This window comes from Hippocampus bargibanti, linkage group LG08 (assembly GCF_051943395.1).
Source record: "Hippocampus bargibanti isolate YZ-2025 linkage group LG08, ASM5194339v1, whole genome shotgun sequence".
Classification (NCBI taxonomy): Eukaryota; Metazoa; Chordata; class Actinopteri; order Syngnathiformes; family Syngnathidae; genus Hippocampus; species Hippocampus bargibanti.
Window position 1 is genome coordinate 8,805,301 of NC_142741.1, and position 288,358 is coordinate 9,093,658.

Genomic DNA, 288,358 nt, shown 5'->3' on the forward strand with positions numbered 1-288,358 from the left:
CAGTCGTACAGGAGTGGTCCATCGATGAGAAGGTTTCTTCAGCCGTCATCTGTACAAAAGTGAAGGTTTCGGACGTTTCGCCTCCTATCCAAGAGGCTTCGTCAGCGAACTAAAGTCTGACTGGTCGTATCGGCCCCATTTATATATCCCTAATGTCCAGACATGGTGGCGCCGGACACAGCTATGATAGGTCCCTACTCTCAGGTTGGGAGGGGCGGGGGACCCCCCCTGAATGTAGGAACAATCAGTGGGGCCACAGGGAGGGGTCCCCCGCCCCTCCCAACCTGAGAGTAGGGACCTATCATAGCTGTGTCCGGCGCCACCATGTCTGGACATTAGGGATATATAAATGGGGCCGATACGACCAGTCAGACTTTAGTTCGCTGACAAAGCCTCTTGGATAGGAGGCGAAACATCCGAAACCTTCACTTTTGTACAGATGACGGCTGAAGAAACCTTCTCATTAATCTAAGCATGAAATAACATAATATGTTTACTAATGTGCATAAGCACTCTATCAAATCTGTTCCCGGGTTTCCATAAAATATACTTTTCAACTAAATAAGCCTTAAAACTACACACAACATACCTTATTCTATGTATAATTAATGTGCTATTGTATTGTAATGAAAGAAATACACTGCACTGTATAATAAAATCACTTTATTTACATTTGTGATGGTCATTGATGGCTTGATGGAATGGCGTTGGAGGTCCTACGTCAAAGGGAATTGCTGTTTGTAAAGAGAGTCACATTCCATAAGGACTGTAATTAAAGAAATAAACTGTGCTATGAAATAACTTCATTTTATTTAAATGGTCATTTATGGCTTGATGGAATGGTGTTGGATGTCGAAGGTCAGAGGGAATTGCTGTTTGGAAAGAGAGGCACATTACATGAGGACTGTAATTAGATAAACTGTGCTGTAAAATAAAGTTGTATTTACCTTTTTGATGGTCGTTGATGGCTTATGGAAGGAGTGTCACCTTCTATAAGGACTGTTGGTAACTTAACCTCTGGTGTGGCTTCTCTTCTTTGCTTCTTTGGAGACTCCTCATCATTTTTGCTGATTAAAAACCTCTTAATTGACACTTGTTGCTTTCTGACTTGTAAGGTCTTACGAAGCTGAGCCATCACATTATCGAGTCTTTTCTGGATGGAACTGTTCGGTAACAGCCTGCACATCATACCATTTTGCCAACATTGCCATGATGAGCTCACTTGATGCTGCAGCCATCTCCTGCTCCTCGCCCTCAGATGTTCTGGAACCATACTTTGCTGGCTTTAAAATCCTCACTAAGCGCCGAGGTTTTTCAACTTCTTGGATTGCCCGATACCGTCGCTTTGAGAGCACGGAAACATCTTTTGCAACAGATGCACCTTTGATGGCTTCTCTGTTCCAGAGAATGGTAGCATTGGTTGACTTAGCAGAGCCGTGCTTGGCCACTAATTCACATAAACGCACACCTTGTTCGTGTTTTTCAATTATCTCATTCTTCTCAGTGAAGATGATATTATTTTGTGTCTTCTTGGGCTGAACACGAGCCTGTGGTGGGTTTTTTTTTTTCGGTCCCATAATAGTAAAATTATCAGCAAAAAGCTCATCTAACAGTGTCTGTGCGCTGTACATGAACGGGCACATGTAGTTGATATATAGTTGTGATAGCCAATCAGATCACCAATTGGCACAGTAAGGCCAGCTAGAGGGCCTCGCGTTGAACATCACATGTTGAACATGACATGTACGCGTCCTGCCTCCTCAGCCGAGGCAGCGCTATGCAAATGAATCAAGCTACAACAGATCAGACCCGGAAACTTTGGCAGAAAAACCAAATATATCTACTCGCTTTTTTAACCCACAATGGCTGAAGGAGAGGACAACTCGCTGTCGCATGTAGGCCTATTCTCAAGAACAAATGAAAAAAAATTGTTTACTTTTATTTTCAACAAATAGTTCGTTTTGTGAACGTCTTGTTCTTTTTCTCATATTAAACTGACATTTTGTAATATAGCGTAAAATCTTGTTAAAGATTGCATATTCTTGGTGGACTTTGGTGAAATTTCCTTTTATTTTTAAGTGTTTGCAGTATCACGTATAGAGACAAGTTCTAATTGCTGATGCAGATTTATTGATGTGTAATTGCTCTGGAAAATAGCCTGTGTTGTAGACAATTAAGGTGATGCCACGCCAAGTACTGCGTGCGTGTGCTTTTGTAAATGATATCTCCAGTCGTTGTGTCATAAATTATGGTATTACGAGGGATATTTGTTCAAGTCGGACTAAGCAGGACTTCACTGAAGGCCTAGGTGTGAAATGCATAGACCACCACTTACCTTCTAACCTTACGTATTTGTATTGTGTCCCGTTATGCAACCATTCTTAATTCAGTCTGATGTCATATTTCACCCTTCCATCTCGTAGCTGATAGGCCCCTTTTGAAATTATGTCATTCCCGCCCTCTGTATAAATATAACATTTCGGGTGGGAGGAGAACAGAGGCTTCTCCCTCAATGGTCTTCCTACTTCGACCTCACTATGTCTCTGCTGTCCAAGATTAAAATAATCTTTTTGTTCATCACTTTGATTCCTGCTGATTTCACTACCATCTCCTAAAACCGTGAAGAGCCATGAACCAGAGAAAAAGATACATCAGCAATAGCGAAAAGAGAGCAAGAGGGGAATATAAAAGTTTTTGGCACAGTTTCAGGGCACATTATCCTTTCCTCCTTCCTGATCTTCACAATTTGTACGTCGTTGAAGAGAAAATTTGATGATCAATTTGACAGTGATCACGTCTTTTCAAGTTAAATCTACGCAGTGAAACCTAATTAAAACTCCAAAATTTCACTCTCTCTAAAGGTAAACATTGGACATTTTTGGACAGACATTTTTTGTGATGTTTGGTTTGCGTTGCACAACACAAAGTTTTCAGATAAATAATTATATTCAAGCTTGATAAGTTTTACATTGCCTCTCAGTTTTAGTCAGCGGTTGTACTGTTGCTCCCAGTATGAACTAGCTGTTTTTATGTGATGTGATCGAGTGTGATGCCATCCGAGTGTTGGATATTGCAGAGGTTGGTCATGAAACTTTCATCAGCTGCCCACTGGTGTGGAGTTGCTGAATGTCTGCACTAAATTGCGCCAGGGCCATAAATATTTCATCAATAGAAGACACCTCAGTAAAACTACTCCCCGGGGCTCTTTCCTTTGCATTCTGCCTGTTGGAGTAATTCGCCATACAAACATATCTAAACATCGCTCCATAATCTTTGTTTACATTTTGAACTTCCTCATACGTCATATCCTGCCTTCCTTTACATGATGTCACATTTTCATTACGTCACATCCTGTCGCGTCATATACTATTCGCCGCATAAATACCCCTGCAGCCCGTTTTTCCTCTCTCTCTCTTGCCATGCTCCCTCCTCGGCCGACACCGCGATGCCCCCGCGCTCTCACAAATTAAATCAACTTTCTGTCCAAGACCTGCTAATATTGGTCGAGACATGTCTGGTTAGCGCGACGCTGGCAGACGTAGAGTAAGACCAGTAGAATGCTAATGATAATATTCACAAGGGGTGGATTTTTGGGCTGGAAGTGAAATTGGGAAATTGAGAGATTTTTTAATTTCACTCCGGACGTTTGTTTTAAATAGCTGCAGCTGGAATGGTTGTCGACAAGAGACAAAAGCTCCTAGCTTTTGGTGGCGTCTGCTTGAGAGTTGCCCACAAGAGACGAGGGGGTCGTTCCCTCGGCGATGCCTGCTTGTTGACTGGGGATATTGTGGATTACTGTAATTTCAATTCATTCACCAACACTAGCACGTGGTCAACAATGCTAGCCGTTGCTACGGGGTTTCCCAGGGAGTTTCATTGTCCGGGGGCAGAGGGTGGTCGGCTGGAGGAAGGGGGAGCAGTCTTTGTGTGTGTTCTTGTCTTCCCTTTTCGTGTTTTGTCTTTCGTCTTTTTGGGCATGCATTGTGTGTTTTTATGTATTGTTGTGTATGTACGCGCGTTGTGTAAACTTCGCTAAGAAAAGAAAAAAAAGGAAGGGGTGGGTGGTCTGCCAGCAAAGATTGCGGACAGACCACCTCCCCATCCTTCTTTCTCTACCCGTAGGAGGGGCGTGGGTGGTCTGCCTGCAAGGAATACGGACAGACCACCTCCATCCTCCTTCTTTCTCTACCCGTAAGAGAGGGGTAGGGGGTGAATTCACAGCCACATTCTGAGATCTGCAAATTGATTCATTCGCGAATAAGTTAATAAACGAAAAAAAAAAATAATAATAAAGGGTTGCGTTAACATTCACAAACGTGTTGTGTAAAAAAGACATTCTTCCTGCCGAATGTGATTCTGCCGCGAGGCCTCTCTTCTCCACAGAACAGAGGCTGCCTTGTCATTACAAGAGGACTCAACCAGGTGCCATGGAGTCAGCTATCCTATCTCATCCATGACCTATCCAACCATGCAGGGAGGAGACTTCCACCTGCGCTCGACGTCCTGACATAACACTGTTTCTTTTTTTCCATAGCTTTTTGACGAATGCCGTCTACTTGAAATCAAAACTGAATTAAATAGGCAAGCAAATTAGACTGAGTGAGCAAATAAATAAGACAGCAGACACTAGAGAAGCCGAACTAGAGTGAATTTGTCAAATTATCAGTGTTGAAATTGTGCCACGTTGTTCTCAAGAGCGATTTGAACATTGGCCATTTGCGTTTTAGAGTTATTTATGACTGCTGGGATCTGTTTGGGGCCCGCTGTGTGTCAGAAACTGGGGGATGGTGTTTAAGCAGTGAGACCATTGCATTCCTCAGGATAACAATCATGTATGTTTTTGCTCAAGTTTTTTTCCTCTATCACGGTTCAATTGAGGAAATAAGGATGTTTATCTCAAATTGAACTGAAATCAGCAAGATAGATGTTGCTAGATTCGATGATAAATGATTATGGTTAATTCACTCTTTTGAAGCTACATGCCCTTTTCCATGAAAGACAAATCATTTTGAAATCCTGATTTGGGCAAATGCGAAATGAAATGGAAATTGTATGAAATGACAGAATCAAAGAGTGAATTTATAAAATTATAGGTTTAGTTTTGTCAAACAGAGCTGAACCTTGTTCTGTCCACAGCTTGTTCAAGCCATTTGAAAGAAGCCAGAGTTATTTACGATGCCTCTTATCAAGGGTTTTTGTCAGCAGAGTGCTTCAAAGAGGGGTTTAAAACACCCAGAGACAATTCTGGGGCCCCACTGTGCTGGCCTCTTGTAAACGACGGTTCAATTGGAAAAGGTAAATAAAATAGTCAGTAAATTGGGCTGAATAACAGGAACATTCATCTTGAATTGGATGGAATTGGCAAGGGAAATGTAACTACATTTGCTGGTGATTAAGTCCTTACAGAGATTCACCAGTTGATATTGTTGGACATTTCATAGAAGGAAAGTTTATAGATTTATTAAGATAATGATTGTGACGTGATCATTACACTGGTTTTGACCTGACAATTGTCATCCCCTGAAGTCAAAGAACAGATGATTTGACTCATAAAAAAATCGGGTGCACCTTTATTAGTTTCTGAGCAGAGAAATTAATTTCAAGAGGAAAAGATTGAGTTGCAAAATTTGATGACTGTACTTTTTTCATTATGCTCTTTGTGCAGATGATGTCGAACACAGCAATTCGCAAACAACTGAGATGGTGGTTGAGAAATTGTTCCATTTGCAGGATGAATTGATGAACTGTGGGATGCACAAGCCATTTGTATCCACCCATCCTGTGATTTTCTAGGAAGATGCTGCTGTAAAACAGTATCATCCAAACTGAATTTTGATTCTTGGTGTCTTTGGAAACAAAGTTTAACCTCTGCTTCAATTGTCATAGGAGATCCAACAAAGGAGAGGCCGCAACGGCTGGTGGGATGCACCTGCAGAACTAGAGTTGGCACACCCACCTGATGATTTGGGATCGATGACAAAGCCCATATTGAGAATAGTTTTGATTTCCAAAAGCATAATGTGTGGCATTTATTGTAATGCATAACAATTTTTATTGCACATATTTTTCATCCAACCATCTGGCGAGCAACGAATTGTTACAATTAGGCTTGATTGAATGAAAAGTATTCAACGTTGGAGATGCGATAAAGGAAATCCAACGTTTATTAAGACAGCATGCATATGCTGATTTATCTTCTGGCTGCCTTTGCGTACAACGATGACATTTGTCAGTTCAAACGTAATTTATAGTTACGACTAAAAGTGCAGGATAACCTGTCAAGATTGCGAATTATCATTATTAAAGTAATTGACTGCAGTGCACATTAAAGGAATCTGTCGCCGGTAAGAATGAAATTGGCAAATGAGTTGAGTGGGCACCGATGTCAGCCAGAGATTCAGGCGAAATCAGATATATTGTGTAGGGCTTCCGCGCTAACCAGCTTCTTTCAGAATTGGGCGAAGGAGATCCTTCAGAAGGGGAGGACTCCTGCGGAATCCGTGCCAGGGTGGCCGCAGATGAAGCTGGGTTGTGCGAATGGATGTCCTATGCAGGAGCAAAACTGACTGTCAACTGGTGCCCTCCAACTGAATGCCAAAAGGCGAGTATGATGACCATTTACACCAGGGGTGTCAAAGTCATTTTTTGCCGCGGGCCACATTGTAGTTATGATTTCCTCTCGAGGGCCGTTATGAATTTGGGGAACCCATTAGAATTTTTAAATCCCTTCAAATATTACATATAGAGCACGCAGCAAATTAATGAATAACTCGTTTTCAAATCTGAAGTCAAGAATAATGACTTTTATTGTGGTTGACATCCAAAAATATGAAATTTTGGCTCAGATTTTAGCAATCATCATGGAATTTAACAAGTTTGATTTGCTTTCGCGGGCCGAAAAAAATGATGTGGCGGGCCGGATTTGGCCCGCGGGCCTTGACTTTGACACCTGTGATTTACAGAGATCGCCATGATGTTGACGACCATGTCAACTTGTGCAAATTGTAGAAGGCTGTCCTTCACCCATACAATTTGGCGACATGCAAATGTCCACCAAAAACACATTTTTGCAGAGATGATTTGCTTGGGTGCCAGAAGAGGAGTAACAGCAGGAGAAGCTGTGCTCAATGTACAACATTTTTGTGGTACACGCTACATTAATTGGTTCTCATGCAGGTGTTGAGAGACATGCCATAATTTGGCCTCTAAAACTTTGGACCAATGATTGGACCAATGATTGACAAACAGTACCCTCCACAGAACTCCACGAGGGACACGGTCAAACGCTTTCTCCAAGTTTACAAAACACATGTAGAGTGGTTGGGCGAATTCCCATGCGCCCTCGAGGACCCTGCTAAGGGTGTAGAGCTGGTCCACTGTTCCGCGGCTGGGACGAAAACCACACTGTTCCTCCTCAATCTGAGGCTCGACTTTCCGACGGACCCGCCCCTCTAGGACCCCTGAATAGACCTTTCCAGGGAGGCTGAGGAGTGTGATCCCTCTGTAGTTGGAACACACCCTCCGGTCCCCCTTTTTAAAAAGGGGGACCACCACCCCGGTCTGCCAATCCAGAGGCACTCTCCGCGATGACCACGCAATGTTGCAGAGGCGTGTCAGCCAGGACAGCCCCACAACATCCAGAGCCTTTAGGAACTCCGGTCAGATCTCATCCACCCCCGGGGCCTTGCCACCGAGGAGCTTTTTAACCACCTCGGTGACTTCAGTCACAAGGATCGGAGGGCCCACCTCGGAGTCCCCAGACACTGCTTCCTCCAAGGAAGGCGTGTTGGTGGAGTTGAGGAGGTCTTCGAAGTACTCTGCCCACCGGTTGACGACGTCCCGAGTCTTTCCGAGCTTTCCCCTCCTGAGACGCCGGATGGTGGACCAGAATTTCCTCGAAGCGGTCCGGAAGTCGGCTTCCATGGCCTCACCGAACTCTTCCCATGCCCGTGTTTTTGCCTCGGCGACCACCGAGGCTGCATTCCGCTTGGCTAGTCGATACGTGTCAGCTGTGTCAGGAGTCCCACAGGCTATATAAGCCCGGTAGGACTCCTTCTTCAGCTTTACGGCATCCCTTACTACTGGTGTCCACCAGCGAGTACGGGGATTGCCTCCACGACAGGCACCAACCACCTTACGGCCGCAACTCTGATTTGCCGCCTCAGCAAGGGAGGTACGGAACATGGTCCATTCGGACTCAATGTCCCCCACCTCCCCCGGGTCATGTGTATAGTTATGCCGGAGGTGGGAGTTGAAACTCCTTCTGACAGGGGATTCTGCCAGACGTTCCCAACAAACCCTCACAACACATTTGGGTCTTCCAGGTCCTTGAATCAATTGCTAACATTTATGCTTTCCTCTTTATAACTATTTGAATCATATTCATAACTGGATGAGTAACAAGAAAACATCTTCTCCGAATCTGAAGCCATTGTTTTGATTCTCGATCAAAGGCAAGACGTCTTGGCGTGATGTCACGAACAGGGGGGTGGGACCTTCTGAAACTGACCAGTTCCGGATTCATTTGAAGTCATTTTTACTGGTGTTTTTCATTTAACTAAAAATATCAGCCTGCCTGATTTGGGTATTTTAGATGCTAGAAAACGTTTTTCTGATGTCAGTGGGAAACAAAAACAAAAAATGGTACTGGTTGTCCTTTAAATGTAGTATGTATAAACCTCATAGCACAGTAAGAACACTACAACCCAATTTATTAACTGTCTTTCAAATGTGAAAAATATCCCTGATCAGTTAATAAATTTTCTCAAGGAATATGGCATTTACATACTATTTCGCAGATACTTGGAGGAGGAAATGGAAATAGATTAAAATAACATGCACTGTGATTTATCAAGATTGCGTCTGTTTTTAATAAGTTTCCATCGAAGGGGCAAAGTTAAAGAAATCAACATTTATTGAAAAATGGAATCACTTTCAAAATTCAAAACATATTATTACACAACGAAATATTCAAGCTCAATAATACCTACTTGTGTTAAATTCCGCCAAATCATAGATGGTTTGTCCTGACCGCGCGCTCAACAAACTCCTCACTGACGCCCTCGCCTACACGCACAAACAAAACACGTGTACCGTCGCCGAGCACACAAACATAGACTACCTGCAGTTGAAATTTGCATACCCGGCACTGCAGCCAATCAGAAGCCTGCTTCTTTCTTCCGGACTTTCGCAAGCGTTATAAAGTCGTGCAATTGCATGTCATTTTCCAAAACAGATGCACAGAACCTCAGACCAGAAGAAAGATTCAAAAGAAGCTAACAACATATGTGACGCTAAAAAACGTAAATTTACATTAAACCGTGACTGTAAAGTGTACGTGAGACTTATGAAAGGGCCGTTGTGGCTCGTAGGAAGCAATGCAAACGTTGCATTGTGCACCGCAATGACAATCGACTACTGCAGCAAAATCTACAGCCATGCACATTTACCGTAAATTAAGCAAGGTAGCATTTGTAGTAGGTGCATTCTTGATTTAAAAAAAACTTTGTTACAATGGTTTTTAATGTGATTAGTTGTCTCATTGTGCTTCAAGTTGTGAAAAATGGGACAGGCAACTTTTCAGTTACCTGCCCTGCAGTTCGCTAACTTTTTGTCATGAGTTTTAGACACTGTTTGTACTATAATTTGTGCAAATTCGGCAGGCCGGATTAAAAAGCCTAACGGGCCGTATGTGGCCCACGGGCCATAGTTTGCCCATTACTGGGTTATGGGGTCGGTTTCCGTATGCCCGGCTGCTGTACTGTAAGACCGGGGCAATTCCGGGGGAAATTCTTCAGAAGGGTTGAACTCCTGGAATTTTGCATGCGAGGACTGGTGAAAAATTGATTTATTACTTTTGAACCGGACGATTATGTGTTCTTTTTTTGTTTAATTGCAGCTGCAATAGATTGTGGAATTTCCGTAACATTAATGCATTCATCAGCACTAGCGCGTTATCAGCATTGCTAGCCATTGCTGCGGGGTTTCCGTGGGAGTTTCATTGTCCGAGTACAGTTCGTGGGCAGGGGGGTCGGCTGACGGGGGGGGGGGGGGGGCATTTTGGAGGAGCTGTGTGTCTTTTGTGTGTGTCCTTTTGTCATCCCTTTTTTTGTGTGTCATTGTGTGTGTATGTGCGCGTTGTTTGAGCGTATACGTTGACAGCTGGGTGCCCTGGGTGTGAGATCTGCTGTGGGAAAGGGAAGGGGGGGGCAGCCCAGTCCTCCTCCTTCCTTCTCTGCCCTAAAGGGGTGGGGGAGAATTCGCAGACGCATTCTACCGATCGGAAAATTGATTCGTTCGCCGAATAGGTAAATAAACGGAAATAAAAGGGATAAAGCGGTTGCGTTAACATTCACAAACATATTGTGCAAACAACATTGTTCCTGCCGCAGGTAATTCTGCCACCCAGTCCTCTCTTCTTTCACAGGACGAGAGGGTGCCTTGTCATTACAAGAGGACTCGACGAGGGTGCCATGAAGATGACTATCCTCTCTCATCGGGAAACCTGTCCAACCATGTCAGCTTGAAGTCTTCGTAAATTACATAACACTGTTTTCCCATAGCTCTTTGATGAATACCGTCCACCGTCCGTTCAAAACAAAAACTAAATTAAATAGGCAGGCAAATTAGACTGAGTGAACAAATAAATAAGCAAACAAACAAATGAATAAACAGAGGCCGAACTTGAGTGAATTTGAAAGCAAAAGTAAAGTATTTTTGTTGGATTGGATAAAGTGTTTTCACTAAGAGAATTGACCACCTTGAAGTCAGGATTCCAATATTTTTGTCTGCGATCGGGACAAGTAATTTTGCGATCTGACTTCGGGCGACTACAAAATTGAATGAAAATGTGCGCTTGTATATGCCCATGTTTAGACTTTAGTGACCTCCTTTTGATTTAAAGCATTGCGGAATAAGGATTAAGGTTTAGAAACTTTATCAAATTATAGGATTAGTTTTGTTAGATTGAGCTAAACTTTGTATATGGCCTGATTGAGCCATTTGAAAGAAGCCAGAGTTATTTACGATGCCTCTTATCAAGGTTTTGGTCAGCACAATACTTCAAAGAGGGGTTTAACATCCAGAGGCAGTTCTGGGGCCCCCACCACATTCCACTGTGTTGACCTCTCGTAAATGACAGTTCAATTGGAAAAAGTAAATAAAATAGTCAGTAGATTAGGCTAAATGACAGGAACATTTATCTCGAATTTGATGGAATTGAGAAGGTAAATGTTGCTTGATTCACTGGTGATTAATTACTTAAAAGAGATTCACCAGTTCATATCGTGGACTTTTTCATAAAAGAAGAGTTTTATTGATTTAGTTTTATAGATTTATTGAAATAATGATTGAGACATGATCATTACACTTCTTTTGACCTGACAATTGTCATCCCCCTGAAGTCAATGAACGGACGATTTGATTCACATATACGATATACATATTGAATTTGATGACGATAACAAATTGGATAAGGTTGATTTGCATAATATGATGACTACCGTATTTTCACGACCATAAGGCGCATATAAATGTCTCAGATTTATTTGAAAATGTGCGGTGCGCCCTGTAGTGCGGACGTATTAGAGGCCACCATGAGGCGGACGTGGTAGAGAACATCAGGGGGGATATGTGGGCGTGGTTTGTGTATACAAGAACAGGTATGTGCTTCATGCAGAACATTGATGTTTTAACAACTCAGAAAATGGCAAAGAGACATGGTTATGAAGCTCAGTTTAAACTGAAGGCTTTCCAAGGAGGTCCGTCTTGGTGCTGGCGTTTTATGAAACTGTGCCATTATTCCATCCGGGCCAGGACTACGGCAGCGCAGCAACGTCTGGCAAATTATTCTGAAAAACTGGCGAAAAGGCTTCGTTTCCTGTTCTGCTTGGCTGCCATGCTAACGGAGAGAAAGTCCCGCCGATGGTGATTTTTAAAAGAAAGGCTTTGCCTAAAGAGACATTTCCAGGCAGGCGTCATTATTAAGGCAAACGAAAAGGGCTGGATGTTACGCCACAGTTTGCCAATGGATTGTGGATGCTTGGGGTAACGTGTCTGCTGGATCGGTGGTTCGAGCTTTTGGAAAATTCGGCATAATTTCCGAGGAGCCGCACAGCACAGAAAGTGACTGACCGTGAGGAAAGCGAACCCGCCACATTGGTTTAGCGCAGCTGTTCGATTCTGAGACAGAGGATGAGGACTTTGATGGGTTTGATTACTGACTGTTACCGGTAATGTGCTTGTTTTTACCATGCCGACGCCTATTGAGTGATGATTACAAAATGTTCATACTTTGTAATTACTAATAAATAAAGCAACAAACTGAGTTTTGCTCCTGATCTGTTTTTATAAATACGCACACTTGTATGCCTGTGTGTTGTTGTGAGGGGGACGTACGTATGGCAGTAGAGGATATGTACCGGTATATAAAACTTGCGTCCTTTCATCCGGTGCGCCCAATGTGTATATTAAATACAGAAATGGCACACATAAATGAGACTGCGCCTTTTCACACGGTGCGCCCTTTGGTCGTGAAAATATGGTAACTTTTTTTTCATTATGCTTTTCTTGCAGGTCATGTGGACCGCAACAATTTCCAAACAGAGCTGGGATGGTCGTTGAGAAATTATTCAATTTGCAGGGCGAATTGATGAACTGTGAGATGCACAAGCAATTTGCATCCACCCATCTGTGATTTTCTAGGCGCAGACGCTGCGGAATCATAGTTGTAGCATGCTAACTGCATTTTGATTCTTAATGTCTTTGGAAACAAAATTTAATCTCTGTTTCAATTGTCATAGGAGATCCGACAAAGGAAAGCCGCGATTGCTGGTGTAATTCACTTGCACATCGAGAGTTTGGCACACGCAACTGATGATTTGGGATCGATGACAAAGCCCCTGTTGATAATGATTTTGATTTCCAAAAGTATGGTTTTTGGCATTCATTCAAATGCATGACAATTTTTATTTTGCACATATTTGTTCAGGGTGACTTTTTCTGACACATTATTTTGATGCTCGACATTAAGAATGTTAAAATGTTTCTCATCCAACCATCTAGTCAGCGACGGATTGTGACAATTAGGCTTGATCGAACGAAAAATATTCAACGTTGGTGATGCGATGGCGGAAATCCAACGTTTATTAAAACAGCCGCAAATGCTAAATTATCTTCTGGCTGCCTTTGCGTACGGTGATGACATTTGTCAGTTCAAAAGTAGTTTATAGTTACGACTAAAAAGGCAGGGTAACCTGTTGAGATTAATTTGATTACGAATTCCCATTATTATTATGAAATGAATGCAGTGCACATTAAAGTAATTGACTGCAGTGCACATTACAGGAATTTGTCGCCGCTCAGGTCAGTAAGTGTGGAATTGACAGATACAGCTATAGGTCGGCACCGGTGTCAGTCAGAGATTCAGGCGGAATCAGATATTATATTGTATAGGGTTTCCACGCTAACCAGCTTCTTTCAGAATTGGGAGAATGAGATTCTTCAGAAGGGAAGAACTCCTGGGGAATCTGTGCCAGGGTTTGCGCGGATGGATGTCCTGTGCAGAAGCGAGACTGACGGTCAACGGTGCCCTCCAAATGAATGACAAAAGGCGAGTATGATGACCATTTATACAGATTGCCCCAATGTTTGCTGAATCATGTCAACTCGTGCTAAAAAATGTAGAAGGCTGTCCACCACCCAAACAATGTGGCGACATGCAAATGTCTACGCCACACAAAATTTTCAAATATGATTTGCTTGGGTGCCAGCAGAGGAGTAAAAGCAGGAGAAGCTGTGCTTAACCTACAAAACCTTTGTGGTAAATGCCACAAAAATTGGTGCCCATGCAGATGTTGAGAGACATGCCGAAATTTGGCCTCCAAATTTAAGAGCACTGATTGGCAATTGGTGCTTTTGTAGGGGGTTAGAAACGACCTCTGTTATGGTATGTTAGTCGATTAGACTACCAAGTCAGGAGAGGGCGCTACGCGCCTGTGAATGGAACAGAGGAAGGCGATGTAGGCTCAGCTCACGCATGCGCAGTTGTCATAAATGCCGTTGTGTGAAGCTGATTAACACGGTTGTCTCGTGTCGTCTTTCCTCGTCGTTCACAGGTATTCAAAATAATAAGTGTTAGACATTCTCAAGATGTTAAAGTAATTGGGGACTTATTGGGCGATGCTAGATATGAAACCTTGTTTGTGGCTTTGATGAATATTTTGTGGCTTTGATGAATTTGGATTTTTGGATGTCAATTGTAGTTCCCAGTACAACACACACGAGCGGGCAGACGTGCATAAGCATGTACGAATGTGGAGGATATATACAATGTATAGATGTTGAATGTATAGATCTACACATAAATGTATTCTGATATTGAAATTGCTGAATTGATGTTTTGATGAGTGTCATAAATGCCGTTGTGTGAAGCTGATTAACACGGTTGTCTCGTGTCGTCTTTCCTCGTCGTTCACAGTGCTACCTGCCTGTGATGCATTTGAACCGACTCAGGTACCCCCTCGGCCTGAGGCCGGTTACACTTTGCAAATTGATACATCCGCAGAACGGGTCGTGTTTTCCACGCAAACACGTTCCCTGTTGGCGAATTGAGACTTTTCATGTCTCAACAGGGGGGAGTGACGACTGCAGTGCACAATGAAGGAATTTCTCGCCGTTCAGGTTGGTAAGAATGAAATTGACGGATAAGTTGTGTGGGTGCCGATGGCAGTCAGAGATTCAGGCGGAATCAGTTATTATATTGTATAGGGCTTCCACGCTAACCAGCTTCTTTCAGAATTGGGAGAAGGAGGTTCTTCAGAAGGGGAGAACTCCTGGGGAATCCGTGCCAGGGTGACCGGAGATGAAGCTGGGTTGCGCGGATGGATGTCCGATGCATAAGCGCAACTGACTGTCAACTGGTGCCCTCCAACTGAATGACAAAAGGCGAGTACGATGACAGTTTACGCAGATTGCCATCATGTTGCTGACCATGTCAATTTGTGCTAAAGAATTGTAGAAGGCTGTCCTCCACCCAAACAATGTGGCGACATGCAAACGTCTACCCCACAAATATTTGCTGATATGATTTGCTTGGGTGCCAGCAGAGGAGTAACAGCAGGAGAAGCTGTGCTCAACGTACGAAATTTTCATGGTACACGCCACAGGAATTGGTTCCCATGCGGGTGTTGAGAGACATGCAAAAATCTGGCCTCCAAAATTTTTGAACAATGATTGACAAATGGTTTTATATAAATTGCTAATCTGTGCTATGTCAAAGATGGATTGTGTTTTCCACGCAAACACTTTCCCATTTGGCAAATTGAGACTTTTCATGTCTCAACAGGGGGGAGTGGCGAAAGCTCAGATCATCATTGCCAACATTTTCACTTTTGGTGATGAGTGATGTTGGCTGCAACGTCATTCCCCAAGAAAGTTGTGCCCTCCAGAAATGCAGACTCACTAACCACTAAAATGTACTAACCAACTAACATCTAACAATGACTTACTGCCATTTCTGTGAGAGAATGCATTGCAGAGCCTAAACGATGAGACAGACTTTGATAGGGAAAGAAACGCCAAGAAAGTGTGATGAATGAAGAATGAAACCATCCTTTCGACATGTGACCTGGCACAAGTCTTTTTTTGTTCTCCATAGGACGGAGCTGCGGTCTGAAGGGAATGACATGGACCACACCAACGTGGGATGGACCGGTTGCGGAGCTGCTAGCCGTCATAGCAGCCACAAGCTTCGTCTGGATTCGCGAGGACACCATTCGTCAAGAAGATTCCCGATGCACGTCACTGGAGCCGCGTCTACAGATCACACCCTTTTTCCTAGTCACCAGCTCATCCGTATCACGCCCTGGGGCCTGCTTGCGACAAATGCTACAAACAATTTCATTCCTCCTCGTCGTCCTGGTGATCACCATCCAGGATGCCATGAAGATTTGACTGTTGTAGCGAATGACATGACTTTAATTTGAGATTGTTTCCATTGTGCTTGTTCTGTTTTGTGATCTTCTCTTATTTTTCTTTCTTATTTCTGTTCACCTCCACCGATGTTAGATATGTTCGTCAGTGGGGACACGTTGGGGTAATTCGCTATACGAACATCTTTAAACATCGCTTTCTAATCTTTGTTTACGTTTTGGACTTCCTGATACGTCATATCCTGCCTTCCTTTACATGATGTCGCACACCATCCTATCATCCTATCGCGGCACACCCTGCGCTCCATATAAATGCTCTCCCATTCCATCTATCGCTCTCTCTTCATGCTTCCTCCTTAGCCGGCACCGCGACGTCTCCGCTATCATCAAGATTAAACTAACTAAAGATTAAACTTCTGTCCCACACCTGGCTTTCCGCTGATTTAACCATCATCTGCCATCAACGCCCGTAGAAGCAATGAACCAGGGCCGAACGATCAAAATAAACCCATTAGTCAACTCTTGTCACCATCATAGAACTTTGGTTGCCAATTATCATTTTGAACAATGTATTCAGTGCTGTATTTTTCTTGAATAGTTGAAAGGCTGTCTCGGGCCGCCTGTGTCGAGGTTGAATGTTTAGCAATCAGAGGTGTGTTTTCCTCAACAATGAAAGGTAGAACGTTGGTGGTGAAAAAAAATAGATATTTACAATTGTGTATATAATTTAATTTTAATAATTTTTAATTATTTTATTTCTGTTTTTTTTCTCATTACTTTCCAGTTATCCAGTGTACTGCAGAGCGTTCATGCTCTAAGAGACCAGAAACTGATGCTGGTACATGGCACAGCCGATGGTAAGTGAAAATAAATTGTCCCAAACTAAATATCTTCTTCTTTTCCTTCCGGCTTTTCCCTTCAAGGGGTCGCCACAACGAATCAGTGTCCTCCATCTTCAGAGGTTTGATTCGCATGTTTGTTTTGGCCAAGCTTTTACATCGGATGCCCTTCCTGACACAACCCTCTGTATTTATCCGGGCTTGGAACCGGCACAGGAAGACACTGGCTTGTGTCCCCTTGTGGCTACAGAACAAGCAACTCTATGAACTTAATAAAGATGAAGATGCTCAGTAAAAGGCTCCCAAACACAAAATGGTCATTGGCACAGCAACATTAAAAAAAGCAAAACTATACTCACCATTTGTCCCAAAATGAATATACTGGATATTTTTTTTTTTTGCATCACCGCTCAGCAAGAAGCAAATATTCCTGAAAGGTATTGAGGCAAATGTTTCTTTTAATGAAAACAAGGAAAAGGGGAAGTGCAGTGTTTGAAATAGCGTCTGCCCGGTGGCCCGCGGCGTACAACTTTTATGTCGGGCGTACAACTTTCAAAACGTCTTGGCCCGGATGGCCGACAACTTCAAGAAAAAAAAAAGTGTTTTTTTTTTTTTTTTCAAATCAAACGCACCTGCACGAAACAGGCTTGTGATTGGCTGCCGGTGCCGAGTATGCAAATAAGAAAAAGGTTTTTGATTGGCTTCCGGTGCCGAGTATGCAAATGACAATTTGCATACTCTGCACCGGTATCCAATCAGAAGCCTGTTTCGTGCTACGGACTACACCAGGGGTGTCAAAGTCATTTTTTGCCACGGGCCACATTGTAGTTATGGTTTACTCTCGAGGGCCGTTATGAATTTGGGGAACCCATTAGAATGTTTAAATCCCTTCAAATATTACATATAGAGCACACAGCAAATTAATGAATAACTCGTTTTCAAATCTGAAGTCAAGAATAATGACTTTTATTGTGGTTGACATCCAAAAATATGAAATTTTGGCTCAGATTTTAGGAATCATCATGGAATTTAACAAGTTTGATTTGCTTTCGCGGGCCAAAAAAAATGCTGTGGCGGGCCGGATTTGGCCCGCGGGCCTTGACTTTGACACCTGTGGACTACACCGTAACTGAAAGGTGTATTTGAGAGTTTTGAAAGGCGCTTAAAAAGAGGAGTCCGTGTGGCTTTGAGCAGACAACGCAACGCAAACGTTGCATTGTGCACCATGATGACAAACAACAACTGTAGCAAAATCAGCAAGGGATATTTACCATAAATTAAGCAAGGGAGCATTTGTGGTAGGTACTTTCTTAATTAAAAAAATACTTTATACTTTGCAACAAAGTTTTTTTTTTTTTGCCGATTAGTCGTCTCATTGCGTTTCAAGTTGTGAAAAGTGGGGCAGGCAACTTTATGGCTGGGCAGGCAACTTTTCAGAGTTGTCTGCCCAGGTGTCTGCTAACATTTGTCATGAGTTTCAGACACTGGGAAGTGTGTTGCCTAAATTGATGCAGAAATTTTCTGATGAATGTGTTCTCTGATGTGCAATGAATCAAATTTGTTGATGCATTTAAATTCTACCATAATTCAAATTTGAGTAGAAACTGAGCTGACTCAGTTTCACTTTTTTTTTTCATTTTATTGCAGCTAACATCCACTTCCAACATACTGCCGAGCTGGTCAAGAACCTCGTGAAAATTGGGGCAAACTACTCCTTGCAGGTGACTGTCAAAAGTGGAAAATGGTTCTTCGCCATTCAAAATTTGTTCACAAAATAAAAAGCGGTCCTTCAAAATAATAGATTCAGACACATTGCCATGTCACAGATGTTACAGCTCAACCGGATATGCGAGACCAACTAATGTTGCATTCAAATAAAGGATATATCACAAGATAATTCAATTTACATGACAATATTTGCAATGATTGTTGTTGTCAATCCAGCAAATAAAGGGGAGTACAACTGTACATGGTGCTAGTTTTACATTAAAAAAAAGACATTAATAAAAAAAAAACAATGCGATACCCGTTCTACAAATGAATTCATGTACTGGATATGACGTAATGCAACGGCAAACTCAGGTTAATATAGGCATAAATCCAAAGAAACCAAAACAAGTCGAAAACATTTTGTGTCTGTAGTAGTTTTGCTCATGTTGGAGTTGATGTCTCACCATGAAAGATCCTTTTGAATGGGTCTGCTAATTTTTGCTTGTCAGATACCTGCACATACTGAATGATTTATTGACAGTTAGCCTTGGGGCCCATTTTATTTTCACAGTGGTACAATTCTGAGTAGTTACTGCTAACAGAAAAAATGTTGTCATGCTCACTCAGAGAAGGATTGTTCATTTTTGCTGTGAGGTTGTTTATTATTTCTAATGACAATTGATTAAGCGCTAACATGTTAACAGTTGTTTCACTCGCCTATGGGAAACAGCCCATTTAATATGACATTAAAAATAAGTGTTCGTGGCAGTGTGAGTAATTGTTTCAAATGTTTGGAAATTTTGGGTGCAATTTGGTGTTGTATGTTATTTGAAGATCCATTTTACTGTTTCCCTTTGTGAGCATGGTTTGATATCTGCCATGTGGCTCTGGTTTATGCTCCAGAGGGCTAACTGTATGCTGTGCAGTGCTCAGCAGATAGCCAGGTGAAAAAATGTGTTTGTTCACTACATCTCACAGCAGCTTTCTGAACAGCAGAATGTAAATATTATTATTGTGTACTTTAGTCAGCACACCAACTTCATTTTGTATTCTTCCCACCAGCTGTACCCAGACAAAGGCCATTTCCTGTCCCATCAAAGCAACCAGCACCTGTACGCCACTCTTACAAGCTTTTACAGGGAATGCCTGAAGGAGGAGTTACTCCCACTGACGGATGACGAAGATAGGGAGGAGTAGACTGGTGGCCTTTGTGCAGTAGGACCACATTTTAGATGGGCACGGACAGTTTTAGAGCTGATGTTTTGATGAGTAAATGGTCATAAATGCCGTTGTGTGAAGCTGATTGACACGGTTGTCTCGTGTCGTCTTTCCTCGTCGTTCACAGTGCTACCTGCCTGTGACGCGTTTGGACCGACTCAGGTATCCCCTAGGCCTGAGGCCGGTTACAATTGGGGGCTCGTCCGGGATTGTGGGCAGAGTGGGAGCTGCTACGAAGAGAACCTGTGCCTAAAGCTTCAGGGAAGACTGTAGTGCTGTCCGTTCTCCAGAGATTAGAGGCTTCAGGGGCTAACGATGGCTCCCACAACTCCACGACGGGTATTGATTTTCAAGATCCAAAAGAGACTATTAGCTTTGAATGTCAATCAGCTACTAACTGTTGCCAGCGCAGTGGATGAGAGTGATACTGAGGACCTTGCGGGCCTTAGTGAACCAGAACTGTTTGATGTGATTATTGACTACGTCAGAGGTGACAAATTAAGACACATAGAAGATGAAGGCATGTCTCAACTCCTTCACCTCGATAACATGATCAGCGAGCTCCTAGATGTCCCGGAGGAACCGACTGGGGAAGGAGCTGACCTGAGAGGAGGAGTTGAGGTCACACCTCTTCCACCGAGAGACATCCCCACACCGGTCAGGAACGTCACCACTCCATCGCCATTCAGGATCATCGCCAACAGTTCGGGTGGTGCTCCTCCTGAAGATGCCGGCTTATCCTCCGGTATGGGGGAGCAGGTGGTGAAGTACACAGATGTAGCTGCTCTGTTTCCACGGAGGGAGTTCAAAATTTATGGTGGTCAGATTTCTGACACCGGGTCTGAACTGTCATACCGTAGCCTGTGTAGACAAATGGATGAGGGACTACAAGAAGGGTTTAGCGAGTCTGAGGTTATCCGCACTGTGTCGAAGATAACTAAACCTGGAACATTCCGAGACATGCTAAGTGAAACAGAGGGTCTTACAATGTCACAGTTAAAAACAATTTTATGATCACATATCAGAGATAAGAGCAGCTCTGAGCTCTTCAACGAACTCAGTACTGCTCAGCAGCGAGACAGTGAGTCCCCACAGCAATTTTTATATAGACTGATGGGTTTGAAGCAAAGAATTATGTTTGAGTCACAACAACCAGGTGCAGATTTTGGTTACGATCAAAAACTTTTCCAAGGTACATTTCTGCACACACTCTATCAAGGGCTAAATGAGAAGAATTATCATGTCAGATGTGATCTCAAACCATTCCTTACCGATTTACAGGTTCGTGATGATGTCCTGTTAGAACAACTTACCAAGTCCACAAGTGAAGAGGCTGAGAGGGTGAAACGCCTCAGTACTGTGATTAAAAATCGATCTGTGAATGTCCATGCTGCTCAAACTAATCAAACTGACCAGATTAACCAGACCAAAGTTGACTCTGAATTACAGGCTAACCGTGCTGCCATTCTCGAGCTGACTGCACAAGTGACCGCACTGACCAAACACTTTGCCCAAGTTGTTAAACCTACAGAATCGGCGCCTCAGGTAGATCCAGGTCCGTCCCTGACTCGATCCTCGACGCGACCCCAGACACCAACGAATGAGACTAGGGGCAGGTGTCAGGCCTGTGTGCGGAAGAACATTAAGAGCTGCCCTCACTGTTTCAGTTGAGGTCATGAAGGACATAGAGCTGTGGGCTGTCTGCGAAGAAAGGCACTGGGAAACGGGGAAAGATCACTGGAGTGAGGCTTCCAGTGATCAATGCCAATGATAAGCCTCCAGTACAAATCATAAGTAACATCCATAAGTCTGATGACGCAGTGTCAGTCAACATCAAAAAAACATGTAGCACAACTAATTGGCAAGCGATGTATGGTCTCATGTGCACTCAATGGGGTCCCACTCCAAATGCTGCTTGACTCAGGGTCTCAAGTGACCGTGGTGAGTAGGGCGTGGGTAGAGGAAGCACTGCCCAACGTAACCATTCAGCTACTTTCATCCCTATTTCCGGACCAACCGTTTGAGGTATCTGCAGCGAATGGCACAGCGGTTCCCTTTGATGGATGGGTAAATGTGGGGTTGCAGATACGGAGTGGAAGCCATGGACATGCTGACATACAAGTGCCCATACTAATCAGTACGAGTTGTGTGAACTGTCCTCTCTTAGGAAGCAATGTGATTGCAGAAATGATCAAAGAGAATAATGAACAGGTGGACATTGGAGCCATACTGAAAGAAGCCATGAGTGTCAGTGAACGTACAGTAGAGACCTTGATTTCTGTGCTTCAGAAATTGGGCCCTGATCAGACATTCCTCCAGTACCCTGTGTGTGTTGGGAAGAAGGGACTCATTATTCCTGCGGGCAAGGTATGGGAGGTGAAGTGCAGAGTCAGAGCATGGGCCAAGGGGGGAACAATGCTATTTGAGCCCAGTATAGGGAACAGCTGCCCTGAGGGGCTAGAGCCGTTCTCCTCGTTAGTACATGTACCCAGTGGGCCGACAAAAATGGTAAAAATTCCCATTCAGAATGTTAGTAAATATGACATTCATCTTCCACAGAGAACTGTTCTCGGCTCAATTGAGGAAGTTACTGGGGTCGTGCCCTTTAAGGAGTGCTCCGACAATCCAAAGCCGCTAAACAGTCCCACCGTTCAAATCTGCTCAGCTCTGACCACAGACAAGTGGCATCCTCCGGTTGACTTGTCACATCGTAAAGAGGAAGAACAGGGGATTGCCAGAGACATGTTGCATGAAGAGTCAGATGTCTTTGCAAGAGGTGATGCTGATATAGGTTGAATTCCAAACCTGCAACTCAAGATCCAACTCACTGACAACACGCCGGTGCAAAAGCGTTACAATGCCATTCCAAAACCCCTTTATCAAGAGGTCAAAGACTATGTGCAAAACCTACTTCACCATGGTTGAATAAGAAAATCCACTTCGGCATACTCATCTCCTATCGTCTGTGTTAGAAAAAAAGATAAAAGCTTGCGCCTGTGCGTTGACTTTAGGGAGCTAAATCGCAAAACTGTCCCTGATCGTCATCCACTCCCACGCATTCAAGATCTGCTCGATAACCTGGGGGGCTACTCTTGGTTCTCAATACTTGACCAAGGCAGCGCTTACCACCAGGGATTTGTTGATGACAGTTCCAGGCATCTAACGGCTTTCAGCACCCCTTGGGGGCTGTACGAGTGGCTCCGCCTCCCATTTGGCCTAACTATTGCGCCAGCAGCCTTTCAAAGATGTATGGAGGACGTTCTTGATGGCCTGAGGGACGAATGCTGCTCTCCTTATCTGGATGATGTGCTCTGCTTTTCAAAATCATTTCATGAACACGTAGAGGACCTGAGGAAAGTGCTTAACCGGCTGCGGGAGCATGGCATAAAGCTACGTCCGAATAAATGTGAACTGTTCAGACGACAAGTGAGGTACTTGGGTCGTCTCGTGTCAAGTGATGGTGTCCGCATAGACCCTAAAGACCTGGAAGCCGTTTTGCAGTTAAAAGAGAGAGAACGACGCAATGTAGGGGAAGTAAGTGCTCTATTGGGGTTCTTGGGCTACTATAGATCCTTCGTACAGGACTTTGCCAGGATTGCACGGCCGCTGTTTAAACTGGTAGAGGGGGCCACTCAGCCTGACCAGAGGCCAGTTCACAACACCGCTGCACGCCAAAGGAAAGTCACCAAGTTAGGCCAGCTTCCCTCTGGTAACCCTGTTCAGTGGGGCCCCGAACACAGTGCTGTGGTCTCCCGCCTGATATATGTATTGACTGGTCCACCTATTTTAGCCTACCCAGACTTTAATCTGCCCTTTGTGTTAAATACGGACGCATCCAATGAAGGTCTGGGGGCTGTGCTTTATCAGCAGCAGGGAGATAAACTTCGCGTTGTTGCTTATGGATCCAGAACACTCTCACCTTCAGAGAAAAATTATCATCTCCATTCTGGGAAGCTTGAGTTTCTGGCGTTGAAGTGGGCAATCTTCGACAAATTTCGAGATTATCTCTACCAATGCACCCACATTCACTGTGTACACGGACAATAATTGGAATTGGCGGAATTGGCGGATTTCCACTTCACAATAAAGTACAGGCCAGGCAAGGCGAATGCTGATGCCGACACACTGTCGCGTTATCCAGTTAAGCTGGAGGGACACACAGAGGAGTACACTGAAACTTTGCCCCCAGACGTGGTTTCCACCATATGGCAGGGGGACAAGGCTGTGGCTGAGGAGGATGTGCCATGGATGGCGGCGTTGCAACTCACCTCTGATGGTGAGGATTTTCTTCCGGTGACAGTCCCCGTTATCACTCCAGATGATATAAGAGCTGCTCAGGAAGAGGATGCGTCAATCTCTGAGGTAATGGCACTGAAGAGGAGGGGATGGAACCCCAATGACAAAGATAAAAGACAAATCGGACCAGAGGCAAGGAGACTAGTACACGAATGGAATAGACTGAAACTGGACAAGGGGATTTTATACAGACAGGCGGGGAAATGGAAACAGCTCGTTCTCCCTAGTAAGCTGAAGTCGACGGTGCTTAAACACCTGCATGATGACATGGGTCATGTTGGAGCTGACAAGGTGATCAACCTTGCAAGGCAGAGGTTCTATTGGCCATTCATGCAGCACGAAATAGAAAACTACGTCATTCGCCAGTGTTCCTGCATTAAACAGAAACGCCCCACCATTCCGGAAAAAGCACCCATGGGCAACATCACTACTAGTGCCCCATTTGAGCTCATTTCTATTGATTATCTCCATCTGGAGCCAAGTAAAGGAGGCTATGAGTATATTATAGTCCTAGTAGACCACTTTACTTATTTTGCACAAGCCTACCCGACTAAGAGTAAGTCAGGCAAGGTTGCTGCTGAGAAAATCTTTAGTGATTTTATTCCACGGTTCGCTTATCCAGAGAGACTACACCATGATCAAGGTCGGGAGTTTGAAACCAGTCTATTCCAGCGGCTTCAACAGTTGTCTGGCATTGCGCATTCCCGAACCACCCCATACCATCCGCAGGGCAACCCTGTAGAACGTCTGAATAGAACATTGTTACAGATGCTACGCACTCTCCAAGAAGAAAGGAAAGCTGAGTGGAAAGACTATTTGCCTCATGTAGTTCATGCGTACAACTGTACAAGACATGAGTCCACTGGCTATTCACCGTTCTTCCTCCTCTATGGAAGGTCTCCCCGGTTGCCCATCGACTTAGTTTTTGGTCTGACAGCGGACGAAGAAGTAAAAAGCCGACAGGAATATGCACGTAAGTGGGCCTGTCGAATGCAAGATGCTTACAGAATTGCCTCCGAGAACAGTCAAAAGAGCTCTGAAAAAAGGAAGAAATACTATGACCGTGGTGTTAAAGGCATGGTACTCCGGCCAGGGGATCGTGTACTTGTCAGGAACCTATCTGAGAGGGGTGGACCTGGCAAGCTCCGGGCTTACTGGGAGGAAAAAGTCCACAGGGTCACTGAAAGAATGGGAGATGGACCAGTGTACAAGGTTCAGGCAGAAAACGGAGACAAAACTACCCGTGTGTTGCACCGTAATCTCCTAATGTCTGTCAATGATTTGCCAGTTGAACAGCCAAATAAACAGAAAAAAACAGCTAGACAGACAGGCAAATAAACAGAAAAAAACAGCTAGACAGACAGGCTTATAGCAGGGAAGCAGTTGGGCAGGAGTCTGGATATTCAGATGAAGAGGAGGGATGTTCATACAATCTCAGACGGTTACCTGTGTATACAAGGAAGACAGGCAGTCATCAGGTGTCTCAACCTGAACCGCACAATTTGCTGTGGCATCAGAATTCCACCCCCAGGCACAAACTATGGAACCAGAGGATGGGCAGCAGCTAGAGGAAGCGTTTCCATTGGTCGTACCAGCATCATTACCAAAACCAACACCAGCTGACAGCCTGCCTGCTGAGGGAAGCCCGGAACAACTTGTAATGGATGCTAATGAGGGTGATGCAGGAGCGCCGGCGGAGTTGGTGGAATCAGACACCGCATCACAAAGTGGAATGGAATCGCTGCCACGAAGGTCTACTCGTACTCGAAGACCCACAGAGATATTCACATATGAACACTTGGGTCATCCATCATACCAGGATTGGAGACATGGGGCAAATGTGTTGTATACTTGCATGCCTTACCCCACGACTCATTATCTAGTGCGACCTGAACACTATTGTTACTCTACCCCGACGGTATGGAATTGAATGTAGTTGCAGTAGAATGTGATTGACACCACCCTCCGGAGACCAGACAGATGACTGTGCTTCTACTGGTACTTGACTACTTGTTGGTATAGTCAAGATGTCGGGGGACATCTTTTAAAACAGGGGAAAGTGTAGGGGGTTAGAAACGACCTCTGTTATTGTATGTTAGTCGATTAGACTACCAAGTCAGGAGAGGGCGCTACGCGCCTGTGAATGGAACATAGGAAGGCGATGTAGGCTCAGCTCACGCATGCGCAGTTGTCATAAATGCCATTGTGTGAAGCTGATTAACACGGTTGTCTTGTGTCGTCTTTCCTCGTCGTTCACAGGTATTCAAAATAATAAGTGTTAGACATTCTCAAGATGTTAAAGTAATTGGGGACTTATTGGGCGATGCTAGATATGAAACCTTGTTTTGTGGCTTTGATGAATTTGGATTTTTGGATGTCAATTGTAGTTCCCAGTACAACACACACGAGCGGGCAGACGTGCATAACCATGTGCGAATGTGGAGGATATATACAATGTATAAATGTTGAATGTATAGATCTACACATGAATGTATTCAGATATTGAAATTGCTGAATTGATGTTTTGATGAGTAAATGGTCATAAATGCCGTTGTGTGAAGCTGATTAACACGGTTGTCTCGTGTCGTCTTTCTTCGTCGTTCACAGTGCTACCTGCCTGTGACGCGTTTGGACCGACTCAGGTATCCCCTAGGCCTGAGGCCGGTTACAAGTGCATATGTGTAATAGCAAGAACACTTCTGGCCACCAATGATGACAGTGACACTTTTTACAGCGGGGACTTGAGGTAGGAAATAGAATCTAAAATTAAAATTCCACTGCAAACATTGCAATACAATACAGTACAATCCTCATCACATGTAGGATACTGTACTTTCTCAAGCTTGTGGTCATTCACCTTTGTTACAGTTTTATGTATCTCTTTCATTCCCTTGACCCTGCTCTTTTTTGTGGTATCAATTGAAAGGACACCACTTACCTCTATTTTCATTTTTTTTGGATTGCAACATTCATTATAGTCTCTGGTGAAAAGTTGAAACATGATTGTATTTTTTTTTTGGGTGGGGGGTGGGTCACGGCCTGAAACATAGCTCCATCGATGTGTAAGAAACTATTGAGTAAGTCAATCCTTAAAACATGTACAATGGAAAGACAATGCACAGAATCATTTGAATTTTAATGGTTCTGTGCATTGTCTTTCACAATTTCACATCAAACACAACACAATTTCACAACAAACTATTTTATGAAGGGCGTTGAAGTTAGACAAACTTCAACGCTCTTCATAAAATTGTTTAATTGGTTCAGAGTGGTTTTCATGAAATCAAAAAAATAGTCAATCGCTTTGACTGTGACTCAACTGAGCAATGAATTTCTCAGCGGATAACAAGGAGAAACAAAGTATTGATGGTGTGATGTCACGAGAGGCTGTGTCCTGGAGGGCAAATACATCCCCCTAAGATGGCTCCACCCAGAGAGAGTCTTGGCCCCATCTGGTGGAAGGCAGCAATTAAAACCACACACCTGCAGCTGATCAGGGCGGGATTGGCAGGCAAGGCTCTTAAGGCAGAGAGCCTCTGAGTGTGGAGTGTGGGGAAAGACAAGCTCGATTGCTGTGCTCTGTGAAGAAGTTGATTGCTGCGTGGAACTCATTGCCAGTTGGGACCACACGACAGGACACTGGATTTGGACCTTGCTAAGGTGGCGAGGCTACATGAGGAGGAAGTCAAGAGGGGTGAGGCCTAGAGACTCAGGGAAAAGAACTCCGTCTTCAGTTTTACCTCAGAAGAGACTTTATTTTGATTTAAGTATTGGAAGAGACACTATTCAAACCTTTGTTGCTTGTGAATTCCCCCTGAAACCCTTGATTAAAACCTTTGTTTGTATCCAAACCTGTCGTCCATTGCACTTCTTGTCCTGTCCCGCTGAGAGCTAGCCTCTCATGATATCACATATGGTGGAGAATGTGGGCACTGGACAAGCGTTAGTAAGTGCATGGACATTGATGGTTTGTGTTATGTTTTTTTCTAAATTGAAAATATCCTCAATTACAAAAAAAATGGAAGACATTTTGAAAACCCTCCTTGCAAGTCAGGAAGCCCAATATCAGGCCAATTTGGCTCTCCTGGAGGAGCAAAAGAGAGCCAATGAACTGAAGGCAGAGGAATTGCTCTTGCAAAAACAAATGGCCGCCAAGAACATGCCCCGGGTGAAGGCGGGTGATTTTTTCGCCAAGATGGGGGTGACGGATGATATTGAGGCGTACCTACATACGTTTGAAGCAACAACCACTCGAGAAAAGTGGCCCAAGCAGCAGTGGGTGGGATTGCTTACTTCCTGGACTTGACCGCAGACAGAGCAGAAGACTACGACTATTTAAAAGCTGAAATTCTCAGCAGACATGGGTTCACCAAGTTCGGGATGGCACAGCGCTTCCACAACTGGACTTTCCAGCCAGACCAACCTCCACGGGCACAGATGCACGAATTGGCCCGCATCGCTCGGAAGTGGCTGGAACCGGAAAGGAGCACGGCAGCTAAGGTGGTCGAGGCCATTGTCGTGGATCGCTACTTACGAGCCCTGCCCTATGAGGCAAAAAGGATAATCAGTCGGCAGTCGCTGACTACTGCGTGTCAAACAGTGGCAGCGGTGGAGCAGTACCAGGCCACAGCGGAGATGCTGCGAACGACCAAGAGGGAAACCGGCAACACATCCCCACCCCGGACTGAAATGGCCCGCCCAAAGTTGCCTAAGCCGCCAACACAGCCAAGATTGATCCAGTTGGTGTCAGAGGTCCACCCAGACAGTGGCGGACGCCCAGTGGCACCGAAACCAGACGATGCTACAGATGCGGACAGACGGGACACATCTCATGGCAGTGTGGAAAACCAACGGAAGAGTCCAAGCCGTCCGTTGACTCTTCCAGTGCCCACCCTGCTCATTATGCCTCCCTCATGGGGGGGAGTGACAGCTCACTAACAAGGCCCCCCACCTGTCCGGTGACAGTGAATCAACAGGATGTTGAAGCCCTGCTGGACTCCGGAAGCCTGGTCACCTTGGTGCGCCAAACGCTGGTCGATCCAACCAGGTTGTCTCCAGAGAAAACCCTTCCAGTCTCCTGCGTCCACGGAGACACCAGAGAGTACCACACTACTGAACTCACCATGACCACAACCAAGGGAATCATCTGCACGGTAGCCGGTGTGGTTGACTCTCTCCCTGTCGCCCTCCTGATTGGACGCGACTGCCCGGCCTTTCACCCACTGTGGAGAGAAACACAGGAAAGACTGGCCCGACTACCTCGGAAGGGGAGAGGTAAGACAAGTGTAGTGAATACCCAAGCCGACCCCTCTGATTCACTCTCCCCAGCCTGTGCTCTCCTAGGGACAGCAGATGCACCACCGGAGACCATAGAAATAGATAGGTTTAGAAGTGCCCAAAGGATGCAATAGCATTGCGCCCGCGGTCACCGGGCCGTGACGCCACTGATGACGTCACGCGTTGTAGCCTCTGACACAGTTCCGTACCATATGAATAATTTTTGCTCGTTTTTCGTCGATTTTCTTCCGGTATTCGACAAAATTCTAATACTTTGTGGCTAAATATGTTTTAGAAGACAACTACTTCACTCTCACGTCGTCTTTCGGCGCGATGTGAAGTCGGACAAGTCCAAAAACTTCAACTTTCAAGATCAGATATGCTTTGGATTATAATTTTTTTTATAATCCAAAACATACAATTGCAATTAAATACACCACTATTGATGTATATTTATTCAGAGTCTAAAAATGTTATGAATAATAGAAATGACAGCTCTTTAAGATTGAAAATTCAAATACATAGTATAATTATCTTTTGAGTGTGATTGTAACTTCTTCAAACGTGAAAAAAAATAACATTTATAAAGAATGATCATACTTAATTGGTGATCGGAATTGGACTAAATCAGAAATTGTAGAGGATTAGGTAACACTGTGTAGAGTGTATATATGTGTGAAATCTACAACGGATCAAAAAGATCAAGAAATAATTATTAGTATGTTGTATGAGCAGAGTCGTTAACAATATTGCTAAATGATGTTTAGTGAGACACGTTTTTAGCCTTAACAATGAATTTAGCAATATATTAGCAATATTGCTACGTTAGCAATGTTTAGTGAAACGCACACCCCTGCAGTTCAAATTTAGTGTCGAATTAGTTACATGCTTGAGGAGGCAGAGCCAATTCAATTTCATACTAATGAAGAACAGCTAGAACGTACTTATACACGGTCGAAGATCGAAAACAGGTCGAAAATTAGTTGCTAAACCATCGCAAAACGAATTATTTTTTTTTCTTTTTATAGAAATTTCATTTTCACTCACTTGAAGAACGAAATTCCTTTGTTTTTCAGCTTGTAGTTGAAGCATCCGTAAGCGAAACATTGCGGCCCCCAACTTCCTTTTTACAGCATCCATACGTTAAATAGACCTAAATACGCTCAAAACTATCCTATTTCTATGCCAAACCAAGCCACGTTACTATGGACGCTACAACTCGTGCCGTCACTTCCGGGTTTGCAATCAACCTCGTCTCTACGCCACTTCTAAACCTATCTATTTCTATGCCGGAGACGGACTCTGGCCCAGAGACCGCCGAGGAAACTCCAGCCCCAGAAAATCTCCCGGCTTCCAGTAGTGATGAGAACCCAGGGGCCCAGAAGCTGCCTACTATAACAGGACGGTATGGTACAGCCCAGTTACAGGATCCTACCCTGGCCAACGCCATGAAGAATGTGCAGGTTTTAGAGGGTGTAGTACTGGGGCAAAGGACAAGCCCCACATACCCCCATTTTGCGGTTGATCGGGGGCTATTATACCAGGTGACGAAGCAAAATGATGAAGTACGTGAACAACTTCTTGTACCACAACCACACCGAGCTACAGTACTGGACTTGGCACACACACACCTGCTAGGGGGACACCTAGGGGTTTAAAAGACAAAAGAGAGAATCTTGCAACGGTTCTTCTGGCCAGGGGTGCACAAGGATGTGGAAAACTATTGGCGTTCTTGTCCCGAGTGCCAACAGGTGGCGCCCAAGCCAACATACAGAAACCCGCTAATTCCCTTACCCATAATTGAGACCCTTTTTCAGAGGCTTGGGCTGGACATAGTCGGACCCCTACCAAAAAGTGCGAGGGGACACCAGTATATTTTAGTAATGATGGATTATGCCACCCGGTTCCCAGAAGCTGTCCCCCTCAGAAAGGCTACCACAAAGCAGATCGCAAAGGAACTGTTTGCTCTCGCCAGCCGGGTAGGGATCCTAAAGGAGATACTGACCGACCAGGGAAGCCCCTTTATGTCCAAGGTCATGAAGGACCTGTGTGCCCTGCTCAAGGTCAAGCAACTGAGAACCTCCATCTACCACCCACAGACAGATGGATTGGTAGAACGATTCAACAAGACACTCAAGGCCATGATGAGGAAAGTTATCAAAGTAGATGGCCGAAACTGGGATCAACTGCTCCCGTACTTGCTGTTTGCCGTGAGGGAGGTACCACAGTCTTCTACCGGTTTCTCACCCTTTGAGTTGTTGTACTCTTACAGACCCCGGGGACTGCTGGATATCGCCAAAGAGGCTTGGGAAGAGCAGCCGTGCCGACAACGTACCCTCATCGAGCATGTGGGGGACACATGGAAGCGGCCCAATGACAGCAGCAAGCCTCCTACAATAGACCTGCCCAGCCTCGAGAGTTCAAGCCAGGGGACAGAGTGCTGGTCTTGGTGCCAACCGTGGAGTGCAAGTTCCTGGCATCCTGGCAGGGGCCCTTTGAGGTCATCGAACGCGTGGGGGAGGTAAACAACAAGGTGAGGCAACCTGGTAAGAGGAAACCTGAGCAGATTTATCACGTTAACCTCCTAAAGAATTGGCATGCCAGAGAGGCGCTGTTTAGTTGCCTACCCCCCAGCGAGGCGAAGGAACCGGCCAGAGAAGACGGAAATTTGTCCCCACACCAACGCCAGATGACCCTCGAATTAGTTGAGTGTAACCAAGACGTCTTCTCCTCCATACCTGGACACACAGACGTGGTGCAACACGAGATACGCACCATGCCTGGAAAAACAGTACACCAGCGTCCATACCGTGTGCCAGAGGCCCGTAAGACAGCTATACAGGAGGAGATCAGGAAGATGCTGGAACTTGGAGTAATCGAGGAGTCCCAAAGTGCGTGGGCGAGTCCGATCGTGTTGGTCCCCAAGCCAGACGGGTCAATACGATTCTGTAATGACTATCGGAAGTTGAATGAGGTGTCCGAATTTGATGCTTATCCAATGCCTCGTGTTAACGATCTCATTGACTCCCTGGGACAGGCACGCTTCATCACCACTCTCGACCTCACAAAGGGATATTGGCAGGTGCCCCTGACCCTGACATCAAAAGAGAAGACAGCCTTCGCCACACCTGAGGGACTCTACCAATACACCAGGCTCCCGTTTGGTCTCCATGGAGCACCCGCCACGTTTCAGCGCCTAATGGATCGGATTCTCACACCACACAAGAGGTACGCAGCAGCATACTTGGATGATGTGGTCATACAGAGTCCTGACTGGCAGAGTCACTTACCCCGAGTGCAAGCTGTGATTGACTCCCTCAGAAAAGCAGGTCTCACCGCAAACCCGAAAAAGTGCAGGTTGGCATTTGGTGAGACCAACTACCTGGGCTACACTATAGGACGGGGGCTGGTGAAGCCTCAAGAAGCAAAACTACGGGCTATACAAGATTGGCCCCAACCCCTTACCAAGAAGCAGGTGAGGTCGTTCTTAGGCATGGCTGGCTATAGACGCTTTATCGCTGACTTCGCTACTATAGCAGCCCCCATGACAGAATTTACGACCAAAAAACACTCCCGATTGGTGAAATGGAGCCCAGAGGCCGAAATGGCCTTCGCCAATCTAAAACAGGCACTGTGGTCCAGTCCGATCCTGGTGGCACCAGACTTCAGCAAGGACTTCATGGTGCAAGCGGATGCATCAGAAGTTGGTCTGGGGGCTGTACGCTCGCAAGTACATGGAGGAGAGGAACATCCCATCCTGTACCTTAGCAGGAAGCTGTTGCCCAGGGAAAAGAACTATTCCACAGTAGAGAAGGAGTGCCTTGCCATCACATGGGCGCTGGAGTCATTGCGCTTCTATCTCCTGGGAAGACGTTTCACAGTGGTCTCTGATCATGCTCCTCTCCAATGAATGGCCCGGAACAAGGAGACCAACAGCATTGGATTGGATATGCCTTTATTAGTCTCACAGTGGAGAAATTTACATTTCACAGCAGCAAAGTGATGAAAGGAATGGAAGTAGAAAAACGAAATACATGAGCTGCTGGAAAGGCAGCCACTCTCGCGGCGCCGTCTTGAAGTCAAAAGAACAAAAAAAAAACTAAATAACAAATAATATGACAGCATAGAGACAATATGACAAAACAAAGACACAGAGAGACATTCATTCTTCAGGACTTGCTGTACCCTCTTTGTGATGACATGAAGCAGTTCTAGATGAAAGAGGAGAGGATCAAAGCGTCTTTCCAACAGTGGATCAGGGACATCATGGTGGAATGTGCATGTCAACTACAAGCTAAATGTGTGTGTAACCAGGTGGTTCTTGAGTCTATAGGCCTTTAACTTCTCTGTTGTCCACAGGGCTGGCAAGCGCCAAGGCAATGCGGATGCCCTCTCCCGAAGGGAGGCCTTCCTGGCCTGTTTCGCATCCTTCACCCCGCCGAGGACGTCGGTCTCAAGGGGGGGGGGGGGATGATTTGGACCTTGCTAAGGTGGCCAGGCTACATGAGGAGGACGTCAAGAGGGGTAAGGCCTAGAGACTCAGGGAAAAGAACTCCGTCTTCAGTTTTACCTCAGAAGAGACTTTATTTTGATTTAAGTATTCGAAGAGACACTATTCAATATTCTTTGTTGCTTGTGAATTCCCCCTGAAACCCTTGATTAAAACCTTCGTTTGTATCCAAACCTGTCGTCCATTGCACTTCTTGTCCTGTCCCGCTGAGAGCTAGCCTCTCATGATATCACAATGCATAAAGAAATGCTCCTCAGCCACTCAGATCTTGAATAAGTGCTATTCCTACTGTAAGACTCCCCTTCGACTCATGACCGCCACCACCACAATCCTCGCCAAAAAAAAACACAAAAAAGGCAAAACATGCTGTCTCGATGTCACATATATTGTACAGGTTTTTGTGTAGACATGTACACTGCCTTGTGAGGTTCATCATACTGTCATATATTTTGCAAGCCGTGGTCGCTTTGCATTAGCAGTGTAATTATACATGGAGCTTAACTCGGGTTTTTGAGGAAATTGACGTAGTAGTTTAGGTTCTGAAAGCTAAAACTTTCAGTCTGCAGCACATCCTCCGTTAAGTTTCTACACAAAGATAAAAAATACCAGACCATGCAGTAATAACTCATTTCTGAATAGGATCTGCTATTGAATACAAATTCAAGCAATCACATCTCAAAAATTCTTTTTTCTGGATATTCTCCAAAGAGCTAATATTTGAAAGATTATCAAAATTGAAGTTATAAATTGACTTTTTTTCTTTTAGGAGTATGAGGTGTTTGCATGCCTCCTGAAAATGTGTCAGGTTTTGCCACATTTTGTACATTACAATTAGGCAAAGTGTGTACATAAATATACTTTTGAGATGTCTTGTAAAAAGTTGAGTCCAAAGGGAATTCATTGAGTTGACTTGAGTGTATCGTATGGTTCTGTTTCTAATTGATTTAGAATGGATTTTGTATTACCTGATCTTTATTTACCTTATTTTTAAAAGGGGTAAGGACCGGGATCATGTTCTTGGGGTTGATGTGACTGGCTTCTAGCAATGGGTATAAATAGATAACGAATAAAGAGAAACGAAATGAAGCCAAGGTCCTTGAGTCAACATTGTCCGTAATAAGAAGTTATCATGTTTAAAAGTGCCGTGCTTTGCTGGCCAACTAAGCAATAGACCCACAGTCAAAGCGCAGATGGCCACAGTAAATCTGAGTGAAACAGACACGGCAAGGTGAACCATCTACGAGGTCCGGCCTTGCACAGAATTTGGGGCTTGGGATACTCCTTTATCACCAAAGTTATTTACGGGTTGAACATCCTGCACATGCGCCAGGTTACTAACTTATCACTTCATGGAAAAGACAACCAATTAGAATATCTATGTTTTACTGCTTGCAGCTGTTGGTGCTCAGAACGCCCAAAGGCGTGGTATTATAATCAAGAAAATTATGTTTTACTAATGTATCATTTTAATTTGCATGTATTCTCAATAAATGGCTTGACAGAGGGGCGCAGAATTCAGACGTATCTCATTGAGGACTGCATCTCCTGCCACGGTCCACTGTCCACGGTGTCTAACTGTCATATCTCTGACACCATACCAGTGACGTGCGGTGAGGTTTAAGGCTGGTGACGTCTGGCTGGTGACGTCTGGCTGGTGACGCTGGCACTGACGTCATCACAGTCAGATTTACAAACATGAACTCTACAGAGTAGCTTATTCACCATTTGATTTGCAACAGTTAACGTGTGTTGTTTAAAATGTCATGTCAGCATTCTTTATATAAACTGTAGCATAGAATAAAATAATTTAAAAAAACATGATTATCGTGTTACCTTTACTTATGAATGAAGTCCATGCACCGACTCTTCTGAAGGCATCAATAACTTTAAGCTATTGATTCAACAGTTTTAAAGGACAACCGACGTCTCCGCATAAGTTGTGTCCATAATTTGTAAATGGCTTCAAATGACTTCTACTGAGCGTATTTTAATAATATTCCACCACATATAGCTATATTTTACGTTTTAAGACTCGCTCTGAATATTCAGGAAGTCTTGTTTTTGAGTTGGTGACGAGTCCGTACGTGACGTCACGAAAGGACCGCCGCCTGAACGAAAAAAGACACATTGTAGCAGTCCTTCCATCACATCAATGTATTTTGCTGTGCATGTTTGGTCTGAGAACCGTGTTGCACCCAAAAGCCGCCAGAAGAGGGCATCCAAGCTCCATACAAGGAATTTATCAGCCTGTGGAAGCGGAGGTGGCCACTGGAGGTCGCCATTTTGTGCCTCTTTTTTTTTGGGTGAGAGATTTTCCCCCAATGTTGCCTCAAAATGGCACATATAATTCTTTAATCGATTGCAAACATGTATGCTTTCCTCTTCAGAACTATTTGAATCATATTCATAACTAGATGTGTAACAAGAAAGCATATTCTCCGAATCTGAAGCCATTGTTTTGATTTGATGACGTCCTGGCGTGACGTCACGAACTGGGGCTGGGACTTTGGGAAAATGCCCAATTCGCGGCTCAATTTTTTTGCAGATTTTGGAGACTGTAAGTCATTTTTATTGGTGTTTTGCATTTGACTAAAAATATCATACTGCATGTTTTGGGGATTTTAGATGCTATAAAACGTTTTTCTGATGTTAGTTAAAAAAACAAAAAAAGTGACGTCGGTTGTCCTTTAAAAGTCTCTCAATTTCTTTCAATTTTTCAATTTAGATATGTAATCCTCCATTCTGAAAATAAGGCCAAGCAACACGAAAAAAGGACTGGACGGTTGCACTTAAACTTGCTGTTTACAGTAGCTTGCTCTCACTAATTCTATTATTCTGCAACCAAGGAGGCGCAAGAAGAATCTGTAATCACCAGCGCCCCCTGTCATGAGGCAGGAGAACTGTGTGCCTCAACTATGCACACAGTTTTGATAAAAATAAAATAAACACTGTAGTACAGTTTTTATGATGTAAAGTGACTCTACATTATATACACCAGTAAACTAGAAATTTAGTTCATAAACTAAAAGTGTTTGAACACTTTAATAGCGATATGCAGAGGGACAGCAATGCGGTCTTACTGCAGAGCAAGCCAGCACAGTTAACATAGTCATTGCGGGTGAGGTTAAATGGAAAATACAGTAAAGTCTCGTTATATCGATATCGGATATATCGATAGTCCCGGTTATATCGATACTATTTCTATGCACGCACTGACAAAATTACATGAAAACAGGGTCGGATATATCGATAGTCCCGGTTATATCGATATTTTTTCGGACTCCCTTGAATATCGATATAACGAGACTTTACTGTAACTTTAAAGTACAAATCACAAAATAAATATAACTGTTTAATTTATTTTTTCATTTGATATTTCCATGATGACAGGTAAGGCACGGCCTCACCTGCCACCCCTGACTGCAAGTCACTGGTCCATACAAAACAAATGGAATTTACTTTTTTCATTCATACATGTTACAAAATGCTTATTATTCAATGGGATTGTTGGGGGAGGGGAGTGGCTGGAGCCTATCCCGGTTGCAAGCGGGCGACACCCTGAAATGCTAACCAGCCAATTACAGGGCACACAGAAACAAACAACCATTTGCGCTCACCTTACACTAGACATGGGCAAAATACGGCCCGCGGGGCACATCAAAAGTTAGGCTTTTTAATCCGGCCCGCCGAACTTGTCCAAATTATAGTAAAAACCTCCTTTTTTTCCTCTCCTTTCCCTGCAATGCCCACATTTCCCCGATAGATTGCACACTCAAAACACATTGACCGTTGTTGGAGTGGCGCATATTTCTTTTTTTTCACTTCCTTTTTTCACTTCCTTTCACGTCACCATTAAGCCCTGAAAATGAGCGGAACAAAGAGAAGAAAAGTGGACAGCGAATGCCGAGTGTTTAATGGACAACAAAATACTCCCTCACTGAAGTCCGAACAACAGCCGTATGTCTGAATTGCCAAGAAGCTTTTGCGGTTTTAAAAGATTACAATATCAGCCGTCACTTTGCCACGAAGCATGCAAACTATGAATCAACAGAACTTTTTCACGACAAACTGCAATTCAAGAGTCAAGTACCAAGGCAAGTTATTTGCTGGCCTTCAAATTAGCAAAGGCTAGCCAGCTGTCCCTTGTCACAAGAACCCGAATCAGTACCGCAGGAGCTGCAATTGGAACTGCTCGATCTTCAGTCTGACTCCGTCTCAAAGGAGAATTTGAAGTCTGTTAAACTGAATGACTTTTACGCTTGACTTAACGAGACCACGTTTCCACACCTCCGGAGGAGGGCGCAGAAGATGCTGGTGTTGTTTGGCTTGACCTACGTTTGTGAGCAGACGTTTAGCGTCATGAAAATCAAGTCCATCACAGCTCAGAGTTAAGGGTCCAACACCTCAGATCTGTCCTGAGAATTGCCACAACAAAACTAACTCCAGACATTGATACACTGGTAAAAGGGAGACCAAGAACTCTGTTCAAACTGAAATGGTGAGTTTTTCTGCTGTGTTATGAAAAATGCGTATGGGAAGTTTGGTGTTGGGGTAAGTCGCTATACGAACATCTTTAAACATCTCTTTTGCATTGTTTGTTTACGCTTTGGACTTCCCGATACGTCATATCCTGCCTTCCTTTACATGATGTCACATCCTTTTACGTCACATCCTATTATGTCCGTCTGATAAATGCTCTCCCAGTGGTGTTTCGCGCTTCTTCCTCCTTCCTCTTTCTTATTTCCTTTCTGCCCCTCCTTGGCCGACACCCCACGATGCCCTGCTGTCTACAAGATTAAACTAATTTATTATGTTCGACACCTGGCTTCCTGCTGATTTAAGCATCCTCTGCAATCAACACCCTGAGAAGCCATGGACCAGGGACGGCCGCGTTTCTTCCAGAGGACAAAGCCCTTTTTCCTTTGAGTGTGTTCGAGTGTGCCGCCCCTCCCTTCTTGGTGCTAGTCGCTCAGGATTGCTTTCACGGGTGGGTGGCGCCGCTAGCATGCAGCTATGTTGAATGAATGGATTGATAAGTAATGCAGATTAAATTGGTCAAGCGGAGAGTTTTTATCCAAGCCTTACGTGGAGTTTCTGCGTGTGACTCGCTAATGCCTATACGGATTACGACGTCTGCTGCTGGGCGCAAAGCGAACTACTGGATAGTTAGTTATAAGACCTGGGATAACGCACAAGGGCCGTTGGAGACTTGTCTCCATCTGGACGATTTATGTGTTATTTTTTTGTTTAATTGCAGCTGCAATAGATGGTGGATTTTCCGTAACATTAATGCATTCATCAGCATTATCACCATTGCTAGCCGTGTTGTGCTACAGGGTTTCCAAGGGAGTTTCATCGTCCAGAGGACAGTTCGTAGGCAGGGGGGGTCGGCTGAGCGGGGACCATTTTGGAGGAGCCGTTTGTGTGTGTCCCTTTGTGTGCTTCTATGTGTGTGTATGTATATGTATGTCTATACGTCTGTGTAAGCACTCAGTCGTACAGGAGTTGTCCATCGATGACAAGGTTTCTTCAGCCGTCATCTGTACAAATTTGAAGGTTTCGGACGTTTCGCCTCCTGTCCAAGGGGCTTCATCAGCGAACTAAAGTCTGACTGGTCGTATCGGCCCTATTTATATATCCCTAATGTCCAGACATGGCTATGATAGGTCCCTACTCTCAGGTTGGGGGGGCAGAGGACCACTCCCTGTGGCCCCACTGATAGTTCCTACATTCCTGTCTAACGACTGGCCTATTTGCCCCACTCCCACCGGTATCACCTCATCAGCATTACGAATGTTGCCTAACCTGTTTTGCCTAAGCAGGCTATTGTATGAACGATCCAAATTGAACCTCACCCCACCAGACCAGTTTAATGAAGGATTTTGTTGTTTTATAAGAATCGCTTCTTTTACCCCCCTTTCAAACCATCTATGTTCTTTCGCTAAGATTTTAAACTCATTGTCGTCAAATGAGTGGTTGCTAGCTTTTAGGTGCAAATGTACTGCCGATTGAGGCCCACTTGTATTATCCCTGCGATGTTGATAGTCTTTTTTGGAGAATTTGTAGAGTCTCCCCAATGTACTGCTCTTTACAATTTTCATTCTTACAATGTATTGAATAAACTACATTACTTTGTTTTTTATTTGGTAGCCTATCTTTTGGATGCACTAATTTTTGCCTTAATGTGTTTATCAGTTTGAAATAAGTAGGAATTTTGTGTTGCCAAAGGACTCTTTGTAATTTTTCAGAAACTCATGAAATGTAAGGTACTGCTACTCCTCTCCTTTTTGTATCTTGAGAATTTTTGGTTTCATTCCCTATTCTTTCTTTCTGACATTTGTTGAATGACCACTGAGGGTGCCCACAGTTAGTGAGTGCTCTCCTGATATGTTTTGACTCCTTTTCTCTACCTTAAATGCTAGTTGGTATTAGTTTAACCCTATACTGGAGGGTACTGATAACTCCTAGTTTGTGTTGTAAAGGGTGGTTAGAGTCAAAAAGTAAGTATTGGTCAGTGTGCGTAGCCTTCCTAAAGACTTCTGTTTTTAGCGTTCTGTCCTCTTTTATAATTACTTTACAATTCAAGAAGGCTACTTGTTTCTCTTTAATGTCCTCACGAGTAAATTTAATGTTGATGTCTACAGAGTTGAGGTGATCTGTGAAGGATTGAATTTATTGTTTTTTAATTATTACAAAAGTATCATCCAGAGATCTAAACCAGGGCCTGTTTCTCCATCTCTTCCATGTACAGATTAGCCACTATGGGTGAAACTGGTGAGCCCATAGCACAACCATGAATTTCTTTATAAAATTTCTCCTGAAATTGAAAATACGCAGATTTCCAATAATTGGCAGATGTGATCCGCTTTAATCCGCTGTAATCCGTTTTCATACAAAAGCCTTCTTAGGGAAAACAGGTTAGGCAACATTCGTAATGCTGATGAGTTGATACCGATGGGAGTGGGGCAAATAGGCCAGTTGTTAGTCAGGAATGTAGGAACTATCAGTGGGGCCACAGGGAGCGGTCCTCTGCTCCCCCCAACATGAGTAGGGACCTATCATGGCTGTGTCCGGCGCCGCCATGTATGGACATTAGGGATATATTAATAGGGCCGATATGACCAGTCAGACTTTAGTTCCCTGACGAAGCCTCTTGGATAGGAGGCGAAACGTCTGAAACCTTCAAATTTGTACAGATGACGGCTGAAGAAACCTTCTCATCTATGTATGTCTATGTGTGGTGGCTGTGCTTTGTGTGTGTTGGGCTGAATGACTGGAACCAGCGGCTGTACCCTCACACGTCTGACAGTTCATGCAAACAACCAGATGGCTGGAAGGTAGGCGTTTTTTTTAAAAGACAAAAAGTCAGCCAGAGGTGTTGAACTCGGGAGGGTGGGGGAGATACTCGTGGGGTTAGCCCCTCTCCAGGGGCACCCCCACACCCCCCAGGCAGCACCCCTCTGGGGAGACACAGTCATTGGAACCTGACTTAGCAGATCAATTTGATTGTGGTAGTGCCGGTGTTAGCGCACATACCGGAAGCAAAACAAGACGGTTGCGTTAACATTCACAAGCATATTGTGCAAAAAAACATTGTTCTTGCCTGCATGTAATCTGCCGCGGAGTTCTCTTTTGTTCTTTCACCGGACAAGAGGATGTGCCCTGAGGAAAGAACCATTTGTATTGCAGGTGGACGTGTGGGAGCAGTCCAGATGACTATCCCGTCATATCGAAACACCTGCCTGACCAGGCCACATCCCGCGGTCAGGAGGCTTTCGTCTCCACTTGATGTAACATTATTTTTCCCATAGCTCTTTGCAAGTTAAAGTGATACATTAGTAAAACATAGTTTTCTTGATTGGCATACAGCACCTCTGGGCGTTCTGAGCAACAACAGATGTAAGCGATAAAACATTGTGTTTCCCATGAACTGAAAAGTTTCTATCCTGGCTAAAGACCTCTGTGTATGAAAAGGAGTTTGAAGTCCTAAATTACCCATCTGTTAAAATACTTCCCCAGGTCGTAAATGACTCCTGTGAGGCTGGCCGTTTACATTGCTGTGTCCATTGACCCGATTGACCCCAGGTTACCCGTGCCACGCTTGTCTATTGAGTCAGAAGTGTTGACGAAGGATACAACAGCATGAAACTTTTAAATATGATAATTTCTTATTCTCTGATTTCTATCTATAGACAGATGACTGAACGAACAAATAAATAAGACAACAAAGAAATGAATAAACAGAGGCCGAATTTGAGTGAATTTGAAGGCGCACAAGTAAAGTTTTTTTTTTGATTGGATAAAGTGTTTTTACTAAGAGAATTGAATACCTTGAAGTCAGGATTCCAATATTTTTGTCTGCGATCGGGACAAATAATTTTGTGATCCGACTTGAAGCGAAAACAAAATTGAATGAAAATGTGCGCTTGTGTGTGTCTGTGGGTGCTGATGTGGTGAGAGAGAATGTGTGAAATAACTTAGAGGAATGTATGTGTGTCCATGTTTAGACCTGAGCGACTTCTTTTTGATTTAAAGCATTGCTGAATAACGATTCAGATTCATAATTATAGTTGGAAGAGTTATGTCCGATAAAAGACATGAACAAATTTGCATGTGAAGTTCCCTAAGAACTAATATCCTCTTATTGATAAGACAATTAAGCAGATATATAGATAATAAAATGTTATAATTGATTTTGCTGGCGAGCTTAGAAAATAAGAATGAATATATATGCTATATATATGCTGTGAAATGTAAATTTCTCCACTGTGAGACTAATAAAGGCATATCAAATCCAATCCAATCCAATATATTTAAAACAGTTACCCGCAAGGTTACAATGGAATTATATGTAATAACAGCCGAGTGATTAGATAGAGATGTTTTTTGTGAATTTAGTCAAAGTCAAAGTCAGCTTTACTGTCAAATATGCTAATATGCATGACATACAGCAAATGATGATGAAATGAAATTAATATCCTTTTGGACCCAGCGTGCAAGGCATGCAGGCACTTATAACGTGGCTAAAAAGACACACAATTGACAACAGACAATACATGTAATTTCTGAATGTAAAGTGAGGTAATGTCGTCTGGAAAGTGAGGTAGTGATGTATATAAAGTGAAATAGTGACATATGTAAAGTGAGGAAGTGACGTATATAAAGTGACGTAATGCAGTAATGCAAAAACAAACAACAAGAAAGGGTTGAACTGAGGTATTGCAGAAAAAAATGAGAAAGAACAAAAAATAGAGTTCAGGATGATAGTACAGCATGTAGCGTGTACTCAGAGTTCGGTGAGTGTGGCAGTGGGACGGGGCAGGGCTGGGAGGGAGTTGAGTCTCCTGACTGCCTGGTGGCAGAAACTGTCCTTGAGCCTGCTGGTCTTGGCTCGGAGACTCCGCAGTCTCCTACCCAATGGCAGCAGGCTGAAGAGGCTGTGGGAGGGGTGTGTGGGATCGCCAGCGATCCTGATGGCTCTGCGGGTGAGGTGGGTGTTGTAAATGTCCTGAAGGGGGGGGGGAGAGACACCGATGATCTTCTCAGCTGTCCTCACGATGCGCTGCAGAGTCTTACGGCAGGACACGGTGCAGGCGCTGTACCACACGGTTATACAGCTGGTCAGCATGCTCTCGATGGTACCGCGGTAGAAGGAGGTCGTGATGGGGGTCGGGGTTCCAACTCTTTTGAGCTTGCGGAGGAAGTACAGTCGCTGATGTGATCTCTAGGCCAGTGATGCCGTGTTGTGGCTCCAGGACAGATCTTCGGAAATGTGCACTCCCAGGAGCTTGGTGGTGCTCACTCTCTCCACTGTAAAACCGTAGATGGTTAGTGGAACATGCTGGGGGTGCACAACAATCTCCTTTGTCTTTTTCACATTCAGACGGAGATTGTTGTCCTTGCACCACGTGGCCAGGCGGCTGACCTCGTCCCTGCTGGCTGTCTCCTCATTGTTGTTGATGAGGCCCACCACAGTTGTGTCATCCGCAAACTTTATGAAGAGGGTGGAGCTGTGTGATGATGGTGAGCAGTCATGTGTGAGCAGAGTGAAGAGGAGGGGGCTCAGCACACACCCCTGGGTGCCCCCTGTGTTCAGCGTAATCGTGCTGGAAGTGTTTCCAACTTTGACTGCCTGTGGTCTCCCCGTCAGAAAGTCCAGCAGCCAGTTGCACAGGGAGGTGCTGATCCCCAGTTTGTTCAGTTTGTCGGTGTGCTGTTGGGGGATGATTGTGTTGAATGCTGAGCTGAAGTCGATTAACAGCTTTCTGACGTAGGAATCTCTGGTCTCTAGGTGAGTGAGCGCTGTGTGGAGATCAGTGGAGATGGCATCATCGGTCGAGCGGTTGGGCTGATTTGCAAACTGGAAAGGGTCATGGTTGGGGGGAGGGCAGCCTTGATGTGGTTCATAACTAGCCGCTCGAAGCTCTTCATGAGGATGGGAGTGAGCGTGACCAGGCGGTAGTCATTGTGGCAGGTGGGGGACGACCTCTTAGGGACCGGGATGATGGTGGTGGCTTTGAGGCACGTGGGCACAACAGCCTGGCTAAGAGAGGTGTTGAAGATGTCTGTGAAGACATCTATGAGCTCCTCAGCGCAGTCTCTCAGAACACGGCCAGGAATGCCGTCGGGACCTGGAGCTTTGCGTGCGTTGGTCCCTCTGAGGGATCGCCTCCCGCTGTCCCGGGACAGTGTCAGCACCTGTTCGCTGGGAGGTGGTGGAGTCTTCTGTGCTGGAGTGCTGTTGTCTGCCTCAAAGCGGGCGAAGAAGTCATTTAGCTGGTTCAGCAGAGTAGTGGATTTCTCGCAGGTCTGTGGAGATGGCTTGCAGTCTGTGATGGTCTGTATCCCACACCACAGGTGTCCTGGTGTCTCTGCTGTCTCTGAAGTGGTTGGCGATCCTCCTGGAGTGCTGTCTCTTGGCCATTCTGATGCCGCGTGACAGGTTGGCCTTGGCTGTCCTCAGGCCCAGCTCATCGCCAGCTTTGTAGGCAGCGTTCCAAGCCCTAAGGAGCCTGTGGACTTCACCCGTCAGCCATGGCTTCTGGTTGGCCCGGATGGTGACAGTCACGTCATCCATGCACTTCCTCATGTAGGAGGTAACAGAGTCTGTGTATTCTTTGAGGTCTGTGGTGTTGTTGTAGGTGGCCACTTGTCTGAACATGTTCCAGTCGGTGTTGGAGAAGCAGTCTTTGAGTGCCTCTGACGACCCATCAGGCCACACCCTTATCTGCTTCTTAACTGGTTTGACGACTTTGACAAGTGGCCTGTAGCTCCTAGATGGGGGATGGGATAGGCTTTGTAGGCCAACAATGGGGATTGTCAAAGTAAATGTTGCTTGATTCCCTGGTGATTAATTACTTAAAAGAGATCCACCAGTTGATATCGTGGGACTTTCCATAAAAGAAAAGTTTACAGATTTATTAAAATAATGATCGTGACATGATCATTACACTTGTTTTGACCTGACAATTGTCATTCCCCTGAAGTCAAAGAACAGATGATTTGATTCATATATACAATATACATATTGAATTTGATGACATAACAAATTGGATTTGATCGGATTCACCTTTATTCGTTTCCAAGCGGAGAAATTGATGTGAACAGTACAAGGTTGATTTGCAAAATATGATGACTAACTTTTTTTTCATTATGCTTTTTATGCAGTTGATGTGAGCCACAACAATTCGAAAACAGGGCCAGGATGGTGGTTGAGAAATTATTCAATTTGCAGGACGACTTTAAAATCATCTAAGTAGGCTGCTGCGTACCTCTTGTAGGGGGTGAGGATCCGGTCCATTAGGCGCTGAAACGTGGCGGGTGCTCCATGGAGACCAAACGGGAGCCTGGTGTATTGGTAGAGCCCCTCCGGTGTGGCGAAGGCTGTCTTCTCCTTTGATGCCGGGGTCAGGGGCACCTGCCAATAACCCTTTGTGAGGTCGAGAGTGGTGATGAAGCGTGCCTTTCCCAGGGAGTCAATAAGATCATCAACACGAGGCATCGGGTACGCATCAAATTCAGACACCTCATTCAACTTCCGATAGTCGTTGCAGAATCGTATTGACCCGTCTGGCTTGGGAACCAACACGATCGGACTTGCCCAGGCACTTTGGGACTCCTCAATTACTCCAAGTTCCAGCATCTTCCGTATCTCCCTCTGAATAGCTGCCTTACGGGCCTCCGGCACCCGGTGTGGACGTTGGTGGACTGTTTTTCCAGGTGTGGTGCATATCTCGTGTTGCACCACGTTCGTGTGTCCAGGTATGGAGGAGAAGACGTCTTGGTTGCGCTCAACCAATTCGAGGGTCATCTGGCGTTGGTGTGGGGACAAATTTGGACCCGTCTGGACGTCTTCTCTGGCCGGTTCCTTTGCCTCGCTGGGGGGTAGGCAACTAAACAGCGCCTCTCTGGCATGCCATTTCTTTAGGAGGTTAACGTGATAAATCTGCTCAGGTTTCCTCTTACCAGGTTGCCTCACCTTGTTGTTTACCTCCCCCACGCGTTCGATGACCTCAAAGGGCCCCTGCCAGGATGCCTGGAACTTGCAATCCACGGTTGGCACCAAGACCAGCACTCTGTCCCCTGGCTTGAACTCTCGAGGCTGGGCAGGTCTATTGTAGGAGGCTGGCTGCTGTCATTGGGCCGCTTCCATGTGTTCTCGCACTATCGGATAAGTGGCCCTCATCCTTTCCCGCGTGTCCCCCACATGCTCGATGAGGGTATGTTGTCGGCACGGCTGCTCTTCCCAAGCCTCTTTGGCGATATCCAGCAGTCCCCGGGGTCTGTAAGAGTACAACAACTCAAAAGGTGAAAAACCGGTAGAAGACTGTGGTACCTCCCTCACGGCAAATAGCAAGTATGGGAGCAGTTGATCCCAGTTTCGGCCATCTTCTTTCATAACTTTCCTCATCATGGCCTTGAGTGTTTTGTTGAAACGCTCTACCAATCCATCAGTCTGTGGGTGGTAGATGGAGGTTCTCAGCTGCTTGACCTTGACCAGGGCACACAGGTCCTTCATGACCTTGGACATAAAGGGGGTTCCCTGGTCGGTCAGTATCTCCTTTGGGATCCCTACCCGGCTGGCGAGAGCAAACAGTTCCTTGGCAATCTGCTTTGTGGTAGCCTTTCTGACGGGGACAGCTTCTGGGAACCGGGTGGCATAATCCATCATTACTAAAATATACTGGTGTCCCCTAGCACTTTTTGGTAGAGGTCCGACTATGTCCAGCCCAAGCCTCTGAAAAGGGGTCTCAATGATGGGTAAGGGAATTAGCGGGTTTCTGTATGTGGGCTTGGGCGCCACCTGTTGGCACTCGGGGCAAGAACGACAGTAGTTCTCCACATCTTTGTGCACCCCTGGCCAGAAGAACCGTTGCAGGATTCTCTCTTTTGTCTTTTCCACCCCTAGGTGTCCCCCTAGCAGGTGTGTGTGTGCCAAGTCCAGTACTGTAGCTCGGTGTGGTTGTGGTACAAGAAGTAGCTCACGTACTTCATCATTTTGCTTCGTAACCTGGTATATTAGCCCCCGATCGACCGCAAAATGGGGGTATGTGGGGCTTGTCCTTTCCCCCAGTACTACACCCTCTAAAACCTGCACATTCTTCATGGCGTTGGCAAGGGTAGGATCCTGTAACTGGGCTGTACCATACCGGCCTGTTAGAGGAAGCAGCTTCTGGGTCCCTGGGTTCTCATCACCACTGGAAGCCGGGAGATTTTCTGGCGCTGGAGTTTCCTCGGCGGTCTCTGGGCCAGACTCCGTCTCCGGTGGTGCATTCGCTGTCCCTAGGAGGGCACAGGCTGGGGAGAGTGAATTAGAGGGGTAGGCTTGAGTATTCACGGCACGCGTCTTACCTCTCCTCTTCTGAGGTAGTCGGGCCAGTCTTTCCTGTGTTTCTCTCCACAGGGGGTGAAAGGCCAGGCAGTCGCGTCCAATCAGGAGGGGGACAGGGAGAGAGTCAACCACACCGACTACCGTGCGGATGATTCCCTTGGTTGTGGTCATGGTGAGTTCCGTAGTGTGGTACGGAGACAACCTGGTTGGATCGACCAGCGTTTGGCGCACCAAGGTGACGAGGCTTCTTGAGTCCAGCAGGGCTTCAACATCCTGTTGATTCACCGTCACTGGACAGGTGGGGGGGTCTGGTTAGTGAGCATTCACTACCCCCCAAGAGGGAGGCATAGTGAGCAGGGTGGGCACTAGAAGAGTCAGCGGTCGGCAGGGACTCTTCCGCTGGTTTTCCACACTGCCATGAGATGTGTCCCGTCTCTCCGCATCTGTGGCATCGTCTGGTTTCGGTGCCCCTGGGCGTCCGCCACTGCCTGGGTGGACTTCTGACACTACCTGGACCAATCTTGGCTGTGTTGGCGGGCTTGGGCAACTTTGGGCGGGCCATTTCAGTCCGGGATGGGGATGTGTTGCCGGTTTCCCTCTTGGTCGTTCGCAGCATCTCCGCTGTGGCCTGGTACTGCTCCACCGCTGCCACTGTCTGCCCCGCAGTAGTCAGCGACTGCTGACTGATTATCCTTTTTGCCTCATAGGGCAGGGCTCGTAAGTAGCGATCCACGACAATGGCCTCGACCACCTCAGCTGCCGTGCTCTTTTCCGGTTCCAGCCACTTCCGTGCGATGCGGGCCAATTCGTGCATCTGTGCCCGTGGAGGTTGGTCTGGCTGGAAAGTCCAGGTGTGGAAGCGCTGTACAATCCCGAACTTGGTGAGCCCATGTCTGCTGATAATTTCAGCTTTTAAATAGTCGTAGTCTTCTGCTCTGTCTGCGGTCAAGTCCAGGACAGCATTCAGCGATTCCCCTGTCAGGAAGGGTGCAAGCAATCCCACCCACTGCTGCTTGGGCCACTTTTCTCGAGTGGCGGTTGCTTCAAACGTATGCAAGTACGCCTCAACATCATCCGTCGCCCCCATCTTGGCTAAAAAATCCCCCGCCTTCACCCGGGGAATATTCTTGGCGGCCATTTGTTTCTGCTAGAGCAATTCCTCTGCCTTCAGTTCATTGGCTCTCTTTTGCTCCTCCAGGAAAGCCAAATTGGCCCGATATTGGGATCCCTGACTTGCAAGCAGGGTTTTCAAAATGTCTTCCATTTTTGTAATTGAGGATATTTTCAATTTATATAAAACATAACACAAACCATCAATGTCCATGCACTTACTAACGCTTGTCCAGTGCCCGCATCCTCCACCATATGTGATATCATGAGAGGCTGGCTCTCAGCGGGAAGGGACAGGAAGTGCAATGGACGACAGGTTTGGATACAAACAAAAGGTTTTAATCACGGGTTCCAGGGGGGATTCACAAGCAACAAATATTTGAATAGTGTCTCTTCCAATACTTATCAAAATAAAGTCTCTTCTGCTACTTAAATCCAAATAAAGTCTCTTCTGAGGTAAAACTGAAGACGGAGTTCTTTACAAGAGTCTCTAGGCCTCACCCCTCTTGACGTCCTCGTCATGTAGCCTAGCCACCTTAGCTAGGTTCAAATCCAGCGTCCAGTCGTGTGGTCCCAACTGGCAATGAGTTCCACGCAGCAATCAACTTCTCCACAGAGCACAGCAATCGAGCTTGTCTTTCCCCAAGCTCCACACTCAGAGGCTCTCTGCCTTAAAAGCCCTGCTTTCCAATCAAGCCCTGATCAGCTGCAGGTGTGTGGGTTTAATTGCTGCCTTCCACCAGGTGGGGCCAAGACTCTCTCTGGGTGCAGCCATCTTAGGGGGATGTATTTGCCCTCCAGGACACAGCCTCGCGTGACATCACAGCGTGAAGGAGAGGGCGTCAGTGAGGAGTTTGTTGAGCGCGCGGTCAGGACAAACCATCTATGATTTGGCGGAATTTAACACAAGTAGGTATTATTGAGCTTGGATATTTTGTTGTGGAATAATATGTTTTGAATGTTGAAAGTGATTCCATTTTTCAATAAATGTTGATTACATTGCCTCTTCAATGAAAACTTATTAAAAACAGACGCAATCTTGATGAATCACGGTGCATATGTTATTTTAATCTATTTCCATTTCCTCCTCCAAGTATCTGCAAAATAGTACGTAAACGCCATATTCCTTGAGACAAATTTATTAACTGATCAGGGATATTTTTCACATTTGAAAGACAGTTAATAAATTGGGTTCTTACTGTGCTATGAGGTTTGTACACACTACATTTAAAGGACAACCGGCACCATTTTTTTGTGTTTTCCACTGAAATCAGAAAAACGTTTTATAGCATCTAAAATACCCAAAGCAGGCAGGCTGATATTTTTAGTTAAATGAAAAACACCAATAAAAATGACTTCAAAATTAATCCGGAAATGGCCAGTTTCAGAAGGTCCCAGCCCCTTGTTCGTGACGTCACGCCAAGACGTCTTGCCTTGCTCGAGAATCAAAACAATGACTTCAGATTCGGAGAAGTTGTTTTCTTGTCACTCATCCAGTTATGAATATGATTCAAATAGTTCTGAAGAGGAAAGCATAAATGGTTGCAATTAATTCAAGGAGTCCTCCCATATCAATTCGAGCCGTCAATGACAGCAATGTAGCACCCAGAAAATGCAGAAGATGGCGCCCAAGCTCCCTTGGAAATGGGCTGATTTGTCAGCTGGGAATTTGTGTCAGCGAATATCAAATAGTTGTCTTGGTGCAACAGACAACGATTCACCATGGTGTTATTTATGTGTTTTCCTTCTAATTTCGCCATCAACACGAAGTACCCAAAATGCATTGTGTCGCTTTCTCGGTCAGGGGCGGTCCAAACGTTGTAATGATATGAGCAAATAGTGAAGAGAGTTTTTGTTATGGACAGACAAAAAGAGACTGTTCGGTTTAAATTCTTGTTTCTTTCCTGGTTCGGTGTTCAAAGAAGTTCAGTGATAAAAATATCAGTAACGACGATAGATGGTGAACAAAAAACTACTTTATTCTAATGAGACAGAAAAAGCACTTCTCGTCTCAGTGGGGATGAAGACATGAGCACACGGACAAAGATAGGAGACAAAGAGAGCGAGCTCCCGCTCTCACAAGTTTTTGAATGTCCACAGCAGCGATCTGTTGTCCAATCAGCTACGGACAACTCAGTGTTGGGAGGGTCTTAGATTGAAGTTGGAGCCGTTGCTTCTTTGCAACGACTATTGAACTAATAAGATTGATAATGCTATTAGACTGAAATTAAACGTGCACTAATCATAATGTGTACTAAGCTAAACATGAAATAACATAATATGTTTACTAATGTGCATAAAACACTCTATCAAGACAGCATATGATCAACTGATGGAGCAGTACAAAGACTTGTTTCAAGGGTTAGGCTGCCTACCAGGACAACACACAATCAGAGTGGACAGGAGTGTGCCACCAGTGATACATCCATGCAGGAAAGTCCCATTTGCTCTTCAAAAGCAGCTAAAATCCGAATTGGACAACATGGAGAACAAGCATGTAATAAAGAAAATTGATGAGCCGACTGACTGGGTCAGTTCCCTTGTTGTCATGGACAAAAAGAATGGAAAACTCAGAATATGCCTGGATCCCAGAGATCTAAACAGAGCCATCAAGAGAGAACACTTCAAGCTACCTACTCGTGAAGAGATTATGGCACAGTTTTCAAAGGCAAAGTATTTCAGCAAGCTAGATGCTTCTTCAGGATTTTGGCAAATGAAGCTGGATGAGCCAAGTTCCAAACTATGTACTTTCAACACTCTGTTTGGAAGATACAGATTCCTAAGACTACCTTTTGGAATTGCTTCAGCTCCTGAAGTTCATCACAAAACAATCAACATGATATATGAGCACTTGGAAGGAGTTGATACCACGATGGATGACATCATCATTTGGGGTGCCACCAGAGCTCAACATGACGAGAGACTGAAAGCTGTGCTAGAAGCAACAAGAAAAGCAAATCTGAAGCTGAATAAAGAGAAATGTCAGCTAGGCGCAACAGAATTGACATTTCTGGGAGATATCCTAAGCAGTGAAGGTATCAGACCAGACGTGGGTCTGGTCTGATACCTTATATACGAAAAGTGTCGGCTATAGAAAACATGCCAAGGCCACAATGCAAAAAAGATGTGCAACGGTTTAATGGGATGATCACTTTCATGGGAAAATTCATACCCAACCTGTCAGAAAAGATGGCCCCACTGAGACAACTAACTGAGAAGAAGATAGAATGGCAATGGAATCATGAGCATGAAAAGGCATGGAATGAACTGAGGAAGCTGCTCACAGAGGAACCAGTACTGAAATTGTATGATCCAGAAAAAACAATTAAAATATCATCGGATGCATCACAGAGTGGGCTTGGTGCAGTACTTGAAACATGAAGGCTGGCAACCCGTAGCATATGCATCGCGTTCGATGACGGATCCGGAAACACGTTATGCACAAATTGAAAAAGAACTGCTCAGCATTACGTATGCCTGTGAGAGATTTCATCAATTTGTGTCAGGACAAGAAATCAGCGTGGAGACTGATCACAAGCCCTTAATAGCATTGTTTCTAAAGCCACTAAATGACTGTCCACTCCGTATACAGCGAATGATGATCAGGCTGCAACGTTACTCACTGAAGGTTGCATACACCCCTGGAAAACTGATGTATACAGCTGACACGCTATCCAGAGCTGTTGACCCGAAAGAGCACTCGAAGGCTAAACTGGATGAATAAGTCGAAGCTTACGTACACATGTGCATTGCCAGTTGCAGATGCAAAGATGGAGATTATACGGATGGAGACAAACAAAGATGAGACACTGAAAGAATTGAAACAAATCATCAAAAATGGATGGCCCGAAGTCAAACAAAATTGTTCACCAGACGCAGCAGAATATTGGAACTACAGGATGGAGTTATCTGTAGTGGATGACATCATATACAAAGGCAGTAATATTGTCATTCCAAAGACTTTGAGAAGTGAAATGCTCAAAAAGATCCATGAAGGACATCTTGGAATTGAAAAGTGCAAGAAAAGAGCATGACAACTGATGTTCTGGCCTAGAATGAATCAAGACATCACAGATAAAGTGTCGAGATGTACAATTTGCCTCAAATATCAAGCAAATCAACCGGCAGAACCACAACACCCACACCAAGCACCAGAAAGACCATACCAGAAGGTGGGTGCTGACCTGTTTTCGTGTCAAGGTAAAGATTCAACCCTTTCTAGTTGTTTGTTTTTGCAATTACGACATTACGTCACTTTATGTACGTCACTTCCTCACTTTACATATGTCACTACCTCACTTTACATACGTCACTACCTCACTTTCCATACGACACTACCTCACTTTACATACAGAAATTACATGTATTGTCTGTTGTCAATTGTATGTCTTTTTTAGCCACCTTATAAGTGCCTTGCATGTCTTGCACGCTGGGTCCGAGAGGACATTAATTTCATCTGTGCTGTATGTCATGCATATTAGCATATTTGACAATAAAGCTGACTTTGACTTTGACTTTGGATTATCTTTTGGTCACAGACTACTACTCCTTGTATCCAGAGGTTTGCAGACTGCAAGCTACAACAGCAGAAGCAGTGATAACATGCATGAAGGCCATATTTGCTAGAAACGGGATTGCAAACCAAGTGTTTTCTGATAACGGTCCACAATTCGCCGGATCATGGTTCAGAAAATTTGCGAAGGAGTGGGACTTTAAACACATAACCTCAAGTCCACATTTTCCACAATCCAATGGCTTGGTGGAAAGTTCTGTCAAGACTGTGAAAAGACTGATGTACAAGGCAACAGACAGTGGAATGGATTTCTACCAGAGCTTGCTGGTGTATCGCACAACGCCGCTCGAGTGTGGTATGTCCCCTGCCCAGCTACTCATGGGACGCGTGCTGAGATCCAACTTACCCATCCCGGAAAACCTGCTAAAGACAAAGGAAGGGGAGAAAGTGAGGAAGATCAAAGAACAACAGAAACAAAAACAAAAGTTCTACCATGACAGAGGAACACGGAACCTACTTGAACTACACACCGGTGACCAAGTACGGTACAAAGACAAAACAGACACATGGTCACAGAAAGGAACTGTTCTGCGTCAGGTCCAACCAAGGTCATACAATATTCAGACAGAGGAAGGTGCTGTTTTAAGAAGAAACTGCCGAGATCTTCTCAAAGAACCAACCATAGCAAGTCAACGAACAGAGACTGTTGTAACACCTCTAAATCCAGGACATGCTATCCGAAAATCCTCAAGGAAAGTGTAACCACCTGAGAGACTGATTGAAACCATTTAACATGTTTTTCTAAGTGATCATGGTGAAAAAAAATGATGTGAATGTTTCATGTGAATGTTTCATTTATTGTTGCAAAGTTTAGAAAGACTTTATTCAAGTTTAAGTTTGCTAATTACTGACATAATTAAATTCATTACATTTGTTAAAAGTAAATAATTCAATTAAGAAAGGGAGATGTAATGATTTTGTCATTTTCATTTGTTTTTTGCGATCCTACGCGACTCAGTTACACGAGGGAAGAGTTACTGAGCATTGGGGAATCCACTCTTGGACTATTTTCACCGACACACCAAAATCTACAAGGTTTTTCGGGGCTGCTCGCGTGCGGCGTAGCAGCTCTGTACGGCGCTTTGAGACGCCGCCGTAGGAGGGGGAAGCGAGCCGGCGTTCTCGTCAAGCTTCGGCAGCGTGGATTTCGAACGCCGCTCCCATCGATCCACCTCGCTAATCTACGCTCACTACCAAACAAGATGGACGAACTTCTGCTTCTCACAAAGACCAATAAAATGTTCGCCCGCTCTGCTGTGCTGTGCTTCACTGAGACTTGGCTCAGTGACCGCCACCCGGATTCCGCACTACACCTACCCGGATTCCGTTTCCTTCGGGCCGACCGTGATACGGAGCAATCGGGGAAATCCAAAGGCGGTGGACTATGCTTCTACATCAACGAAGAATGGTGCACCGAAGTCACGATGCTCGACGCACACTGCAGCCCTGGTTTGGAATCGCTGTCTCTCAACTGCAAGCCATTCTACTCGCCACGTGAGTTCGCTTCCTTTATATTCGTTGTCGTGTACATCGCGCCACAAGCTAATGCTAACGCGTGTATACAAACGCTAGCGGACCATGTAAACCATCTCGAAATAAAATATCCAGAATCACCCCTGATCATTTTGGGCGATTTTAATCAAACACGTTTAAACCATGAACTTCCCAAATATAAGCAGCATATTGACTGTTTCACCAGAGGAGAAAACATTCTAGATCATTGTTACACAGCACTCAAAGGCGCATACCGGTCTGTTGCGCATGCAGCATTGGGTCTTTCTGACCACTATTTAATCCACTTAATTCCCACATACAAACAGAAACTCAAATGTGTAAAACCGGTAGTCAAGACAGTTAAAACATGGACAGATGAAGCAAAGTTATCGCTACAAGAATGCTTAGACTGCACTGATTGGAGCGTCTTTGAAACTTCAACGGGCACATTGGATGAATACACAGACACTGTAACATCATACATCAGTTTCTGTGAGGACATGTGTGTACCAACAAAGTCCTTCCGCTCATTCAACAACAACAAGCCATGGTTCACTCCCAAACTCAGGCAGCTTAGGAAAGAAAAAGAATCCGCATTCAAAAGCGGCGATCGAGCAGTTTACAAACTCGCCCGAAACAGGCTGACGAAGGAAATTAACATCGCAAAGAAAAGTTATGCGGAGAGGCTTAACAAACAGTTCTCCGCTAACGACTCTGCATCGGTGTGGAATGGCCTGAAAGCAATAACAAATTATCGTTTACCTTCCCCCCAAGCAGTGTACAACAATGGTATGGCTGATGAGTTAAATACATACTTTTGCCGATTTGAAAAGGACACCACCATTTCCCCGGTCTGCCCACCATTACCAGAAACTACCGTATCTCCGCCCTCTGCCCTACAGATCCACGAACTGGACGTTAGACGGCTCTTCAAGCAGCAAAAGATCAAGAAAGCTGCAGGACCTGACAGAGTGTCCCCCTCCTGCCTGAGAGTCTGCGCTGACCAGCTGGCTCCGGTCTTCACACAAATCTTCAACAGATCCCTGGAGCAGTGTGAAGTCCCATCCTGCTTCAAACAGTCTACTATCGTCCCAGTTCCAAAGAAACCAGCACCCTCGGGATTGAACGACTATAGACCTGTTGCTCTGACGTCTGTGGTCATGAAGTCATTTGAACGCCTCGTGCTGAACCACCTAAAGAACATCACCGGACCTCTGCTAGATCCTCTTCAGTTTGCCTACCGGGCAAACAGGTCTGTAGAGGATGCAGTCAACATTGGACTGCATCACATCCTCGACCACCTTGACAACACAGGAACCTACGCAAGGATCCTGTTTGTGGACTACAGCTCTGCGTTCAATACCATCATCCCAGAACTCCTCATCCCCAAACTTCTCCAGCTTGGTGTGTCCCCCACGATCTGCCAGTGGACCCTCAGCTTCCTGACAGGACGGACACAACAGGTCAGACTGGGAAATATATCATCCACAACACGAACCACGAGCACTGGAGCCCCGCAGGGATGCGTCCTCTCTCCATTGCTCTTCTCTCTCTACACGAACAACTGCACCTCAACGCACCCAGCTGTCAAATTCATAAAGTTCGCAGACGACACCACGGTCATCGGTCTCATCAAAGACGGCGACGAGTCTGCGTACCGACAACAAGTGGAGCAGCTGGAGCTCTGGTGCAGCCGTCACAACCTGGAGCTGAACACGCTCAAGACAGTTGAGATGATGGTGGACTTCAGGAAACATCCATCACCACAGCTACCCCTCACACTATCCAACTGCCTGGTGTCAACCGTTGAGACCTTCAAGTTCCTGGGAATCACAGTCTCCCAGGACATGAAGTGGGAGGTCAACACCAACACTATCCTGAAAAAGGCCCAACAGAGAATGTACTTCCTGAGGCTGCTAAAGAAGCATGGCCTGCCACAGGAGGTGCTGCAACATTTCTACACGGCTGTCATCGAATCCATCCTGTGTTCTTCCATCACCGTTTGGTTCGGGGCCGCCACAAAAATGGACAAACTCCGACTTCAACGGACAGTTAGGACGGCGGAAAAAATCATTGGCACCGCCCTACCCACTCTCGAGGACTTGCACACTGCAAGAATCCAAACTAGGGCGCGGAAAATCCTACTGGACCCTCCGCACCCTGCCCACCACCTTTTCCAGCTACTCCCCTCAGGCAGGCGCTACCGATCCATGCGCACCAAATCCAGCAGACATTTAAACAGCTTCTTCCCCCAAGCCATTAACTCTTTGAACTCTTTCAACAGTAGCCAAAATGGAACTGAATAGTGCCACTTAGCAGTTTTTTTGACAACGATACTAGTGCAGCGTGTTCTACCGGAAACAAATTCCTTGTGTGTTCTACATACTTGACAATAAAGATGATTCTGATTCTGATTCTGATGAGCAAATCATATTTGCATGTTCTACTAGTGATGCCTGGCTTTAGATTAAAGGAGCATGCGCGCTGCTGCAAGTCAGTCTGATGAGAGCCTACGAGAGCCACACATGTCAATTGCCTTCTCCCTCCAACTAACACAGCCGTTCTAATAAAGAACCTCAACTCTATCCAGAAGTTGTATCATTTACCGAACCCGCTTACACAAAGCAACACAAACGTGAAGTCACATGGGGATCGTCATCAACTCGAAAACAAGACTTCGTGAATATTCAGCGCAAGTCTTAGAACGTAAACTATAGCAATATGCTGTGGAATCTTTATAAAATACGCTCAGTCAAAGTCATTTGAAGTGATTTCATAAATTATGGACATAACTTGTCCGGAGGCGTCGGTTGTCCTTTCATGCTTTAGGTTTAGTATTCCCAGCCCAAACACTCCCTCAAAATGCTCCTGGCCCGGCCCCTCTGTCAAATTTTAGAACCCAATGCGGCCCGCGAGTCAAAAAGTTTGCCCACCCCTGTGCTAGACATTCAGAATGCTGTTAGAATATTTCCCATCAAACCATCTCGGTGTTAAATTGTACTTGATTGCACCAAGTATTTTATTTTGTCACAGGAGCCAGCGACGAATTGTGACAATTAGGCTTCATCGAACAAAAAATATTTAACATTGGAGATGCGATGGCGGAAATCCAATGTTTATTAAGACAGCCTTCTGGCTGGCTTTGCGTACGCTGATGACATTTGTCAGTTCAAAAGTAGTCAATAGTTACGGCTAACAAGGCAGGGTAACCGGTTGAGATTGATTTGAATATGAATTATTATTATTATTAATTGAATGCAGTGGACATTAAAGTAATTGACTGCAGTGCACATTACAGGAGTTTCTCGCCGCTCAGGTCAGTAAGTGTGGAATTGACAGATACAGATATAGGTCGGTACCAGTGTCAATCAGAGATTCAGGCGGAATCAGATATTATATTGTATAGGGTTTCCACGCTAACCAGCTTCTTTCAGAATTGGGAGAATGAGATTCTTCAGAAGGGAAGAACTCCTAGGGAATCTGTGCCAGGGTGACCGGAGATGAAACTGGTTTGTGTTTGCGCGGATGGATGTCCTGTGCAGAAGCGAGACTGACGGTCAATGGTGCCCTCCTAATGAAAGAGAAAAGGCGAGTATGATGACCATTTATACAGATTGCCCTAATGTTTGCTGAATCATGTCAACTCGTGCTAAAAATATATAGAAGGCTGTCCACCACCCAAACAATGTGGCGACATGCAAATGTCTACGCCACACAAAATTTTCAAATATGATTTGCTTGGGTGCCAGCAGAGGAGTAAAAGCAGGAGAAGCTGTACTCAACCTACAAAACTTTTGTGGTAAATGCCACAAGAATTGGTGCCCATGCAGATGTTGAGAGACATGCCGAAATTTGGCCTCCAAATTTAAGAGCAGTGATTGGCAATTGGTGCTTTGCAAATTGATACATCCGCAGAACGGGTCGTGTTTTCCACGCAAACACGTTCCCAGTTGGCGAATTGAGACTTTTCATGTCTCAACAGGGGGGAGTGACGATAAATATCTCAAATCCCCATTACCAAAATTTTCAATTGTGGTAATGAGTGATGTTGCCTGCAACGTCGTTCCCCAAGAAGGTTTGTGCCCTCCAGAAATGCAGACTCACTAACCACTAACATTTACTAACCAAATAACATCTAACAATGATTTACTGCCATTTCTGTGAGAGAATGCATTGCATAGCCTTAACGACGAGACAGATTTGGATAGGGAAAGAAACATCCAGAAAATGTGTTGTGTAGAATGAAACCATCCTGTGGACATGTGACCTGGCACAAGTCTCCTTTTGTTCTCCACAGGACGGAGCTGCGGTCTGAAGAGAATGACGTGGGCCACACCAACGTGTGATGGACCGGTTGCGGAGCTCCTAGCCGTCTTAGCAGCCACAAGCTTCATCTGGATTCGCGAGGACATCGTTCGTCAAGGAGAGTCCCGATGCACGTCACTGGAGCCGCGTCGACAGATCACACCCTTTTCCCAGTCACCAGCTCATCCGTATCACACCCTGGGGCGTGCTTGCGACAAATGCTACAAACAATTTCGTTCCTCCTCGTCGACAGAACAGCTCAAAGCCAGTTTGTTTAATTTTATTCTGCTTTGTTTGCAGTGTTGTTTGCAGCGTTGTTTCTTTTACTTAGTTTGTTTGCACATTCTGCGATTGGCTGGCAACCAATTCAGGGTGTCCCCTGCCTCGTGCCCGAAGACAGCTGGGATTGGCTCCAGCACCCCCCGCGACCCTAATGAGGAATAAGCGGTACGGAAAATGGATGTTTGCACATTTGCATGCCATTAATAAAATAAAATACAAAATACAAAAAAACTTTTTTTCCTGAAAAAAAACCAGCGATGCACTGAAGCCGCGATAAGTGCAAAGTAGCGAGGGATCACTGTATACCAAAATGTTAACAGTAGTTTTATAAATCTTATAACTTTTAGTAACATTTTAATGATTTTATATTTCGTATTATCAATCTTTATTACTGTGTCGGCGCACACGCTTTCTGCTGACCCAAATTCGCACGGCTTCCCACGCATGCGAGCTGTCCAAAAATGGCTCTCCTTGCTAACAGAGAAGCCAGAGGAGGTCACCCGTCTCAAAGAGGCGGCGGCGCCGACCGTGAGCCCGACGCGCCGTTTGCGATGCGCCGTTTGAGTCGCGGCTATGACAGCCGCTGTGCCTTGGCTTCGGTGTAAACACATCACGTTCGGATCGACAGCTCGGTGCGGGGCCACGCCAACCCGCTTGCAACAATTTCCTTCTTCAGGGCAGCGGGTAACAAAACGGGACGTGTAAAATTGTATTTGTACTTTGGATTACCCTGGACTTTCTATATCTTCGTCCGAGCCCCCCCCCCCCCCCCCTCCACACACACACATTGTTGTGTGTGTGTTGTTGGAGTGGCGCGTATTTCTCTTTTTTTCACTTCACTTTTTTCTCTTCCTTTCACGTCACCATTAAGCCCTGAAAACGAGCGGACCAAAGAGAAGGAAAGTGGACAGCGAATGCAGTGTTTAATGGACAACAAAATACTTCTTCACTGAAGTCTGATCTGATAGAGTGTTTTATGCACATTAGTAAACATATTGGGTTATTTCATGTTTAGCTTAGTACACATTATGATTATTGCACGTTTAATTTCAGTCTAATAGCATTATCAATCTTATTAGTTCAATAGTCATTGCAAAGAAGCAACGGCTCCAACTTCAATCTAAGACCCTCCCAACACTGAGTTGTCCGTAGCTGATTGGACAACAGATCGCTGCTGTGGATATTCAAAAACTTGTCAGAGCGGGAGCTCGCTCTCTTTGTTCCTATCTTTGTCCGTGTGCTCATGTCTTCGCTCCTACCTAGACGAGAAGTGCTTTTTCTGTCTCACTAGAATAAAGTAGTTTTCTGTTCACCATCTATCGTCGTTACTGATATTTTTATCACTGAACTTCTTTGAACACCGAACCAGGAAAGAAACAAGAATTTAAACTGAACATGATCAACGGCTGTGTTGGGGTAATTCGCTATACAAACATCTCTAAATATCGCTTCTAATCTTTATTTACGTGTCGGACTTCCTGATACGTCATATCCTGCCTTCCTTTACATGATGTCGCATTTACATTACGTCATATCCTATCGCGTCACACACTGTGCGCCGTATAAATGCTCTCCCGTTCTAGTTCGTCTCTCTCTCTCCTCTCTGCCTCCTGCCTTCACTGACCTCCCTCGCTCTCTTCAAGATTAAACCAACTTTCTGTTCAACACCTGGCTTCCTGATGATTTAACCATTCTCTGCCATCAACGCCCGTAGAAGCAATGAACCAGGGACGAACGATCAAAATAAACCCATCAGGCTATAAGTCTGAAATGCCAAGAAGCTGTTGCGGTTTTCAAAGAGTACCATAGCAGCTGTCACTTTGCCACGAAGCATGCAAACTATGCTAGCAAGCAGTCAACACAAGAACGGGTGGCTATTGTTCAGACGTTGGCAGGTAATTAACAGAGTCAACAGAATTTTTTTTCACGACATGGGGGGGGGGCGGGGGGGGGCTCGGACGAAGGTAATAGAAAGTTCAGGGTAATACAAAGTACAACTACAATTTTACAACGTCCCGTTTTGTTACCCGCTGCCCTGAAGAAGGAAATTGTTGCAAAAACACACACACATCCCGTATTCCTTTCGGGATTGTTCCGTTTCTGCACCACCGTGTGCGAGTTGCTTCTTGCCATTGCTCCCCCCCACTGTGACGAACGCTCGAGTGCTAGGAGGCAGACCTCGAGCGACGGAATCTTGGTGATAGGGAAGGACCCGAAATACACGGCGTGACAGGCTTGGATGGATCAAGAGTCTTTACTGGAAACAGCATCAAATAATAACAAACAGGGAAGAGTGGAGGAAGATAACTGAATGACAGCAGACCTGGCAACACGGAAGTGGAAACGGCAATGACCAAAAATACTCCGACGGAGACGGTAGTGAGCGGGAGACAGATATAGTCAGAAGGCACCATCAGTGAATGACAATCAGCTGTGGGAACCCAGGTGAATGACGATTGGAGGGGCCGTCTTCCAAGATTGGCGGAGGAGGTGACAGGAGGGGCGGGGCGCGCCCCGGATGGCAACGAGATGTGACAGTGCCCCCCCCTCAAGGGACGCCTCTCGGCGGCCCACCAGGCTTGGATGGGTGAGCCGCATGGAATAAGGGGCTGGTCTCCACTGGCTTGAGGAGGGAAACATGAAACACGGGGTGGATCCGCATGGTGGGTGGTAGCCGGAGCCTCACCGAGACCGGGCTGAGGATGGCCTCGATGGGGAAGGGACCCGTGAAGCGTGGGCCCAGCTTGGCCGAGGACCCTGCCAGCCGAAGGTCCTTCGTGGATAGCCAGACCTCCTGCCTGACCTGGTAGCTGGGTGCTTGCCGCCGATGGCGGTCTGCCACCCGCCGGTTCCGGGATGCGGTGCGTGACAGGGCGTCCCTGGTCTCCTTCCAGACTCTGTGGGCCCGTCTGAGGTGATGATCGATAGACGGGACCTCCACCTGGCCTTCCTGTGTGGGAAACAAGGGCGGCTGATAGCCACAGGCGGACATGAATGGGGACCGACTTGTGGCTGCGGAGACCAGGGAGTTGTGGGCGTACTCCACCCAGGGTAGGTGCAGGGCCCACAACGCCGGGTTGTGGAGGCACACGCACCGGAGGGCCGCCTCCAGGTCCTGGTTCTTCCTCTCCGTCTGTCCGTTGGTCTGGGGGTGGTAACCAGACGACAGGCTCGCCGATGCCCCTAGGGACCGACAGAAACGCTTCCATACCTTGGACACGAACTGCGGTCCCCGGTCCGACACGATGTTCGTCGGAATCCCGTGGAGACGGACGACATGGTTAACCAGGAGTTGAGCCGTCTCGGTGGCGGACGGCAACCTGGTTAACGGAACGAAGTGGGCCGACTTGGAGAATCGGTCCACTACGGTGAGGACGACCGTCTTGCCACGGGAGGGGGGAAGGCCTGTCACGAAGTCGACGGAGATGTGGGACCAGGGTCTGGACGGAACCGGTAGGGGCTGGAGGAGTCCGGCCGGGGGCTGGTGGGAGGCCTTTCCACGGGCGCAGGTCGGGCAGGCCTTCACAAAGAGGGTGATGTCCCTCCTAAACCCCGGCCACCAGAACCGTTGGGCGATGAGTTGGATCGTCCTGTTGACCCCCGGGTGGCAAGCTATCTTAGATGTGTGCCCCCAGATAAGCACCTCAGTGCGTAGAGGGGGGGGGACGAACAGGCGATCCTTGGGACAGCCCCTGGGGATGGTGGTAGTTCCCTGGACTTGTTGGACTTTTCTCTCAACCTCCCACCTCAGGGCGCCCAGGATGCGCTGGGCCGGCAGGATGTTCGCGGTGGTCTCCTCCCTTTCTGCCGGCTCATGGATACGGGATAGGGCGTCGGGCTTGGTGTTCTGTGACCCTGGGCAGTAGGTGAGAGAAAAGTCAAAACGGGTGAGGAAGAGTGACCATCGGGCCTGCCGTGAGTTAAGTCTCTTGGCCGACCGGATGGCCGCCAAGTTCTTGTGATCCGTGTAGACGGTGAAGGGGTGTTTAGCTCCCTCAAGCCAGTGTCTCCATTCCTGCAGGGCCAGGACGACCGCCAGCAGTTCCCGATTGCCGACGTCGTAATTGGCTTCGGCTGGGCTGAGCCGGCGGGAGAAGAAGGCGCATGGGCGTAGCTTCTGGTCGGTGGGAGAGCGCTGGGAAAGGACGGCCCCTACTCCGGACTCGGATGCGTCAACCTCGACCGTGAACGGGAGCTCCGGGTCGGGATGACGCAGAACAGGGGGGTTGGTGAAGGCACGACGGAGGCGGTTGAATGCCCCCTCAGCGTCGGGCGTCCACCTGAAGGGAATCTTGGAGGACGTGAGGTTAGTGAGGGGGAGTGCCTTCTGACTATACCCGCGAATGAAGCGGCGGTAGAAGTTGGCAAACCCCAAAAACCGCTGAAGCTGCTTGCGCGTCTTTGGGATCGGCCATTCCACCACCGCCTTGGTTTTGGCGGGGTCAGCCCTGAGCTGCCCCTGCTCCACAACAAACCCCAGGAACGACAGAGAGCGGACATGGAAGTCACACTTCTCTGCCTTCACATAGAGCCGGTTTTGCAGGAGCCGCGCCAGGACCCATCGGACGTGTTGCTGGTGTTCTTCTGCAGAACGAGAAAAAATAAGAATGTCATCAAGGTAAACAAAAACAAAAACATTGAGGAAGTCCCTGAGCACATCATTTATCAAATTCTGGAATACGGCAGGCGCGTTCGTGAGCCCGAACGGCATCACCAGGTATTCAAAGTGCCCTAAAGGCGTCTTGAAGGCTGTTTTCCATTCATCCCCCTCACGGATTCGGACCAAATGGTAGGCGCTGCGAAGGTCTAATTTAGAAAAAATGTGGCGGACTGAAGGGGCGCAAAGGCCGACTCCATGAGGGGGAGAGGGTATTTGTTGCGGATGGTGATGTCGTTCAGGCCCCGGTAGTCAACGCATGGGCGCAGGGATCCGTCCTTCTTGTCGATAAAGAAAAACCCTGCGCCCAGCGGGGAATGCGACGGGCGAATGAGTCCTGCCGCTAGAGAGGAGTCTATGTAAGTGCTCAGGGCTTCCCGTTCCGGTTGTGAAATGTGGTAAAGTCTGGAGTCCGGTAATGGAGCCCCTGGCTGCAAGTCAATAGCACAGTCATACGGTCGGTGGGGCGGCAGGGATTGGGCGTTGTCCTTGCTGAACACCTCCCGCAGGTCGTGGTAGCAATGTGGCACGCCCTTGAGGCAGATGGCCTCGGGCGGGCCACCGCGGGAGGGGTTACGCCCTGCCGTAGCCGACCGCAGGCAGTTAGCGTAGCAGTAGGGGCTCCAGCCCTGAATGGTGGGGCCCTCCCAAGAAATGGATGGGTCATGGGCCTTGAGCCAGGGGAGACCCAAGACCAATGGCCCGTTCCGGGAGGGCATAACAAGAAATTGGCGGTGCTCCACATGGTTGCCTGCCACTCGGAGCTTAAGTGGGGCCGTGAGGTGGGTGACCCGGGCTAATAATCGGCCATCCAGGTCGACGATCTCCTTAGGGGGAAGGAGATCTAAAAGTCGGCAGCCCAGCAGGTCGGCCAGGTGGGGGTCGATGATGCACCCGTCGGCCCCCGAGTCCACTAGTGCCCGCACTCTTTGGGAGCTGGAGGGGCCAAATAGTTCACTCTCCAGCTCCAACCGTGTGACTCGTGTAGTGGACTTAGCCCCCAACGGATTCCGTTTCGGCGGGGACTTACATTGGCCGTGGGTCCTAGGCTGGGGGCCTCGGGTGCGACGAGCCCTCGGGTTGGCGCGGTCGTCTCCCCCCCCTATCACCATCGGTTCAAAGAGTCCCTCCTGGGGCTGCGCGCGGTCGCTGCCGGGTGTGGTCGACCGAGGTCGGCTTTGGGGTACCTCGGGCCGTCGGTCGCTCAGCTCCTTTCGCCGCTCTCGAAGACGATGATCCAAGCCGATGACCGACGAGGTCGTCGAAGGTGGTGCCGGCGTCGCGGGTAGCCAACTCATCCTTTAGGTCGGAATTCAAGCCGCGACGAAACACCCCCCTCAACGCTCGGTCGCCGTAGCCGCTGCCAGCGGCCTGGATCCGGAAAGCGACGGAGTATTCTGCGGCCGAACGGGCCCCTTGGACGCAGTCGAGGATTCTCCCTTCCGCCTCGACCTCCGTCACTGGATGGTGAAACACCCGGCGTATCTCGGCTACGAAGTCCGGATACGAGGCGCACAGCTCCGGTCGGGACTCTCGTATCGCCAGCACCCATGATTCGGCTTCACCCGCGAGCAGGCTGGTGATGAAGGCTACCTTAGCCTCATCGCTAACGTAGGCGTCAGGATGTTGTTCAAACACGAGCGCACACTGCATTAGGAATTGAGCGCAGCGCTCGGTTTCGCCTGCGTAGCGTGAGGGTTGGGGTAGCGGGGGCGTGCGCCTGCCCACGGGCGGGGGGGAAGGAACAGAGAGGGTGGCGATGCATTTTTCCATCTCCTTGAGGCGTTGAGCCAGCGAGGTAGTGGCGTAGCGCATTTCCTCAATCGCCTGGGCCAGCTGGCTCGAACGCTCCGCCTCTTGCACAAGGGCGGTAAAATACCTGTCATCGCCGGCGGGGTCCATGGGTGGTCGGAGTATTGTGTGACGAACGCTCGAGTGCTAGGAGGCAGACCTCGAGCGACGGAATCTTGGTGATAGGGAAGGACCCGAAATACACGGCGTGACAGGCTTGGATGGATCAAGAGTCTTTACTGGAAACAGCATCAAATAATAACAAACAGGGAAGAGTGGAGGAAGATAACTGAATGACAGCAGACCTGGCAACACGGAAGTGGAAACGGCAATGACCAAAAATACTCCGACGGAGACGGTAGTGAGCGGGAGACAGATATAGTCAGAAGGCACCATCAGTGAATGACAATCAGCTGTGGGAACCCAGGTGAATGACGATTGGAGGGGCCGTCTTCCAAGATTGGCGGAGGAGGTGACAGGAGGGGCGGGGCGCGCCCCGGATGGCAACGAGATGTGACACCCACTCGTTATTTTTGGTGTTCTTTATTTTTGATTATTGCCCTGGTTCTGTTTTTGGGACCAGAGCTTTATGTTGTAGCTTAATAAATCATCCTGTATGGACCTCTGTCTCTGACGCGTTACTAGCTGTAGCAGTGGCAGCCGTAGAATTAAAAAAAAAAAAAAAAAGGTTTGCTGGTCGTGGTCGTAAGTATGCGCTGGTCTTAAATCGGATGTTACCTGTACATTCTGAAATCACACACATGTATATATCTACACACACACGGACACGCACACACACACACGGACACGCACACACACACACACATGCACATTGTGTGTGTATGCGTGTGTCTGTCCACGTCCACGTACACGCCAGGCCGAGACCTCTTTTTGCAGGTGGCCATCCAGGGTGACACTCGGTGCCCGGCAGTGCACGTCCACATCCAGCCATGCTTCGTTGTGTGATTGTGTGAATGGGGTCACACTCACGTCCATGACGAGTCGTGCTGCATCCACGTCCACGTCAGGCCGAGACCCGACTCACCGCTGGATCCCGCAGGTGCAAAGGACTGGTCTCGTTTCCCCTGTGCCGGGCAGTGCACGTCCACGTTAGGCCATGCTTCGTCGCAAGACTGTTTGAATGGAGTCGCATACATGTCCACGACGAGCCATGCCGCGTCCACGTCAACTTCCGGCCGAGACATGTTCCCATGTGGCCATCCGGGGTGCCACTCTGCGCCTGGCAGAGTATGTCCACGTTGAGCCATGCATCGTCGTGTATGTTTAAGTTGAGTCACATCCACGACGAGCCGGCCACGTCCACGTCAGGCCGAGTCCCGGAGACCTTGTTTCCTGGCGAGTTGGGCCTTTTGGGAGACTTGGGACTTCTGGAAGCAGTCCCTTGAAGGGGGGGTGCTGTCACGTTCTGGTTGGCGACCAACGGTTGACGCTCTCGGCCCCACCTGCAGAAGGTGCTGGTCGTGTCAATCATTGGCAGACTGTCAAGTTCTCATTGGCGACCAACGGGTAGTGCTGTCGGTCCCGCCCTCAGTTGCACAGGTGTTGGTCATCTTCATCAGTGGCAGTTAAAAGGACTCCCGGCGCGACCATTCGATGTCGGGTCATTGTATCATCTTGGCAGATTTTTACTCACAGCAGATTTTTACTCATGTTTTTTTTTAATACTTTGTACTTTTCTGTTCGCATGACTTTGATGCTGTATATTTTGTTCCTGCTGACTTTATTTTAATACAATTTCTCGAATACAACCTGCTGCTCCCTCCTGCCTGCTTATTTGGGATCCACAACCTTGACCACCTCGCAAAAAGTGACACTTAGGTTCCGGACTCCGATCAAAGAAGTCTGTTGTAACAGATTATATATATACATGTAGACTATACAGTGATACCTTGGCTTACGAACTTAATTGGTTCCCAGACAGAGTGTGCCCGCTTGGGGCAGAGAAAATGAGCACAAAACATTATCCAGTGTGGGTCCTTGGGCAAGACCCTTCACGCTAATGCCTATGTCATACAATGATGAGAGACAATAAATCGAATGACAGACGTTGCGGGCCAAACAAAGTCTGCGTCAGGTGCTGGGGAACCAGAGCACCCTGATGAAAAATGGGCTACTGGAACAAAGCGGAGATGGACGAGATGCGATAACATGGCTCTGTTGTAATTCTACTACTCAAGCAACCCTAGTCAGATGGGTTACATGCGGAGAATGGGGGCTGAATGGTTAATTCGAAACCCACAGTCAGGGGTGACCCGACCGGAACGATCATGGCAACAAATGAGCTGATATACACTTCAGCATCAGTGATCCTAGAGATGCTTGCCTACAAGCGCAACCGTGAGAGCGACGAGATGCATTACCCACCATGGAAAAGACAGTTGGAGGCTAATATCGAGGCGGCTCGGAAAGATGTGAGTCAATTGACGGAGACCCAGAGAGGTGTGAATACAAGGCCAATACCCAAGAGGTACATGCAGATAACCATACCTGAAGCACTTTAAACTGCCAAACAAAGGCTCCAGGCCTTGTCCAGTCGCCTAAAGAGGTACAAGAAAGAGAATGAGACCAGAAGAATAAACAGGCTGTTCGCAACACAACCTGCGAAAGTGTACGCTCAGTGGCAGGGTTCTAACAGCAGAGCAGACCCTCCAAGGTTGGAATCTGAAAGATACTGGAAAGGCATATGGGAGAAGGAGCTCGCACATAACAGCAGTGCACAATGGATGGTGACTCTGAAAGAGGAGCACCACAACCTCCCTGAACAGAACCCAGTTACCATCACAGCGGCAGACACAAGAAAGTCTCAGGTATGAAAAACTGGATGGCACCAGGCCCGGATATGGTCCACATCTATTGGCTAAAGAAACTGACAGCACTCCACGAGCGCCTAGCAGCACAAATGAACCAGTTGCTGATGGATGGGACTCACCCAGGATGGCTAACCGAAGGGCGAACAATCCTGATCATGAAGGATTCCTCAAAGGGTGCAGTTCCTTCCAACTATCGGCGAATTACCTGTCTCTCCCCAACATGGAAGCTCGTGTCAGGCATCATTGCGGCTAAGATTAGTGAACATATGGATCAATACATGAGCAAAGCACAGAAAGGCATTGGTAGAGATACTAGAGGTGCCAAACATCAGCTGCTGGTTGACAGAACAGTCGCACAAGAATGCAGGTCCCGACATACCAACCTGTGCACAGCCTGGATTGATGACAAGATTTCGAGCCATTCAAGAGTTGTCAACTGAGGGCGATGAGGAGGAGATGGCTGCAGCATCAAGTGCAGGCTTTTATTGAACAGTTCCATCCAGAAAATATTGTGGCTATGAGAATCATCAACATGATGAATGATAACGTGATGCCTTAGTTTCGTAAGACCTTACAAGTCAGAAAGCAACAGGTGTCAATTAAGAGCCATCAACGACCATCACACATGTAAATAAAGTGACTTTATTATATAGTGCAGTGTATTTCTTTCATTACAATACAGTAGCACATTTATTATAAATAGAATAATGTCTGTTGTGTGTAGTTTTCAGGCTTATTTAGTTAAAAAATATATTTTATGGAGATCTGGGAACAGATTATTCTCATTTTATTGGTTTCCTGCGGGAATTTTTGGGGGGATCCACACTTTTCGCCTTACACACAGTGTATATATATATATATATATATATATATATATATATATATATATATATATATATATATATATATATATATATATATATATATATATATATATATACAGACCTTACAGACCTTTGATCGGCGAAATGGCCAAGATGCAGTGAGAAAGGGACATTTTTTTTTGCCCTGGGGGGTTTGTCGACAACGCACTAAGCTTGGCTAACTGACGTGAGTGACCCCTGTATGACGGGACTTTTTAAAAGCCGCAAAATATGTGGTGTACCCAATGAGCTGCCTAGGAGTCAGCATGTAGAGCTGATCACGGGGTCTCGAAAGTGTGCACCAAAGGTGGCCATCAGCACAGCAGAACCGCAAGCAGAGAATGTATTGATGACACAAACCAACTTGACCAAGACAGCAGCTCTCGACAGTAGATCGGGTAGAGTTTGCTCGCCTTGTGATGGGCTGTCCAACACAGTGGGGGGCGGGGGCAACAATATACAGCTTAGCCATGTCAGTGAAGTTGACCAATAAATCAGTCAATCAGTAGAGAGGTCTACTCGGGCCTACCCGGTCCATTTGGGAGAAGAACTGTGACGGCTTGGGTGTCGAGCAGCAGGAGCAGTTATGGCAGGTACTGTGGGAATTCAATGACATTTTTGCCCTCAGTGAGAATTAGGTGGGCCTCACTCACTTGGTCGAGCACCACATCAACACGGGTGACGCGCGACCAGTGAAGGTTCGGCCTCGACGCCTGCCTCTGGCCCAGCAGCTCGGCCGCAGATCAAGAGATCGGTGACATGTTCAAGGCAGGGATCATCGAGCCCTCTGACAGTCCTTGGGTGTGCCTGCTATTTGTGGCGGGGCTAGAAGCCTTATATCTGTGTAAGCTCTCAGTCGTACAGGAGTGGTCCATCGATGAGAAGGTTTTTTCAGCCGTCATCTATACTTTTTTGAAGGTGTCGGACATTTCGCCTCCTATCCAAGAGGCTTCGTCAGCGAACTAAAGTCTTAGTCCGCACCTTCATCTTGAGAGTTTCTTCTTCTTCTTTTCCTTTCGGCTTTTCCCTTCAGGGGTCGCCACAGCGAATCAATGTCCTCCATCGATCCTGGCTTTGTGCATCCTCTTCTCTCACACCAGCTACCTTCATGTCCTCTTTGACCACATCCATAAACCTCCTCTTCGGTATTCCTCTCGGTCTCCTGCCTGGCAGTTCAAGACTCAGCATCCTTCTCCCGATACAGTCGCTCTCTCTCCTCTGTACATGTCCAAACCATCTCAGTGTGGCCTCTCTGACTTTCTCTCCAAAGCCTCTAATATGAGTTGTCCCTCTAATGTACTCATTCCCGATCCTATCCAACCTGGTCACTCCCAAAGAAAACCTCAACATCACTCCCAAAGAAAACCTCAACATCTTCAGCTGCTACCTCCAGCTCTGCTTCCTGTCTTTTCTTGAGTGGCATTGTCTCCAGTCCAAACATCATGGCTGGCCTCACCACGGTTTTATACACTTTTCCTTTCATCCTAGCTGAAACCCTTCTATCACACATCACACCTGACATTTTTGTCCAGCCGCTCCAGCCTGCCTGGACACGCTTCTTCACCTCTTTTCCACACTCTCCATTGTTCTGGACAGTTGACCCCAAGTACTTAAAATCCTCCACCTTCTTTATCTCTTCTCCCTGTAGCATCACTATTGCACTTGGTTCCCTCTCATTCACACACATATATTCCGTCTTGCTGCGACTGATCTTCATTCCTCTCCTTTCCAGGGCATATCTCCACATCTCCAGTTTCTCCGCCACCTGCTCCCCGTTCTCGCTACAGATCACAATGTCATCTGCAAACATCATGGTCCAAGGAGATTCTTGTCTAACATTGTCTGTCAGCCTGTCCATCACCATAGAAAAATAAGAAGGGGCTCAGAGCTGTCCCCTGGTGGAGTCCCACCTCCACCTTGAATTCCTCCGTCACACCGACACCACACCTCACAACTGTCTTACAGTCATGATACATGTCTTGCACCGCTCTGACATACTTTTCTGCCCCCCCAGACTTCCTCATGCAATGCCACAGCTCTTCTCTGGGCACCCTGTCATACGCTTTCTCCAGATCTACAAAGACACAATGCAATTCCTTCTGACCTTCTCTGTACTTCTCTATCAGCATTCTTAAAGCAAACACTGCATCTGTCGTACTCTTTTTTGGCATGAAGCCATACTGCTGCTCACAGCAGTATGTTCACTTCTGCTCTTAGTCTAGCTTCAACTACTCTTTCCCAGAGTTTCATTGTATGGCTCATCAACTTTATTCCTCTGTAGTTAGTACAACTCTGCACATCTCCTTTGTTCTTAAAAATGGGCACGAGTACACTTCGTCTCCATTCTTCAGGCATCTGTTCACCATCTAAGATCTTGTTGAATAACCCAGTCAGGAACACCACCGCCACCTCTCCAAGACACTTCCATACCTCAATTGGTAAATCATCAGGCCCGAGTGCCTTTCCTCCCTTCATTCTTTTCAGCGCCCTCCTCACATCATCCTTGCTAATGTTTGCTACGTCTTGGTCCACAACAGTCACGTCTTCTACTCTTTGTTCCTTCTCATTTTCCTCATCATCAATTCTTCAAAGTACTCCTTCCATCTTGTCATCACACTGCTGGCACCTGTTAATACATTGCCATCTCTATTCTTAATCACCCGAACCTGCTGCAGGTCCTTACCATCTTTGTCTCTCTGTCTCGCCAGCCTGTAAAGATCAGTCTCACCTTCCTTGCTGTCCAGCCGGGCATACAAGTCATCATAGGCCTCTTGCCAACTTTACTTTAACCGTGCGCTGCATCTCCTTGTACTGCTGTCTACTCTCATCCGTCCTCTCACTGTCCCACTTCTCCTTTGCTAACCTCTTTCTCATCTGGAAGGACCTCTTGCCCACCCAGTGCTTCTCTTACCTCCTTCCTAAATGTCATGCAACACTCTTCCTTTTTCAACTTCCACCATTTTGTCCTCACTTCAGCCTTTGGTTTCTTCATCTTCCTCACTGCCAGCGTCATCCTTCACACCACCAACCTATGCTGTCTGGCTACACTCTCACCAACCACTACTTTGCAGTCACTGATTTCCTTTAGATGGCGCCGTTGACACAAAATGTAGTCTACCTGTGTACTTCTGCCTCCACTCTTGTAGGTCACCCTATGTTCCTGTCTCTTCAGAAACAAAGTATTCACAATAGCCATTTCCATTCTCTTAGCAAAGTCAACCACCATCTGTCCTTCAGCGTTCCTCATCTGGAGTCCAAACCTGCCCATCACCTCCTCATCATCTTTGTTTCCTGCGCCAACATGTCCATTGAAGTCTCCACCAATTACAACCCTCTCACTTCTCGGGATGTTCTGTATGACTTCATCAAAGTCCAACCAAAATGTCCCCTTCTCCGCCAGCTCACATCCTACTTGTGGGGCATACTCACAAACAACATTGAACATCACGCCTTCAATTTCTAGCTTCAGACCCATCAATCTATCTGATACTCTTTTTACTTCTAAGACATTCCTAACAAACTCTTTTAAGATAAACCCAACTCCATTTCTCTTTCTGTCTTCACCATGATAGAACAACTTAAACCCTGACCCTAAGCTTCTAGCCTTGCTCCCTTTCCACCTGGTCTCCTGGACACACATTATGTCTACCTTCCTTCTCTGCATCATGTCAACCAGCTCTCGACCTTTACCTGTCATTGTTCCTACATTCAAAGTTCCTACTCTTAGTTCTATACTCTTGGCGTTCCATTTCTCTCTTTTCCTCCGAGCACACCTCCCTCCTCTCCTTCTTCAACCAACAGTAGTCCATTTTCCACTGGCACCCTGAAGGTCAACTGTACCAATGGCGGCCGTTGTTAACCTCGACCGATCCGGTATGGGATTCAGAAGTTTGATTCGCATATTTGTTTTGTCAACATTTTTTACGTCGGATGCCCTTCCTGACACAACCCTCTGTATTTATCCGGGCTTGGGACCGGCACAATAAGACACTGGCTTGTGTCCCCTTGTGGCTACATTCATCTTGAGAGTTTCGATTTCGTAAAGAAAAGCATAGGAAACAGACATACACTTATATCTCATCTCATCTCATTTTCCGTGCCGCTTATTCCTCATTAGGGTCGCGGGGGTTGCTGCAGCCTATCTCAGCTGTCTTCGGGCACGAGGCGGGGGACACCCTGAATTGGTTGCCAGCCAATCGCAGGGCACACGAAGACGTACAACAGTCACTCTCACACTCACACCTAGGGACAATTTGGAGCGGTCAATCTGCCTGCCATGCATGTTTTTGGAGTGTGGGAGGAAACCGGAGGACCCGGAGAAAACCCACGCGGGTCCGGGGAGAACATGCAAACTCCACACAGGGAGGCCGGACCGGGACGCGAACCGGCGACCTCTGCACTGTGAAGCCGGTGTGCTAACCACTCGACTACCGGGCCGCCCTGACATACACTTATATTGTGATAATAATTTATGTTAATGAGAAGTAGGCTGTCCTGCCCCCTATGTAAATGTCTTGAACGAAACAAAGGTTGATGCAATTATCCTGGTATGAGAAGAGAGTCCAGACTTCCCCCGTTTTGTGTAAATCCCGAGATAAGAATTTCATGTCAAGGGAGCTTGACAGCCCTCAAGGACTTTCTTGAGGTAGGGAACAGAGAAGATAATTGTGGGGTGTTGATCACTCATGAAGGGAAGTGGATACAGACATAACAATATATTCTTTGTGTAAGAAATGAAACAGATGTTTCGGGGAGAATGGTACCAGTAATACTCATAATACAGCTACATTCCTCAACAATCCATCTCTTGATCACAATCAATATTGTGATCAATAATTATCTCCATGTCATCTATAAAAATCGGTCTCGCGAAAAGCACAGGCAGTGTCAAACAAACTACAGTGCAAAAAAAAGTTTTAGCAGAGCTGGTACCAGTAATACTCATAATACGGCGACATTCCTCAACAGCTCCATTTTTTAAAACTTCGGTTTAGAGAAGTGGCTATGGGAGATAAAGAACAATAACTCCCACAATAAAAGTGAACGTGGGACTTTTCAGCAGATTGGCAGTTAAAATAGTGCCTGTTTGTCAAAAAATACAAAAAAATGTAAACAAAACAGAAATGTTTATACAAAATAAAATATATTAACGTAATGTTATTTTATTTTTTGCGAGCGCAGTACTCTGTAAGAACAACAATTTAAATTAAATCTGCAAACAGTAATGTATAGGTTTCGTTGGCATTGTTCAAAATAATCCTAAAAAACCACGACGATGAGAATATACTAGTTTTATTTTGAAATAAAATACCGGATGGAGATTGGGGTATTGGCTGGACTTAATTTACACCGACGTGACGCCTAGCATGATGGCTATGGTTCAAACAACGCGTTAATCGTCACATTCGTTTCCATTTTCGAATGCCTGTTGAGTCGAACGATATTATTGCGTCGACTTTCTCTAGCCACGACAACACACGAGGTACGTGAAGGAAAACTTGTCACTCTTTGTTGAATTAAAATAGTGTATGGGAAATCGTGAACATTAGTTTTGAGGAGGTCCCTGAAAGTTCTGCCCCAAATTTGTTTTCGTAAGAAATGCAATGGTCCTGTGAAATCTCAATGAAAAGCCTGCTGTTTTGGACGTGTCCAAAAATGTTGCATAAATTGTTACATGGGTCAATTTGGAAGATGTAAAGTAGTCTGGAAATAAAACTCCTACAAAGAATAAGCATAAATAACCTAAAGGGGTGTTTACACTGCAACTTTTACTCCGGTGTCGCACCAGGTTTGCTCCCATTGTGTTTATAGTGTGTACAGTCATGTCATGCCGGCGTAGCCGCTAAAACAGCTAAAATCGGGGAAAAAATAATCCTGCTCAGGAAGTGGTATTTACTCAGGAGTAAATGTTAGCTTGCGACCTTTGAATGCAACACGGCGAGACTTGCTTCTTGTGAGTAGTGTTGTTTGCACAGGGTGTTCGTGCACTTTTACTTACAGTACAGAGAAGGTCAGAAGGAATTGCATTGTTTCTTTGTAGATATGGAGAAAGCGTATGACAGGGTGCCCAGAGAAGAGTTGTGGTATTGCATGAGGAAGTCTGGAGTGACAGAAATGTCAGAGCGGTGCAAGACATTTATCATGATTGTAAGAACGTTGTGAGGTGTGCTGTCTGTGTGACGGAGGAATTCAAGGTGGAGGTGGGACTCCACCAGGGGTCAGCTCTGAGACCTTCTTATTTGCTATGGCGATGGACAGGCTGACAGACGATGTTAGACAAGAATCTCCTTGGACCATGATGTTTGCAGATGACATTGTGATATGTAGCGAGAACGGGGAACAGGTGCCGGAGAAACTAGAGATGTGGAAATATGCCCTGGAAAGGAGAGGAATGAAGATCAGTCGCAGCAAGATGGAATATATGTGTGAATGAGAGGGATCCAAGTGCAAGAGTGATGCTACAGGGAGAAGAGATAAAGAAGGTGGAGGATTTTAAGTACTTGGGGTCAACTGTCCAGAGCAATGGAGAGTGTGGAAAAGAGGTGAAGAAGCGTGTCCAGGAAGGCTGGAGCAGCTAGAGAAAAATGTCAGGTGTGATGTGTGATAGAAGGCTTTCAGCTAGGATGAAAGGAAAAGCGTATACAACAGTGGTGAGACCAGCCATGATGTTTGGACTGGAGACACTGAAGATCTACTGAAGAAAACACAGGAAGCAGAGCTGAATGTCGTAGAGCTGAAGATGTTGAGGTTTACTTTGGGAGTGACCAGGTTGGATAGGATCAGGAATGAGTACATTAGAGCAGTGTTTTTCAACCTTTTTTGAACCAGGGCACGTTTTTTTTACATTGGATTTTTTTTGCGGCACACCACGAACCATCTCGCAGGAAAGATGCAATTGTCGACGTGTTGCCACATGGACGAATATTAAATTATCCTCCCGGTCTTTTCAGCACGGACACAGGACAATGACATAATCTTGGCAGAAAATGATTCATAAATGTTTGTAAAAATTTTAATTTGAAAAAGGGGCATTGGATAGTTTCTCACGGCACACCTGACGATCTCTCACGGCACACTAGTGTGCCGCGGCACAGTGGTTCAAAATCACTGCATTAGAGGGACAACTCATATTAGAGGCTTTGGACAGAAAGTCAGAGAGGCCAGACTGAAATGTTTTAGACATGTCCAGAGGAGAGAGAGTGACTATATCGGGAAAAGGATGCTGAGCCTTGAACTTCCAGGCAGGAGACCGAGAGGAAGACCGAAGAGGAGAGGTTTATGGATGTTGCCAATGCTGGTGTGAGAGAAGAGGATGCACAAAACCCGGATAGATGGAGGACATTGATTCGCTGTGGCGACCCCTGAAGGGAAAAGCCGAAAGGAAAAGAAGAAGAAAATTTGTGCAGTTTTACTTCCGCTATCTCTCCGCTCTGTATCCTCCCTTTCGCACTTCACACAGAAACTGTTGTCTAAAGCAAGGGGGGCTGCACCAGGTTTAACATGCTTCTCTTGAACACATTCACTGCCACACGATGTGCAAAAACCTGTCCTCTGAGGTTTTTTTTGTCATTTTCACTCAAATTGCAGGACCCACATAATATTGAATTTTAAGGCTACATAAACATTCAATACAATGTTAGAGTTCATTTCTAGTTATCTTATTTGGTTCTGGAGATATTGGCTCTTCAAATAAGGTGGTTTCAGCAAAAACACCTGATTTTTATCAAGAAGCCGAGAAAACCAGCTTTTTCTGCAGAGAAGCAAATTCAAGCAAAATGGTGACCAAGGTTCATATTTTTTAACTTCCGGTGACATCTCAAAATTCTGGACAGTTATTTACTTCGATGAAACAACAAAAGAAAAAATATTTTTAATGACACAACTGCATTTACTTAGATTTAGAACTGGAGAACCAGAAACACAGAACAAAAAGCATCTACAGTAAAGTCTCGTTATATCCATATTCAAGGGAGTCCGAAAAAATATCGATATAACCGGGACTATCGATATATCCGATCCTGCGCCGAACTGCATTAAACAAAAGCCGCCAAAAGAGGGCAGCCAAGCGCCATATAAGAAACGGAGCTGGCCATGAGCTCCCTTTTTTTTTGGGTGAGAGATGTTCCCCCAATGTTGCCTCAAAATGGCACATATAATTCTTTAATGATTGTAAACATGTATGCTTTAATCTTCAGAACTACAGTGTATTTGAAACATATTCATAACGGGATGTGTAACAAGAAAGCATATTATCCGAATCTGAAGCCATTGTTTGGATTCACAAGCAATGCAAGACGTCTTGGCGTGAAGTCATTTTTATTTGCATTTGAATAAAAAGTGACATCGGCTGTCCTTTAATACACAGTATGGAATGTTAATAATTTTCAAAATCATCGCGCTTCAGCAGACAAAACAAGAAACATTGTTGCAAAAAACGATTGCATTCATATACAGTACAGTGGGCATGTACATAACACAACAGGGAAACTGCAACACTTACATCTTACTGTATTATGTATACAATTTAAAAAAGTCATCAATCTTCTGCTTCCCATTTTTACCTTTTAACACAAACACTTCAATCTCGTCTGCTACACACGAGCTAGCGTCTGAAAATGAAAATGGCTCTGCTACACGGGTGCTGGGCACGTAACCAAGTCACCTGACCAAGTCGACCAATGGCGCGACTGATGGCGTGACACGTAACCAAGACACGTGACCAAGTTGACCAATGGCGCGACCGATGGCGTGTCACGTGACAAAGTCACACGGCCAAGTCGACCAATAGCGCGACCGATGGCGGCTCATGTGACCAAGTCGACCAATGGCGCGACTGATGGCGGCTCACGTAACAAGACACGTGACCAAGTTGACCAATGGCGCGACGGATATATCGATATAAACAACAAAAATGGCCGGCGGGGGATGAAAAGGAGCACCGTAATAACCGGATTATCGTAATAACCGGGTATCGTACTAAACGGTACTAATTATACATAAAAAGACTAGAAATGTGCAAGGGAAATGAAAATAGTATTGTAATAAGCGGTACTGTCGATATAACCGATATCGATATAACGAGACTTTACTGTATTTACAGATGTATACATCTATTTCATCTTCTTATCTTTTCGCACTCTCCGTGGGAGTTGGGGGGGATACTCCCCTCAGACCAGGCTCTGTAGAAATATTCACAAATATCATCATACGGTAGGACTATAATCTGACAACATCTAACGGGTAAAAAAGCATCAACAGTGAGCTTGAGGCAACAGTAGCATCACAGGTGCGTTTGTGATGTCACAGGATGAACGTAACGGTACATAACTCGACGAACTGGCTCTTTGAACATCACTGATCTGAACTATAATAGATTATTCCATGAGGAATTCAAGCAAAATACAACTAACACGTGGATGCACAGTTTTATTTTGTCTAGTATTTCTGCATCTAGGCGAGTCCTCTGAGCAGTGTAACATTACACATCATTTTATCAGAATCATCTTTATTGCCAAGTATGTAGGACACACAAGGAATTTGTTTCCGGTAGAACACGCTGCACTAGTATCGTTGTCAAAAAAACTGCTAAGTGGCACTATTCAGTTCCATTTTGGCTACTGTTGAAAGAGTTCAAAGAGTTAATGGCTTGGGGGAAGAAGCTGTTTAAATGTCTGCTGGATTTGGTGCGCATGGATCGGTAGCGCCTGCCTGAGGGGAGTAGCTGGAAAAGGTGGTGGGCAGGGTGCGGAGGGTCCAGTAGGATTTTCCGCGCCCTAGTTTGGATTCTTGCAGTGTGCAAGTCCTCGAGAGTGGGTAGGGCGGTGCCAATGATTTTTTCCGCCGTCCTAACTGTCCGTTGAAGTCGGATTTTGTCCATTTTTGTGGCGGCCCCGAACCAAACAGTGATGTAAGAACACAGGATGGATTCGATGACAGCCGTGTAGAAATGTTGCAGCACCTCCTGTGGCAGGCCATGCTTCTTTAGCAGCCTCAGGAAGTACATTCTCTGTTGGGCCTTTTTCAGGATAGAGTTGGTGTTGACCTCCCACTTCATGTCCTGGGAGACTGTGATTCCCAGGAACTTGAAGGTCTCAACGGTTGAAACAAGGCAGTTGGATAGTGTGAGGGGTAGCTGTGGTGATGGATGTTTCCTGAAGTCCACGATCATCTCTACTGTCTTGAGCGTGTTCAGCTCCAGGTTGTGCCGGCCGCACCAGAGCTCCAGCTGCTCCACTTGTTGTCGGTACGCAGACTCGTCGCCGTCTTTGATGAGACCGATGACCGTGGTGTCGTCTGCGAACTTTATGAATTTGACAGCTGGGTGCGTTGAGGTGCAGTCGTTCATGTAGAGAGAGAAGAGCAATGGAGAGAGGACGCATCCCTGCGGGGCTCCAGTGCTCGTGGTTCGTGTTGTGGATGATATATTTCCCAGTCTGACCTGTTCTGTCCGTCCTGTCAGGAAGCTGAGGGTCCACTGGCAGATCGTAGGGGACACGCCAAGCTGGAGAAGTTTGGGGATGAGGAGTTCTGGGATGATTGTATTGAACGCAGAGCTGTAGTCCACAAACAGGATCCTTGCGTAGGTTCCTGTGTTGTCAAGGTGGTCGAGGATGTGGTGCAGTCCGATGTTGACTGCATCCTCCACAGACCTGTTTGCCCAGTAGGCAAACTGAAGAGGATCTAGCAGAGGTCCGGTGATGTTCTTTATGTGGTTCAGCACGAGGCGTTCAAAGGACTTCATGACCACAGACGTCAGAGCAACAGGTCTATAGTCGTTCAATCCTGAGGGTGCTGGTTTCTTTTGGAACTGGGACGATAGTAGACATTCTTACTTGTGTGGGCAGTCTTTAGCCCAGTGCAACGTGCTTTGGCATATTGCATACTTGGATTGCCGTCCTTACTTGTCCAGAGCATTTTGACCCTTCTGTCAAGGTTTTTTTGCCAGCCACCGCTTTTTTTTTCATCGCTGCTCCATGGCATACTTTTCCCTGGCTGATTCCCTCAGCCCCCACATTTCTGTCCTTTCCAAATATCCTCTTCAGCGCCGACTTTATATTAGCAAACGTTAAGTGACTGCATGCTGTTAAAGCCAACTGTCTGTCAGATCCAAACACGCCATATCGAGCAGCTTGAAGGCTAAAACAGCGTCGGGTAGCTACATTTTGTATTTCCGCATTAGTGAATATCATTATTCAAACTCAATAATATAATCCACCATGGACCCGTTAACATCTTTCACAATACGGTCAAAATTGGATTAAGCTTCGTATATCCTATCCTTTTCTTTTAGGAACAATCCATCAACGATGTCAAATAAAGTGTCAGTTCCCATGTCTTGATTTAGATAATCTATGGGAATTTCCATCACCGTCTCTCATGCCCTACCTCAACGTCCCAAAGCCACTGCGAGGGCTTGCATTGTCGGTGATCTTGTCCAAAAATCGACCTCATTTTTCCAGCTTTCGTAGGGTTTTCCTTCTTCAAAAGTTGGAGGGACTGTGTAGTAGCTAACCATCCTCTGCTTTCAGTGGTAAGCTGAATAATAATAACTCCACTTGTAAAAAGATTGAGGAACACTATTTCTCATCTGCACACGAAGACCAACTGTTCAACCACCCCCTGATGCCCCCTCAATCCCTTGTTCCGATTTCTCCTTGTGAAGACAACACTGCCCTTTAGCAGTGTGATATGGTTACCGTTATTGCTAAAAATAAAACATGAATACATTTGGGACTGGCGCTCCACGTCACACTTTTCAATTCCCGAATGAATTCGGGAATGAGCGAATGAGTTAATGCAGTATATCGCAACAAAATACATCGGTACAGCACCAATGCAAATGTGTGCCATGCTAACACCCCTTTCTATGGCTGGACGAATAAGATCTTATGAGATGACGAATGAATTGTAATGGATGTTGTTAAAATCATTCATTTAAAGTTTGTTACTGTGTTGCCAATTAGGAACAATTCGTGACGGCTTGAACCTGGGATGCCAGAGGGGATGGACCATTTGGGTGCCCGCTCTCAATTTATAGACATCCAGACCCTCCCCACGTGGCAACAGCTGAAGCTGGATGGCGAGCACATTCCACTGGATCTGAATGACAGCTTGCTCGGCCAGCAGTACTACCCTTCGCCTTTCCCCTTCAGGCCAGACATAAATGGCAAAATCATCCTCTTGTGAGTTTTCTTGTAAACATGCTATCAGATACTGTATTTGCCAGCTTTATATTTATTTTACCCCTTATTTGTTTTGCAAAAGTAAAAACATCTCAAGATATTAACACCCACCGCGATTACCTTATTCAACTCAACTGAATGACAAGGCTTTTTCAGTTGGAATGTTTTTGTTTGAGTTGTTTATAAACATGCATGTCAAAAGGCATCAACATTTAAAAGACACTCAAGGCACTTTCCCATGAAGCGTGAGAGACGCAGCTGCATGTCAACAAGATGATACATGGGTATTATACTGTACACAATGACAGAAAGTGTTTTAAAACTATTTTTTTATATACAGTATATATATTAATTCATACATCTTCCGAACCGCTTTATCCTCACAAGGGTCGCGGTGGGTTCTGGTGCCTATCCCAGGTGTCTTCGGCACTTCACAGGGGATACCGTGATGAAAATTTCAGAGCCCTCCATGGTTTTTAAGTGGGAGAAATTGCAAAACAGCAGGGTTTTCAAATATGCATTTTATTCACTGTAAATAGTACACACACACACATACCAATGTCAGGTTTAGTTGTGACCCATTCTATAAAGCAGGACTGAGGTGTTGTGTACACCACAGATGTCAGTCAAGGCCAAATCTGGCATACAGGTGCATCTGATTCAGGATGATACATGCAGTGCAGGTGGATTTCTAATGGGCGGACTAACAGGTCTTTCAGGGTCAGAATTCTAGATGATACATAGGTGTAAAATACGTATTTGCAGCTGTATCACAAATCATGCATGAAAAAAATCATGCATTGTAATTTCTGAATTTTCTGTTTAGTTTATCTCTCTCACGGTGGGCATGCACCTAAAATGAAAATTTCAGACCCCTCCATGATTTCTAAGTGGGAGAAATGGCAAAATAGCAGGACGTTCAAATACTTTTCTTCACTGTATTTAAATAAACACAACATCAATGGTTACTCACCCCTTTTTTAATACAAAAGCATGTAATCAGAATTGAATGATTGAAATGATATGATGAATGTTAAAAAAATAACCTTATAATTAAAAAGACTTATCATATTGATGTGGGTTAACGTCTGCCTTCCAAGATGTTGCATGTGCAAACCACTATCAATTTGACCAAAGAATCTACCACACATTATCGTGGGTTCTACCAGTTCTACAGTTAACATAAGCCTTACCACACCATGTGACAAATGTTTTATTCATAAATTACCATGTCTCCAATCTCATTTGTAGAATAACCAAGACTGTTTCATTATATTCTTCATGGTGATGAGCCTTTAGATCTAAGGAACAACTTCAAGATAAGGCTCAGAATTGTGCCTACCGTTGTATCTCTCTCTCGTGTTATAATCACCATTACAGGTGAGTGTAGTGATACAGCCTTCAGATGTCTGTGTAAGCTCTCAGTCGATGAGAAGGTTTCTTCAGCCGTCATCTGTACAAAAGTGAAGGTTTCGGACGTTTCGCCTCCTATCCAAGCGGCTTCGTCAGCGAACTAAAGTCTGACTGGTCGTATCGGCCCTATTTATATATCCCTAATGTCCAGACATGGTGGCGCCGGACACAGCTATGATAGGTCCCTACTCTCAGGTTGAGGGGGCAGAGGACCCCTCCCTGTGGCCCCACTGATTGTTCCTACATTCCTGACTAACGACTGGCCTGTTACCCACGCTCCCACCGGTATCACCTCATCAGCATAACGACCCTCATCAGCATTACGAAAGTTGCCTAACCTGTTTTGCCTAAGCAGGCTATTGTATGAGCGATCCAAATTGAACCTCACCCCACCAGACCGGTTTAATGAAGGATTTTGTTGTTTTATAAGAATCGCTTCTTTTACCCCCCTTTCAAACCATCTATGTTCTTTCGCTAAGATTTTAACCTCGTTGTCGTCAAATGAGTGGTTGCTAGCTTTTAGGTGCAAATGTACTGCCGATTGAGGTCCACTTATATTATCCCTGCGATGTTGATAAAGTCTTTTTTTGAGAATTTGTTGAGTCTCCCCAATGTACTGCTCTTTACAATTTTCATTCTTGCAATGTATGGAATAAACTACATTACTTTATTTTTCATTTGGTAGCCTATCTTTTGGATGCACTAATTTTTGCCTTAACGTGTTTATCGGTTTGAAATAAGTGGGAATTTTATGTTGCCAAAGGACTCTTTGTAATTTTTCAGAACGTCCTGCAATGTACGGTACTGCTACTCCTCTCCTTTTTGTATCTTGAGAATTATTGGCAAAACAGGTTAGGCAACTTTCGTAATGCTGATGAGGGTCGTTATGCTGATGAGGTGATACCGGTGGGAGTGGGGGTAACAGGCCAGTCGTTAGTCAGGAATGTAGGAACAATCAGTGGGGCCACAGGGAGGGGTCCTCTGCCCCCCCAACCTGAGAGTAGGGACCTATCATAGCTGTGTCCGGCGCCACCATGTCTGGACATTAGGGATATATAAATAGGGCCGATACGACCAGTCAGACTTTAGTTCGCTGACGAAGCCTCTTGGATAGGAGGCGAAACGTCCGAAACCTTCACTTTTGTACAGATGACGGCTGAAGAAACCTTCTCATCGATGGACCACTCCTGTACGACTGAGAGCTTACACAGATGTAAGCTCTCAGTCGTACAGGAGTGGTCCATCGATGAGAATGTTTCTTCAGGCGTCATCTGTACTTTTTTGCCCTTCGGATGGTTCATTCCAAAAATCTGTGGTAGAGGATCTGAGCTAAAATGGACACCACCCAAAGGGACTCTAGATAACCGCCGCCTGGTGGCAGATCCAATCCAAATGTGAATTTCTATTCACAATCCTACATTTGCTATGGTGACCTGTTCCCAGAATCACCCGGACACAGACCCGCCCGACCCCATGGCGCCCGCCGCCACCTCCCCCGATGACCGGCTTGACACTTAGAAAATATTTGAAAGTCAACACATAGAATAGAGGCCGCCGTTCAGCCCAGGAAAGCTTGGGGCTTAGCTACACCCCTGGAAGTGTGATAGCGACAGGGTTGGGGGACGAATCCTCCATCGGCAGCCGCGCGCGTCCCGGACGGTGGCAGTGGTGGGGGGCCGGAGCCCGTCGAGGACGGTCCGGTCTGCGTTTAGGGGAACGGGGGACAGCGGACACCTCCCCCCGCCGCGCCGAACGCAGCTCGACCACTGGCCTGGGGTGCGCCCAGATGATGTGCGCATCGCCCCGGCGGCGGGGGAGACCTCCCGCGGGTAGGCGTCGTGGAATAAGTCTTCTCGGCACCCTGAACACAAGCCCCAGCTGTCCGCCCGTGCTGGTTCCCTGTCGGTCTCAAAACCATCGTAAACGACCGGCTTGACACTTATTGAATAGAGGCCGACGTTCAGCCCAAGCGGCCCGCCTTTGGTGGTTCCCTGTCGGCCTCAAGACGTCCGTAAACGAGAGGCGGCGGCGGGCGCCATGAGGGCGGGCGGGTCTGTGTCCGGGTGATTCTGGGAACAGGTCACCAGGCACGGGCCTTAACCCACCCTCCGCGCACGTGCATCTGGAGATTAGAGGCCAACGTTTAGCCCAAGCTGCCCGCCTGTGCTGCGGGACCTGACAGAGTGTCCCCCTCCTGTCTGAAAGTCTGCGCTGACCAGCTGGCTGCGGTCTTCACACAAATCTTCAATAGATCCCTGGAGCAATGTGAAGTTCCATCCTGCTTCAAACAGTCTACTATCGTCCCAGTTCCAAAGAAACCAGCACCCTCAGGATTGAACGACTATAGACCTGTTGCTCTGACGTCTGTGGTCATGAAGTCCTTTGAACGCCTCGTGCTGAACCACATAAAGAACATCACCGGACCTCTGCTAGATCCTCTTCAGTTTGCCTACTGGGCAAACAGGTCTGTGGAGGATGCAGTCATCATCGGACTGCACCACATCCTCGACCACCTTGACAACACAGGAACCTACGCAAGGATCCTGTTTGTGGACTACAGCTCTGCGTTCAATACAATCATCCCAGAACTCCTCATCCCCAAACTTCTCCACCTTGGCGTGTCCCCTACGATCTGCCAGTGGACCCTCAGCTTCCTGACAGGACGGACAGAACAGGTCAGACTGGGAAATATATCATCCACAACACGAACCACGAGCACTGGAGCCCCGCAGGGATGCGTCCTCTCTCCATTGCTCTTCTCTCTCTACATGAACGACTGCACCTCAACGCACCCAGCTGTCAAATTCATAAAGTTCGCAGACGACACCACGGTCATCGGTCTCATCAAAGACGGCGACGAGTCTGCGTACCGACAACAAGTGGAGCAGCTGGAGCTCTGGTGCGGCCGGCACAACCTGGAGCTGAACACGCTCAAGACAGTAGAGATGATCGTGGACTTCAGGAAACATCCATCACCACAGCTACCCCTCACACTATCCAACTGCCTTGTTTCAACCGTTGAGACCTTCAAGTTCCTGGGAATCACAGTCTCCCAGGACATGAAGTGGGAGGTCAACACCAACTCTATCCTGAAAAAGGCCCAACAGAGAATGTACTTCCTGAGGCTGCTAAAGAAGCATGGCCTGCCACAGGAGGTGCTGCAACATTTCTACACGGCTGTCATCGAATCCATCCTGTGTTCTTACATCACTGTTTGGTTCGGGGCCGCCACAAAAATGGACAAAATCCGACTTCAACGGACAGTTAGGGCGGCGGAAAAAATCATTGGCACCGCCCTACCCACTCTCGAGGACTTGCACACTGCAAGAATCCAAACTAGAGCGCGGAAAATCCAACTGGACCCTCCGCACCCTTCCCACCACCTTTTCCAGCTACTCCCCTCAGGCAGGCGCTACCGATCCATGTGCACCAAATCCAGCAGACATTTAAACAGCTTCTTCCCCCAAGCCATTAACTCTTTTAAGTCTTTCAACAGTAGCCAAAATGGAACTGTATCGTGCCACTTAGCAGTTTTTTTGACGACGATACTAGTGCAGCGTGTTCTACCGGAAACAAATTCCTTGTGTGTTCTACATACTTGGCAATAAAGATGATTCTGATTCTGATTCTGTGCTGGTTCCCTGTCGGCCTCATAATCTCCATGGCTTGGCACTTGGAGAATAGAGGCCGACGTTCAGCCCGAGCTGCTCGTCTGTGCTGGTTCCCTGTCGGCCTCCAGACTTCCGTGGACCGGAGCCGGGGGTCCCCGACTGCAGAAGCGGAAGGCGCAGCGGTACGTCGGGTCACCGCCTCTGCCCTGGCCACGGCCCGGACGTGGCCGGCGTCGGGGCACCCTCCCCTTGCCGGTGCCATCGCGACCGGGCCACCTTGGAACCATACCCGAACCATACCTGCATCGCTACAGGAAAAAAAAAAAAACTCTCCCCGCCGTCGGCGACTGTCGTTCTTTCATTTGTAAAGAGTCCTTGGGTGTTTTAAATGCGCTTGGAAAGGAAATGTATAATTATTATTGTCATTTGTCATCCCTTGGTTCCCTCTCACGGCCGCTAGAAGAACTACAATGGCGGACACGTCTAGTCCTCGTAGTCTCAATTGGGGGGCGACTATCGGGAGAAGGATGCTGAGCCTTGATTTGTGGATGTTGTCAAGGAGGACGTGATGGTAGCCGGTGTGAGAGAAGAGGATGAGGAATGCCGACCCAAACCGTCTCAGTCTGGCCTCTCTTACTATCTCTCCTTCTACCTCTTCCTCTTCCTCTTCTCCTCCTCCTTTTCCTTCCGGCTTTTCCCTTCAGGGTTGGCCAGGGCGAATCGGCGTGTTAGATAAGATAACCATAAGAAATTGAGAAATTCCCAATTTACAGAAAAACGTATGAGAGGTAGATGTAGAAGAGTATGTACCTTTATATGTGAATAATTATCAACGATAAAATAAAAATATAAGCACCCGTACTTAAGACCACAACCGCCAGACCCAGGCTTTGCTGCCTGGGGCACCACCATGCCCCCAAGGATCCACCCTCATTGTTGACTCGTGATCACCTAAATTTGCTCATTGAGCATCAAGTCCGTAATATAAAATTCTGTATTTTCCTGTCTTTGCTTTTTACACAGAACCGAGAAAATTCTTTCTTCTGTGGAGTTCAGCCAGCGACGTCATCCCAGAAATTGGATTATCAGATTTACTTCTTTCACCATGTCATGTTTAAAACAGTTATCACCGTACAACAATTAAACTGTTACTCCAGACTCTGATTTATAAAGTACTTTTTGGACAATAATTTCTTTAAACACAGTTTGTGTGTGCGATAGACACTACCCTGGTAGCCGAAAATTCACGTTGCCAACATCTTGCCCACAGCACTGGTGATGTAGCGCTGCTGAACTGCACCGCCATCACAAATACCAGCAATGAACTGCTCAACGACAAGAACCCTGTATCAGAGCGCATCCATCAGCTGGCAGGGCCCGAGCTCAAAGATGAACTGCTCAAACTTAAAGGTTCCAAACACATTTTTATTTGTGTGTTACAAAAATGCTGAGCTCACTTTGGACTGTACAGGTGTTCATTCTAAATGTCTGTACTTACCCTTGTCTTTCCTGTGCAGGATGTCGTACAGGAGAGGCAAAGTATACAAAAGCCTTCAACCTGTCAGCAAGGTTCATCATCCACACAGTGGGACCAAAGTACAAAGCGAAGTACAAAACAGCAGCAGAGAGCTCGCTGTATAGCTGCTACAGGAACATCCTGCAGCTGGCCACGTAAGAATTACAAACTGATTTTTTTTATGTATGTTTGTCGATATATCTATACCATGGGCCTCAAACGCCAGTGCTTGAGGGGCGCTTTCCTGCTTGTTTTTCATCTGCCCCTGCTGTAAAACACCTAATTCAAATAAACAGCTCATCAGCAAATGTGCTATAGTATTATGATTAAAGAAGTAAACTGTACTGTACAATAAAGTCATTTTATTTACCTATGTGACGGTCGTTAATGGCTTGATGGAATGGAGTGTCCAGTTTCCTCAGCATTAAACACTTGATGAGGAACGTAACCGTCTTCTTTCACCATCTTGAGGAATGATCCCTTGTAGGTGCTTTCTCTGTGATAATTGTATCTAGTTCTTCATCAATTGTGATCTGTTTAGCTGGGTTGATAGCTTTTTGCATCAAGTGACTTGTGCGGGTTATTTGTGGAGCCTGATTGATGGGATATTTTAACCTTCCAGTGCTCACTCTGCTTTTGAATTTTCAAATTTGAAACAAGTCTAAATTTCACTGTTTTCTATCCATTTTCTTACCCTTTTTAGGTTTTTTTCTTTTATTTTTCACTTTTGTTTTTTGGTTTAAAATTCTGTCATCTCTTTTCGTGTATGTGTGATTTCTCTCACTCTCTCTGTCTGCTTGTCTCTTTAATGTTTAACCCCCCCACTGCTGGGTTCTTGACCAATCACGTTTAACCGATGACTGGGGGCGGGGAATAGAGCATTAAATGCAGTCGGCTGCCATTTTGTTGTTAGAAGAACGGGCTCGTTCGCGAACGACACATCACTCATTGTGGCAGCTCCGTGTGTATCCTGAAAAATAGTTCGTATGCCAAGGTAAAATTTTCATAAATTTAATGTTTGTAAACCAAAAAGTTCGTAAGCCAAGGGGTTCGTAAACCGAGGTCTCACTGTATAACGGTTTAATTTCTTTTTTTTATTTCATATTTCCATGATGACAGGTGAGGCTGTGCCTCACCTGCCTCCCCTGACTGCACGTCACTGAATAACAGTGTTGCCTTTCAAAGCTTTGCAGGTGTGCTGGTACTCATATTACCTTCGTTCACTTGCCATGACAACATAACATACATTATTTGCGTCTTTTTTATGTATGTGTATTTATTTGTAAATAAACATTTATCAAAAATAAATAATACAACTTGGATATAAAATACTGCATATTTCCCCATTGAGGGGTTATGAAAAGTTTTCTGATATAATGTTCAAAAGATATATACAAGGTGCATTATAAACATTTACTATCCTTTCTCATTGAGAAGTTAAGATAAGGTGAGTGCTTCATTACTTTTATTCACAATATTTTCAAGAACGAGGCAATGTGTTACACAATCCATTCGGTGATGCTGACGACTGTTTGGTCCAACATTGAAATTAACTAACAAAATAAAACAATGTCATACGAATTGTTTTAGGCTAAATTTTTGGGGAATTAACAATCTTGATTAATTGCAGTGCAATGCTAACATTTTTACGTGAACTGTCACAGAGGTGGGTAGGTCAAACAATTTTACTGGTTAGCCATTCACCTGCGGCTGGCCTACCCATCTATCAATGTTTGTCTTTTATTATTTCAAGCTGAACCAAAACGATAATGTCACTCGATAACTCCTTCATTATTATTTTAACCATGCTTCAATTGCTAAATTAGAGTAGCGTAGCACTAATTTTATGACTGGCAGTTGCTCAGCTCTGTCTCCTTCAGGGACGTACAGCTTACAACACACTCACAGAACCAATCCTTCATACTGACGACCAAAACCGGCTTATTGCCAATCTATTGTGGGACACTTAAAAATAAAAGTAAAGATATTCAATCATATTTCTACAGTCAATATTTAAATCATCCCCTTAACTCAAACAAAGAATATTCTTCTTTTCCTTTTCCCCAGCAAATCAGTGTCCTCCATCTTCAGAGGTTTGATTCACATAACTCAAACAATGAATAAACAAAGGAAATGACTTGTACATCTTCTTTACCAGTAGTTAATAAATCGTAGACATCTTTACGTTCTTGTCTATTTCACAAATAATTCAGGTGTATATTCTTTCTTTTTTTCCATGAGATAAAGATGCTTCAAAATATCAAACATCCTGAAATGAGTTGTGTGCTGCTATCACGCAATTGTGTGTCCAAAATTTGTATGACATTGAAGCATATTTTTCCCTGAACATTTTAGTGTAACTCCAAATGTTTCTTCAAGGTCTTGGACTTTTTCCCCTGTTTTACAAAGTAGAAATCTTATGAAACCTAAGCATTGACATGTGATCATCTCTCCTTAAAACAAGGGAACATTCGATGTCATCCGTTGGCTTCAGTGTACTCAGCACCACCAAACGAGGGTACCCGTTGGAGGACGCCACACACATCGCCTTCAGTAAGAGACACAAAATAACACAACTTGTATATTCATAAATAGCAGTGGTTGCACCATTTGTGGGAGTGCAACAGTGACCATGGTAATTACAAAGTTGGATTTTAGCTTGTAGCTTTCAAGGGCAGCATCTAACTCGAATAAAAAGTCATTACACTCTGCTTCGAATGGCAGATTTTTTTGGGTGTACAAAAAAAATCTACATCCAAGATCCAAATAGCTTTTAATCATTTCAAATATTTGTTTTCATTAATATGAACAATAACCTCTACATGACAAAAATGAGATTGACACCTCTGGTCGAGATAAATAGGCAAAGTAAATTTCTCATTCAAAAATACAATACATCCTTTTTCTCATGTGCTAAAGGAGAACACTCTGACCAGAAAAATAAGATCAGTGCAGTTTTTCCCCATGTTAGTGTGGATGAATAGGGCAAATGTGGACAAAAAAACCTTTGATATTCTTGCATGTCAACAGAAACAGTCTACCGGTACTTGCTTGGAACATTCCTCACCATTCAGTAGCAACATAAATTATTTAATTTCTTAATACAAGTCAAAATCGTAGGTTGTATAATGTTTCTGAACCAGAGAAACCATTCCCCCTTGCCGACGCTTGAGATAATCCATGACGAGGGAGCAACCATCAAACCTCTCCGGCTCCTTTAAGTCCGGGACAAAGATCAAACGTCAAGCACTGAGGAGGCTTGAGACTGGGGCTGCACACCAGAGACTGGAACTTGAGGGAGAAATCTATGGACCAGGCACTGGTAGACTTGGGGGCCGATGATTGTTTCATCGACACCTGTATTGCCTCTGTAATCAGTTGTCCGATCGAGGAGCTAGACGTGATTAAACGGTTCTCGATCTCGATGGGCAACTCCTGGCGAAGATTAATCATCAAACGGTTCCACTCAGATCAATCATCGAACGGTTCCACTCAAATAAAAATTATCAGTCAATCGTGTGGAATACCAAAGATTTTACCTCATGCAGTCCCGAGCCATCCCACTGATTCTTGGGTTACCTTGGTTTAAGACCCATAATCCTGTCATTTCGTCGGAGCGTCCCGTAATATCCAGAGTCCATTTTGCTACGAGCGTTGTCTCAGGTTGGCCGCAGGCGGGCGTAGTCTCCTTCGTAGCGAGCCATCTGAATCCATTTGCCTAGATGGTGTACCTCAGTGCTACTACCATTTCCGACAGGTTTTTAGCAAGGTTTTACACGGGATTTAGCAACGACAGCGCCAAATCTCTGCCACTGCATAGGCCATATGATTGTCCCATCGACCTGCAGGCCAATACCCCATTGCCTAACTCCCGATTGGATAAGGTTTTCTATCCTGAACAAGAAGCACTGAGGGAGGGAGGGAATCCTCACCTTCACTGTTGAACATCCAGGGTACGGACTTAGAGAATCTGTGGAGGACGCCAACATCTACCTCCTCCACTTGGCACTGCTGCACCTGGAGATTGCTGGGAGCACGGTGAGGATCATGTTCTTCGATTTCTCCAGTGCCTTCAACACCATCCAGCCTAATCTACTGGGGGACAAACTGCGGCATGTCGGCACCACCTTGGACCATTTTGGATTATAGATTACCTCACAAACCGACCACAGTATGTGAGGGCAAAGAACTGTGAGTCGGAAGGCTTCTCTTCAGCACTGCAGCGGCGCAGGGGACAGTCCTGGCTCCATTCCTCTTCACCCTCTACACCGTGGACTTCAATTACAACAGTCCTACCTGCCCCCTTCAGAAGTTCTCTGATGATTCAGTTATTGTCGGCCTCATGACTGAGGGAGGTAATCGGGAGAACAGGGGACTGACCAAGGACTTTGTGGACTGGTGCCAGCAGAATCGCCTCCAGATCAACACTGGGAAAACCAAGGAGTTGGTCGTGGATTTCTGCAGGAAACAATCCTCCCCTGCACCGTTGAACATCCAAGATACGGACATAGAGAGTGTGACCATGACTGGATGACAGACACAGGTGCCCTAATCAAAAAGGGACAGAGTCACCTCTTCCTACTCAGGAAGCAGGTCTTTTGGAGTTCAGGCGTCAATCCTAAAGACATTCTATGACTCTGTGGTTGCTTCAGCCGTCCACTATGGAATTGTCTGTTGGTCAGGCAGCATCACCAGCCGGGACAGAAACAGACTGGAGCGCCTGGTCAAAAGGGCAGCCTGGGCTGCTCGTTGGACTTTCTGGAGGAGACGAACAACAGACTGATGCTAGCGAAAGTAAAAGCTATGATGGACAGCTCCATCCCCTCGTGCCCAACCTGACAGCACTGGGTAGCTCCTTCAGCCAGAGACTGTTACACCCATATATATATATATATATATATATATATATATATATATATATATATATATATATATATGTGACACCCGTGTATATATATATATATATATATATATATATATATATATATATATATATATATATATATATATATATATATATATATGACATCGATGGACCACTCCTGTACGACTGAGAGCTTACACAGACATATATATATATATGACACCCGTATATATACAGTAAAGTCTCGTTATATCGATATTCAAGGGAGTCCGAAAAAATATCGATATAACCGGGACTATCGATATATCCGACCCTGTTTGCATGTAATTTTCTCCGTGCGTGCATAGAAATGGTATCGATATAACCGGGACTATCGATATATCCGATATCGATATAACGAGACTTTACTATATATATATATACATATATATATATATATGACACCCGTCACATATATATACAGTAAAGTCTCGTTATATCGATATTCAAGGGAGTCCGAAAAAATATCGATATAACCGGGAATATCGATATATCCGATCCTGCGCCGAACTGCATTAAACAAAAGCCGCCAAAAGAGGGCAGCCAAGCGCCATATAAGAAACGGAGCTGGCCATTAGCTCCCTTTTTTTTGGGTGAGAGATGTTCCCCCAATGTTGCCTCAAAATGGCACATATAATTCTTTAATGATTGTAAACATGTATGCTTTAATCTTCAGAACTACAGTGTATTTGAAACATATTCATAACTGGATGTGTAACAAGAAAGCATATTATCCGAATCTGAAGCCATTGTTTGGATTCACAAGCAATGTAAGACGTCTTGGCGTGAAGTCATTTTTATTTGCATTTGAATAAAAAGTGACATCGGCTGTCCTTTAATACACAGTATGGAATGTTAATAATTTTCAAAATCATCGCGTTTCAGCAGACAAAACAAGAAACATTGTTGCAAAAAACGATTGCATTCATATACAGTACAGTGGGCATGTACATAACACAATAGGGAAACTGCAACGCTTACATCTTACTGTATTATGTATACAATATATATATATATAATATATCGATATAAACAACAAAAATGGCCGGCGGGGGATGAAAAGGAGCACCGTAATAACCGGATTATCGTAATAACCGGGTATCGTACTAAACGGTACTAATTATACATAAAAAGACTAGAAATGTGCAAGGGAAATGAAAATAGTATCGTAATAAGCGGTATCGATATAACCGATATCGATATAACGAGACTTTACTGTGTATATATATATATATATATATATATATATATATATATATATATATATATACATACAGTAAAGTCTCGTTATATCGATATTCAAGGGAGTCCGAAAAAATATCGATATAACTGGGACTATCGATATATCCGACCCTGTTTGCATGTAATTTTCTCCATGCGTGCATAGAAATAGTATCGATATAACCGGGACTATCGATATATCCGATATCGATATAACGAGACTTTACTGTGTATATATATATATATATATATATATATATATATATATATATATATATATATATATATATATATATATATATATATATGTGTGTGTGTGACGGGTGTCACAACAGTGACTGTCTTCATCTCCACGATGCTGCCGTATTAATGAGACCAGACACGTGGATGTCTTTTTATTTCTGCAACACAGTATGGCAGAAGGGATGGGTGAAGTCGCATGGGTTTTGTCTTGTGATTAACCTGAATCTTCTCGAGATTGTTCTCAAATGCAAAACATTGTAGATAACAAAACAGACAATTCCAACGTGTGATCGTATAGTGGTTATTTACAGAAAAAGAGAATACAACACAAGTTCACTGTTATTTACAAGATGTCCCTGAACGCATCATGGGCGGAGATTCGGCAGAACACGCGGTGCGCTTGTAATGGCTGGCGCACAGTTCAACCCGCCATGGACACTCACGGGAAAATGAAACACGACACAAGAAACTAAATATTGTTCAATAAAAACGAAATGAAACAATTATTACCTGCAACACAGTATGGCAGAAGGGATGGGTGAAGTCGCATGAGTTTCGTCTTGTGATTAACTGCACAATAGAAAAGCACTATGAAGCACATGTGCTCCAAAGTTCCACTCGACAAAACGTGAAGTAAATAATGACACAAAAAGTAATCTGGACTCGAAATGAATAAGGGAACTAATTAGATAACACTAGACAGTATATAAGGGGAAACAAAATAAGATATTGTCATGAAAATGCGCGTTAATCGAGACCAACAGAAAATTGCGTTATACATTTATATACATATATACATATATGTGTATATTACATATACACATATATATATATATATATATATATATATATATATATATATATATATATATACACATATATATATGTACATACGTATATGTATGTATATATGTACATACGTATATGTATGTATATATGTATGTATATATATATGTATGTGTATATATATATATATATATATATATATATATATATATATATATATATATATATATATATATATATATATATATATATATATATATATATATATCGATGAGAAGGTTTCTTCAGCCGTCATCTGTACAAAAGTGAAGGTTTCGGACGTTTCACCTCCTATCCAAGAGGCTTCGTCAGCGAACTAAAGTCTGACTGTTCGTATCGGCCCCATTTATATATCCCTAATGTCCTGCTCTCTGTGTTCCGGCAAATAAACATCCTACTTGTTTGATCTAAACAAAGACCATCTCGAGTCTTTATTCTCCCAAATGCATCGTAAACACGCTGCAGATCTCAACAGCGTACCATGCAGACAGACACCCTCCCTCAGCCCCATTTCGCCTCGGACCCCTCGTGATCGACTTGTGACCACTCAGGTGCGATTGAGTAGTTAGACACCCACCCCTGCTCTGTTGTTTCTGTTACAAAAAAGAGTTTGGTGAATTCGGCAGCTGCTCATCAGCAAACGTTAATGTGTCCTTTTTCAGATTACCTTTGTGCTTTTATGTTTGTTTGAGGAAAATCATTCAACATAGACAATAAATCAACTTCAAGATCTACTAATCATTACAAAGTGACACATCAACCAATCCACTAAGCACTTCAACCATTAGTGTGTGGGCCTTCCAACTGCGGATGTGACTGTGTGAAGAATTAGCCAATTCCATTCTAAATAATGCTAAATGTGGGTGCGTGAGTGACATATTCCTTTTAAAGTTCCCCTCATTAATCCCAAATAAAGTTAGGATTTCCCTGGCATTTGTGTGGTGTCCTCCAGAAGGATTGTTGCAAACATCATGCTTATAAATGAAATTTATTATTATTATTATTATTATTATTATTATTATTATTATTATTATTATTATTATTATTACTACTACTACTATTTGGAACAGTTCAGAATTACCTCAATTTCTCACATACGCATGATGGCCCAGCACCCTTGCACCTACTCCTTACTTGTGTAACAACATTCTCGGTTATTTGGTCGTCCCTTTTTAAACCTGTTCTAATTTAACAGGTTTATTTTTGCATTAATGGTGGAACAAAATATCCATACCCAGTATCTTGGTCACATGTTTTTTTTAAATCACATCATCCTGGAATTTGAGGAGGTCATACGGACTTATTATATCCATAGTATTTGTTCACAGGAACAGTCCGCAGGTTCTTGGAGAAGCATGGAAGCACTATAGAGGCAGTCGTGTTCGCTGTGACCGACACAGAGGAGGTTTGTTCGACTTTGGTCCATCAATTGAACATGGATGTGAGGAATACCATATATTGAGTATGATTCTGTAGGTAGTGTACAGGAAATTGCTGCCTCTCTACTATCCCCGTTCGAAGGAGGAAGAGAGGCTGTGCCTGCCTCTCGTGCCGGCTGATATTGGTAACTCAGAAGGCGAGCCTGTTGTTCCTGAGAGGCAAATCCGCATCACTGAGAAACCAGGAAACTTAGAAGGTAAAACATTCTCACACTACACTTCTTTTAGGAACATTGCTCGATTGTATTGATTTTTTTATCAGTCCCACACAATTGCTGTATAAGAGCTTCAACAAAGGATCCAGAATTCATGGACCTGTGCCTTATACACAGAACCCAGATTGGTGTGATATTGCTGTGAGTCTGAACACAAAATAACACAAAGGCTTGAAACAAATGATGATTTTTCATAATTAAAAAAACACAGGCTTGCAAATAATTACAATTTTAATAATTTTGTTGAATTTTACGGGCAGGTCTTGATTGTCTATTTGTCTGTCCGTCCGTCCACCAGTCCACCCATCCGCCTGCGGGCGGGCGTACGTAAAAAAAAAAAACATTATGCTACACCAGCGGCTGAAACTTGCCATTGTATCTTACAAATTGCTGAAGATAGAAGAATTGAGCATCAGGGTACTTCTTGCCCCTTTCAAGGAGCATTTCCACATGTTGCGTGACGTGATGGTTCTTCAGCAACGTCTCCAAACAGTCATTTTCACAGTATTCAGATTAAATTGCAGTACTTGTGTTGGATTAATTTTTAAAAAATGAAATAAAAAACTTGATCTATGCTCCTTCAAAGTAGCCTGTTAGATGTGCAGTGATTCCATCTCTGCCAACAATCAATATACTTTCTGGATAGACAACATAAGGACATGAAATTTCTTTAGCCAATTTTGAGGTTTAAGTGTTTAGTTGGTTGAGTCAAAGTGTTCTGCCCAGCGCTCAAGTATGAGCAGTTTGTCCTTAAGTACCACAGAACCGTCTGCAGATCTGACTGGGACAATGTGTTGTCTTTGTGGACATTGCAAGGATTTTACAGCATCATAGAAAGTGTGTGTTGTTGTCTGCATGCCTCTGGATTTCTTGGGCCTTGCTCAGCCACCACTTCTTTTCCATAATGCTCAGCTGTTTCTGTGTTTCATCACGAATGGCCTTATATTGAGGGAGAGAAGTGGAGAGTGAGGGTTGGAGAGAAGTGCGGCATGGGCTTTGCACTAGTTCTCCAGAAGCTCCTGTGTGGCAGCTGTAGTTGAGACACCTTCGGGGTTGATGTTTCTTATGAGGAGGTCCAATTCTCAGCTCGAGCCTGGACTTGATCAGTCCAGCATTCAGCCCCAGGCATGGCCCGTGTAATGCCGACCTCATTTAGGTCTCGTTGCTTGTGATGTAGTCCAGTACGTGCCAATGTTTGGAACTGGGGTGCATCCATAATGTGATGTACTTCTTTTTCATCTGAAAGATGGTGTTGGTTACAATCAGCTGATGCTCAGAGCACAGAGTGAGGAGTCGGATGCCATTGCTGTTTAATTTTCCTGTCCCGTGCCTTCCGATTACTTGTTACTCGAGCCTGGGATCAGTACCTACTCGGGCATTGTAGTCACCCATCGGAACAAGTTTATCAGAGGCAGGGATTTTAGATATAGTTGCATCCAGGGACTTGTAGAAGGCATCTTTGATGCTGTCGTCAGCATCCAAGGTGGGAGCATAGGCACTGATTAGAGTGGCAACCTTTCACCAGCCGTTCACTGATGCCTTGGGGGGACTCAGGGATGTTACTGAGTAAGCTGCTTTTCACAGCAAAGCCAACTCCATGGAGTCTTCGCTCATTCTCTGGGAGACCCCTGCAGAAGAAGGTGTAGCCCTCACCAACTTCTATGTGAGTCCTCACCTGAGAGCTGAGTCTCACTCAGTGCCCCAAAATCGATGTTATACCTCCTGAGCTCAGGTGTAATGAGGGCAGTTCGTCTTCGAGGTCTCACGATCCCGTCTCGAACATCAAGGATGGCGTGAACATTCCAGGGAGCCAGATTCATCGTCATGGGTTTAATTATACAGTAAAGTCTCGTTATATCGATATCGGATATATCGATAGTCCCGGTTATATCGATACTATTTCTATGCACGCACGGAGAAAATTACATGCAAACAGGGTCGGATATATCGATAGTCCCGGTTATATCGATATTTTTTCGGACTCCCTTGAATATCGATATAACGAGACTTTACTGTATTTTGTTTTCAACCGCCGAGGTGGGATGCCTTGGTGGCTGCTGTAGTTGCAAACTTGGCCACACCCACTGTATTCCAGTGGCATGAGTGAGGACTCAAGACAACCTTCAGGTGAGTGCGGTTGCAGGGGACTGCTGGTAGTCTGATCTTCCTATGCCTATCCCCGGGTGCGGGTTTGGCATCACTCTTTGTATGGCCTCTACCTTTTGACCTGTTCGGCTTGGGTGACCCGACCAGAAGTTCAAGACTCCAGCCGACATAGCTCTTGGCTCATGGAGACACGCAAAGTGCCTCACGACGATAAGGTGGTGTTCCCAGTCGAGACGCACACACACACACACACACACACACACACACACACACACACACACACACACACACACACACACAAACACACTTGACTAAACCTAAAAAACGTTCTTTGGTTTTACACATATTTTTATAGTGTTCATATTTATAAATCAGGTACATTATTTTTTTACGTTTCGTAACAGGTGATTCAGAAGAGGAAAATCTGGAGTCCGAACTGGACCGGGTGGGCAATCACGCCTTTGCCCGGATGGAGGGTGATGTTGACAAGCAACGCAAGTTTATTTTGCAGGGTCACATGTCGGAGGCAGCAATGCAAAAACAGCACCAGAGGAAGTAAGCGCGCCAGTGACAAACTCTAAAATCGTTTCCAACAGAACTCATTCTGTTGACATAAATACCTTCATCACATGTGTTGAAATCACTTTATTTCCCTTTGTTATGATAAGTCAAAAAACTTTTTAGATTACGTAAACTCACCAAACTTTGCAAACATATTGAGGCAAAAATGTGGATAACTTAAGGGGCGCTGATGCACATTTTTTATGTGGTTTTCCAAATGGTTCCTGCTCAGTTACTGAAGTTCATTTCATCACCGGCCATGGTTGGAAACGATGGATGATTTGACAACTTTTTGTGTGTCTCTCCTTAGCTACAACCGCTGGTTGTGTCGAGCCAGAGCAGAGGACCTCTCTGATATCGCCGCCCTAAAAGCATTATATCAGACAGGTATTATTTTTTAGGTTGCATGTGTATCTGCACAAATAAGGTAGAAGCACAGGCAAAGCTTGGATTGGATTGGATGTACCTTTATTCGTTTCGCAGTGGAGAAATGTACTGTTGGAATCTAATTCCTGTTTCTCTTCTGAGCTAACATTACCTTACTACCCGTGCTATGGTGTTTGAAATGTTCTGGAACATCAGTTCCCCAGATCGAATCATGGGGCTTAAACGATACTCTTCTTTTGACATGATGGTGCACTGGACGACTGGTAACAATGAAAGTATTGTCGGTTACAGTAACAGGTGCGCACAAACCGGAGGCTCACGGAGGAATAAAGGAATATACTTTCCAACCGCATAACCACCAAAGATTTGAAGATACGGGCAAAACAGTGACTTGGTGTTTAACGGTAGCACATATAAACATCTATACTCATCTATAAAACCCAAATTTTGACCCGTACTGTACATTGCAACTCATACTGGTAGTCGCAACCCGCTCTCGGTCATAACCTGATTTTCAGTTTCCAAAATGGTATCTAAACTTGGAACAATCTCTCCTCTCGAAGCATTGCGAAGAACCGGAAAATGTTGATCAGGTCTATGCAACGATATTAACATATATGCAGCTCTAGCCATTTTATCTCCGAATACTTTTGAATGCACGCGTTGTTGTGTCACACAATGAGGCATATAAGAGCATACAAAACAATTACTTTTCCTATTTTGTTTAGCAATTAGTGTAGCATAACGATACCACATGTTTGATAACAACGGATTCCAGTCATGTTTTTCTCCTGCAAACGGTTGATATAATGCGTCCATGACACCTGAACTTTGGACCGTTTTGTCAGGTGTTTCCATCCAGACTGTCAGTCTGATATGTGGTTTATGCTGGAAAGGCGATGTCGCGACTGGTGATGCCACAGATGACAGCATGCATATAGTTACGGGAAAACCAATGCGATTTTCACGAAACTCAGGACAGAGTCTCAAGTCCATGCATCCTGCAATATTGTGAGTTATGATAGCAAGTTGGATATCTGTCATCGTGCCAGTTCCAGTTCCTAACCAGTTCCCCCGAGCTATCTTGACAATAGTTCGTTTTGCTTTTTGGGCACAGCTATCTCGAACCCATTTTGTGTTGGGCTTGGAATGGACCACAACGGAATCCCAACCAGTAGTCCAAGCCTTCCCCAACTCTATACAAGCGTACCAAGAATCTTGAGGATAATCGCTTCCATTTTGTCGTGCTTTGTTCGCGAGGACGCTAAGGGGAAATGAGAGCGCTCAAGTATGAGCAGTTTGTCCTTAAGTACCACAGAACCGTCTGCAGATCTGACTGGGACAATGTGTTGTCTTTGTGGACATTGCAAGGATTTTACAGCATCATAGAAAGTGTGTGTTGTTGTCTGCATGCCTCTGGATTTCTTGGGCCTTGCTCAGCCACCACTTCTTTTCCATAATGCTCAGCTGTTTCTGTGTTTCATCACGAATGGCCTTATATTGAGGGAGAGAAGTGGAGAGTGAGGGTTGGAGAGAAGTGCGGCATGGGCTTTGCACTAGTTCTCCAGAAGCTCCTGTGTGGCAGCTGTAGTTGAGACACCTTCGGGGTTGATGTTTCTTATGAGGAGGTCCAATTCTCAGCTCGAGCCTGGACTTGATCAGTCCAGCATTCAGCCCCAGGCATGGCCCGTGTAATGCCGACCTCATTTAGGTCTCGTTGCTTGTGATGTAGTCCAGTACGTGCCAATGTTTGGAACTGGGGTGCATCCATAATGTGATGTACTTCTTTTTCATCTGAAAGATGGTGTTGGTTACAATCAGCTGATGCTCAGAGCACAGAGTGAGGAGTCGGATGCCATTGCTGTTTAATTTTCCTGTCCCGTGCCTTCCGATTACTTGTTACTCGAGCCTGGGATCAGTACCTACTCGGGCATTGTAGTCACCCATCGGAACAAGTTTATCAGAGGCAGGGATTTTAGATATAGTTGCATCCAGGGACTTGTAGAAGGCATCTTTGATGCTGTCGTCAGCATCCAAGGTGGGAGCATAGGCACTGATTAGAGTGGCAACCTTTCACCAGCCGTTCACTGATGCCTTGGGGGGACTCAGGGATGTTACTGAGTAAGCTGCTTTTCACAGCAAAGCCAACTCCATGGAGTCTTCGCTCATTCTCTGGGAGACCCCTGCAGAAGAAGGTGTAGCCCTCACCAACTTCTATGTGAGTCCTCACCTGAGAGCTGAGTCTCACTCAGTGCCCCAAAATCGATGTTATACCTCCTGAGCTCAGGTGTAATGAGGGCAGTTCGTCTTCGAGGTCTCACGATCCCGTCTCGAACATCAAGGATGGCGTGAACATTCCAGGGAGCCAGATTCATCGTCATGGGTTTAATTATACAGTAAAGTCTCGTTATATCGATATCGGATATATCGATAGTCCCGGTTATATCGATACTATTTCTATGCACGCACGGAGAAAATTACATGCAAACAGGGTCGGATATATCGATAGTCCCGGTTATATCGATATTTTTTCGGACTCCCTTGAATATCGATATAACGAGACTTTACTGTATTTTGTTTTCAACCGCCGAGGTGGGATGCCTTGGTGGCTGCTGTAGTTGCAAACTTGGCCACACCCACTGTATTCCAGTGGCATGAGTGAGGACTCAAGACAACCTTCAGGTGAGTGCGGTTGCAGGGGACTGCTGGTAGTCTGATCTTCCTATGCCTATCCCCGGGTGCGGGTTTGGCATCACTCTTTGTATGGCCTCTACCTTTTGACCTGTTCGGCTTGGGTGACCCGACCAGAAGTTCAAGACTCCAGCCGACATAGCTCTTGGCTCATGGAGACACGCAAAGTGCCTCACGACGATAAGGTGGTGTTCCCAGTCGAGACGCACACACACACACACACACACACACACACACACACACACACACACACACACACACACACACACACACACACACAAACACACTTGACTAAACCTAAAAAACGTTCTTTGGTTTTACACATATTTTTATAGTGTTCATATTTATAAATCAGGTACATTATTTTTTTACGTTTCGTAACAGGTGATTCAGAAGAGGAAAATCTGGAGTCCGAACTGGACCGGGTGGGCAATCACGCCTTTGCCCGGATGGAGGGTGATGTTGACAAGCAACGCAAGTTTATTTTGCAGGGTCACATGTCGGAGGCAGCAATGCAAAAACAGCACCAGAGGAAGTAAGCGCGCCAGTGACAAACTCTAAAATCGTTTCCAACAGAACTCATTCTGTTGACATAAATACCTTCATCACATGTGTTGAAATCACTTTATTTCCCTTTGTTATGATAAGTCAAAAAACTTTTTAGATTACGTAAACTCACCAAACTTTGCAAACATATTGAGGCAAAAATGTGGATAACTTAAGGGGCGCTGATGCACATTTTTTATGTGGTTTTCCAAATGGTTCCTGCTCAGTTACTGAAGTTCATTTCATCACCGGCCATGGTTGGAAACGATGGATGATTTGACAACTTTTTGTGTGTCTCTCCTTAGCTACAACCGCTGGTTGTGTCGAGCCAGAGCAGAGGACCTCTCTGATATCGCCGCCCTAAAAGCATTATATCAGACAGGTATTATTTTTTAGGTTGCATGTGTATCTGCACAAATAAGGTAGAAGCACAGGCAAAGCTTGGATTGGATTGGATGTACCTTTATTCGTTTCGCAGTGGAGAAATGTACTGTTGGAATCTAATTCCTGTTTCTCTTCTGAGCTAACATTACCTTACTACCCGTGCTATGGTGTTTGAAATGTTCTGGAACATCAGTTCCCCAGATCGAATCATGGGGCTTAAACGATACTCTTCTTTTGACATGATGGTGCACTGGACGACTGGTAACAATGAAAGTATTGTCGGTTACAGTAACAGGTGCGCACAAACCGGAGGCTCACGGAGGAATAAAGGAATATACTTTCCAACCGCATAACCACCAAAGATTTGAAGATACGGGCAAAACAGTGACTTGGTGTTTAACGGTAGCACATATAAACATCTATACTCATCTATAAAACCCAAATTTTGACCCGTACTGTACATTGCAACTCATACTGGTAGTCGCAACCCGCTCTCGGTCATAACCTGATTTTCAGTTTCCAAAATGGTATCTAAACTTGGAACAATCTCTCCTCTCGAAGCATTGCGAAGAACCGGAAAATGTTGATCAGGTCTATGCAACGATATTAACATATATGCAGCTCTAGCCATTTTATCTCCGAATACTTTTGAATGCACGCGTTGTTGTGTCACACAATGAGGCATATAAGAGCATACAAAACAATTACTTTTCCTATTTTGTTTAGCAATTAGTGTAGCATAACGATACCACATGTTTGATAACAACGGATTCCAGTCATGTTTTTCTCCTGCAAACGGTTGATATAATGCGTCCATGACACCTGAACTTTGGACCGTTTTGTCAGGTGTTTCCATCCAGACTGTCAGTCTGATATGTGGTTTATGCTGGAAAGGCGATGTCGCGACTGGTGATGCCACAGATGACAGCATGCATATAGTTACGGGAAAACCAATGCGATTTTCACGAAACTCAGGACAGAGTCTCAAGTCCATGCATCCTGCAATATTGTGAGTTATGATAGCAAGTTGGATATCTGTCATCGTGCCAGTTCCAGTTCCTAACCAGTTCCCCCGAGCTATCTTGACAATAGTTCGTTTTGCTTTTTGGGCACAGCTATCTCGAACCCATTTTGTGTTGGGCTTGGAATGGACCACAACGGAATCCCAACCAGTAGTCCAAGCCTTCCCCAACTCTATACAAGCGTACCAAGAATCTTGAGGATAATCGCTTCCATTTTGTCGTGCTTTGTTCGCGAGGACGCTAAGGGGAAATGAGACTATTCCTGCAGCCTGTAGTGGAAAGCAGGCTACAGGATGTGCCATATTTGGGCACTTATTTGACGTTGTTGGATATAATAGTGGAATTTCGCAGGCTGATAGAGTGTGGGGCTCCATGTGATGTCATCTGGATTGCCCCCACGAGTCCGTACAGCAAGATGATGTGGACCAAACACATAGCTAGTGAGTAGTTTGGCTCCGTCTGTCTTCCACCTTGATGGCAGTTGGCGTTGTGATCAGCACGGTGAATGGCCCCTCCCACTTTGGTGCAGACCAGGTCTTCCTCCTGATTGCCTTGATCAGCACCTCGTCTCCGGGGGCGCAGCCTCTGTTCCTGTGGAGGGAACAAAGAGGACTACGGCAGTACACATGTGGAATGTACTACTCTTTTGTTGTTAACATTTCACACAACCATTTTGCCAACAAACCACCTGGATCTGATTCATTCTTTTGCCAGGGCACACCTTTCCATAATGGGAGGATGAAATGTCTGCCATGTAAGATCTCAAAAGGCGTTAAGCCATTATTAGTGGGTGTTTTCATATGTAATTTAACAAAAACAGACATTCAGGCCATGGTTTGCCTGTTGTACATCATTTTTCTGAGTCGATTTTTTTATCGTACCATTCGTTCTTTCAAGTCAGGTCGTACAAATGTCATCATCTTTTTTTTCCAACTTCTTTTTGGCAAAACGGTAACATAGTCAAAGAAGCTTTGTTACCTGTACTTTCTAGATTTTGGAACAAAGCGATTGATACAGTCATGTTTTCGTCTTCAGTCGGTGAAACAAGACGTCAATGTACAAAAGAATTTGAGAAGTCACAGGATTTCTAAACTCAGCAGTACATGCAGACAAAAAAATGGTGCAATGACTGAGTCCCCCCCAGTAAGGGACATGTGTGCTCCAGTCTGCTCTTTTTCTGAAAACACATCTGGTCTTCTATAAGCAGGAAGAAGGGGTGAGAGGGAGGGTGGGGGACAGAGAGGGCAGTCGTTTAGAAGGAGTGGTGGAGGACCCCGCGCGCAGATCCCCCCCCTGACCTCTGACTGGTTAGTTTTTTTGTCTGTCCTTGTAAGGGAGGCGTTTATCAGCGCCCATCTTTGAAGACCTAGCTTTTTCATTTTTTCCAGTTTTCTTAAATTGGTTAACATATGGAATACTCATCAGCAGATTCAGGAATACAGCTGGGGTTTCTGAAAACACCTTCAAAGAATCCTCTGAAAATGTTTTCATCTTCCCCACTTTTTTTATGAATTTCGTATCCTGCTGGATTGGGGTTTCAAACGTAGCGATCCGAAGAGGCGTCACTAGTCACGAGTAAAGAACTTCTTACGCATTGGCCGGAATTTAAGGTGATCCGCCGTGATCGAACCAAAAATTTGCGTTACTAACCTTAGATACGTGGATTAATTGCGAATAGAATAACTTTTGGCCACAAAGAATTCCACAATATATTCAAACAAAATGGCTGCGTGCTGGCGCGTCACCCACCTTGAAAACTCGTCGAACTCAACCGTGTAGTCAGGTCAGGATGAAGAGGAGCTCCACCACGCCGAATGGCAGCAACTTTTCTTTCCGCTCTCGTTTAAGTAAAAAAACAGGCATCACCGAGGCGACGACCCCCTCGTCTCTTGTGGGCAACCCACAAACAGACGTCACCAAAGGCAGGGAGCCTTTGTCTCTCGTCAACAGAAACGCGCAGGCGGGCACCCCCCAACCGCTCTGGACTCGACTCTTGGCTCTGGTTGCTCGGCACCAATTTATGTTGGAATCTAATTCCTGTTTCTCTTCTGGTTCCGAGTTCAATGGAGTCTTATGATTAAATACCAACGGGGACGATAGATGGTGAACAGAAAAGACTACTTTATTCTAGTAAAACAATAGAAGAACATCTCTCGTCGGAGCGGGAAAGCCAAGAGCACAAAGCCCGCCACTTCAAGCAAGTTTAACTCACACAGCAGCGATCTGTCGTCCAATCAGCTACGGACAAGTGTTGGAAGAACATTAGACTGAAATTTGATACTTGTTACACTCTACATACGCAACTAGTTAACTAATAAGCTGCATACATCCATATAGACTAAACTAAACATGCAATAACATAAGATGTACTAAACTAAACATGAAATAACAAGATGTTTACGGATGTGTATAAAAACACTCTATCTTTTACATTTACACAGCAGCAAAGTAATGAAAGGAAGAGGAAATGACAGAAAGAAGTAGAAACACAAAATACAGGAGCTGCTGGAAAGGTAGCCACTCTTGCGGCGCCATCTTGAAGTCTAAAAAACAAAAAAAAAACTAATATGACAACACAAAGACACAGAGAGACATTCATTCTTCTTGTCTACCTTTCACAAAGTTGCAAATATATCCATTAGATGGCAGTGTTGGTCCGTCTTGTGTAGTGGTTGATAGGACGCCATGTGCACACAAAAGCTGAATGCCGACGCGCCCGACCCGCCACCTCGCCTCGAAGCAGAACGAACTGTCTCAAAGAGCCAGAGGTGGCAGCACCGGCCGGTGGCCCGACGCAGCATTCTCGTGGCTGCGATCCCAAGCGCCAAAGCCTGACCTTCCTCAGCTCTCGGCCGGAATCAGGGAAACCCTCCCCGTTCTCGTCGCGGCGGTCCCGCAAGGCTGAACGCTGACGCCCACCCGCCTCGGCTCTAGTCCTGGCCGCACCGCGTCCGGCGTCAGTGGACACTCCCCCCTATGGTGCCATTATGTGGTCGATGGCTGTGTGAGAGTGAGATGCTGGCTCGCTGGCCAAAATTGTCTGAGGCCTTGCACGTTGCGGTGCCAAGTGTAGAATCCACCTTGGGCTAAGCTAACAGTTTCTCTCACTATTGACAATTTGACCTTTTCTCCCTCCCATCAGGTGACAAGTCTAGGTGTCATTCTTGACAGCACACTTTTCCACTCCCATATAAATAACTTCCACCTACGCAATATCAATCATCTTCGCCCGTCTCTCACTCCTCACACCACTGCTATCCTCGTTCATAGTCTTGTCACCTCCCGGATTGACTATTGCAATTCACTTCTCTTTGGTGTGCCTCAGAAACTTCTCCACAAACTTCAACTCATCCAGAATTCTTCAGCCCGGATCATCACCAGAGCCTCATCCTTTCACCACATCACCACCTCCAAGAGCTGCACTGGCTCTCGGTCAAATATAGAATCAACATTCTTCTTTATACATTTAAAGCTATCCATAATCTGGCCTCCGCATACATAGCTGACCTTCTTCAAATTTATATTCCCTCTCGTTCCCTCAGAACCCAACTATTTAAAATTGAATTTTCTGTGTAGTTCTCTCTCGTTTCTGTTTGTAATTGTATTATATTTATTGCATTGTATTTGTGATTGTATTTCATTTATTATCGTACTATCGTCCTTTTGAGCTTTGAAAGGCGCTTAAAATTTAATGTATTATTATTATTATTATCCATCCATCCATTTTCCGTACCGCTTATTCCTCATTAGGGTTGCGGGGGGTGCTGGAGCCTATCTCAGCTGTCTTCGGGCACGAGGCGGGGGACACCCTTAATTGGTTGCCAGCCAATCGCAGGGCACACAAAGACGAACAACAGTCACTCTCACACTCACACCTAGGGACAATTTGGAGTTGTCAATCTGCCTGTCATGCATGTTTTTGGAGTGTGGGAGGAAACCGGAGGACCCGGAGAAAGCCCACGCGGGTCCAGGGAGAACATGCAAAGTCCACACAGGGCGGCCGGACCGGGACGCGAACCGGCGACCTCTGCACTGTGAAGCCGTTGTGCTAACCACTCAACTACCGGACCGCCCTATTATTATTATTATTATTATTATTATTATTATTATTATTATTATTATTTAAAATAAAAAAATAGGGTCTGTCGGACTTGGTCGTAAGTACGAGTGGTCGCAAGTCGCGCCACCCGTAGTTACCCACCCAGCAAATTGGTCTGGCCCAGCTAAGGGCCACACATGGCAGTGCACACGGCCCACTTAATGATGGTCCTGAAGTGGCCCACATCTGGTATATACAATGCGGGCATAAGCCACAATGTATAACCATATCTTGCCCTGGCTCCTGATGTCAGACGAGGCTCCTGATGTCAGCCATAATTCAACATTAGAGTCATTTATTAATCGAAAAATCAAGCATTAATCAAAAATAAGAACAAGAAGATTATTTGATAACAAAATGGGCATTGGCCTGTACGGGGATGGTACGATCCAGCGTGTCCTGCTCCTGCAATGATGTGGGGGCGAGAGCGCGTAGCTGTTTGTAAGGGCTTTTATTAAGACTGGTAGATGTGACGTAATTGACCGGATGTGTAATGAAACTGAGGTTTAAGATAATAAAACGATGTTTAAAGTGTGTTTGTATTTGTATAGTGAATTACCTTAACATATCCCCTCTGACAAACAAATTTAACATCGGTACAGGTGACTAAAAAAGGAGGAAAAGAAAATCATAAACTAAAATAACTACCATTAAAATGGAAACACAATATCTAAGTAAAGTAATGTCCTTAGTTACATCAATCAAGTCTTCGTGGCATGGTTTCTTCCGGGCTGGTATTTACCAGGAGGACGAGGAGAAACGATTCTGTTCTGTAACATTTATTTGCAAGCAGACCCCAGGGTGTGACACGGATGAGCAGATGCGCATGTCATCCGAAAAAAGGCATGTGAATCGTTGACGTGGCTCCAGTGTTTCATTGCCGTGCTCCCGGAATATCCTTCACGATCGATGTCCTGGTGAATCCAGACGATCCTCGCAGCTTGTCAACGGTCCATCCCATGTCAGTGTGGCTCTGTGCTTCCCTCGACCATCTTCTCCAGGGTGTAGCCTCTTGTGCTGTGATCCCCGCAGCTGTGCGCCCCACAGCACAAGAGGAAAGGAGACTTGTGGCAGGTCACATGTCGACTGGATGTTTTTTTTTTTTGGGGGGGGGGGGGGGGGTTTCTACACGTAACACATTTCACTCGCTCCGATGGACCATCAAACATCTTCGCTCAGGACGTCCATCTGTCGATACAAACCAGTTTTGTCTTTGGCAACCCTGGTTGTCGGTGCCCAGGAGTTCTCCTCCTCTCGAGAATTCCCCTTCTCTCGATTCTGAAAGTAGCTGGTTAGTGTGGAAACTTTATACAATTCAATTGTCCTTTGGCAACATAAAATTCCTACTTATTTCAAACCGATAAACACGTTAAGGCAAAAATTAGTGCATCCAAAAGATAGGCTACCAAATGAAAAACAAAGTAATGTAGTTTATTCCATACAATGTAAGAATGAAAATTGTAAAGAGCAGTACATTGGGGAGACTCAACAAATTCTCAAAAAAAGACTTTATCAACATCGCAGGGATAATATAAGTGGACCTCAATCGGCAGTACATTTGCACCTAAAAGCTAGCAACCACTCATTTGACGACAATGAGGTTAAAATCTTAGCGAAAGAACATCGATGGTTTGAAAGGGGGGTAAAAGAAGCGATTCTTATAAAACAACAAAATCCTTCATTAAACCGGTCTGGTGGGGTGAGGTTCAATTTGGATCGTTCATACAATAGCCTGCTTAGGCAAAACAGGTTAGGCAACTTTCGTAATGCTGATGAGGGTCATTATGCTGATGAGGTGATACCGGTGGGAGTGGGGGTAATAGGCCAGTCGTTAGTCAGGAATGTAGGAACAATCAGTGGGGCCACAGGGAGGGGTCCTCTGCCCCCCCAACCTGAGAGTAGGGACCTATCATAGCTGTGTCCGGCGCCACCATGTCTGGACATTAGGGATATATAAATGGGGCCGATACGACCAGTCAGACTTTATGTTAAGCAGATTCCTTACTTACAGACAGTGTATTGTAGGTGTTCAAATACCTGACATGTTTCGGCGACTACTTCCGCCTTCTGCTTAACATTAGTTATCAAGTAGACAGGATGAATTTAGTACAACGAACAGTCAGAGTTTAGTTCGCTGACGAAGCCTCTTGGATAGGAGGCGAAACGTCCGAAACCTTCACTTTTGTACAGATGACGGCTGAAGGAACCTCATCGATGGACCACTCCTGTACTGACTGAGAGCTTACACAGACGTAATGTATGGAATAAGTAAAATCAGGGAAACCCTCCCCGTTCTCGTCGCGGCGGTCCCGCAAGGCTGAACGCTGACGCCCACCCGCCTCGGCTCTAGTCCTGGCCGCACCGCGTCCGGCGTCAGTGGACACTCCCCCCTATGGTGCCATTATGTGGTCGATGGCTGTGTGAGAGTGAGATGCTGGCTCGCTGGCCAAAATTGTCTGAGGCCTTGCACGTTGCGGTGCCAAGTGTAGAATCCACCTTGGGCTAAGCTAACAGTTTCTCTCACTATTGACAATTTGACCTTTTCTCCCTCCCATCAGGTGACAAGTCTAGGTGTCATTCTTGACAGCACACTTTTCCACTCCCATATAAATAACTTCCACCTACGCAATATCAATCATCTTCGCCCGTCTCTCACTCCTCACACCACTGCTATCCTCGTTCATAGTCTTGTCACCTCCCGGATTGACTATTGCAATTCACTTCTCTTTGGTGTGCCTCAGAAACTTCTCCACAAACTTCAACTCATCCAGAATTCTTCAGCCCGGATCATCACCAGAGCCTCATCCTTTCACCACATCACCACCTCCAAGAGCTGCACTGGCTCTCGGTCAAATATAGAATCAACATTCTTCTTTATACATTTAAAGCTATCCATAATCTGGCCTCCGCATACATAGCTGACCTTCTTCAAATTTATATTCCCTCTCGTTCCCTCAGAACCCAACTATTTAAAATTGAATTTTCTGTGTAGTTCTCTCTCGTTTCTGTTTGTAATTGTATTATATTTATTGCATTGTATTTGTGATTGTATTTCATTTATTATCGTACTATCGTCCTTTTGAGCTTTGAAAGGCGCTTAAAATTTAATGTATTATTATTATTATTATCCATCCATCCATTTTCCGTACCGCTTATTCCTCATTAGGGTTGCGGGGGGTGCTGGAGCCTATCTCAGCTGTCTTCGGGCACGAGGCGGGGGACACCCTTAATTGGTTGCCAGCCAATCGCAGGGCACACAAAGACGAACAACAGTCACTCTCACACTCACACCTAGGGACAATTTGGAGTTGTCAATCTGCCTGTCATGCATGTTTTTGGAGTGTGGGAGGAAACCGGAGGACCCGGAGAAAGCCCACGCGGGTCCAGGGAGAACATGCAAAGTCCACACAGGGCGGCCGGACCGGGACGCGAACCGGCGACCTCTGCACTGTGAAGCCGTTGTGCTAACCACTCAACTACCGGACCGCCCTATTATTATTATTATTATTATTATTATTATTATTATTATTATTATTATTATTATTTAAAATAAAAAAATAGGGTCTGTCGGACTTGGTCGTAAGTACGAGTGGTCGCAAGTCGCGCCACCCGTAGTTACCCACCCAGCAAATTGGTCTGGCCCAGCTAAGGGCCACACATGGCAGTGCACACGGCCCACTTAATGATGGTCCTGAAGTGGCCCACATCTGGTATATACAATGCGGGCATAAGCCACAATGTATAACCATATCTTGCCCTGGCTCCTGATGTCAGACGAGGCTCCTGATGTCAGCCATAATTCAACATTAGAGTCATTTATTAATCGAAAAATCAAGCATTAATCAAAAATAAGAACAAGAAGATTATTTGATAACAAAATGGGCATTGGCCTGTACGGGGATGGTACGATCCAGCGTGTCCTGCTCCTGCAATGATGTGGGGGCGAGAGCGCGTAGCTGTTTGTAAGGGCTTTTATTAAGACTGGTAGATGTGACGTAATTGACCGGATGTGTAATGAAACTGAGGTTTAAGATAATAAAACGATGTTTAAAGTGTGTTTGTATTTGTATAGTGAATTGCCTTAACATATCCCCTCTGACAAACAAATTTAACATCGGTACAGGTGACTAAAAAAGGAGGAAAAGAAAATCATAAACTAAAATAACTACCATTAAAATGGAAACACAATATCTAAGTAAAGTAATGTCCTTAGTTACATCAATCAAGTCTTCGTGGCATGGTTTCTTCCGGGCTGGTATTTACCAGGAGGACGAGGAGAAACGATTCTGTTCTGTAACATTTATTTGCAAGCAGACCCCAGGGTGTGACACGGATGAGCAGATGCGCATGTCATCCGAAAAAAGGCATGTGAATCGTTGACGTGGCTCCAGTGTTTCATTGCCGTGCTCCCGGAATATCCTTCACGATCGATGTCCTGGTGAATCCAGACGATCCTCGCAGCTTGTCAACGGTCCATCCCATGTCAGTGTGGCTCTGTGCTTCCCTCGACCATCTTCTCCAGGGTGTAGCCTCTTGTGCTGTGATCCCCGCAGCTGTGCGCCCCACAGCACAAGAGGAAAGGAGACTTGTGGCAGGTCACATGTCGACTGGATGTTTTTTTTTTTTTGGGGGGGGGGGGGTTTCTACACGTAACACATTTCACTCGCTCCGATGGACCATCAAACATCTTCGCTCAGGACGTCCATCTGTCGATACAAACCAGTTTTGTCTTTGGCAACCCTGGTTGTCGGTGCCCAGGAGTTCTCCTCCTCTCGAGAATTCCCCTTCTCTCGATTCTGAAAGTAGCTGGTTAGTGTGGAAACTTTATACAATTCAATTGTCCTTTGGCAACATAAAATTCCTACTTATTTCAAACCGATAAACACGTTAAGGCAAAAATTAGTGCATCCAAAAGATAGGCTACCAAATGAAAAACAAAGTAATGTAGTTTATTCCATACAATGTAAGAATGAAAATTGTAAAGAGCAGTACATTGGGGAGACTCAACAAATTCTCAAAAAAAGACTTTATCAACATCGCAGGGATAATATAAGTGGACCTCAATCGGCAGTACATTTGCACCTAAAAGCTAGCAACCACTCATTTGACGACAATGAGGTTAAAATCTTAGCGAAAGAACATCGATGGTTTGAACGGGGGGTAAAAGAAGCGATTCTTATAAAACAACAAAATCCTTCATTAAACCGGTCTGGTGGGGTGAGGTTCAATTTGGATCGTTCATACAATAGCCTGCTTAGGCAAAACAGGTTAGGCAACTTTCGTAATGCTGATGAGGGTCATTATGCTGATGAGGTGATACCGGTGGGAGTGGGGGTAATAGGCCAGTCGTTAGTCAGGAATGTAGGAACAATCAGTGGGGCCACAGGGAGGGGTCCTCTGCCCCCCCAACCTGAGAGTAGGGACCTATCATAGCTGTGTCCGGCGCCACCATGTCTGGACATTAGGGATATATAAATGGGGCCGATACGACCAGTCAGACTTTATGTTAAGCAGATTCCTTACTTACAGACAGTGTATTGTAGGTGTTCAAATACCTGACATGTTTCGGCGACTACTTCCGCCTTCTGCTTAACATTAGTTATCAAGTAGACAGGATGAATTTAGTACAACGAACAGTCAGAGTTTAGTTCGCTGACGAAGCCTCTTGGATAGGAGGCGAAACGTCCGAAACCTTCACTTTTGTACAGATGACGGCTGAAGGAACCTCATCGATGGACCACTCCTGTACTGACTGAGAGCTTACACAGACGTAATGTATGGAATAAACTACATTACTTTGTTTTTCATTTGGTAGCCTATCTTTTGGATGGACTAATTTCTGCCTTAACGTGTTTATCAGTTTGAAATAAGTCGGAATTTTGTGTTGCCAAAGGACTCTTTGTAGTTTTTCAGAAACTCCTGCAATGTAAGGTACTGCTACTCCTCTCCTTTTTGTATCTTGAGAATTATTGGTTTCATTCCCTATTCTTTCTTTCTGACATTTGTTGAATGACCACTGAGGGTACCCACAGTTAGTGAGTGCTCGCCTGATATGTTTTGACTCCTTTTCTCTACCTTCAATGCTAGTTGGTATTAGTTTAGCCCTCACATCCATCCCATATGATACCTTCTTTTCTGTCTATTATCATTTAATCTGGAGGCAGTTCGGCAGGAAGCAGTCCACGAAGTCCTACATAAATCAGTTCCCTGTACTCTCGAACCTGTCCTTCTTTAATTTGGGCAATAATCATGGAGTCATCAAAGAACTTCCAAAGGTGTACGGTGGAGCAACATAGTTGTTAGGTTCGTTTAACAATATCAAAATCAAGCAGGAATCAAAAGTAGTAACAAAAAGATTATTTAATCTTTGTGGTGGCACATAGTGGAATTGACTTGCACCCAGTGGTGCAGGCCGGCTTTCGCAGATGGTGGAGTGCGCGGCCGAGTTGTTTGGGAGAGCTTTTGTTAAAGACCGGCAGGATATGTTGTCATTGATTGGATGTATAATGAAACAGAGACCCGAGAAAAGAAAAGGATTTTAAGAAAATACAATTATATTTACAATGTGTACATATAGTGGATTTGCCTTTGCATATCCCCGCTTACAAACATATTTAACATTGGTACAGGTGAATAAAAAAGAGGAAAATTGCAAAATAAAACAATTATGTACAATCAAAATGGAAACAATATCTAAGTCAGAGGTTGGGAACCTGTGGCCTGCGAGCTATATATGGCGCTTTTGATGATCGCATCTAGCTCGCCGATAATACTAAATACATATTCTCGCTTTTTCGCTGTTCATTTCCAGTTTGGGCGGCAGTTGGCGGAAACCACAATTATGATTGGATAATACTGACCTAGGTTGGTGGAAAGCGCAGTTTTGATTGGATAATACTGGCCGTTGTTGAAAAAGGTAAATGCCTCTTTTAAAGAAGCCAGACGAGTTTAAAAAATGACGAGTGATATCGTACACTTCTGGAAGCCTCTTGGATAGGAGGCGAAACATCCGAAACCTTCACTTTTGTACAGATGACGGCTGAAGAAACCTTTTCATCGATGGACCACTCCTGTACGATTGAGATTTTACACAGACGTAGATTAGTGGTTGCAACAAATAGTGCAGTTTCTTGGATTAGAATCGAAACGTCCAACACCTTCAAAGAAGTACACATGACGGCTCAAGAAACCTTTTCATAGATGAACCACTAATCTAGTTTGGGGGTCACTGCCCCGAGTGCGCCGACCACCACAGGCACGACTGTCACCTTTACCTGCCAGGGTCTCTCCAGCTCCTCTCTGAGCCCTTGATATTTCTCGAGTTTCTCATGTTCCTTCATTCTGAGGTTTCCATCACTCGGACCGATACATCCACGACAACGGCTGCCCTTTAGCTATGACCACGATATCTGGTTGGTTGGCCATTACCATCTTGTCAGTCTATATCTGGAAGTCCCACAGGATCGTTGCTCGGTCATGCTCTACCACCTTGGGAGGTGGTTTCCCCATTTTGACCTTGCGTTTCCAGTCCATACTCCGTTTAGATCTGTCACGTTCCGAACGAGGCAGACAGCAGCCGACTAGTCGGAACGAAATGTCTGGATCCCCAAGCAAGCGACAGAGACAGAGGTCCGTGCAGGATGATTTATTAAAGGACAATCGACATCACTATGTCTGGACAGTAAATTTGCTGACAAAGCGAAACTTCCGACACCTTAAAAGAAGTACAGATGACAGCTGAAAAAAACTTTTCATCGATGGACCACTCCCGTACGACTGAGAGCTTACACAAACGTTAATTTTGCCGTGTTTTTTTTTCTTTCATGTGAAATTCCTTCAACTTCATTGCCCCCTTGTTTTCTTTACATTATTGTTATTTTGCAGTTTGTTTTCATTTTTTTTGGTAATATATCTGCTGCCATCAAACAACACCAACCTTTTTCGGACTGACGCAGCGCAGCACACACGTGTTCAAACCCTGCTCATACAATTTGCATATACACAAACGTCGCACAAATTATTTAACTCTTGAAACTCTGATGGGAAGTTAGGTATCCCACATTGAACTTAACTCTAACACAACTCGTGAACAGCATCAATGTGCTATTTAGTGCTCTCCCGGTTCGTTATAGCCCCAGTCACGAACCTAAAACGGATTGGGTCCTCGACCAAACAAGCCCCCGGTGAAAACACGCTGCGTAATGCTGGACCGAATGGAGTAGCCTTTGCGTAACTGCATCCAGCGGAATAGCATGTGCAAAATTTTTACCTGTTTTGAAACACAGCCGTTTCACCAAACGGCTTTCCTGGCCAAAGAAAACCTTCCAAAACTCGAAACGGTATTGAATGAAGTCATACCTTACTTTTGGTCTGCTTTGACAGCTGCCTTGTTTCAAAGTCATAATCGACAAGTCACGTCACAAGTCACGACAAGGCAACTGGCAAAACTTGAAAGTGGACTTGCGATAGTTGAGACTCCGGGACTTTCGGCAACAAATGTTAGGTTCATTTAACAATAGAAAAAATCAAGCAGGAATCAAAAATAGGAACAAAAAGATTATTTAATCTTTGGAGCGGCACATAATGGAATTGACTTACACCCACTGGTGCAGGTCGGCTCTCACATATGATGGAGGAGCGCGGGCAAGCTGTTTGCCAGAGCTTTTGTAAAATACCGCCGCAATGTGCCGTCATTGACTGGATGTATAATAAAAACAGAGGACTGAGAAAGTAAAAGGATGTTAAGAAAATAAAACAATGTTTACAATGTGTTCGTATAGTGAATTGCCTTAACAGTAGCTGAAGTCTGCGGTGTAGAAAGTGAACAGGAATCCATGATATGAGGTGTGGTGGTCCGGCGTGCTGCAGCTTGTCCAACAGCAGATGGGGCTGGATGGTATTGCAGGCACGAGAATATGATCCTCACAGTGCTCCCAGACTTCTCCAGGTGTGACAGCACAGAGTAGAGGTAATGCCGTTCTTCACGTTGTTGCTGGGCTGGTAGGCAAACTGCAGTGGTAATGATGATAAGGACCCGTCATTGATGTCACAAAGTAGCATTCAATGATTTTGGAACTCGCATTTACAAAGTGACCCGCGCCGTCCTACATTAAGATGTATTAGAGCGCCTTAGGGTCGTGAAATCTGGTAGCTTTGTCTTTTCCCATTTTGGAAGGGATAATTCTTTAACTGTCCACCGATTGGGTTGGTTTGCTAGCCATTCAAGTATTACTTACCATGTCACAGTTGAGAGGTTGGGGTAATCTAGTCTAAATCTCTGCTGTCCATTTGCATATGTAAGCACGGCTTTGACCCTACGGCTAGGCTGTGAAAGGACACTTAACAGCATAGCAAATTGTTCGAAAGGTGTACCAGTTATATGAGCATTGTGATGTCACGAGAGGCTGTGTGCTGGAGGGCAAATACATTCCCCTAAAATGGCTCCACCCAGAGAGAGTCTTGGCCCCATCTGGTGGAAGGCAGCAATTAAAACCACACACCTGCAGCTGATCAGGGCGGGATTGGCAGGCAAGGCTCTTAAGGCAGAGAGCGTCTGAGTGTGGAGCTTGGGGGAAGACAAGCTCGATTGCTGTGCTCTGTGAAGAAGTTGATTGCTGCGTGGAACTCATTGCGAGTTGGGACCACACGATAGGACACTGGATTTGGACCTTGCTAAAGGTGGCTAGGCTACATGAGGAGGACGTCAAGAGGGGTGAGGCCTAGAGACTCTTGGAAAAGAACTCCGTCTTCAGTTTTACTTCAGAAGAGACTTTATTTTGATTTAAGTATTGGAAGAGACACTATTCAAACCTTTGTTGCTTGTGAATTCCCCCGGAAACCCTTGATTAAAACCTTTGTGTGTATCTAAACCTGTCGTCCACTGCACTTCTTGTCCTGTCCCTCTCATGATATCACAGCATATTCATTTACTTTCATTCCTTTCATAACTTTGCTGCTGTGAAATGTAAATTTCTCCACTGCAAGACTAATAAAGGCCAATCCAATTATTTTAGAATTTGTCACTTTAGAAGTGGTCCTCATTATTTTGACTGTGACTGGACATGTAATTGGCCGCTGTACATGATACATCATACGCATGACCTTGTTTTTCTTTGCAGGTGTGGACATGTGTGGTCGCACAGTGATGGTTTTGGTGGGAAGAAACATTCCAGTAACCGTCATCGACCTTGAGAAGGTGCCACTTTGTCAATACTGTGACATTCTTTCTAGATAGTGTCTGCAAAGACACCTTTTAAGTCTAACTTTAATATTATATCAAATTAAAAATACAAATAGTATAAAAGGAATAGTAAATTATTTTAATTGATGTCCTTTGTAATGCAATTTGAGTACTCTTGTTTGAGAGTGATCGAGCATATTCTGATACACAAATTGCATTTTCATTGCTATCCACCCCTCATAAAAAACAATTTGCGACACTAAAAGACTAAAAGACCTGAAACTCATGACAAAAAGTTACCGGACACCAGGGCAGACAACTCTGAAAAGTTGCCTGCCCAGCCATAAAGTTGCCTGCCCCATTTTTCACAACTTGAAACACAATCCCACGACTAATCGCAAAAAAAAAAAAAGTCGCACCAGTTGTCGTTTGTCCATACACTGTTCGGCATGTTACACAATGAAATGTTTGCGTTGCATCGTCTGCTACAAGCCACGTGAACTCCTCTTTCCACGATGCTTTTAATGTACGTTTACGTTTTGTAGCGTCATAAATTTTGTCAGCTTATTTTGCTTTCTTCTGGGGCTAAGGTTTTGGCTTGATTCCTAACCAATTATCCATTTATATTCGATGCAGGCTTCTGATTGGCTGCCGAGTATGCAAATTGCCAAACGCACCAAAATTTCCAAACCGTACAAATATTTCAAAATGGGAATAAAGCAAACGTTTGATTTGAAAAAAAATATATATATATATATATAAAATATAAAAAAATATATATATATATATATATATATATATATATATATATATATATATACAGTAAAGTCTCGTTATATCGATATCGGATATATCGATACTATTTCTATGCACGCAAGGAGAAAATTACATGCGCGCAGGGTCGGATATATCGATAGTCCCGGTTATATCGATATGGTCTGGCTGGCTATATCGATATAACGAGACTTTACTATATATATATATATAGTGATATCATGAGAGGCTAGCTCTCAGCGGGACAGGACAAGAAGCGCAATGGGCGACAGGTTTGAATACAAAGGTTTTACTAAAGGGTTTCAGGGGGAATTCACAAGCAACAAAGGCAAGAATAGTGTCTCTTCCAATACTTAAATCATAATAAAGTCTCTTCTGAGGTAAAACTGAAGACAGAGTTCTTTTCCATGTGGTTCTAGGCCTCACCCCTCTTGATGTCCTTCTCAGGTCGCCGAGCCCCCTTTAGCAAGGGTCCAAATCCAGTGTTCTGCCGTATGGTCCCAACTGGCAATGAGTTCCACACAGCAATCAGTTTCTCCACAGAGCACAGCAACAGAGCTTGTCTTCCCCGCCCTGCACACTCAGAGGCTTTCTGCCTTAAAAGCCTTGCTTGCCAATCAAGCCGTGATCAGCCACAGGTGTGGGGTTTTAATTGCTGCCTTCCACCAGATGGGGCCAAAACTCTCTCTGGGTGAAGCCATCTTAGGGGAATGTACTTGCCCTCCAGGACGCAGCCTCTCGTGACATCACAATATATATATACAGTAAAGTCTCGTTATATCGATATCGGATATATCGATAGTCCCGGTTATATCGATACTATTTCTATGCACGCACTGAGAAAATTACATGCAAACAGGGTCGGATATATCGATAGTCCCGGTTATATCGATATTTTTTCGGACTCCCTTGAATATCGATATAACGAGACTTTACTGTATATTTTTTTTTTCTTGAAAAAGTTGTCGGCCACCCGGGCAGAGATGTTCTGTAAGTTGTTCGCCCGACGTAAAAGTTGCACGCCCCTGGCGTCCGGGCAGACGTTACTTCAGACACTGATATACATACATACAGTCATACCTTGGCTTACGAACGCCTTGGTTACCGAACTTTTCAGTTTACGAACGTTAAATTCACGAAAATGTAATCTTGGCAGATGAACTATTTTTCAGGATACAGACCGAGCGCCACAATGAGTGATGTGTGACGTTCTCCTAACAAGGAAATGTCAGCCGACTTTTTTTTGTCCTGTATTCCCCTTCCCCAGTCTTCGTTTAAAGCCGTATGTGATTCTAACGCATAACGCAGCAGTTGGTAGCGGGGGTTACAGAAACAGATCTGCAAATAAAAATAGATGGGCAGACAACAGAGAGAGAGTGAGAGAGTGAGAAAATGGATAGAAAACTGAAATTTGGACTTGTTTGAACTTTATTGTTAGTTCAAAGGCAGAGTGTAGACTGCAAGGTTAAATAATCCAAGATGGCGCCCGAGTAGGCAGCCTCAGCAAGTGCTCTCATGAGCCTTGCTTTTTTTGGTTGTTTTTGTCTTGTTTTGTGTTTTCTTTTGTCACTTTGTGTTGTTGTGCATCGTGTGGAACGGATACAGATTGTTTTTCAGCATTTTTGACCACGACATTCATCAAGGAGGAGACTGTGCTGAGCGGTTGCGCCTTTTCGGCAGCATGAATATGCCAGTACTGTTTTTGAATGGGAGGAATGTCGGAGCCATTCGACTGCCATCGCTGGACACCAAAGGGGCCATTGTGCTTTTTTGCGCCTGTAATGGGCAGCATCTTCACAGCCCCGCTTTGTTTAGCGGAAAGGTCAGTGCTGTTGGACAGTCTGCGGCTGGATGAATGCATGCATGGCTTGAGGAACCCGCGATAAGAAGAAAGGAGCGTCAGCGCAGACGCCGATGCGTATGTGGAACTGTTGCGGCTTGGAATTGAAGCAGATTTATGTGGAACAGGAGATGTGAGACAATCTCTTTTCGTCAATGGATGCTACAGCTGCGTGTTTGCTTTCAACATTTAGCTTGTAGTCGACGTGCACATTCCACCATGATGTCCCTGATCCACTGGTACATAGACGCTTTGATCCTCTCCTCTTTCATCTAGAACTGCTTCATGTCATCACAAAGAGGGTACAGCAAGTCCTGAAGAATGAATGTCTCTCTGTGTCTTTGTTTTGTCATATTGTCTCTATGCTGTCATATTATTTATTTAGTTTTTTTTTTGTTCTTTTGACTTCAAGACGGCGCCGCAGGAGTGGCTGCCTTTCCAGCAGCTCATGTATTTTGTTTTTCTACTCTCATTCCTTTCATCACTTTGCTGCTGTGAAATGTAAATTTCTCCACTGTGAGACTAATAAAGGCATATCCAATCCAATCAGGCTCCACAAATAACCCGCACAAGCCATCTGTACATTTGATGCAAAAAGCGATCAATCCAGCTAAACTTAACACAATTGACGAGGAACTAGGTAAAATTATCGCAGAGAAAGCACGGGTACTTCACTCGGATATCGTCAAGAGGCAACCTGGAAGTTCGTCATCCATTGATGATTTCAAGGCTAGCCACGGATGGTTCGAGAACTTTAAGGGTCGTACAGGGATTCATAGTGTCATTCGTCATGGTGAGGCAGCCAATTCTGACGATAAAGCTGCCGAAGCTTACAAGGAATCATTGCTCAAGTCAAGTCATTGTCAAAGAAGGCGAAGTTCCTCATCAATAATAATAATAATAATAATAATACATTTCATGTATGAGCGCCTTTCAAAACTCTCAAGGACACTTTACAGTCACAGGATATTTTTTGTGCGGGTGAGCAGTGGCAGCCACAAGCGCCAACGTTCACTGAACCCGGAAGTAACAAAGTAAAAAAAACAAATAAATAATATGACAGGCGGCCCGGTAGTCGAGTGGTTAGCACACCGGCTTCACAGTGCAGAGGTCGCCGGTTCGCGTCCCGGTCCAGCCTCCCTGTGTGGAGTTTGCATGTTCTCCCCGGACCCGCGTGGGTTTTCTCCGGGTCCTCCGGTTTCCTCCCACACTCAAAAAACATTCATGGCAGGCAGATTGACCACTCCAAATTGTCCCTAGGTGTGAGTGTGAGAGTGACTGTTGTACGTCTTTGTGTGCCCTGCGATTGGCTGGCAACCAATTCAGGGTGTCCCCCGCCTCGTGCCCGAAGACAGCTGAGATAGGCTCCAGCAACCCCCGCGACCCTAATGAGGAATAAGCGGTACGGAAAATGAGATGAGATGAAATAATATGACAACACAAAGAGAGAGAGTCATTCATTCTTCAGCACTTTCTGTCCCCTTTGTGACATGAAGCAGTTCTAGATGAAAGCGGAGAGGATCAGCAGTGGATCAAGTACGTCTTAGTTGAATATGCACGTCTACTACAAGCTAAATGTTGAAAGCAAACACGCAGCTGTAGCATCCATTGACGAAAGGAGATTGTCTCACATCTCCTGTCCCACATAAATACGCTTCAATTCCAAGCCGCGACATTTCCACATACGCATCGGCGCTCTGCACTGACGCTCCTTTCTTCTTATCGCGGGCTCCTCAAGCCATGCATCCATCCAGCCGCAGACTGTCCAACAGCACCGACCTTTCCGCTGAACAAAGCGGGGCTGTGAAGATGCCCATTACAGGCGGAAAAAGAGCACAATCGCTCCGGAGCTGTCCAGTGATGACAGTCAAAGGGCACCGACATTCCTCCCATTCAAAAACAGTACAGGCATATAAAATCTCCTGTTTTATATATTGTTGCATTAAACTGTTGTTCTTCCTGGTTCATTGCTTCTACGGGTGTTGATGGAAGAGGATGGTTAAATTATCAGGGAGCCAGGTGTAGAACAGAAAGTTGGTTTAATCTTGAAGGGAGCGGAGACATTGTGGTGTCGTCTCAGGCGGAGGCATGGAGAGAGAGAGAGAGAGAGAGAGAGAGAGAGAGAGAGAGAGAGAGAGAGAGAGAGAGAGAGAGAGAGAGAGAGAGAGAGAGAGAGAGAGAGAGAGAGAGAGAGAGAGAGAGAGAGAGAGAGAGAGAGAGAGAGAGAGAAAGGACTGCGGGAGTACAGTGAGACCTCAACTTATGAACTTAATTGGTTCCCAGACAGAGTGTGTCAGGTGAAAAGTGTGTATTTAAAAAAAATTCCCATAGGAAACCATTAAAATGGGAATAATCCGTTTCCGGGTTTCCATAAAATATAGTTTTTAACTAAGCCTTAAAACTACACACAACATACCTTATTCTATGTATAATAAATGTGCTATTGTATTGTAATGAAAGAAATACACTGCATTGTATCATAAAGTCACAAAGAGAGGCACATTACATGAGGACTGTAATTAAAGAAATAAACTGTGCTGGAAAATAAAGTTTTATTTACCTTTTTGATGGTCGTTGATGGCTTATGGAAGGAGAGTCACCTTCCATAAGGACTGTTGGTAACTTAACCTCTGGTGTGGCTTCTCTTCATTTTTCTTTGGAGACTCCTCATCATTTTTAATGATTGAAAACCTCTTAATTGACACCTGCTTTCTGACTTGTAAGGTCTTACGAATCTGAGGCGTCACATTATCGTTCATCATGTTGATGATTGTCATAGCCAGTCTTCTCTGGATGGAACTGTTCGGTAAAAGCCTGCACATCATTCCACTTTGCCAACATTGCCTTCTCCACCTCGCCCTCAGATGTTCTCGAACCATCCGTTACTGGCTTTAAAATCCTCAATAAGCGGCGAACTTTCAGGTTGGCGCATGGCGATATCGGCGTGAATTAGCCGTGCTTTCTCGCATAAAATAGCTTTACTCATGCTGTCGCCGGATAGCTGATTTTTGTGAATCCAAATTAACAGAAGTTTTTCAACTTCTTCGATTGCCCGAGACCGTCGCTTTGAGAGCACGGAAACACCTTTTGCAACAGACGCACCTTTGATGGCTTCTCTGTTCCGGAGAATGGGAGCAATGGTGGACTTAGCATAGCCGTGCTCGGCCACTAAATCACACAAACGCACACCTCGTTCGTGTTTTTCAATTATCTCAGTATTAGAATCAGAATACCTTTATTCGTCCCACAATGGGAAATTTGCAGTCCACAGCAGCAATTGAAAAGGGATGGGGTAGGGGTGGGGGTGAAAGGATAGAAAACAAGATATTCTAAGCATAACAAAATAAAGTGTCAACTGTATACTGTGCAGATGTAAATGTGCAAAACCGTTCCATAAGAAAAACTGTACATAGTGCAGAATCAAGAAATGCATTTTGATATATTGCAACAACCCATATTTACAAGTGTCCAGTTTTTTTCTTTTTTCACATGTGATCATTGATAATTGTGAAGCCTGACAGCAGTCGGTAGGAACGAGCGGCGGTACCTCTCCTTCTTGCAGCGCGGGTGTAATAGTCTCTGGCTAAAGGAGCCCATTGCTGTCAGTGTGGGCAGGAGGGGGTGGGAGGGGCTGTCCATAATAGCTTTTAGTTTAGCTAGCGTCCGTCTGTTGCCCACCTCCTCCAGAGAGTCCAGCGAGCAGCCCACGACAGAACTGGCCCGCTTGACAAGGCGCTCCAGTCTTTTTCTGTCCCGGGTGGTGATGCTGCCTGACCAGCAGACAATGCCATAGTGGATGGCTGATCCCACCACAGAGTCATAGAAAGTCTTTAGGAGTGACCCACTGAACTCCAAAAGACCTCAGGTTCCTGAGTAGGAAGAGGCGACTCTGTCCCTTTTTGATTAGGGCATTCGTGTTTGTTGACCAGTCCAGTTTATTGTTGAGAGTAACACCCAGGTACTTGTAGGAGGTCACCCTCTCAATGTCCGAACCCTGGATGTTCAATGGTGCAGGTGAGGATTGTTTCCTGCAGAAGTCCACCACCAGCTCCTTGGTTTTCCCGGTGTTGATCTGGAGGTGATTCTGCTGGCACCAGTCCACAAAGTCCTTTGTCAGTCCCCTGTACTCCCTATCGTCTCCCTCTGTAATGAGGCCGACAATAGCTGAGTCGTCAGAGAACTTCTGAAGGTGGCAGGTTGGGGTGTTGTAGTTGAAGTCCGAGGTGTAGAGGGTGAAGAGGAATGGAGCCAGGACTGTTCCCTGCGGCGCTCCGGTGCTGCAGAGAAGCCTGCCCGACTCACAGTTCTTTACCCTCACGTACTGTGGCCTGTTTGTGAGGTAATCTGTAATCCAGGATGTGAGGTGATGGTCGACTCCGGCATGCCGCAGTTTGTCCCCCAGTAGATTTGGCTGGATGGTGTTGAAGGCACTGGAGAAATCGAAGAACGTGATCCTCACCGTGCTCCCAGCATTCTCCAGGTGCAGCAACGCCGTATGGAGGAGGTAGATGATGGCATCCTCCACACCGATGCCGGGCTGGTAGGCAAACTGTAGCGGGTCCAGCGATGAGCTTGCCAGCGGTCGCAGGTGGGCGAGTACGAGTCTCTTCATCAGGTGAGACTTTCAGCGCCACCGGTCTGTAGCTGTTGAGCTCTTTTGGGTTGGCAATCTTGGGCACTGAGACCAGGCATGACGTTTTCCACAGCTGTGGAACTCTGCCCAGCTTCAGGCTCAGGTTGAACAGGTGCTGGACAATGACACACAGCTGGTCGGAGCAGGTCTTGAGGAGTCGGGAACTGACAGACAGGCAGGAACCAGCAGGCAGAGTGGCGGCTGAGGGTGTGGCAACGGTTGGGAGGGCAGATGTTGGTTGTGGAAAGCTGGTCGTGAGAGGGGGCAGGGGGGGTAAGGCCACAGTGAGAGTTGGTGGGCTTTTGTGGCCTGAGATGTTTTTCAGGCCCTTCCAGACACCAGCGACATTGCTGGCTTGCAGCTGCTCCTCCATTTTCATCCTGTAGGCCTTCTTCCCCTCTCTGATCTTCCTCCTCAGTTGGATCTGCACGGCCTTCAGTTCCTTTCTGTTGCCCGACACAAAAGCCCTTTTCTTCTCCTTCAGGAGGACTTTTATGTCGGGATTAATCCATGGTTTGTTGTTGGCAAAACACCGCACAGTCCTGGTGGGTACAGTGTTTTGTTCACAAAAGTTAATGTAGTCTGTGATGGTGTTGGTGAGTGAGTCAATGTCCTCCCCATGAATCTCAGTAAAGAGCTCCCACCTGGTTGAGTCAAAACAGTCCCGCAGAGCTTCTTCAGCTTCTGTGGACCATCTTCTGATCGTGTGGGTCACAGCTGGTTGCCTCTGGACAAGTTTGTACACAGGCTGGAGATAAACCATATTGTGGTCTGCTCTTCCGAGAGGGGGGAGGGGGGAGGGATTGTATGCATCCTTGGCGTTTGAAAAAAATAGGTCCAATATGATATTGTCTCGGGTGGCACAAGTTACATACTGTGTGAATGTTGGGAGGGAGGATTTCAGGGAAACGTGATTGAAGTCCCCCGAGATGATGAACAAGGCGTTGGGGGACTGGGTTTGCAGCTTGTTTACAACAGTCATGAGGGCATCGGAGGCAGCGCCGCCATTTGCCGTAGGGGGAATGTACGTCGTCACGGCTATGACGTGTGAGAATTCCCGTGGCAAGTAATGTGGCCGGAGGCTAACGGCTAGCAGCTCGATGTTGCGAGTGCAGAGTTTTTCCTTCACCGTGATGTGCCCAGGGTTGCACCATTTGTCATTCACAAATACGGCAATCTCCCCTCCTTTCTGCTTACCGCTGCCTTCATTTCTGTCCGCTCGTACGAGTTGGAAGCCCTCCAACTCTGCGTGGGCGTCCGGAGTGATTGGATTGGATTGGATTTGCCTTTATTAGTCTCGCAGTGGAGAAATTTACATTTCACAGCAGCAAAGTTATGAAAGAAATGAAAGTAGAAAAGCAAAACACAGGAGCTGCTGGAAAGGCAGCCACTCTCACGGCGCCGTTTTGAAGTCAAAAGAACAAAAAAAACAAGTAACAAATAACATGACAACACAAAGACACAGAGAGACATTCATTCTTAAGCACTTTCTGTACCCTCTTTGTTACATAAAGCAGTTCCAGATGAAAGAGGAGGAGGAAAGGATCAAAGCGTCTCTTCACCAGCGGATCAGGGACATCATGGTGGAATGTGCACGTCGACTACAAGCTAAATTTTGAAAGCAAACACGCAGCTGTAGCATCCATTGACGAAAAGAGATTGTCTCACATCTCCTGTCCCCCATAAATCAGCTTCAATTACATCCCGCGACAATTCCATATACGCATCGGCGCTCTGCGCTGACGCTCCTTTCTTCTTATCGCGGGCTCCTCAAGCCATGCATCCATCCAGCCGCAGACTGTCCAACAGCACCGACCTTCCACTGAACAAAGCGGGGCTGTGAAGATGCTGCCCATTACAGGCGCAAAAAAGCACAATGGCCCCTTTGGTGTCCAGCGATGGCAGTCGAATGGCACCGACATTCCGCCCATTCAAAAACAGTACTGGCATATTCATGCTGCCGAAAAGGCGCAACCGCTCAGCACAGTCTCCTCCTTGATGAATGTCGTGGTCAAAAATGCTGAAAAACAAACTGATTGTCGATAGCCATGTCTCTGTGACGAGTAGCAAGCTGGCTTCCCGGTACGCCCTCTGGTGCCGCGTTAGCGCCGCCAGCTCGTCCATTTTATTCGGGAGCGATCTCACATTCCCCATGATGACGGACGGGAGAACGTGTCGGTATTTTCTCGTTCTTTTGATCTTTCCCGGCCCAACATCCTCGTTTCCTCCTCTTCAGTTCATCGGGGATGTCTGGTGCGGCGGCCACTAGTCCGCTATTAGCTCGCCATGCTAGTAGCTGGTCTCGACTGTAAACAATGGGATTCCGCGTGTGAGTGGATTCCCCGTTAACAGGAGCGGTGAAAAAGTAAAAAATAATGAGCAAAAGAGAAGATGCCCATCTCCTCTCCGTAGGTTTAGGGAACGAAATTAGACAAATCAAAAACGGAAAAGTAAAAAAATGAAAAAGACAAGAAAGGGAAGGAGCTGCTGTGGAGGCAGCCACACAGGGGGGCGCCATCTTGGGGATCAGCAACAGTGATTTTATTTTGTGTCTTCTTGGGCTGAACACGAGCCTGTGGTGGTTTTTTTTCGGTCCCATCATAGTAAAATTATCAGCAAAAAACTCCAAGTAGGCGATCGACGTGTGCATTCAATGAGAGGGGGTGTGCAAAGTAGCGCCGGCTGGAGCGCTGTTCGGTCGTGTGCTTCCGCCGAAGATCACTCCGCCAGCCGTGGTGGGTGTGTATTATGAAAATAGTGCTTATTATAAGGTTTAATTTTTATAAATTTGACGTTCTTAAGACGAAAAGTTTGTAAGATAAGGTGTTTGTAAGTTGAGGTCTCACTGTATTTATGCGGCACACAGTGTGTGACGCATTAGGATGTGACGTAATGTAAATGCGACATCATGTAAGGGAAGGCAGGATATGACGTATCAGGAAGTCCAAAATGTAAACAAAGATTCTAAAGCGTTGTTTAGAGATGTTTGTATCGCGAATTACCCCAACATCTCCCCCCTGACGAACATATTTGTTGGAGTCTAATTCCTGTTTCTCTTCTGGTTCGGAGTTCAACTGAGTTTTATGATGAAATACCAGCGGGGACGATAGATGGTGAACAGAAAAGACTACTTATTCTAGTAAAACAAATGGAGAACATCTCTCGTCGGAGCGGGAAGCCAAGAGCACCAAGCTCACCTCCTCAAATTAGTTTAAACACACAGAAGTTGATGACATCGTCTCGACTGAGCCAATCAGCTACGGACAAGTGTTGGGAGAACATTAGACTGAAATTTGATACTTGTCACACTCTGCATACGCAACTCGTTAACTAATAAGCTATATACATCTATAGACTAAACTAAACATGAAATAACATAGTATGTACTAAACTAAACTTGATGTTTACGGATGTGTATAAAAAACACTCTATCAATATTTAACATCGGTGGAGGTGAACAGCAAGAATATATATAGGCAGAGAGCCTCTGAGTGTGAGGCCGGGGGAGACAAGCTCTGTTGCTGTGCTCTGTGGAGAAACTGATTGCTGCGTGGAACTCATTGCCAGTTGGGACCATACGACAGGACACTAGGATTCAGACCCTTGCGAAAGGTGGCTAGGCTACATGAGGAGGACATCAAGATGGGTGAGGCCTAGAAACTCATGGAAAAGAACTCCGTCTTCAGTTTCACCTCAGAAGAGACTTTATTATGATTTAAGTATCGGAAGAGACGCTATTTTTGCCTTTGTTGCTTGTGAATTCCCCCTGAAACCTTTTTTAGGTTTTATTAAAACCTTTGTTTGCATTCAAACCTGTCGTCCATTGCACTCCTTGTCCTGTCCCGCTGAGAGCTAGCCTCTCATGACATTACATATGGCGAAGGATGCGGGCACTGGACAAGCGTTAATAAGTGCATGGACATAGATGGTTTGTGTTTTGTTTTTTTCCAAATTGAAAATATCTTCAATTACAAAAAAAAAAATGGAAGACATCTTGAAAAAACTTCTCACGAGTCAGGAAGCCCACTATCAGGCCAATTTGGCAAAAGAGAGCAAATGAACTGAAGGCAGAGGAATTGCTCTTGCAAAAACAAATGGCCACCAAGAACATGCCCCGGGTGAAGGCGGGTGATTTTTTTTTTTTAGCCAAGATGGGGGTGACGGATGATATTGAGGTGTACCTGCATACATTTGGAGCAACAGCCACTAGAGAAAGGTGGCCCAAGCAGCAATGGGTGGGATTGCTAGCCCCCTTCCTGACAGGGGAATCACTGAATGCTGTCCTGGACTTGGCCGCAGACAGAGCAGAACACAATTATCTAAAAGCTGAAATTCTCAGCAGACATGGGCTCACCAAGTTCGGGATGGCACAGCGCTTCCACACCTGAATGTTCCAGCCAGACCAGCCTCCACGGGTACAGATGCACGAATTGGCCCGCATCACCCGGAAGTGGCTGGAACCGGAAATGAGCTCGGCAGCTGAGGTGGTCGAGGCCATTGTCGTGGATCGCTACTTACGGGCCCTGCCCTATGAGGCAAAAAGGATCATCAGTCAGCAGTCGCTGACTACTGCCTGTCAGACAGTGGCAGCAGTCGAGCAGTACCAGGCCACAGCGGACATGCTACGAACGACCAGGAAGGAAACCGGCAACACATCCCCACCCAGGACTGGAATGGCCCGCACAAAGGTGCCCAAGCGTCCCAACACAACCAAGATGGCTCCAGGCGGCATCAGAAGCCCACCCAGACAGTGGCGGATATCCAGGGGCACTGAGCCCAGACAATGCTACAGATGCGGAGAGACGGGACACATCTCATGGCAGTGTGGAAAACCAACGGGACACTCCATGCCGACCGCTGACTCTTCCAGTGCCCACCCTGCTCACTATGCCTCCCTCCTGGGGTGTAGTGACAGCCCACTAACAAGACCCCCCACCTGTCCAGTTACAGTGAATCAACAGGATGTTGAAGCCCTGCTGGACTCCGGAAGCCTGGTCACCTTGGTGCGACAAACGCTGGTGGATCCAACCAGGTTGTCTCCAGAGAAAACCCTCCCAGTCTCCTGTGTCCACGGAGATACCAGAGAATACCACACCACCGAACTCACCATTACAACAACCAAGGGAATCATCCGCATGGTAGCTGGCGTGGTTGACTCTCTCCCTGTCCCCCTCCTGATTGGACGCGACTGCCCGGCCTTTCACCCACTATGGAGAGAAACACAGAAAAGACTGGCCCGACTCCCTCGGAAGGGGAGAGGTAAGACACGTGCAGTGAATACTCAAGCCTACCACCCTAATTCACTCTCCCAAGCCTGTGCTCTCCTAGGGACAGCAAATGCACCACCGGAGACGGAGTCTGGCCCAGAGACAGCCGAGGAGACTCCAGCCCCAGAAAATTTCCCGGCTTCTAGTGGTGATGAGAACCCAGGGGCCCAGAAGCTGCCTCCTCTAACAGGCCGGTATGGTACAGCCCAGTTACAGGATCCTACCCTTGCCAACGCCATGAAAAATGTGCAGGTTTTAGAGGGTGGAGTACTGGGGGAAAGGACAAGTCCCACATACCCCCATTTTGCTGTTGACCGGGGGCTATTATACCAGGTAACGAAGCAAAATGATGAAGTATGTGTACAACTTCTCGTGCCACCGCCACACCGAGCTACAGTACTGGACTTGGCACACACACACCTGCTAGGGGGACACTTAGGGGTCGAAAAGACAAAAGAGAGACTCTTGCAACGGTTCTTCTGGCCAGGGGTGCACAAGGATCTGGAGAACTATTGTCGTTCTTGCCCCGAGTGCCAACAGGTGGCTCCAAAGCCCACATACAGAAACCCGCTCATTGAGGCTTGGGCTGGATATAGTTGGGCCTCTACCAAAAAGTGCTAGGGACACCAGTATATCTTAGTTATGGTTGATTATGCCACTCGATTTCCAGAGGCTGTTCCCCTCAAAAAGGCTACCACTAGGCAGATTGCAAAGGAACTGTTTGCTCTCGCCAGCCGGGTGGGATTCCCAAAGGAGATACTGACAGTCCAAGGTCATGTAGGACCTATGTGCCCTGCTCAAGGTCAAGCAACTGAGAACCTCCATCTACCACCCACAGACGGATGGGTTGGTAGACCGGTTCAACAAGACCCTCAAGGCCATGATGAGGAAAGTGATCAAAGAAGATGGCCGAAACTGGGATCAACTGCTGCCGTACTTGCTGCTTGCCGTGAGGGAGGTACCACAGTCTTCTACTGGGTTTTCACCCTTTGAGCTGTTGTACTCTTACAGTCGCCGGGGACTGCTGGATATCTCCAAAGAGGCTTGGGAAGACCAGCCGTGCCGACAACGTACCCTCATCGAGCATGTGGGGGACATGAGGGAAAGGATGAAGGGCATTTATCCGAGAACACATGGAATCGGCCCAACGACAGCAGCAAGCCTCCTACAATAGACCTGCCCAGCCTCGAGAGTTCAAGCCAGGGGACAGAGTGCTGGTCTTGGTGCCAATGGTGGAGAGGTCGCCGGTTCGCGTCCCGGTCCGGCCTCCCTGTGTGGAGTTTGCATGTTCTCCCCGGACCCGCGTGGGCTTTCTCCGGGTACTCCGGTTTCCTCCCACACTCCAAAAACATGCATGGCAGGCAGATTGACTACTCCAAATTGTCCCTAGGTGTGAGTGTGAGAGTGACTGTTGTACGTCTTTGTGTGCCCTGCGATTGGCTGGCAACCAATTCAGGGTGTCCCCCGCCTCGTGCCCGAAGACAGCAGAGATAGGCTCCAGCAACCCCCGCGACCCTAATTAGGATTAAGCGGTACGGAAAATGAGATTTTATATATATATATATATATATATATATATATATATATATATATATATATATATATATATATATATATATACAGTGAGACCTCAACTTACGAACTTATATGGTTCCCAGACAGAGTGTGTAAGGTGAAAAGTGTGTATCTCAAAAAAAAAAAAAAAATCCCATAGGAAACCATTAAAATGGTAATAATCCGTTCCTGGGTTTCCATAAAATATAGTTTTTAACTAAATAAGCCTTAAAACTACACACAACATACCTTATTCTATGTATAATAAATGTGCTATTGTATTGTAATGAAAGAAATACACTGCATTATATCATAAAGTCACAAAGAGAAGCACATTACATGAGGACTGTAAAGAATTTTTTTTCAACTTCTTCGATTGCCCGAGACCGTCGCTTTGAGAGCAAGGAAACACCTTTTGCAACAGACGCACCTTTGATGGTTTCTGTGTTCCGGAGAATGGGAGCAATTGTTGACTTAGCATAGCCTTGCTCGGCCACTAAATCACACAAATGCACACCTCGTTCGTGTTCTTCAATTATCTCCTTCTCAGCGACTGTGATTTTATTTTGTGTCTTCCTGGGCTGAACACGAGCTTGTGGTGTTTTTTTTTTTTTTTTTTTTTTTTTTTTTTTTTTTTTTCGGTCCCGTCAGAGTAAAATTATCAGCAAAAAGCTCCAAGTAGGCGATCGACGTGTGCATTCAATGAGAGGGGGTGAGCAAAGTAGCGCCGGCTGGAGCGCTGTTCGGTCGTGTGCTTCCACCGAAGATCCCTCCGCCAGCCGTGGTGGGAGTGTATTATGAAAGTAGCGCTTATTATAAGGTTTAATTTTCATAAATTAAAGGTTCTTAAGACGAAAAGTTTGTAAGATAAGGTGTTTGTAAGTTGAGGTCTCACTGTATATATATATATATATATATATATATATATATACAATGGTGGGCTGTCAGGGCCAGCAAGGCCTTCTCTGCTGGCCTAACATAATCAGACATCATTATCATAATTATAATAAAAGTCAATTTAATTGAAAACGTATTTTTTCTAAATATATATATAATTATTATACATACTGTTTTCTTGATGTTATATTATATCCATTTGGTTATGCTCCTTTCAGTGTTGTAGTTTTAGGTCAGAGTTTTTAATCCAATCAGAATTCAGCTAGTTTGTGTTGCCAGGCTGTATGAAATCTGACCGACGCCTTTAGAATCAACAGTGAGGGCGTCTGTGCGCTGTACATGAACGGGCATGTAGTTGATATACAGTTGCAATAGCCAATCAGATCACGAGTTGGCACAGTAAGGCCAGCTAGAGGGCCTCGCGTTGAACATGACGTACGCGTCCTGTGATTGGATACTCACTTTACCTCAGCCCGGAAACCCGGAAACTTCAGCAGAAAAACCAAGTATATCTCCTCGCTTTTTTAACCCACAATGGCTGAAAGAGAGGACAACTCGCTGTCGCATGTAGGTAAGCCTATTCTCAAGAACAAATAAAAAAGATTTGTTTACTTTTATTTTCAACAAATAGTTCGTTTTGTGAACGTCTTGTTGTTTTTCTTATATTAAACTGACATTTTGTAATTTAGCGTAAAATCTTGTTAAAGATTGCATATTCTTGGTGGACTTCATAAACTTTGTGGACAAATGATTTTAAATCTCCTTTTATTTTTACGTCTTTGCAGTATCACGTATAGTGACAAGTTCTAATTGCTGATGCAGATTTATTGATGTGTAATTGCTCCGGAAAATAGCCTGCGTTGTAGACGATTAAGGTGATGCCACGGCCAGTACTGCGTGCATGTGCTCTTGTAAATGATATCTCCAGCCGTTGTGTCATAAATTATGGTATTACAAGGGATATTTGTTCAAGTCGGACTAAGCGGGACTTCACTGAATGCCTAGGTGTGAAATGCACGGACCGCCACTGAACAGAAAAAGAAGAAGATATATATATATACTCAGAAGACCACATATGATGAAAAAGAGAAATGGATTCAGTTTTCCCTTGACCGGACGCGGGTCACCGGGGCCTCTCTCTGGAGCCAGGCCTGGAGATGGGGCTCGTTTGGCGAGCGCCTGGTGGCCGGGCCTACACCCATGGGGCCCGGTCGGGCTCAGCCTGAAGAGGAAACGTGGGTCCCCCTTCTCAAGGGCTCACCACCCATGGGAGGGGCCAGAGGGGTCGGGTGCAATGTGAGCTGGGCGGCAGCCAAAGGCGGGGACCCTGGCGGTCCGACCCTCGACTGCAGAAGCTAGCTCTGGGGACGTGGAATGTCACCTCTTACAGGGAAGGAGCCTGAGCTGGTGCACGAGGTTGAAAAGTTCCGACTAGACATAGTTGGGCTTGCCTCCACACACAGCCTGGGTTCCGGTACCAGCCCTCTCGAGAGGGGTTGGACTCTCTTCCACTCTGGAGTTGCCCACGGTGAGAGGCGTAGAGCAGGTGTCGGCATACTTATTGCCCCCCGACTCGCCGCCTGTACATTGGGATTCACCCCAGTAGACGAAAGGGTTGCTTCCCTCCGCCTTCAGGTGGGGGAACGGGTTCTGACTGTTGTCTGTGCATATGCACCAAACAGCAGTTCAGTGTACCCATCCTTTTTGGAGACCTTAGGGGGTGTGCTGGAGAGCGCTCCCCCTGGGGACTCCCTTGTTCTGCTGGGCGATTTCAATGCTCATGTGGGCAATGACAGTGGGACCTGGAAGGGCATGATTGGGAGGAATGGCCCCCCCGATCAGAACAGGAGTGGTGTCTTGTTATTAGACTTCTGTGCTCAACACGGATTGTCTATAACAAACACTTTATTCAAACATAAGGGTATCCATTTGTGCACGTGGCACCAGGACACCCTTGGTCGCAGTTCGATGATTGACTTTATAGTTGTATCATCGGATTTGCGGCCTCATGTTTTGGACACTCGAGTGAAGAGAGGGGCGGAGCTGTCAACTGATCACCACCTGGTGGTGAGTAGGCTCCGTTGGTGGGGGAAGATGCCAGTCCGACCTGGAAGACCCAAACGTGTTGTGAGGGTTTGTTGGGAACGTCTGGCAGAATCCCATGTCAGAAGGAGTTTCAACTCCCACCTCCGGCAGAACTATACACATGTCCTGGGGGAGGTGGGGGACATTGAGTCCGAATGGACCATGTTCCGTACCTCCCTTGCTGAGGCGGCAAATCAGAGTTGCGGCCGTAAGGTGGTCGGTGCCTGTCGTGGAGGCAATCCCCGTACTCGCTGGTGGACACCAGTAGTAAGGGATGCCGTAAAGCTGAAGAAGGAGTCCTACCGGGCTTATATAGCCTGTGGGACTCCTGAGACAGCTGACACGTATCGACTAGCCAAGCGGAATGCAGCCTCGGTGGTCGCCGAAGCAAAAACACGGGCATGGGAAGAGTTCGGTGAGGCCATGGAAGCCGACTTCCGGACCGCTTCGAGGAAATTCTGGTCCACCATTCGGCGTCTCGGGAGGGGAAAGCAGTGCACCACTAACACTGTGTACAGTGAGGGTGGGGCGCTGCTGACTTCGACTCGAGACGTCGTGAACCGGTGGGCAGAGTACTTCGAAGACCTCCTCAACTCCACCAACACGCCTTCCTTGGAGGAAGCAGTGTCTGGGGACTCCGAGGTGGGCCCTCCGATCCTTGTGACTGAAGTCACCGAGGTGGTTAAAAAGCTCCTCGGTGGCAAGGCCCCGGGGGTGGATGAGATCCGACCGGAGTTCCTAAAGGCTCTGGATGTTGTGGGGCTGTCCTGGCTGACACGCCTCTGCAACATTGCGTAGTCATCGGGGAGAGTGCCTCTGGATTGGCAGACCGGGGTGGTGGTCCCCCTTTTTAAAAAGGGGGACCGGAGGGTGTGTTCCAACTACAGAGGGATCACACTCCTCAGCCTCCCTGGAAAGGTCTATTCAGGGGTCCTAGAGGGGCGGGTCCGTCGGAAAGTCGAGCCTCAGATTGAGGAGGAACAGTGTGGTTTTCGTCCCAGCCGCGGAACAGTGGACCAGCTCTACACCCTTAGCAGGGTCCTCGAGGGCGCATGGGAATTCGCCCAACCACTCTACATGTGTTTTGTGGACTTGGAGAAAGCGTTTGACCGTGTCCCTCGTGGAGTTCTGTGGAGGGTACTTCGGGAGTATGGGGTACAGGAGCGGCTGATACGGGCCGTTCGGTCCCTATATGACCAATGTCAGAGTCTGGTTCGCATTGCCGGCAGTAAGTCGGAACCGTTTCCAGTGAGGGTTGGGCTCCGCCAAGGCTGCCCTTTGTCACCGATTCTGTTCATAACCTTTATGGACAGAATTTCTAGGCGCAGCCGAAGCGTTGAAGGTTTCTGTTTTGGTAGCCTCAGTATAGCATCTCTGCTTTTTGCAGATGATGTTGTACTGTTGGGGCCTTCAAGTGGAGCTCTCCAACTCTCGCTGGAGCGTTTCGCAGCCGAATGTGAAGCGGCTGGGATGAGAATCAGCACCTCCAAATCTGAGACAATGGTTCTCAGTCGGAAAAGGGTGGAGTGCCCTCTCCGGGTCGGGGAGGAGATTTTGCCTCAAGTGGAGGAGTTTAAGTATCTGGGTGTCTTGTTCACGAGTGAGGGTGAAAGGGATCGAGAGGTCGACAGGCGGATCGGTGCGGCGTCTGCCGTGATGCGGACTTTGTACCGATCTGTCGTGGTGAAGAAGGAGCTGAGCCAAAAAGCAAAGCTCTCAATCTACCGGTCGATCTACGTCCCAACCCTCATCTATGGTCACGAGCTATGGGTTGTGTCCGAAAGAACGAGATCCCGGATGCAAGCGGCCAAAATGAGCTTTCTCCGTCGGGTGTCCGGGCTCTCCCTTAGAGATAAGGTGAGAAGCTCGGTCATCCGGGAGGGGCTCAAAGTCGAGCCGCTTCTCCTCCACATCGAGAGGAGCCAGATGAGGTGGCTCGGGCATCTGATTAGGATGCCCCCGGGACGTCTCCCTCGTGAGGTGTTCCGGGCATGCCCCACTGGCAGGAGATCCCGGGGACGACCCAGAACACTCTGGAGAGACTATGTCTCCCAGCTGGCATGGGAACGCCTCGGGATCCGCCAGGACGAGCTGGAAGAAGTGGCTGGGGAGAGGGAAGTCTGGGCTTCCCTACTGAAGCTGCTGCCCCCGCGACCCGACCCCGGATAAGCGGCAGAAGATGGATGGATGGATGGATGGATGGATATATATATATATATATATATATATATATATATATATATCTTCTTCTTTTCCTTTCGGCTTTTCCCCTCAGGGGTCGCCACAGCGAATCAGTGTCCTCCATCTATCCCGGTTTTGTGCATCCTCTTCTCTCACACCAGCTATCTTCATGTCCTCTTTGACCACATTCATAAACCTCCTCTTCGGTCTTCCTCTCGGTCTCCTGCCTGGCAGTTCAAGGCTCAGCATCCTTCTCCCGATATAGTCACTCTCTCTCCTCTGGACATGTCCAAACCATCTCAGTCTGGCCTCTCTGACTTTCTCTCCAAAGCCTCTAATATGAGTTGTGCCTCTAATGTACTCATTCCTGATCCTATCCAACCTGGTCACTCCCAAAGAAAACCTCAACATCTTCAGCTCTGCTACCTCCAGCTCTGCTTCCTGTCTTTTCTTCAGTGGCACTATCTTCAGTCCAAACATCATGGCTGGTCTCACCACGGTTTTATACACTTTTCCTTTCATCCTAGCTGAAACCCTTCTATCACACATCACATCTGACATTTTTCTCCAGCCGCTCCAGCCTGCCTGGACACGCTTCTTCACCTCTTTTTCACACTCTCCATTGCTCTGGACAGTTGACCCCAAGTACTTCTTCCACCTTCTTTATCTCTTCTCCCTGTAGCATCACTCCTGCACTTGGATCCCTCTCATTCACACACATATATTCCGTCTTGCTGCGACTGATCTTCATTCCTCTCTTTTCCAGGGAATATCTCCACATCTCTAGTTTCTCCGCCACCCGTTCCCTGTTCTCGCTACAGATCACAATGTCATCTGCAAACACCATGGTCCAAGGAGATTCTTGTCTAACATCGTCTGTCAGCCTGTCCATCACCATAGCAAACAAGAAGGGGCTCAGAGCTGACCCCTGGTGGAGTCCCACCTCCACCTTGAATTCCTCAGTCATGCCGACAGCACACCTCACAACTGTCTTACAGTCATGATACATGTCTTGTACCGCTCTGACATACTTTTCCGTCACTCCAGACTTCCTCATGCAATGCCACAGCTCTTCTCTGGGCACCCTGTCATCCGCTTTCTCCAGATCTACAAAGACACAATGCAATTCCTTCTGACCTTCTCTGTACTTCTCTATCAGCATTCTTAAAGCAAACACTGCATCTGTCGTACTCTTTTTTTGGCATGAAGCCATACTGCTGCTCACAAATGTTCACTTCTGCTCTTAGTCTTGCTTCAACTACTCTTTCCCAGAGTTTCATTGTATGGCTCATAAACTTTATTCCTCTGTAATTAGTACAACTCTGCACATCTCCTTTGTTCTTAAAAATGGGCACGAGTACACTTTGTCTCCATTCTTCAGGCATCTGTTCACCATCTAAGATCTTGTTGAATAACCCAGTCAGGAACACCACCGCCACCTCTCCAAGACACTTCCATACCTCGATTGGTAAATCATCAGGCCCGAGTGCCTTTCCCCCCTTCATCCTCTTTAGCGCACTCCTCACTTCATCGTTGCTACTGCTTGCTACGTCTTGGTCCACAACAGTCACGTCTTCTTCTACTCTTTGTTCCTTCTCATTTTCCTCATTCATCAATTCTTCAAAGTACTCTTTCCATCTTGCCATCACACTACTGGCACCTGTTAATACATTGCCATCTCTATCCTTAATCACCGGCTGCAGGTCCTTACCATCTTTGTGTCTCTGTCTCGCCAGCCTGTAAAGATGAGTCTCGCCTTCCTTGCTGTCCAGCCAAGCATACAAGTCATCATAAGCCTCTTGTTTGGCCTTTGCCACCTTTACTTTAATCGTGCGTTGCATCTCCTTGTACTGCTGTCTACTCTCATCCGTCCTCTGTGTCCCACTTCTTCTTTGCTAACCTCTTTCTCTGTATACACTCCTGCACCTCCCCATTCCACCACCAAGTCTCCTTATCTACATTTCTTCCACTCGATACACCAAGTACTTTCGGACCTGTGTCTCTGATTATGTTCGCTGTAGTTTGCCAGTCATCTGGAAGGACCTCTTGCCCACCCAGTGCTTGTCTTACCTCCTTCCTAAATGTTATATATATATATATATAGTTATATATATATGTACACACATATATATATATAGTTATATCGATATTCTCGGGCGTCGGAAAAAATATAGATATAACTGGACTATCGATATATCCGATCCTGCAGGCATGTAATTTTCTCCTTGAGTTCATAGAAATAGTATCGTAATAAGCAGTACTATCGATATAACCGATATCGATATGAGACTTTACTATATATATATATATATATATATATATATATATATATATATATATAGTAAAGTCTCGTTTTATCACCCTTTCCCTCATGTATATGTATATATATATATACACTTATATACCTCAATTTACGAACTTAATTGGTTCCCAGACAGAGTGTGTATGGCAAAAAGTGTGTATCTCAAAAAAAAATCACATAGGGAACCATTAAAATGGGAATAATCCATTCCCAGATTTACATAAAATATACTTTTCAACTAAATAAGCCTTAAAACTACACACAACATACCTTATTCTATGTATCATAAATGTGTTATTGTATTGTAATGAAAGAAAGATTTACATTTGTGATTGTCATTTATGGCTTGATGGAATGGCGTTGGAGGTCGAAGGTCAAAGGGAATTGCTTTTTGGAAAGAGAGGCGCATTACATGAGGACTGTAATTAAAGAAATAAACTGCTGTCAAATAAAGTTTTATTTACCTTTTTGATGGTCATTGATGGCTTATGGAAGATCACTACGCCAGCCGTGGTGGGTGTGTATTATGAAAATAGTGCTTATTATAAGGTTTAATTTACATAAATTTGACCTTTGTAAGATGAAAAGTTTGTAAGATAAGGTGTTTGTAAGTTGAGGTCTCACTGTATGTATATATATATATATATATATATATATATATATATATATATATATATATATACACGAACCACGAGCACTGGAGCCCCGCAGGGATCCGTCCTCTCTCCATTGCTCTTCTCTCTCTACACGAACGACTGCACCTCAACGCACCCAGCTGTCAAATTCATAAAGTTCGCAGACGACACCACGGTCATCGGTCTCTTCAAAGACGGCGACGAGTCTGCGTACCGACAACAAGTGGAGCAGCTGGAGCTCTGGTGCAGCCGTCACAACCTGGAGCTGAACACGCTCAAGAGAGTTGAGATGATGGTGGACTTCAGGAAACATCCATCACCACAGCTACCCCTCACACTATCCAACTGCCTGGTGTCAACCGTTGAGACCTTCAAGTTCCTGGGAATCACAGTCTCCCAGGACATGAAGTGGGAGGTCAACACCAACTCTATCCTGAAAAAGGCCCAACAGAGAATGTACTTCCTGAGGCTGCTAAAGAAGCATGGCCTGCCACAGGAGGTGCTGCAACATTTCTACACGGCTGTCATCGAATCCATCCTGTGTTCTTCCATCACCGTTTGGTTCGGGGCCGCCACAAAAATGGACAAAATCCGACTTCAACGGACAGTTAGGACGGCGGAAAAAATCATTGGCACCGCCCTACCCACTCTCGAGGACTTGCACACTGCAAGAATCCAAACTAGGGCGCGGAAAATCCTACTGGACCCTCCGCACCCTGCCCACCACCTTTTCCAGCTACTCCCCTCAGGCAGGCGCTACCGATCCATGCGCACCAAATCCAGCAGACATTTAAACAGCTTCTTCCCCCAAGCCATTAACTCTTTGAACTCTTTCAACAGTAGCCAAAATGGAACTGTATAGTGCCACTTAGCAGTTTTTTTTGACAACGATACTAGTGCAGCGTGTTCTACCGGAAACAAATTCCTTGTGTGTTCTACATACTTGGCAATAAAGATGATTCTGATTCTGATTCTGATATATATATACATACACACATATATATCGATATTCTCGGGAGTCGAAAAAAATATCGATATAACCGGACTATCGATATATCCGATCCTGCGGAAATGTAAGTTTTCTCCTTGCGTTCATAGAAATAGTATCATAATAAGCAGTACTATCGATATAACGAGACTTTACTGTATATATATATATATATATATATATATATATATATATAAAAAAATCCGGGTCTCACCCACCATGGGTGGTGTCTGTCCCCCATTTTAGCTCGGGTCCTCTACCAGAGGCCAGGAAGCTTGAGGGTTCTGCGCAGTATCCGTGCTGTTGCCAGCACTGCGCTTTTCTGGACCGAGATATTTGATGTTGTTCCCGGAATCTGTTGCAACCACTCGTCGAGTTTGGGGGTCACTGCCCCGAGTGCTCCGACCAACACAGGCACGACTGTCACCTTTACCTTCCAGGTTTTCTCCAGCTCCTCTCTGAGCCCTTGGTATTTCTCGATTTTCTCATGTTCCTTCTTTCTGATGTTTCCATCACTCGGGACCGCTACATCCACGACAACGGCTTTCTTTTCCCCTTTATCTATGACCACGATATCTGGATGGTTGGCCATTACCATCTTGTCGGTCTGTATCTGGAAGTCCCATAGGATCTTTGCTCGGTCATTCTCCACCACCTTGGGAGATGATTCCCATTTTGACCTTGGGGTTTCCAGTCCATACTCCTCACAGATGTTTCGGTAGACTATGCCAGCCACCTGGTTATGGCGCTCCATGTAGGCTTTCCCTGGCTGCATCTTACACCCTGCAGTTATGTGTTGGATTGTCTCAGGTGCCTCTTTGCACAACCTACACCTTGGGTCTTGTCTGGTGTGGTATATCCCTGCCTCTATGGCTCTGGTGTTCAGGGCCTGCTCTTGGGCAGCCAGGATGAGTGCCTCTGTGCTGTCCTTTAGGCCAGCCCTCTCTAGCCACTGATAGGACTTATTGAGATCAGCCACTTCTGCTATGGTTCGGTGGTACATCCCGTGTAGGGGCTTCTCCTCCCATGATTGTCCCTCTTCCATCACCTCATCCTCTGTTCCCCATTGTCTGAGACATTCTCTGAGTACATCCTCCGTTGGAGCCTTCTCTTTGATGTATTCATGGAGCTTGGATGTTTCATCCTGGACAGTGGCTCTCACACTCACTAGTCCCCGGCCTCCTTCCTTACGGCTTGTGTACAGTCTCAGGGTGCTGGACTTGGGATGGAACCCTCCGTGCATGGTGAGGAGTTTTCGGGTCTTAACATCCATGGTCTGAATCTCTTCCTTTGGCCACCTTATTATTCCTGCAGGGTATCTGATCACTGGCAGGGCATAGCTGTTTATTGCCCGGGTCTTGTTCTTGCCATTGAGCTGGCTTCTGAGGACTTGCCTCACTCGCGGGAGGTATTTGGTTGTCGCCGCTTTCCTTGTTGCTAGTTCGAGGTTGCCATTGGCCTGTTGTATACCAATGTACTTGTAGCTGTTTTCAATGTCTGCTATTGTTCCTTCAGGGAGTGAGACCCCTTCAGTGTGGACTACCTTGCCCCTCTTAGTCACCATCCGACTACATCTCTCCAGCCCGAATGACATTCCGATGTCACTGCTGTAGATCCTGGTTGTGTGCATCAGGGAGTCTATGTCCCTTTCGCTCTTAGCATACAGCTTTATGTCATCCATGTCGTGGAGGTGACTGATCGTAGCTCCATTTCTGAGGCGGTATCCATAGCCTGTCTTGGCGATTATCTGGCTGAGGGGGTTCATTCCTATGCAGAACAGCAGTGGGGAGAGTGCATCACCTTGATATATGCCACATTTGATGGACACTTGCGTTAGTGGCTTGCCATTGGCTTCAAGTGTGGTTTTCCACATCCTCATCGAGTTTGCAACGAAGGCTCTCAGGGTCCTGTTGACCTTATACAACTCCAAGCATTCAGTGATCCATGTGTGTGGCATCGAGTCATATGCTTTCTTGTAATCAATCCAGCCTGTGCACAGGTTGGTATGTCGGGACCTGCAGTCTTGAGCGACTGTTCTGTCAACCAGCAGTTGATGTTTGGCACCTCTAGTATCTCTACTAATGCCTTTCTGTGCTTTGCTCATGTATTGATCCATGTGTCCACTTATCTTAGCCGCAATGATGCCTGACATGAGCTTCCATGTTGTGGAGAGACAGGTTATTGGCCGATAGTTGGAAGGAACTGCACCCTTTGAGGAATCCTTCATGATCAGGATTGTTCGCCATCCTGGGTGACTCCCATCCTTCAGCAACTGGTTCATTTGTGCTGCTAGGCGCTCGTGGAGAGCTGTGAGTTTCTTTAGCCAGTAGGTGTGGACCATATCCGGGCCTGGTGCCGTCCAGTTTTTCCTACCTGAGACTCTTCCTTGTATATCTGCCGCTGTGATGGTAACTGGGTTCTGTTGAGGGAGGTTGCTGTGCTCCTCTTTCAGAGTCACCAGCCATTGTGCACTGCTGTCATGTGCGACCTCCTTCTCCCGTATGCCTTTCCAGTATCTTTCAATTTCCAGCCTTGGAGGGTCTGCTCTGCTGTTAGAACCCTGCCACTGAGCGTACACTTTCGCAGGTTGTGTTGCGAACAGCCTGTTTATTCTTCTGGCCTCATTCTCTTTCGTATACCTCTTTAGGCGACTGGACAAGGCCTGGAGCCTTTGTTTGGCAGTTTCGAGTGCTTCAGGTATGGTTATCTGCATGTACCTCTTGGGTATTGGCCTTTTATTCACACCTCTCTGGATCTCCGTCAATTGACTCACATCTTTCCGAGCCGCCTTGATCTTGGCCTCCAACCGTCTTTTCCATGGTGGGTAATGAATCTCGTGGCTCTCATGGTTGCTCTTGTAGCCGAGCATCTCTAGGATCACTGATGCTGAGGTGTATATCAGCTCATTGGTTTCCGTGATCGTTCCGGTCGGGATCGTTCTCAGAATCAGAATCAGAATACATTTATTCGTCCCACAATGGGGAAATTTGCAGTCCACAGCAGCAATTGAAAAGGGATGGAGTTGGGCTGGGGTGAAAGGATAGAAAACAATATATATATATATATATATATATATATATATATATATATATATATATATATATATATATATATATATATACACACACACGTGTGTGTGTGTATGTACAGTGGGACCTCGGATCTCGAACGCCTCACAGTTCGAACAGATCGGAGTTCGAACAAAATATTTGAGATATTCTTGCTTCGTAGTTTGAACACCAATCGGTGTTCGAACGCCAATACGACGCGTGAGTGCGTACGCGAAGGTGGGGTGCTGAGCGGAGTATGAGTGTATCGCTCTCTCCGTTACCAACTGTTCTCGCTTGCGGACGTGCTGCGTTTTGCTCTCGCATTTAATATAGTGTATGAAGAGTTTTAGCCCCTAATCATGCCTCCAAAGAAAGTAAGTGCTGCTAAAAGTGTCAAAAGAAAAGTAGTGCGTACAACTATTGCATTTAAGAAAGAAATAATCGCAAAATATGAAGGAGGTGTGCGAGTGTCTGATTTGGCTAGGGAATACAGCATGGTGAAATCTACGATCGGTACGATATTAAAGAATAAGGAGGCTGTGAAATCTAGTGATGTGGCTGTGGGAGTGAGAGCAAGTATCATTGGATAGATATTTTATGAGAAAAGAACATCCTGGAGCCGAGTCATCCGGAGCTGTCACGTTCCGAGCGAGAGTGACTGCAGCTGACTCGTCGGAACGTAGTGGAATGTTTGGGATCCCAAAGCAGGCGGCAGAGACGTACTACCCAAGCAGGATGTTTATTCACAAATAAAAGAAAACACAGCGAGTAAGAAGGCAGGAGGTGATCCGAACCGCTTACTACGGCAAAAAGCAAATGGCACACGAGGGTGCAAAATTGCGCAATCCCGGAAGATGACATAAATTTACGGGACGCAGGGAAAATACCTTGGACCGGATACACTCACGCATCGCAGGAAGAGTCCAGGTACGGTGGCGAGTTGTCCGTGATTAGTGAATTGACAGCAGGTGGAGAACGGCCGGGAGAGGCCCCCCCCCCCCCCCCCCCCCCCGCCGTCAACTCACAAGTGACAGGAGCAAAGAGATGGTTTCGGTGTTCAAAGAAATCGCTTTTCGAACAGGGTCCTGGAACGAATTATGGTCGAGAACCGAGGTATCACTGTATATGTATGGCGGCCCGGTAGTCAAGTGGTTCGCACATCGACTTCACAGTGCAGAGGCTGTGAGATCAAATCTGCTTCAACATACATACAATTCGCTTGCAACCGATTCAGGATGACTCCCGCCCCTGCAGCCCTCATGAGAATCAAGCGTTCTGGAAGATGAATGAATGAATGCATTAATTAATTTAACATTAACAACCTTAAATCGAATTAACTTTAATCAATCAATAAAATTGTGCATAATTTCAATAAGAATTAACTCATTTAAAATTATTCCTGCAACATCATGGATTGAATTTATGAAGGATTCAAGTAATTTGGAACGGACAAAAAATGCTTTAAAACTTGTAAGTATTCAGTATTTTGTGGTCAAAGGCACAATTCCAAAGCCTGGCAATAACATGTTCAGCGGAATTTTCTTCAAGAAATGATAATACAACTAATATGCTGTGAAGTTGATGCAAATCATGTTTGTTTGTCCACACATACAGGCCCTGCTTTATTTCATCCATGTGATGGACCACATTGCTGTCAAGGAATATGTCATGGTTTACTTCCACACCCTGACAGGAGAACACAACCAATTGGACACTGAATTCCTCAAAAACATCCATGACATTGTCGACATCAAGTAAGTGATTATTGTGTCATGCTAATCTCAAAAGCGATACTTTACAAACTACTCGGGCTAGTGTTGTTTTCATCGATAATGATTACATTTCGTTGACCGCCTTTTTTTTCATGATCACAAAAAACCATGCCAGCTACAACATTGATGACAAAATATATAAAAGTATTGGTGGGTGCTCGAACAGAAGTTTAGAATGTATGCATACTTCATGTTGTTTGTTCCAAGGGGAACATAAACAATCAGGCACATGGATGGACATGGATGTAATCACAACTCTCCACAGTTCGATTTCAAAATGGCTACTTAACGTTTTTTCTGTGGTTTTAACTATTCCACCACTATGAGGCACTGTAATGCATTGTAACGTAATTACTGGGGGCAGCACATGGATAGAAACACAGTGAATTTTGGACTCATTTCAACTTTGTTGATAGTTCAAAGGCAGAGTGTAGACTGCAAGGTTAAAATTTCCCGCACAAGCCATCTGTACAATTTGAATAGAACATACAAGCAAGGGAACCAGCTATTAATGAAGTTTCTCGTGTGTCTGCCTGCATCTGTTGCTGTTGCAATATTACAACTTCTAAGACGTACAACCCAAAGCTCCTTGAGACACTTTAGCCAAAAAGCTATCCATTCTATCAAGCCATCAACGACCATCACAAAGGTAAATAAAACAACTTTCTTATACAGTACAGTTTATTTCTTTAATTACAATAAGGCTTATTTAGTTGAAAATTATGTTTGATGGGAACCTGGGAACAGATTATTCTCATTTTAATGGTTTTCTGTGGGAAATTAACCTTTGGAATACACACTTTTCTCCTTCCACACACTTTCTGGGAAACAATTAAGTTTGTAAGCCAAGGTATCACTGTATATATGTAATGTAGCGGTCCATCATATATGATGATGACACTTGTCCCAATGGAGGAGAGATAGGTGGGGTGGGGGGACACACCTGCAAACACGAGCACGCTCCTGCAGTGATGCATCTGGGCGGCGACCTTGCGCCATTTACGCATTTTGACAGCCACCGGCACAACTTTGGAACTCCACTGTGCCAGCACCGGCGCATGTTTATTACGATTAGCGTACATTGCTATGTGATCTGGGCCACATATGACACACTTCTGTTACTCGTTTTTTAAGAAACAATCCAATAAGTCTGCAGAGGGTAGTGACAATTTGTTGCAGCAAACTGCTGTTAATGATTCGAATTTAGTGGCAAATGGGAATGATTTCAGAGCTCTTGCAGCACATTGGAAATCTTCAAAGCAAAGTAATGTGTTTAAGTAGACACTAGTAAGAAATATTCTACAAAGTCTGTTCTCTTTGTGTTCTCTGTAATACCATACAATATCAAAATAGCACAGGATTGTGTCATTACTCAAGAAAATTGAAATTGTTTATCGTATGTATGAATACATTATTTGACTTGAATTGTTTGTTGATGAATTAGAAAAATTGATTTCACTCAAATAATTAATTTAAAAAAAAATAATTTCATTTGCAATTTTTAAATATCGATGAATGTATTTTATAATAATAATAATAATAATAATAAATTTAATTTCAAGCGCCTTTAAAAACACAAGGACAAGGTCACTTTACAATAAAAACAATAAAAACATAAGTAAAATGATAAATAATAAAATAGCAGATTGAACTAGACATTGAAAGCAATTTCAAACAGATGGATTTTGAGGTGTGACTTGAAAATAGGGAGGGAGTCAATATTACGAACGTTGGGTGGAAGTGAATTCCAGAGTTTGGAAGCAGAGCGGCTGAAAGCTCTCCATCCCATCGTGGTGAGACGGGCAGAGGGCACATAGAGGTGAAAGGCGGATGAGGATCTGAGGGACCGAGTGCGAACGGATATTGGTTTATTTCAATCAGTTTAGTATACTTGGACAATCTAGTTTAATTGGGTCACATCCATTTTAGACTTTGGCCCCCTTTTCAGACACCAGGGCCAAATGGCCCCCTTTTTTATTTTACCAGATGCATCACTGCACCTGTATATACCTCACACACACACCTATTCAAACACATGCACACATCTGTAAATAAATTGTTTTTGTTCTGTTTTTTTTCTGATTCTGAATCTGATTATAAATTTAAATAAATGCTTGTTTTGTCATCAAAAGGCTTTTTTCTTGTTGTTTAATAGAAGGAAACCACTGTCCATGTGTTTGAGGTGTCATTCAAAGTTAAAAATATGGTCTTTGATCACCTTTCTGCCTGCTTCAAAATGCTCATTTTCTCGACTAATTGGGGAAAATTGGGCATTTGGCCTGAAACCGCCATTTTGGAACAATACCATTTGCCCCGATTTGTAAAGTGACCGAACTACAACTAGCCTCAAACGCATCATTTTCTGCCGCCGCTCGAAAAATGAACATCAAGAATAGCTCATCTCGCAGTGCATGTGATCTTATACGTTCGAGAACAGCAGACGAATAAACATGGCGAATAGTAGCAGCGAGAGTCCAAAGCATCCTGCAAAAAAAAACAAGTTATGAATGTAAATTTCGGTCAGGTTGGCAAACTGAATATTCTTCGATAAGAGCAAGCGATCGTGGAGTGTCATTTGCATTTTGTTCAATATGTTGCGTGCATATTTCGGTCAGCCGTGGTGGAAAAAAATGATGTTGCAAAACACAACAAAACTGTGCAACATGTGGAATTATTAAATAGTCGATCGACAAACGAAAAAAGCAACACATTCCTCACCAGCAGTAAAGACGACTCCTCTAATCAAGTGACAAAACCAGAGGTTCTATTTGCCAACTTCGTAGCCGAACACAATCTGCCTTTTGCAATCCGGGACCATTTTTCTTTGTAAAAAAAAGAGGAGGTCAACATGCTCGAGAAGAAAGCTTGACGTCCAATTAAAAACTGGTGTCATCTATCCGTAACACTACTTATGCACACTGCCCGTCAAGGCAATTCTACTGTGTAAAAGGGACAGACGTAGATTGGGGGGAAGATTGCGACCTGACAGTTGCCCAGTTATGTCAGTAATATTAAAGATTGAACACAAACATGATGGTTCTGTTCTGTAAACCAGTGTTTTTCAAACCTTGTGCTGAGGAAAATGATCCAAATGTATGCCTTTGCGGCCTGTCAATTTGCTATACACTTCAATGAGTGACAGAAGTAGCAGAAACATCTATTGGCCAAGTGTGTAGAACACACAAGGTATGTGTCTCCGGCAGAACATGCTCCACTAAGTTCATAAAAAAAATATACAAATAAGTATGGAGGACACTAATAATGGCTAATCTAATCTAATTCCTTAATGTAAGTAATACCTCTCAGGAACAACTGAAACAATGCAAGGTATCAAGCAGAGCCAAAGTGATCAGTGGTAGAATAAAATCCGATAACAGTTCTACAGTTGGTGCAGAAAATCAGCAACTAATTAGCGATTAATTTTAAAGTGATCAGTTGCCGTATTTGTAGTAAAACAAGTGTGATTATGCAGATGTCCTTGAGCGCCTCAAAGTGTCTGATGCTGGAGATTATATTTGTCAGTAACAGTGGTTCAAGTGAGTACAGAGCTGAAGCTACAATGATGGTATTGGGATGCTGTTCCACAGAGTTGTGCAAAATTGCAAAGAGCACTATACAGTTATATTTGGATTATTGTTTAGAGGGTTAATGGCTAGGGTGAAAAACCTATTTAAATGTTTGCTAGATTTGGTGCGCATGGATTGTTAGTGCCTGCCTGAGGGGAGTAGCAGGAAAAGGTTGTGTACAGGGTGTGAAGGGTCCAGTAGGATTTTTGGTTCCAGTGCCAAGTCCTCAAGAGTCCCCAAGAGTGGGAAAGGCAATGGCTCTCTGCAGCTAATCAAGGCATTGACACTATATGCGCATTTTCTCTGCTCCACAACAAGCAATAAGTCATACTCATGCCAAACTCCTATTATGGCAAAACGACTTCTTCTTTTCCACAGCAAATCAGTGTCCTCCATCTTGAGAGGTTTGATCCGCATGTTTGTTTTGGCCAAGCTTTTACGTCATATACCCTTCCTGACACAATTTATCCGGGCTTGGGACCAGCAAAAGAAGACATATGTCCCTTTGTGGCTACAGAACAAGCAGTTTGCAGCTTGCTCAGTAAAAGGCTCCCAAACACAAAATGGTAATCGGCACAGCAACATTCAAAAAAGCAAAAACTATACTCACCATTTGATGACAATGCTCTGATCTTACCGTGAAATGGGCATCTCTTTTCTTACATTACATCACAAACAGAATTCCAGTCCTTTAAGATGCTTCATCTTCCTGTCACTGTATTTGAGAATGTGAAATGCACATATGGTAGTGGGGACTATTTTGTCCACTCGGTGTCAACAAAACCTTACATGGCACATGTGGAAATTCAACCTATTACGTTATTCAAAACAATCATTTCTACATATTAATTATTTATATATTTTCTCTATTTCTACATTTTCTGATTTCTACATACTACATTTTTTTCAACATTTTCTACATTTTCTGATTACAAATTCTTTCTCTCAGATTATTTTAGTTGACATTACAATCTAATGTCCTCAAGGCCTTCAGAAGTAATTCTGCTGTCTTTGATTTACCCCAAATAAAATATAGACTTTTAGCTTTTCCTGTCATTTTTTTCAAAGAAACTTGTAAGTGTTGTATCTGCTCATACCATGTTTCACGGTCTTTTGGAGATAGGAAGTGTTAAATTTGTACCAGACATTATGATGAAAATGTTTAAGTTTTCTAATTTCTGTTTAGGAGATACAAAAAAAACAACATATGGACCTCCGTTTCAATAATCCTATTGAGAATGCAAAGCTATGAGGTACAGCTATTAGTGGAAAACGCATCGTTCACTTACAATTATTCGCATCGGGTACCAAGTCAGCATCAACAATATCATCATGAAAATAGCGTTAGCACGCCGAATGTTCCAAATTCTGGACACGCCTTATTTTTAATATTTATTGGTAAATAAACAAGCTGGCCTTATTTTATGCATTTCAGCCACAAGGTAAACCTCTTCTGAATATCTCATAAAATAGTTACAACATATCTTCTTTTCCTTTCGGCTTTTCTCCTCAGGGGTCGCCACAGCGAATCAATGTCCTCCATTTATCCCGGTTTTGTGCATCCTCTTCTCTCACACCAGCTACCTTCATGTCCTCTTTGACCACATCCATAAACCTCCTCTTCGGTCTTCCTCTCGGTCTCCTGCCTGGCAGTTCAAGGCTCAGCATCATTGTCCCCATAGAGTCACTGTCTCTCCTCTGACCATGTCTAAACCATCTCAGTCTGTCCTCTGTGACTTTCTCTCCAAAGCCTCTAATATGAGTTGTCCCTCTAATGTACTCATTCCTGATCCTATCCAACCTGGTCACTCCCAAAGAAAACCTCAACATCTTCAGCTCTGCTACCTCCAGCTCTGCTTCCTGTCTTTTCTTAAGTGGCACTCCAGTCTCCAGTCCAAACATCATGGCTGGTCTCACCACTGTTTTATATACTTTTCCTTTCATCCTAGCTGAAACACTTCTATCACACATCACACCTGACATTTTTCTCCAGCCGCTCCAGCCTGCCTGGACACGCCTCTTCACCTCTTTTCCACACTCTCCATTGCTCTGGACAGTTGACCCCAAGTACTTAAAATCATCCACCTTCTTTATCTTCTCCCTGTAGCATCACTCTTGCACTTGGACCCCTCCTTCCTCATGCAATACCACAGCTCTTCTCTGGGCACCCTGTCGTACGCTTTCTCCAGATCTACAAAGACACAATGCAATTCCTTCTGACCTTCTCTGTACTTCTCTATCAGCATTCTTAAAGCAAACATTGCATCTGTCGTACTCTTTTTTTTTGGCATGAAGCCATACTGCTGCTCACAAATGTTCACTTCTGCTCTTAGTCGAGCTTCAACTACTCTTTCCCAGACTTTCATTGATGGCTCTTCAACTTTATTCCTCTGTAGTTAGTCCAACTCTGCACATCTCCTTTGTTCTTAAAAATGGACACGAGTACACTTCGTCTCCATTCTTCAGGCATCTGTTCACCATCTAAGATCTTGTTGAATAATCCAGTCAGGAACACCACCGCCACCTCTCCAAGACACTTCCATACCTCGATTGGTAAATCATCAGTCCCGAGTGACTTTTCCCCCTTCATCCTCTTCTGCGCCCTCCTCACTTCATCCTTGCTAATGCTTGCTACGTCTTGGTCTACAACAGTCGCGTCTTCTACTCTTTGTTCCTTCTCATTTTCCTCATTCATCAATTCTTCAAAGTACTCTTTCCATCTTGCCATCACACAACTGGCACCTGTTAATACATTGCCATCTCTATCCTTAATCACCCGAACCTGCTGCAGGTCCTTACCATTTTTTTCTCTTTGTCTCGCCAGCCTGTAAAGATCAGTCTCACCTTCCTTGCTTTCCAGCCGAGCATACAAGTCATCATAGGCCTCTTGTTTGGCCTTTGCCGTGCCGTGCGCTGCATCTCCTTTTACTGCTGTCTATTCTTGTCCGTCCTCTGTGTCCCACTTCTTCTTTGCTAACCTCTTTCTCTGTATACACTCCTGCACCTCCCCATTCCACCGCCAAGTCTCCTTCTCTACCTTTCTTCCACTCGATACACCAAGTACTTTCCGACCTGTGTCTCTGATTATATTCGCTGTAGTTTGGCAGTCATCTGGAAGGACCTCTTGCCCATCCAGTACTTGTCTTACCTCCTTCCTAAATGTAAAATAGCTACAACATATACTTACGTGATATTTCATCCATGACTAAAAATAGGAGCTTTGAAGATGGAGGTGCGCATGTTGTGTTGCGCAAGAAGGAGATGATGTCACTGACGCTCTTAAAGGCAAAGCTACACATAACCTGTTTTAAAGGGACATGTAACTTGTGCTGCATCAGTTCCAATCGACACTTGAACTGCTACCTTTCATTTTCTCGATCTATAAGCATTTATCTTTAGTGTACCGAATTTGGCACAATCATCCGTAAAGGGTTAAATGCGCAGCAAGCAAAATGTGTCACACATTTCTGTAAACGTCCTAAAAACTATCCACTGTGGGACTAATAAAAGTAAATCCAATCCAATTCCATAACGCCATCAAATTCAATAAATACATTGCATGTATAAATCATCTGTCTTTAACTTCAGCGGAATATCAATTTGTCAGATTAAAACGATCATTGTGCTTATTCACTATCGTTTTTAATAAATCTATAGTTATATTTTATTTAAAAAATCTCATGATTTCAAATGGTGAATCTCTATTAAGTAATTAATCATCAGCGAATCTAGCAACATTTACCATGTCAATTCATTCCAATTTGATATGAATGTTGATCAATCAGCCTAATTTGCCTGCCTATTTAATTTACAGTGGTTTACGAACGCCTTGCCTTACGAACTTTTCGGTTTACCAACGTTAATTTTATGAAAATTAAACCTTGGATTCCGCACTACTTTTCGCGATACACACCCCCTACCATGGCTGGCGGAGTAATCTTCTGTGGAAGAACACCAAGCACGTGACCGAACAACGCCCCAGCCGGCCTGCCTTTCCACACCCCTTTTCTCTGAATGCACATGTCGATCCAGAGAGAGAGAGAGAGAGAGAGAGAGAGAGAGAGAGAGAGAGAGAGAGAGAGAGAGAGAGAGAGAGAGAGAGAGAGAGAGAGAGAGAGAGAGAGAGAGAGAGAGAGAGAGAGAGACGTCGAAACACGAACGAGGTGTGTGTTTGTCTGATTTAGCCGCTTAGCGTATATGCTAATTCCATTTCAATGTGTATCATTGTGTTCAGCTGATAGAAAAGGCTGGCATGATATTACCCTTCGATCCTTGAAAGCACCATGGAAAAATTTGTGGCCCACATGCATCCTTGAAAGGGACTTTGTGTCACGGTTTGCGAGGTGGTGATGGCGGGTTCGGATCCCAAAAAGCAGGCAAGAGGGAGCAGGAGGTTGTATGTGAGAAATTGTATTAAAATAAAGTCAGCAGGAACAAAATGTAAAACATCAAAATCACCTGAATGGAAAAACAATGCAAAGTAGCAAAAGAAGACCAAGAGTAAAAGTCCGCCAAGGTTAAACAAACACATACACAATGCATGCAGCAAACAAGCAGCAAACAAACAATGAACCGGCACCGGATGATAGTGCCGGGTGTCCTTTTAAGTGTCAATGATTAAACGACCAACACCTGCGAGGCTGCAGGCAGGGCTGACGTCGCTACCCGCTGGTCGCCAATCTCATCGGGACGACCAGCACCTGTGCAGGTGTAGGCGGGGCCGACAGCGCCCCCCGTTGGTCGCCAACTAGATCATGACACTTTGAAGGATTTGATCCTCATGACTCTGTTGTTTTGGACGACATTGGACAGAACATGGGACGCGAAGTGGATGCAGATGACATCGAGGAGCTTGTTGCTGACCATAATGAGGTCCTCAACACACATGATTTGATTTGCTAAGTGGAATGATGTGCAGGCTTTTATTGAACAGTTCCATCCAGAAAAGACTGGCTATGAGAATCATCGACATGATGAATGATAATGTGATGCCTCAGTTTCGTAAGACCTTACAAATCAGAAAGCAACAGGTGTCAATTAAGAGCCATCTACGACCATCACAAATATAAATAAAGTGACTTTATTATACAGTGCAGTGTATTTATTTCATTACAATAGCACATTTATTATACATAGAATAAGGTATGTTGTGTGTAGTTTTGAGGCGTATTTAGTTGAAAATTATATTTTATGGAGACCTGGGAACGGATTATTCTCATTTTAATGGTTTCCTGTGGGATTTTTTTTGAGGGGGATCCACACTTTTCGCCTTACACACTCTGTCTGGGAACCAATTAAGTTTGTAAGCCAAGGTCTCACTGTACTTATTTGTTGTTTCAACTGGACGGTTATGAGTAAATTGGTAATCTTACGCGCAGCGCTGCGTGGGGTATTGTTCCCCATGAAAAACAATTCAGCTCAATTTAAATGCCAATAGTAAATGTCCAAACATCTGTCTGGTCTCACCACTGTTTTATACACTTTTCCTTTCATCCTAGCTGAGACCCTTCTATCACACATCACACCTGACAGGTCACGGAAGATTCACGATCTATCACAGCTGCATTTAAATAATAAAAGAACATATAAATGCCAATAGTAAATGCCTAGAATTTTATACGTCCACTCTTTTACTATGTCACTTTATACAAACTACAGTAAAGTCTCGTTATATCGATATTCAAGGGAGTCCGAAAAAATATCGATATAACCGGGACTATCGATATATCCGACCCTGTTTGCATGTAATTTTCTCCGCGCGTGCATAGAAATAGTATCGATATAACCGGGACTATCGATATATCCGATATCGATATAACGAGACTTTACTGTATATTCTTATTGCCTAAACTGGCCAACAAAATCAAAATATAAAATTTACATATCTATATCTCCTTAATTGTATTATCAATAAGAGGACCTTAGTTCCTTGGGAACTCCACATCCAAATTTGTTCATGTCCTGTCAGACATAACTTTTTGAACTATAATTATACATTTTAATCATTATTTAGCAAATGCGTCATGCAAGATGGCATGATGCAAAGAGTGATGGGAAAATTAGTGATATGTCATTAATGAGGACATCGAGCAGAAACAAAACTCTCCTTGCTGCATTCGCTGGCATACTGGCCACGGGGTGTTGCATGGTTGGGCAGGTGTTTCGATGTGACAGGAGTGGAGACCTTATGTCTCATCTGTATGACCCCACTAGTCTTCTTGCAATGACTTTGATGCAACCACATGGCTCTTTCCCCAGGGTACAGTCCCTCGTCCTGTAAAGGGAGAAAAGAGAACTGCGCGGCAGATTACATGCAGGCTGGAACAATGTGTTTGCATAATGCCTTTGCCACAGTTAATGCATCCGCCTTTCTTCGGAGGGTACAACTTCTACCCATTCGGTGAACGAATCAATTTGCTCAAATTGGCTGATATATAAGGATCCTCAACAGCAGATCCCAGAATGCGGCTGTGAATATTGAAAACATTTTTCAGGCGTCGTCAAAAAATGTTTCTAACTCCATCATGTTGATCATTCATGCTTGTGGGTAGGGGCTGCCCCAGCTAGTATCCCCCCACCTGTGCCCAAATCCCCAGGCTCGCCTGTTGTCTTAAAAAATGGCCTTCCCTCCAGCCACCTGGTCGTTCGCATGAACTGTCAGAGGTGCGAAAACTGCAGACGCCCCCCGAGGTTCCAGTCATTCAGCCCAACACACACAAAGCACAGCCACCACATTCTCTTTGTCATTGGCAAGTCACACACACACACACACACACACACACACACACACACACACACACACACACACACACACACACACACACACACACACACACACACACACACACATACATACATACATACATACACACACATTGACACATAGACACACATTGACAGATAGACACAGTGTGTCTTTCTGTGTGTGTCTGAGACACCTCAAAATGGCTCTCCTCCACCGACCCCCCTGTGTCCATGAATTTTCCCTCCCCACAAAGAAACTCCCTCGGAATACCACATGGCATACAGTAAATGATAGGATGTATTAATATCACGGAAGATTCACGATCTATCGCAGCTGCATTTAAATAATAAAAGAACATATGAAGCCTCCAATAAGACAAATAAATCCCCTCTGGCCCTCGTGCAAAAACCCCGGTCTGGAATCCGCCAACTAGGTCAGGGTTGGGCAAACTTTTTGACTCGCGGGTAAGATTCGCAAGATTGCGTCTGTTTTTAATAAGTTTCAATCGAAGGTGCAAAGTTAAAGAAATCAACATTTTGTCATGATCTGGTTGCACAGGTTTCTGGTCGTCCCGATCAGATTGGCGACCAACGGGTAGCGACGTCAGCCCTGCCTGCAGCCTCGCAGGTGCTGGTCGTTTTAATCACTGACACTTAAAAGGACACCCGGCACGACCATCCGGTGTCGGTTCATTCTTTGCTGCATGTTTGTTGCATGCTTTGTCTGCAATCACATGCATTGTATGATGTGCATGTGTTTGTTTAACCTTGGCGGACTTTTACTTTTGGTCTTCTTTTGATGCTTTATTTTTTCTGTTCTGATGATTTTGATGTTTTGTTTGATTTTGTTCCTGCTGACCTTTATTTTAATACAATTTGTCCTGCCTGCTTTTTGGGATCCGCACCCGCCATCACCACCTAGCAAAAACGTGACACATTTATTGAAAAATGGAATCACTTTCAACATTCAAAACATATTATTACACAACAAAATACTCACGCTCAATAATATCTACTTGTGTCAAACTCTGCAAAATCATGGATGGATAGTCCTGACCGCGCGCTCTACAAACTCGCCACGGACGCCCTTGCCTTCACGCGCAAACAGTACACGTGTATCGTTGCTAAGCACACAGACAGAGGCTACCTGCAGTTGAGATTTGCATACTCGGCACGGCAACCAATCAGAAGCTTGATTCATTCTTCCGGACTTTCCGAACCGTTACATGGTCGTGCATTTGCATATCATTTTCCAAAATAGATGCACAGAACCTCAGCCCAGAAGAAAGATTCAAAAGAAGCTAACAAAATTTGTAACGCTATAAAACGTAAATTGCGATGTTTTTTTTTTTTTGTGATTACTGTTAGATTTTTGTCAGATTAAATATTGTTCTTTTTCTGGTTCAGTTCTTCATTTGTAGTCTAAATATTCAATCAGCAGGAAGTAAGGTGATATACAAAAAAGAATATTCATTATTCTGCCAGAGCACCGAGCAAGAGAGAGAGAAAGGGACCAGTGAAGAAAAAGGGGGCTGCTGTTCCCCCAATATATGTTATTTATACCTTAGCGAGAATGACCTCATTTTAAAGGGAGTCAATCGGCTGTGACTTAAGGCGTGGAACATTGGACTGAAACACGATATGAGTGTGTACACTACAAATACATGTTATACAAATTATAAGGTAAACTACACACACACACACACACACACACACACACACACACACACACACACACACACACACACACACATATATATATATATATATATATACACACAGTAAAGTCTCGTTATCTCGATATCGGTTATATTGATAATACTGCTTATTACGATACTATTTTCATTTCCCGGCAAATTTCTAGTATTTTTATGTATAATTTGTTCTGTTTGGTACGATACATAGTTATTACGATAATCTGGTTACTACGGTGCTCTTTTTTATCTCCCGCCGGCCATTTTGCTATGTTTATATCGATACAAAAGCAGTTTAAGGTCAATCGATATTTGCTTAGGGGTTTCTATACATCACCACCATTATCGAAATCTGTTTCGGTCGCGCCGTTGGTCACGTGACCAACGGCAGCTCCCGTGTCTTGCGCAGTGTAGCATATGCCATTTTCTACCAGCTTCCATGTTTTGAACTGTCATACGCGAGCACAATAAAAAAAGCGTAGCAGAGCTTATATACAGTACTGTTGTTCAACACCAATTTAAACCATGGGGATACGTAACAATTGCGACCTTGGAACGAAGTACCATGCAATAGTGGCTGTCGAGGAGAATCCAACAAGGAGCAAATCCTCCATCGCGAAAGAGTAATGTAAATGTTGCAGTTTTTGTTTTCCATCCATTATTTAATTATTATTTAATTGTGTTGTATTCAGATATCTTTATCGCTTGCAACAATCACTGTTTTTCATGTGTGTACATGCTGGCGTTCGTGGTTTCGTGTGTATAGAACAACGTGAGGATTTTGCATTGGTTGCATTTTTGAAAGGAAATAGTCATTAAAAAAGTGTAAACGTAGACGTTTTTATTTTATGCATACGTTTATTTTTCACTTCACTGCTGTACAAAAAGCATGTTAGATACACAATCCATGAACCTAATGATAAAATTACATGCCATATCAAAAGTCCCCCATTTATGTGTTGCCCCCCCCCCCTTTTAATGCAGTTCGGCGCAGGACGGATATATCGATAGTACGGTTATATCGACATTTTTTCCGACTCCCGATAATATCGATATAACAAGACTTTACTGTATATATATTTAGCATAACAATGTAGACTAAATTTAGACACATGAATGAGTGGTTTATAATAAACACTGAATGTTTTAGAATGTGCATATATAAAATAGTCCCATCATTCCCCCCTGATGCACAGAAAAAACATCAATGCATATATCTCCAAAAGGGTCTTCAGCATGAACGTCATAATTAACGGCACAAGGAATTCAGTGTCATTTGTGACATCAATCAAAACTTCATGGCACTGGGTTCCTGGATGGTGATCAACAGGACGACGAGAGGGAACAAATTTGTTCTGTCACATTTATTCGCAAACAGGCCCCAGGGTGTGATATGGATGAATAGGTGTTTGCGAAAAGGGTGTGTGATTTGTCGACGCGGCTCCAGTGACGTGCTTCAGGAATCTCCTTGGCGGTCGATTTCCGCGCGAGTCCAGATGATGCTTGTGGCTGCTAAAGACGGCTAGCAGCTCCACGAACGGTCCATCCCATGTTGATGTGATTCGTCTTCTTCTTCTCCGACATCTTCTTCAGGCCGTGCCTTCGTCCTGTGAGGAACAGAGGAGACTTGCGGCAGGTCACATGTCGACAGGATGTTTTTATTCTACACATCACACATTTTCTGGGTCTGCTTCTGTCCCTGTCTGTCTGACTCATCATGAAGGCTCTGTAATGCATTCTCTCACAAAAATGGCAGTAAATCATTGTTAGATGTTAATTGGTTCGTAAATGTTAGTGGTTAGTGAGTCTGCATTTCTGCAGAGAACAACTTTCTTGGGGAATACTTTTTATTTTAGCCAACTGTGCTCATCACCAAAATTTCTACTTCCCCTGTTGTGACATGAACAATCTCAATTTGCCAACTGGGAACATGTTTGTGTGGAAAACACGATTCATCTTTGACATTGCACAGATAATCAATTTGTATAGAACCATTTGTCAATCACTGTTCTTGAATTTGGAGGCCAAATTTTGGCATGTCTCTCAACACCTGCATGGGCACCAATCCACGTGGTATTTGACACGAAAATTTAGCACGTTGAGTACAGTTTCTTCTGCTGCTGCAAATTCTCTGCTAGCGCCTAAGCAAATCATATCTGCAAATTTTGGCTACACATTTGCATGTCACCACATTCTTTGGGTAGAGGACAACCTTCAATAATTCTTTGCACGACTTGAATTGGCAGCGGGCACTCCTGCTAATGTGGCTACCCTCCCGGATCGAGTAGGATTTGCAGGAAGCATTTTGTCAATCTGTGGGAATGGTTGTCATACTTGCTATTTGTTATCCATGTGCAGTGCAATGTTGTCGGTCACTCGCTCTGGACGTAGAGCTGTGTTGATACAAAGCAGTTAAATCTTTGGCCACCATCTTTGGTTATTGGGCGTCCAGGAGTTCCCCCTTGGAGAATCCCCTTCCTTAATTCTGAAAAAAGCTGTTAGCTCAAAAATCCTTTGCAATCTGATTTCAGATTCCGCTTGAATTTCTGACTGACACAGATGTCTGTTTCCTTATCGCCAATTTCACAATTTCCGACTCGAATGTCGAGAAATTCCTCAAATGTGCTGTACTTTTAAATAATAATAATTAATAATCAAAATCAATTCAATCACAATAGGTTTCATTGCCTTTCCAATTGTAACTATGAACTTCTTTTTTAACCGAGAAATGTATTCACTGTACGCAAAAGACAGCCAGAAGATATTTTAAAATGTAGCTATTTTTATAAGCAATATTTTCAATTTGATAAAGCCAAATTGCATCGGATTCCATCGTTGGCTTTTGTGTTGTTCACAATTCCCATGAAAGGGGGCCATCAAATGGCCCACATCTAGCAAAATACAATCATCATCGAATTGAATGAGCACATGTCCACCTAGTGTTCGTAAAAAAATGCAGCTGTCCAAACTATCAGTTAAAAAGAAAAATCCAATTGACAAAATCAAATACTAGGTGCAATCATGTACGATCAAATATTCCTACAGCATTCTGAATGTCTAGCATCAAAAAATGTGTCTGAAAAATTCTGCGGAAAAAAATATATGCAAAATAGAAACTGTCGTGCATTTGTGAAAACGGCAAAAAATGATGCTTTGGGAAATCTAAACTATTATCAATAGAGGCTTTGTCATTGATCCCAAACCATCAGTTGGGTGTGCCAAACTCTAGATGTGCAAGTGCATTTCACCAGTTTATTAAATTTGAAACAGAGATTACATTTTGTTTCCAAAGACATCAAGAAGCAAAATGCAATCCGGATGGTACAATCGTGATTCAGCAGTGTCTGTGCCGAGAAAATCACAGGATGGGTGGATGCAAGTGGCTTGTGCATATCACAGTCCATTAATTCGTGTCACCACAAATTAAACAGCCAGTCAGGCACCAAATGATCTCTCTGCACATGACCACCTTACCCAATCAACATCCTCAGATTTTCCAAATTAGACTTTTGCATTTTTTACAAATTTCCCAATGTGTGATGCAATTAAAAATAGTTATTATCTTGTCTTCTTAAAAATGTTTAGTCGTCCTGCAAATTTAATAATTTCTCAACCACCATCCTCGCTCTGTTTGCGAATTGTTGCATCTCACTTCATCTGCATAAAAAGCATCATGAAAAAAAGTTAGTCATCATATTTTGCAAATCAACCTTGTACTCTTCAATTCAATGTCTCCACTGGGAGACTAATAAAGGTAAATCCAATCAAATCCAATTCGTTATCCCCATCAAATTCAATATATTTCGCATGTATGAATCATCTGTCCTTTGATTTCAGTGGAAATAACATTACGCTTATTCACTATCAATATTTTAGAAAATCTATAAATCTAGCTTTCATGTAAAGGGCTCATAATTTCAACGGGTGAATTTCTATTAAGTACTCAATTATCATTGAATCTAGCAACATTTACCTTGTTTTCCTATTCAATTTCCCTATTGTGGGACTACTAAAGGCGTTCCGATTCTGATTGTGATTTGCCAATTCCATCCAATTCGAGATAAATGTTCCTGTCATTCATTTTGAAGTGTTGGGATTTAATTCACTCTTATTTTTTATCCAATTTACTATTTTTAATCAAGCTTTAAATTGTGCATTCATAAGTGTCCTAGCTCTAACTCGTCAGAGTCAGATAGTTTCCAACAAGCAGATGCTGGTAATGCTCACTGTTATGTTTAATATCTGATAGAACAGTTCTTATCACCTCTGCATTCCAATCTGCAGCTTTTGGGTAGTTTGGAGACTTGAAGCTAAACTTATTTATGACTTTTTATCTGTTTCGTCTTCAAATACACAACAATATTTCAGGTATAAACGTTTTTTTTATAATCATTTTCAATTTGTGGTCATTAAAACCTTTCATTTTCATGAAGTGCGTCTTAGACTGCCTCGCATAACAATCCGCTATGTCAAAAGTCTCCTGACACTTATTCACTGTCATTATTTTTGAAAATCTAAAAGGGCAATCTTTCATGAAAAAGAGCACAGAGTTTCAAAAGAGTAAATTAATCTTAATCATTTATCATCGAATCTAGCAATACTTATCTTGCTGATTTCAATCCAATTTGAGATAAATATCCTTATTTTCTCAATTGAGCCGTGATTCAGAAACTAATCGAGCAGAAACTACCTTGTTCCTGCTCGTTATCCTGAGGAATGCTAATGTCTCACTTCCAAAGCATCATCCCCCAGTTTTGTGCTGACAGAGGCCCCAAACAGATACTGGTAATAAAAAGGGTGGCAGGAGTCATAAATAACTCTAGCTTCTTTCAAATGCAAACAACCAATGTTCAAATCGCGCTTGAGAACAATGTGGCACAATTTACATGCCAATAATTTTATAAATTCATTATTTCACTATCGTTTTATACAAATTATCGTGTTAATTCATTTTCCATGTCCTGGGGAGCGCTGGAGCGTATTCCAGCAGTCCTGGGCAGCAGGGTCACTGCTGCCTTGGCGTGCCTGGTGTCTATAGAAAAAAAACATTGTTCATCACAATAATATTAACAATCCACATCGTTTGGGCACCAATCACGACTCAATACCGTTTGTCCTGGAATTTAATAATTCACACCAAATTGTTCATGTCTTGCCTCCAAAATAACTACAGTGATACCTCGGTTCTCGACTAACATCCGTTCTAGAACTTCTTCTTTTCCTTTCGGCTTTTCCCCTCAGGAGTCACCACAGCGAATCAATGTCCTCCATTTATCCCGGTTTTGTGCATCCTCTTCTCTCACACCAGCTACCTTCATGTCCTCTTTGACCACATCCATAAACCTCCTCTTCGGTCTTCCTCTCGGTCTCCTGCCTGGCAGTTCAAGGCTCAGCATCCTTCTCCCTATATAGTCACTCTCTCGCCTCTGGACATGTCAAAACCATATCAGTCTCGCCTCTCTGACTTTCTCAGCAAAGCCTCTAACATGAGTTCTCCCTCTAATGTAATCATTTCTGTTCCTATCCAACCTGGTCACTCCCAAAGAAAACCTTAACATCTTCAGCTCTGCTACATCCAGCTCTGCTTCCAGTCTTTTCTTCTCTGGCACTGTCTCCAGTCCAAACATCATGGCTGGTCTCACCACTCTTTTATACACTTTTCATTTCATCCTAGCTGAAACCCTTCTATCACACATCACACCTGACATTTTTCTCCAGCCGCTCCAGCCTGCCTGGATACGCCTCTTCACCTCTCTTCCACACTCTCCGTTGCTCTGGACAGTTGACCCCAAGTACTTAAAATCCTCCACCTTCTTTATCTATTCCCCCTGTAGCATCACTCTTGCACTTGGATCCCTCTCATTCACACACATATATTCCATCTTGCTGCGACTGATCTTCATTCCTCTCCTTTCCAGGGCATATCTCCACATCTCTAGTTTCTCCGCCACGTGTTCCCTGTTCTCGCTACAGATCACAATGTCATCTGCAAACATCATGGTCCAGGAAGATTTTTGTCTAACATCGTCTGTCAGCCTGTCCATCACCATAGCAAACAAGAAGGGGCTCAGAGCTGACCCCTAGTGGAGTCCCACCTCCACCTTGAATTCCTCAGTCATACCGACAGCACACCTCACAACTGTCTTACAGTCATGATACATGTCTAGCACCGCTCTGACATACTTTTCCGTCACTCCAGACTTCCTCATGCAATGCCACAGCTCTTCTCTGGGCACCCTGTCATACGCTTTCTCCAGATCTACAAAGACAATGCAATTCCTTCTGACCTTCTATGTACTTCTCTATCAGCATTCTTAAAGCAAACACTGCATCTGTCGTACTCTTTTTTTGGCATGAAGCCATACTGCTGCTCACAAATGTTCCCTTCTGCTCTTAGTCTAGCTTCAACTACTCTTTCCCAGAGTTTCATTGTATGGCTCATCAACTGTATTCCTCTGTAATTAGTACAACTCTGCACATCTCCTTTGTTCTTAAAAATGGGCACGAGTACACTTCGTCTCCATTCTTCAGGCATCTGTTCACCATCTAAGATCTTGTTGAATAACCCAGTCAGGAACACCACCGCCACCTCTCCAAGACACTTCCATACCTCGATTGGTAAATCATCAGGCCTGAGTGCCTTTCCCCCCTTCATCCTCTTCAGCGCCCTCCTCACTTCATCCTTGCAAATGCTTGCTATGTCTTGGTCAACAACAGTCTTCTACTCTTTGTTTCTTCTTCTTTGCTAACCTATTTCTCTGTATACACTCAGGCACCTCCCCATTCCACCACCAAGTCTCCTTATCTACCTTTCTTCCACTCGATACACCAAGTACTTTCCCACCTCCTTCCTAAATGTAATGCAACACTCTTCCTTTTTCAACTTCCACCATTTTGTCCTCACTTCAGCCTTTGGTTTCTTCATCTTCCTCACTGCCAGCGTCATCCTACACACCACCAACCTATGCTGTCTGGCTACACTGACAGTCACTGATTTCCTTTAGGTGGCGCCGTAGACACAAAATGTAGTCTACCTGTGTACTTCTGCCTCCACTATTGTAGGTCACCCTATGTTCCTGTCTCTTCTGTAAGAAAGTATTCACAGTAGCCATTTGCATTCTCTTAGCAAAGTCAACCACCATCTGTCCTTCAGCGTTCCTCATCTGGAGTCCAAACCTGCCCATCACCTCCTCATCATCTTTGTTTCCAGCGCCAACATGCCCATCGAAGTCTCCACCAATTACAACCGTCTCACTTCTCGGGATGTTCTGTATGACTTAATCAAAGTCCAACCAAAATGTCTCCTTCAGCGCCGGCTCACATCCTACTTGTGGGGCATACCCACAAACAACATTGAACATCACCCCTTCAATATCTAGCTTCAGACTCATCATTCTATCTGATACTGTTTTTACTTCTAAGACATTCCTAACAAACTCCTCTTTTAATCAGAATCAGAATCATCTTTATTGCCAAGTATGTAGAACACACAAGGAATTTGTTTCCGGTAGAACACGCTGCACTAGTATCGTCGTCAAAAAAACTGCTAAGTGGCACTATACAGTTCCATTTTGGCTACTGTTGAAAGAGTTCAAAGAGTTAATGGCTTGGGGGAAGAAGCTGTTTAAATGTCTGCTGGATTTGGTGCGCATGGATCGGTAGCGCCTGCCTGAGGGGAGTAGCTGGAAAAGGTGGTGGGCAGGGTGCGGAGGGTCCAGTAAGACTTTCCATGCCCTAGTTTGGATTCTTGCAGTGTGCAAGTCCTCGAGAGTGGGTAGGGCGGTGCCAATGATTTTTTCCGCCGTCCTAACTGTCCGTTGAAGTCGGATTTTGTCCAATTTTGTGGCGGCCCCGAACCAAACGGTGATGGAAGAACACAGGATGGATTCGATGACAGCCGTGTAGAAATGTTGCAGCACCTCCTGTGGCAGGCCATGCTTCTTTAGCAGCCTCAGGAAGTACATTCTCTGTTGGGCCTTTTTCAGAATAGAGTTGGTGTTGACCTCCCACTTCATGTCCTGGGAGACTGTGATGCCCAGGAACTTGAAGGTCTCAACGGTTGACACAAGGCAGTTGGATAGTGTGAGGGGTAGCTGTGGTGATGGATGTTTCCTGAAGTCCACGATCATCTCAACTGTCTTCAGCGTGTTCAGCTCCAGGTTGTGATGGCTGCACCAGAGCTCCAGCTGCTCCACTTGTAACCCCAACTCCATTTCTCTTTCTGTCTTCACCATGATAGAACAACTTAAACCCTGACCCTAAGCTTCTAGCCTTGCTCCCTTTCCACCTGGTCTCCTGAACACACAGTATGTCTACCTGTCATTGTTCCTACATTCAAAGTTCCTACTCTTAGTTCTATACTCTTGGCGGTCCATTTCTCGCTTTTCCTCCGGGCACACCACACTCCTCTCCTTCTTCGACCAACAGTAGTCCATTTTCCACTGGCACCCTGAAGGTCAACAGTACCAATGGTGGTCGTTGTTAACCCGGACCTCGACCGATCCGGTATGGGATTCATAGGTTTGATTCGTTGTTTTGGCATTTTTTTTTACGTCGGATGCCCTTCCTGACACAACCCTCTGTATTTATCCGGGCTTGGCACCGGCACAATAAGACACTGGCTTGTGCCGTTTTCGAACCTTGTTTGAAAGCGTTTTGTTCGAACACCGAAACCATTTTTCCCATTACAAATAATGTAAAGCGTTTTAATCCGTTCCAACACCCTGAATGTTTACCTTTTTAGTACAGTATTTAATACATTATTTTATGCATGAAATTGCACATTAAAATGCTGACCAACACATAAAAAGCAATATATATCTCAGGAAATGTTAAGCAAAATGGCAAAGACACAAATAACATAAACATAAATTTAACCCAGGCTAATTGTACGTTCGTAAAGAAAAGGATTATGAATATGATTTTTTTACCTCTGTGGTGGTCAGCAGAAGGCGCAGGTGGACGGAGGAAGGAAATTTATTGTTGGGAAGGTGAGTCCCCTTCCATAAAAACTTCGTGGAGCTCTTCTGTCTGAGGGGTGCTCACAAATTCAAATCTTTGCTACGGATGACTCTGCTACATCTTGTAGCAAAGAGATTTTCTCTTAAAATATCTATCCGATGACACTTGCTCTCAATCCCATAGCCACATCACTAGATTTCACAGCCTCCTTATTCTTTAATATCGTACTGATCGTAGATTTTGCCATGCTGTTTTCCCTACCAAGGGTGCTTAATACGTCGATCGTGATCGACCAATCGATCTCCATTGTACTATTGGTAGATCGCAAGACAAGGTGATGTGACATTGTCAGGAACTGACGCTTAACAAATCAAGTGGAGTTCTTTTGAAAAAAAACTTGACGTCAGCCAATTAGCCATCCCTTTATTTGATTGATACACCGGAGAAACAATCAAATGACATCTCATTGAGAAACTCACTGCGAGCTCAAACAACGCCCCTTTGTTGCAAAGTGAACAAGGATGTCGTTAGTTACATCCTAATTTTCGCCCGTTTTTTCCCCTTAAACGTAAACGAGTATAAAAAAGTGCAAGAGCTGGACCAAGTAAGAAGAAAAAACGTATCACTTTCATACGGAATGAGAGGATAACTTCTTCGCGTTATTTTACTGTTTTTTTTTCTTGTTTTTCGATACTTACCATCTGACTTTTTTTTTCGTCTCTTCTCTAATTTACTCATCTAATTTACTTTCTACAATGTATCTTTGTCCTAAGAATCTGCTTCAGCTCCCACATTCACCCCCCCTTACCTGCACTTTTTTAACCTAAAAACTTGAGGTGCGGGTGCCGTCGTGGGCAAATGCCTGCACCCTGCCTCCTGCAATTTATAGCCTGTTCAATCAATTGTATATTGTTGACTGTTCCATGTGTTTGTTTGTCTCGAATTGTTTATAAAATTCCAATTCCATAATTCCTCCTGCAGGGTGGGTTACCAATGCACCCTGCCTTGTGTGGGAAAATGGGTGACGGGGGGGGGTGGAGGGGTCGTGTCTCAGATTACTTGGGTCTCTTGAGGAAAAAAAAACCTTGACACCCCCCCCCCCCCCCCCGGCTCATAGTCGTGCTTTTGCTCCCCTCCTCATGAAGAGTGTACACACACACACACACATACAGTGAGACCTCAACTTACGAACTTATTGGTTCCCAGACCGTGTGTAAGGCGAAAAGTGTATGTATCTCAAAAACAGTTGTGTAACTCAAAAACATTTCTCATAGGAAACCATTAAAATGGGAATAATCCGTTCCCAGGTTTCCATAAAATATACTTTTCAACTAAATAAGCCTTAAAACTACACACAACATACCTTATTCTATGTATAATAAATGTGCTATTGTATTGTAATGAAAGAAATACACTGCATTGTATCATAAAGTCACTTTATTTACATTTGTGATGGTCATTGATGGCTTGATGGAATGGCGTTGGAGGTCAGAGGTCAAAGAGAATTGCTGTTTGGAAAGAGTCACATTCCATAAGGACTGTAATTAAAGAAATAAACTGCTATAAAATAAAGTCGTTTTATTTACCTTTATGGATTGGATTGGATTTGCCTTTATTAGTCTCGCAGTGATGAGTGGTGAGTTATGATGGTCATTGATGGCTTGATGCAATGGCGTTGGAGGTCGAAGGTCACAGGGAATTGCTGTTTGGAAAGAGAGGCACATTACATGAGGACTGTAATTAAAGAAATAAACTATGCTTTAAAATAAAGTTTTATTTACCTTTTTGATGGTCGTTGATGGCTTATGGAAGGAGAGTCACCTTCCATAAGGACTGTTGGTAACAACCTCTGGTGTGGCTTCTCGTCTTTTTTCTTTGGAGACTCCTCATCATTTTTGCTGATTAAAAACCTCTTAATTTACACCTGTTGCTTTCTGACTTGTAAGGTCTTATGAAGCTGAGGCATCACATTATCGTTCATCATTTTGATGATTGTCATAGCCACAGTCTTTTCTGGATGGAACTGTTCGGTAAGCCTGCACATCATTCCACTTTGCCAACATTGCCTTATGGGCTCACTTGATGCTGCAGCCATCTCCTCCTCGCCCTCAGATGTTCTCGAACCATCCGTTGCTGGCTTCCGAACTTCCAGGTTACCATAATCTCCGAATCTGAAGCCATTGTTTTGATTCTCCAGCAATGCAACATGTCTTGGCGTGACGTCACGAACTGGGGGCGGGACTTTCTTAAAATGCCCAATTCGCAGCTCAATTTTTTGCAGATTTTGGACACTTTAAGTCATTTTTATTGGTGATTTGCATTTGAATAAAAATATCATACTGCGCGTTTTGGGTATTTTAGATGCTATAAAACGTTTTTTTTTATGTCAGTTAGGAAACAAAAAAGTGATGTCGGTTGTTCTTTAAATATAGTTTACTTTGCTTTTATAACATTTACAACAGCACGTGTACAATATGTAATGCATCTTTTACAAATATAATTAAATTATATGTATGTACTGTATCTGTCTCCAAAAATCTTCATATTTTCTGTCTTATGCATTGTAGGTTTAAGAAGAATTTAAAGGCCTTCTACTTTGTTCATCCAACATTTCGCTCAAAGGTAAGACTCATCACCAGGTGGAAAGGGAGCAAGGCTAGAAGCTTAGGGTCAGGGTTTAAGTTGTCCTATCATGGTGAAGACAGAAAGAGAAATGGAGTTGGGGTAATCTTAAAAGAGGAGTTTGTTAGGAACTGTTTTATTGTGTTCATTGTTTCATGTTATTAATTTAGTTTTGGAACTAGTGTAGCCACAAGGGGGCACAAGCCAGTGTCTTATTGTGCCGGTCCCAAGCCCGGATAAATACAGAACAAATATGCGAATCAAACCTCTGAATCCCATACCGGATCGGTCGAGGCCCGGGTTAACAACGGCCGCCATTGCTACTGTTGACCTTCAGGGTGCCAGTGGAAAATGGACTACTGTTGGTCGAAGAAGGAGAGGAGGGAGGTGTGCCCGGAGGAAAACAGAGAAATGGAACGCCAAGAGTATAGAACTAAGAGTAGGAACAATGACAGGTAAAGGTAGAGAGCTGGTTGACATGATGCAGAGAAGGAAGGTAGACATACTGTGTGTCCAGGAGACCAGGTGGAACGGGAGCAAGGCTAGAAGCTTAGGGTTAGGGTTTAAGTTGTCCCATCATGGTGAAGACAGAAAGAGAAATGGAGTTGGGGTAATCTTTTATAAGAGGAGTTTGTTAGGAATGTCTCAGAAGTAAAAAGAGTATCAGATAGAATGATCAAAGTCAAAGTCAGCTTTATTGTCAAATATGCTAATATGCATGACGTACAGCACAGATGAAATTAATGTCCTCTCGGACCCAGCGTGCAAGGCATGCAAGGCACTTATAATGTGGCTAAAAAGACATACAATTGACAACAAACAAAACATGTAATTTCTGAATGTAAAGTGAGGTAGTGTCGTCTGGAAAGTGAGGTAGTGTCGTATGTAAAGTGAGGTAGTGACATATCTAAAGTCAGGAAGTGACGTATATAAAGTTACGTAATGTAGTAATAAAAAAACAAACAACAAGAAAGGGTTGAAGTGAGGTCTTGCAGAAAAAAATGAGAAAGAACAAAAAAAACAGAGTTTAGGATGATAGTACAACATGTAGCGTGTACTCAGAGTTCGGTGAGTGTGGCAGTGGGAAGGGGCAGGCTGGGCAGGGCTGGGAGAGAGTTGAGTCTCCGGACTGCCTGGTGGCAGAAACTGTCCTTGAGCCTGATGGTCTTGGCTCGGAGACTCAGCAGTCTCCTACCCGATGGCAGCAGGCTGAAGAGGCTCTGGGAGGGGTGGGTGGGATCGCCAGCGATCCTGATGGCTCTGCGGGTGAGGCTGAAGCTAGAAATTGAAGGTGTGATGTTCAATGTTGTTTGTGGGTATGCTCCACAAGTAGGATGTGAGCTGGCGGAGAAAGATAATTTTTGGTCGGACTTTGATGAAGTCATACAGAACATCCCGAGAAGTGAGAGGGTTGTAATATGTGGAGACTTCAATGGACATGTTGGCGCAGGAAACAAAGATGATGAGGAGGTGATGGGCAGGTTTGGACTCCAGATGAGGAACGCTGAAGGACAGATGGTGGTTGACTTTGCTAAGAGAATGGAAATGGCTATTGTGAATACTTTCTTTCAGAAGAGATAGGAACATAGGGTGACCTATAAGAGTGGAGGCAGAAGTACACAGCTAGACTACGTTTTGTGTCGACGGCGCCATCTAAAGGAAATCAGTGACTGCAAAGTAGTTGTTGGTGAGAGTGTAGCCAGACAGCATAGGTTGGTGGTGTGTAGGATGAAGCTGGCAGTGAGGAAGATGAATAAACCAAAGGCCGAAGTGAGGACAAAATGGTGAAAGTTGAAAAAGGAAGTGTTGCATGACATTTAGGAAGGAGGTAAGACAAGCACTGGGTGGACAAGAGGTTCTTCCAGATGACTGGCAAACTACAGCGAACATAATCAGAGACACAGGTCGGAAAGTACTTGGTGTATCGAGTGGAAGAAAGGTAGATAAGGAGACTTGGTGGTGGAATGGGAAGGTGCAGTAGTGTATACAGAGAAAGAGGTTAGCAAAGAAGAAGTGGGACACTGAGAGGACGGACGAGAGTAGACAGCAGTACAAGGAGATGCAGCGCACGGTTAAAGTCAAGGTGGAAAAGGCCAAACAAGAGGCTTATGATGACTTGCATGCTCGGCTGGACAGCAAGGAAGGCGAGACTCATCTTTACAGGCTGGCGAGACAGAGAGACAAAGATGGTAAGGACCTGCAGCAAGTTCGGGTGATTAAGGATAGAGATGGCAATGTATTAACAGGTGCCAGTAGTGTGATGGCAAGATGGAAAGCGTACTTTGAAGAATTGATGAATGAGGAAAATGAGAAGGAACAAAGAGTAGAAGACGTGACTGTTGTGGACCAAGACGTAGCAAACATTAGCAAGGATGAAGTGAGGAAGGCGATGAAGAGGATGAAGGGGGGAAAGGCACTTGGGCCTGATGATTTACCAATCAAGGTATGGAAGTGTCTTGGAAAGGTGGCGGTGGTGTTCCTGACTGGGTTATTCAACAGTATCTTAGATGGTGAACAGATGCCTGAAGAATGGAGACGAAGTGTACTCATGCCCGTTTTTAAGAACAAAGGAGATGTTCAGAGTTGTACTAACTACAGAGGAATAAAGTGGATGAGCCATACAATGAAACTCTGGGAAAGAGTAGTTGAAGCTAGACTAAGAGCAGAAGTGAACATTTGTGAGCAGCAGTATGGCTTAATGCCCAAAAAGAGTACAACAGATGCAGTGTTTGCTTTAAGAATGCTGATAGAGAAGTACAGAGAAGGTCAGAAGGAATTCAAAGAAAGGAGTCCAAAATGTAACAAAGAGGGTACAGAAAGTGCTTAAGAATGAATGTCTCTCTGTGTCTTTGTGTTGTCATGTTATTTGTTATTTAGTTTTTTTTGTTCTTTTGACTTCAAGACGGCACCGCGAGAGTGGCTGCCTTTCCAGCAGATCCTGTGTTTTGCTTTTCTACTTTCATTTCTTTCATAACTTTGCTGCTGTGAAATGTAAATTTCTCCACTGAGGGACTAATAAAGGCAAATCCAATCCAATCCAATTGCGTTGTGTCTTTGTAGATCTGGAGAAAGCATACGACAGGGTGCCCAGAGAAGAGCTGTGGTATTGCATGAGGAAGTCTGGAGTGACAGAAAAGTGCAAGACATGTATCATGACTGTAAGACAGTTGTGAGGTGTGCTGTCGGTATGACTGAGGAATTCAAGGTGGAGGTGGGACTCCACCAGGGGTCAACTCCGAGCCCCTTCTTGTTTGCTATTGTGATGGACAGGCTGACAGACAATGTTAGACAAGAATCTCCTTGGACCATTATGTTTGCAGATGACATTGTGATCTGTAGCGAGAACGGGGAACAGGTGGCGGAGAAACTAGAGATGTGGAGATATTCCCTGGAAAAGAGAGGAATGAAGATCAGTCGCAGCAAGATGGAATATATGTGTGTGAATGAGAGGGATCCAAGTGCAGGAGTGATGCTACAGGGAGAAGAGATAAAGAAGGTGGAGGATTTTAAGTACTTGGGGTCAACTGTCCAGAGCAATGGAGAGTGTGAAAAAGAGGTGAAGAAGCGTGTCCAGGCAGGCTGGAGCGTCTGGAGAAAAATGTCAGGTGTGATGTGTGATAGGAGGGTTTCAGCTACGATGAAAGGAAAAGTGTGAGACCAGCCATGATGTTTGGACTGGAGACAGTGCCACTGAAGAAAAGACAGGAAGCAGAGCTGAAGATGTTGAGGTTTTCTTTGGGAGTGACCAGGTTGGATAGGATCAGAAATGAGTACATTAGAGGGACAACTCATGTTAGAGGCTTTGGAGAGAAAGTCAGAGAAGCCAGACTGAGATGGTTTTGACATGTCCAGAGGAGAGAGACCGACTATATCGGGTGAAGGATGCTGAGCCTTGAACTGCCAGGCAGGAGACCGAGAGGAAGACCGAAGAGGAGGTTTATGGATGTGGACAAAGAGGACATGAAGGTAGCTGGTGTGAGAGAAGAGGATGCACAAAACCGGGAAAGATGGAGGACAATGATTCGCTGTGGCGACCTCTGAAGGGAAAAGCCGAAAGGAAAAGAAGAAGAAGAATTGTTTTGGAACTGTCTTTGTTTTTGTCTGATTTTTAATTTTTGTACAACAACCTTTCGTGTTTTGACTCGTGACACTGTACAAAGTTTGGATATGTCACAGTGATCCATAAATCAGTATGAATAATAGTATTTAATGCATCGTTCTCTCTTCAAGGTTTTCATCTCAAAAGACCAATTGAAGCATGTAATCCTGTCACATGACTCTCTCTTGTTAAAACATGCAGGTGTCGACTTGGTTCTTCACCACCTTCAGCATTTCTGGTATGAAGGAGAAGGTGCGTTATCTTGACAACCTGCAGCAGCTATTCACCTGCATCAGGCCGGAGCAGATTGACATGCCTCCTTTTGTGATGGAGTACGATGCACGGGTCAGTGTGCTCGCACACACAGACACACGCACCCACACGTACACACACAAAATTGATCGATGAATTTATTTTATCTGTTAGTGAATGCTGGCGCGTGTGGCTGCCGCTGCTCACTCGCAGAAAAAATATTCTGTGACTGTAAACTGTCCTTGAGAGTGTTGAAAGACGCTTATAAATGAAATGTATTATTATTATTATTATTATTATTATTATTATTATTATTATTATTATTATTATTATTATTATTAGTAGTAGTAGTAGTAGTAGTATTAGTATTAAAAGAGCCATATATGGCTCGAGAGCCATTGGTTCCCGACCCGTATTCCAGAAAAACATGTTTAAGACCATGTGGCATCACCCCTGGTCCAAACATTGGCATCTCCTGGACTGTGTGATTGTCTGTCAAAAGGACACACAAGATGTCCTTATCTTACGTGCCATGCGTGGAGTAGATCCATGAGCTACAACCTCCTTGTCCAAGGACAGCTCCCAACAAAAGGCTCTACTGCGCAGCGTTGAACAGCCCTACCGTCAAAGCCAACCTTTGACGTCTCATTGCTGAAAACCTCGAGAAGATCCCAGGGGATGCGGTTGACTGGCAAGCTCTGTGTCAGGCTATTTACGCACAGCCTCGGAAGTGCCTGGCCACTCAAGGAGATGACACCAGGATTGTTTCGATTATAACTCAGATGAGATACGGTCACTTCTAAAAGCAAAACATGAGGTCCACAAAGCTCTCCTGTCCTGCCCCACATTTCTCACTCGGAAAACAATCTTTACTGCAGCATTGACAGCTACCCAGCGAGTACTTCATGTCATGGAGGACACCTAGTGGGTGCAGAAAGCACGTAAGATACAATATCTGGCAGACTGTAAACAACACCTCGTGCTCTACAATGCCATCCAAGCACTGTATGGCCTTAGAAAGTGGGCAATTGTTCCAGTACGATCTGCTGATGGCTCTGCACTCCTTAATCAGAATCAGAATCATCTTTATTGCCAAGTTTGTAGAACACACAAGGAATTTGTTTCCGGTAGAACACGCTGCACTAGTATCGTCGTCAAAAAAAAAAAAAAAAACTGCTAAGTGGCACTATACAGTTCAATTTTGGCTAATGTTGAAAGAGTTCAAAGAGTTAATGGCTTGGGGGAAGAAGCTGTTTAAATGTCTGCTGGATTTGGTGCGCATGGATCGATAACGCCTGCCTGAGGCGAGTCGCTGGAAAAGGTGGTGGACAGGGTGCGGAGGGTCCAGTAGGATTTTCCGCGCCCTAGTTTTGATTCTTGCAGTGTGCAAGTCCTCGAGAGTGGGTAGGGCGGTGCCAATGATTTTTTCCGCCGTCCTAACTGTCCATTGAAGTCGGATTTTGTCCATTTTTGTGGCGGCCCCGAACCAAACGGTGATGGAAGAACACAGGATGGATTCGATGACAGCCGTGTAGAAATGTTGCAGCACCTCCTGTGGCAGGCCATGCTTCTTTAGCAGCCTCAGGAAGTACATTCTCTGTTGGGCCTTTTTCAGGATAGAGTTGGTGTTGACCTCCCACTTCATGTCCTGGGAGACTGTGATTCCCAGGAACTTGAAGGTCTCAACGGTTGACACCCGGCAGTTGAATAGTGTGAGGTGTAGCTGTGGTGATGGATGTTTCCTGAAGTCCATGATCATCTCTACTGTCTTGAGCGTGTTCAACTCCAGGTTGTGACGTCTGCACCAGAGCTCCAGCTGCTCCACTTGTTGTCGGTACGCAGACTCGTCGCCGTCTTTGATGAGACCGATGACCGTGGTGTCGTCTGCGAACTTTATGAATTTGACAGCTGGGTGCGTTGAGGTGCAGTCGTTCGTGTAGAGAGAGAAGAGCAATGGAGAGAGGACGCATCCCTGCGGGGCTCCAGTGCTCGTGGTTCGTGTTGTGGATGATATATTTCCCAGTCTGACCTGTTGTGTCCGTCCTGTCAGGAAGCTGAGGGTCTACTGGCATATCGTGGGGGGCACATCAAGCTGGAGAAGTTTGGGGATGAGGAGTTCTGGGATGATGGTATTGAACGCAGAGCTGTAGTCCACAAACAGGATCCTTGCGTAGGTTCCTGTGTTGTCAAGGTGGTCGAGGATGTGGTGCAGTCCGATGTTGACTGCATCCTCCACAGACCTGTTTGCCCGGTAGGCAAATTGAAGAGGATCTAGCAGAGGTCCGGTGATGTTCTTTAGGTGGTTCAGCACGAGGCGTTCAAAGGACTTCATGACCACAGACGTCAGAGCAACAGGTCTATAGTCGTTCAATCCCGAGGGTGCTGGTTTCTTTGGAACTGGGACGATAGTAGACTGTTTGAAGCAGGATGGGACTTCACACTGCTCCAGGGATCTGTTGAAGATTTGTGTGAAGACCGGAGCCAGCTGGTCAGTGCAGACTCTCAGGCAGGATGGGGACACTCTGTCAGGTCCTGCAGCTTTCTTGATCTTCTGCTGCTTGAAGAGCCGTCTAACGTCCAGTTCGTGGATCTGTAGGGCAGAGGGCGGAGATACGGTAGTTTCTGGTAATGGTGGGAAGACCAGGGAAATAGGGGTGTCCTTTTCAAATCGGCAGAAGTATGTATTTAAGGACCAGCATGAGATCCTCGCTCGTTGGGCAAACCATTTTGAGAATATTTTCAACACCATCAACCTTGTCAACTCACACATTCTGGGCAATCTACCAGACCTGCCTACAAGCATGAGCCTCAACACTTATTCTGAGACCCGGCAAGCCATTGCGAGCCTCAAGAACAACAAAATTGCTGGACCTGATAGCAACCCTGCAGAGGTTTACAAAAACGGGGGTTATCTCCACACATGGCCTCTGCACCTCCTTATACAAAACATCTGGGAACCTGGGACCCTCCCACAGGACTGGAAGGTCGCCAACGTCATTTTAGTTTGGAAGCAGAAATGGGACAGAACAGCCTGTGGGAATATCCAACTCCTCTCAACCACAGAAAAAATTGTGGCCAAAATCATGCTCAACAGCATGTCTCAGAGTCTGTGCTTGCGTAAACAGTGGCTTTCGGAAGAAAGATCCACCACAGATGATTTTGTTAGGCAGATAATGGAGACCTGGACCTCAACATAGCCTTCATCAGTCTCAGCAAAGCCTTTGAAACCGTCCACCGTGAGCTGCTCTGGAAACACTTCTCCAAACTTGGGGAAGCCCCCAAGTTTCTCTGCATCCTACAGCAGCTGCATGACGGAATGATAGCAAGGTTACTCATCTGAGAACTCCAGTCAGAGCTCTTCAAGGTAAACGCTGGGGTGAAACAGGGCTGTGTATTGGCTCCAGTGCTCTTTCAAATCCTCCTCTCTACCGTCACGTGCCTCTTTCACCGAGGCATCAGACATGAAGATCGTATCCGTGTGGAGTCCCAGCTTGCTGTAAAATTCTTCAACATCAGACGGTTCCAGGGCGACACAAAGACAAAAATCTGTCCGTTCTGTGAACTTCAGTATGCTAATGACTGCTGCTCACAGCTCAGAATCTATGCAGCACACTCTCAACACAATTTCTAGTTTGTACCAGTAATTTTGTCTCCAGATTGACATTAAAAAACAGAGCTCATGTTCCAACCTGTGACTCCGACTCCCACACTCCGCAGCGTTCACATCAATGGCATTTCACTAAACATAATGGCTCACTTTACCTACTGGGGCTCCACTTTGTCCTCCATCTGCTCTTATTACATTGAAGTGCACAGACATAATAATAATAATAATAATAATAATAATACATATCATTTCAAAACTCTCAAGGTTACAATACAGTCACAGGATAAGTCTTTCTATGGTTAAGCAGCGGCAGCCACACGCGCCAGCGTTCACTCAACCCAGTAGTAACTCAAATAGAATAGTAAGACATATTAAATCAATTGCCCCACGGTACAAGAGACTCAGGATTCCTGACTTCTGTTCGACAGCAAAAAGGTAAGAATAGGTGCCAAGAAAAGGGGGTATTCGCCAACAAGATTTAGCAGAGGGTGGTGAATCTACCAAATAAGCATAAGAATGATTATTTGTGGAGACAGACCCATTGAAGTCTTCATACCAAGTCTCCGGGGTTTTCTGAGAGAGTCATTTTAAAATTACTCCAGAATAAAGCCTCATCATCCTTTGGTCACCTACGCAGCTTTGGAAACCGAAACCTGAAGATTGGCACCAATATTGCCATGTGCAACGCTGTATGTCTCTCCTTTTTCCTCTGTGGGGCAGAATCGTGGACCACATACCGCCGGCACATTACTACCCTTGAGGCCTTCCACATCCACAGCATGCAGACGTTCCTTGGCCTGTCCTGGGAAGATTGAGTTCCCCTTACTGTCACGGTTTGCAAGGTGGTGATGGCGGGTGCGGATCCCAAAAAGCAGGCAGGAGGGAGCAGGAGGTCGTTTGACAAATTGTATTAAAATAAAGGTCAGCAGAAACAAAATGTAAAACATCAAAATGATCTGAACAGAAAAAAAGTATCAAAAGAAAACCAAGTGTAAAAGTCCGCCAATGTTAAACAAACACATGCACAGCATACAATGCATGCGATTGCAGACAAAGCACGCAACAAACAATGAACCGACACCGGATGGTCGTGCCATGAGTCCTTTTAAGTGTCACTGATTAAAACGACCAGCACCTGCGAGGTTGCAGGCAGGGCTGATGTCGCTACCCGTTGGTCGCCAATCCGAACGTGGCAGTCCGCCACTGATCGGGACGACCAGCACCTGTGCAGATGCAGGTGGGGCCGACAGCGCCACCCGTTGGTCGCCAACCAGATCATGACACTTACAGACATCCTTCAGTGCATAAATTCTGTCTGCATTGAACTCTATGCCCACGAGAAGTGGCACGAGCGAATATATCGCTGAAACCACCACAACCTCCCTTCCCTTGTAGCAAGCGTCATCATCATACATGATGAACAGCTACAGTGTGTGTGTATGTGTGTGTGTGTGTGTGTGTGTGTGTGTGTGTGTGTGTGTGTGTGTGTGTGTGTGTGTGTGTGTGTGTGTGTGTGTGTGTGTGTGTGTGTGTGTGTGTGCGCACGCGTGGGTGTGTCCTGCAAGTAGCTGGCAACCGTAGTTCCCTGCCTACTGCCAGAAGCAAGCAAGCACTGCAACCCTTTTGAGGATAAGCAGACTGGAAGATGGGTGGTGTGTGTGTGTGTGTGTGTGTGTGTGTGTGTGTGTGTGTGTGTGTGTGTGTGTGTGTGTGTGTGTGTGTGTGTGTGTGTGTGTGTGTGTGTGTGCGTACGTGCGTGCGTGCTTGCGTGCTTGTGTGCTTGTGTATGTGTGTTATATATTGTGTAGTATTATTTTATTTGACGTCAAGATGGTGCTGTGAGAGTGGCTGCCCTTACAGCAGCTCCGATATTTTGTTCTTGTATTTCTTCATTTCATAACCTCGCTGCTGTGAATTGGGAATGTTTCCATTGTGAGGCTAATAAAGGTTTTCTTATCTTATGTCATGAGCAATTAATCAATGGCAGTGACAAAAATGGCAATCTGGAGTGCCAGGGGAGTCATTTTAAAATGACTCTCTGAAAACCCTGGAGACTTGGTATGAGGACTTCAATGGGTCTGTCCGAACAAATAATCACTCTTATTTGGTAGATTCGCCACCCTCTGCTAAATCTTGTTTGCGAATACCCTTAGACACACTTACTTTATTTTACATTTTTATTTTACTATGCTTAGAATATCTTGTTTTTCTATCCTTTCACCTTCTCCCCCCATTCCCTTTCAAATCTCTGCTGTGGACTGTAAATTTACCCATTGTGGGACCATTAAAAGTTTTCTGATTTTGATTACTATTCTATTTACTTCTGGTTGAGTGAACGCTGACGCGTGTGGGTGCCGCTGCTCACCCACATAAAAACTTAGCCTGTGACTGTAAAGTGACCTTGAGAGTTTTGAACGGCGCTTATAAATGAAATGTCTACAGGTTAATAAAAAGTATGTTTTCCAGTTAAACTCAAACTCGCGTCAACCTTGGCTAATACCTGCCATATCTACCATAAATGTTTACAATTCACGTATAAAAATGGTAGTACGCCGTACATTATTTGAAATTATAAAAAAACTCGTCTTCTTTTCCTTTCTGCTTTTCCCTTCAAGGGGTCGCCACAGCGAATCAGTGTCCTCCATCTTCAGAGGTTTTATTCATGTTTGTTTTGGCCAAGCTTTTACGTCGCCCTTGTATTCATTTGGGACCGGCACAAGAAGACACTGGCTTGTGTCCCCCTGTGGCTACAGAACAAGCAACTCCATGAACTTAATAAAGATGAAGATGCTCAGAAAAAGTTTCAGCATCTAAAAAAATGGAAACAAACTCAGTTAATCATCATCAAAAATAACAAACATGAAAGGCCCATGATGATTACAAACAACCCTTGAAGGTGCAACGAGCAGGGGCTCCGCAAATTTTTTTTTAAAGCACATGCACAAAACTGAGAACAACGCGATGCTCGTTACCCGTTGCACCTCCTTAGTATTTTCCCTGTCGCAGAAGAACAAATCAGTTAGCGTTCAATTACCACTCACTGTCGGACATTTAAAACACAAAATATAAAATGACAACAGGGCAAGCGGGGCCCGGTGGGCCAGTGGCTAGCACGTCGACCTCACAGCAGAGGTACTAGGTTGAAATTAAAACAGTGCTTACTTCGTATCATTTCACCAACGCTTTATCCATACCCAACAGCGGAAATGCAAACAGCTTACAGCGCATGTGCACATTATGCTTTTATCAATCCGACCGTATGCGGCGATAAAAAAATATGATTGAGGATAACTTTTGCTGGTTTGTCGTGACAATAGTGGCAATTGGCGGCAGCATTTTCGTTGGCTACCAGCAGTTTAAACCGACTGGATTTGAGCCAAAATGGTCTTTGTAAGATCGGTTCACAATTAAAAAAAAATGTCTAAAAGTTGCATGACGCCGTACATTATAAAAAATAGATAAACAATACAGGGAAAACATATTAGTTGACTGGTCAGGAGTTTGTTGAAATCTGCAAAAAATTGAGCTGCGAATTGGGCATTTTAAGAAAGTCCCGCCCCCAGTTCGTGATGTCACGCCAAGACATCTTGCATTGCTGGAGAATCAAAACAATGGCTTCAGATTCGGAGATTATGGTAACCTGGAAGTTCGGAAGCCAGCAACGGATGGTTCGAGAACATCTGAGGGCGAGGAGGAGATGGCTGCAGCATCAAGTGAGCCCATAAAGGCAATGTTGGCAAAGTGGAATGATGTGCAGGCTTACCGAACAGTTCCATCCAGAAAAGACTGTGGCTATGACAATCATCAACATGATGAACGATAATGTGATGCCTCAGCTTCATAAGACCTTACAAGTCAGAAAGCAACAGGTGTCAATTAAGAGGTCCCGCCCCCAGTTCGTGACGTCACGCCAAGACGTCTTGCATTGCTAGTGAATCAAAACAATGGCTTCAGATTCGGAGAATATGCTTTCTTGTTACACATCCAGTTATGAATATGATTCAAATAGTTCTGAAGAGGAAAGCATACATGTTTGCAATTGATTAAAGAATGTATTTGTGCCATTTTGAGGCAACATTGGGGGGAAATCTCTCACCAGAAAAAAGAGGCACAAAATGGCGACCGCCTGTGGCCACCTCCGTTTCCACAGGCTGATAAATTCCTTATATGGCGCTTGGATGCCCTCTTCTGGCCTTCTGGCGTCTTTTGGGTGTAACATGAGCAAACAAGTACAGCAAAATACATTGACGTGATGGAAGGACCGCTACAATGCGTCTTTTTTACGGTCAGGGGCGGTCCTTTAGTGACCTTTAGTCACCAACTCAAAAACAAGACTTCCTGAATATTCAGCGCGAGTCTTAAAACGTAAAATATAGCTATATGCGGTGGAATCTTTGTAAAATACGCTCAGTAGAAGTCATTTGAAGCCATTTTACAAATTATGGACACAACTTGTCCGGAGACGTCGATTGTCCATTAAGTAGCTGTCATGTTAAAAATTGTCACACCCCTGCGGCCCCTGTACCCCTACATATCACTAGGCTCTTCTGGTTTCAAAAGTTGGCAGGTATGATTGATATATAAAATAATCCTCGTCTCACCCCCCTTGGGTGGTGTCCATCCCCCATTTTAGCTCAGGTCCTCTACCAGAGGCCAGGAGTCTTGAGGGTTCTGCATAGTATCCGTGACGTTCCCAGCACTGTGCTTTTCTGGACTGAGATATCCGATGTTGTTTCCGGGATCTGTTCTAGTTTGGGGGTCATTGCCCAGAGTACTCCGACCACCACAGGAACGACTGTCAATTGGTATTTCTCCAGTTTCTCATGTTCAGGCAGGACAATAGAGGTAATCAGTGTAGCCTCAGGGAATAGTCCTCTGCAGCCCCCAACCTGAGAGCAGGGATCATAGCAGAGGTCTGGCACCGCCACTTCTGGACAGTAGGGATATATGTATATGGCCAAAACTATTAGCAAAAAAAAATAATTCGCTGACAAAGCCTCTTGGATAAGAAGCGAAACGTCCGACACCTTCAAAGAAGTACAGATGACGGCTGAAGAAACCTTTTCATCGATGGACCACTCTTGTACGACTGAGAGCTTACACAGACATTTTCTGAGTACATCATCTCATCCTTTGGAGCCTTCTCTTTAATGTATTCATGGAGCGTGGATGTTTCATCCTCGACAGTGGCTCTCACACTCACGTGTCCCCGGCCTCCTTCCTTACGGCTTGTGTACAGTCTCAGGGTGCTGAATTTGGGATGTAACCCATGGTGAGGAGCTTTTGGGTCTTAACATTCGTGGGCTAAATCTCTTTCTTTGGCCACCTTATTATTATTTCTGCAAAGTATCTGATAACTGGCAGGGCATACCTGTGTATTGCCCGGGTTTTGTTCTTGCCATTGAACTGGCTTCTTAGGACTTGCCTCACCCGCTGGAGGTATTTGGTCGTAGCTGCTTTCCTTGCTGCTAGTTCGAGGTTGCCATTGGTTTGTTGTACACCGGGGTACTTATAGCTGTTTTCAATATCTGCTTTTGTTCCTTCAGGAAGTGAGACCCCTTCAGTGTGAATCTGAATCAGAAAACCTTTATTTGTCCCACAATGGGGAAATTTGCAAAATTTATGTGGACTATCTTGCCCCCTCTTAGTCACCATCCGAGTATATTTGTCCAGCCTGAATGACATCCCGATGTCACTTTGTCCTTTACGCTCTTAGCATACAACTGTATGTCATCCATGTACCGTTTCTGAAACAGTATCCATATCCTGTGTTGTTCTGTATTATTTGGCTGAGGGGGTTCAGTCCTATGCAGAACAGCAGTGGGGAGAGTGCATCACCTTGGTGTATGCCACGTTTGATGGATACTTGCCTTAGTGGCTTGCCATTGGCTTCAAGCGTGGTTTTCCACATCCTCATCGAATTTGAAACGAAGGCTCTCAGGATGCTGTTGACCTTAGCAAGCATTCAGTGACCCATGTGTGTGGCATCGAGTCATAGGCTTTCTTGTAATCAATCCAGGCTGTGCAGAGGTTGGTTTGTCGGGACCTGCAGTCTTGTGCAACTTTTCTGTCAACCAGGAGCTGATGTTTGGCACCTCTGCTGTCTCTACATATGCCTTTCTGTGCTTCGCTCTTGTATTGATTCATGTGTCCACTCATCTTAGCCGCAATGATGCCTTACATGAGCTTTCATGTTGTGGAGAGACAGGTTATTGGCCGATAGTTGGAATGAACTGCACCCTTTGAGGAATCCTTCATGTTCAGGTTGTTCACCCTTCGCTATATATATATATATATATATATATATATATATATATATATATATATATATATATATATATATATATATATATATAGTAAAGTCTCGTTATATCGATATTCAAGGGAGTCCGAAAAAATATCGATATAACCGGGACTATCGATATATCCGACCCTGTTTGCATGTAATTTTCTCTGTGCGTGCATAGAAATAGTATCGATATAACCGGGACTATCGATATATCCGATATCGATATAACGAGACTTTACTGTATTTATATATATATACTGTATATATGATACAGTTATCATATATAGGGCATATACAGTAAAGTCTCGTTATATTGATACTCAAGGGAGTCCGAAAAAATATCGATATAACCGGGACTATCGACTATTTTCGGGAAACGAAAATAATATCGTAATAAGCGGTTTCTTGTTTTGTCTGCTGAAGCGCGATGATTTTGAAAATTATTAACATTCCATACTGTGTATTAAAGGACAGCCGATGTCACTTTTTATTCAAATGCAAATAAAAATGACTTCACGCCAAGACGTCTTGCATTGCTTGTGAATCCAAACAATGGCTTCAGATTCGGATAATATGCTTTCTTGTTACACATCCAGTCATGAATATGTTTCAAATACACTGTAGTTCTGAAGATTAAAGCATACATGTTTACAATCATATGTGCCATTTTGAGGCAACATTGGGGGAACATCTCTCACCCAAAAAAAAGGGAGCTAATGGCCAGCTCCGTTTCTTATATGGCGCTTGGCTGCCCTCTTTTGGCGGCTTTTGTTTAATGCAGTTCGGCGCAGGATCGGATATATCGATAGTCCCGGTTATATCGATATTTTTTCGGACTCCCTTGAGTATCGATATAACGAGACTTTACTGTATGTGGAGGGGATTCAACATTCTAATGGCTTCCCCAAATTCATAACGGCCCTCGAGAGGAAACCTTAACTACAATGTGGCCCGCGGCAAACACTTACTTTGACACCCCTGGCTTAGTACATATATGTTTAGATCAGTACATACTATGTTATTGCATGTTTAATTTAGTCTACATGGATCTATGAAGTTTATTAGTTGAATCGTTGTGAAAGCAGGATGTAACAAGTATCAATTTTCAGTCTAAATGTTCTCTCAGCAAAGTTGTCCGTAGCTGATTGGACAACAGATCGCTGCTGTGTGACTTCCAATACTTGTCCGTAGCTGATTGGACAACAGATCGCTACTGTGCCTTTTCAAAACTAGGTTGAGCGGGAGGGCTCTCTCTCTCTTTGTGCTTTTGTTCTTCTTGTGTTCGTGTGCTCTTACCTCCTCGCTCCAACGAGAGATGTTCTCTTTTTGTTTCACTAGAATAAAGTAACTTTTTGTTCACCATCTATCGCCCTCGCTGATATTTTTATCACAGAACTTCATTGAACACCGAACCAGATGAGAGACAAGAATTAGTACCGAACATATATATATATATATATATATATATATATATATATATATATATATATATATATTCCTTCTCGGCCCTCCGTCGGCAGGAGCGACCACCCTGGCCATGGTGTACAATTTCAAATCACAACACAAGGTTGCATTTGTTTGTACAAAATTTTTGCGTAATTAACATGGGAATTGGTGATCACAGGGTCCACCATTGTGTGTAAACAAGGAATAATACAACCAATCACTCAGAAAATAAGTACAAGCACGATCATGACAGGCATAACAGTCAGTCAGACGCCCCCTTGTGGGGCTGTCAAAAGGTCTAAAACCATTCTACTTTGCAACACAATTTGCCTAATTGCTGCAATTTTGGTGTTCTGCATTTCATCCACTTTCAAGTGTGCATTTACAAACACCTGAGATCTGTAATTAGTACTTTCAATTCGTCTGATGTTTTTAGCCACTCCAATTTGCGGAAAAATAGCTCACATTATCTTACTGCCGGCGCTTTGATGTTTGAACTGTTCTTGGACATCAGTCCCCCAGATGGAGTCATGGGGCTTAAATGATGCTGTTCTCTTAACATGATGGTGTCCTGGACGACTGGTGACGATGAAAGTATTGTCGGTCACCGTAACAGGTGTGCACAGACCGTAGGCTAGCGGGGGAATAAAAGAATATACTTTACAACCACATAACCACCAAAGATGTGAAGATATGGGCAAAACGGTGACATTAGTGTTTAGCAGTAGCACATATAAACATCTATCCTCATCTATAAAACCCAAATTCTGACCCGTACTGTACATTGCAATGCATAATGGTAATTGCAACCCGCTCTCGGTCATAACTTGGTTATCGGGTTCCAAAGCGTGTCTAAACCTGGAACTATATCTCCTTTCGAAGCATTACAAAGAACCGGAAAATGTTGATTGGGTCTATGCAAAGATGTCAAATATGTAGCTCTAGCCATTCGTTCTCCAAATACCTTTGAGTGCATGTGTTGTGTCACAGAATGAGGCATATAAGAGCAGACAAAACAATTACTTTTTCGATTTTGCTTCGCAATGAGTGTAGTATAACGGTACCGCGTATTTGATAATAACTGATTCCAGTCATGTCTTTCTCCTGCAAACGGTGTATATAATGTGTCTATGACTCCTGCCTCCACCCGGGCTGATAGTCTGATGTGTGATTTGTGGTGGACAGGCGACATCACGCCTGGTGATGCCAAAGATGCCATGATGCATATAGTTACGGGGAAACAATGTGATGTTCAGGAAGCCCTGGATAGAGCCTGAAGTCCATGCATCCTGCAACGTCGTAGGTTTTTATATCAAGTTGGATATCTGTCATAGTGCCAGTTGGGGCATCCCTAGCTATCTTGGGGACAGTTTGTGCTGCTTCGTGAGCAAAGCTGTTCCGATCCCATTTTGTGTCGGGCTTGGTATGGACCACAACGGAATCACAACCAGTGGTCCAAGCCTTCCCCAACTTGACACGAGTGTACCAAGAACCATGGGGATAATCATTTCCATTTTGTCGTGCTTTATTCACTAGGATGCCGAGGGGAAACAAAACTATTCCTGCAGCATATAGAGGCAGGCAGGCCATGGGATGTGCCATGTTTGGGCATTTATATGATGTTGCTGGATAGAATAGAGGAGTTTGGCAGGCAGGAGGAGTAGGGGGCTTCACGTGTGTCATCTGGATGGCCCCCACAAGTCCGTACAGGAAGATAATGTTCACCCAACCCATAGCTGGTTCGTAGGATCAAAACGTGTTTCTTCGGTGGGTACGGGTTTGGCACCGCCCGTCTTCCACCTACTCATGATCCGGTTGGTGAACGACCTTGCAATGCTTTGGTGCACACACGTGGCTCTTTCGTCGATTTTGATGGCAGTTGGTATTGTGATCAGCACGGTGAATGGCCCCTCCCACTTCGGCGCCAACCACGTCTTTCTCTTGATCGTCTTGATCAGGACCTCGTCTCCTGGCCGTAGCCTCTCCTCCTGTGAAGGTAGCAAAGAGGACTGCGGCAGTACACATGGAATGTACTTCTCTTGTTGTAAACATTTCGCACAGCCATTTTGCTAATAGAGCACCTGGATCTGATTAATTTTCTTCCCAGTGCTCGCCTTCCCATAATGGGAGGATGAATGGTCTGCTATACAATATCTTCACCTGTGTTAAGCCGTTATTAGTGGATGTTATTCTCATATATAATTTTATCAAAAGCAGACATTGCAGCCATGGTTTGCCTGTTGTTTCCATAGATTTCAGAGTCTATCTTTAATTGTCCCATTAGCTCGTTCAATTCGTCCCGCGCTTTGTGGATGATATGCGCAGTATTTCTTTAATATAATACCTAAGTGCTTGGAAAGTTGGGTTATTACATCGTTAACGAAGTGCTAATGTCCCACCCATTAGCACTCCAAATTATTATCGGTATTCTATGTTCTGGAATAATATGTTTGCATTATGCTTTTGCCACTGTTAGTGCATCAGATATTTTGGAAGGCATGATCTCTACCCATCACCAGAACCTCATCCTTTCACCACATCACCGCTGTCCACCCGGTCAAATATAGAATGAACTTTAAAATTCTATCCATAACCTTGCCCCCATACCTATCTGACCTTCAAATTTATATTCCCCCTCATTCCCTCAGATCCTCTTCCTCCCTCCGCCTCTGTGTGCCCCCCCTGCCCGTCTCAGCACGATGGGTGACAGAGCCTTCAGCTGCTCTGCCCCAAAACTTTGGAACTCACTTCACATTCGTAACATTGATTCTCTTCCTACCCTCAAGTCCCATCTCAAAACCCACCTATTTAAAATTGCATTTTCTGTTTAGCTCTCTCTCTCTCTCTCTCTCTTGTTTCTATTTATAATTGTAGTTTATTTATTGCATTGTATTTGTGATTATATTTTATTTATTATAGTACATATGCTTGTCTGTGACTTAAAGTGTCCTTGAGCGCTTTGAAAGGTGCTTAAAATGAAATGTGTAATTTTACTTTTACAGCATATTAAACAACTTCGACAAAAGTTTGTTGCATATCAATTGAAACATTTGCTTTAATGGAATGTCTTTCCTGCTATAAACACCATCCCTCCTGTTGATACAGGGAACATGTTTCTCGGTAAACATGGCTTGTTGTTGATTTTATACAGCCCATCAACAAGCATAGCACCATCGGCCAACCACAGATGTTTTTGGATTGGATTTGCCTTTATTTGTCTCGCAGTGGAGAAATTTACATTTCACAGCAGCAAAGTGATGAAAAGAATAAAAGTAGAAAAACAAAATACATGAGTGCAGCGTGTTCTACCGGAAACAAATTCCTTTTGTGTTCTACATACTTGGCAATAAAGATGATTCTGATTCTGATTCTGATGAGCTGCTGGAAAGGCAGCCACTCTCGCGGCGCCGTCTTGAAGTCAAAAGAACAAAAAAAAACTAAACAACAAATAACATGACAACACGAAGACACAGAGAGACTCATTCATTCTTAAGCACTTTCTGTACCCTCTTTGTTACACAAAGAAGTTCCATATGAAAGAGAGGATCAAAGTGTCTGTTCACCAGTGGATCAGGGACATCATGGTGGAATGTGCACGTCGACTACAAGCTAAATGTTGAAGGCAAACACGCAGCTGTAGCATCCATTGACGAAGAGGTTGTCTCACATCTCCTATCCCACATGAATCCGCTTCAATTCCAAGCGGCGACAGTTCCACATATGCATCGGTGCTCTGCGCTGACGCTCCTTCTTATCCTCAATCGATGCATTCATCCAGCTGCAAACTGTCCAACAGCACCGACATTTCCGCTGAACAAAGCGGGGCTGTGAAAATGCTGCCCAATACAGGCGCAAAAAAGCACAATGGCCCTAGAGCTGTCAGGCGATGATAGTTGAATGGCATCGTCATTCCTCCCATTCAAAAACAGTACTGGCATATTCATGCTGCCGAAAAGGCGCAACCGCTGAGCACAGTCTCCTCCTTGCTGAATGTCGGGGTCAAAAATGCTGAAAAACAATCAGTATCCATTCCACACAACGCACAACAACACAAAGCATCTGCTCTAGCGTTGCCTAAGATAATCCTGTCTTGAGCCTTCGTGTGGGCTGTACATTTGCATACAGCCACTGTTGTTGGAAGGAGAATAGCTTCTAACAACCCTCTCAATAAGTCAGCATGTTCAACAGGCTTCCCTGTCGATGTAGTCATCCCTCTACGTCGCCATTGCGCTGCAAACCAGTGAAGTGTGGAAAACGCATATTGGCTGTCTGTAAATATAGTCACTGTCTTTCCTTTTGCCCATTTGCATGCTTCAGTCAATGCAACAATTTTGGAAACTGGTGCTGAATAAGTGGTTGGTAATGAACCGTCAACTATAGATTTGACGTCTGTCACAACGGCATAACCCACCCAGTTACCCCCTGCACCCGACTCATGCTGCCGAAAGGCACAACCGCTCAGCACAGTCTCCTCCTTGATGATTGTCGTGGCCAAAAATGCTGAAAGACAATATGTACCCGTTCCACGTGACGCACACCAACATAAAGTGACAAAAGAAAACACAATAACAAGACAAAAAAACAACAAAAAAGCAAGCCTTTGATTGTAAAATGATTTTTATTTCTGCAGGCCAAATTGAAAAAACATCTGATAGCACCTCTGATATTGTTCAGGGGCCAAATGTGCTGATGGGCCGGATATGGCCCGTGGGCCGTAGTTTGGTGACCACTGCTCTAGATATTGGAACAAAGCTATTGATACACTCTTGTTCTCGTCTTCAGTCGGTGAGACAATTAAGATGTCGTCAACGTACAAAAGGATTTGAGAAGTGAGGAGAGTCCCACTTTTTATTGTTCCTATAGCTGCTGGGCAACCAGAAAAACACACACATGCACACACACACACGCACGCACACACACACACACACACACACACACACACACACACACACACACACACACACACGCATACACGCGCACGGCTCAAGCTTACACACAGACACAGACATCTGCTCTCAGGCCCCGCTACCCCTTTTGGCTGGTCGTAAACCCCCCTTCTCCAGCCGTTTCAATTTCTGTGGCTTCTTTAATTTGGTTTACTTCTCATGAGCATACAGAAAAAAAAATATAAGGATATTTCTGTCACAACAACTCAAACATTCAACAGCTGCAGCTATATGTCTGTGTAAGCTCCCAGTCGTACAGGAGTGGTCCATCGATGAGAAGGTTTCTTCAGCCGTCATGTGTACAAATTTGAAGGTTTCGCACGTTTCGCCTCCTATCCAAGAGGCTTCGTCAGCAAACTAAAAGAGTAGTAGTTTGCTGACGAAGCCTCTTGGATAGGAGGTGAAACGTGCGAAACCTTCAAATTTGTACAGATGACGGCTGAAGAAACCTTCTCATCAACAGCTGCAGCTGATTTTTTTTTCCTAATTAGAAATTACATTCCTAATCAGCCATCGGCTGTCTGCATCACACACCTCTTTATCAAAAAAAAACATCAGAGGCTCCTCACACATTAAATATGTGTGCCCTCCATGACCCCAAAAACTTTAGTTTATCCTTTGAACTTGAGTTATTATGTAAGAGCCACAGGAATTCCCCAGAATTGTCAGTCAGTCGGACAAAGAATTTCTGGCCAGGAAATTCTATGCAATATTTTCAATCAATCTTTTGGATGCCGGTATATCTCTTACTTCACAAATGAACGACTGGTCTCGCAGCAGTCTTCTTCAGTCAGGAAGAAGAGGTCTGTCTTTAAAAAAAGATGGGAAAAAATATCCCCTCCGTTCTTCTTTTCACACTCTGCTTCTTGCCAGCTGAGGTTTTTTACGGCACCAGATTTTATGCGAATAATAAAGTTCTTCTCCTGGTTCAGTTCTTCACTTGTGTTGGTCTAAATAGTCAATTAGCAGGAAGCAAGGTGATATACAACAGTGCAGCTATAGAATGCTCTTCACGGCATGGGGAAGGAAGCCAAACAAGAGAGAGTTTCCAGCAGATATAGACAACAGTGTGGATGTTTTTAGGATGTTTATATAAACTAGTTCTAACAATAGATGTGAGTAATTGTTGGTAATTTTAATCGTTTTTTTTTTTTTTTTTGTAATTATTCTCATTCAGTTTTTCATCTACAATGTGACAATGGCACTTGCAAAAACATATGAATTTGGAGTCTCTACTAAGAACGGCAGTGATTGTCTGCATTTTCCAGCAACCAACCCCGCAGCTCACTATACTGACTAATAATCTATCCTGGCAAATTGAGTCCATGTCTGCACTACATCCTTGTTAAAAAATAAAGAAATGTAGCCAGGAATAACACGAGGGGGCACAAGCCAGTATCTTATTGTGCCAGTCCCAAGCCCGGATAAATGCAGAGGGTTGTGTCAGGAAGGGCATCCGCCGTAAAATATTTTGCCAAAACAAATATGCGAGTGATGCTACCGGGAGAAGAGATATGGAAGGTGGATGATTTTAAGTACTTGGGGTCAAATGTCCAGAGCAATGGAGAGTGTGGAAACGAGGTGAAGAAGCGTGTCCAGGCAGGCTGGAACGGCTGGAGAAAAATTTCAGGTGTGATGTGTGATAAAAGGGTATAAGCGAGGATGAAAGTAAAAGTGCATAAAACTGTGGTAAGACCAGCCATGATGTTTGGACTGGAGACAGTACCACTGAAGGAAAGTCAGGAAGCAGAGCTGGAGGTACCAGAGATGAAGATGTTGAGGTTTTCTTTGGGAGTGACCAGATTAGATAGTATCAGGAATGATTATATCAAGGGGACAACTCATATTAGAGGCTTTGGAGAGAAAGTGAGAGAAGCCAGACTGAGATGGTTTGGATGTCCAGAGGAGAGAGACTATATCGAAAGAAGGATGCTGAGCCTTGATTTGCCTGGCAGGAGACTGAGAGGAAGACCAAAGAGGAGGTTTATGGATGTTGTCAAAGAGGACATGAAGGTAACTGGTGTAAGAGAAGAGGATGCACATGTGATGCACATGTGATGCACAGGCCTGAGGGATACCTGGGCCGTCACAGGCAGGTAGCACTTTGAATGACGAGGAAAAGACGACACGAGACAAACGTGTTAATCAGCTTCACACAGCGGCATTTATGACTCCTTCCTCATCAAAACATCAATTCAGCAATTTCAATATCACAATACATTCATGGGTAGATCTATACATTCAACATCTATACATTGTATATATCCTCCACATTCGCACATGCTTATGCACGTCTGTACGCTCGTGTGTGTTGTACTGGGAACTACAATTGACATCCAAAAATCCAAATTCATCAAAGCCACAAAACTACGGTTTAAAAATATAGCATCGCCCACCAAGTCCCCGATTACTTTACACTTTGAGGATGTCTAAAAATTATTATTTTGAATACCTGTGAACGACGAGGAAAAGACGACACGAGACAAACGTGTTAATCAGCTTCACACAGCGGCATTTATGACTGCCTGCGCATGCGTGAGCTGAGCCTACGTTGCCTTCCTCTGCTTCATTCACAGGCGCGTAGCGCCCTCTCCTGACTTGGTAGTCAAATCGACTAACATACAGTAACGGAGGTCGTTTCTAACCCCCTACACTCTCCCCTGTTTTAAAAGATGTCCCCTGACATCTTGACTATACCAACAAGTAGTCAAGTACCAGTAGAAGCACAGTCATCTGTCTGGTCTCCGTAGGGTGGTGTCAATCACATTCAAATGCAACTACATTCAAGTCCATACCGTCGGGGTAGGGTAGCAATAGGATTCAGTTCGCACTAGATAATGAGTCCTGGGGTAAGGTATGCAAGTATACAACACATTTGCCCCAGGTTTCCAGGCCTGGTATGATGGATGACCCAAGTGTTCATATGTGAATATCTCTCTGGGTCTTAGAGTACGAGTAGACCTTCGTGGCAGCGATTCCATTCCACTTTGTGACGCGGTGTCCGATTCCACCAACTCCGCCGGCGCTCCTGCATCACCCTCATTATCATCCATTACAAGTTGTTCCGGGCTTCCCTCAGCAGGCAGGCTGTCAGCTGGTGTTGGTTTTGGTAATGATGCTGGTACGACCAATGGAAACGCTTCCTCTAGGTGCTGCCCATCCTCTGGTTCCGTAGTTTGTGCCTGGGGGTGGAATTCTGATGCCACAGCTCTGAAATTGAGGTTGAGACACCTGATGACTGCCTGTCTTCCTTGTATACACAGGTAACCGTCTGAGATTGTATGAACATCCCTCCTCTTCATCTGAATATCCAGACTCCTGCCCAACTGCTTCCCTGCTATAAGCCTGTCTGTCTAGCTGTTTTTTTCTGTTTATTTGCCTGTCTGTCTAGCTGTTTTTTCTGTTTATTTGGCTGTTGAACTGGCAAATCATTGACAGACAGCAGGAGATTACGGTGCAACACACGGGTAGTTTTGTCTCCGTTTTCTGCCTGAACCTTGTACACTGGTCCATCTCCCACTCTTTCAATGACCCTGTGTACTCTTTCCTCCCAGTAAGCCCGGAGCTTGCCAGGTCCACCTCTCTCAGATAGGTTCCTGACAAGTACACGATCCCCTGGCTGGAGTGCAATGCCTTTAACACCATGGTCATAGTATTTCTTCCTTTTTTCAGAGCTCTTTTGACTGTTCTCGGAGGCAATTCTGTAAGCATCTTGCATTCGACAGGCCCATTTACGTGCATATTCCTGTCGGCTTTCTACTTCTTCGTCAGCTGATAGACGAAAACTAAGTCGATGGGCAACCGGGGATACCTTCCATAGAGGAGGAAGAACGGTGAACTCATGTCTTGTACAGTTGTACGCATGAACTACATGAGGCAAGTAGTCTTTCCACTCGGCTTTCCTTTCTTCTTGGAGAGTGTGTAGCATCTGTAACAGTGTTCTATTCAAACATTCTACAGGGTTGCTCTGCGGATGGTATGGGGTGGTTCGGGAATGCGCAATGCCAGACAACTGTTGAAGCCGCTGGAATAGCCTGTTTTCAAACTCCCGACCTTGATCATGATGTAGTCTCTCTGGATAAGAGAACCGTGGAATAAAATCACTAAAGATTTCAACAGTAGCCAAAATGGAACTGTATAGTGCCACTTAGCAGTTTTTTTAAACGACGATACTAGTGCAGCGTGTTCTACCGGAAACAAATTCCTTGTGTGTTCTACATACTTGGCAATAAAGATGATTCTGATTCTGATTTTCTCAGCAGCAACCTTGCCTGACTTATTCTTAGTCCTTTACTTGGCTCAAGATGGAGATATTCAATCGAAATGAGCTCAAATGGGGCACTAGTAGTGATGTTGCCCATGGGTGCCTTTTCCGGAATGGTGGGTCGTTTCTGTTTAATGCAGGAACACTGGCGAATTACGTAGTTTCCGATTTCGCGCTGCATGAATGGCCAATAGAACCTCTGCCTTGCCAGGTTGATCACCTTGTCAGCTCCGATATGACCCATGTCATCATGCAGGTGTTTGAGCACAGTCGACTTCAGCTTACTCGGGAGAACGAGCTGTTTCCATTTCCCCGCCTGTCTGTATAAAATTCCCTTGTCCAGTTTAAGTCTATTCCATCCGTGTAAAAGTCTCCTTGCCTCTGGTCCCATTTGTCTTTTATCTTTGTCATTGGGGTTCCATCCCCTCCCCTTCAGTGTCATTACCTCAGAGATTGATGCATCCTCTTCCTGAGCAGCTCTGATATCATCTGGAGTGATAACGGGGACTGTCACCGGAAGAAAATCCTCACCATCAGAGGTGAGTTGCAACACAGCCATCCATGGCAGGCAGAAAACAGAGACAAAACTACCCGTGTGTTGCACCGTAATCTCCTGCTGTCTGTCAATGATTTACCAGTTGAACAGCCAAATAAACAGAAAAAACAGCGAGACAGACAGGCAAATAAACAGAAAAAACAGCTAGACAGACAGGCTTATAGCAGGGAAGCAGTTGGGCAGGAGTCTGGATATTCAGATGAAGAGGAGGGATGTTCATACAATCTCAGAATCAGAATCATCTTTATTGCCAAGTATGTAGAACACACAAGGAATTTGTTTCCGGTAGAACACGCTGCACTAGTATCGTCGTCAAAAAAACTGCTAAGTGGCACTATACAGTTCCATTTTGGCTACTGTTGAAAGAGTTCAAAGAGTTAATGGCTTGGGGGAAGAAGCTGTTTAAATGTCTGCTGGATTTGGTGCGCATGGATCGGTAGCGCCTGCCTGAGGGGAGTAGCTGGAAAAGGTGGTGGGCAGGGTGCGGAGTGTCCAGTAGGATTTTCCGCGCCCTAGTTTGGATTCTTGCAGTGTGCAAGTCCTCGAGAGTGGGTAGGGCGGTGCCAATGATTTTTTCCGCCGTCCTAACTGTCCGTTGAAGTCGGATTTTGTCCATTTTTGTGGCAGCCCCGAACCAAACGGTGATGGAAGAACACAGGATGGATTCGATGACAGCCGTGTAGAAATGTTGCAGCACCTCCTGTGGCAGGCCATGCTTCTTTAGCAGCCTCAGGAAGTACATTCTCTGTTGGGCCTTTTTCAGGATAGAGTTGGTGTTGACCTCCCACTTCATGTCCTGGGAGACTGTGATTCCCAGGAACTTGAAGGTCTCAACGGTTGACACAAGGCAGTTGGATAGTGTGAGGGGTAGCTGTGGTGATGGATGTTTCCTGAAGTCCACGATCATCTCAACTGTCTTGAGCGTGTTCAGCTCCAGGTTGTGACGGCTGCACCAGAGCTCCAGCTGCTCCACTTGTTGTCGGTACGCAGACTCGTCGCCGTCTTTGATGAGACCGATGAACGTGGTGTCGTCTGCGAACTTTATGAATTTGACAGCTGGGTGCGTTGAGGTGCAGTCGTTCGTGTAGAGAGAGAAGAGCAATGGAGAGAGGACGCATCCCTGCGGGGCTCCAGTGCTCGTGGTTCGTGTTGTGGATGATATATTTCCCAGTCTGACCTGTTGTGTCCGTCCTGTCAGGAAGCTGAGGGTCCGCTGGCAGATCGTGGGGGACACACCAAGCTGGAGAAGTTTGGGGATGAGGAGTTCTGGGATGATGGTATTGAACGCAGAGCTGTAGTCCACAAACAGGATCCTTGCGTAGGTTCCTGTGTTGTCAAGGTGGTCGAGGATGTGGTTCAGTCCGATGTTGACTGTATCCTCCACAGACCTTTTTGCCCGGTAGGCAAACTGAAGAGGATCTAGCAGAGGTCCGGTGATGTTCTTTAGGTGGTTCAGCACGAGGCGTTCAAAGGACTTCATGACCACAGACGTCAGAGCAACAGGTCTATAGTCGTTCAATCCCGAGGGTGCTGGTTTCTTTGGAACTGGGACGATAGTAGACTGTTTGAAGCAGGATGGGACTTCACACTGCTCCAGGGATTTATTGAAGATTTGTGTGAAGACCGGAGCCAGCTGGTCAGCGCAGACTCTCAGGCAGGAGGGGGACACTCTGTCAGGTCCTGCAGCTTTCTTGATCTTCTGCTGCTTGAAGAGCCATCTAACGTCCAGTTCGTGGATCTGTAGGGCAGAGGGCGGAGATACGGTAGTTTCTGGTAATGGTGGGCAGACCAGGGAAATGGGGGTGTCCTTTTCAAATCGGCAGAAGTATGTATTTAACTCATCAGCCATACCATTGTTGTACACTGCTTGGGGGGAAGGTAAACGATAATTTGTTATTGCTTTCAGGCCATTCCACACCAATGCAGAGTCGTTAGCGGAGAACTGTTTGTTAAGCCTCTCCGCATAACTTTTCTTTGCGATGTTAATTTCCTTCGTCAGCCTGTTTCGGGCGAGTTTGTAAACTGCTCGATCGCCGCTTTTAAATGTGGATTCTTTCTCTTTCCTAAGCTGCCTGAGTTTGGGAGTGAACCATGGCTTGTTGTTGTTGAATGAGCGGAAGGACTTTGTTGGTACACACATGTCCTCACAGAAACTGATGTATGATGTTACAGTGTCTGTGTATTCATCCAATGTGCCCGTTGAAGTTTCAAAGACGCTCCAATCAGTGCAGTCTAAGCATTCTTGTAGCGATAACTTTGCTTCATGTGTCCATGTTTTAACTGTCTTGACTACCGGTTTTACACATTTGAGTTTCTGTTTGTATGTGGGAATTAAGTGGATTAGATAGTGGTCAGAAAGACCCAATGCTGCATGCGCAACAAACCAGTATGCGCCTTTGAGTGCTGTGTAACAATGATCTAGGATGTTTTCTCCTCTGGTGAAACAGTCAATATGCTGCTTATATTTGGGAAGTTCATGGTTTAAACGTGTTTGATTAAAATCGCCCAAAATGATCAGGGGTGATTCTGGATATTTTAGTTCGAGATGGTTTACATGGTCCGCTAGCGTTTGTATACACGCGTTAGCATTAGCTTGTGGCGCGATTTACACGGCAAGGAGAATAAAGGAAGCGAACTCACGTGGCGAGTAGAATGGCTTGCAGTTGAGAGATAGCGATTCCAAACCAGGGCTGCAGTGTGCGTCGAGCATCGTGACATCGGTGCACCATTCTTCGTTGATGTAGAAGCATAGTCCACCGCCTTTGGATTTCCCCGATTGCTCTGTGTTACGGTCGGCCCGAAGGAGACGGAATCCGGGTAGGTGTAGCGCGGAATCCGGGTAGCGGTCACTGAGCCAAGTCTCAGTGAAGCACAGCGCAGCAGAGCGGGCAAACGTTTTATTGGTCTTTGTGAGAAGCAGAAGTTCGTCCATCTTGTTTGGTAGTGAGCGTAGCGAGGTGGATCGGCGTTCGAAATCCACGCTGCCGTAGCTTGACGAGTACGCCGGCTCGCTTCCCCCTCCTACGCCGGCGTCTCAAAGCTCCGTACAGAGCTGCTACGCCGCTCGCGAGCAGCCCCGAAAAACCTTGTAGATTTTGGTGTGTCGGTGAAAATAGTCCAAGAGTGGATTCCCCAATGCTCAGTAACTCTTCTCTCGTGTAACTGAGTCACGTAGGATCGCAAAAAAACAAATGAAAATGACAAAACCAGGAACAATACGAGGGAGCGTGTGACCGAGGCTGCCATCCGCGGCGCCATCTTGGATCATCTCCAACGGTTACCTGTGTATACAAGGAAGACAGGCAGTCATCAGGCGTCTCAACCTGAGCCGCACAATTTCAGAGCTGTTGCATCAGAATTCCACCCCCAGGCACAAACTACGGAACCAGAGGATGGGCAGCAGCTAGAGGAAGCGTTTCCATTCGTCGTACCAGCATTACCAAAACCAACACCAGCTGACAGCCTGCCTGCTGAGGGAAGCCCGGAACAACTTGTAATGGATGATAATGAGGGTGATGCAGGAGCGCCGGCGGAGTTGGTGGAATCGGACACCGCGTCACAAAGTGGAATGGAATCGCTGCCACGAAGGTCTACTCGTACTCTAAGACCCAGAGAGATATTCACATATGAACACTTGGGTCATCCATCATACCAGGCCTGGAGACCTGGGGCAAATGTGTTGTATACTTGCATGCCTTACCCCACGACTCATTATCTAGTGCGACCTGAATCCTATTGCTACCCTACCCCGACGGTATGGACTTGAATGTAGTTGCATTTGAATGTGATTGACACCACCCTACGGAGACCAGACAGATGACTGTGCTTCTACTGGTACTTGACTACTTGTCCCCCGACATCTTGACTATACCGACATCTTTTAAAACAGGGGAGAGTGTAGGGGGTTAGAAACGACCTTCGTTACTGTATGTTAGTCGATTAGACTACCAAGTCAGGAGAGGGCGCTACGCGCCTGTGAATGAAGCAGAGGAAGACAACGTAGGCTCAGCTCACGCATGCGCAGGCAGTCATAAATGCCGCTGTGTGAAGCTGATTAACACATTTGTCTCGTGTCGTCTTTTCCCCGTCGTTCACAGGTATTCAAAATAATAACACAAATCTGTGTTAGATGGAGGACATTGATTCGCTGTAGTGACCCCTGAAGGGAAAAGCCGAAAGGAAAAGAAGAAGAGAAAAGAAGGAATAACTTTCGTATTGTTTTAGGGAGGGACAGCAATAATCGATTAAAAGTGAATTTATTTACCTGAAATTCAAACAAAAGATTAGATTATATACCTTAATTAAACTACAAAAAAAAATTGCCGACTAATTCAACGAATTGCCAAAAAAAAGTAATAAAAATTCAAATTCATCAGCAACATTAACTCAGGCACATACTATTTACAATACACTACAATACATATTGATTGACATAGTGCTTTAACAAAAGCTGAAGTTGTAAAGTGCTTAACATGGACAATACTGTTTAAAACACTAACCTACAAAGCAAAATTAAGTGAAACAAATGCTTTCTTTTTTTTTATTTTGTTCTTCCAAAAATAACATGTTCCCATTGGTCACCCAAGGATTGTACAGAGAAGGAATGCTCTTCGTATACCTTCATTTTTACTCCGTTTTTTACAAGAAATTCCGATGAACCACAATGAAATTGTAATCTGTCTGTGTCTAACTCACAGATTGTTTTTATTTATTTATTTATTTAATTAATTATTTGTTTGTTTGAATGCTTGTTTGTTCATATTTTATTCTTTTTTTTTAATCTCTGACCACTGTGACATTTCATGAAGGGTTTGTGTCGTTCCTTAAAAAGCGGCTTGTGGTTAGAATCAACATTGACAGTTTTACATAGAAAATATCATCCCGCCACCAGTCCCAAATAGGAATCTTTTGAAGTCGTGGTTCTTTCAAATTCAGCAGATTTTTCCTTGCGCTCGGCCTGTGGGACAAATAAAGGTTTTGTGATTCTGAGGAGTCAGAGGAGGAGGTTTTTTGTTTTTTTTTGTAATCCCATTCCTGTTCTCTCCATTCCAGGTGACCGGACGTTCCCAGTCTTCCAGCCTGTGACGGCTGACCAATCACAGTATCAATTAGTTTTGGAAGCCATTATACAAACATCTCTTGCCCGACTGCAGCCCCAATCCACCTCAGTGACTGATCTACAATGTGTAAAGACATACTAATCAATTATGTCGTCCCACCTGTCGGTGTTTGTCTGGCGTCCGCATTCTGGAAACATACCAGGACTTGGAAGTTGCCATTGGTGCCACTGTGGTGGTGGTAATCATGCTTGAAGAAGACATCAGCGCTCTGGTGCTACGAGACATTGAGAATGCGTCATGCCAAGACCATCATTCTGCGAGCTCTGAACAGCCAATGTTAAGTATCGTCCAAAAGATAGCGGGGGATTTTTCCCATCATTAAATCTACTATCAAAAGCTTTACTGACTTCTGTTGCAATCAATGCAGTGTTCACTCAGATTTATTTTGTAGCATGTTAATGATCATTTCCATTCCAATCATGAAAAAAAAATGTCACCAAGCGTTCACTCTAATCGGACATTCATTTATTAATTTTGTGTCAATGCGTCTGACTGCTCCGACATATTAATGGCATATATGTTCTTTAATTGGGGTTCACAAGTCGATTTTTTTGTCATCGCTTATCAAGTGGATTCTAGTGGTTTCTAGGTTTCCTGGTTGTCCTCTGAACCACTTCGGGTTTGTTATTATTCCAGCAACACAACGGCGTTTTACTTTGGACTTCATGCTTGATAGGAAAGTGTCTTTAGTTTTCCATTGACAGTGACACTTTGAGTGAACTTGTTCGGGTGTTTTACACACACATACACACACACACACACACACACACACACACACGCACACGCACACGCACACACACACACACACACACACACACACACACCGGTACTTTTCTTTTTCTTCGAATCTTCAATGGAAAAGTCGTGTTTGTTGAATGGAAAATCAAAAACTGTGAAGTAATTCAATACATTCCGCTGATTTGAGGTCTGTGTGACATCAAAGTCACCATCACAGATGGAAGTGGTCACATGACCACACTGCTTTCAGCTCCACACTTCAGACTGAACTTAGTTTGTGTTGTTTCACTGGACGTTTACCAAAGCAAACCTGATGAGATTTTCCTCACCAGTGCGACAGTGTGAATAAAATCTTTTGGAGACATTGGCCATTTATTTCCCAACACCCCTGACACACACACACACAAACACCTTCTTGCAAAGGTATCTTTTAATATATTTCCTTTGGTTTTACTTCAACTGTTCATTGTCATTTTTTATACTCTGATTAAAATGATCTGCAATTTGTATTTTGGTTCCTGTCTCAACCGGCTGACATTTCAAAAGACTAAAATGTGGAAAATATGGGCTTTTATTATTCGTGAATTCCAGTGAATTTCAATTTTTTTGAGCCACTGCACTTTTTTCTTCATTGAAAAAAATCCCTCAGGACACCACTACCTAAAAATGTGAAGGAAAAAAAAGATCAATTGTTATATTGTAACTATTACCGTTTTTTTTAACATTGAAAAATAATATTATTATCAGTGTCTGAAATAGCACCTGCCCGGGCGAGGGGCATCCAACTTTTCAGTCGGGCGTGCAACTTACAGAACGTCTCAGCACGGGTGGGCGACAACTGATTTAGAAATCTTCATTGGGTTTGCAAATGTCAGAATTTCGGTTCATTTGGCAATTTGCATACTCAGCACGGCAGCCAATCCGAAGCCTGCTTCGTGCTTCCATCTTTCCCAAGCGTTATAAGGTCGTGCATTTGCATATCATTTTCCAAAGTAGATGCACAGAACCTCAAGCCCCAGAAGAAAGATTCTAAAAAGCTAACAAAATTTATGATGCTACAAAACGTAAACGTACATTTTCCCGTGACTGTAAAGTGTACTTGAGAGTTTTGAAATGCACTTAGAAATTGAACGTACATTAAAAGCATCGTGGAAAGAGGAGTTCACGTGGGTTGTAACAGACGACGCAACGCGAACATTGTATTGTGCAAAATGACGAACAGTGTATAGACAAACGACCAACTGGAGCAAAATCATCAGCAAGGGATATTTACGATAAATTAAGCAAGGGAGCATTTGTGTTAGGTACATCTTTAATAAAAACAATCCTTAATACTTGGTGCAACAATTGTTTTTTTGCGATTAGTCATCTTATTGTGTTTCAAGTTGTGAAAATGGAGCAGGCAACTGCAGAGTTGTCTGCCCTGGTGTTCGGTAACGTTATGTCATGAGTTTCAGACACTGTATTAATACACATTGAATAGAAATCAAACCAACTCAATTCAATCATTTGCTCATTCATTTTACAGTGGCTTGAAAAAGTATTCATACCCCTGAACCTTTCCACCTTTTGTCACATTCTGACCACAAATAGAAATATAATAATAATACATTTCATTTCTAAGCGCCTTTCAAAACTCTCAAGGTCACATTACAGTCACAGGATCGGGTTTTCTGCGGGTGAGAAGTGGCAGCCACATGTGCCAGCGTTCACTCAACCCAGAAGTGAAATAGATAGAAAGCTAGCCAGCTAGCTAACAGATAGCTGATTGATGGGCATCTAGACAGTTAGCTAACTAGGTACATAGTATATTGTTGCATTGACTGAAGCGTGTAAATGGGCAGAAGGAAAGACAGTGACGATTTTTACAGACAGCCAATATGCGCTTTCCACACTTCACTACTTTGCAGCCCAGTGGAACCGCAGGGGAATGACTACATCAACCAGGAAGACGGTTGAACATGCAGATTTATTGAGAGGCTTGTTGAAAGCTATCCTCCTGCCAAAAATTGTGGCTGTATGCAAATGTGTAGTGCACACAAGGGCTAAAGGCAGGATTACCTCGGGTAACACTCGAGCAGATGCAGACGCCAAAAAGGCTGCTCTGACCGCTTTTAATCTAGTGAGTCAAGCGAGGGCGGCCTGGTAGTCGAGTGAATAGCACACCGGCTTCACAGTGCAGAGGTCGCCGGTTCGCGTCCCGGTCCGGCCTCCCTGTGTGGACGTGTTGGATTCTAATTGTATCTCTTCTGGTTCGGAGTTTTATGATGAAATATCAGCAGGGACCATAGATGGTGAACAGAAAAGACTACTTTATTCTCGTAAACAATAGAAGAACATCTCTCGTCGGAGCGGGAAGCCAAGAGTGCAAAGCCCGCCCCTTTTACCTAGTTTTATCCACACAGCAGCGATGAGATTGTCTTATCAGCAACGGGAAGGGGGGTTGGGAGAACATTAGACTGGAAATGAATACTTGTTGCATCTTACTGTTCTACTAATAAGCTACATACATCCATATAGACTAAACTAAACATAAAATAACAGGATGTTTACAGATGTATATAAAAACACTATCATTCCCCCCTGTTGCACATTTAAACATCAGTACATACATTTCCAAAATGGTTTTCAAGTATGAACGTCATAACTAACGGCATAGGGAACCATTCTATACCATGGAGAAGGCGAAAAACCTCTGTCATAACTTTACTGCTGTGATATGCAACCTCTCCATTTGCGAGAGTCTTAAAGGTAAATCCAATTCAATCAAACTATTGACGAGGAAAATTCCTCCTCGACCCTCCCTTTTTGCGGGAGCAACCACATTCTGGCCATGGTTTACAATTCCAAGCTACAACACAGGGTCCCCTTCACACATTTGTTGATACAAAACCTTTGCGTGATTCACCTGAAAATTAGTTATCATAGAATTTAGCGTTGCTCGTAAGCATGGAATGATACAACCAATGACTAAGAAAATAAGTACAATCACGATCGTGATAGGCACAAACAATCTAAGCAAAGTCGTATACCAAGGGCCCCCGAAAAGCATGGCAAAGCTCCACGGGTGATCAGGCCGTCGATCTTTGGCCATAGCATCTCTGAGATCCCTGATAACAGACAAAGCATTAGTCATGTTTATGGAATTCTCTTCTTTGGGTATGTACGTACAACAAGTGTCACCCACCATAGCACAGACGCCCCCTTGTGGGGCTGTCAAAAGGTCAAAAACAATTCTATTTTGCAGCACCATTTGTCTAATTGCTGCAATTTCGGTGTTTAAAGCTGGCATTTACAAACACTTGAAATCTGTAATCAATTGTTTCAATTCGTAGCATGTTTTAGCCACTCCAATTTGTGGAAAAAGAGCGAACCTTACCTTACTACCCGTGCTATGTTGTTTGAATTGTTCTGGAACATCAGTTCCCCAGATTCAATCATGGGGCTTAAACGATATTCTTCTTTTCACATGATGGTGCACTGGACGACTGGTAACGATGAAAGTATTGTCAGTTACAGTAACAGGTGCACACAAACCGTAGGCTCGCGGAGAAATAAAAGAATATACTTTCAACCGCATAACCACCAACGATGTGAAGATACGGGCAAATCAGTGACATTAGTGTTTAGCGGTAGCACATATAAACATCTATCCTCATCTATAAAACCTTAGTTTTGACCTGTAGCGTACATTGCAACGCATACTGGTAATCGCAACCCGCTCTTGGTCATAACCTGATTTTCAGTTTCCAAAATGGTATCTAAACTTGTAACAATCTCTCCTCTCGAAGCATTACAAAGAACCAGAAAATGTTGATCAGGTCTATGCAAAGATATTAACAAATATGCAGCTCTAGCCATTCGCTCTCCGAATACTTTCGAATGCACGTGTTGTGTCACAGAATGAGGCATATAAGAGCATACAAAACAATTACTTTTCCTGTTTTTTTTATATACAGTTATATCGTTATATCGATATCGGATATATCGATAGTCCCGGTTATATCGATACTATTTCTATGCACGCACGGAGAAAATTACATGCAAACAGGGTCGGGTATATCGATAGTCCCGGTTATATCGATATTTTTTCGGACTCCCTTGAATATCGATAAAACGAGACTTTACTGTATATATACAGTAAAGTCTCGTTATATCGATATCGGATATATCGATAGTCCTGGTTATATCGATACTATTTCTATGCACGCACTGAGAAAATTACATGCAAACAGGGTCGGATATATCGATAGTCCCGGTTATATCGATATTTTTTCGGACTCCCTTGAATATCGATATAACGAGACTTTACTGTGTATATATATATATATATATATATATATATATATATATATATATATATATATATATATATATATATATATATATATATTGTCAGGTGCTTCCACCCAGGCTCACAGTCTGATGTGTGGTTTATGGTGGAAAGGCGATGTCACGACTGGTGATGCCACAGATGACATCATGCATATAGTTACGGAAAAACCAATGTGATGTTCACGAAACTCAGGACAGAGTCTCAAGTCCATGCATCCTGCAACGTTGTGGGTTACGATAGCAAGTTGGATATCTGTCATCGTGCCAGTTCCCAACCAGTTCCCCCGAGCTATCTTGAGGACAATTCATGCTGCTTCTTGGGCACAGCTGTCTCAAACCCATTTTGTGTTGGGCTTGGAATGGACCACAACAGAATCGCAACCAGTGGTCTAAGCCTTCCCCAACTGGACACGAGCGTACCAAGAATCATGAGGATAATCACTTCCATTTTGTCGTGCTTTGTTCACGCGGACGCTAAGGGGAAATGAAACTATTCCTGCAGCCTGTAGTGGCAAGCAGGCTACAGGATGTGCCATGTTTGGGCACTTATCTGACGTCGTTGGATATAATAGTGGAACTTCGCAGGCTGAAGGAGTGGGGGGCTTCACGTGTGTCATCTCGATTGCCCCCACGAGTCCGTACAGCAAGATGATGTGGAACAAACCCATGGCTAGTGAGTAGTTTGGCTCCGTCCGTCTTGCACCTGCTCAGGATCCGGTTGGTGAACGATCTTGCAATGGCTTTGATGCACCCAGGTGGATCTTTCGGCGATCTTGATGGCAGTTGGCATTGTGATCAGCACGGTGAATGGCCCCTCCGACTTTGGTGCAGACCAGGGCTTCCACTTGATTGCTTTGATCAGCACTGCGTCTCCGGGGCGCAGCCTCTGTTCCTGTGGAGGGAACAAAGAGGACTGCGGCAGTATACATGCTGACTGGACCTCTTTTGTTGTAAACATTTCACACAACCATTTTGCCAACAAAGCACCTGGATCTGATTCATTCTCTTGCCAGGGCACACCTTCCTAATGGGAGGATGAAAGGTCTGCCATGCAAGATCTCAAAGGCGTTAAGCCGTTCTGAGTGGGTGTTATTCTCATATATAATTTAACCAAAAACAGACATTCTGGCAATCTTGTATTGGTATATTTTTTCAATTAAATGTAAATCCGAACTAATGACGTGAATTTTTGTGCAACAGAATGGAGAAAAAAAACATTGCTCAAATTAATTACTGTAAACCATTTTTGTCGGGTTTTAAACAGTTCAATAAATGTGTGTGGGTCTGGCACATACGGAGCACGTGATTGTATGGATTTATTCATCTGTCGCAAATCATGCACCATTCTCCAAACCCCAGATTCAACTCTTTTAACAGGAAATATCGGTGTATTACACTCACAAGTTGGGTCTTCAATCAAAATACCAGCGTTCACCATATCCCGTATTACAGGAGTGATGCCAATAATAGCATCCTGTTTTAATGGATATTGTTTCAGTCTGGGTCGATAAGTTGTTTTAGGTAATACTTCAACTGGTTTTGCGGTTTTAAGTAAGCCCACATCTGTTTTTCCCAATGACCAAAGGGTGGCAGGGGCTTCTGGAAAGTCCTCAGCCACTAGAGTGGCCATTAGTCATGATTCTAATGAATCAACCTTTACTGGGTCTCCCATAGCGTCAACTACGAAGGACTCCAGAAGGTTAACTTTTCTGGGTTTGTACCCTTGTTCTGTTGGTATTAAAGCTATTTGTAGTTGCTGTAAAAGGTCTCTCCCCAACAAATTTATAGGACAATCTCCACTCAAGACCATAGTGACCTTGTATGGAGTTAGTCCCTCATCTCAGATTTTTATTGACTTAGAAATAGGTAACAATGTCACTTTCCCATCTGCTGATACCACAGAACGAAACATAATATATTTCAATGGCTGAAATTGCAAAGCACCAGAAAATTCACCGCTGCATCCATTTCTTACAATAAATGTCACATAGTGGAAACTTATTCGCCATGAATTCAGTATCCCGGTGGATTGGAGTTTTTTTAGAAAAGATTGCACCCATTGTCTCAATTCAACACAGTTCACCAACAATTTCTCCTGTTACCCCTTGTCCCATCAAAGCACCCGCTGTTAACTCGAACACAAAGAATACTCCCGCTGTGTCAACGTCTCCAACCAAGAGACACGCTCACATACACACACAATGAATGCACATACACACACGCACTCACACGCACACACAAACGGCTCAAATGGCTCCACACCCGACCCCCTTTGTTCAAGAACTTTCTCTTAGACAAAGAAACTTTTCAAGTTCACCACTCAGCAAAAATCATCCAAAATGAATGTATAAATATCACGGAGAATCTACGATCAATTGCAGCTGCAATTAAACAAAACAAGAACACATAATCCCCTGGGTCAAAATTAATAAAATTTTCAATTTTTCTTTCCCAGTCCTCGCGCAAAAATAAATTCCAGGAGTTCACCCCTCATGAATAATCTCTCCCTGGAATATTCCGGTCTTACTTTTCTTGAGCCGGCGCGCGGCATCAAACTCAGAGACCGGAAATGGCGTCTCTAGTCACGCGCAAAAACTTTTTACGCATCGGTTCAGATTAGAATTATCCACCCTGACCAATTGTAATCTGATTACAAACCGGAGATGCGCAGATTAACCGTGAACAGAATAACTTTTGGCCGTAAGAATTCCACAATACATCCAAATAAAATGGCTGCGTGCTGGCGTCACCCACCTGGTAAACTCGTGAACTCGTCCGTGTGGTCAAGACAGGATGAAGAGGAGAGCCCACCATGCCGAAGGGCAGAATCCTTCGGCTCTCGTGGTCAGTCAAAAGCAGGCCACGCCGAAGGAAGGGATCCTTCATCTCTCGTGGACAATCCACAAGCAGGCACCGCCAAAGGAAGGAGTCCTTCGTTTCTCGTGAACAGACACACGCAGGCAGGCACCCTCCGCTTGCTCCGGTCCTGAGACCCTTGGCACGGGTTTCTCGGCACCAATTTATGTTGGATTCTAATTCTTGTATCTCTTCTGGTTCGGAGTTCAAAGGAGTTTTATGATGAAATACCAGCGGGGACCATAGATGGTGAACAGAAAAGACTACTTTATTCTCGTAAACAATAGAAGAACATCTCTAGTCGGAGCGGGAAGCCAAGAGTGCAAAGCCTGCCCCTTTTACCTAGTTTTATCCACACAGCAGCGATGAGATTGTCCTATCAGCAACGGGAAGGGGGGTTGGGATAACATTAGACTGGAAATGAATACTTGTTGCATCTTTCTGATGCAACAACTTATCTACTAAGCTACATACATCCATATAGACTAAACTAAACATGAAATAACATAGTATGTTTACAGATGTGTATAAAAAAACTCTATCACCATGTTTACCGAGAAACATGTTTCCTATGGTGGCTCGGTTGAGCCATGGTAGGTCACATGTATCAATATAAGGGACGGTGTTTATAGCAGGAAAGGTATTTCATTTAAGCAGAGGTTTCAACTCATATGCAATATTATTTTTGTCGCAGTTGTTTAATATGCTGTAAACACAATCTACAGGGTAATATATGACCAAAAAGAGTAAAATTTCCACAGGTGTCACACCCCTTTGAAGTGGTCCACATGTATTTTATTGAACTAAGTGGTTCCTATAAATACTGTTTAGTGCTAATTGATTCATTTACTAAATGGGTGGAAATTGTGCCTTCAAAGAAATCAGAATCAGAATCATCTTTATTGCCAAGTATGTAGAACACACAAGGAATGTGTTTCCGGTAGAACACGCTGCACTAGTATCGTCGTCAAAAAAACTGCTAAGTGGCACTATACAGTTCTATCTTGGCTACTGTTGAAAGAGTTCAAAGAGTTATTGGCTTGGGGGAAGAAGCTGTTTAAATGTCTGCTGGATTTGGTGCGCATGGATCGGTAGCGTCTGCCTGAGGGGAGTAGCTGGAAAAGGTGGTGGGCAGGGTGCTGAGGGTCCAGTAGGGTTTCCGCGCCCTAGTTTGGATTCTTGCAGTGTGCAAGTCCTCGAGAGTGGGTAGGGCGGTGCCAATGATTTTTTACGCCGTCCTAACTGTCCGTTGAAGTCGGATTTTGTCCATTTTTGGGGCGGCCCCGAACCAAACGGTGATGGAAGAACACAGGATGGATTCGATGACAGCCGTGTAGAAATGTTGCAGCACCTCCTGTGGCAGGCCATGCTTCTTTAGCAGCCTCAGGAAGTACATTCTCTGTTGGGCCTTTTTCAGGATAGAGTTGGTGTTGACCTCCCACTTCATGTCCTGGGAGACTGTGATTCCCAGGAACTTGAAGGTCTCAACGGTTGACACAGGGCAGTTGGATAGTGTGAGGGGTAGCTGTGGTGATGGATGTTTCCTGAAGTCCATGATCATCTCAACTGTCTTGAGCGTGTTCAGCTCCAGGTTGTGACGGCTGCACCAGAGCTCCAGCTGCTCCACTTGTTGTCGGTACGCAGACTCGTCGCCGTCTTTGATGAGAACGATGACCGTGGTGTCGTCTGCGAACTTTATGAATTTGACAGCTGGGTGCATTGAGATGCAGTCGTTCGTGTAGAGAGAGAAGAGCAATGGAGAGAGGACGCATCCCTGCGGGGCTCCAGTGCTCGTGGTTCGTGTTGTGGATGATATATTTCCCAGTCTGACCTGCTGTGTCCGTCCTGTCAGGAAGCTGAGGGTCCACTGGCAGATCGTGGGGGACACACCAAGCTGGAGAAGCTTGGGGATGAGGAGTTCTGGGATGATGGTATTGAACGCAGAGCTGTAGTCCACAAACAGAATCCTTGCGTAGGTTCCTGTGTTGTCAAGGTGGTCGAGGATGTGGTGCAGTCCGATGTTGACTGCATCCTCCACAGACCTTTTTGCCCGGTAGGCAAACTGAAGAGGATCTAGCAGAGGTCCGGTGATGTTCTTTAGGTGGTTCAGCACGAGGCGTTCAAAGGACTTCATGACCACAGACGTCAGAGCAACAGGTCTATAGTCGTTCAATCCCGAGGGTGCTGGTTTCTTTGGAACTGGGACGATAGTAGACTGTTTGAAGCAGGATGGGACTTCACACTGCTCCATGGATCTGTTGAAGATTTGTGTGAAGACCGGAGCCAGCTGGTCAGCGCAGACTCTCAGGCAGGAGGGGGACACTCTGTCAGGTCCTGCAGCTTTCTTGATCTTCTGCTCTCGAAGAGCCGTCTAAGGTCCAGTTCGTGGATCTGTAGGGCAGAGGGCGGAGATACGGTAGTTTCTGGTAATGGTGGGCAGACTAGGGAAATGGGGGTGTCCTTTTCAAATCGGCAAAAGTATGTATTTAACTCAACAGCTATACCATTGTTGTACACTGCTTGGGGGGAAGGTAAACGATAATTTGTTATTGCTTTCAGGCCATTCCACACCGATGCAGAGTCGTTAGCGGAGAACTGTTTGTTAAGCCTCTCCGCATAACTTTTCTTTGCGATGTTAATTTCCTTCGTCAGCCTGTTTCGGGCGAGTTTGTAAACTGCTCGATTGCCGCTTTTAAATGCGGACTCTTTCTCTTTCCTAAGGTCCCTGAGTTTGGGAGTGAACCATGGCGTTTCGTTGTTTGGCCTCCTGTCGGGATGTGCTTGTCTCTAAGCATACGGCAATTACAGTAAAGTCTCGTTATATCGATATTCAAGGGAGTCCGAAAAAATATCGATATAACCGGGACTATCGATATATCCGATCCTGCGCCGAACTGCATTAAACAAAAGCCGCCAAAAGAGGGCAGCCAAGCGCCATATAAGAAACGGACAGCCAAGCGCCATATAAGAAACGGAGCTGGCCATTAGCTCCTTTTTTGGGTGAGAGATGTTCCCCCAATGTTGCCTCAAAATGGCACATATAATTCTTTAATGATTGTAAACATGTATGCTTTAATCTTCAGAACTACAGTGTATTTGAAACATATTCATAACTGGATGTGTAACAAGAAAGCATATTATCCGAATCTGAAGCCATTGTTTGGATTCACAAGCAATGCAAGACGTCTTGGCGTGAAGTCATTTTTATTTGCATTTGAATAAAAAGTGACATCGGCTGTCCTTTAATACACAGTATGTAATGTTAATAATTTTCAAAATCATCGCGCTTCAGCAGACAAAACAAGAAACATTGTTGCAAAAAACGATTGCATTCATATACAGTACAGTGGGCATGTACATAACACAACAGGTAAACTGCAACGCTTACATCTTACTGTATTATGTATACAATTTAAAAAAGTCATCAATCTTCTTCTGCTTCCCATTTTTACCTTTTAACACAAACACTTCAATCTCGTCTGCTACACACGAGCTAGCGTCTGAAAATGAAAATGGCTCTGCTACACGGGTGCTGGGCACGTAACCAAGTCACCTGACCAAGTCGCCCAATGGCGCGACTGATGGCGTGACACGTAACCAAGACACGTGACCAAGTTGACCAATGGCGCGACCGATGGCGTGTCACGTGACAAAGTCACACGGCCAAGTCGACCAATAGCGCGACCGATGGCGGCTCATGTGACCAAGTCGACCAATGGCGCGACCGATGGCGGCTCACGTAACAAGACACGTGACCAAGTTGACCAATGGCGCGACGGATATATCGATATAAACAACAAAAATGGCCGGCGGGGGATGAAAAGGAGCACCGTAATAACCGGATTATCGTAATAACCGGGTATCGTACTAAACGGTACTAATTATACATAAAAAGACTAGAAATGTGCAAGGGAAATGAAAATAGTATCGTAATAAGCGGTACTATCGATATAACCGATATCGATATAACGAGACTTTACTGTACCTAGCTGCTGCTGCTCCCTCCCGATATGGAACAGTACTACATGATTGCAACATCTAATATTTGATAATTTCCCGCGGCACACAGGGTTTAAAAAATACTTGTGTATTAATAATAAATCCACCAATAATTAATAATAAATAAAATAATAAATAAGTCCAAGATGGCGGATGGTAGGAACCCGTCTGCATGAGCTCTCATGAGCCTTGCTTTGGTGTTTTTGTCTTATTTTTGTTTTCTTTTGTCACTGTGTTATGCGTCGTGTGGAACGGATACGGATTATTTTTCAGCATTTTTAGCCACAACATTCGTCACACACTGAGCGGTTGTGCCTTTTCAGCAGCATGAATATGCCAGTACTCTTTTTGAATGGGAGGAATGTCACCGACATTTGACTGTCATCGTGAGACAGCTCTGGGGCGATTGTGATTTTTTTGCGCCTGCAGCATCTTCACGGCCTCGCTTTGTTCGAAAGGTCGGTGCTATTGGACAGTGTGCAGCTGAATGGGTGCATGGCTTGAGGAGCCTCTGATGAGAAGAAAGGAGTGTCAGCGCAGATGCATATGTGGAACTGTCGCGGCTTGGAATTCAAGCCAATTTAGGTGGGACAGGAGATGTGAGACAATGTCTTTTGGTCAATGAATGCTCAAGATTCGTGTTTGATTTCAACATTTAGCTTGTAGTAGACGTGCACCTTCCACCATGACGTCCGTGATCCACTGGTGAAAAGGATACTTCGATCCTTTCCTCTTTCATCTAGAACTGCCTCATGTAACACAGAGGGTACAGAAAGTGCTTAAGAATGTATGACTGTGTTTTTGTGTGTTGTCATATTATTTATTATTTATTTTTTTGTTGTTCTTTTGACTTTAAGATGCCGCCGCAAGAGTGGCTGCTTCACAGCAGCTCCTGTACTATGTTTTTTACTTATTTCTTTCTTCATCTCCTTTCATAACTTTGCTGCTGTGAAATGTACATTTCTCCCCTTCGAGACTAATAAACAATCCAAATCCAATCCTATTGTTTGATTCTCCCAAGATGGAGTCTTGAGCCAGTGTAAAGAGAGCTTTAGCCCAATCTTTCGAGTTAAGACACATTTCTTTTAATGAAAATTATCCCGCAGCACACCAGTACCTGAAAATGTGCAGAAACGGTTATGTTAACTTATTCAAGCCATTCCCAAATTATTCTCAAATTTATTCAGGAATTGAAAACTGTGACATGGAGTGCCATTCCCGAATTTGTTCAGATTTTTTTTTTTTCTTGCAGGGAATGGAACGGGATTACCATCAGCATTACTTATCGCTGTGGCACTGTTATTGTTGTGGAGCAAAGAGTGTAGTGTAGTGGAACGTAACGTGTAGTGGAAGAAAGTGAGAAAGGCAGCAGGTCCGGACAACATCAGTTCCTGACTCCTCAGGACCTGCTCCGACCAGCTGTGTGTCATTGTCCAGCACATGTTCAACCTCAGCATGAGGCTGGGCAGAGTTTCACAGCTGTGGAAAATGTCATGCCTGGTCCCAGTGCCTAAAATCGCCCACCCAAAGGAGCTCAACAGCTACAAACCCGTGGCGCTGACGTCTCACCTGATGAAGACGCTAGAGATACTCGTCCTCACCCACGTGCGACCGCTGGCAAGTTCATCACTGAACCCACTACAGTTTGCCTACCAGCCCAGCATCGGTGTGGAGGATGCCATCATCTACCTTCTCCACTCGGCGATGCTGCACCTGGAGACTGCTGGGAGCACAGTAGGGATCATGTTCTTCTTTTTTTCCAATGCCCTCGACACCATCAAGCCCAATCTACTGGGGTACAATTTGCGGCATGTGGACCACCGCCCTGTCGTGCAGACGTATTAGAGACCATGAGGAGGACGTGGTAGGGAACATGAGGGGGGATGTGTGGGTGTGGTTTGTGTATAAACGAACAGGTATGTGCTTTATGCAAAACATTGCTGTTTTAACAACCCTAAAAATGGCAGAGACATGGTTATGAAGCTACGCCGAGGAACATGGGAATCGAGCCGCTGTGACATAATACGTGGACATAAGGCAAGTTGGCCGGAGTTGGAGGAAAGATTCGAGCAATGGATCGGCGAGCTAAGAGCGAGCGGAAGGAGCGTTTAGACTGTCACAATCCCACTCAGAGCAGTAACGCTAGCGGAAGAAATGAAAATTGAACGTTTCCAAGGAGGTCCGTCTTGGTGCTGGCGTTTTATGAAACTGTGCCATTTTTCCATCCGGACCAGGACTACGGTAGCGCAGCAACGGCCGGCGAATTTTTCTGAAAAGCTGGCGAAAAGGCTTTGTTTCCTGTTGTGCTTGGCTGCTATGCTAATGGAGAGAAACTCCCGCCGATTGTGATTTTTTAAAAGAAAGACTTTGCCTAAAGAGACATTTCCAGAAGGCGTCATTATTAAGGCAAACGAAAAGGGCTGGATGTTACGCCACAGTTTGCCAATGGATTGTGGATGCTTGGGCTAACGTGTCTGCTGGCACGGTGGTTCGAGCTCTCGGAAAAGTCGGTACCGGTAATGTGCTCTTTTTTACCATGTCGACGCCTATTGAGTGATGATTCCAAAATGTTATTACTTTGTAATTAATAAATAAAGCACTACCAAACTCAGTTTTGCTCCCGATCTGGTTTTTTTTAAATACACACACTTGTATGCCTGTGTGTTGTTGTGAGGCGGACGTACGTATGGCAGTAGAGGATATGTATCGGTATATAAAACTTGCGCCCTATCAGCCGGTGCGCTCAATGTGTAAGTTAAATACAGAAATGGCACACATAAATGAGACTGCGCCTTATCACACGGTGCACCCTTTGATCGTGAAAATACGGTACTCAGCCGTCCACCATGGGATTGTCTGCTGGTCAGGCAGTATCACTACCCGGAACAGAAAAAGACTGGAGCGCCTGGTCAAGAGGGCCAGAGGGCTGTGGACTGAAAATTTCCCCATTGTGGGACTGTTAAAGGCTTTCTGATTCTGATACTGAAAGAGTAATGTCAATGCCGTGATTAGCTGCATAGCACCATTTTATCGTGTCATATTCAGTGGTGGCGGGCATGCCATTCCCTGCTGTAGCACATCTGCTGCCAATCATTTAATTACTTCACTAGGTATTTAAGGACCGTTGTGAAAACACCAAACAGAACTTGATTTTGTGGTCTTCAAGGGAACTAAAGCGTTTGCATCAGAATAATGGGGCCTGATAGCCACATGCCAACTTTGTCAATAAAGAAAGAAAGAAAGAAAGAAAGAAAGAAAGAAAGAAAGAAAGAAAGAAAGAAAGAAAGAAAGAAAGAAAGAAAGAAAGAAAGAAAGAAAGAAAGAAAAACTGTCGTTTTTGTGGCATATGTTTGCCAGTGAATTGTGTGCCTTGCCATTGCTCTTATGTAGGTGTTGTACGGGGTGACCCAAAAAGATGCGTACCCATGAACATTTCAATTGTGGGTTTGATTAAAAAGCTATTTATTTCAAATTACAACCACACAGTATTCAGTTTACGGAAGACCATTTCCTGAGTTTCAGATTCCAAATGGCCACAATTTCGTTGCAAGCAAACCGATACTCGTCTGACAAAGTTGTCAATCACTTTTACACACTCCTCTTTCGGGTGGGTGACCCAAAAAGATGCGTCCTACTGAGTCACTCACTGCAGCGTTTTCTCCCGAAAAGAGGAGAATAGCTTTTTAATCAAGGCCACAATTGAAATTTTCATGGGTACGCATCTTTTTGCGTCACCCTGTATTTCTCAATCTTGTAATTGTCACAGTTTATCTTCTTACTCTCAGTCCGATATTTTTGTTGTTGAGATCTTCAGCACTTTGCAATGCATTTGGGAGAATAAAGACTCGAGATGGTCCTTCTTGTTTAGGTCGTACAAGTAGGATGTTTATTTGCCAGAGGACAGAGAGCAACCGCTTCTCTCCGCATTGTACAAGAAGTCACTCAAACACACTGGCTTTGATCGCTGTGAAAGAATGGTATGTCGCGTTTTGCCTGGGTTGCCAGATGCGCTCAATATTACAGCCTTGCACAAAATGAGGATGCAAAATAACTGTTTCTTAACATTTGTAATTATGTTTTGGTTTTGTTCATTGCTCTGTGTCTTCTGCCATTACCACTAGTTGGTGTGTAGACTGCGAGCTTAATAATCTTCCAATAAAAAACACGAAGATTAGAATCCACCGTTTTGTATTTTTAAGGAAGTCTTTCTTGTAAAACTGCATCCAAACAGAAAAAGAATATGAATGTTGCACAGCATCCAATTATCCATATAAAATTACATTAATGAAACAGTCCTATTCTCTAGCAAATCAATATTGCGCTTTCCACCAACTGTAGCCCCAACAGGAAATGAACGGCCAAAAAAACAGAATATGTATTTAATTTTATCGGCGAGCCATATGCAATCATCAAAAGAGCCATATATGGCTAGCGAGCCATAGGTTCCCGACCCCTGCTCTAGCTCAGTCAATAATTCTATGGAAAGCATGTAAAATGCTTAACTGACGAAATATTGATGTAGGCTTATAAATAACTTGCACAACAAACAATAAAATGTATAATAGTGGAAATGTACTTACAGATTGTGCCTGAACAAGTCGGTAACCTTTTTGACTAAGAGAGCCATAAAATGAAAATATTTAGAAATGTTTTTCAGTGAGAGCCACACACACGGGCGTGCGCGCGCACAAACACGCGCAGTCACTTTTCAACAAAATATCAGAATGTATTATTTAAAATAACTTTGTGATAGTACTCACCGTTAACATGAATGGTTTTCCGTTCCTCATGATTGGTAAAAATCCAGGCAAACGATCGGAATGAAATTCAACTTGCCGGAGGCGAAGTTACTACTCGCTAGCCTGCACACGGCTCATAGGCTTCCACACTTTCTATCTGCAATATACTTCTCGCAGAAGTATGTTGATGCTAACGTTAACATTGGGCTTGTTAAAATGTCACTGACATTCAACTGTTTCATCGATGATATTGTTTCATTGCAAATTAGAATCAGAACATATTCTCTCCTCAAAGGCTAATGCTCCGGTGCATTCAAGCTGAAGTGCACTCGTTGGGCTCATTTAAAAGGGTGTTTACCTGTTTCTACATGGCGGCCGGTATCATCCAATCAAAATGGCGCTTTTGGCCTACCTAGGTCAGCGTCATCGAATCAAAATTGCGCTTTTCACCAACTGCAGCCCCAACAGGAAATGAACGGCAAAAAAATGAGAATATGTATTTAGTTTTATCGGCGAGCCAATTGTTATCATCAAAAGAGCCATATATGGCTAACGAGCCATAGGTTCCCGACCCCTGCTCTAGCTCATTCAACGATTCTATGGAAAGCATGTGAAATGCTTAACTGACAAAATATTGATGTAGGCTTATAAATAACTTGCACAACAAACAATAAAATGTATAATAGTGGAAATGTACTTACAGATTGTGCCTGAACAAGTCAAAAGAAAGAGGATGGACATGGATGTAATCACACCCCTCAACAGTTAGATTTCAAAATGGCTACTCCACAACGTTTTTGAGTGGTTTTAATTATTTCTACCACGAGGGGGCACTGTACTGCATTGTAACGTAATTAGTGGGGGCAGAACACTCCCCGCCTGGCATCTATAGGATGACAAACCAACAGAAATAATAACAAACATCATCAAAATGTAAGTAGCAATATACTATCTTCTTCACAGCGACCAATTTTCCCATGGTTTAACGGTGGTGATGCCCACAATGCCCATGGACCCCTCCCATATCTTGATGTACTGGTGTACAGGTGTGTGGGTCGCCGAGATTCACCAGCATCTGTAGAGCCACCCGGAACTGCTCGTGGGACACCCTCTGCGGCTCTCTCTGAGGGGAGCGGGTATCGGGCGTACAGTAGCTGCTGACAGCCAGCCTCAAGCACATTTCCAAATGTTCATCATTCATGGTGGAACGGTATTTGGACTTAATGATCTTCATGTAGGAAAAGGCTGACTCACATAAATCAGTGGAGCCGAATAATGCAGTCAAGGAGGTAGCACATTTCCTCATGTTGGGGTACTTTTCCTGTGTGAGTAAGTTACAGAACTGCCCATGAGCACTGGACTGCAGCAGTGAGAACACTCACAATCTCCGATGTCTTTCCACATTTGCTGGGTTAAATCCTCAGCCATGGCTTCACAGCGCAGACAGCTGCAGAGCTTTGATTGAAGATAATATCTCTGCCTTATTTTTAAAGTCTCAACGAATGCTTCTTTTACCATCTCTTGGAAGGACTTATTGTTTTTAACGATGGCGTGACTCACCCGGAAAAATGCTTCGTTTGGCGGCTTTCGCTTTTGAAGTATGTTGAGTGAAAAATGACTGCTGTCCGGACAACTGGGATTTTAGTTCGTCCACTGTTCTTTTTCTCAGCTGGCTTTTCGGCGGGAAGTCAATGTCGTATTTTCCATGAACAGTCCGAAAATGCCGCTCCACATTTTCCCATTCCGTATGAAAGTAATATGTTTTACCCCCTTACTTTATCCAGGTTTCTCATTCATTTTGATCACCATATCACCAAGGGCTTAAAATCTGGGGTAATTCGCTGACTTGCTTGTAAATTTTGCTGCGTTTAGCGCCGTTGTTTACGCATGCACGGCGACCTAAAGGTAAAAATTCAGTTGTCATCTGAATGGTTGCCCTGTATGTCAATCAAGTGACGGGACGTTTAATAGGCTGATAAATGTTTTTTTTTTTTTTTTTACTGTCACGCTGCGATCGACCAGTACTACATCCGCGATTGACGTAATGAGCACCCCTGATGTAACGGAAGGCAGGATATGACGTATCAGGAAGTCCAAAACGTAAACAAACGATGCAAAAGCTGTTTAAAAATGTTTGAATAGTGAATTACCTGCTCTAGCTCAGTCAATTATTCTATGGAAAGCATGTAAAATGCTTAACTGACGAAATATTGATGTAGGCTTATAAATAACTTGCACAACAAACCCCCTGACGAACATATCTAACATCGGTGCAAATGAATGGAAAGAAGAAGAAAAAAAAAAGAAAATCACAAAATAAAACAATTACAATCGAAACAATCTCAAATTAAAGTCATGTCATTCGCTACAACAGTCAAATCTTCATGGCATCCTGGATGGTGATCACCAGGACGACGAGGGGGAACGAAATAGTTTGTAGCATTTGTCGCAAGCAGACCCCGGGGTGTGATACAGATGAGCTGGTGACTGGGAAAAGGGTGTGGTCTGTCGACGCGGCTCCAGTGACATGCATCGGGAATCTCCTTGACGAACGATTTCTTCGCAAAGCCAGTGAAGCTTGTGGCTGCTAGACGGCTAGCTGCTCCACAACCGGTCCATCCCACGTTGGTGTGGACCACGTCATTCTCTTCAGACCGCAGCTCCGTCCTGTGGAGAACAAAAGGAGACTTGTGCCAGGTCACATGTCGACAGGATGGTTTCATTCTACACAACACATTTTCTGGGTGTTTCTCTCCCTATCCAAGTCTGTCTCCTCGTTAAGGCTCTGCAATGCAGAAATCATTGGTAGATGTTAGTTGGATAGTAAATGTTAGTGGTTAGTGAGTCTGCATTTCTTGGAGGGCACAAACCTTCTTGGGGAACGACGTTGCAGCCAACATCACTCATTACCAAAAGTGAAAATTTTGGTATTGGAGATTTGAGCTATTTATCGTCACTCCCCCTGTTGAGACATGAAAAGTCTAAATTCGCCAACTGGGAACGTGTTTGCGTGGAAAACACGACCAATTCTGCATATGTATCAAGTTGCAAAACACCAATTGCCAATCACTTCTCTTAAATTTGGAGGCCAAATTTCGGCATGTCTCTCAACATCTGCATGGACACCGATTCATGTTGCATTTACCACAAACATTTTGTACGTTGAGCACAGCTTCTCCTGCTGTTACTCCTCTGCTGGCACCCAAGCAAATCATATCTGCAAATTTTGTGTGGGGCAGACATTTGCATGTCGCCACATTGTTTGGGTGGACTTCTACCATATTTAGCACGAGTTGACATGGTCAGCAAACATGGCAATCTGCGTAAATGGTCATTATACTCGCCTTTTGTCATTCAGTCGGAGGGCACCGTTGACAGTCAGTCTCGCTTCTGCATAGGACATCCAGGTTCATCTCCGCTTACCCTGGCATGGATTCCCTAGGAGTTCTTCCCTTCTGAAGAATCTCCTTCACCCAATTCTGAAAGAAGCTGGTTAGCGTGGAAACCCCTTACAATATAATATCCGATTCCGCCTGAATCTCTGACTCACACCGGTGCCCACTCAACTCATCTGCCAATTTCACTCTTACCAACCTGAACGGCGAGAAATTCCCATAATGTGCACTGCAGTCAATTACTTTAATGTGCACTGCATTCAATTCACAATAATAATAATTCATAATCAAATCAATCTCAACAGGTTACCCTGCCTTTTTAGTCGTAACTATAAACTACTTTTGAACTGACAAATGTCATCACCGTACGCCAGGGTGACTCGCGGGCCGCATTGGGTTCTAAAATTTGACAGAGGGGCTGGGCCAGGAGCATTTGGAGGGAGTGTTTGGGCCGGAAATACTCTGAACAAGTTATGTCCATAATTTATGAAATCACTTCAAATGACTTCGACTGAGCGTATTTTACAAAGATTCCACAGCATATAGCTATAGTTTACGTTTTCAGACTTGCGCTGAATATTCATGAAGTCTTGATGACGATCCCCATGTGACGTCACGTTTGGACCGCCCCTGACCGAGAAAGCGACATAAAATGCATTTAGGGTACTTTGTTTGGTCTGAAAACTTCGTGTTGATCCGTGTTGATGGCGAGAGGAAAACACATAAATAACGCCATGGTGAATCGTTGTGTGTTGCACCAAGACAACTATTTGATATTCGCTGACACAAATTCCCAGCTGACAAATCAGTCCATTTCCAACGGAGCTTGGGCGCAATCTTCTGCATTTTCTGGGTGCTACATTGCTGTCCCTGACGTCTCGAATTGATATGGGAGGACTCCTTGAATCAATTGCACACATTTATGCTTTCCTCTTCAGAACTATTTGAATCATATTCATAACTGGATGAGTAACAAGAAAACAACTTCTCCGAATCTGAAGTCATTTTTATTGGTGTTTTTCATTTAACTAAAAATATCAGCCTGCCTGATTTGGGTATTTTAGATAAAACGTTTTTCTGATGTCAGTGGGAAACAAAAACAAAAAATGGTGCCGGTTGTCCTTTAAATGTAGTATGTACAAACCTCTTAGCACAGTAAGAACACTACAACCCAATTTATTAACTGTCTTTCAAATGTGAAAAATATCCCTGATCAGTTAATAAATTTGTCTCAAGGAATATGGCGTTTACATACTATTTCGCAGATACTTGGAGGAGGAAATGGAAGTAGATTAAAATAACATGCACTGTGATTTATCAAGATTGCGTCTGTTTTTAATAAGTTTCCATCGAAGGGGCAAAGTTAAAGAAATCAACATTTATTGAAAAATGGAATCACTTTCAACATTCAAAACATATTATTACACAACGAAATATTCAAGCTCAATAATACCTACTTGTGTTAAATTCCGCCAAATCATAGATGGTTTGTCCTGACCGCGCGCTCAACAAACTCCTCACTGACGCCCACGTCTTCACGCGCAACAGTACACGTGTACGTCGCCGAGCACACAAATATAGACTACCTGCAGTTGAAATTTGCATACTCGGCACGGCAGCCAATCAGAAGCATGCTTCTTTCTTCCGGACTTTGGCTAGCGTTATAAAGTCGTGCAATTGCATGTCATTTTCCAAAATAGATGCACAGAGCCTCAGCCCAGAAGAACGATTCAAAAGAAGCTAACAACATATGTGACGCTACAAAACGTAAATTTACATTAAACCGTGACTGTAAAGTGTACGTGAGACTTATGAAAGGGGCTTAATGTCTCGTAGGAAGCAATGCAAACGTTGCATTGTGCACCGCAATGACAATCGACTACTTCAGCAAAATCTACAGCCATGCACATTTACCTTAAATTAAGCAAGGTACCATTTGATTTTTAAAAGAACTTTATACTTTGTGACAATGTTTTTATCATGTAATTAGTTGTGTCATTGTGCTTCAAGTTGTGAAAAATGGGGCAGGCAACTTTTCAGTTATCTTCCCTGTTGTTCGCTAACTTTTTGTCATGAGTTTTAGACACTGTTTTACTATAATTTGGGCAAATTCGGCGTGCCGGATTAAAAAGCCTAACGGGCCGTATGTGGCCCGCGGGCCGTAGTTTGCCCATGTCTGGTCTAGCATCACAGGATGGGTGGATGCAACTGGCTTGTGCATCTCACAGTTCATTAAAATTGAATTTCTCAACAATCATCCTAGCTCTGTTTGCGAATTGTTGCGACTCACATCATCTGTATTAAAAGCATAATGAAGTTAGTCATCATATGTTGCAAATCAACCTTCTACTCTTCAAATTAATTTATCCGCTTGGAAACTAATAAAGGTGAATCCGATCAGAATCAGAATCATCTTTATTGCCAAGTATGTAGAACACACAAGGAATTTGTTTCCGGTAGAACACGCTGCACTAGTATCGTCGTCAAAAAAAAAAAAAACTGCTAAGTGGCACTATACAGTTCCATTTTGGAATCAGTTTCCATTTTCAAATCCAATTTGTTATCGTCATCACATTCAATATGTGTATCGTATATATGAATCAAATCATCTGTTCTTTGACTTCAGGGGAATGACAATTGTCAGGTCAAAACAAGTGTAATGATCATGTCACAATCATTATTTTAATAAATCCATAAACTTTTCTTTTATGAAAAGTCCCACGATATCAACTGGTGAATCTTTATTAAGTAATTAATCACCAGCAAATCTAGCCACATTTACCTAGCCAATTTCCCTATTGTGGGACTACTAAAGGATTTCTGATTCTGTATAGCCAATTCCATCCGATTCGAGATAAATGTTCCTGTCATTTAGTCTCATTTTCCTGACTATTTTATTTACTTTTTCCAATTGAGCTGTCATTTACGAGAGGTCAACACAGTGGAATGTGATGGGGGTCCCAGAATTGCCTCAATGTGTTAAACCCCTCTGATAGGACTATTTATATATGCACATTCTAAAATATTCAACGTTTATTATAAACAACTCATTTATGTGTCTAAGTTTAGTCTACGTTGTTATATATATATATATATATATATATATACAGTGAGCCCTCAACTTACAAACACCTCAATTTACAAACTTTTTGTCTTACAAACGTCAAATTTATGAAAATTAAACCTTATAATAAGCACTATTTTGATAATACACACCCACCACGGCTGGCGGTGTGATCTTCGGCGGAAGCACACGACCGAACAGCACCAGAGGTTAAGTTACCAACAGTCCTTATGGAAGGTGACTCTCCTTCCATAAGCCATGAACGACCACAAAAAAAGGTAAATAAAACTATTTTACAGCACAGTTTATTTCTTTAATTACAGTCGTCATGTAATGCGCCTCTCTTTCCAAACAGCAATTCTCTTTGACCTTCGACCTCCAACGCCATTCCATCAAGCCATAAATGACCATCACAAATGTAAATAAAGTGACTTTATGATACAATGCAGTGTATTTCTTTCATTACAATACAATAGCACATTTGTTATACATAGAATACGGTATGTTGTGTGTAGTTTTAAGGCTTATTGAGTTGAAAAGTATATTTTATGGAAACCCGGGAACGGATTATTCCCATTTTAATGGTTTCCTATGGGAAATTTTTTTTTTGAGATACACACTTCGCCTTACACACTCTGTCTGGGAACCAATTAAGTTCGTAAGTTGAGGCCTCACTGTATATAAATCCTCGTCTCACCCCTCATGGGTGGTGTCTGTCCCCCATTTTTAGCTCGGGTCCTCTACCAGAGGCCAGGAAGCTTGAGGGTTCTGCGCAGTATCCGTGCTGTTGCCAGCACTGCGCTTTTCTGGACCGAGATATTCTATGTTGTTCCCGGAATGTGTTGCAACCACTCGTCGAGTTTGGGGGTCACTGCTCCGAGTGCTCCGACCAACACAGGCACGACTGTCACCTTTACCTTCCAGGTTTTCTCCAGCTCCTCTCTGAGCCCTTGGTATTTCTCGATTTTCTCATGTTCCTTCTTTCTGATGTTTCCATCACTCGGGACCGCTACATCCACGACAACGGCTTTCTTTTCCCCTTTATCTATGACCACGATATCTGGTTGGTTGGCCATTACCATCTTGTCGGTCTGTATCTGGAAGTCCCACAGGATCTTTGCTCGGTCATTCTCCACCACCTTGGGAGATGATTCCCATTTTGACCTTGGGGTTTCCAGTCCATACTCCGCACAGATGTTTCGGTAGACTATGCCAGCCACCTGGTTATGTCGCTCGATGTAGGCTTTCCCTGCCAGCATCTTACACCCTGCAGTTGTGTTGGATTGTCTCAGGTGCCTCTTTGCACAACCTACACCTTGGGTCTTGCCTGGTGTGGTATATCCCTGCCTCTATGGCTCTGGTGTTCAGGGCCTGCTCTTGAGCAGCTAGGATGAGTGCCTCTGTGCTGTCCTTTAGGCCAGCCCTCTCTAGCCACTGATCCGAATTCTTGAGATCAGCCACTTCAGTTATGGTTCGGTGGTACATCCTGTGAAGGGGTTTTTCCTCCCATGGTTGTCCGTCTTCCAGCACCTCATCCTCCGTTCTCCATTGTCTGAGACATTCTCTGAGTGCATCATCCATTGGAGCCTTCTCTTAGATGTATTCATGGAGCTTGTATGTTTCATCCTGGACAGTGGCTCTCACACTCACTAGTCCCTCCTTCCTTATGGCTTGTGTACAGTCTCAGGGTGCTGGACTTGGGATGGAACCCTCCATGCATGGTGTGGAGTTTTCGGGTCTTAACATCTGTGGTCTGAATCTCTTCCTTTGGCCACCTTATTATTCATGCAGGGTATCTGATCACTGGCAGGGCATAGCTGTTTATTGCCCGGGTCTTGTTCTTGCCTTTGAGCTGGCTTCTGAGGACTTGCCTCACCCGCTGGAGGTATTTGGTCATAGCCGCTGTCCTTGTTGCTAGTTCGAGGTTGCCATTGGCCTGTGGCATACCAAGGTACTTGTAGCTGTTTTCAATGTCTGATATTGTTCCTTCAGGGAGTGAGACCCCTTCTGTGTGGATTACCTTGCCCCTCTTAGTCACCATCCGACTATATTTATCCAGCCCAAATGACATCCTGATATCACTGCTGTAGATCCTGGTTGTGTGGATCAGGGAGTCTATGTCCCTTTCGCTCTTAGCATACAGCTTTATGTCATCCATGCAGAGGAGGTGACTGATTGTAGCTCCATTTCTGAGGCGGTATCCATAGCCTGTCTTGGCGATTATGTGGCTGAGGGGGTTCAGTCCTATGGAGAACAGCAGTGGGGACAGTGCATCACCTTGGTATATGCCACGTTTGATGGACACTTGAGTTAGTGGCTTGCCATTGGCTTCAAGTGTGGTTTTCCACATCCTCATCGAGTTTGTAACGAAGGCTCTCAGAGTCCTGTTGACCTTATACAACTCCAAGCATTCAGTGATCCATGTGTGTGGCATCGAGTCATATGCTTTCTTGTAATCAATCCAGGCTGTGGACATGTTGGTATGTCGGGACCCGCAGTCTTGTGCGACTGTTCTGTCAACCAGCGGCTGATGTTTGGCACCTCTCGTATCTCTACCTTTGTGTGCTTTAATCATGTATTGATCCATGTGTCCACTTATCTTAGCCGCAATGATGCCTGACATGAGTGTCCATGTTGTGGAGAGACAGGTTATTGGCCGATAGTTGGAAGGAACTGCACCCTTTGAGGAATCCTTCATGATCAGGATTGTTCGCCCTTCGGTTAGCCATCCAGGTTGAGTCCCATCCATCATCAACTGGTTCATTTGTGCTGCTAGGCGCTCATGGAGTGCTGTGAGTTTCTTTAGCCAGTAGGTCTGGACCATATCCGGGCCTGGTGCCGTCCAGTTTTTCATACCTGAGACTCTGTTCAGGGAGGTTGCTGTGCTCCTCTTTCAGAGTCACCAGCCATTGTGCACTGCTGTTATGTGCGACCTCCTTCTCCCATATGCCTTTCCAGTATCTTTCAGTTTCCAGCCTTGGAGGGTCGGCTCTGCTGTTAGAACCCTGCCATTGAGCATACACTTTCGCAGCTTGTGTTGCGAACAGCCTGTTTATTCTTCTGGTCTCATTCTCTTTCGTGTACCTCTTTAGGCGACTGGACAAGGCCTGGAGCCTTTGTTTGGCAGTTTCGAGTGCTTCAGGTATGGTTATCTGCGTGTACCTCTTGGGTATTGGACTTTTATTCATACCTCTCTGGGTCTCCGTCAATTGACTCGCATCTTTCCGAGCCGCCTTGATCTTAGCCTCCAACCATCTTTTCCATGGTGGATAATGAATCTGGCCCTCACGGTTGCTCTTGTAGCCAAGCATCTCGAGGATCACTGATGCTGAAGTGTATATCAGCTCATTGGTTTCCGTGATCGTTCCGGTCGGGATCGTTCTCAGTGCTGCATTCACAGTTTCCATGAGACTTTCAGGTGGTACTTCACATAGCCGTTGTCATCGGTTTCTTAGTTGCCCAGTATTCATTCTTGCCCTGATCTTATCTCTCAGGTCAGTTGCTGTTTCGCTCAGCATTTCATTCATTGGGGCTGGCTTCCCAATCTCATCATTCATTGGGGCTTGCCTCCCAAACTCGGGTTGAACCTCTTCCTCTGATGGGGCAGCCTGTGGCCCTTCACCTCGGAATTTGTGTTGTACCTCATCAATCTCAAGTTGTGATAGCAATTGCCGTTTGTGGATATTGGAACACTGAGCTACTAGTTGTTTCCTGGTCAACCGTGACTGTGGGTTTCGAAGTAACCATTCAGCCCCCATTCTCCGCATGTAACCCCTCTGACTAGGGTTGCTTGAGTAGTAGCATTCCAACAGAGCCATGTTATCGCATCTCGTCCATGTCCGCTTTGTTCCAGTAGCCCATTTTTCATCAAGGTTCCGCATCATCAAGGCTCTGGTTGGCCGGGCGACGATTTATGTCATTCGATTTATTATAGGTCGGCATTAGCGTGAAGGGTCTTGCCCAAGGACCCACACTGGATGATGTTTTGTGCTCATTTTCTCTGCCACAAGTGGGATTCGAACCCTTGTCTCCCGTATGCCAAACCGATGCCTTATCAACTGATATATATATAACAATCTATATATATATATATATATATATATATATATATATATATATATATATATATATATATATATATATATATATATATAGTCAAGTCTCGTTATATCGATATCGGATATATCGATAGTCCCGGTTATATCGATATTTTTTCGGACTCCCTTGAATATCGATATAACGAGACTTTACTGTATATATATATATATGTGGCTGGGACGCCTAACCCCATCATAGATCAAACATACCTGCCCACTGCCATATATTGTTATTTATATATATATATATATATATATATATATATATATATATATATATATATATGCCCATGCCAATAAATATATATATATATATATATATATATATATATATATATATATATATATATATATATATATATATATATATATATATATACGACATTGCGCAACTCTACTTCACAAACTCACGTGCAAGTCATCTTCACCACCCCCCTCTCCAGTGAAGATGGTCATCTCTTTTCCAAAGAGGACGAACACCATATACAGTGGTACCTCGGTTCTCTACCACAATTCGTTCCAGGACCCTGTTCGAAAAGCGATTTTTTCGAACACCGAAACCGTCTCTTTGCTCCTGTAACAGGGGGGGGGGGGCTGCCTCTTCCGGCCGTTCTCCACCTGCTGTCAATTCTCTAATCTCGGACACGGGGCATTTATACGGTTCGCGATCACCTCGCCAATGCCGGATGATTGACTCACCTCGCCACCGTACCTGGACTCTTCCTTTGATGCGCGAGTGTATCCGGTCCGAGGTATTTTCCCTGCGTCCCGTAAATTTATGTCATCTTCCGGGATTGCGTAATTTTGCACCCTCTTGTGCCATTTGCTTTTTGCCGTAGTAAGCGGGTCGGATCACCCCCTGCGTTTTCTTTTATTTGTGAATAACCATCCTGCTTGGTTAGTACGTGTCTTTTTTGGGATCCCAAACATTCCACTACGCTCCGACGACTCAGCTGCCGTCACTCTCGCTCGGAACGTGACAGCTACGGATGACTCGGCTACAGGATGTTCTTTTCTCTTCAAATATCTATCCAATGACACTTGCTCTCACTCCCACGGTCACATCACTAGATTTCTCAGCCTCCTTATTCTTTAATATCGTACTGATCGTAGATTTCGCCATGCTGTATTCCCCCGCCAGATCAGACACTCGCACACCTCCTTCATATTTTGCGATTATTTCTTTCTTAAATGCAATAGTTGTACACACTACTTTTCTTTTGTCACTTTAAGCAGCACTTACTTTCTTTGGAGGCATGATTAGGGGCTAAAACTCTTCGTACACCTATATTAAACGCTAGAGCAAAACGCAGCACGTCCGCTAGCGACAACGGTTGGTCACGAACAGAGCGATACACCCGTGTGCCGCTCAGCTCGCCACACTTGCGTACGCACTCACGCGTCGTATTGGCGTTCGAACACCGATTGATGTTCAAACGCCGAAGCAAAAATATCTCGAATATTTTGTTCGAACACCGATTTGTTCGAACTGTGAGGCGTTCGAGAACCGAGGTACCACTGTATATATATATATATATATATATATATATATATATATATATATATATATATATATATATATATATATATATATATATATATAAAAATCCTCGTCTCACCCACCATGGGTGGTGTCTGTCCCCCATTTTAGCTCGGGTCCAGGAAGCTTGAGGGTTCTGCGCAGTATCCGTGCTGTTCCCAGCACTGCGCTTTTCTGGACCGAGATATCCGATGTTGTTCCCGGGATCTGTTGCAACCACTCGTCGAGTTTGGGGGTCACTGCCCCGAGTGCTCCGACCACCATAGGCACGACTGTCACCTATATATATATATATATATATATATATATATATATATATATATATATATATATATATATATATATATATATGTGTGTGATATCATGAGAGGCTAGCTCTCAGCGGGACGGGACAAGAAGTGCAATGGACGACAGGTTTGGATACAAACAAAAGGTTTTAATCAAGGGTTCCAGGGGGAATTCACAAGCAACAAAGGTTTGAATAGTGTCTCTTCCAATACTTATCAAAATAAAGTCTCTTCTGATACTTAAATTCAAATAAAGTCTTTTCTGCTACTTAAATCCAAATAAAGTCTCTTCTGATATTTAAATCCAAATAAAGTCTCTTCTGAGGTAAAACTGAAGACGGAGTTCTTGACAAGAGTCTCTAGGCCTCACTCCTCTTGACGTCCTCGTCATGTAGCCTAGCCACCTTAGCTAGGTTCAAATCCAGTGTCCCGTCGTGTGGTCCCAACTGGCAATGAGTTCCACGCAGCAATCAACTTCTCCACAGAGCACAGCAATCGAGCTTGTCTTTCCCCAAGCTCCACACTCAGAGGCTCTCTGCCTTAAGAGCCCTGCTTTCCAATCAAGCCCTGATCAGCTGCAGGTGTGTGGGTTTAATTGCTGCCTTCCACCAGGTGGGGCCAAGACTCTCTCTGGGTGGAGCCATCTTAGGAGGATGTATTTGCCCTGCAGGACACAGCCTCTCGTGACATCACACATCCCCCCCCCCCCTTGAGACCGACGTCCTCGGCGGGGTGAAGGATGCGAAACAGGCCAAGAAGGCCTCCCTTTGGGAGAGGGCATCCGCATTGCCTTGGCGCTTGCCAGCCCTGTGGACCACAGAGAAGGTAAAGGCCTGCAGACTCAAGACCCACCTTGTTACTCTGCTGTTGGTCTCCTTGTTCCTGGCCATCCATTGGAGAGGAGCGTGATCAGAGACCACTGTGAAACGTCTTCCCAGGAAATAGAAGCGCAATGACTCCAGCGCCCATGTAATGGCAAGGCACTCCTTCTGCACTGTGGAATAATTCTTTTCCCTGGGCAACAGCTTCCTGCTAAGGTACAGGATGGGATGTTCCTCTCCTCCATGTACTTGCGAGAGTACAGCCCCCAGACCAACTTCTGATGCATCCGCTTGCACCATGAAGTCCTTGCTGAAGTCTGGTGCCACCAGGATCGGACTGGAACATAGCGCCTGTTTTAGATTGGCGAAGGCCATTTCGGCCTCTGGGCTACATTTCACCAATCGGGAGTGTTTTTTGGTCGTCAATTCTGTCATGGGGGCTGCTATAGTAGCAAAGTCAACGATAAAGTGTCTATAGTAGCCAGCCATGCCTAAGAACGACCTCACCTGCTTCTTGGTAAGGGGTTGGGGCCAATCTTGTATAGCCCGTAGTTTTGCTTCTTGAGGCTTCACCAGCCCCCGTCCTATAGTGTAGCCCAGGTAGTTGGTCTCGCCAAATGCCAACCTGCACTTTTTCGGGTTTGCTGTGAGACCTGCTTTTCTGAGGGAGTCAATCACAGCTTGCACTCGGGGTAAGTGACTCTCCCAGTCGGGACTCTGTATGACGACATCATCTAAGTATGCTGCTGCGTACCTCTTGTGGGGGGTGAGAATCCGGTCCATTAGGCGCTGAAACGTGGCGGGTGCTCCATGGAGACCAAACGGGAGCCTGGTGTATTGATAGAGCCCCTCCGGTGTGGAGAAGGCTGTCTTCTCCTTTGATGCCGGGGTCAGGGGCACCTGCCAATAACCCTTTGTGAGGTCGAGAGTGGTGATGAAGCGTGCCTGTCCCATGGAGTCAATAAGATCATCAACACGAGGCATCGGGTACGCATCAAATTCAGACACCTCATTCAACTTCCGATAGTCATTGCAGAATCGTATTGACCCGTCTGGCTTGGGAACCAACACGATCGGACTTGCCCAGGTGTAGGGGGTTAGAAACGACGTCTGTTATTGTATGTTAGTTGATTAGACTACCAAGTCAGGAGAGGGCGCTACGCGCCCGTGAATGGAATAGAGGAAGGCGATGTAGGCTCAGCTCACGCATGCGCAGTTGTCATAAATGCCGTTGTGTGAAGCTGATTAACACGGTTGTCTCGTGTCGTCTTTCCTCGTCGTTCACAGTGCTACCTGCCTGTGACGCTTTTGGACCGACCCAGGTATCCCCTAGGCCTGAGGCCGGTTACAATTGGGGGCTCGTCCGGGATACGTGCCGCTAGTGGGCAGAGTGGGAGCTGCTACGAAGAGAATCTGTGCCTAAGCTTCAGGGAAGACTGTAGTGCTGTCCGTTCTCCAGAGAGTAGAGGCTTCAGGGGCTAACGATGGCTCCCACAACTCCACGACGGGTATTGATTTTCAAGATCCAAAAGAGACTATTGGCTTTGAATGTCAATCAGCTACTAACTGTTGCCAGCGCAGTGGATGAGAGTGATATTGAGGACCTTGCGGCCCTTAGTGAACCAGAACTGTTTGATGTGATTATTGACTACATCAGAGGTGACAAATTAAGACACATAGAAGATGAAGGCATGTCTCAACTCCTTCACCTCGATGACATGATCAGCGAGCTCCTAGATGCCCCGGAGGAACCTACTGGGGAAGGAGCTGACCTGAGAGGAGAAGTTGAGGTTCCATATCTTCCACCGAGAGACATCCACACACCGGGCAGGAACGTCACCACTCCATCGCCATTCAGGATCATCGCCAACAGTTCAGGTGGTGCTCCTCTTGAACATGCCGGCTTATCCTCCAGTATGGGGGAGCAGGTGGTGAAGTACACAGATGTAGCTGCTCTGTTTCCACGGAGGGAGTTCAAAATTTATGGTGGTCAGATTTCTGACACCGGGTCTGAACTGTCATACCGTAGCCTGTGTAGACAAATGGATGAGGGACTACAAGAAGGGTTTAGCGAGTCTGAGGTTATCCGCACTGTTCGAAGATAACTAAACCTGGAACTATCCGAGACATGCTAAGTGATACAGAGGGTCTTACAATGTCACAGTTAAAAACAATTTTACGATCACATATCAGAGATAAGAGCAGCACTGAGCTCTTCAACGAACTCAGTACCGCTCAGCAGCAGGACAGTGAGTCCCCACAGCAATTTTTATATAGACTGATGGGTTTGAACCAAATAATTATGTTTGAGTCACAACAACCAGGTGCAGATTTTGGTTACGATCAGAAACTTCTCCAAGGTACATTTCTGCACACACTCTATCAAGGGCTAAATGAGAAGAATTATCATGTCAGATGTGATCTCAAACCATTCCTTACTGATTTACAGGTTCGTGATGATGTCCTGTTAGAACAACTTACCAAGTCCACAATTGAAGAGGCTGAGAGGGTGAAACGCCTCAGTACTGTGACTAAAAATCGACCTGTGAATGTCCATGCTGCTCAAACTAATCAAACTGACCAGATTAACCAGACCAAAGTTAACTCTGAATTACAGGCTAACCGTGCTGCCATTCTCGAGCTGACTGCACAAGTGACCGCACTGACCAAACACTTTGCCCAAGTTGTTAAACCTACAGAATCGGTGCCTCAGGTAGATCCAGGTCCGTCCCTGACTCGATCCTCGACGCGACCCAGACACCAACGAATGAGACTAGGCGACCCCAGACACCAACAAATGAGACTAGGGGCAGGTGTCAGGCCTGTATGCGGAAGAACATTAAGAGCTGCCCTCACTGTTTCATTTGTGGTCAGGAAGGACATAGAGCTGTGGGCTGTCTGCGAAGAAAGGTACTGGGAAACGGGGAAAGGTCACTGGAGTGAGGCTTCCAGTGATCAATGCCAATGATAAGCCTCCAGTACAAATCAACTCGGTTGAACCAGTCACATCCATAAGTCTGACGAGGCAGTGTCAGTCAACATCAAAAAAACATGTAGCACAACTAATTGGCAAGCGATGTATGGTCTCATGTGCACTCAATGGGGTCCCACTCCAAATGCTGCTTGACTCAGGGTCACAAGTGACCGTGGTGGGTAGGGCGTGGGTAGAGGAAGCACTGCCCAACGTAACCATTCAGCCACTGTCATCCCTATTTCCGGACCAACCGTTTGAGGTATCTGCAGCGAATGGCACAGCGGTTCCCTTTGATGGATGGGTAAATGTGGGGTTGCAGATACGGAGTGGAAGCCATGGACATGCTGACATACAAGTGCTCATACTAATCAGTAGGAGTTGTGTGAACTGTCCTCTCTTAGGAAGCAATGTGATTGCAGAAATGATCAAAGAGAACAATGAACAGGTGGACATTGTAGCCATACTGAAAGAAGCCATGAGTGTCAGCGAACGCACAGTAGAGACCTTGATTTCTGTGCTTCAGAAATTGGGCCCTGATGAGACATTCCTCTAGTACCCTGTGTGTGTTGGGAAGAAGGGACTCATTATTCCTGCGGGCAAGGTATGGGAGGTGAAGTGCAGAGTCAGAGCATGGGCCAAGGGGGGAACAATGCTATTTGAGCCCAGTATAGGGAACAGCTGCCCTGAGGGGCTAGAGCCGTTCTCCTCGTTAGTACATGTACCCAGTGGGCCGACAAAAATGGTAAAAATTCCCATTCATAATGTTAGTAAACATGACATTCATCTTCCACAGAGAACTGTTCTCGGCTCAATTGAGGAAGTTACTGGGGTCGTGCCCTTTAAGGAGTGCTCCGACAATCCAAAACCACTAAACAGTCCCACCGTTCAAATCTGCTCGGCTCTGACCACAGACAAGTGGCATCCTCTGGTTGACTTGTCACATCTTAAAGAGGAAGAACAGGGGATTGCCAGAGACATGTATGAAGAGTCAGATGTCTTTGCAAAAGGTGATGCTGATATATGTTGCATTCCAAACCTGCAACTCAAGATCCAACTCACTGACAACACGCCGGTGCAAAAGCGTTACAATGCCATTCCAAAACCCCTTTATCAAGAGGTCAAAGACTATGTGCAAAACCTACTTCACCATGGTTGGATAAGAAAATCCATTTCAGCATACCCATCTCCTGTCGTCTGTGTTAGGAAAAAAGATAAAAGCTTGCGCCTGTGCGTTGACTTTAGGGAGCTAAATCGCAAAACTGTCCGTGATCGTCATCCACTCCCACGCATTCAAGATCTGCTAGATAACCTGGGGGTCTACTCTTGGTTCTCAATACTTGACCAAGGCAGCGATTACCACCAGGGCTTTGTTGATGACAGTTCCAGGCATCTAACGGCTTTCAGCACCCCTTGGGGGCTGTACGAGTGGCTCCGCCTCCCATTTGGCCTAACTAATGCGCCAGCAGCTTTTCAAAGATGTATGGAGGACGTTCTTGATGGCCTGAGGGACGAATGCTGCTCTCCTTATCTGGATGACGTGCTCTGCTTTTCAAAATCATTTCATGAACACGTAGAGGACCTGAGGAAAGTGCTTAACCGGCTGCGGGAGCATGGCATAAAGCTACGTCCGAATAAATGTGAACTGTTCAGACGACAAGTGAGGTACTTGGGTCGTCTCGTGTCAAGTGATGGTGTCCGCATAGACCCTAAAGATCTGGAAGCCGTTTTGCAGTTAAAAGAGAGAGAACCACGCAATGTAGGGGAAGTCAGAGCTCTATTGGGGTTCTTGGGCTACTATAGATCCTTCGTACAGGACTTTGCCAGGATTGCACGGCCGCTGTTTAAACTGGTAGAGGGGGCCACTCAGCCTGACCAGAGGCCAGTTCACAACACCGCGGCACGCCAAAGGAAAGTCACCAAGTTAGGCCAGCTTCCCTCTGGTAACCCTGTTCAGTGGGGCCCCGAACACAGTGCTGTGGTCTCCCGCCTGGTAGATGTATGACTGGTCCACCTATTTTAGCCTACCCAGACTTTAATCTGCCTTTGTGTTAAATACGGACGCATCCAATGAAGGTCTGGGGGCTGTGCTTTATCAGCAGCAGGGAGATAAACTTCGCGTTGTTGCTTATGGATCCAGAACACTCTCACCTTCAGAGAAAAAATATCATCTCCATTCTGGAAAGCTTGAGTTTCTGGCGTTGAAGTGGGCAATCTGCGACAAATTTCGAGATTATCTCTACTATGCACCCACATTCACTGTGTACACGGACAATAACCCTCTCGCGTACGTCCTAAGCACGGCCAAACTCAATGCTGCCGGACATCGCTGGGTGGGTGAATTGGCGGATTTCCACTTCACAATAAAGTACAGACCAGGCAAGGCGAATGCTGATGCCAACACACTGTCGCGTTATCCAGTTAAACTGGAGGGACACACAGAGGAGTACACTGATACTTTGGACCCAGACGTGGTTTCCACCATATGGCAGGGGGACAAGGCTGTGGCTGAGGAGGATGTGCCATGGATGGCGGTGTTGCAACTCACCTCTGATGGTGAGGATTTTCTTCCGGTGACAGTCCCCGTTATCACTCCAGATGATATCAGAGCTGCTCAGGAAGAGGATGCGTCAATCTCTGAGGTAATGACACTGAAGAGGAGGGGATGGAACCCCAATGACAAAGATAAAAGACAAATGGGACCAGAGGCAAGGAGACTAGTACACGAATGGAATAGACTGAAACTGGACAAGGGAATTTTATACAGACAGGCGGGGAAATGGAAACAGCTCGTTCTCCCTAGGAAGCTGAAGTCGACGGTGCTTAAACACCTGCATGATGACATGGGTCATGTTGGAGCTGACAAGGTGATCAACCTTGCAAGGCAGAGGTTCTATTGGCCATTCATGCAGCACGAAATAGAAAATTACGTAATTCGCCAGTGTTCCTGCATTAAACAGAAACAACCCACCATTCCGGAAAAAGCACCCATGGGCAACATCACTACTAGTGCCCCATTTGAGCTCATTTCTATTGATTATCTCCATCTGGAGCCAAGTAAAGGAGGCTATGAGTATATTCTAGTCCTGGTAGACCACTTTACTCGTTTCGCACAAGCCTACCCGACTAAGAATAAGTCAGGCAAGGTTGCTGCTGAGAAAATCTTCAGTGATTTTATTCCACAGTTCGCTTATCCAAAGAGACTACATCATGATCAAGATCGGGAGTTTGAAAACAGTCTATTCCAGCGGCTTCAACAGTTGTCTGGCATTGCGCATTCCCGAACCACCCCATACCATCCGCAGAGCAACCCTGTAGAACGTCTGAATAGAACATTGTTATAGATGCTACGCACTCTCCAAGAAGAAAAGAAAGCTGAGTGGGAAGACTATTTGCCTCATGTAGTTCATGCGTACAACTGTACAAGACATGAGTCCACTGGCTATTCACCGTTCTTCCTCCTCTATGGAAGGTCTCCCCGGTTGCCCATCGACTTAGTTTTTGGTCTGACAGCGGACGAAGAAGTAAAAAGCCGACAGGAATATGCACGTAAGTGGGCCTGTCGAATGCAAGATGCTTACAGAATTGCCTCCGAGAACAGTCAAAAGAGCTCTGAAAAAAGGAAGAAATACTATGACCGTGGTGTTAAAGGCATTGCACTCCAGCCAGGGGATCGGGTACTCGTCAGGAACCTATCTGAGAGGTGTGGACCTGGTAAGCTCCGGGCTTACTGGGAGGAAAAAGTCCACAGGGTCACTGAAAGAGTGGGAGATGGACCAGTGTACAAGGTTCGGGCAGAAAACGGAGACAAAACTACCCGTGTGTTGCACCGTAATCTCCTAATGTCTGTCAATGATTTGCCAGTTGAACAGCCAAATAAACAGAAAAAACAGCTAGACAGACAGGCAAATAAACAGAAAAAACAGCTAGACAGACAGGCTTATAGCAGGGAAGCAGTTGGGCAGGAGTCTGGATATTCAGATGAAGAGGAGGGATGTTCATACAATCTCAGACGGTTACCTGTGTATACAAGGAAGACAGGCAGTCATCAGGTGTCTCAACCTGAACCGCACAATTTGCTGTGGCATCAGAATTCCACCCCCAGGCACAAACTATGGAACCAGAGGATGGGCAGCAGCTAGAGGAAGCGTTTCCATTGGTCGTACCAGCATCATTACCAAAACCAACACCAGCTGACAGCCTGCCTGCTGAGGGAAGCCCGGAACAACTTGTAATGGATGATAATGAGGGTGATGCAGGAGCGCCGGCGGAGTTGGTGGAATCGGACACCGCGTCACAAAGTGGAATGGAATCGCTGCCACGAAGGTCTACTCGTACTCTAAGACCCAGAGAGATATTCACATATGAACACTTGGGTCATCCATCATACCAGGCCAGGAGACCTGGGGCAAATGTGTTGTATACTTGCATGCCTTACCCCACGACTCATTATCTAGTGCGACCTGAACACTATTGCTACCCTACCCCGACGGTATGGACTTGAATGTAGTTGCATTTGAATGTGATTGACACCACCCTACGGAGACCAGACAGATGACTGTGCTTCTACTGGTACTGGACTAATTGTTGGTATAGTCAAGATGTCGGGGGACATCTTTTAAAACAGGGGAGAGTGTAGGGGGTTAGAAACGACCTCTGTTATTGTATGTTAGTTGATTAGACTACCAAGTCAGGAGAGGGCGCTACGCGCCCGTGAATGGAACAGAGGAAGGCGATGTAGGCTCAGCTCACGCATGCGCAGTTGTCATAAATGCCGTTGTGTGAAGCTGATTAACACGGTTATCTCGTGTCGTCTTTCCTCGTCGTTCACAGTGCTACCTGCCTGTGACGCTTTTGGACTGACCCAGGTACCCCTAGGCCTGAGGCCGGTTACACAGGCACTTTGGGACTCCTCAATTACTCCAAGTTCCAGCATCTTCCGTATCTCCTCTTGAATAGCTGCCTTACGGGCCTCCGGCACCCGGTATGGACGTTGGTGGACTGTTTTTCCAGGTGTGGTGCGTATCTCGTGTTGCACCACGTCCGAGTGTCCAGGTATGGAGGAGAAGATGTCTTGGTTATGCTCAACCAATTTGAGGGTCATCTGGCGTTGGTGTGGGGACAAATTTGGACCCGTCTGGACGTCTTCTCTGGCCGGTTCCTTCGCCTCGCTGGGGGGTAGGCAACTAAACAGCGCCTCTCTGGCATGCCATTTCTTTAGGAGGTTAACGTGATAAATCTGCTCCCTCTTACCAGGTTGCCTCATCTTGTAGTTTACCTCCCCCACGCGTTCGATGACCTCAAAGGGCCCCTGCCAGGATGCCAGGAACTTGCACTCCACGGTTGGTACCAAGACCAGCACTCTGTCCCCTGGCTTGAACTCTCGAGGCTGGGCAGGTCTATTGTAGGAGGCTTGTTGCTGTCGTAAAAAGAGATGCACATTACATGAGGACTGTAATTAAAGAAATAAACTGTGCTGTAAAATAAAGTTGTTGATGGCCGTTGATGGCTTATGGAAGGAGAGTCACCTTACATAAGGACTGTTGGTAACTTAACCTCTGGTGTGGCTTCTCTTCTTTTTTCTTTGGAGACTCCTCATCATTTTTGCTAATTAAAAACTTCTTACTTGACACCTGTTGCTTTCTGACTTATAAGGTCTTATGAAGCTGAGGCATCACATTATTGTTCATGTTGTTGATTGTCATACCTACAGTCTTTCTGACTGGAACTGTTCGGTAAAAGCCTGCACATCATTCCACTTTGCCACCATTGCATTTATGAGCTCACTTGATGCTGCAGCCATCTCCTCTTCAGATGTTCTGTTACTGGCTTTAAAATCCTCAATAAGTGGCAGGTTGGCGCATGGCGATATCGGCGTGAACTAGCCGTGCTTTCTCGCATAAAATAGCTTTACTCACGCTGTCGCATAGCTGCTTTTCGTTAATCCAAATTAACAGAAGTTTTTCAACTTCTTCGATTGCCCGAGACCGTCGCTTTGAGAGCACGGAAACACCTTTTGCAAAAGACGCACCTTTGATGGCTTCTGTGTTCCGGATAATGGGAGCAATGGTTAACTTAGCATAGCCCTGCTCGGCCACTAAATCACACAAACGCACACCTCGTTCGTGTTTTTCAATTATCTCCTTCTTCTCAGCGACTGTGATTTTATTTTGTGTCTTCCTGGGCTGAACACGAGCCTGTGGTGGGTTTTTTTTTCGGTCCCATCATAGTAAAATTATCAGCAAAAAGCTCCAAGTAGGCGATCGACATGTGCATTCAATGAGAGGGGGTGTGTAAAGTAGCGCCGGCTGGAGCGCTGTTCGGTCGTGTGCTTCCGCCGAAGATCACTCCGCCAGATCCGAAGGTCGTGTGCTTGATGGACCAGCCGTGGTGGGTGTGTATTATGAAAATAGTGCTTATTATAAGTTTTAATTTTCATAAATTTGACGTTCGTAAGATGAAAAGTTCGTAATATAAGGTGTTCCTAAATTGAGGTCTCACTGTAATCTTAGACACGACCCCCCCCTTTTGCCCCCCCTACCCCCACACACGAGGCAGCATTGGTAACGCACACTGCAGGAAGAAATTATGGAATTTTATTAAAAAATGGAGACAAACAAACATATGGAACAGTCAACAATACAATTGATTGAACAGGCTATAAATTGCAGGAGGCGGGATGCAAAATGATCACATTTGCTTACTGTGGCACCCCCACCTCAAGTTTTTAGGTTATAAAAGTGCAGGAAAGGGGGGTGAAAGTGTGAGCTGAAGCAGATTCTTGGGAAAAAGATACATCGTAGAAGAAAAAATTTGACGGATTGATGAGTAAATTAGAGAAGTGACAAAATCTAAACACGTCAGATGGTAAGTATCGATAAAAATAAAAAAAAACAGTAAAATAATGCGAAGAAGCTGAAAGAAACAGGGGGCGATGGACTTTTGATTTATTGTGGTAAGTGGATTAAGTTGATGGATTCACCGGAGCCTTACAGCACGGTGTAGAAGGGAATGTACGAGTGTAGTGGTATGTGCTCGGATGGATACAGAGTAAGTTAAGAACGAGGAAGAGAAACGTGCATGGGACGTACCATTTTGAATGTGGCTGCTCGAGTCACCGCCATTTTATGCCATGACGGCCACGCCGCCATCTTGCATTACGCATTTGCGAGCGTGGAAGGTGTGGAGCGATAGCATATCTAGATTTATAGGTAAAAAAAGCAACTGTAAAGTTTTTTTGTTGCTGTTGTTAAGTGGGATAGTGTTTTCACGAATAGAATTGAACGCCTTGAAGTCAGGATTCCAATAATGCAGAATGAAAATATGCGCTTGGGTTTGGCTGTGGGCGCTGATTTGTTTAGAGAGAATGTGTGTGAAAACAGTGAGAAGAATATATCAGTGTCTATGTAAAGTTTCGCGACCTCTTTTTGAATAATTGTTAAACAACGATTCAGATTTTTTATTATAGTTGGAAGAGTTATGTCCTCTTAAAATAAAACTATTAAGGAGTTCGATATATAGATAAATATAAACGTTATAGTGTGGCAATTGAGGAATGAGAACACACGGTCGATTGGAGTACGTCTTTATTCCAACTGCTAACAAGTAGAAAGAGAGCCAAAACGGAAACTGCAGTGAAATATATGTGATATAAACCCGCCCCCTCCCGTACACCTGCTGGGTGAGATGTCTGGTCCTAGTGCCCGCCACACAGCCCCCCCCAGAACACCCAGAAGGACAGTCAAGGCGAAAATCTTGCAGGGGGCTTGACCAGCCTGCCACAACGACTATGCAGTCCGTCGTTCGGTGGTGAAGGTGAAATTGCTCGGGCAGGTGATCCGGGTGAGAACTGAGTGGGGGAACGACACTCAACCCTGGCATGCCGCGGAGAGGCTGGAGGTTTTGGAGGGCGTCCGCGACGTGGGACCTGGGCCGGCGAAACGTCCTCGCCTGCAATTATGTGAGCCGGCTTGAGTCTGTCTATTGAAATGCCCTCCCTTCTCCCACCCATATCGAGCACAAAACTCTTTTCCCCGTGTTCGAGCACTCTAAACGGGCCATCATACGGCGGCCGGAGGGGAGAGCGGTGGGCATCATGACGCACGAAGACGAAACGGGCTGACCTAAGAGCAGACGGAACGAATATTTTGGGGACGCCGTGCTGAAATGGTGCTGGAGCCAGGGGCTCCCCTGGCAAAAGGGGGAAAGAAGGTGCACCCGAAGCTTCAGGCAGAAATTCACCAGGGATGCGGAGTGGCTGACCGAGTACTAACTCTGCCGGAGCGGCGTTAAGGTCTTCTTTAGGAGCTGAACGTAACCCGAGCAGGACCCACGGAAGCCGGTCAACCCAGTTACCGTCCGATAGTGCGGCCCGTAGCGCGGCTTTAAGTGACCGGTGGAAACGTTCACACATCCCGTTAGCCTGTGGGTGGTAGGCCATAGTGCGGTGTACCTGCACACCCAAGGACTGCGCCATGGCCGACCAGAGCTCGGACACAAACTGGGGGCCTCTGTCCGAAGTGATATCGGACGGCGTGCCGAAACGTGCGACCCAGGATGACAGAAATGCGCGGGCAATGTCTGTCGAGGTTGTGGAGGACAGGGGGACAGCTTCCGGCCACCTAGTGGTCCGATCGACCATAGTGAGGAGATGTGTGCAACCCTGCGAAGGAGGGAGGGGCCCGACCAGGTCCACATGGACGTGGTCAAATCTCCTGGCCGGAATCGGAAAAGTTTCTAGGTTCGCCCGGGTGTGCCTGTGGACTTTGGCGCGCTGACATGCCACGCATGCAGCTGCCCACTTCCTGACGTCCTTTCTTAACCCAGGCCAGACAAACTTGGCCCCAAGTAGTTTGACTGACGCCCGGACGCCAGGGTGTGAAAGAGAATGAATTGAATCAAAAATTCGCCGACGCCACTCCGGCGGAACCACGGGATGAGTGTGACCCATAGACACATCGCAGAGGAGAGCGGGACTCCCTTCACACACTGCCACCTCCTCCAGTTTCAGGGCCGTGCCTGCTGCCTTGAGTTCGTGGATGTCCGGATCCTCAGATTGGGCCGTGGCCATCTCTGAAAAATCCACCCCGAGCTGGACTGGTCACACGATCGTGCGTGACAGGCAATCGGCCACAGGGTTACATTTGCCGGCCACATGCCGAATGTCTGTTGTGAATTCGGAAATAGCCGCTAGATGCCGTTCCTGTCGGGCCGACCACGGTTCGGTCACCTTGGACATGGCGAATGTAAGGGGTTTATGATCTACGTAGGCGGTGAACCGGCGCCCCTCGAGGAGGAAACGAAAATGGTGCGTTGCAAGATAGAGTGCTAACAACTCTCTGTCGAAAACACTATACCTGCGTTCGTTATCTTGCAGCTTCCGACTGAAAAATGCAAGGGGCTGCCATTCGTTCTCCACAAGCTGCTCAACCACCGCCTATGGCAACATCAGACGCGTCGGTAGTCAAGGCCACCTGTGCGGTTGAGATCGGGTGGATCAGAAGAGTTGCACCCGCAAGAGTTTCCTTGGCTCGTTCAAAGGACTGCACTCGTTGCGGGGCCCACTCGACGGGTTCATTAGCCTTCTTTTTTCTCAAGGCGCCGTAGAGGGGTTGTAGGAGGTCGGCTGCGTGAGGAAGAAAACGGTTGTAAAAATTATCATGCCCAAAAACTCCTGCAAAGCTTTAACTGTGGCGGGGGGGGGGGGGGGGGGATTCACCACAGCCTGCACTTTGGCGGGTAAGGGGATGGCACCCTGTGGAGAAATGCGGTGCCCCAAGAAATCGATCTTGGGCAAACCAAATTGGCACTTCACAGGGTTACCGATAAGGCCATGCGCATCAAGACGCTTGAAAACCATCCTTAAGTGCGACAGGTGTTCCTCTGGTGAAGGGCTGGCCACAAGAATGTCGTCGAGGTAGACGAACACAAAATCTAGGCCTCGCAAGACTGAGTCCATCAGTCTCTGAAAGGTCTGTGCCGCCCCCTTCAGGCCAAAAGGCATACGGAGGAATTCAAAGAGGCCAAAAGGGGTTATTACTGCAGTTTTTGGCACATCTTCTGCCCGTACCGGAACCTGGTTATAACCGCGAACGAGATCAACTTTGGAAAAGATCACGGCTCCGGCCAAACGTGCGGAAAAGTCCTGGATGTGCGGAATTGGGTAACGGTCGTGTGTGGTTACATTATTAAGCCGACGAAAATCACCGCACGGCCGCCAAGAACCGTCACTTTTGGGCACCATGTGTAATGGTGAGGCCCACGGGCTTTTGGAACGCCTCACGATGCCCAAACGCTCCATCGTCGTGAACTCCCCTTTCGCCATTGCCAATTTTGCCGCGTCGAGGCGACGAGCGCGGGCAAAAACTGGCGGGCCAACCGTGGGAATGAAATATTGTACCCCGTGTTTTGTATCGGCAATGGAAAAGGCGGGTGTGGTTAACGACGGATAATCGGTCAGCAGGCGTTCATAAACGTTACCTGACGTTAAATAATTTGCGTGCGTCAACGCTCCAAGCCCTCCAGCCTCACATGGGAAAGTGGCGAAAGAGATGGCGTCGATCAAACGACGGTTAGCAATGTCCACAAGCAGTCCATGAGCGCATAAAAAATCCGCGCCAATTATCGGAACTGTAATCGAGGCCACAATAAAGTCCCACTCGAATTTTCGTTCGTGGAAACACACAGTTACCAACCTGGTGCCAAAGCTGCCGATGGGCGAGCCGTTAGCTGCGCGCAGGGGAGGCCCACATCCACCTGCCGTCTTGTCCGAGGCCGTGGGCGTCAGCAGGCTTACTTGTGCCCCGCTGTCCACCAGAAAACGTCTACCTGACGAGGAGTCTGTGATAAAAAGCAGCTCGCTTTCGTTGCCGGCACCCACGGCCGCTATTGGGTGCCGGCGCTGGCGTTTCCCGGAGCCTCGTAGGTGCAGGGTGGTGTGCAGCGTCGGGCCTTGGCGCCAAACCGCTGGTGGAAAAAACAGAGGGCCTTCTCGTGTCGCTTCCGCGTGACCACTCCGGCTACTAGGGTCGGGTCGATGTTCGCTGCCGCTCCGCCGAGGGGTTCGGCCGTCACGCTTTGCACGGCGAACCTCCGTGTCGCCAGAAGCACCCGGTCCGCTTCTTCAGCCAAACCTCGGTAGTCGCCGGTGGCTAGGCACGTCGAGTTGGCTAGCACGGCGCGTACAGAGGCCAGTAGCTGGCGAAGGAACACGTGGGGGAACAGGAATCCGCCGTCATCCGAACCTAGTAGCGACAACATTTTGTCCATCAGGTCCACTGCTGTTCCGTCGCCGAGTCCGGGAAGAGAAAGAAGCCTGTCTGCTCTCTCAGAGGCCGATAACGTGAACCGTCGGAGCAGCAGGTGTTTGAGCGCTGCGTATTTTTCGCTCGGTGGAGGTGCACGCAAGAGAGGCAGCACACGACGAGTCGTCTGTTCGTTGAGAGACGCCACGACCAGATAATATTTCGGCTCATCTGTCGTGACGCCTCGTAGGTGGAAAAGTGCTTCCATATGTTGGAACCACGAAGCCGGGTCGCTATTCCAAAACTCGGGCAGCTTCGCGGCGTAGGCGGCAGCTGCGAGCTGAGGCGCCGGTCGTGGCGGCATGGCCGTGGAAGATATCTCTTCGTCTGCTGCCATGAACATTTCGAACGTCGGAGTCACCAGTGTGGCAGTTGAGGAATGAGAACACACGGTCGATTGGAGTACGTCTTTATTCCAACTGCTAACAAGTAGAAAGAGAGCCAAAACGGAAACTGCAGTGAAATATATGTGATATAAACCCGCCCCCTCCCGTACACCTGCTGGGTGAGATGTCTGGTCCTAGTGCCCGCCACAATAGTATGATTTTTTCTGGCCAGCTGAGAGACATAAAATTATATAAAATAGTTATTTGCCAGGCAAGACATGAACAATATGGGGTAAATTATTCAATTCCAGGACAAACTGTATGAAGTCGTGATTGGTGCCCAAACGATGTGGATTGTTGTTATTATTATTGTGATGATGTATAACTTTTTTTTTTCTATAGACACCAGGCACGCCGACACAGCAGTGACCCTGCTGCGCCCATGTCTGCTGGAATACGCTCCAGCACTCCTCAGGACATGGAAAATGAATGAATAAGATAATTTATATAAAAACGAGAGTGAAAGAGTGGATTTATAAAATTATCGGCGTTTAAATTGTGCCACATTGTTCTCAAGCGCGATTTGAACATTGGCCGTTTGCATTTTAGAGAAGCCAGAGTTATTTATGACCGCTGGGATCTGTTTGGAGGCCCTGTGTGTCAGCACAAAAAAAAACTGGGGGATGGTGTTTGGGCAGTGAGACCTTTGCATTCCTCAGGATAACAATCACATAGCTCAAGTATTTTTCTCTATCACGGTTCAATTGAGACAATAAGGATATTTATCTCAAATTGGATTGAAATCAGCAGGATAAGTGTTGCTAGATTCAATGACAAATGATTATGATTAATTCACTCTTTTGAAACAACGTGCCCTTTTTCATAAAAGAAAACTTTATAGATTTATTAAACTAATGATCGTGAAATCATCATTACGTTTATTTTGATCTCAAACAGAAACGTGCGATATATATTGAAATTGGATTAGATTGGATTTACCTTTAGTGATCTCGCAGTGGAGAAATTTAATTGAAGAGTGTTGGATTATTTTGATCGTTCGCCCTTGGTTCAGTGCTCCGACGGGTGTTGATGGAAGAGGATGGTTCAATCTTCAGGAAGCCAAATGTAGAACAGAAAGTTGGTTTAATCTTGGAGACAGTGGAGACATTGTGGAAGGTCAGCGAAGGAGGAAGGCAGAGAGAAGACAGCGTGAGAGAGGGAGACTGCGGGAGTATTTATGTGGCGCACAGTGTGTGACGTGATAGGATGTGACGTGATGTAAATGCGACATCATGTAAAGGAAGGCAGGATATGACATATCAGGAAGTCCAAAATGTGAACAAAGATTAGCGAGCGATGTTTGGTGATGTTTGTATGGCGAATTACCCCAACAAAGAGAACAAGGTTGATTTGAATAATAAAATATGGTGACTACATGTTTTTATGCTTATTATGCAGATGATGTGAGCCACAACAATTCGAAAACAGCCAGGATGGTGGTTGAGAAATTATTCAATTTGCAGGACGACTTTAAACATTTTTAAGAAGACAAGATCAGAACTATTTTTAATTGCATCACACATTGGGAAATTTTTAAAACATGCAAAAGTCTAATTTGGAAAATCTGACCAAAAGCACCAGGGCTGAATGCTCTGAGGATGTTGATTGTGTAAAAGTGGTAATGTGCAGACAGGTCATTTGGTGCCAGGCTGGCTGTTCAATTTGTGGTGACAGTTGGATGCACCAGCCACTTGCATCTACCCATCCTCTGATCAACAAGCTATTCCTCCTCCTCCACAAAGAGCTGTCAAACCAAGCTATCCCCACAAGGACGACACCCATTTGCTCCATCGGTGAGGGACTCCACAACTTCAAAGGCTTGCTGCTGGCCTCACAAAGACATCGTCCACTGAACTGGAGAATGCCGACTCATGATTTGCTGCAGAAACTACTACTGACTACTCAAAGTCAAAGTGCCAAAATGAACACTCTCCAAGACTGCAGCTCACAAGGACTGTTGACAAAAGGCGGACTATTGCACAAGTAAATTGATGGAACACCACTGAACTCTGCCTTGAAAGAGTACTGGCTTGGCATCCTGTGAATTTCTCGGCACAGACCCTGCTGAATCACAATTGTTGCATCCGCACTGCATTTTGCTTCTTGATGTCTTTGGAAACAAAATTTAATCTCCGTTTCAATTTTCATAGGAGATCTGACACGAGACGCTGCATCAGCTATTGAAATTCACCTGCATATTTAGAGTTTGGCACACCCAACTGAGGGTTTGGGAAAAATGGCAAAGCCCCTATTAATAATAGTTTATATTTCCAAAAGTATAGTTTTTGCCGTTTTCTCAAATGCACGACAATTTCTATTTTGCATATATTTTTTCCGCAGAATTTTTCAGACACATTTTTGATGCTAGACATTCAGAATGCTGTAGGAATATTTCTCATCCAACCATCTCAATGTTAAATTGTATATTAAAAGTATTTGATTTTGTCAATTGGATTTTTCTTTTTAATTGGTAGTTTGGACAGCTGTAATTCTTTTTCGAAACGCTAGGTGCCATTGTACTCATTCAATTCACTGCTGATTATTTTTTTTAGTAGATGTGGGCCGCTTGATGGCCCCCTTTTATGGAAAATGCGAAAAAAAACTAACGCCAACGAGGAATTCCGATGCAATTGGGCTTGATCAAACTGAAAATATTGTTCATAAAATTAGTTACATTTTAAAATATCTTCTGGCTGTCTTTTGCGTACAGTGATGACATTTGTCAGTTAAGAAAGAAGTTCATAGTTATAATTGGAAAGTCAACGTAACCTATTGTGATTGATTTGGTTTTGATTATTTAGTATTATTGATTAGAAGTATAGAACATTTGAGGAATTTCTCGACATTCGAGTCGGAAATTGTGAAATTGCCGATAAGGAAACAGACATCGGTGTCAGTCGGAAATTCAAGCGGAATCAGTATTCAGATTGCAATGGATTTTCGCGCTAACCAGCTTCTTTCAGAATTAAGGGAGGGGATTCTCCAAGGGAGAACTCCTGGACGCCCAATAACCCCCGAGGTGGACAAAGATGAAACTGGTTTGTATCAACACAGCTCTACGTCCAGAGCGAGTGACAGACAATGTTGCACTGCACATAGATAACAAAAGGCAAGTATGACAACTATTCCCACCGATTGACAGAATACTTCCTCCAAACCCTACTCGATCAGGGAGGGTAGACACATTAGGGGGAGTGCCCGCTGGCAATTCAAATCGTGCAAAGAATTATTGAAGGCTGTCCTCTACCCAAAGAATGTGGCGGCATGCAAATATGTAGCCCACATTAAAAATTTGCAGATATGTTTGTTTGGGTGTCAGCAGAGATGTTGTAGCAGCGGAAGCTGTGCTCCTGCAGGTGTTGAGAGAGATGCCAAAATGTGGCCTCCAAATTAAGAACAATGATTGACAAATGATTCTATACAAATTGATAATCTCTGCAATGTCAAAAATGGATCGTGTTTTCCACACAAACATGTTCCCAGTTGGCAAATTGAGACTCTTCGTGTCTCAACAGGGGGGAGTGGGGATAAATAGTTCAAATCCTCATTAGCAAAAGTGGAAATTTTGCTAATGAGCACAGTTGGCTGGAAAAAAAGAAGAAAAAAAACGTATTCCCCAAGAAAGTCTGCAGAAATTCAGACTCACGAACCACTAACTCACTCACCAACTAACTTCTAACAATGATTTACTGCCATTTTTGTGAGAGAATCCATTACAGAGCCTGCGTGATGAGTCACAAAGATAGGGACAGAAACACACCCAGAAAATGCGTGATGTGTAGAATAAAAGAATCCTGTGGACATGTGACCTCCCACAAGTCTCCGCTGTTCCTCACAGGATCACCAACTAGGCTCTTGAGCAGCCAGGATGAATGCCTCCGTGCTGTCCTTTAGGCCAGCCCTCTCTAGCCACTGATAGGACTTCTTGAGATCAGCCACTTGTGTTATGGTTCGGTGGTACATCCCTTGTAGGGGCTTTTCCTCCCATGATTGTCTCTTTTCTAGCACCTCATCCTCTGTTCCCCATTGTCTGAGACATTCTCTGTTGGAGATGGTTGTGTGGATCAGGGAGTTTATGTCCCTTTCGCTCTTAGCATACAGCTTTATGTCATCCATGTAGAGGAGGTGACTGATCGTAGCTCCATTTTTGAGGCGGTATCCATAGCCTGTCTGTGCTATTATCTGGCTGAGGGGGTTCAGTCCTATGCAGAACAGCAGTGGGGAGAGTGCATCACCTTGGTATATGCCACATTTGGTGGACACTTGCGTTAGTGGCTTGCCATTGGCTTCAAGTGTGGTTTTCCACATCCTCATCGAGTTTGCAACGAAGGCTCTCAGGGTCCTGTTGACTTTATACAACTCCGAGGATTCAGTGATCCATGTGTGTGGCATCGAATCATATGCTTTCTTGTAATCAATCCAGGCTGTGTACAGGTTGGTATGTCAGGACTTGCAGTCTTGTGTGACTGTTCTGTCAACCAGCAGCTGATGTTTGGCACCTCGAGTATCTCGACCAATGCCTTTCTGTGCTTTGCTCATGTATTGATCCATGTGTCCACTTATCTTAGCCTTAATGATGCCTGACATGAGCTTCCATGTTGTGGAGAGACAGGTCGTGGAGAGCTGTGAGTTTCTTTAGCCAGTAGGTGTGTACCATATCCGGGCCTGGTGCCGTCCAGTTTTTCATACCTGAGACTCATTCTTGTATATCTGCCGCTGTGATGGTAACTGGGTTCTGTTCAGGGAGGTTGCTGTGCTCCTCTTTCAGAGTCATCAGCCATTGTGCACTGCTGTTATGTGTGACCTCCTTCTCCCATATGCCTTTCCAGTATCTTTCAGTTTCCAGCCTTGGAGGGTCTGCTCTGCTGTTAGAACCCTGCCACTGAGCGTACACTTTCGCAGGTTGTGTTGCGAACAGCCTGTTTATTCTTCTGGCCTCATTCTCTTTTGTGTACCTCTTTAGGCGACTGGACAAGGCCTGGAGCCTTTGTTTGGCAGTTTCGAGTGCTTCAGGTATGGTTATCTGCATGTACCTTTTGGGTATTTGCCTTTTATTCATACCTCTCTGGGTCTCCGTCAATTGACTCACATCTTTCCGAGCCGCCTTGATCTTAGAATCCATTCCGTCCAATAAAACTATTAACATTCATGATAAAAAACGATGTGATCAATCAAGTACAGGATCCAATTAAGCAGCTCAAGATGAATACATCTCCTGGAAACGATGGGTTTACTTCAGAATTGTATAAAACTTATTCTGACCCTTTGGCTCCTTTCCTGCTCAATGTTTTTTTCTGAAAGCATCTCAAAAGTTCACTCTCTCAAGGTCTTATATCTCTCATTCCAAAACCAAAAAAAGACATCATCTCTTGAAAACTGGCGCCCTATCTGCCTACTAAATACAGACTATAAAGTTTTTGCCTCCATCCTTGCAAACCGAATTAGAAAATCCTTACTGCATATAATTAGTGAAACTCAGTTTTTGTTTCTTGAGTAAAAGACACATTGCCAATATTGTCCGTCTTGTATTGGGTATTCTTGATTATCAGGAACTTATTAACCACAATAGTTTTATTTTATTTCTCGATTCTTACAAAGCTTTGGAACACTATTTTATTTTTCAATCAATTAATAAGTTTAGTTTTGGAAACTACTTTACCCAGGCTGTTAAGAAACTGTACACCAACAGCAACTCCTCAATACTGCTTAAATTTGGTACGTCCCCTCGCTTCAACGTCTCCCGTGGCATCCGTCAAGGCTGTCCCATTTCTCCCTATTTATTCTTACTTTCAGCACAAATCTTATCACTCTTGGTCACTGAAAGCAAGGTCCAAGGTATTGAAGTAGCGGGCAGGCAGGTTGTGATTAGCCAGGTGCCAAATGACACCACACTCTTTCTGAAAAATTCTGAGCAAATTCCAAAGGCCATAGCCCTCACATCCTTCCCGAGGACAAAACCTAGACACTGGTTTAGATATGTGGACAATACTTTTGTCATAATTAAAAAACAAGAAATTCAGTCCTTCACAGATCACCTCAACTCTGTAGACATCAACATTAAATTTACTCGTGACGACATTAAAGAGAACCAACTAGCCTTCTTGGATTGTAAAGTAATTATAAAAGAGGACAGAGCGCTAAAAACAGAAGTCTTTAGGAAGGCTACGCACACTGACCAATACTTACTTTTTGACTCTAACCACCCTTTACAACACAAACTAGGAGTTATCAGAACCCTCCAGCATAGGGCTAAACTAATACCAACTAGCATTGAAGGTAGAGAAAATGAGTCAAAACATATCAGGAGAGCACTCACTAACTGTGTACCCTCAGTGGTCATTCAACATGTTGGATTATTTTTATCGTTCGCCCTTGGTTCATTGCTTCGACGGGTGTTAATGGAAATCGATGGTTAAATCATCAGGGAGCCAGGTCTTGAACAGAAAGTTGATTTATTTTGGGAGAGCGCGGGGCATCACGGTGTCGGCCGCGCGGAGGGAGCATGGAGAGAGAGAGAGACACGAACGGGCTGCAGGAGTATTTATGCGGCGCATAGTAATGACGCGACAGGATGTGACGTAATGAAAATGTGACATCATGTAAAGGAAGGCAGGATATGACATATGAGGAAGTTCAAAATGTAAACAAAGATTACGGAGCGATGTTTAGAGATGTTTGTATGGCGATCTACCCCAACATCTCCGCCCTGACGAACATTTTTAACATCGGTCGAGGTGAACAGAAAGAAGAAAAAAAAGAAAATCACAATGGAAACATTCTCAAATCAAAGTCATGATTCGCTAGCTACAATAGTCAAATCTTCATGGCATCCTGGATGGTGACCACGAGGATGACGAGTAGGAACAAAATTGTTTGTAGCATTTGTCGCAAGCAGGCCCCAGGGTGTGGTACGGATGAGCTGGTGAATGGGAAAACGTGTGTGATCTGTCGGCTCCAGTGATGTGCATCGGGAATCTTCTTGACGAACGGTGTGGTGTCCTCGCGAGTCCAGACAAAGCTTGTAGCTGCTAAGATGGCTAGCAGCTCCGCAACCGGTCCATCCCACTTTGGCGTGGCCCAGGTCATCTTCTTCAGACCGCAGCTCCGTCTTGTGGAGAACAAAAGAAAACTTGTGCCAGGTCACATGTCGAAAGGATGGTTTCATTCTGCACATCACACTTTCTTGGCGTTTCTTTCCCTATCAAAATCTGTCTCATCATTTAGGCTCTGCAATGCATTCTCTCACAGAAATGGCAGACATTGTTAGTTGGTTAGTGTATGTTATTGGTCAGTGAGTCTGCATTTCTGGAGGGCACCACTTTCTTGGGGAATGACGTTGCAGCCAACATCACTCACCACCAAAAGTGACCTTTTTTTTGGCAATGATGATCTAAGCTATTGCCACTCCCCCCTGTTGAGACATGAAAAGTCTCAATTTGCCAATTGGGAATGTGTTTGCGCGGAACACGATCCGTCTTTGACATTGCACAGATCATCAATTTGCATAAAACTGTTTGTCAATCATTGGTCCAAAATTTTAGAGGCCAAATTTTGGCATGTCTCTCAACACCTGCATGAGAACCAATTCATGTAGCGTGTACCACGAAAATTTTGTACATTGAGCACAGCTTCTCCTGCTATTACTCCTTTTCTGGCACCCAAGCAAATCATCTCTGCAAAAATGCGTTTTTGGTGGACATTTGCATGTCGCCAAATTGTATGGGTGGACGACAGCATTCTACAATTTGCATAAGTTGACATGGTCGTCAACTTTATGGCAATCTGTGTAAATGGTCATCATACTCGCCTTTTGTCATTCAGTTGGAGGGCACCAGTTGACAGTCAGTTTTGCTCCTGCATAGGACATCCATTCGCACAACCCAGCTTCATCTGCGGCCACCCTGGCATCGGATTCCGCAGGAGTCCTCCCCTTCTGAAGGATCTCCTCCCAATTCTGAAAGAAGCTGGTTAGCGCGGAAGCCCTACACGAAAAATCTGATTTCGTCTGAAACTCTGACTGACATCGGTGCCCACTCAACCCATAAGCCAATTTCATTCTTACCGGCGAGAAATTCCTGTAATGTGCACTGCAGTCAATTACTTTAATGTGCACTGTGTAGGGGGTTAGAAATGACCTCTGTTATTGTATGTTAGTCGATTAGACTACCAAGTCAGGAGAGGGCGCTACGCGCCTGTGAGTGGAACAGAGGAAGGCGATGTAGGCTCAGCTCACGCATGCGCAGTTGTCATAAATGCCGTTGTGTGAAGCTGATTAACACGGTTGTCTCGTGTCGTCTTTCCTCGTCGTTCACAGGTATTCAAAATAATAAGTGTTAGACATTCTCAAGATGTTAAAGTAATTGGGGACTTATTGGGCGATGCTAGATATGAAACCTTGTTTTGTGGCTTTGATGAATATTTTGTGGCTTTGATGAATTTGGATTTTTGGATGTCAATTGTAGTTCCCAGTACAACACACACGAGCGGGCAGACGTGCATAAGCATGTGCGAATGTGGAGGATATATACAATGTATAGATGTTGAATGTATATATCTACACATGAATGTATTCTGATATTGAAATTGATGTTTTGATGAGTAAGTGGTCATAAATGCCCTTGTGTGAAGCTGATTAACACGGTTGTGTCGTGTTGTCTTTCCTCGTCGTTCACAGTGCTACCTGCCTGTGAAGCGCTTTGGACCGACCCAGGTATCCCCTAGGCCTGAGGCCGGTTTCACTGTCTTAATAAACGTTAGATTTCCTCCATTGCATCTCCAACGTTGAATACTCTTCATTCAATCAAGCCTAATTGTAACAATTCGTTGCTCGTCAGATGGTTGGATGAGAAATATGTGCAATAAAAATTGTCATGCATTACAATAAATGCCACACATTATGCTCTTGGAAAACATAACTATTCTCAATATGGGCTTTGTCATCGATCCCAAATCATCAGGTGGGTGTGCCAACTCTAGTTCTGCAGGTGCATCCCACCAGCCCTTGCGGCCTCTCCTTTGTTGGATCTCCTATGACAATTGAAGCAGAGATTAAACTTTGTTTCCAAAGACACCAAGAATCAAAATTCAGTTCGGATGATACTGTTTTACAGCAGCATCTTCCTAGAAAATCACAGGATGGGTGGATGCAAATGGCTTGTGCACCCCACAGTTCATCAATTCATTTGCAAATGGAACAATTTCTCAACCACCATCCCAGCTCTGTTTGCGAATTGTTGCGTTACACATCATCTGCACAAAAAAAGCATCATGAAAAAAGTTCAGTGTTCAAATTTTGCAACTCAATCTTTTCCTTTTGAAATTAATTTCTCTGCTCAGAAACTAATAATCCGATCAAATTCAATTTATCTCATCTCATCTCATTTTCCGTACCGCTTATTCCTCATTAGGGTCACGGGGGTTGCTGGAGCCTATCTCAGCTGTCTTCGGGCACGAGGCGGGGGACACTCTGAATTGGTTGCCAGCCAATCGCAGTAATCGCAATTTATCGTTTTTATGAATTTGGGAGAGCGCGGGGCATCGCGGTGTCGGCCGCGCGGAGGGAGCATGGAGAGAGAGAGACGAACGGGCTGCAGGAGTATTTATGCGGAGCATAGTAATGACGCGACGTCATGAAAATTCGACATCATGTAAAGGAAGACAGGATATGACATATGAGGAAGTTCAAAATGTAAACAAAGATTACGGAGCGATGTTTAGAGATGTTTGTATGGCGAATTACCCCAACACAACAAATGTCAGAAAGAAAGAATAGGGAATGAAACCAAAAATTCTCAAGATACAAAAAGGAGAGGAGTAGCAGTACCTTACATTGCTGGAGTTTCTGAAAAATTACAAAGAGTCCTTTGGCAACACAAAATTCCTACTTATTTCAAACCGATAAACACGTTAAGGCAAAAATTAGTGCATCCAAAAGACAGGCTACCAAACGAAAAACAAAGTAAGTAGTTTATTCAATACATTGTAAGAATGAAAATTGTAAAGAGCAGTACATTGGGGAGACTCATCAAATTCTCAAAAAAAGACTTTATCAACATCGCAGGGATAATACAAGTGGGCCTCAATCGGCAGTACATTTGCACCTAAAAGCTAGCAACCACTCAATTTACGACAATGAGGTTAAAATCTTAGCGAAAGAACATAGATTGTTTGAAAGGGGGGTAAAAGAAGCGATTCTTATAAAACAACAAAATCCTTCATTAAACCGGTCTGGTGGGGTGAGGTTCAATTTGGATCGTTTATACAATAGCCTGCTTAGGCAAAACAGGTTAGGCAACATTCGTAATGCCGATGAGGTGATACCAGTGGGAGTGGGGCAAATAGGCCAGTCGTTAGAAAAATAATAAAATAATGTATAACTTTGTATGGAAAAATAAAACTCATTATATAAGAAACTCTGTCATATCCAGGGCGCTAAAGGAGGGAGGCCTAAATTTTTTGGACTTTACTTCTCGAAACTATACGTTTAAGATAGTTAATCTTAAACGGCTGTATAATTATCTGTGTAGCCCTGATGCAATCTGGAATTTCATTCCAAAATCCATGTTTTCCCGACTTGGTGGTCTGTCTTTCTTGCTGAAATGTAATTATTCGGTTTAAAAATTGCCTGTTAACCTATCAAAATTCAATAAACAAGTTTTATTAGCCTGCTGCCTAATGTATAAGCATTCTTTCTCTCCACATTGATGTATGATCTGGAATAACTGTCATATTTTGGACAAAAACATATCATTTATGTAAAGCAACTTTTTAACACAAACAATAATTTAATGAACTATGCTGAGTTTCTCAATACGCATCAAATCCCTGTGACCCCTAAGGACTTTGCCATCGTTATGGATGCCATCCCAAGTGGTGTCATAAGCCAGTTCAAGTCACTCCGCTACTCCTGACAGACCACCGCCAATTCCAGTGATAGAAACCGCCCTGGGGAAACTCTGTTTCTCATCAATTGCTTGAAATCGGAACCTAGCAATTAGACATTTGTTTCAAAAATCTTTTGTGACGGTTCCCTACATTGTCCATCACTGGAGAGCATATGTCCCAAATATCCTATGGGAAAAGGTTTGGACCCTGCCATATAATTTTTTCATCACAAACCAACAAAGAGAAATAACCTACAAACATTTGCACCGTTGCTATCCTGTTAAACATAAGATACGGTCCTTAGAGGATATATCTTGTACATTTTGTGAAGCTGAGCCTGAAACTGCAACTCACCTCTTCTGGGCTTGTCCCGAAACTACTCGCTTCTCGAAACACTTTGTCAAATATGTTCAATGTAAAATCACTTCTCCGTTCATATTTCATTACAAAGCATGCTGTTTGGATATTACAACAAGACCAACGATAAATACCAACAATAGACGATAAAGACCAACGATAAATATGTTATTATTAATTTTAGTATTTATTTTATTATTAATTTTATTATTTTTTTATGATGTTTTTCTTGCCAAACATCATATTCATAAATCGAAATTGTATGGGAGGAAACCCCTATTTGTAATATTTCAAAATGAAATGAAACAATATCAGAAAAAAATTCAACCATCTGCCGACCCAAACGCTATCAAAACAAATGATTTGTTGATGAAATATGGCATAGGATGTAGTGCTTGCCGAATCATCTGGTGTTCCCCCCTCTCTTTTTTGTCAATTTCACTATGTTGTGCAGACTCAATGAAATGTTAAAACCCCTGGCACCCCCCCTGCTCTTTCTCTCTTTCTTCTATTTTTTACTTCTCTCCTCTTTTTCCTTTTTGTACAATGATTATCTGTCAGGAACTCTTATTTCCTGTGCGATCAGGTATTGTCTCTTACGCGATTATGTCACCTAATGTATGTTGCCAACTGTTTACAAAATGTTAAGTATGCAGAAAGATTTGTTGAGACACACCTCTGATTTACTTCTAGAAGCTCCACGAGCTATTCAAAACCAGTGATTTTGTTTACTTTTGTTGTGTTTTGTTTGCAATGTTGTTTGTTTGTTTCCATTACTTTGTTTGTTCGCATGCTATTTGAAAAAAAAATATGTAGGGGGAACAGCCTCCCCTTTCTTTACTGGTCCCTTTCTCTCTCTCTTGCTCGGCGCTCTGACTGAATAATAAATATTCTTTTTGTATATCACCTTACTTCCTGCTGATTGAATATTTTGATTACACAAATGAAGAACTGAACCGGAAAGAAGAACAAGATTTAATCTGAAAAGATTCATAATCTAACACCCTCTTTGAAGTTTTTACTGATAAACACCCTGACAAGAGGCATCGTAAATAACTCTGGCTTCTTTCAAATGCCTTAATCAAGCCGTATACCACAAGTGTCAAAGTCAAGGCCCGTGGGCCAAATCCGGCCCACCACATCATTTTTTCCGGCCCGCGAAAGCAAATCAAACTTGTTAAATTCCATGATGATTGCTGAAATCTGAGCCAAAATTTCATATTTTTGGATGTCAACCACAATAAAAGTTATTATTCTTGACTTCAGATTTGAAAACGAGTTATTCATTAATTTGCTGTGTGCTCTATATGTAATATTTGAAGGGATTTAAACATTCTAATGGGTTCACCAAATTCATAACGGCCCTCGAGAGGAAACCATAACTACAATGTGGCCCGCGGCAAAAAATGACTTTGACACCCCTGCCGTGTACAGAACAAAGTTTAGTTCCAAATGTCAATAATCCGATAATTTTATAAATTCACTCTTTGACTCTGTCATTTTATACAATTTCCATTTCATTCATCTTCCATGCTGCTCTGTCTTCACGAGGGTCACGAGTGGTGTTGGAGCCCATCCCAGACGTCTCCGGGCATTCACTCAGCAGGGGGTCCTCGGAAAATGACACTGACGAACACGTACTCCTCTCCATTCGCTCCTTCTCCTCCATTCGCTCCTACCTCAAAAACAAACTCACAAAATTAAATCCACAAAAAACATCTCTATCTAATGATTCAGCAACCATCATCACAATTACATATAATTCCATCGTAACCTAGCGGGTAAGTGCTTTATACATTCTTATTCTCTAAGCTGGCCAGCAAAATCAAATTATAACATATATATATATATATATATATATATATATATATATATATATATATATATATATATATATATATATATATATATATATATATATATATCAATAGCCTCCCTCTGGTTACAGTCATTCAGCCCAACACATACAAAGCACAGCTACCACATAGACAGACATATACGTACACGCACATAGAAGCACACAAAGGGACACACACAAACGGACACAGACAGACGGCTCCTCCAAAATGGCCCCCTCCTTAGCCAACCCCCCTGCCCACAAACTGTCCCCTGGACAATGAAACTGCCTCGGAAACTACGTAATACCACATGGCTAGCAATGCTGATAACGCGCTGATGTTGATGAATGCAATACTGTGATGGAAAATCCACGATCTATTGCAGCTGCAATTAAACAAAAAAATAACACTTTAATCGTCCAAATAGGCGGCCCAGTAGTCGAGTGGTTAGCACACCGGCTTCACAGTGCAGAGGTCGCCGGTTCGCGTCCCGGTCCGGCCTCCCTGTGTGGAGTTTGCATGTTCTCCCCGGACCCGCGTGGGTTTTCTCCGGGTCCTCCGGTTTCCTCCCACACTCCAAAAACATGCATGGCAGGCAGATTGACCACTCCAAATTGTCCCTAGGTGTGAGTGTGAGTGTGACTGTTGTACGTCTTTGTGTGCCCTGCGATTGGCTGGCAACCAATTCAGGGTGTCCCCCGCCTCGTGCCCGAAGACAGCTGAGATAGGCTCCAGCAACCCCCGCGACCCTAATGAGGAATAAGCGATACGGAAAATGAGATGAGAGATGAGAATCGTCCAAATAGGAACAAGTTCCTAAAAGGCCCTTGTGCGTTATCCGGGGCTGACAACCAACAATTCCGCAGTTCGCCCGGTGCCCGGCAGCAGACGTCGCAATCTGCAATGGCATTAGCTAGTCACACGCGGAAACTCCACATCAAGGCTCGGATTAAAATGGTCCGCCTTGACCAATTTATCAGTATTACAAGCCTACGATACGCAGATCAAGTGTAATTAGAATTCCTTTGGCCGAAAACATTCTTATCAATCCATTCATTCAACATAGCTGCATGCTAGCGGCGCCATTCACCCGTGAAGGCAGTCCTGAGCTACGAGCACTAAGAAGGAGGGTGCCCCCCGTCGAACACACTCGAAGGAAAAAGGGCTTCGTCCACTGGAAGAAACACGGGGCCCACTCCCTCCCCCCCTCTCGATGTCATCTGTGAGAGGTCCCAGGTTTCGGCACCAATTATAATGGGTTGATCATGATCGTTCGTCCCATGTTCACAGCTTTTCAGTGTGTTGATGGCAGAGGATGGTTAAATCCACAGGAAGCCAGGTGTTGAACAGAATAAGTTACTTTAATCTTGTAGACAGCAGGGGCATCACGGGGTGTCGGCTGAGGAGGAGGAAAAAGAAAGAAGAAGGAAGAGGAAGGAGGAAGAGACACGAAAGACCGCTGGAAGAGAATTTATAAGACACCCGTAATCCCGTAAACCCGTAATAAATATAAGACACATGTAATCGGATGTGACATCATGTAAAGGAAAGCAGGGTATGACGTATCTGGAAGTCCAAAACGTAAACAAACGATGCAAAAGATGTTTAAAAATGTTTGTATAGCGAATTACCCCAACAATAGTGGGACCAGATCCCAGTCTGTCTCTGTTGCCCCGGCCTGGTTCTTGGCCTCGGGCTGCTGCTGAGGCCGAGCGTGGTTGGACTCTGATGAAGACTTAGACGAGGAGAGGTTGGAAGGCTTGCTCTCTGCTTTCCATCCAAACTTTATATAGAGATCTTTCATCTCCGGCTTCTTATTCAAAATATGCTGAAGAGACAGGATACAATGTTGGACGGGCTTTTGAGGAGGTTGTTTGGGACACTCTCCTGTGAACCTCTCCTTAATGTAGATGCTGCTCTCACAGGGTCTGAAGAAGCTAACTCGGCCATTCTCTGGGATACTTGTCCTGGAAGTGTTCACAGTGGGCTCCTCTGAGGCAGAGTCTCCTATAATTACCCATCCCAAATCAAAGCGTTGGGCATAGGGCGCATTGTGTGGTCCATTACACTGACTGCGAACCTTGTGAACTCGGATGATATCTCTTCCAAGCAACAGAAGGAATTCGGCTGAGGCATCAAGCGATGGTATCCTGTTAGTAATGGTTTTGAGATGGCGATAATGTGTAGCAGCCTCTGGAGTTGGTATCTCCTCTCTATTATTAGGTATCAGATTGCACTCAAAGAGAGTTGGTAGTACCATGGATACTCCACCATCAATAGCCTCTATGACGAAGTTTGTGGCTCTTCTTTCACTGGTTTCTGTCATGCCAGAACATGTCTCCAATGAGGTGTGCTGTCAATGTGACGGAGGAATTCAAGGTGGAGGTAGGACTCCACCAGGGGTCAGCTCTGTGCCCCTTCTTATTCGCTATGGTGATGGACCTTGGACCATGATGGTTGCAGATGACATTGTTATCTGTAGCGAGAACAGGGAACAGTTGGCGGAGAAACTAGAGATCTGGAGGTATGCCCTGGAAAAGAGAGGAATGAAGATCAGTCGCAGCAAGATGGAATATATGTGTGAATGAGAGGGATCCAAGTGCAAGAGTGATGCTACAGGGAGAAGAGATAAAGAAGGTGGAGGATTTTAAGTACTTGGGGTCAACTGTCCAGAGCAATGGAGAGTGTGGAAAAGAGGTGAAGAAGCGTGTCCAGGCAGGCTGGAGCGGCTGGAGAAAAATGTCAGGTGTGATGTGTGATAGAAGGGTTGCAGCTAGGATGAAAGGAAAAGTGTATAAAACAGTGGTCAGACCAGCCATGATGTTTTGACTGGAGACAGTGCGACTGAAGAAAAGACAGGAAGCAGAGCTGGAGGTAGCAGAGCTGAAGATGTTGAGGTTTTCTTTGGGAGTGACCAGGTTGGATAGGATCAGGAATGAGTACATTAGAGGGACAACTCATATTAGAGGCTTTGGAGAGAAAGTCAGAGAGGCCAGACTGAGATGGTGTTTGGACATGTCCAGAGGAGCGAGAGTGACTATATTGGGAGAAGGATGGTTAGCCTTGAACTGCCAGGCAGGAGACCGAGAGGAGGACCGAAGAGGAGGTTTATGGATGTTGTCAAAGAGGACATGAAGGTAGCTGGTGTGTGAGAAGAGGATGGACAAAACCGGGTTAGATGGAAGACATTGATTCGCTGTGGCGACCCCTCAAGCGAAAAGCGGCAAGGAAAAGAAGATTTTTATTATGTGACACTATCAGCATGATATTTGAACTTTCACATTTGTATTCAAGCAAGAATAAAGCAAGCAAGAAAGAATAAACAGTTTAAAAACACAAAATACAGCCATTTTTGTTTTCATTGTAAATATTCCACTTGCTTACTCAAAACAATTATCATCGATTCGTCATCCTCTAGCTGCCTGATAATTTTTTTTGTCCATCACCTTGCTTCCTGCTGATTTAATATTTAGACTGTACAAACGGAGAGCTGAACCAGGAAGAACAACATTTAATGCAACATTCGGTGCAGAAACCTCGGCTGGCATGACCGCAGTGGCTGGAAAAAGGAAGGGGGTGGGATTTTTCCCCCGCCTATTTTTGAATACAAAGAATCCTGATCCTGGCTGTGAAACACTGCTACCAGACCATCTGCTGTCCATTTATGAAGTAAGTGTGATATATATCTATATATATATATAATAGATAGATATAAGCATAGAAAAGATGAATTAAATTGCAAAAAAGTTTTTCCTGGCCTACTTGATTTGTCCAGCTGTTTGACAATCCTGAGGAAAACCTGTGCTTTTACGAAAAACACTCAGGTTCAAGGAGGAACTAGAGTTGTAATTGTCACGGAGGACACATTATTGTGGGGGGCTTATGGTTTTTTTGTCCGAATCTGGAAGCTAAAGTTCCGGAGTGGGGTGCATTGCATTGCATTCTGCTGAAGACTAATTAATATGAATGAATTAGCAGAAACTTGTGTTTTTACGAAAAAAGCTCAAGTTCAAGGAGCAACTCGAGTCGTAATTGTCATGGAGGACACATTATTGTGGGGGGCTTCTGATTTTTCGTTTGAATCTGGAAGCTAAAGTGGGGTGCATTGCATTGCATTCAGCCGAAGGCTAATTAATTAATTAATTAGCAAAAAAAGCAGCTGCAGCTGTGGGTTGTCTAAAAAAGCGACAGAAGTGGACAAACTACAAATTATTTAATTCATTTCCTTGTATTCTTTATATCTCTTTGTATATTGTAGACAAAGAAGTCTGAAAATTTGCCTCAGGCAGAAGGAAAAAAGGCAGAAGAAGTGTGCGTGCGTGTGAGTGTGGCAGGAGCTTCGGGGAGCAATAAAATAGGTAGGGCTGCCTTAGGTGGGGGTTACCTTGCACTTAAGGTATTTCTCATGCAGTTTGAGATCTTTTGAGATACTTGGCAGAGTTTGCAAGCTTTATTTTTTTCTTTCTTTTTTGGGAACATTTTGGAAGTTGTGTGAAAAGCAATGGGTCAGGCGTGTTCGAAAACCACAACCCATCGCGATACTGAATTTATGATTACAAAATTCCCTGACACTGAGATTTATTGTAAAAGATGGATGCAAAGTTATGGATTTGATGGCGCTCTGAATGTTGAGTCACTAAAGGAAATATGGCTTTGATTAAAAATGAAAGAATCTTCTGCTGGCAGAGCCCTGGAAAAAAATTGTGCAGACTTTCTGCTTGCGAGAAGTGGTTACAACAAGCACGTAATAGAGAACATGACCCTTTACCTAAGCAAACTAGGACAAATGAATAAAGCTCTGTCTTCAAAGATGGCCGCTGATGATTAAATTCCGCCGAAGACAAAAGAGCATTGCAATTGCCATTACTAGCAGAGACAAAAACTAACCACAGCAAGACGAGGGGCGGGTTGTGGGCTGGGGGGGTTTGAGCTTGGGGGTCAGAGGTCAGAGGAGGATCTGTGCGCAAGGTCCTCCACTTCCTTCTGCGACTACTCTCTCTGCCACCCGCCCTCCCTCCCACCCTTGGCTGCTCGTGGCAGAAGAACAGTGTTTTCAGGAGCAGACTGGAGCGCACACGACCCCTACTGGGGGGTCTCAGTCATTACAAACTGACTTAGCAAAACAACGTGTTTGTGATGATGAGGGCGATATAAGCAGCCGTACCAGAAGCAAGACAGGATGCTCTAAATTGTATCCATTTGAACAATTGCATCATGTTAAAGTGAATGATGAAAGCGACTGTCAAGTTCATCCCTTGATCCAAGTAGCTAGCCCTAACCCAGCTGAAATTAATGACAGAACAATTCTCATGTACAGGCCTGGTGTGGTAGTGATGTGGCTGAAGCGTGCAAAGGATTAGTTGATTTTGTAGAGAATGCTGAAAATTGGACTGAAAATTTTGAGGACCAACTGAATGGAATGTAAACACTTAAGATTTTCAGACGATGTCTTGGTCATAATTGGAATAGAGTGAAAGGCTGTTACACTGGGAATACGCCAACCGGTGTTAACATGTCTTATGAGGAAGCGGCTGCCCAGCGTAGGGCAGTGTGTGACATTATCAGGAAATTATGGAAAAAGACACCCAATTTTGCCATTATACAAAAATGTAAACAACGACAGGATGAAGATATTGAATCATTCCGAGGACGTCTGTATTGGGGTAATTCACTATACGAACATCTTTAAACATCGCTTTCTAATCATTGTTTACGTTTTGGACTTCCTGATACATAATATCCTGCCTTCCTTTACATGATGTCTCATACCGTTACGTCACATCCTATTGCGTCGCACACTGTGCATCATATAAAAACTCCCCCAGTCTGTTCGTCAATCTCTCTGCCTTCATGCTTCCTCTCATCCGACACCGCGATGTCTCAGCTGTCATCAAGATTAAACTAATTTATTCTGCCCCACACCTGGCTTCCTGCTGATTTAACCATCATCTGCCATTGAGACCCGTAGAAGCAATGAGCCAGGGAAAAACAATCACGATAAACCCATTATTATTGGTGCCAATGGACTTCGGGTCCTAGCTGATGGCATCGAGAAGGGGGGAAGGAGTGGGCCGCCCCTCCCTTCTTGGTGTCCGTCACTCAGGCTTGCTTCACGGGTGAGTGGCGCCGCTAGCATGCAGCTATGCTGAATGAATGAATTGATAAGAATTTTTCCGGCCGAAAAAATTCTAACTGCGGTTAATTTGCGCATCGGTGAGCTTGTGGGCAGGTAAATGTGGTAAGGTAGACCAATTCTAGCAGAGCTCTGTGGGCGTATACTTACTATGTTAAACTCTATTATGCCTATTCGGGATATGAGTCGGTTTCTGGGCGCCGGGCATACTGCGGAATAGTCGGTTGTCAGACCCGGATCATGCACGAGGGCTGGTAAAAAATTAATTTATTAATTTTGAACCGGACGATTTAAATGTTATTTTTTTGTTTAATTGCAGCTGCAATAGATCGTGGATTTTCCGTAACATTAATGCATTCATCAACTAGTGTATTATTAGCATTGCTAGCCATGAGGACAGAGCGTGGTCGGCTGAGGGGGGGCATTTTGGTGGAGCCGTGTGTCTTTTGGGTGTGTTCTTTTGTCTTTCCTTTTGTGTGTTTCATTGTGTGCTTTTGTGTATGTGCGTGCATTGCGTTTGTGTGTGTATGTGCGCGTGTTGGTTGTGCGTAGACGTTGACACCCGTTGGGTGCCCTGTGTGTGAGCGTACACGTTGACGCAGCTGAGTGCCCTGGGTGAGCTTCGCTGGAACACAGGGACAGGGGGAGCTAAGGGGGGCTGACCAGAGAGAGCGGGCGGAGGACTGGGCCAATCCTCCTCCTTCCTCTCTGTCCTAAAGAGGGGGGGGGGGAATTCACAGCCGCATTCTAGGATCGGTAAATTGATTAGTTCGGCGAATGGGTAAATTACGGAAAGAAAAGCAATAAGGCAGTTGCGTTAACATTCACAAACGTATTGAGCAAAAAATATTGTTCTGCCGGATGTGATCTGCCGCCCAGTTATCTCTTCTTTCACAGGACGAGAGGCAAAAAGCCTTATTATTGGATAAAAATAGGAAAAAAGAACGTTAAATTTCTTTGTGATAATGGTGCATGCAGATCAGTGTTAAGTGACACCATTCCATGTGTCACTCTGAGTCGAAAACAAAATTCTGCGGTATCAGCAGTTGGCAAAGTTACATTGTTACCCAATTCTAAACCAATATAAATTTTAGATGAGGGACTAACACCATAGGGTCACTATGGTCTTGAGTCTAGATTGTCCTATTAATTTGTTAGGAAGAGATCTTTTACAACAACTGCAAATAGCCTTGATACCAACAGAAGAAGGATACAAGCCCAGATGAAAACAAGAGTGTATCAATCGCTTTGTTTCAAAATCTAGAAAGTACAGGTAACAAAGCTTCTTTGACTAAGTTACAGTTTTGCCAAAAAGAAATTGTATTTCTAGGGTTAAAACAAAAAAACAGGCAAATTTGCAGGTGCCCAGACCGAAGACGAAAAAACAAATGATGACATTTTACTCCAGAACTTGGATTCCACATTATGCATTAGTCACCCAACCATTATAGACACTGATTTACCAAGACGAAATGTCACTGAATGACTCTTTTCAGTGGACTGAAGAAGGCAACAAAGCCTTCACAGAATTAAAAGATATGCAAGCGTTAGCCACGAAATTTGAAAAAGATCTGGGGTTGGTCGATGGTGCTAAACTTGTTGACGGACTGTATACAATCGACGACAAGCCATGTTTACCGAGATACACGTTCCCCATGGTTGCTCATTTAAGCCATGGTAGCTCACATGTATCAACAGGAGGGATGGTGTTTATAGCAGGAAAGGCATTCCATTTAGTCAAAGGTTTCAACTTATATGCAATAAACATTTGTTGACGTTGTTTAATTTGTTGTAAACACAATCCACAAGGTAACATGCGACCAAAAATAGGAAAATTTCCACCGGGGTCACACCCCTTTGAAGTGATCCATATGGACTTCATTGAACTAAGCACAAGTGGTGCTTAAAAATACTTTTTTGTGCTAATTGATTCATTTAGCAAATGAGACAATTAAAAATAGACTCAGAAAAACGATGGAAACAGGCAAACCATGGCCTGAATGTCTGTTTCTGGTGAAATTATATATGAGAATAACACCCACTAATAATGGCTTAACACCATTCGAGATATTGCATGGCAGACCATTCAACCTCCCATTATGAGAAGGTGAACTTTGGGCAGAAAATGAGTCAGATCGAGGTGCCCTATTAGCAAAGTGGCTGAGTGAAATGTTTACAACAAGATAAGTTCATTCCACATGTGTACTGCCGCAGTCCTTTTTGATCCCACAGTAGAGGCTAAGACAGGCATGGGCAAACTACGGCCCGTGGGCCACATACGGCCCGTTAGGCTTTTTAATCCGGCCCGCCGTACCTGCCCAAATTATAGTAAAAACAGCGTCTGAAACTCATGACAAAAAGTTAGCGGACAACAGGGCAGATAACTGAAAAGTTGCCTGCCCCATCTTTCACAACCTGAAACACAATGAGACAACTAATCACATTAAAAAATATTGTCACAAAGTATAACGTTTTTTTAATCAAGAATGTACCGAGTACAAATACTACCTGGCTTAATTTACGGTAAATGTGCATGGCTATATTTTGCTGCAGCAGTCGATTGTCATTGTGGTGCACAATGCAACGTTTGGATGGTTTCCTACGAGCCACTCAGCCCCTTTCATGAGTCTCACGTACAATTTACAGTCATGGTTTAATGTAAATTTACGTTTTGTAGCGTCACATATGTTGTTAGCCTCTTTTGAATCTTTCTTCTGGGCTGAGGTTCTGTGCATCTATTTTGGAAAATTATATGCAATTGGACGACTTTATAACGCTTGCGAAAGTCCGGAAGAAAGAAGCAGGCTTCTGATTGGCTGCCATGCCGAATATGCAAATTTCACTGCAGGTTGCCGATGTCTGTGTGCTCGGCGACGGTACACGTGTATTGTTTGCGCGTGAAGGCGAGGGCTTTCAGTGAGGAGTTTGTTGAGCGCGCGGTCAGGACAAACCATCTATGATTTGACGGAATTTAACACAAGTAGGTATTATTGAGCTTGAATATTTCGTTGTGGAATAATATGTTTTGAATGTTGAAAGTGATTCCATTTTTCAATAAATGTTGATTTCTTTAACTTTGCCCCTTCAATGAAAACGTATTAAAACAGACGCAATCTTGATGAATCACAGTGCATATGTTATTTTAATCTATTTCCATTTCCTCCTCCAAGTATCTGTGAAATAGTATGTAAACGCCATATTCCTTGAGACAAATTTATTAACTGATCAGGGATATTTTTCAGATTTGAAAGACAGTTAATAAATTGGGTTCTTACTGTGCTATGAGGTTTGTACACACTACATTTAAAGGACAACCGGAACCATTTTTTTGTGTTTCCCACTGACATTATAAAAACGTTTTATAGCATCTATAATACCCAAATCAGGCAGGCTGATATTTTTAGTTAAATGAAAAACACCAATAAAAATGACTTCAAAATGAATCCGGAAATGGCCAGGTTCAGAAGGTCCCACCCCTTTGTTCGTGACATCACGCCATGACGTCTTGCCTTGCTCGAGAATCAAAACAATGGCTTCAGATTCGGAGAAGATGTTTTCTTGTTACTCATCCAGTTATGAATATGATTCAAGTTCTGAAGAGGAAAGCATAAATGTTTGCAATTGATTCAAGGAGTCCTCCCATATCAATTCGAGCCGCCAATGACAGCAATGTAGCACCCAGAAAATGCAGAAGATTGCGCCCAAGCTCCGTTGGAAATGGACTGATTTGTCAGCTGGGAATTTGTGTCAGCGAATATCAAATAGTTGTCTTGGTGCAACACACAACGATTCACCATGGCGTTATTTATGTGTTTTCCTTCTAATTTCGCCATCAACACGGATCAACATGAAGTTTTCAGACCAAACAAAGTACCCAAAATGCATTGTGTGTCGCTTTCTCGGTCAGGGGCGGTCCAAACGTGACGTCACATGGGCATCGTCATCAACTCGAAAACAAGACTTAGTGAATATTCAGCGCAAGTCTTAAAACTTAAACTATAGCTATATGCTGTGGAATCTTTGTAAAATACGCTCAGTCAAAGTCATTTGAAGTGATTTTATTAATTATGGACATAACTTGTCGGGAGGCGTCGGTTGTCCTTTAATGCTTTAGGTTTAGTATTTCCGGCCCAAACACTCCCTCTAAATGCTCCTGGCTCGGCCCCTCTGTCAAATTTTAGAACCCAATGCGGCCCGCGAGTCAAAAAGTTTGCCCACCCCTGGGCTAAGACCAGGAGACGAGGTCCTGATCAAGACGATCAAGCGAAAGACGTGTTCGGCGCCGAAGTGGGAGGGGCCATTCACCGTGCTGATCACAACGCCAACTGCCATCAAAATCGCAGAAAGAGCCAACTGGGTGCACCAAAGTCATTGCAAGGTCGTTCACCAACCGGATCCTGAGTCGGTGGAAGACGGGTGGTGCCAAACCCGTACCCACAGAAGAAGCAAACTTTGATCCTACTAACTAGCTATGGGCTGGGTCGACATTATCTTCCTGTACGGACTTGTGGGGGCAATCGAGATGACACACGTAAAGCCCCCCATACCTCCCGCCTGCTAAACTCCACTATTCTATCCAGCGACATCAGATAAATGCCCAAACATGGCACATCCCATGGCCTGCCTGCCTCTACATGCTGCAGGAATAGTTTTGTTTCCCCTTGGCATCCTAGTGAATAAAGCACGACAAAATGGAAGTGATTATCCCCATGGTTCTTGGTACGCTCGTGTCAAGGTGAGGAAGGCTTGGACCACTGGTTGGGATTCCGTTGTGGTCCATTCCAAGCCCGACACAAAATGGTTTCGGGACAGCTGTGCTCAAGAAGCAGCACGAATTGTCCTCAAGATAGCTATCGGGAACTGGTTGGGAACTGGCACCATGACAGATATCCAACTTGCTATCATAACTCATGATGTTGCAGGATGCATGGACTTGAGACTCTGTCCAGGCGTTCCTGGACATCACATTGGTTTTCCCGTAAGTATTTGCATTATGTCATCTGTGGCATCACCAGTCATGATTTCACCTTTCCACCACAAAACACACATCAGACTGTCAGCCTGGGTGGAGGCAACTGACAACACGGCCCAGAGCCCAGGTGTCATAGACGTATTAGATCAACCGTTTGCAGGAGAAAGACATGGCTGGAATCCATTATTATCAAACACGTGGTACCGTTATGCTACGCTCATTGCGAAACAAAATAGAAAAATAATTGTTTTGTATGCTCTTATATGCCTCATTCTGTGACACAACAACGCGTGCATTCAAAGGTATTCGGAGAGAGAATCGCTAGAGCTGTATATTTGTTAATATCTTTGCATAAATCCGAACAACATTTTCCGGTTCTTCGTAATGCTTCGAAAGGAGAGATAGTTCCAGGCTTCGACACTCTTTTGGAACCAGATAACCAAGTTATGACCAAGAGCGGGTTGCGATTAACATTATGCGTTGCAATGTACAGTACGGGTAAAAATTGGGGTTTTATAGATGAGGATAGATGTATATATGTGCTACCGCTAAACACTAATGTCACTGTTTTGCCCGTATCTTCGCATCTTTGGTGGTTATGCAGTTGGAAAGTATATTATTTTATTCTTCCGCGAGCCTACGGTCTGTGCGCACCTGTTACTGTGACCGACGATACTTTCATCGTCACGAGTCGTCCAGCACACCATCATGTCAAGAGCAGAGTATCGTTTAATCCCCATGATTTGGATCTGGGGAACTGATGTTCCAGAACAATTCAAACACCATAGCACGGGTAGTAAGGTTATGTTCGCCCTTTTTCCGCAAATTGCAGTGGCAAAAAAAACATGCTACGAATTGAAACAATTGATTACATATTTCAAGTGTTTGTAAATGCCAGCTTGAAAGTGGATGAAATGTAGAACACCAAAATTGCAGCAATTAGACAAATGGTGCTGCAAAATAGAATGGTTTTGGACCTTTTGACAGCCCCACAAGGGGGCGTCTTTGCTATGGTGGGTGACACTTGTTGTACGTGTATATACCCGAAGAAGCAAATTCCATAAACATGACTAATGCTTTGTCTGTTATCAGGGATCTCAGAGATGCTATGGCCAAAGATCGACGGCCCGATCACCCGTGGAGCTTTGCCATGCTTTTCGGGGGCCCTTTTATATGACTTTCCTTAGACTGTTTTCATAGTCATTGTTTGTATTATTCCTTGTTTGCGCATGATGGTGATCTCTATGATCAAAGATTTTGTACCAACAAATGCGTGAAGGGGACCCTGTGTTGTAATTTGGAATTGTACACCATGGCCAGAGTGTGGTTGCTCCCGCAGAACGGAGGGCCGAGAAGGAATTTTCCTCATCATTATTTTAATTGGATTTGATTTGCCTTTATTACTCTCGCAATGGAGAAATTAAATCTCACAGCAGTAAAGTTACGATATTTACGAATTGTTCCCTGTGCCGTTATTTATGACGTTCATGCTGAAAACCGTTTTGGAGATGCATGTACTGATGTTTTTAATGGGTAAACAGGAGGGAATGTTAGAATTGGTTATATACACATGCTAAAAACATCCTGTTATTTCATTTTAACTTATTCTTATCAATTAGTAAGTCCATATATGTATGCAGTTTAGTTTTCTGTATATGTTAATTAGTATACATGTACTCAGGTTGTACTTAGTATAGAAATCTAGCTATCATGTTTCAGTCTAATCATAAATATTCATGATTGTATCTAGCTGATGATAGGTCCTTTCCAAAGGGACATCACTCCTGTTTTTTACAAATGTTTGAAACGCACTTGACCGCGCTCTTGTCTTGCTGCCCCTTGGCTTAGCTTCTCCCCTGGAGAACATCCTCTAGCTGCCTGATAATAAATTTTTGTATATCACCTTGCTTTCTGCTGATTTAATATTTAGACTATACAAATGGAGAGCTGAAACAGGAAGAACAATTAATGCAACAGCTTCCATTGTGGGCTTTGTGTTTGGGGGGCTAACTAACCTTGAAACTTTTAAATATGATAACTTATATTCTGTCTATTCTCTATCAATCATATTCATTACTGTATGAGGAACAAGAAAGCATATTCTCTGAATCTGAACTCTCTGAATCCATTGTTTTGATTCTGGAGCAAGGCAGTTTGTGGGCCGAGATCGCCGGATTCCCCCAGAAGGTTCCCAATGTGACGTCACGAACATGGCGGCAGGACTCCTGGATCTCTCCAGGTTGGAGATCGTCAGTGGCAGTTTTGGGCAACTTTAAATAAATTTTATTGGTGTTTTTCATTTGACTAAAAATATCAGCCTGCGTGTTTTGGGTATTTCAGATGCTGTAAAGCATTTTCTGATGTCAGTTAGGCACCCCAAACATTGTGTCTGACTGATAACCAGTCAGCCGCAGAAGAACGTACATTTTCAAGAATTCCACTGTGTATCACCATAAAATACTGGCAGCATGGATGCGGTTATTTTACTGACCGTAGATGGTCATCATACTCGCCTTTTCTCATTCAGTTGGAGGGCACGAGTTGACAGTCAGTTTCGCTTCTGCATAGGACATCCATCGCACAACCCAGCTTCATCTGCGGTCACTCTGGCACGGATTCCGCAGGAGTCCTCCCCTTCTGAAGGATCTCCTTCTCCCAATTCTGAAAGAAACTGGTTAGCGTGGAAAGCCCTATACAATATCTCTGATTCCGCCTGAATCTCTGACTGACATCAGTGCCTACTCAACTCATTTGCTAATTTCAATCTTACAGGCGAGAAATTCCTTTAATGTGCACTGCAGTCAATTACTTTAATGTGCACTGCATTCAATTCATCACAATCAGAATCAGAATCATCTTTATTGCCAAGTATGTAGAACACACAAGGAATTTGTTTCCGGTAGAACACGCTGCACTAGTATCGTCGTCAAAAAAACTGCTAAGTTCCATTCATAATAATAATAATGATAATTCCCAATAAAATCAATCTTGACAGGTTATCCTGCACTTTTAGTCGTAACTATAAACTACTAACGGACAAATGTCATCACTGTACGGCCTAGCCAGCGCTAAACCTATTGCGTGGCACAATAACCCACAAGGATAAGCAGGGAAACCGGCAGTCTACAAGGTTTCCCTTGTTTACAGAGGTTTGCTGGTTCCTTCAGGGACGGGGGTAGATGTAGCATATGTCACACTGCTACAAAATGTTGCGGCAGGTCATAAAGCAGCGGTGACGACACGCCCGCAGGTAGAACATGTAGAACATGGCGGCACAATAAAGATGTTGACAAAACAAGTGTTCTCTCATTCCCCGGAGGACATAACGTGTGTGTGTGTGTGTGTGTGTGTGTGTGTGTGTGTGTGTGTGTGTGTGTGTGTGTGTGTGTGTGTGTGTGTGTGTGTGTGTGTGTGTGTGTGTGTGTGTGTGTGTGTGTGTGTTCTCGTTTGCGCGCCCCGGTCGGGACATCAACCTGACGCACGCAGTCTGGAGGGGACTCATGTACCCGTGGGGACCTAAAATGAGGTCCCCACGGGAAAATTGCTCTGAGAGACTTCTGGAAAGGATACCCCCAAGGAAGGCATTAGCATGGTGTGGGACTTGCAATAAAATATAGTCTCCTACTAAAACTCCCAGAATCACCGATTGGCAAAGGCTTATGTCACTTAGGATCCCTCTGGCTAATAAAAGATAAAAGACCACTCTTAGTGCTTATGCACCTACCCTACCATCAAAGGAAGACGCTAACAACAGCTTCTACAAGGCATTAGATGAGGTCCTCCGCAGCATACCTAAGGAGGATAAGATCTTCTTGCTGGGAAGAGTGGGGAAGGACAACAAGGTGTGGAGTGGTGTTAATGGTGGGCATGGCATCGGGCATGTCAATGCAAATGGCCTACGGCTGCTAAGTCTTTGTTCTGAGCAAGACTTGACCATCACAAACATCATCTTCCAACTGAAAAACAAGAACAAAGCATCCTGGATGCACCCACGCTCTAAACATTGGCACCGGATTATTTACACAATGGTCAGACGCTCAGACATAAAAGACGTCTTGCTCACTCGTGCAATGAGAGGAGCTGAGTGCTGGACTGACCCCCGACTCATGATGACCAGGCTTCGAGTGCAAGCACGCCCTGCTATTTGTCTCCAGAGGTCAGGGAAGAAGAGGCTGGACTGCACCTGGCTAGCAGAGCCTATGGCTCGAGACAAATTCAGTCTCTCTCTTGCTGAAAATCTGAAAGACATTGAGCATATCCTGCTGGGAGAGGACTGCATTGATGGAAAATGGTCCACAATCAGCTCCAGGCTCTATGATGAAGCATCCAAATCCATCGGATATAAGCGCAAAAAGCACCAGGACTGGTTTGATGACAACACAGACACAATAACCTTGATGCGTCTGTGTAAGCTCTCAGTCGTACAGGAGTGGTCCATCGATGAGAAGGTTTCTTCAGCCGTCATCTGTACAAAAGTGAAGGTTTCGGACGTTTCGCCTCCTATCCAAGAGGCTTCGTCAACAGTTCGCTGACGAAGCCTCTTGTGTGGAAGCATGAAACCGTGCCTCAGCCCACATCAACGGCGCTCCGGCAGCAATGGAAGAAACTCAGGGCGGAGTTGCAGTCAAAACTACGTGCCCTGCAGAATGAGTGTACATCGAAGGCGGCAGAAATACAATTTCATGCCAATAAACACGATATGCACAACTTTTATAATGCAGTAAAAGCCATCTATGGCCCAAGAAACTGCGCTGTCTCCCCGCTGAAGCCTAGTGACGGTACAAGTGGATCACCCCACCATCCAAGACCTTGACCTTCCACCAACCTTTGCAGAGGTTAAGAGTGCTTTAAAATCTCTGAAAAGCAACAAGAGCCCTGGTCCTGACAGTATCCCGGCCGAGATCCTCAAGCAAGGAGGCTACCTATGTACCCATGCCCTCTTCCTCTTCATCAGCAATGTGTGGAAGCATGAAACCGTGCCTCAGCAGTGGGAAGATGCAAATATTGCCACCATCTACAAAGGCAAGGGGTATAAATCCCTCTGTGGTAACAGTCGTGGCATCTCACTTCTGGCAGTTGATGGTAAAGTCCTGGCTATGATGCTACATAGATTGATAAACTGCATTACAGAAGATCTGCTGCCAGAATCCCAGTGTGGTTTCAGGCAGAACAGGAGCACCGTATACATGGCCTTCACAGCTCGGCAGCTTCAGGAGAAGTGTAGGGAACAGCACTAGAACCTCTATGTTGCTTTTATTGATTTGTCAAAGGCCTTTGACACGGTCAACAGGGACCTTCTCTGGAATATTCTCCTGAGGTTTGGATGCCCACAGAAATTTGTCAACATCCTTAGCCAATTTCACAATGGGATGACATCACATGTGCCTACAAAGCTGGCGATGAGCTGGGCCTGAGGACAGCCAGGGCCAACCTGTCACGTGGCATCATGGCACGATGGCCCAGAGACAGCACTCCAGGAGGATCGCCAACCACTTCCGAGACAGCAGAGACACCAGAAACCTGTGGCGTGGGATACAGACCATCACAGACTACAAGCCCTCTCCACAGATCTGGGAGAACTCCACCACTCTGCTGAACCAACTGAATGACTTCTTCACCCGCTTCGAGGCACACAACAGCACTCCAGCACAGAAGACCCCACCACCTCCCTGCGACCAGGTGCTGACATTGTTCCAGGACAGCGTGAGGCGATCCCTCAGAGGGACCAACACACGCAAAGCCCCGGGTCCCGATGGCATTCCTGGCCGTACACTGAGAGACTGCGCGGATGAGCTCACAGATGTCTTCACAGACATCTTCAACACCTCTCTGAGCCAGGCAACGATGAGGAGACAGCCTACAGGGACGAGGTCAGCCGCCTTGCCACGTGGTGCAAGGACAACAATCTCTGTCTGAATGTGGAGAAGACGAAGGAGATTGTTGTGGACTTTAGGAGAGTGCACCCCCAGCATGCTCCACTAACCATTGACAGTGCTGCAGTGGAGAGAGTGAGCAGCACCAAGTTCCTGGGAGTGCACATATCCGAAGACCTGTCCTGGAGCTGCAACACGTCATCACAGGCCAAGAAATCCCACCAGCACCTGTACTTCCTCCGCAAACTAAAAAGAGTTGGAGCCCCGACCCCCATCACGACCTCCTTCTACCGCGGTACCATCGAGAGCATCCTTACCAGCTGTATCACCGTGTGGTACGGCGCCTGCACCGTGTCCTGCCATAAGACTCTGCAGCGCATCGTGAGGACAGCTGAGAAGATCATCGGTGTCTCTCCCCGCCCCCCTTCAGGACATTTACAACACCCGCCTCACCCGCAGAGCCATCAGGATCGCTGGCGATCCCACCCACCCCTCCCACGGCCTCTTCAGCCTGCTGCCATCGGGTAGGAGACTGCGGAGTCTTCGAGCCAAGACCAGCAGGCTCAAGGACAGTTTCTGCCACTAGGCACTCCGGAGACTCAACTCCCTCCCAGCCCTGCCCACCCGGCCCATTCCCACTGCCACACTCTGAGGACATGCTACACGCTGTACTATCATTCTGAAGTCTTTTTTTTTGTTCTTTCTCATTTTTTTTCTGCAAGACCTCACTTCAACCCCTTCTTCTTGTTTGTTTTTGCATTACTACATTACGTCACTTTATATATGTCACTTCCTCACTTTACATACGTCTTACCTCACTTTACATACGACACTACCTCACTTTACATTCAGAAATTACATATATAGTCTTGTCAATTGTATGTCTTTTTTAGCCACGTTAGGACATTAATTTCATATGTGCTGTATTTCATGCATATTAGCATATTTGACAATAAAGCTGAGTTTGACTTTGACTTGACTATCGGTGGCCATGAATCACAACCCTTCAAGGTGCAGACTGGTGTACACCAGGGATGTGTCCTCGCATCAGTCCTGTTCAACATCTTCCTCCTGTGTGTGACACTGTTGCTCCATGAGAGGATCGAGAAAAACAGTGGGTTTACCATAGATTTCCGGCTTGATGGATATCTATTCAACATCAGAAGGCTCCAGGCAGTCACAAAAGTAAGATCAGGTCATCGAACTCCAATATGCAGATGACTGTGCAGTTGTGGCCCACGCACCAGAAGCACTACAAGCTAGTTTCTCAGCTGCTGCAGATGCCTATGGTAGACTGGGCCTATCTGTCAATGTGGAAAAGACTGAGGTAATTTGTCAGTGGGCATCCATTCCTCCAGTTCATCCACCAACATTCATCATCTCCAATAAGCCACTAGCAATAGTGCACTCTTTCAAATACCTGGGCAGCTTTCTCTCTGATGACTGCAGCATCGACGGAGAGATACAAAACCGGATCAAACAGGCATCAGCATCTTTTGGGAGACTTAGGAGGAGAGTCTTTCAAAACAAAGATCTCAAATTCCATACCAAGACTGCAGTTTATCGGGCTGTTGTTATGACAACCCTCCTCTACAGCTGTGAAGCATGGACCTTGTACAGTCGCCACCTCAGGATGCTTGAGGCCTTGCACATCAAGTGCCTACAATGCATCCTTGGGCTATCCTGGAGAGACAGAGTCCCACACACTGAAATACTCTGCAAAACGAGCTGCACCAGTGTGGAGGCTACAGTCACCCAGCACCAATTTCGCTGGCTAGGCCATGTGATCAGGATGCCAGAAGAGCGCTTGCCACGTAAGGTGCTTTATTGGCAGCTCCATCTCGGCCGTCGCCTGGCAGGAGTCCCCAAAAAAACGCTATAAAGACCAGGTGAAGACTGCCATGTAAATATGCGGCATGAACCCGACCCAGCTGGAGGACATTGCAGCTCAACGCTCCATCTGACGGCATCTCCTCCAACAATACATAAACTTGAGGAAGACCGAGGTGACCGACGGACCAGGAAACGTCAAAGGAGACATCATACCAGTGCCATACCCACAACCCCGGTCAATGCCTTTAACTGCTCTGCCTGTGGCAAGCAGTGTGGATTACGGATTGGGCTATACAGTCACATGAAATTGTCTCACAAGAAGTAGAGCTGGGCTGTCATCATCGGACACGATGGACAACCTTAAGCAAGTAAGCAGTATGTTTATCTGGTGACTATTATGAGAGTTCAACAGCTGCATAACATTTTGGTGCCAATACCCCGCTGCACAGCTGCTCACACTTGATCGCAACCTATGGCGGTATCATCATTCCTGTAACATGCAGAATGATGATGAGCCCTGCCATGAACATTTTGTGTTTGTGGGGACATTTTGTTTGGTCCAGTGATTAATGCTCCTCTTGTGTGCGAGTTTCTTCTCTTTCCGTCCGTTTTAAACTTGAACCTCTACCGTCAAGGCCAGGCAACAGTTACAGTACTTCTGAAACACAGCAAATGAAAATCAAGTGCATCTTCAGTTGAAAGAGCTCTCGCACATACTGCTCATGGCTGTGGAGGGAAGAGATTGAGTGTGGTGGTGTGAGTAGTCGTAATATAGTGCCCGCAGGCCCATGGGCACCACATTGGCAAATTAGGACCACATAAGTAGACCGTGAGCCTGTAATCAAGGACTACAACGGCTCATGTCTGTTATATGATGTCTAACTTTTTTGGTTGAAATTTCTGTCATTGTGGTTTTAAAGTTTTTCTTCGAGACCTAGCTGCCTTGGGACTACGGATGACATGAAGAGCATATGAAACTGGTGGGATTCGATGCCTCCATCAACATTAAGAACCACTGGAAATGTGAAATTTAAATTAACAGAATAAATGCTGTGCTTTGATTTCGAGCACATATTCAGAGAGCATCACACGTCATCAAATGTTTGTAATTGAGAATTTTCAAATAGAGTGAATTCCCACCATTTCATAATTGGGAAACATCGGGAAGAATTTCAAATTATTGTTTTTTTAAACAGAATTTGTGCAGTCAAGGTTGATCAAGCACTAAAAATCACAGCTATTCAGAATTACATCTCAATTGAGAAATAAAATGCAATATTTTTAATTGTAAAAATTGTCTTTTTGAAAATTTATGAACAACAATCACCATCCCCTCACGGCCAATACAAGCCATCAAAAACCAACCACTGACTAGTCACCACTGTGGTCCTTTTAAAAATACTGGATGAATATATTTTCATAGACCATATAAAGAGGACATGAAGGTAGCTGGTGTGAGAGAAAGGGTGCACAAAACTGGGTCAGATGGAGGACATTGATTCGCTGTGGAAAATGCTGAAGGGAAAAGCCGCAATGAAAAGAAGAGATTTGTTTCCAAGATTCATTCGGTAATTGTTGAAGAATCAGTAAAATGTATTTCAAACGTTTTTATTTTATTTTATTTATCCACAGAAGTCGAGTGGTTAGCACGGCATTTTCAGAGTGCAGAGGTCGTGAGTTCAAATCTTGCTCCGGCCTCCTTTTGTGGAATTTGCATGTTCTCTCCGAGCCTGTGTGGTTATTCTTTGGGTCCTCCGGTTTCTTCCCACGTTCCAAAAATATGCATGGAAGGCTGATTGAACACTCCAAATTATCCCTAGACGCGAGTGTGAGTCTGGATGGTTGTTCGCCTCTGTGTGGTTTGCGATTGGCTGGCAACTAATTCAGGGTGTCCCGCACCTAGTGCCCGAAAACGGCTGAGATCGGCTCCAGCATCTCCAGGATTAAGCGGTCTGGAAAATAGATGGATGGAAGGAAACCGCAGGACCCGGAGGAAAACTGCCGGACACGGAGGAAAACCGACGGGTTCCTACCACATTCTAAAAACAAGCATGATTGGCTGGTTTAACATACTAAATTCCTGCTGCCTATTAACTATTGTAGCTCATGCATACCATTTTAAAATGCTTCACTCGGTCCCCCAGATTGCCATTCTTTGCAAGTATCATTGGTGAATTGCACGTGAAACCAATTTTGACTGATAATTAGAATAATAAAAGATATATCGCCATAGCTCTAATTCCAAGTTGCCATTGCAAACAGCTGAACGGTAACAATTTCCGGTGACGCTAACAAGTTAAAGGTGATGTTTTCATTTTTCAAAATACTTTTTGTTCTATTTTTTTTTCTCCCTGAAATGCTCTGTTGCCTTTACGCCAAATGTGGTGATTCACATTCCCAAAGAGTTCATCTTTCTGCTCATTCGTCCAAATATTCCCCCTAAAGTCTTGGAAATTCTACAGATATGTTTTGCAAAAGAAAGACGAGTCGTTATATTAGTTTTGGTAAGCAGCTGTATTAACCTTGGAACTCTGCCACACCTGTCCTTTTTGCCAAGTGTCTTCTTCATTGTTGAGTTCTGCACACCAACCTGAACTGAGCCGAGGGAGGCCAGCAGTTGAGACAGTTTCCATGGATGAGTTGCTGTGCTCTTTGTGTGATTTTCGGTCAGCTCGCCACGGTTTCTCATCATCATGGAGAAAATCATGGAGAGAACCATGGTTTTCTGGAGTACTAAAGCACTAGGATTGGGTTTATAACCACTTCCACACTGATACTGATAGAGTGCTTATGCACATTAGTTAACATATGTTATTTCATGCTTAGATTAGTAAACATATTATGTTATTACATGTTTAGCTTAGTACATATTATGTTATTGCATGTTTAGTTCAGTCTACATGGATTTATGAAGCTTATTAGTTGAATAGTTGTGAAAGCAGAATGTAACAATATTAACTTTCAGTCTGATGTTCTCCCAACATACTTGTCCGTAGCTGTTTGGACAACAGATCGCGGCTGTGTGACTTCCAATACTTGTCCGTTGCTGATTGGACGACAGATCGCTGCTGTGTACTTTTAAAACTAGGTTTAGCGGGCGGGCTTTGTTCTCTTGGCTCCCCGCTCCGACGAGAGATGTGCTCCTTTTGTTTCACGAGAATAAAGTAGTTTTTCTGTTCACCATCTATCGTCCCCGCTGGTATTTTATCACAAAACTTTGTTGAACACCGAACCAGATGAGAAACAACAAATACCTTAGGGCTCATCGTTTTATTTGCATTATCTGTTCTTGAATTTCTTGGTACTTTTAACTGGGATTCTATTGAAGCTTTTTGAGCTCTTTTGACGGACTATATCCTGTCCCAAAAATATATTATGTAAACGGAAAGGTCTGAGCAATCAACCTTGCGTATGATTAACACAAAAATGTCAGGCATAAAAATGAATGTGTGGCGTCACCGGTGCGCACCGCAGCTTTAATGTCTGTCGTGCGGCGAGACAGCAAGCAGGTGGAAAGTTGATAAAAGTTCACTCAGCCAGATGCAGGAAGGGTATTGTGAGTTTTCTTTGTTTGAAGTTGATATCAGTTTTCGGCAGACCCCAGGTAACACTGTTGTCCTTTGTCCCTCTTCTTCCTCCTCGAAGTGACTCGCTCAGTCTGGCTTTAAAGGTGCTTCACCTGAGCTTCTGGCCAATCGGGTCCCAGCGGCAATTGGCCATTCCCAGGTGGTTGCAATCACCTTCTCAGAGTTAATTAGTGGTCGCCCAACTCTACTGTTTTGGATGGGGAGAAATGCGTACCTTTCACCCATCCAAAATCCAGAAAACACAAAATTATTTAACATTTCTTTTGGCATCATGACATCATTCACCCCCTCTCCTCAGAGTTCAGACATTCTTGTCAAATACTAAGCAATAACATTTGTTGTCAGGGCAGAGAATGTCATATGTGACAGGTCCCATTCTCCTAGTCACAGCGTATGGGCCCTGCCACTTTGCCAGTAGCTTACTTGATCCCATATGCAACAATATTAACACCTTCTGTCCAGGGTGCCAATCTCTCCCTGATAAATTATTGCCGTTATTCTCGCTGGAGATCCTCTTCCAGCTCCTGACGTTCTGCATCTTCCGTTTCTGGAATTCTGGGTTCAGAAACCATGGGAATTGCAGCTTGTCTTAGATGATGAAACTGTGGAGGTTGGGCATGTTAGGTAACCCAACTTGGGAGTTCCTTGTGCAGGAGGAAGGTTCGTTGGCCTGGATGTTCGAGAGTCAGCGCCCTGGGGCTGCGGTCCCAGAGGAGGATAATGTTGACAAGATTGACTGTCAAATGTCCATTCTTACTTGTTGGGTGCATCTGATCTCTAGATCTGTTCAATCAACATCACCTCTTGTCTGAGTCTTAGGCTTCACCACTGGTTCCATCTCACTCTGCTCAGTTCCATCCTTGGCTTGGCAACTGTCAGACGTCTCATGGAAAAGAAGAACGGCATCTTCTTGGGGCAACTCAAGCTTCTGGTTCCCTTGATCCCCTTCAGAACTCTTCAGTCCAGTTTGGTTGGCCCGTGCTACACAACTTCTTACTCGTCCCACCTTCTCCATCTCTGCTTCCTCTTATCCTTTCCACTTCAGCAAGGCGTAACGATCCCACCTTCTTCATGCAGGGTCAAACGATCCCACCGCTGTCACCAATTGTTGCTCGGCGAGACAGCAAGCAGGTGGAAAGTTGATAAAAGTTCACTCAGCCAGATGCAGGAAGGGTATTGTGAGTTTTCTTTGTTTGAAGTTGATATCAGTTTTCGGCAGACCCCAGGTAACACTGTTGTCCTTTGTCCCAGTGGTGGGATATGAACCCACGCCTCCTGAGAGACTGGAGTCAAAACATGAGACACTATTGAGCTTTCTCATGTCTGAGCAGATTCGTAGTTGAGCGGTGTCCTTTTTAGGTACTAACACTATTGGGTTAGACCACTCACTTTTATTTCTCCCCATCCAAAACAGTTGAGTTGGGCGACCACTAATTGACTCTGAGAAGGTGATTGCAACCACCTGGGAATGGCCAATTGCCGCTGGGACCTGATTGGCCAGAAGCTCAGGTGAAGTACCTTTAAAGCCAGCCTGAGCCAGTCACTTCGAGGAGCAAGAAGAGGGACAAAGGACAACCTGGAGAGCAGTGTTACCTGGGGTCTGCCGAAAACTGATATCAACTTCAAATAAAGAAAACTCACAATACCCTTCCTGCATCTGGCTGAGTGAGCTTTTATCAACTTTCCACCTGCGTGCTGTCTCGCCGCACAACAATGTCTTTCAATTCCTTGATCTCCTTGATGTGCGTCTCACCCTGACGCATATCACATGCTTGAAAATGGTATAAAAGCAGCTGTCGTGGGACAGAGAGAATCAGACTCATCTCAGACTCACAGACTCAAAGAGACTTGCAAAGATGCGCATAGGCACGCCCGGCTCACGCCGGGCGTCGGACGGACATCACGGCACGACTTGCTCGACTCCACGCCACGATCAAGCTCTGCGCGTCACCTGCCTGGGACATGTGACAACGAACCTACTTACAAATGAAGAGAACCATCAAACTCTTTATTGGCGAGCCAGCCAGGAGGATTTTTTTCCCTCCTCCTCAGCCCAATCAACTCTCCAAATGGAAAGAACCAGATTTCCCAGCCGCCCGTGAACCCAGCATCTTCACAGCAAGACCCCTCCTGATGGGCCGCCACCACCCGTGGGCGCCCCGACCCCACCGTGAAACGTGCCGCACCCTGATGGCCAACACCATCCAATTCGCCTGGTGACTCTGCAACTAGCTGCATCGTTTATGTCCACGATCGGACATCGTCGGACATCGCTTATGTCCACGATCGGACTTCGGGAAGACGCTTCATGGCCGACTCGGCCGCCGATGTCAGCGTGCTTCCTCAGCGTCCTGCAGAGCGCCATGGCAGCGCGATCAACGCCACCGTCGCCGATGACCGGCCTGTCCGTGCCCGGCAGAATGACCAACCCCACGCTCCTTCGTCCTCACACTCCCTCATCGATTGCCCGACTCGACTGACCCCAGGTGAACGACTCTGGGGTGAGAAGACCTTCCGGAATCGACTCGACGGCCGCGAGGAAAGTTTCCATTGATCGACTCCAACTGGCAGTTGTAGAGGACACGTTGCGCATGCTCCCGTACAACGACTTCAGACACCACCGAAACTTCCTCGGCAACCTCCCCACCGAGGCCTGCCATGCCCGGTGATCGACCGTCATCGTGCCTGGCCTCGTCATCGTGCCTGGCCTCTCTGTGTCGCTGTTATTTCTTTTTCCTTCATCGCTTTCACCGACTTCGGATCCAGGAGGGGAGCCCTGTGGCATCACCGGTGCGCACCGCAGCTTTAATGTCTTTAGATTCCTTGATCTCCTTGATGTGCGTCTCACCCTGACGCATATCACACGCTTGAAAATGGTATAAAAGCAGCTGTCGTGGGACAGAGAGAATCAGACTCATCTCGGACTCACAGACTCAAAGAGACTTGCAAAGACCGGCTCACGCCGGGCGTCGGACGGACATCACGGCACGACTTGCTCGACTCCACGCCACGATCAATCTCTGCGCGTCACCTTCCTGGAAGATCTGACAACGAACCTACTTACAAAGAGAACCATCAAACTCTTTAAATGCTTTGCAAGGAGGTCAAAATCTTTTCCAGAAACGGTCACATCGCCTTAAATATCCGTTTGCCCTGAATAATATCTTAAATCTAAGTGCCACTTAGCAGTTTTTTTTTGACGACGATACTAGTGCAGCGTGTTCTACCGGAAACAAATTCCTTGTGTGTTCTACATACTTGGCAATAAAGATGATTCTGATTCTGAAATACTTCATATTTACTTGGATTATTACAATTACAGTAAAGTCTCGTTATATCGATATCGGATATATCGATAGTCCCGGTTATATCGATACTATTTCTATGCACGCACGGAGAAAATTACATGCAAACAGGGTCGGATATATCGATAGTCACGGTTATATCGATATTTTTTCGGACTCACTTGAATATCGATATAACGAGACTTTACTGTATCTTATTTTAAAGTTGGAAAACTACACTTATGACTGAACAGAGAAAAATATCCTGTGACTGTAAAGTGTCCTTGAGAGTTTTGAAAGGCACTTATAAATGAAATAAAATATTACTATATTATTATGAATTACTTTTTGACAACAGTAAATGTGTTCGTCTTATGAGTTAAGTTTACGCTGAAAATAATGATTTCTGTGTTCTAGAGTTTGGACGCTTTGTTTTGAACAACTATCATATCTCTGAATAGTGTATCAATGGCTAAAGGACAACCAACACCCCCGGGCAAGTTGCATCCATAATTTGTAAAATCACTTCAAATGACTTGTACTGACCGCATTTTACAAAGATTCCACCGAATATAGCTATATTTTACATTTGAAATTTTTTGCTGAATATCGTGAAGTCTCGTTTTCGAGTTTATGTCGATGTCGGAAGTGACGTACCATTCAGAATGCCCCTGACCGAGAAAGCGACACACAATTATTTTGAGTACTTTTTTCATCTGAAAACACCATGTTGATCACAAAACTAGAAGGAAAACGACATAAATAGCGTGATGGTGAATCATTGTGCGACAGCCAATTGTGGTAACAGGCATAAAGAAGGTGCAAGTTTACACAAATTCCCAGCAGAAAAATCAGTCAATTCCAACGGAGCAGAGCAGTATAGTGCCAGCCGAGGAGCTCCCCGGAGGGCGCGAATCCCCGGTTGGATAACCGTTGTCATCCCCTCAGCCTGACAATGGGTAGAAAGTTGCTTCCAGTGGTGAAAGACAGCAATCGTCGTAATAGTGGAGCAAAGCTAACGAACAAACATTCAGCTGCTGGAACGAGGAGCTAACCGGAGTTAGCTCCGGTCATTCATACGCAAGTTCGTAACTCGTCATCTTGAAAGTTTCAACGTTTTGGATGACCAACCATTAAACAATCTGTATTGATGTTGACAGAATCACAAAACCTTTACTCGCCCCACAATGTGGAAATTCGTAGCTTATTTGTTATTCATGTCCTTATTGTTGATGCTGTATTGTTTATTCACGGAGCTTCATGCTTCATATGTCGTGTCCTTCACCAGTTTCGTCGCTTGTACCTCGAAACAATACAGAAGCACTTCTTTAATAGATCGCAAACACTTGTGCTTTCCTCTTCAGACCCATTTGAATCATATTCATAACTGGATGAGTAACAAGAAAGCATCTTCTCCGAATCTGAACTCTCTGAAGCCATTGTTTTGATTCTGGAGAAAGGCAGTTTGTGACCGAAAATAACCACGATCAAGGGGGTGGGATTTTCTGGATCTCCCCAGTTTCAAGCTCATAAGTGGCAGTTTTGGGCAACTATAGTTATTTTTATTTGTGTTTTGCATTTGACTACAAATATCAGCCTGCGTGTTTTGGGCATTTTAGATGCTATAAAACGTTTTTCTGATGTCAGTTAGGAAACAAAACAATGGTGTTTGTTGTCTTTTAAGGCTTTTCAACTGACCTTATTTAAGATGCATATATAATGATAATCACTGTTCTAAACCACTTTCCCGGAAAGAGTTTTAAAAAAGACAGGTAAATGCTGCATTCAATATATTTATTAATCATTTCGTTTTCAAACCCATTTTCCCCGTACATGTGAATATTTCCAAGGAAAATGCTGACTTAGATCAAAGTGCTGAAAAATGGGGAAAGGGGGACTCCGCAAATTGTCACCGTAGTTTTCACACGGACAAAAACCTGTCTTCTTCCAAAAATAAAGTTAATGTGATATGTATATATGCGCACGCGCACACACACGCAAAAAACTCTTGAGAAAGTTCTCATGGTATAAAACCACTGACCATTCCATCACCACAACATAGCGAGCAAAACAAGACTGTGGGCGCCACCTGCTCCCCACGAAGAGCATGCACAAGGAAGCAGCGATATAACTGACAAGTTTGCAGCGTGGAGGAAACAAAAACTGAAAAACGAACAAAAAAGGCACTTTAAACCTCAAATTTAATTTATCCCTGATAACAGACATCTCATAGACACCTTCAATAATCAGAGTAAAATAACGGAAACAAAAATATAGGCCACGTTTCTTCAAGGTTCTTAGCCCTTAAATTGGCAGTTTCGTGACTAGGCGCAGCATTTACACCTGCCTGTGAACACAAGCAAAAACAAGGAGTCATAACTCATGATCGCCAAACAGAGAGCACCACAGGGCTGTTCTGACAAAGCTAAGATGGCTGCCCGAGCAACCAAATCTATCAAAGTCACAAGCGTGAGCCGCCATGATTGAGAGTCCTTTACATTAGATTGACAATGCTCAAAATTGTTGCACTCACACAAAATGAAAGTTAAAAAAAAAAAGGAATTGGGGGGACGATAATCCCTGAGCAAATGCTCATTAGGTCATTCACCTTCTTTATCGACTAAATAGGAACATTGTTGCACTCAGGGAGTGCAGGAGTGGGTGGAAGTAAAGAGTTTGATGGTTCTCTTTATTTGTAAGTAGGTGAGCAGGGACAAAAAGAACAGGAAATAAAATGAATAAAACACCCACCAGAATTTTCCTAAATTGGGCATTGCGCTAGCACTCCTTCTATTAAAGAGTCTGAAGAATGACAACCTGCCTCTACCAAGCATCTCGAGCAAATTTGATCAACTAAAAAAAAATGTGAAGAAAAAAAAAATAGAGTGTCAGTGGGCAGCAATGCAATTCACAAGGTGCGCACGGCAGGGAGGGCAGACGGAGGGCAGGGCAGGGGGGAGCGGCAGGCCACGCCACCCTCCACTCCAGATAAGAGTTGCTGCCGGTTATCTGGTACAAACACAGGCGGAGGGAGCATCGTACCGGTTGAGGCAACCTATTCTGAGAAAACATTGGGGACAGTTGCGCATTGGCGCTGTGGGCTGTTTGGGTGGGGGAAAAACAAAATAAAAATTGCTGCCCGTTGCGTAACAGGTCAAGTAACAGGGGTAGTGTACACCACTTTACAACGCTAATAATAGCATGATGTCAACAAGCACACCTGGTATCTTTACCCATGACCACACAAGGAGTGTGCAGCAAGCCCCTCCACCTAACTTCAGTGTGATTAAGGATAATTATAGAAGAAGGCTAAGGCTCTGGTTGCGGGCCCAGCATGGGGACATGCCACATGCTTCTGCATGGAAGGCCCAAGTAAGACCGTAGAAGTAATGCGTATTTTAGGTCTGAAATGCCACAACACAAAAACAAAAAAAACACAAAAATCTACCTGTGCACTTTGTGGTCAGAAACTTGTATTGTCATGATTAGTCATTTCGATGCCTCAGCGTGAAGGTGCTGAGAAAACCAGACGCTGAGATACATGGGCATGTGACCATTATCAACTCACCTGTGCACATTGAAAAAGATTTTTTTTAAACACGTTGCAGGCTCTTGTTTTTTTCTTTTCCTTTTTGTAAGACATTTCTAAGTCAAAAATTTAATTAAAACAAAATTGACTCCACATCATATACCAGATACACCAACCCGTTTTTCCTTTCATTTTTGGGTACACCGTATTACACTTTCCCATAGATAGTATGTTTTAACATATTTTCCATAATTGAAGGACAAAGGAAAAAAAGAGAAGCAAAGAAAAAAGCCTAATTTAGGCTTCATGAATCTTTTGAGGGGTTATCAGCAT

At 44.8% G+C, this 288,358-nt stretch overlaps 3 protein-coding genes, 1 long non-coding RNA gene and 1 pseudogene across 7 annotated transcripts in view; 4 read left to right on the forward strand and 1 right to left on the reverse strand.

Moving 5' to 3' along the window:
• Positions 1-10,437: 10,437 nt before the first annotated feature.
• LOC148894515 (uncharacterized) lies at positions 10,438-26,670 on the forward strand. 3 transcript variants are annotated; one of them, XR_016115814.1, is made up of 6 exons: positions 10,438-13,609; positions 14,477-14,511; positions 14,631-16,093; positions 16,714-16,786; positions 18,416-18,489; positions 19,541-26,670. It is a non-coding gene; the product is annotated as an uncharacterized LOC148894515 (long non-coding RNA). The 3 variants fall into 3 exon arrangements; XR_016115813.1 differs by having other exon boundaries at positions 14,631-14,679; positions 14,795-16,786; XR_016115812.1 differs by having other exon boundaries at positions 14,631-16,786.
• A 48,188-nt stretch (positions 26,671-74,858) lies between these two features.
• Positions 74,859-202,304, forward strand: gdap2 (ganglioside induced differentiation associated protein 2). Its single transcript, XM_089003356.1, has 15 exons — positions 74,859-74,998; positions 81,480-81,698; positions 87,993-88,132; positions 88,240-88,393; positions 90,703-90,791; positions 96,759-96,835; positions 96,907-97,066; positions 99,595-99,745; positions 100,062-100,138; positions 118,999-119,075; positions 146,881-147,020; positions 170,571-170,625; positions 174,926-175,069; positions 179,304-179,504; positions 201,137-202,304. The coding sequence occupies exons 2-14, from the start codon at positions 81,508-81,510 to the stop codon at positions 179,430-179,432; spliced, it is 1,584 nt and encodes a 527-aa protein (XP_088859482.1). The 5' UTR covers positions 74,859-74,998; positions 81,480-81,507; the 3' UTR covers positions 179,433-179,504; positions 201,137-202,304.
• On the forward strand, positions 127,152-133,099 carry LOC148894517 (uncharacterized). Its single transcript, XM_089003355.1, has 2 exons — positions 127,152-131,566; positions 131,636-133,099. The coding sequence occupies exons 1-2, from the start codon at positions 130,696-130,698 to the stop codon at positions 132,193-132,195; spliced, it is 1,431 nt and encodes a 476-aa protein (XP_088859481.1). The 5' UTR covers positions 127,152-130,695; the 3' UTR covers positions 132,196-133,099.
• LOC148894518 (uncharacterized) lies at positions 184,753-225,861 on the forward strand (annotated as a pseudogene).
• A 60,400-nt stretch (positions 225,862-286,261) lies between these two features.
• tent5c (terminal nucleotidyltransferase 5C) overlaps positions 286,262-288,358 on the reverse strand; it is a 9,688-nt gene continuing 7,591 nt past the window's right edge. For both annotated transcript variants that reach the window (XM_089002815.1, XM_089002816.1), the window contains one exon: positions 286,262-288,358. This exon is cut by the window's right edge and continues 1,346 nt beyond it. The gene's annotated coding sequence lies outside the window, so the exon portion shown is untranslated.

Excerpts from the sequence above, each read along its gene's own strand:
- gdap2 (XM_089003356.1), top strand. The coding sequence starts at position 81,508 with ATGCCAGAGGGGATGGACCATTTGGGTGCCCGCTCTCAATTTATAGAC. Across the intron at positions 81,699-87,992 it reads AATGGCAAAATCATCCTCTT|CACTGGTGATGTAGCGCTGC; the intron begins GTGAGTTTTCTT and ends TCTTGCCCACAG. Across the intron at positions 175,070-179,303 it reads TGATGGAGTACGATGCACGG|AATCGTGGACCACATACCGC; the intron begins GTCAGTGTGCTC and ends TCTGTGGGGCAG.
- LOC148894517 (XM_089003355.1), top strand. The coding sequence starts at position 130,696 with ATGTTCCAGCCAGACCAGCCTCCACGGGTACAGATGCACGAATTGGCC. Across the intron at positions 131,567-131,635 it reads ACTCCCTCGGAAGGGGAGAG|GGACAGCAAATGCACCACCG; the intron begins GTAAGACACGTG and ends GTGCTCTCCTAG.